At 37.2% G+C, this 288,358-nt stretch overlaps 16 protein-coding genes and 1 pseudogene across 38 annotated transcripts; 5 read left to right on the plus strand and 12 right to left on the minus strand.

Moving 5' to 3' along the window:
* The first annotated feature begins 64,309 nt into the window (after positions 1 to 64,309).
* Positions 64,310 to 70,850, plus strand: LOC107813751 (putative galacturonosyltransferase 4). Of its 11 annotated transcripts, none has more exons than XM_075233591.1 (10): positions 64,310 to 64,489; positions 64,705 to 64,901; positions 65,032 to 65,066; positions 65,534 to 65,575; positions 65,673 to 65,799; positions 65,932 to 66,173; positions 68,004 to 68,275; positions 68,448 to 68,805; positions 69,035 to 69,607; positions 70,311 to 70,850. In XM_075233591.1, exons 2-10 carry the CDS (start codon positions 64,793 to 64,795, stop codon positions 70,596 to 70,598), a joined length of 2,046 nt encoding a protein of 681 aa, XP_075089692.1. In that variant the 5' UTR covers positions 64,310 to 64,489; positions 64,705 to 64,792; the 3' UTR covers positions 70,599 to 70,850. The 11 variants fall into 11 exon arrangements, with proteins under 11 accessions (XP_075089692.1, XP_075089695.1, XP_075089696.1 ...); XM_075233594.1 differs by having other exon boundaries at positions 65,935 to 66,173; XM_075233595.1 differs by having other exon boundaries at positions 64,322 to 64,575; positions 65,935 to 66,173.
* Positions 70,851 to 82,227: 11,377 nt separating this feature from the next.
* On the plus strand, positions 82,228 to 86,279 carry LOC107760786 (E3 ubiquitin-protein ligase WAV3). 3 transcript variants are annotated; one of them, XM_075233590.1, is made up of 4 exons: positions 82,231 to 83,295; positions 83,405 to 83,494; positions 84,577 to 84,952; positions 85,076 to 86,129. In XM_075233590.1, the coding sequence occupies exons 1-4, from the start codon at positions 83,137 to 83,139 to the stop codon at positions 85,930 to 85,932; spliced, it is 1,482 nt and encodes a 493-aa protein (XP_075089691.1). In that variant the 5' UTR covers positions 82,231 to 83,136; the 3' UTR covers positions 85,933 to 86,129. The 3 variants fall into 3 exon arrangements, with proteins under 3 accessions (XP_075089689.1, XP_075089691.1, XP_075089690.1); XM_075233589.1 differs by having other exon boundaries at positions 82,266 to 82,337; positions 82,425 to 83,295; positions 84,577 to 86,279; XM_075233588.1 differs by having other exon boundaries at positions 82,228 to 83,295; positions 84,577 to 86,279.
* A 6,193-nt stretch (positions 86,280 to 92,472) lies between these two features.
* LOC107764626 (protein PHR1-LIKE 3) lies at positions 92,473 to 97,877 on the plus strand. 2 transcript variants are annotated; one of them, XM_016583235.2, is made up of 6 exons: positions 92,473 to 92,930; positions 95,795 to 95,871; positions 96,039 to 96,093; positions 96,591 to 96,669; positions 96,807 to 96,876; positions 97,225 to 97,877. In XM_016583235.2, exons 1-6 carry the CDS (start codon positions 92,741 to 92,743, stop codon positions 97,702 to 97,704), a joined length of 951 nt encoding a protein of 316 aa, XP_016438721.1. In that variant the 5' UTR covers positions 92,473 to 92,740; the 3' UTR covers positions 97,705 to 97,877. The 2 variants fall into 2 exon arrangements, with proteins under 2 accessions (XP_016438721.1, XP_016438722.1); XM_016583236.2 differs by having other exon boundaries at positions 96,039 to 96,051.
* A 625-nt stretch (positions 97,878 to 98,502) lies between these two features.
* On the minus strand, positions 98,503 to 112,127 carry LOC107764625 (uncharacterized). Of its 4 annotated transcripts, none has more exons than XM_075233602.1 (14): positions 111,798 to 112,049; positions 106,619 to 106,765; positions 105,918 to 105,999; positions 105,686 to 105,789; positions 105,299 to 105,425; positions 105,126 to 105,220; positions 104,848 to 104,971; positions 103,472 to 103,552; positions 103,144 to 103,242; positions 102,882 to 103,064; positions 101,260 to 101,400; positions 101,075 to 101,131; positions 100,103 to 100,237; positions 98,503 to 98,917 (listed from the first exon to the last, which is right to left on the minus strand). In XM_075233602.1, exons 2-14 carry the CDS (start codon positions 106,651 to 106,653, stop codon positions 98,714 to 98,716), a joined length of 1,467 nt encoding a protein of 488 aa, XP_075089703.1. In that variant the 5' UTR covers positions 106,654 to 106,765; positions 111,798 to 112,049; the 3' UTR covers positions 98,503 to 98,713. The 4 variants fall into 4 exon arrangements, 3 of the variants coding, with proteins under 3 accessions (XP_075089703.1, XP_016438718.1, XP_016438719.1); XM_016583232.2 differs by having other exon boundaries at positions 105,914 to 105,999; positions 111,798 to 112,045; XR_001643263.2 differs by lacking the exon at positions 98,503 to 98,917 and adding an exon at positions 100,648 to 100,756 and having other exon boundaries at positions 105,914 to 105,999; positions 111,798 to 112,045.
* Positions 111,415 to 111,524, minus strand: LOC142171310 (U6 spliceosomal RNA; annotated as a pseudogene).
* A 2,506-nt stretch (positions 112,128 to 114,633) lies between the features above and the next one.
* On the minus strand, positions 114,634 to 118,629 carry LOC107822113 (uncharacterized protein At3g52155, chloroplastic). The gene is made up of 5 exons (XM_016648615.2): positions 118,192 to 118,629; positions 116,952 to 117,051; positions 116,656 to 116,835; positions 115,388 to 115,505; positions 114,634 to 115,061 (listed from the first exon to the last, which is right to left on the minus strand). Exons 1-5 carry the CDS (start codon positions 118,436 to 118,438, stop codon positions 114,993 to 114,995), a joined length of 714 nt encoding a protein of 237 aa, XP_016504101.1. The 5' UTR covers positions 118,439 to 118,629; the 3' UTR covers positions 114,634 to 114,992.
* Positions 118,630 to 122,504: 3,875 nt separating this feature from the next.
* LOC107822114 (serine carboxypeptidase-like 27) lies at positions 122,505 to 128,330 on the minus strand. Its single transcript, XM_016648616.2, has 9 exons — positions 127,476 to 128,330; positions 127,295 to 127,390; positions 127,084 to 127,176; positions 126,513 to 126,598; positions 126,163 to 126,423; positions 124,590 to 124,717; positions 124,411 to 124,506; positions 123,159 to 123,264; positions 122,505 to 123,030 (listed from the first exon to the last, which is right to left on the minus strand). The coding sequence occupies exons 1-9, from the start codon at positions 127,837 to 127,839 to the stop codon at positions 122,890 to 122,892; spliced, it is 1,371 nt and encodes a 456-aa protein (XP_016504102.1). The 5' UTR covers positions 127,840 to 128,330; the 3' UTR covers positions 122,505 to 122,889.
* A 6,379-nt stretch (positions 128,331 to 134,709) lies between these two features.
* On the minus strand, positions 134,710 to 145,616 carry LOC107795370 (phosphatidylinositol 3-kinase, root isoform). Of its 3 annotated transcripts, XM_016617994.2 has the most exons (18): positions 145,400 to 145,616; positions 144,426 to 144,525; positions 144,193 to 144,289; positions 143,604 to 143,762; positions 143,292 to 143,501; positions 142,068 to 142,246; positions 141,342 to 141,489; positions 140,306 to 140,401; positions 139,595 to 139,730; positions 139,365 to 139,486; positions 137,661 to 137,855; positions 137,375 to 137,545; positions 136,895 to 137,032; positions 136,433 to 136,587; positions 135,882 to 136,025; positions 135,572 to 135,719; positions 135,286 to 135,471; positions 134,710 to 134,919 (listed from the first exon to the last, which is right to left on the minus strand). In XM_016617994.2, exons 1-17 carry the CDS (start codon positions 145,509 to 145,511, stop codon positions 135,334 to 135,336), a joined length of 2,448 nt encoding a protein of 815 aa, XP_016473480.1. In that variant the 5' UTR covers positions 145,512 to 145,616; the 3' UTR covers positions 134,710 to 134,919; positions 135,286 to 135,333.
* Positions 145,617 to 148,156: 2,540 nt separating this feature from the next.
* On the minus strand, positions 148,157 to 153,129 carry LOC107795369 (GATA transcription factor 8). Of its 3 annotated transcripts, none has more exons than XM_016617992.2 (4): positions 152,943 to 153,129; positions 151,411 to 151,506; positions 150,163 to 150,408; positions 148,157 to 149,268 (listed from the first exon to the last, which is right to left on the minus strand). In XM_016617992.2, the coding sequence occupies exons 3-4, from the start codon at positions 150,382 to 150,384 to the stop codon at positions 148,474 to 148,476; spliced, it is 1,017 nt and encodes a 338-aa protein (XP_016473478.1). In that variant the 5' UTR covers positions 150,385 to 150,408; positions 151,411 to 151,506; positions 152,943 to 153,129; the 3' UTR covers positions 148,157 to 148,473. The 3 variants fall into 3 exon arrangements, with proteins under 3 accessions (XP_016473478.1, XP_075089704.1, XP_016473479.1); XM_075233603.1 differs by having other exon boundaries at positions 152,687 to 152,953; XM_016617993.2 differs by lacking the exon at positions 152,943 to 153,129 and adding an exon at positions 152,742 to 152,873.
* An 11,410-nt stretch (positions 153,130 to 164,539) lies between these two features.
* LOC107795368 (uncharacterized) lies at positions 164,540 to 170,675 on the minus strand. 2 transcript variants are annotated; one of them, XM_075233604.1, is made up of 4 exons: positions 170,330 to 170,675; positions 167,161 to 167,221; positions 165,539 to 166,564; positions 164,540 to 165,041 (listed from the first exon to the last, which is right to left on the minus strand). In XM_075233604.1, exons 1-4 carry the CDS (start codon positions 170,537 to 170,539, stop codon positions 165,013 to 165,015), a joined length of 1,326 nt encoding a protein of 441 aa, XP_075089705.1. In that variant the 5' UTR covers positions 170,540 to 170,675; the 3' UTR covers positions 164,540 to 165,012. The 2 variants fall into 2 exon arrangements, with proteins under 2 accessions (XP_075089705.1, XP_075089706.1); XM_075233605.1 differs by having other exon boundaries at positions 164,873 to 165,041; positions 165,542 to 166,564.
* A 7,865-nt stretch (positions 170,676 to 178,540) lies between these two features.
* Positions 178,541 to 182,539, minus strand: LOC107795367 (uncharacterized). The gene is made up of 3 exons (XM_016617989.2): positions 182,264 to 182,539; positions 180,152 to 180,604; positions 178,541 to 179,364 (listed from the first exon to the last, which is right to left on the minus strand). Exons 1-3 carry the CDS (start codon positions 182,372 to 182,374, stop codon positions 178,705 to 178,707), a joined length of 1,224 nt encoding a protein of 407 aa, XP_016473475.2. The 5' UTR covers positions 182,375 to 182,539; the 3' UTR covers positions 178,541 to 178,704.
* Positions 182,540 to 187,337: 4,798 nt separating this feature from the next.
* On the minus strand, positions 187,338 to 191,305 carry LOC107795366 (receptor protein kinase TMK1-like). Its single transcript, XM_016617988.2, has 2 exons — positions 188,812 to 191,305; positions 187,338 to 188,092 (listed from the first exon to the last, which is right to left on the minus strand). Exons 1-2 carry the CDS (start codon positions 191,126 to 191,128, stop codon positions 187,563 to 187,565), a joined length of 2,847 nt encoding a protein of 948 aa, XP_016473474.1. The 5' UTR covers positions 191,129 to 191,305; the 3' UTR covers positions 187,338 to 187,562.
* Positions 191,306 to 194,202: 2,897 nt separating this feature from the next.
* LOC107795365 (uncharacterized) lies at positions 194,203 to 198,618 on the plus strand. Its single transcript, XM_016617987.2, has 2 exons — positions 194,203 to 197,875; positions 198,159 to 198,618. Exon 1 carries the CDS (start codon positions 194,427 to 194,429, stop codon positions 197,793 to 197,795), a length of 3,369 nt encoding a protein of 1,122 aa, XP_016473473.1. The 5' UTR covers positions 194,203 to 194,426; the 3' UTR covers positions 197,796 to 197,875; positions 198,159 to 198,618.
* A 5,492-nt stretch (positions 198,619 to 204,110) lies between these two features.
* On the minus strand, positions 204,111 to 222,009 carry LOC107794533 (translation factor GUF1 homolog, chloroplastic). Its single transcript, XM_016617032.2, has 22 exons — positions 221,599 to 222,009; positions 220,842 to 221,018; positions 219,030 to 219,116; positions 217,980 to 218,036; positions 217,733 to 217,798; positions 216,068 to 216,130; positions 215,666 to 215,710; positions 215,410 to 215,510; positions 214,999 to 215,095; positions 214,287 to 214,358; positions 213,606 to 213,760; positions 213,463 to 213,520; positions 212,684 to 212,764; positions 212,496 to 212,582; positions 211,157 to 211,228; positions 210,924 to 211,058; positions 210,526 to 210,599; positions 209,513 to 209,600; positions 208,223 to 208,300; positions 205,777 to 205,852; positions 205,364 to 205,404; positions 204,111 to 204,520 (listed from the first exon to the last, which is right to left on the minus strand). The coding sequence occupies exons 1-22, from the start codon at positions 221,836 to 221,838 to the stop codon at positions 204,425 to 204,427; spliced, it is 2,046 nt and encodes a 681-aa protein (XP_016472518.1). The 5' UTR covers positions 221,839 to 222,009; the 3' UTR covers positions 204,111 to 204,424.
* Positions 222,010 to 224,622: 2,613 nt separating this feature from the next.
* On the minus strand, positions 224,623 to 230,699 carry LOC107794537 (ammonium transporter 3 member 1-like). Its single transcript, XM_016617035.2, has 5 exons — positions 230,385 to 230,699; positions 228,803 to 229,170; positions 227,090 to 227,375; positions 225,853 to 226,101; positions 224,623 to 225,059 (listed from the first exon to the last, which is right to left on the minus strand). Exons 1-5 carry the CDS (start codon positions 230,665 to 230,667, stop codon positions 224,785 to 224,787), a joined length of 1,461 nt encoding a protein of 486 aa, XP_016472521.1. The 5' UTR covers positions 230,668 to 230,699; the 3' UTR covers positions 224,623 to 224,784.
* Positions 230,700 to 248,173: 17,474 nt separating this feature from the next.
* On the plus strand, positions 248,174 to 251,708 carry LOC107794536 (G-type lectin S-receptor-like serine/threonine-protein kinase At5g35370). Of its 2 annotated transcripts, XM_075233606.1 has the most exons (2): positions 248,175 to 248,754; positions 248,890 to 251,708. In XM_075233606.1, exon 2 carries the CDS (start codon positions 249,147 to 249,149, stop codon positions 251,400 to 251,402), a length of 2,256 nt encoding a protein of 751 aa, XP_075089707.1. In that variant the 5' UTR covers positions 248,175 to 248,754; positions 248,890 to 249,146; the 3' UTR covers positions 251,403 to 251,708. The 2 variants fall into 2 exon arrangements, with proteins under 2 accessions (XP_016472520.2, XP_075089707.1); XM_016617034.2 differs by having other exon boundaries at positions 248,174 to 251,708.
* A 648-nt stretch (positions 251,709 to 252,356) lies between these two features.
* LOC107794534 (phosphatidylinositol 4-phosphate 5-kinase 1) lies at positions 252,357 to 257,338 on the minus strand. Its single transcript, XM_016617033.2, has 8 exons — positions 256,115 to 257,338; positions 255,683 to 255,847; positions 255,189 to 255,354; positions 254,914 to 255,024; positions 254,600 to 254,793; positions 254,396 to 254,514; positions 254,197 to 254,269; positions 252,357 to 253,208 (listed from the first exon to the last, which is right to left on the minus strand). Exons 1-8 carry the CDS (start codon positions 257,122 to 257,124, stop codon positions 252,935 to 252,937), a joined length of 2,112 nt encoding a protein of 703 aa, XP_016472519.2. The 5' UTR covers positions 257,125 to 257,338; the 3' UTR covers positions 252,357 to 252,934.
* Positions 257,339 to 288,358: the final 31,020 nt, after the last annotated feature.

A 288,358-nucleotide genomic window follows, 5' to 3' on the forward strand; every position in this document is an offset into this window, starting at 1 on the left:
TCAGCCATGCACCGGATCCCTAGTAGGAACGTTTATTTGCATCACGTGCATTTGACTTAGGGGACTCAACACAGGGGTTGGGTCTGTCTAAGACAGGTGAACCCGAAATAAAAAGACCATCCTGATGCATCCTACTTGCTATACGTGCATTCATTTGCCTCGAACATGCTTGCTGACCGGCTTAAATGAAATCATGGTAAGAGCTGAGGAGTAAAATGGGTCATAATAAAAAAAAATATATATATGTAATAAAAATAAAATATAGTTTTCAAATCTTGAAATAAATATATATATATGTAATAAAAAATAAAATATAGTTTTAAATCTTGAAATAGTTTTAACCAAAAACGATTGGAGTATGTTTTCAAAATGAGTCTTGACTTTATTAAATTAAATTTCAGATACAAAATGAGCACCACACAAAACCCCTCCTCCGCAAATACAGAAGAGTTTCTATTCCAGCTTCAAATGTGGTGGGGTGAATTAGGCGAAGATGGTCAAAAGTGGGTCATCAAGCATTTGGGAAATCTCCCGGACATTATGAAAGTTAAACCCCGTAAGGATCTGATTGCGGCATTAGTAACTTTTTGGGACCCTGTTCACAATGTCTTTCGTTTCTCTGACTTCGAGCTCACTCCTACATTAGAAGAGGTAGCTGGATATATTGGTTTTGACGGAAGTTTAAGGAATCAAAGCTTGATATTCACGAAGGCTCCCTCGGTACATCGATTCTTCGGTCTTTTGAACATCAGCAGTCAAATCAGGAAAAGCAACGTCGTCAACGGATGTTGTTCTTTCAACTTTTTGTATTCAAGGTTCGGAAAGTCAGATGGGTTCGAAATTCATGAGAAAGGCCTTACTAACAAACAAGACAAAGACGCATGGCAGGTTCACCGTCGTTTCGCCTTCATGGTGGCTTTTCTAGGAATCATGGTCTTCCCGAACAAAGAACGAACAATCGATATTCGCACCGCAAAAGTTGTGCAAATCCTCACCTCCAAGGAAAACCACACCCTTGTCCCCATCATTCTCTCGGACATTTATCGGGCTTTGACCTTATGTAAAGCGGGAGCGAAAGTCTTCGAGGGATGCGGAATTTTGTTGCAAATGTGGCTGATTGAACATCTCCAACAACAGCCCAAGATCATACAGTACAGGCCAAACAACGATAATTACATCGAGGGTTATGAGGAAAGAGTGAAAAATTATCAGGTTCCAGAAGGGACAGAAGCATGGGTATCTCGGCTAAGGGCTCTAACGGCAAATCAAATTGAATGGACTTTGGGATGGCTATCAATGAGGGAAGTAATACATATGTCAAACTCAAATAGTTATCTGCTACTATTGGGATTGAGAAGCATCCAGCCATACGCGCCATTGAGAGTCCTAAGACAACTAGGAAGATATCAAGTAGTTCCTGATGATGAAGATTTGAGTGCGCAAGAAATCGAACTACACCCAGAGGCCACTATTCCTGAGGCGTTACTTCAGCAGATGTGGAATGGATGTCGATACTTAAAAAGCGATACTCAAGTCCCAGACACTACAAAGGGTGAGATAAATCCTGGATATGCAAGGTGGTTCGAGAAACGGTCTCGCGTGGATGAGGAACCAGAACCTAAGCTGAGAAGGCCAACTAAAAGACCCCATATTCAAAACTTTAATGATAAAATCCAAGAGCGGTTGATCTGGGGAGAAAAAGAGAAGGGGTACAAAGCAACTATCCACGCCCTAAAGGAAAATCTAAGGAACCTCAGTCTGGAGAAGGATTTGCAAGCACAAGAAGCTGAAGGCGAGAAGAAGAGTCTAGCCTGTGAGAATGAAAGTCTTCATGCTCGATTTCTGAAAATGAAAAAGGCTGCTGAAACGCCAATGAGGAATTGGAAGGATCAAAAACCCATCGCCAATCTTTTTGAAAGAATGCAGGATTATGATTCCATTCTTGCTGCAAAAGAAAGGGCGTTGAGCAAAGCAAAAGAAAGGATCCAACAATTAAACGAAGAAGCCAGATCTGATAAGGAACGCCAAAATAGGCAATCCGAGAAAGACAGGGCACAATTCAAGAAGGAAAAAGACCATTGGATACGATCAGAAGACCAACTTCGTGCACAACTAGAAGAGGCAAGAAGGTACAGAGAGCATCAACAAGAGGACACTGATAGAGAAAGAGCGCAGATGAGATTAGAGCAGGCCAGACTCCGAGCTCTATTAGAGTCAGCCCTAGATCGTGAAGGCCGTATCCGAGATATAGCCACCACTCGCCAGCAGCAATTGCAGGATCAAGGCCAATATCTTCAAAATTTCAGGGCACAGATCCACGACCTGGCGGTCTACACCTCTCAAAGTTATGTAAACTGCCAAGGAATGGATTATGAAAGGTTTACCGAGCATGCACCCACCTTTGCCCATCATCTAGCAGTGGAGTTGGAAAGGATGTATCGAACATTGGGAGGACATCCGGGTCAAGCCCCGCCTTGAGCAAATGATCTAATAACTTACAACACAAGTGGAAAGTGGGGCACGTTACGAGATGTTAAGAATTGTATCTTTTATTTCAATTTGAATGTGTGTATTTCAAGACATTGTTTTACAAAGTTTTCAAATGTAGTGTTGTTCATTTTCTTTTGTGTGTATTTCGAGACATTGTTTTTACTAAGTTTTCAAGAGTAATGTTTGTTCATCTTCTTTTTATAAATGTTAGCCTCATGGCAGAACTACGCCTGGTCTGATTCACGCAGGGACGTGATACGTAGGCAATCCCCATAAGATTCGACCGCTTTTAATAAATAAAAATAAAAATACAAAATAAAATAAAACACAGGGTTTCCCAAAGTACTTTAAAAAGGGACGAATGAGCAAACCGGGATGACGCATGTTGTTTGAGGCAAAGCATGTAGAAACGATTAACTGCCTAGGTGCATTGCATCCTCTATGTGTTACGATCAAATCTGTTAAAATCTAACGCTAACAAAGTTTGTTGTTGTCTGATTCAGACAAGTTAGTCGTTAAAGAACTCTGGCAACACACTCCTACCAAACCAGATCCAAAGGACCGATAGCAACAAGCATGACTACTTCAGAGAATAGTAATGAGGAAGAAAGGCCGATGAGCCAGTTGCTAAAAGAAGCGATGGAAAAGATTGAAAGGATGGGACTAGAGATGAATGCAATGCAGCTAGCCCTAGCCAAAACACAAAAGAGCCCTGAAACACTGGGACACATGCCAGAATACCCCCACTCTGGCCCTTCCACAAGCCGTCCAAATCCCCTTTATCATCAAGAAAGAAGCCCTCATGATTCCCAAGCTCCACCACCCCATCAACCTCTCCCAACACCCAATATTCCCATTTTTGTGGGACCTACATCAGCCCCTTTGCAGAGAACGACCAGTGAGCCATTGTTTCAGGCTCACGATACCCAATACTATCCCCTTGAGCCTACATTCCATGCACCCGAACCACAGGATTACAATCCCCATTTGGAAGTACCGGCAGAGGTTGAGAAGCCGGTTAAGGCCCCTGAACAGGATGAAGTGTTGAGAAAGTTCAAAAGCCTGGAGCAATCCTTTAGGAACTTGCACGGGCTGGGCAATCAAGTCAGCGTGGCGTACAAAGATATATGTCCTTTCCCAGACGTCCAACTCCCGGCCGGTTTTAAAATGCCTAAGTTCAATTTATATGAAGGGCACGGTGATCCCATGGCGCATTTGCGGGGATTCTGTAGCAAGATGAGAGGGGCAGGCGGCAAGGATGAGCTGTTGATAGCTTATTTCGGCCAAAGTTTGAGCGGATCTGCACTAGAATGGTATACTAGGCAGGATTCCAGCAAGTGGTACACGTGGGATGATCTGGCCCAGGCTTTTGCAGGTCATTTCCAGTACAACCTCGAGATAGTCCCTGACCGTCTCACATTATTAAGAACTGGGAAGAAACCCGGGGAAAGTTTTCGCGAGTTCGGGTTCCGCTGGAGAGAGCAAGCAGCTAGAGTCGATCCTCCCATGAGAGAGGGAGAGATGGTGGACTATTTCTTGCAGACACTAGATCCAACCTACTTTGTTCACTTGGTGACAACAGTTGGAAAATCGTTCAGAGGTGGTCAAGATAGGGGTCATGATAGAAGAGGGTCTGAGGTCTGACAAGATCTTGAACTATTCGGCACTCAAGGCCACAACCCAGGCTATTCAAAGCGGCACGGGAGGTGCGCTGAGAAGAAAGAAAGAAGAGGTTGCCACGATCGAGGCAGGCAGTTGGTCCAGGACTGGCAGGCCACACTACAACCAACCCTGACCTCACAGGTCAGAATACCCATACAACCCACCACAAAATTTCTATCCACCTCGAGAACCACATTGTTCCATACACCAAGCCCAGGCATACACTCAGCCTCTGGTTCGCCCACAATGGCGCGCACCGGCTCCCCAGAACATATATGCACCACCACAAAATACCTACCCTCCACCAAGGGCGTATAGAAACCCTTCAGGGGTAGGTTTTCGGGGAAATCCAGATGCTAGGAATGACAGGTTGCGGAAGCAGAGAACTTTCACAGAGCTGGGAGAAACCTACACCGCTTTGTTCCACAAGCTGAGACAATTGGGTTTGGTTAGTCCTGTCCAGACTCGAGAACCAAATCCCCCACCTCAGAATTTGGATCGATCAATCAGTTGTGAATACTGTTCAGGGATGCTCGGACATGATACCGAGAAGTGTTGGAAATTAAGGCATGCCATACAGGATCTTATTGACATCAATAAGATCGAGGTCCAGACACCAGAAGCTCCTAACATCAACCAAAACCCACTGCCAGCGCACCACGAAACTCACATGATTGAGTTGGTGTATGAGGGAGGAGAGCTGAGAAAACCCTCACAAACAGTGATGATGATCCAAGCCGCCCCGAAAGAAGTCTCAACCAGTGGAGGAACGAGCGTACAGTCGCAGGGAGAAGGCGCCAAGCCGGTAGTGATATTGGGAAAGAGCCCGTCTGCCATAACAAGCAAACCCGAGCCAAGCAAGTTGGTGATACCAGGAATCCCGCCCACACCGGCAGTCGTGTTAAAAGGGGTATGTAGAGAACTGGTGACCATAAAGCCTGTGGTCCAGCTGCCGATGATTGACAGCAGGGCTGTGCCTTGGAAATATGAAAAGGCAGTGGTGATGTACAAAGGAAAACAGGTGGAAGAAGTCAGTTGTGAAGCGCAAGGGCTGACTCGATCAGGTCGATGTTTTGCTCCGGTGGAGCTAAGAAGGACCAACCCAGTTGCAACCAAGAAACCTGTGTCCGAAGAAGAGGCTGAAGAGTTCCTGAGGAAGATGAAAGTACATGACTATTCTGTGGTCGAACAACTGAGAAAAACACCGGCCCAGATCTCACTGTTGTCATTACTGATCCACTCTGAGGAGCATCGTCGGGCCCTGCTGAAGATATTGAACGAAGCTCATGTGCCCAGTGAGATTTCTGTAAACCACCTGGAAACCATTGCCAGCAAGATTTTCGAGGTGAACAGGGTAACATTCTCAGATGATGACCTGCCGGTGGAAGGTACGGAGCACAATAAAGCTCTATACCTAGCCGTTAAATGTGAAGACTCAGTGGTAACTCGAGTGTTGGTGGATAATGGCTCAAGCGCCAATATTTATCCATTATCCACTCTGGACCAGTTAAAGATCGACCGCGGAAGAATCCGAAAGAATAGCATCTGTGTCCGGGGGTTTGACGGAAACGGAACAGCCACTGTAGGGGATGTTGTACTTGAATTGACCATTGGTCCAGTCCTGTTTACCATGGAATTCCAGGTGTTAGATGCCACAGTTTCTTATAACCTGCTGATAGGACGACCCTGGATTCATGCAGCCAAAGCGGTGCCTTCCACTCTACACCAGACGGAGAAGTTCGAGCGGGAAAGACAAGAGGTCGTGTTACACGGCGAGGATACAACGTGCACCATGGGCGGAACCATTGTACCTTTTATAGAGACTGCTGATGACAAAGGTCCTTGGGTCTACCAGATTTTCGATACAGGGTCAGCCAACAAAATTTCTGAAGGAGAAATCATCCCACACCCTAGGGTAGCTGCCGTGACAGTCATGATGGTCTCGGAGATGCTGGGTAACGGATTTGTGCCAGGAAAAGGCCTGGGAGTCGAGCTTCAAGGGATTGTCCAACCTGTATCCCTTCATAAAAATATGGAAACTTTTGGATTGGGGTTCAAACCAACCGCAGCAGATAGGAAGCAAGCGTGAAAAATGAAGAAGAGGGTTTGGTTTCTGCCTAAGCCGGTGCCACGTCTCTTGCGGTCTTTTGTCAAAGCAAGTACCAAGGGGTCGCCGGTCCCAAAGATTCGAGGACCTTTGATAGGTATAAATGAAGACCTGAATCAGTGTTTTGAGAGACTATTCGCGGACGTCAGTATGGTGGAAGCTGGAGAAGGTTCCAGCAGAGCAGTGATACAGTTTGTAGGGCCTGAGGCCAAGACCAACAATTGGACGGTTACTCCTCTTCCTGTCCGAGGGGAGTCTTGGTAGTAGGCTTTGATTTATATTTTGTGTGTTTTGTTTTGTCCGGATTATTCAAGGGTGTAATCCAAATTTTACTTCCGTTTTTGTAAAAGTGTGAACCCTTTTATCCCGCAATGTTTAATAAAGTTCTTTTCTTTTGTTCCATTTTAATTTTGTTTTGTTCTCTTTCTTTCTGAACAGTTCTCTTTTTACTGGTTCTAATGACATGGCATGCACAGCGGATCTTTGACCTAGTCTAATAAATCAATCTGAATCTGACTCAATGATGCAAGAGGTCGTTTGCGATGATGAATCCGAATGTGATGAAGGTGAAGCCTTCGAAGAGATAAACCGGGAACTGTGCCAATTTGAAGAGAAACCCAAGCCTAACCTAAATGACACCGAGGCTGTGAATCTAGGAGACGTTGATAACGTCCAAGAAACCAAAATTAGTATCCACATTGAGCCGAATGTCAGAGAAGAATTGATCAAAACCCTCATGGAATTCAAAGATGTTTTTGCATGGTCATATGACGATATGCCTGGATTAAGCACCAATTTAGTGGTTCACAAATTGCCCACTGACCCGGCATACCCTCCGGTCAAGCAAAAACTAAGGAAATTTAAAACAGAAACGAGTGTAAAGATCAAAGAAGAAGTGATTAAGCAGTTGCAATCAAAGGTCATTCGGGTCACTCGATATCTCGAGTGGTTGGCCAATGTGGTACCAGTCCCAAAGAAGGATGGAAAAATCAGGGTGTGCGTCGACTACCGCAACCTCAACAAAGCAAGTCCCAAGGACAATTTTCCATTACCCAACATTCATATCCTGATCGATAATTGCGCTGGGCGCGAGATCGGATCCTTTGTGGATTGCTATGCGGGTTATCATCAGATCCTAATGGACGAGGAGGATGCTGAGAAGACAGCATTTATTACGCCATGGGGAACCTACTGCTATCGGGTAATGCCGTTCGGGTTAAAGAACGCCGGGGCGACGTACATGCGAGCAATGACTGCTGTGTTTCATGACATGATACACAAGGAAATCGAGGTGTACGTCGATGATGTGATCATCAAATCTTGGCGTCAGGAGGACCATGTAGCAGACCTAAGGAGATTTTTCCAAAGACTCCGGAGGTATGATATCAAGCTTAACCCGGCCAAATGCGCATTCGGGGTTCCATCAGGAAAGTTGCTAGGATTCATCGTCAGTCGACGGGGGATTGAGTTAGACCCATCCAAAATTGAATCCATCCGAGATTTGCCACCGCCAAGGAACAAAACAGAGGTAATGAGTTTGCTGGGTAGACTCAATTACATCAGCAGGTTCATCGCTCAACTCACCGCAACTTGTGAGCCCATATTTCGGCTACTAAGAAAGGATGCTGCGGTAGGTTGGACGACAGAGTGTCAGGAGGCTTTCGACCAAATCAAAGGGTATCTGTCTAATCCACCCGTATTGGTCCCGCCTAAGCCCGGGAAGCCCTTAATTCTTTACCTGACGGTCTTGGAAAATTCATTTGGTTGTGTACTGGGGCAACATGATGACACAGGAAGGAAAGAGCAGGCCATCTACTATCTTAGCAAGAAATTCACAGTGCATGAGGTCAAGTACACTCAACTCGAGAAAACATGTTGCGCCCTAACTTGGGTAGCTCAGAAGTTGAAGCACTACCTGTCTTCATATACTACTTATCTCATATCCCGTTTGGACCCATTGAAGTATATCTTTCAGAAACCAATGCCCACGGGAAGGTTAGCAAAATGGCAAATTCTGCTCACAGAGTTTGATATCGTCTATATGACGAGGACGGCCATGAAAGCCCAGGCGCTGGCAGACCATTTGGTAGAGAATCCCGTTGATGAAAAATACGAGCCCTTAAGAACGTATTTTCCTGACGAAGAGGTGATGCATACAAATGAGGTGGAATTACCTGAGGAACCGGGTTGGAAGCTTTTCTTCGATGGAGCTGCAAACGCAAAAGGGGTTGGAATAGGAGCAGTACTCATTTCTGAAACAGGACGGCATTATCCTGTTACGGCTCAACTACGCTTCTATTGCACCAACAATATGGCCGAGTATGAGGCTTGCATTCTGGGTCTACGCTTGGCTGCTGACATGAATGTCCAAGACGTCTTGGTCTTGGGAGACTCGGACCTCTTGGTACATCAAATTTAGGGTGAATGGGAAACACGAGATCTAAAACTCATACCATACCGACAATGCTTGCATGATCTGAGCAAGCAATTTCGATCGGTGAAGTTCAAACACATCCCGAGAATTCACAATGAGGTTGCGGATGCCTTGGCCACCTTAGCGTCAATGCTGCACCACCCTGACAAAATGTATGTCGATCCTCTACACATCCAGGTCCGTGATCAGCACGCCTACTGCAATGCCATAGAAGAAGAAGCAGATGGCAAACCCTGGTTTCATGATATCAAGGAATACCTCAGAATGGGGATATATCCAGAACATGCCTCTGGAGACCAAAAAAGAGCCCTTCGGCGTTTGTCGAATGGTTTCTTCCTCAATGGAGGAGTATTGTACAAAAAAAACCCGGATTTGGGATTGTTGAGATGTATAGATACCAGTCAAGCAACGACGGTTATGGCAGAGGTACATGCTGGAGTTTGCGGACCACACATGAGCGGATATGTATTGGCAAGAAAGATCCTTAGAACAGGGTGTTATTGGCTCACCATGGAACACGATTGCATCACTTTTGTAAGGAAATGCCATCAATGCTAGATACATGGAGATTTGATTCATTCTCCGCCAACAGAGTTACATACGATGTCAGCACCCTGGCCGTTTGTGGCATGGGGCATGGACGTTGTCACACCTCCTTTTTCCGCACCCGCGAGGGCGCAGGAGTTTTTTCCAATTAAAGGACAATCGAAACGGGATTGGTTTAATTATTTCAGAGTCGCCACTTGGGAGATTTAGGGTGTCCCAAGTCACCAATTTTAATCCCGAATCGAGGAAAAGAATGACTCCATATTACAGTCTGCGTACCAGAAATCCGGATAGGGAATTCTGTTAACCCGGGAGAAGGTGTTAGGCATTCCCGAGTTCCGTGGTTCTAGCACGGTCGCTCAACTGTTATATTCGGCTTGATTATCTGATTTCATACAAGTGTGAACTTATGTGCAAAAATTAACTTTTAACCGCTTTTATCATTTACTGTTTTTATCAAGAATTGCAACGTTGTGAAAATGTATCTCGAACCGCGTCACAATCAATGTACCCGTGGTCGTCGACACACTTTGACTCCGTTGAGATTTGGATTTGGGTCACATCAATGTGCACCCGAGTTTAAGGAAATTAAATTATTAAAGGCGCGCCTAAAGCGACTAGCGTATTTATTTTGGGTAGGACCGTGGAATTTTACTAAACGGTCCATCCCGAAGTCTAAACAATTTTTAAAGCAAATATTTACTGAGGGCCCCGCAATTTGTATTTTATTTGGCGAGGCTCATCTCATTCTTTTTTTTTTTTTTTTTTTAAAATGGATTTGCAACGTCATGGACACGCATCTCGAACCACGTCACAATCAATGTACCCGTGATTAGAAACACATTTCGACTCCGTTGAGAATTGGGTTTGGGTCACATAAATGTGCACCCGAGTTTAAGAAGGTAAAATTTATTAAGGCGCGTCCTAAAGAGTCTAACGTATTGTTATTTTAGGAGGGTTGTGAGATTTGCTAAACAACCCGTCCCGGAAACTAAATTCTTCAACAATATACATTTAACAAGGGCCCCGCATTGGCACGTTGTGTTTATTTTCATCGAGGCTCATCTTGTTCTTACCTTAAAAGGTTATCCTATAGCAACTACGTTTCTTATCGCGTTTGTCCTTATCAATTGAAAACAGTATATAGTCCTAATTAATTAAATGCTTGCAAGCTATTTGTAATGACATTCAGAAAAGCTAAAAAAAAATTTCAGAAATGGGGCTGTATATGCAATCAGCCGAACAAACAATTCTGGGCCCAAATCCAGCCCATGCGCGATGGGCCAGACCTGGGCCTTCGCCTGTTCTACGCGGGCCTACTTAGTTTGCTTCGATTTGGGCTCGACCTTCATGAGGTTGAGGCCCTAAACTGATTCTTTATTTTGTGAAATGAGTTTATCAGTTTATGGGACAATATGGCAGAAGGAGAAAGAACTTTAACTAAAATGGATAGCTTTCCTATTTGGCCTACATTAAAGAATATACTATACCATCAGACTAAGTTTGAAATACAACTTATTACACTGGGCGTATTCTCACTTAGCAGTATACATACAAGGCTAGCATTCGTTAACCTACATTGATATACTTAGTATGTAGGCTGTTTCTATTGTCCAAACAAAAATGAAAATCATTATACAGTACATGATGTCTAATGTAACAATTTATGTATAAAAGTCACTCTTCAGGTCTTTTCTTTTGTATTCATGCTCAACTTTCCAATTACATTTGACAGAGTATTAGTCATGTACCTGGTATAGAGAACGAAAAGAAGAAAAGAATGGTCAGTTGGGCAGTATGCCACAAACGCAGCAGCAGCAGATACACAGCAACAGCACAGCAACAAACCAAACCAAATGTTTTCCACAAACCTCAGACGACCAACAATATTTCCCAGAACAAAGAGGACCAACAAATAGTCGAGTACCAAACCAATGAACCCAGAAAAGAAGGATGAAACAAACAGCAACAACAGAGTATTCAATGCAGCAACACTACCAATTGAATAACCAGAAACAGCTCAACCAATGCAAACCAAGAACTTGGCCAAGACAGCTTGACCAATATGCACTCTTAAACAACTTTCAGGCAGTGTTTGGTTGCAGTGTTTATTGGAAACTAACTTGTGTTTTTTTAGTTTTCTTTGAACTCACTAGACCTCTCTTTAGACTAAAAATTTTACAGCCTTTTGTTTTTTTTTCCTCTGAAAGCTAAAAGTCCAGCCTCAGACCCTTAAACTTCAGCCCCCCCTTCTGTTCTAAAACAACTTATTTATAAGCTAATCGACCTAGTGCAGCTAAGCTGCCTGCCTCCTCCACTTTGCAGTCTGCCCATCCCTATTAAGCCCATCCTAAGCATCTTTTGATGCCAGCCCTTTTTGTTCCCCACGCCTGGCTTTCTTTAATCAAGAGTTATGGGTTCATTTTTAGTATTCATTTTAAATTCCCATGCTCTTGTGTCTTGTTCCCCATTGGCATTAATTTAATCCCAAATTAGTACCCTACTTGTCAGCTCATTTAAACTAATCATTTTTGTTCTTTTCAAACCCCAGACTACCCTTGCTAGCCCTTGATTATCACTGCCCTGCCCATTGCAGTATCAGGGCACTTTGGGCTTTAACCATTCGATTTCAGAATTGCCCCAGCCTGGCTTTTTAATTGTTTACAAGGTAGTTACAAACTAATATTCATAGGCAATGCCCAATTCAAACCACAATACAGGCTCATTAGTCATGCGACATTATTAGTTCGTTCGTTTCATTAGTTATAGAAAACTAATCGACGACATTTATCGAGTCGACTATACTAATTATAACAGATAATAATCAATCGCTCACATAAACAATACGTTTAGGGACCCAAAGGGCATCAGACAACTTTTATTAAATTACTGGGCTTATATGAATTAGTTCCTTTGACGATTAATCTAACTGACGATCATGTTTATCACAGAGTGTATTCAGAACAAACAGAAGACAATCGACCAAATAAAAGGTCTTTAACAGAGATGAAAGAAATCTGGAAAAAGTAACAAAATAACAAACAAACACAAAGAGATATGCTGACAACTTATTTGGAAATAAAACAAAAGAACGGAAAACTTACCAAAACGTTTAAACCAAAACAGAACCAAATCAAACTCGACTTCGAACTTTTGAGGCCGAACAAACTTTAACCAGGGTGTTCTCACATGAGAACACCTTGGTTAAGGTCTATTAGACCTCAAACCTATGTCAAAACTGGCCGGGTTCCCCAGGTGCATGTGTTTCAAAAGTCTGGATTTCCAGATCTGGATTTTTGGGAGTTGTGGGTAGATTCGGACCAAACCAAGTTTGGTTTGGTCACTAGGAAGGTCAGGGGGGTGTCTGGTGTGAAGATGGGGTGGTTTGGTGTAGATCGAGTTTTGTCTCGAATCTTCAAATCCAGATTCGAGACGATAGGAGATGATTCGAGGTTCGTGGTTAGTGGATTCGTGTTCAGGGGAGTGAGGGGGTCTTAGGGTGTTCAGGGGGTGGTCACCGGCGTTCGTGCCGCCGGCTTTAATGGCGAAGAAGGCTAGGGCGGCTGCTAGGGTTTGGGGGTTTCAGGGTTCAGGGAAGGAGACGAGTGAGGGGTGGGGTTCGGATAGGGGGCGTGGGGTGTAAGGGAAGGTTTATATATGGTGAGGTTGATCGGATCTGAGCCGTTAGATCAGATGATCTCAACGGCTTAGATCTGATGTTGAGAAATGGGACGGGGTCGTTTGGTAATTAAACGAGGTCGTTTGGTTTAAGTGAGGGGTTGGGTCGGATTAGTTATTGGGTCGGGTTTGAACACGGGTTGTTGAAAGGGATTCTGAACCGTTGGATTGGCCTGGACGGACGGCTTGGATTTATTTGCCCGAAACGGCGTCGTTTCAGGAGGCACCTGGGCAGGCCTGGACTTGGACTGGGTCTGAGTGCTGGTTTGGGCCTGTTTTATTTCATTTCTTTTGGGCCCAAACCGGTTTTCCCTCATTCTTTTACTTACTTTTTTTTTTTTCAAATCAACAAATTAAACTAAAAATTCCTAAAAATTGTAAAAATTAAAATAAACTTACACACATATTGGTTAGCACCTATAACAATTTAACATAAAATAAAAATAAAAATGGTTAACTCACAGCTGAGAATGAACGATGCACACATACACACATTTTTTGAATTTTCTTTTAACGACAGGCCTTTTTTGTATTTTTGTTTGATAATGACTAGATGCAAAACGGACAGACTCACAAACGATTAACAAAACATGTCACGGAAAGACCGAAAAATTGTACAGCGAAGCCCTTTGCCGCTATTTTTATTTTCTTTTGGAGCAATTGTCCGTGAAGCAAAAATCACGTGCTTACAGCTGCCCCTCTTTGCACGAAGACACGAAGGGTTTTTGCGCAAAGATAAAGCGAGCGATTTTTTGCCCGTCCGAATACTCCGTGTGAAGCATTTTTGAAAATGATTTGACCGAACCTTTGCTTCAGAGGTTTCCTACATATCCTGGGCTGAAACAGGAATCAGGTCAATGTAGTTCGGGAAATTTTGGTAGCTGGGACTACCGTGCGACTGTAGTGTTTGCTGTTGTTGTGCGCTGTTGTATGCTGCTGTAGGATGCTACTGCTCAACCGATCCCCCTATTACATTGCTCTAAAAGGAAAACAAGAAGCTAAGCTAAACTGAGGATCCTGAGATCTCATCCATCTTCAACTTGTTCTTGCTGCCTTGCTTTCTTGTCGGCTAACGTTTTCCTCTGACGCCTTTATTTTGTGAACTTGGAGATGATGCTGGTCCTTCACCTTTTCTGACTGTCAGTTCTCATCACTTTGCTTGATTTGCTGGGGATACGGCTTTCTTCTTTAAATCTTCCAATGGTTTCTTCAGCGGTATGGCTTTTCATCAGAATTGTTATACTAGGCATGCTACAACGTTCCCAAACTGTTCCTTTTTCCTTTTGAATGGCGCGCTTGCCTCTGCAGTTGTCTGCTTCTTGGTGCTGGGGATTTCATTGTTTCCCGTTTGGGGATCTCTGCTGTACCCTTCCGTCTTCAGGTGGGGCGACTGATTCCAAAATCTAGAGCTGAATGTATTCCCGCATTATACTGGTGGGCGACCTAGAACTTAAGAGTATTCCCGCATTATACTGGTGGGCGACCTAGAACTTAAAAGTATTCCCGCATTATACTGGTGGGCGACCTAGAACTTAAAAGTATTCCCGCATTATACTGGTGGGCGACCTAGAACTTAAAAGTATTCCCGCATTATACTGGTGGGCGACCTAGAATTTAAAAGTATTCCCGCATTATACTGGTGGGCGACCTAGAACTTAAAAGTATTCCCGCATTATACTGGTGGGCGACCTAGAACTTAAAAGTATTCCCGCATTATACTGGTGGGCGACCTAGAACTTAAAAGTATTCCCGCATTATACTGGTGGGCGACCTAGAACTTAAAAGTATTCCCGCATTATACTGGTGGGCGACCTAGAACTTAAATGTATTCCCGCATTATACTGGTGGGCGACCTAGAACTTAAATGTATTCCCGCATTATACTGGTGGGCGACCTAGAACTTAAATGTATTCCCACATTATACTGGTGGGCGACCTAGAACTTAAAAGTATTCCCGCATTATACTGGTGGGCGACCTAGAACTTAAAAGTATTCCCGCATTATACTGGTGGGCGACCTAGAACTTAAAAGTATTCCCGCATTATACTGGTGGGCGACCTAGAACTTAAAAGTATTCCCGCATTATACTGGTGGGCGACCTAGAACTTAAAAGTATTCCCGCATTATACTGGTGGGCGACCTAGAACTTAAAAGTATTCCCGCATTATACTGGTGGGCGACCTAGAACTTAAAAGTATTCCCGCATTATACTGGTGGGCGACCTAGAACTTAAATGTATTCCCGCATTATACTGGTGGGCGACCTAGAACTTAAATGTATTCCCGCATTATACTGGTGGGCGACCTAGAACTTAAAAGTATTCCCGCATTATACTGGTGGGCGACCTAGAACTTAAAAGTATTCCCGCATTATACTGGTGGGCGACCTAGAACTTAAAAGTATTCCCGCATTATACTGGTGGGCGACCTAGAACTTAAAAGTATTCCCGCATTATACTGGTGGGCGACCTAGAACTTAAAAGTATTCCCGCATTATACTGGTGGGCGACCTAGAACTTAAAAGTATTCCCGCATTATACTGGTGGGCGACCTAGAACTTAAATGTATTCCCGCATTATACTGGTGGGCGACCTAGAACTTAAATGTATTCCCGCATTATACTGGTGGGCGACCTAGAACTTAAAAGTATTCCCGCATTATACTGGTGGGCGACCTAGAACTTAAAAGTATTCCCGCATTATACTGGTGGGCGACCTAGAACTTAAAAGTATTCCCGCATTATACTGGTGGGCGACCTAGAACTTAAAAGTATTCCCGCATTATACTGGTGGGCGACCTAGAACTTAAAAGTATTCCCGCATTATACTGGTGGGCGACCTAGAACTTAAATGTATTCCCGCATTATACTGGTGGGCGACCTAGAACTTAAATGTATTCCCGCATTATACTGGTGGGCGACCTAGAACTTAAAAGTATTCCCGCATTATACTGGTGGGCGACCTAGAACTTAAAAGTATTCCCGCATTATACTGGTGGGCGACCTAGAACTTAAAAGTATTCCCGCATTATATTGGTGGGCGACCTAGAACTTAAAAGTATTCCCGCATTATACTGGTGGGCGACCTAGAACTTAAAAGTATTCCCGCATTATACTGGTGGGCGACCTAGGACTTAAATGTATTCCCGCATTATACTGGTGGGCGACCTAGAACTTAAAAGTATTCCCGCATTATACTGGTGGGCGACCTAGAACTTAAAAGTATTCCCGCATTATACTGGTGGGCGACCTAGAACTTAAAAGTATTCCCGCATTATACTGGTGGGCGACCTAGAACTTAAATGTATTCCCGCATTATACTGGTGGGCGACCTAGAACTTAAAAGTATTCCCGCATTATACTGGTGGGCGACCTAGAACTTAAATGTATTCCCGCATTATACTGGTGGGCGACCTAGAACTTAAATGTATTCCCGCATTATACTGGTGGGCGACCTAGAACTTAAATGTATTAAAATTGCTTCCTCGTTCTTCCGAGAAAATTTTCGACAACCGGCAGAAAATTTTCTGCCCCGGTCTTGGTGACTCCCTTGGCGTTGCTGTTCTCGTCAATCCTTTGCTTTCCTGCAGCAGACAGAAGGATTTAATTAGTTTTTATCGTGGTGGTAGAGGGTGCCTTTCTGGCGGATGGTCTTCCTTTCTTCCCCTTTTCTTGCTCTTTGTCCCCATAATTGGTTGGCGGGCAAAGTTGCCTGTTGGGGGTCTCTCGCCTGCTGGGGATCGGTTTTCAATTTATCCCCTTTTCTTCTTTCTCTTTAAACACATGATGTGGGGGTCTGCTTCTAACTCCCGAAACCACTCCCTTTTGGAGCTTACTTCTTCCAAAATTTCCGGGCACAATCCCTGCATTGCCTGGGACCGGCCTTTACGACTGTTTGTATCATCCGGCATTTGGATGAATTCTCCTTTGGTTTCTGGTAGTAAGCTTTGAAAAATCCTTTCAAGACACATTTTAGGAAAAGAAATAAAGATATGGAAAAAAGAAAAACTTTCTGAACCAATATTTTTGTGGGAGGAGACAATCCAAAGAACTTATCTGGAGGACACAATTGGTCCCCGTGATCATGACGTGCACCATAGATTCCCGACCCAGTCTATTTGTATCAATCAATTTGTCCGACGGTCTGACTTGCTGGGGATGATAAATGGATGTTCATCTTGTTGCAAATGTGGTAGCTTCGCTGATCTGTCTCGTCGCCTCATAGTGCCCTTCGAGGGGTTTTCACTAATGAGACTCTCTCTTTTCTCTCATCTCCCGGCGCCTTATGGTGCCTGTGAAGGTTTTCACCAATAAGACTCTCTCATTTTATATCCCTCATCTTACATCGCCTCTCGGTGCCTGCGAAGGTTTTCACCGATGAGACTCTCTCATTTTATTTCTTTCGAGGAATCGGGGTGTTGTAGATACGACCCTCTTTTCTGGAGATTCCTTTGACTATCAATTCGTTCCCAATCTTACGATCCTCTTCTTTGCTGGGGCTTGGTGTATTATTCTCGGCCTTATTTTCCGGATTTGGCATCTCTCGAACATTGATCGGGAGGTCTTTTGGATGTTGACGTTGGTTTTGGTGTGGGATTGAAGAAAGGCTACAAAAATGAAAACAATTTGAAGGGTGATGTGCTACAACTTTTGGAATCTAACCTTTGTTGGAACTTAAAACATAACCTCTGCCCCAGTTTTCTTGCTTGGGGAATTTTATTTTTTATGCTTATGTTGAGTTACGTGCGTTACGCACATTGTGCTATATTGTGCACACTATGTACATTATGCATCCTATATTTGCTATGATGCATACTATGACCGAGCCGTGAGGCGCCTACGTATCCTCTTTGAGGAATCAGGTCAAACGTAGTTCCCACGGTTTTATATTCCTTGATTTTTCTTTTCTTTCTTTTCATTTTCTTTTCCTTTTCTTTTTCTTTTTCTTTTCTTTTCCTTTCTTTTCTTTTTTTTTTTTCTTTTTTATATCTTTCCCATTAGTGATTCCAAAAGAGGGGTATTGAAAGAATTTGCTCAAGGCTCAAAGGGGAAAGCGAAGGTTAAAAGTGTTTGGATAGAAGAAAGAATTGCCTCCGTCATCTCATTATTCAACAAATGCCAAATACAAACAAATAAACCAAAATTGCCATAATTTAAAGAAATTACGCATAATATCTCTTGACTGCATCTGAATTGATAGCCATGTCGACACATCCACCTTCGACATCTGTCAAACCCAAGGCACCATTGGCCAAGACTCTGGTCACAATATAAGGCCCTTGCCAATTTGGGGCGAATTTGCCTTTCGCCTCGACCTGATGTGGGAGGATCTTCTTCAATACCTGCTGCCCTACTTCAAACTTCCTGGGGCGCACCTTTTTATTATACGTTCTTGCCATTCTCTTCTGGTACAGCTGACCATGGCACACTGCTGCCAATCTTTTCTCATCTATCAGGCTCAACTGTTCCAATCGAGCTTTGACCCATTCATCATCATCAATCCCGGCTTCAGCGACAATTCGGAGGGACGGAATTTCGACCTCCGCTGGTATCACGGCCTCAGTCCCATACACCAACAAATAAGGAGTTGTGCCTATGGAAGTCCGGACGGTAGTGCGGTAGCCCAACAAAGCAAAGGGCAATTTCTCGTGCCACTGTCTGGACCCTTCCACCATTTTTCGCAGTATCTTCTTGATATTCTTATTGGCTGCTTCGACTGCTCCATTTGCCTTAGGACGATATGGGGTGGAATTGCGGTGTGTAATCTTGAATTGTTGGCATACCTCTCTCATCAAGCTGCTATTAAGATTCGCACCGTTATCCGTGATGATCACTTTTGGGATCCCAAATCTGCAGATGATATGGGAGTGAATAAAGTCCACCACTGCCTTCTTGGTTACCGACTTGAAGGTTTTAGCCTCAACCCATTTGGTGAAGTAATCAATGGTCACTAGAATGAACCTGTGACCGTTGGATGCTGCTGGCTCGATGGGCCCGATGACATCCATGCCCCAGGCCACAAACGGCCAAGGTGCTGACATCGTATGTAACTCTGTTGGCGGAGAATGAATCAAATCTCCATGTATCTGGCACTGATGGCATTTCCTCACAAAAGTGATACAGTCGCGTTCCATGGTGAGCCAATAACACCCTGTTCGAAGGATCTTTCTTGCCAATACATATCCGCTCATGTGTGGTCCGCAAACTCCCGCATGTACCTCTTCCATAACCGTCATTGCTTGACTGGCATCTACGCATCTCAACAATCCCAAATCCGGGGTTCTTTTGTACAACACTCCTCCACTGAGGAAGAAACCATTCGACAAACGCCGAAGGGCTCTTTTTGGTCTCCCGAGGCATGTTCTGGATATATCCCCATTCTGAGGTATTCCTTGATATCATGAAACCAGGGTTCGCCATCTGCTTCTTCTTCTATGGTATTGCAGTAGGCGTGCTGATCACGGACTTGGATATGCAGAGGATCAACATACATTTTGTCAGGGTGGTGCAGCATTGATGCTAAGGTGGCTAAGGCATCTGCAACCTCATTGTGAACTCTCGGGATGTGTTTGAACTTCACCGATCGAAATTGCTTGCTCAGATCATGCAAGCATTGTCGGTATGGTATGAGCTTTAGATCTCGTGTTTCCCATTCCCCCTGAATTTGATGTACCAAGAGGTCCGAGTCTCCCAAGACCAAGACGTCTTGGACATCCATGTCAGCAGCCAAGCGCAGACCCAGAATGCAAGCCTCATATTCGGCCATATTGTTAGTGCAGTAGAAGCGCAGTTGGGCCGTAACAGGATAATGCCGTCCTGTTTCAGAAATGAGTACTGCCCCTATTCCAACCCCTTTTGCGTTTGCAGCTCCATCGAAGAAAAGCTTCCAACCTGATTCCTCGGGTAATTCCAACTCATTCGTATGCATCACCTCTTCGTCAGGAAAATACGTTCTTAAGGGCTCGTATTTTTCATCAACGGGATTTTCTGCCAAATGGTCTGCCAGTGCCTGGGCTTTCATGGCCGTCCTTGTCACGTAGATGATATCAAATTCTGTGAGCAGAATTTGCCATTTTGCCAACCTCCCCGTGGGCATAGGTTTCTGAAAGATATACTTCAATGGGTCCAAGCGGGATATGAGATAAGTAGTATATGAAGACAGGTAGTGCTTCAACTTCTGAGCTACCCAAGTCAGGGCGCAGCATGTTTTCTCGAGTTGAGTGTACTTGACCTCATGCACTGTGAATTTCTTGCTAAGATAGTAGATGGCCTGCTCCTTCCTCCCTGTGTCATCATGTTGCCCCAGTACACAACCAAATGAATTTTCCAAGACCGTCAGGTAAAGGATTAGGGGTTTCCCGGGCTTAGGCGGGACCAATACGGGTGGATTAGACAGATACCCTTTGATTTGGTCGAAAGCCTCCTGGCACTCTGCCGTCCAACCTACTGCAGCATCCTTTCTCAGTAGCCGAAATATGGGCTCACAAGTTGCTGTGAGTTGAGCGATGAACCTGCTGATATAATTGAGTCTACCCAGCAAGCTCATTACCTCTGTTTTGTTCCTTGGCGGTGGCAAATCTCGGATGGATTCAATTTTGGATGGGTCCAACTCAATCCCCCGTCGACTGACGATGAATCCTAGCAACTTCCCTGATGGAACCCCGAATGCGCATTTGGCCGGGTTAAGCTTGATATCATACCTCCGGAGTCTTTGGAAAAATCTCCTTAGGTCTGCTACATGGTCCTCCTGACGCCAAGATTTGATGATCACATCATCGACGTACACCTCAATTTCCTTGTGTATCATGTCATGAAACACCGCAGTCATTGCTCGCATGTACGTTGCCCCGGCGTTCTTTAACCCGAACGGCATTACCCGATAGCAGTAGGTTCCCCATGGCGTAATAAACGCTGTCTTCTCAGCATCCTCTTCGTCCATTAGGATCTGATGATAACCCGCATAGCAATCCACAAAGGATCCGATCTCGCGCCCAGCGCAATTATCGATCAGGATATGAATGTTGGGTAACGGGAAATTGTCCTTGGGACTTGCTTTGTTGAGATTGCGGTAGTCGACGCACACCCTGATTTTTCCATCCTTCTTTGGGACTGGTACCACATTGGCCAGCCACTCGGGATACCGAGTGACCCGAATGACCTTAGATTGTAATTGCTTAATCACCTCTTCTTTGATCTTTACACTCATTTCTGTTTTAAATTTCCTTAGTTTTTGCTTGACCGGAGGGTATGCCGGGTCAGTGGGCAATTTGTGAACCACTAAATCGGTGCTCAATCCAGGCATATCATCATATGACCATGCAAAAACATCTTTGAATTCCCTGAGAGTTTCGATCAATTCTGCTTTGACATTCGGCTCAATGTGGATGCTAATTTTGGTCTCTTGGATGTTATCAGCGTTTCCTAGGTTCACAGCCTCAGTGTCATTTAGGTTAGGCTTGGGTTTCTCTTCAAATTGGCATAGTTCTCGATTTATTTCTTCGAAGGCTTCCCTTTCGTCACATTCGGATTCATTATCACAAACGACCTCTTGCATCATTGAGTCAGATTCAGATTGATTTATTAGACTAGGTCGAAGATCCGTTGTGCATGCCATGTCATTAGGACCAGTAAAAAGAGAACTGTTCAGAAAGAAAACAAAACCAGAAATTAAAATGGGACAAAAGAAAAGAACTTTATTAAATTTGCAGGATAAAAAGGGTTCACACTTTTACAAAACGAAAGTAAAATTGGGATTACACCCTTGGATAATCCGATCAAACAAACAAACAAACAAAACATTAATCAAAGCCTACTACCAAGACTCCCCTCGGACAGGGAGAGGAGTAATCGTCCAATTGTTGGTCTTGGCCTCAAGCCCCACAAATTGTATCTCTGCCCTGCTGGAACCCTCTCCAGCTTCCACCATACTGACATCTGCGAATAGTCTCTCAAAACTCTGATTCAGGTCTTCATTTACACCGATCAAAGGTCCTCGAATCTTTGGGATCGCTGACCCCTTGGCACTTGCTTTAACAAAAGACCTTGAGAGGCGTGGCACTGGTTTAGGCAGAAACCAGACCTTCTTCTTCATTCTTCGCGCCTCCTTCCTGTCTGCTGCGGTTGGTTTGAACCCCAACCCGAAGGTTTCCAGATTCTTAGGAAGGGAAACAGGTTGGACTATCCCTTGAAGTTCAACTCCCAGGCCTTTTCCCGGCACAAATCCGTTACCCAGCATCTCCGATACCATCATGACTGTTGCGGCAGCTACCCTAGGGTGCGGGATGATTTCTCCTTCAGAGATTTTGTTGGCCGACCCTGTATCGAGAATCTGGTAGACCCAAGGACCCTTGTCATCACTGGTCTCTATGAAAGGCACAATGATTCCGCCCATGGTGTATGTTGTATCCTCACCGTGCAACACGACCTCTTGTCTTTCCCACTCGAACTTCACTGTCTGATGTAGGGTGGAAGGCACCGCTTTAGCTGCGTGAATCCAGGGTCGTCCTAACAGCAAGTTGTAAGATACCGTGGCGTCCAATACCTGGAATTCCATGGTAAACAGGACCGGGCCAATGGTTAGTTCAAGTACAACATCCCCCACAGTGGCTGTTCCGTTTCCGTCAAACCCTCGGACACAGATGCTATTCTCCCGGATTCTTCCACGGTCAATCTTTAACTGGTCCAGGGTGGACAATGGACAAATATTGGCGCTTGAGCCGTTATCCACCAATACTCGGGTTACCACCGAGTCTTCACATTTGACAGCTAGGTATAGAGCTTTGTTATGCTCCGTACCTTCCACCGGCAGGTCATCATCTGAGAATGTCACTCTGTTCACCTCGAAAATCTTGCTAGCAATGGTTTCCAGGTGGTTTACAGAAATCTCACTGGGTACATGAGCCTCGTTCAATATCTTTAACAGGGCCCGACGATGTTCCTCGGAATGGAGGAGTAATGACAATAGTGAGATCTGGGCAGGTGTTTTTCTCAGCTGCTCAACCACAGAATAGTCTTGTACTTTCATCTTCCTCAGGAAGTCTTCAGCCTCTTCTTCTGACACTGGCTTCTTGGTTGCCACTGGGTTGGTTTTTCTTAACTCCGCCGGAGCAAAACATCGACCTGATCGAGTCAAACCTTGCGCTTCACAACTGACTTCTTCCACCTGTTTTCCTTGGTACGTTACCACTGCTTTTTCATATTTCCAGGGCACAGCCCTGCTGTCAAGCACAGGCAGTTGGACCACCGGCTTTATGGTCACCCGTTCTCTACATACCCCTTTCAACATGACTGCCGGTGTGGGCAGGATCCCTGGTATTACCAATTTGCTTGGCTCGGGTTTGCTTGTTATGACGGACGGGTTCTTCCCCCATATTACTACCGGCTTGACACCTTCTCCCTGCGACTGTACATTTGTTCCTCCCCTGGTTAAGACTTCTTTTGGGGCAGCTTGGATCATCATCACTGTTTGTGAGGGTTTTCTTAATTCACCTCCCTCACACACCAACTCAATCATGTGAGCTTCGTGGTGCGCTGGCAGCGGGTTTTGGTTGATGTTAGGAGCCTCCGGTGTCTGGACCTCGATCTTATTGGTGTCAATAAGATCCTGTATGGCATGCCTTAACTTCCAACACTTCTCGGTATCGTGCCCGAGCATCCCTGAACAGTATTCACAACTGATTGAACGGTCCGAATTCTGAGGCGGGGGATTTGGTTCCCGAGTATGGACGGGACTAACCAAACCCAATTGTCGCAGCTTGTGGAACACAGCGGTGTAGGTTTCTCCCAGTTCGGTGAAGGTTCTTTGCTTCCGCAACCTGTCATTTCTGGCATCTGGATTTCCCCGGAAACCTGCCCCTGAAGGATTTCTATATGCCCTTGGTGGAGGGTAAGTGTTTTGTGGTGGTGCATATATGTTCTGGGGAGCCGGTGCGCGCCATTGTGGGCGAACCGGGGGCTGAGTGTATATCTGGGCTTGGTGTACGGAACAATGCGGTTCTCGAGGTGGATAGAAATTTTGTGGTGGGTTGTATGGATAGTTTGACCTGTGAGGCCTGGGTTGGTTGTAGTGTGGCCTGCCAGCCCTGGGCCAACTGCCTGCCTCGATCGTGGCAACCTCTTCTTTCTTTCTTCTTAGCGCACCTCCCGTGCCGCTTTGAATAGCCTGGGTTGTGGCCTTAAGTGCCGAATAGTTTAAGATCTTGTCCGACCTCAAACCTTCTTCTATCATGACCCCTATTTTGACCACCTCGTTGAAAGATTTTCCAACCGTTGTCACCAAGTGACCAAAGTAGGTTGGATCCAATGTCTGCAAAAAGTAGTCTACCATCTCTCCCTCTCTCATGGGAGGATCGACCCTAGCTGCTTGTTCTCTCCAGCGGAACCCGAACTCGCGAAAACTTTCCCCGGGTTTCTTCCCAGTTCTCAATAACGTGAGACGGTCTGGGACTATCTCCAGATTGTATTGGAAATGACCTGCAAAAGCCTGCGCCAGGTCATCCCACGTGTACCACCTGCTGAAATCCTGCCTGGTATACCATTCCAGTGCAGATCCGCTCAGACTTTGGCCGAAATAAGCTATCAACAGCTCATCCTTGCCTCCTGCCCCTCTCATTTTGCTACAGAATCCCCGTAAATGTGTCATGGGATCACCGTGCCCTTCATATAAATCAAACTTGGGCATCTTGAACCCAGCCGGGAGTTGGACATCTGGGAAAGGGCACAGATCTTTGTATGCCACGCTGACTTGATTGCCCAGCCCGTGTAAGTTCCTGAAGGATTGCTCCAGGCTTTTGAACTTTCTCAACACTTCATCCTGTTCAGGGGCCTTAACCGGCTTCTCAACCTCTGCCGGGACTTCCAAATGGGGATTGTAAGCCTGTGGTTCGGGTGCATGGAATGTAGGTTCAGGGGGATAGAATTGTGTATCGTGAGCCTGAAACAATGGCTCACTGGTCGTTCGTTGCAAAGGGGCCGATGCAGGTCCCACAAAAATGGGAATATTGGGTGTTGGGAGAGGTTGATGGGGTGGTGGAGCTTGGGAATCATGAGGGCTTCTTTCTTGATGATAGAGGGGATTTGGGCGGCTTGTGGAGGGGCCAGAGTGAGGGTATTCCGGCATGTGTCCCAGTGTCTCAGGGCTCTTTTGTGTTTTGGCCAGGGCTAGCTGCATTGCATGCATCTCTAGTCCCATCCTTTCAATCTTTTCCATTGCCTCTTTTAGCAACTGGCTCATCGGCCTTTCTTCCTCATTACTATTCTCTGAAGTAGTCATGCTTGTTGCTACCGGTCCTTTGGATCTGGTTTGGTATGAATGTGTTGCCAGAATTCTTTAACAACTAACTGTCTGGTTATCAGACAACAACAAACTTTGTTAGTGTTAGAGCTTAACAGATTTGATCATAACACATAGAGGATGCAATGCACCTAGGCAGTTAACCGTTTCTACATGCTTTGCTTCAAACCACATGCGTCATCCCGGTTTGTTCATTCGTCTCTTTTTAGAGTATTCTGCGAAACCCCGCGTCTTATTTTATTTACATTTTCTTTTCTTTATTTATTAAAAGCGGTCGAATCTTATGGGGATTGCCTACGTATCACGTCCCCGCGTGAATCAGACCAGGCGTAGTTCTGCCTTAAAGTAAAAACACACAATTTTTGTGAAATCATTGAATTCATTCTCAAAGTTTTGCTATTACAAATTACATCAAGCAAGGAATAGCAATAGTACAAACTCGACGGTTTCAAACTCGGTTTAACGAAAAAGAAAACAACATATGGAAAAACAACCAAAGCCAAATAAACAGGACTTGACCAAGACTAATTCTCCAATTTAAGGGGCCGTGAGGCATCATCCGGCCTTTTTGCGGCTCTAGGTGTAAGGTCTCTTTGCAAGCTCTTCAATTCGTTCATAATCCGGCGGACGCAACCCATGATGGAAACAAGGAGGGTCTTCCGAGGTGTTCGCTCATATGCCAAGCATTTCATGTAGATGTAATGCCCTATTTCATCAATCCTTCCCCGGATGTTGTCCCTTTCTGTGAACAAATGCCTTATCTGTTGGTTCTTCAATCCCAGTGTTTGCGCATTGTTGGCAAGCTGATCCTGGAACATCTCCATTTGCCTTTCCATTCTGGTCATTGCATCGTAATATTGCCTTCTGTCGTCTTGGGCATTTCGTGTTTGCTTGAGGATCCTTTCTCGAAGAGAGGCATTCGTTTCCCTTAATGTCCCGATGCTCAGTTCATACTCCCTTATGACTTGTTGCAGGCGCTGCCTCCGAGCCATCGCACCCTTTGCCCACTTGGTTCGCAATTTTGCTGTGCTGGCCCTGGCTTTTTCCAAATCTTCCTGGCATTCCGCAACCTGATCTTTTAACCCTGCTATCAATCTTTTATCTGCCTGGCTTCTTAGCTGGCTATTAGCCTCTTTTTTCATTCTCCGGATCTGAGCTTTGAGGATCTCGCCTTCTCTGATTAACTGGTTCTTTTCTCCCTTGTGGGCAGCAGACTGTAATTGGCACTCAAACTTCATATCCTGGATTTGTTGCTTCAGTTTGCCTGCTTTGACAAGATATTCTTGCTCTTTGGCCAACCAGTCCCACTGTTCTTGTGAAGATTTGGCAAATTCTTGCAGGTGAGGTCTTTTGGTCGGTCTTCCAGGTGATGTCTCCCTTTTGTACCAGGCTTGATACCCGGGCGAAACTTCCCCTTTTGCCCGATTCATTACACAAGTATTTGCTTCTAAGTATTGACATTGGCTCCAAATTTGACGAACCCTTGCTTCAGGAAACTGGCCGTCGGGACTGATCTCGATTACCTGGATGCTCAGATCCTCGTCTTTCGGCACTATCTGATACCTCCCAAGTTGCCTTAAAACCCGATGCGGCGCGTATGGTTGAATGCTCTTAAGTCCCATTAAAAGAAAATGGGGCCTGGCTGCTGGCATGTATATGACTTCGTCGATCGGTAACCATCCTAGCGCCCACTGTATTTGACTGGCGTTGAGGGTTTGGAAATATGAGGTCCATGCTACAACTCCTTCTGGTAGGTAGGTTTCATCAACTCTGGTATAGAACTCCTCTATGCAGGTCTTTCCAGCGGATCCATGGCTCAGAAACTGGGCTCGGGGACATAGGTGTTCGATCATCCACATTTGCAACAACAAATTGCAACCCTCGAAAAAGCTTCCTCCGGCTTTGCAAGAAGTGAGTGCCCGGAATATATCAGATACTATCATGGGCGCCAACGTACTATCACTCTGTGTGAGCAACGTACTGACGACCCCTGCTATCTTTATGTCAATATTCCCATCTTTTCTTGGGAATATTAGTAGTCCTAAGAAAGTTATCATGAAAGCAATTCGTCTATGTTCTTCCCACTTCTGGCGATTACCTTTGCTGCACAACTGGTTTTCTGGCTTGTCGAATCCTCCTATGTGACCATATCTTTGATATATGAAACTCGTGCTGCAAAAACCTTTTGCCAAGTCAGGGTTATGAACTGTTCTGACTATCTTTAAGGAGTCCAGGAACCGGTGTACTGCTACAGCTCTTGGAGCAATCAGATATTTGTGCCTCAAAGGAGTCTCAGTGCTGCCGATATACCCTGCTATTTCTTCTAAAGTTGGGGTAAGTTCGAAATCTGAGAAGCGGAAGACATTGTGCGCAGGATCCCAGTGGGGGACTAGTGCCCTTATGATATCTCCTCGTGGCCTGATATCCAACAAACTCGTGAGGCCTTTCAGATACTTCTTGATTTCGTCATGCCCCTCTTTGCCCAAATCATTCCACCAGAGCCGCAATTGGAGGGGAATTTTATTCATGATTGAAAAGGGTTCATTCGGAATCGTGCTCATTCTGCACATTTATTAACAAGATTTTAACAAACGACACTTATCCTGCTAAAAACAAAAATATATGCGATTTTTTGTGAATTTTGAATTTTCATATATATATATATATATAAAACTTTCTAAAGAAGTCAATAACGGAAAATATTTTGGATTTTTTTTTTTTTTTTCGAAAAACTGGGAGCCTGAAAGGACTTTTCTAGACCTTTAACAAGATAAATACTTTTGCCATAAATAAAGATATATACATTTTGAAATAAAGCAAAACTTTTGAATTTTTCATATATATATATATATATATACATATATTTGTAACAAATAATAAAAGTAAAGACCACACAAGACTTTCTTTTTTATTATATAAAAAAAATTTTAAAATAAGATTTTTTATTTTTATGACAAGACAACTCTATATTTCTATTGATATATTTTTTATTATGAAAGGCAGAACAACGACTTTTCAAAATTTTGGCAGAGTTTTGACAGTATTTGTTTTTTTTTTTTCAACAATAAACAATCAATTCCTAACCGTTATTTCCCTTTTTTTCACAATATTCCAAATATTCAAACACCGGTCAGCATGCGGGCATGAGACAAATAAATGCACGGAAAACAGTGGGATGCACCAGAATGGTCTTTTCATATCAGGTTGCTAGTCCTAGACGGACCCAACCCCTGTGTTGAGTCCCCTAAGTCATATGCAACGTGATGCAAATAAGCGTTCCTACTAGGGATCCGGCATGAAGTCACGTTATTCTATGTTCAAAACCTGGGTCGGTGTTCTAGACAGTGTACCCGAGCGGACAACTCGAGTTGAGGAAGGAGCTCCTTTCCGGGAACCAAAAGGCCAGCCGGCTTAGAAACTTTCCGAACCTCTTTTATTTAGGGTATGACACTAACAGAATAAGGAGTCTCAACCAGTGAGCACATCCCCGGAGGTGAGAAGAGAAAGGTTTCGGCACAGTTTATATACAGTTCAAATAATATCAAAGCGGTAACAGCAACATTTAGCACATTAGTCTCAAAAACATGTAATAATCAGATAATAAATAAAGCCAAATAATAACAATTATTCTAAGCTCGACTTCTTAACCCTGAACCATTGGTTCTGGGTTTTATGTTCCCCAGCAGAGTCGCCAGAGCTGTCACACCTCCTTTTTCCGCACCCGCGAGGGCGCAGGAGTTTTTTCCAATTAAAGGACAATCGAAACGGGATTGGTTTAATTATTTCAGAGTCGCCACTTGGGAGATTTAGGGTGTCCCAAGTCACCAATTTTAATCCCGAATCGAGGAAAAGAATGACTCCATATTACAGTCTGCGTACCAGAAATCCGGATAGGGAATTCTGTTAACCCGGGAGAAGGTGTTAGGCATTCCCGAGTTCCGTGGTTCTAGCACGGTCGCTCAACTGTTATATTCGGCTTGATTATCTGATTTCATACAAGTGTGAACTTATGTGCAAAAATTAACTTTTAACCGCTTTTATCATTTACTGTTTTTATCAAGAATTGCAACGTTGTGAAAATGTATCTCGAACCGCGTCACAATCAATGTACCCGTGGTCGTCGACACACTTTGACTCCGTTGAGATTTGGATTTGGGTCACATCAATGTGCACCCGAGTTTAAGGAAATTAAATTATTAAAGGCGCGCCTAAAGCGACTAGCGTATTTATTTTGGGTAGGACCGTGGAATTTTACTAAACGGTCCATCCCGAAGTCTAAACAATTTTTAAAGCAAATATTTACTGAGGGCCCCGCAATTTGTATTTTATTTGGCGAGGCTCATCTCATTCTTTTTTTTTTTTTTTTTTTTAAAATGGATTTGCAACGTCATGGACACGCATCTCGAACCACGTCACAATCAATGTACCCGTGATTAGAAACACATTTCGACTCCGTTGAGAATTGGGTTTGGGTCACATAAATGTGCACCCGAGTTTAAGAAGGTAAAATTTATTAAGGCGCGTCCTAAAGAGTCTAACGTATTGTTATTTTAGGAGGGTTGTGAGATTTGCTAAACAACCCGTCCCGGAAACTAAATTCTTCAACAATATACATTTAACAAGGGCCCCGCATTGGCACGTTGTGTTTATTTTCATCGAGGCTCATCTTGTTCTTACCTTAAAAGGTTATCCTATAGCAACTACGTTTCTTATCGCGTTTGTCCTTATCAATTGAAAACAGTATATAGTCCTAATTAATTAAATGCTTGCAAGCTATTTGTAATGACATTCAGAAAAGCTAAAAAAAAATTTCAGAAATGGGGCTGTATATGCAATCAGCCGAACAAACAATTCTGGGCCCAAATCCAGCCCATGCGCGATGGGCCAGACCTGGGCCTTCGCCTGTTCTACGCGGGCCTACTTAGTTTGCTTCGATTTGGGCTCGACCTTCATGAGGTTGAGGCCCTAAACTGATTCTTTATTTTGTGAAATGAGTTTATCAGTTTATGGGACAATATGGCAGAAGGAGAAAGAACTTTAACTAAAATGGATAGCTTTCCTATTTGGCCTACATTAAAGAATATACTATACCATCAGACTAAGTTTGAAATACAACTTATTACACTGGGCGTATTCTCACTTAGCAGTATACATACAAGGCTAGCATTCGTTAACCTACATTGATATACTTAGTATGTAGGCTGTTTCTATTGTCCAAACAAAAATGAAAATCATTATACAGTACATGATGTCTAATGTAACAATTTATGTATAAAAGTCACTCTTCAGGTCTTTTCTTTTGTATTCATGCTCAACTTTCCAATTACATTTGACAGAGTATTAGTCATGTACCTGGTATAGAGAACGAAAAGAAGAAAAGAATGGTCAGTTGGGCAGTATGCCACAAACGCAGCAGCAGCAGATACACAGCAACAGCACAGCAACAAACCAAACCAAATGTTTTCCACAAACCTCAGACGACCAACAATATTTCCCAGAACAAAGAGGACCAACAAATAGTCGAGTACCAAACCAATGAACCCAGAAAAGAAGGATGAAACAAACAGCAACAACAGAGTATTCAATGCAGCAACACTACCAATTGAATAACCAGAAACAGCTCAACCAATGCAAACCAAGAACTTGGCCAAGACAGCTTGACCAATATGCACTCTTAAACAACTTTCAGGCAGTGTTTGGTTGCAGTGTTTATTGGAAACTAACTTGTGTTTTTTTAGTTTTCTTTGAACTCACTAGACCTCTCTTTAGACTAAAAATTTTACAGCCTTTTGTTTTTTTTTCCTCTGAAAGCTAAAAGTCCAGCCTCAGACCCTTAAACTTCAGCCCCCCCTTCTGTTCTAAAACAACTTATTTATAAGCTAATCGACCTAGTGCAGCTAAGCTGCCTGCCTCCTCCACTTTGCAGTCTGCCCATCCCTATTAAGCCCATCCTAAGCATCTTTTGATGCCAGCCCTTTTTGTTCCCCACGCCTGGCTTTCTTTAATCAAGAGTTATGGGTTCATTTTTAGTATTCATTTTAAATTCCCATGCTCTTGTGTCTTGTTCCCCATTGGCATTAATTTAATCCCAAATTAGTACCCTACTTGTCAGCTCATTTAAACTAATCATTTTTGTTCTTTTCAAACCCCAGACTACCCTTGCTAGCCCTTGATTATCACTGCCCTGCCCATTGCAGTATCAGGGCACTTTGGGCTTTAACCATTCGATTTCAGAATTGCCCCAGCCTGGCTTTTTAATTGTTTACAAGGTAGTTACAAACTAATATTCATAGGCAATGCCCAATTCAAACCACAATACAGGCTCATTAGTCATGCGACATTATTAGTTCGTTCGTTTCATTAGTTATAGAAAACTAATCGACGACATTTATCGAGTCGACTATACTAATTATAACAGATAATAATCAATCGCTCACATAAACAATACGTTTAGGGACCCAAAGGGCATCAGACAACTTTTATTAAATTACTGGGCTTATATGAATTAGTTCCTTTGACGATTAATCTAACTGACGATCATGTTTATCACAGAGTGTATTCAGAACAAACAGAAGACAATCGACCAAATAAAAGGTCTTTAACAGAGATGAAAGAAATCTGGAAAAAGTAACAAAATAACAAACAAACACAAAGAGATATGCTGACAACTTATTTGGAAATAAAACAAAAGAACGGAAAACTTACCAAAACGTTTAAACCAAAACAGAACCAAATCAAACTCGACTTCGAACTTTTGAGGCCGAACAAACTTTAACCAGGGTGTTCTCACATGAGAACACCTTGGTTAAGGTCTATTAGACCTCAAACCTATGTCAAAACTGGCCGGGTTCCCCAGGTGCATGTGTTTCAAAAGTCTGGATTTCCAGATCTGGATTTTTGGGAGTTGTGGGTAGATTCGGACCAAACCAAGTTTGGTTTGGTCACTAGGAAGGTCAGGGGGGTGTCTGGTGTGAAGATGGGGTGGTTTGGTGTAGATCGAGTTTTGTCTCGAATCTTCAAATCCAGATTCGAGACGATAAGAGATGATTCGAGGTTCGTGGTTAGTGGATTCGTGTTCAGGGGAGTGAGGGGGTCTTAGGGTGTTCAGGGGGTGGTCACCGGCGTTCGTGCCGCCGGCTTTAATGGCGAAGAAGGCTAGGGCGGCTGCTAGGGTTTGGGGGTTTCAGGGTTCAGGGAAGGAGACGAGTGAGGGGTGGGGTTCGGATAGGGGGCGTGGGGTGTAAGGGAAGGTTTATATATGGTGAGGTTGATCGGATCTGAGCCGTTAGATCAGATGATCTCAACGGCTTAGATCTGATGTTGAGAAATGGGACGGGGTCGTTTGGTAATTAAACGAGGTCGTTTGGTTTAAGTGAGGGGTTGGGTCGGATTAGTTATTGGGTCGGGTTTGAACACGGGTTGTTGAAAGGGATTCTGAACCGTTGGATTGGCCTGGACGGACGGCTTGGATTTATTTGCCCGAAACGGCGTCGTTTCAGGAGGCACCTGGGCAGGCCTGGACTTGGACTGGGTCTGAGTGCTGGTTTGGGCCTGTTTTATTTCATTTCTTTTGGGCCCAAACCGGTTTTCCCTCATTCTTTTACTTACTTTTTTTTTTTTTTTCAAATCAACAAATTAAACTAAAAATTCCTAAAAATTGTAAAAATTAAAATAAACTTACACACATATTGGTTAGCACCTATAACAATTTAACATAAAATAAAAATAAAAATGGTTAACTCACAGCTGAGAATGAACGATGCACACATACACACATTTTTTGAATTTTCTTTTAACGACAGGCCTTTTTTGTATTTTTGTTTGATAATGACTAGATGCAAAACGGACAGACTCACAAACGATTAACAAAACATGTCACGGAAAGACCGAAAAATTGTACAGCGAAGCCCTTTGCCGCTATTTTTATTTTCTTTTGGAGCAATTGTCCGTGAAGCAAAAATCACGTGCTTACAGACGTCATTGGGCCCATCGAGCCGGCAGCATCCAACGGTCATAGGTTCATTCTAGTGACCATTGATTACTTCACCAAATGGGTTGAGGCTAAAACCTTCAAATCAGTAACCAAAAAGGCAGTGGTGGATTTTGTTCACTCCCATATCATCTGTAGATTTGGGATCCCAAAAGTGATCATCACGGATAACGGTGCGAATATTAATAGCAGCTTGATGAGGGAGGTATGCCAACAACTCAAGATTACACACCGCAATTCCACCCCATATCGTCCCAAGGCGAATGGAGCAGTCGAAGCAGCCAATAAGAATATCAAGAATATACTGCGAAAAATGGTGGAAGGGTCCAGACAATGGCACGAGAGATTACCCTTTGCTTTGTTGGGTTACCGCACTACCGTCCGAACTTCCATAGGCACAACTCCTTATTTGTTGGTGTACGGAACTGAGGCCGTAATACCAGCGGAGGTCGAAATTTCGTCCCTCCGAATTGTCGCTGAAGCCGGGATTAATGATGATGAATGGGTCAAAGCTCGATTGGAACAGTTGAGCCTGATAGATGAGAAAAGATTGGCAGCAGTGTGCCATGGTCAACTGTACCAGAAGAGAATGGAAAGAGCATATAATAAGAAGGTGCGCCCCAGGAAGTTTGAGGTAGGGCAGCAGGTATTGAAGAAGATCCTCCCACATCAGGTCGAGGCAAAAGGCAAATTCGCCCCAAATTGGCAAGGGCCTTATATCGTGACCAGAGTATTGTCCAACGGTGCTCTGTGTTTGACAGATGTCGAGGGTAGATGTGTCGACATGGCTATCAATTCAGATGCAGTCAAGAGATATTATGCGTAATTTCTTTAATTATGGCAATTTTTGGTTTATTTGTTTATATTTGGCGTTTATTGGATAATGAGATGACGGAGGCAATTCTTTCTTCTATCCAAACACTTTTAACCCTTGCTTCCCCCTTTGAGCCTTAAATAATTCTTTCATGCCCCTCTTTTGGAATCACTAATGGAAAAGACATGAAAAAAGAGAAAAAGAAAAGAGAAAGAAAATGAAAAGAAGGAAAAAAAGAAGAAGATGAAATCATAAAAAAATACAAAACCGTGGGAACTACGTTTGACCTGATTTCTCAAAGAGGATACGTAGGCGCCTCACGGCTCGGTCATAGTATGCATCATAGTGAATATAGGATGCATAAGGTACATAGTGTGCATAATAGGCACAGTATGCGTAACGCACATAGTGCAACATAAATGTAAAAAAATAAATTCCCCAAGCAAGAAAACCGGGGCAGAGGTTATGTTTTAAGTTCCGACAAAGGTTCGATTCCAAAAGTTGTAGCACATCACCCATCAAATTGTTTTCAGTTTTATAGCCTTTCTTTAACCCCACACCAAAACCAACATCAACATCCAAAAGACCTCCCGATCAATGTTCAAGAGATGTCGAGTCAGGCAAATGGGGCCGAGAATAATACACCGATCCCCAGCAAAGAAGAGGATCGTAAGACTGGGAATGAATTGATAGTCAAAGGAATCTCCAGAAGAGAGGGTCGTATCTACAACGCCCCGATTCCTCGAAAGAAATAAAATGAGAGAGTCTTATCGGTGAAAACCTTCACAGGCACCGAGAGGCGATGTAAGATGAGGGATATGAAATGAGAGAGTCTTATTGGTGAAAACCTTCACAGGCACCATAAGGCGCCGGGAGATGAGAGAAAAGAGAGAGTCTCATTAGTGAAAACCCCTCGAAGGGCACTATGAGGCGACAAGACGAATCAGCAAAAGCTACCACATTTGCAACAAAATGGACAGTCATTTATCATCCCCAGCAAGTCAGACCATCGGGCAAATCGATTGATACAAATAGACTGGGTCGGGAATCTATGGTGCACGTCATGATCACGGGGACCAGTCATGTCCTCCAGATAAGTTCTTTTGAGTTTCTTCTCCCCACCAAATATGGGTTCAGAAAGATTTTTTCCCTCTAGCTTTTATTTTCTCTTCCTAAAGTTTGTCTTGAAAAGAATTTTTCAAAGCTTACTACCAGAAACCGGAGGGGAATTCACCCAATGCAGGGATCGTGCCCGGCAATTTTGGAGGAAGTGAGCTCCTAAAGGGAGTGGTTTCGGGAGTTAAAAGCAGACTCCCACAGAATATGCTTAAAGAGAAAGTTGAAAGGGGGATTAATTGAAAGCCAATCCCCAGCAGGCTAGAGGCCCCCAGCAGGCAACTTTGCCCACTAATCAATTGGGACATAGAGCAAGAAAAGAGAAGAAAGGAAAATCATCCGCCGAAAAGGCACCCTCTGCCACCACGATGAAACTAATTAAATCCCTTTGTCTGCTGCAGGAAAACCAAGGATTGATGATGGCAGCAAGATGCAAAGCCAGGGAAGTCACCAAAAATCGGGGCAGAAAATTTTCTGCCGATTGTCGAAAATTTTCTCGGAAGAACGGGGAAGCAATTTGAATACATTTAAGTTCTAGGTCGCCCACCAGTATAATGCGGGAATACATTTAAGTTCTAGGTCGCCCACCAGTATAATGCGGGAATACTTTTAAGTTCTAGGTCGCCCACCAGTATAATGCGGGAATACATTTAAGTTCTAGGTCGCCCACCAGTATAATGAGGGAATACATTTAAGTTCTAGGTCGCCCACCAGTATAATGCGGGAATAAATTTAAGTTCTAGGTCGCCCACCAGTATAATGCGGGAATACTTTTAAGTTCTAGGTCGCCCACCAGTATAATACGGGAATACATTTAAGTTCTAGGTCGCCCACCAGTATAATGCGGGAATACATTTAAGTTCTAGGTCGCCCACCAGTATAATGCGGGAATACATTTAAGTTCTAGGTCGCCCACCAGTATAATGCGGGAATACATTTAAGTTCTAGGTCGCCCACCAGTATAATGCGGGAATATATTTAAGTTCTAGGTCGCCCACCAGTATAATGCGGGAATACTTTTAAGTTCTAGGTCGCCCACCAGTATAATGCGGGAATACATTTAAGTTCTAGGTCGCCCACCGGTATAATGCGGGAATACATTTAAGTTCTAGGTCGCCCACCAGTATAATGCGGGAATACATTTAAGTTCTAGGTCGCCCACCAGTATAATGCGGGAATACATTTAAGTTCTAGGTCGCCCACCAGTATAATGCGGGAATACATTTAAGTTCTAGGTCGCCCACCAGTATAATGCGGGAATACTTTTAAGTTCTAGGTCGCCCACCAGTATAATGCGGGAATATATTTAAGTTCTAGGTCGCCCACCAGTATAATGCGGGAATACATTTAAGTTCTAGGTCGCCCACCAGTATAATGCGGGAATACATTTAAGTTCTAGGTCGCCCACCAGTATAATGCGGGAATACATTTAAGTTCTAGGTCGCCCACCAGTATAATGCGGGAATATATTTAAGTTCTAGGTCGCCCACCAGTATAATGCGGGAATACTTTTAAGTTCTAGGTCGCCCACCAGTATAATGCGGGAATACATTTAAGTTCTAGGTCGCCCACCAGTATAATGCGGGAATACTTTTTAAGTTCTAGGCCGCCCACCAGTATAATGCGGGAATACTTTTAAGTTCTAGGCCGCCCACCAGTATAATGCGGGAATACTTTTAAGTTCTAGGTCGCCCACCAGTATAATGCGGGAATACTTTTAAGTTCTAGGTCGCCCACCAGTATAATGCGGGAATACTTTTAAGTTCTAGGTCGCCCACCAGTATAATGCGGGAATACTTTTAAGTTCTAGGTCGCCCACCAGTATAATGTGGGAATACATTTAAGTTCTAGGTCGCCCACCAGTATAATGCGGGAATACTTTTAAGTTCTAGGTCGCCCACCAGTATAATGCGGGAATACTTTTAAGTTCTAGGTCGCCCACCAGTATAATGCGGGAATACATTTAAGTTCTAGGTCGCCCACCAGTATAATGCGGGAATATATTTAAGTTCTAGGTCGCCCACCAGTATAATGCAGGAATACTTTTAAGTTCTAGGTCGCCCACCAGTATAATGCGGGAATACATTTAAGTTCTAGGTCGCCCACCAGTATAATGCGGGAATACATTTAAGTTCTAGGTCGCCCACCAGTATAATGCGGGAATATTTTTAAGTTCTAGGCCGCCCACCAGTATAATGCGGGAATACTTTTAAGTTCTAGGTCGCCCACCAGTATAATGCGGGAATACTTTCAAGTTCTAGGTCGCCCACCAGTATAATGCGGGAATACATTTAAGTTCTAGGTCGCCCACCAGTATAATGCGGGAATACTTTTAAGTTCTAGGTCGCCCACCAGTATAATGCGGGAATACTTTTAAGTTCTAGGTCGCCCACCAGTATAATGCGGGAATACATTTAAGTTCTAGGTCGCCCACCAGTATAATGCGGGAATATATTTAAGTTCTAGGTCGCCCACCAGTATAATGCGGGAATACTTTTAAGTTCTAGGTCGCCCACCAGTATAATGCGGGAATACATTTAAGTTCTAGGTCGCCCACCAGTATAATGCGGGAATACATTTAAGTTCTAGGTCGCCCACCAGTATAATGCGGGAATATTTTTAAGTTCTAGGCCGCCCACCAGTATAATGCGGGAATACTTTTAAGTTCTAGGTCGCCCACCAGTATAATGCGGGAATACTTTCAAGTTCTAGGTCGCCCACCAGTATAATGCGGGAATACATTTAAGTTCTAGGTCGCCCACCAGTATAATGCGGGAATACATTTAAGTTCTAGGTCGCCCACCAGTATAATGCGGGAATACATTTAAGTTCTAGGTCGCCCACCAGTATAATGCGGGAATATTTTTAAGTTCTAGGTCGCCCACCAGTATAATGCAGGAATACTTTCAAGTTCTAGGTCGCCCACCAGTATAATGCGGGAATACATTTAAGTTCTAGGTCGCCCACCAGTATAATGCGGGAATACTTTTAAGTTCTAGGTCGCCCACCAGTATAATACGGGAATACTTTTAAGTTCTAGGTCGCCCACCAGTATAATGCGGGAATACATTTAAGTTCTAGGTCGCCCACCAGTATAATGCGGGAATACTTTTAAGTTCTAGGTCGCCCACCTGTATAATACGGGAATACTTTTAAGTTCTAGGTCGCCCACCAGTATAATGCGGGAATACATTTAAGTTCTAGGTCGCCCACCAGTGTAATGCGGGAATACATTTAAGTTCTAGGTCGCCCACCAGTATAATGCGGGAATACTTTTAAGTTCTAGGTCGCCCACCAGTATAATGCGGGAATACATTTAGCTCTAGATTTTGGAATCAGTCACCCCACCTGAAGACGGAAGGGTACAACAGAGATCCCCAAACAGGAAACAATAAAATCCCCAGCGCCAAGAAGCAGACAACTGCGGAGGCAAGCGCGCAATTCAAAAGGAAAACGGAACGCGTCTCAAAAGAAGCAGTTTGGGAACGTTATAGCATGCCCAACTTAACAATTTTGATGAAAAGCCATACCACCAGAGAAAACAATTGAAAGGCTTGAAGAAGAGGGAATGTTCCCAGCAGATCAAGCGAAGTGATGAAAACTGGCATTCAAACGTTAGCAAAGGACCAGCATCATCTCCCAAAGTCACAAGATAAAGGCATCAGAGGAAAGCGTTAGCCGACAAGAAAGCAAGACAACAAGAACAAGTTGAAGATGGATGAGATCTCATGATCCTCAGTCTAGCTTAGCTTCTTATTTTTCCTTTTAGAGCAATGTAACAGGGAGATCGGTTGAGCGGTAGCATCCTGCGGCAGCATGCAACAGCGCACAACGACAGCAAGCACTACAGTCACACAGTAGTCCCAGCTACCAAAATTTCCCAAACTACATTGACCTGATTCCTGTTCAGCCCAGGATATGTAGGAAACCTCTGAAGCAAAGGTTCGGTCAAATCTTTTTCAAAAAATGCTTCATATGGAGTATTCGGACGGGCAAAAATCGCTCGCTTTATCTTTGCGCGAAAACCCTTCGTGTCTTCGTGCGAAAAGGGGCAGTTGTAAGCACGTGATTTTTGCTTCACGGACAATCGCTCCAAAAGAAAATAAAAATAGTGACAAATGACTTCGCTGTACAATTTTTCGATCTTTCCGTGACATGGGTTGTTAGTCGTTTGTGGGTATGTCCATTTTGCATCTAGTCATTATCAAACAAAAATACAAAAAAAAATAATATTTGTCGTTAAAAGAAAATTCAAAAAAAATATAAATATATGTGCGTCGTTCGTTCTAGGTTGTGATTTAACTTACTTAAATATTTTTGTGATAATTGTGTGGGAAGGTTACATTATTGTTGATGTTAATTTCATTATTTCATTATTTTATTTTTTGTTTAAAAGTAAAAAAAAAAGAAAGAAAAAAAAAGAAAGCAAAAGAGTGAAGGAAAATCGGTTTGGGCCCAAAAAGAAATGAAACAAAGCAGGCCCAAACCAGCACTCAGACCCAGTCCAAATCCAGGCCTGCCCAGGCACCTCCTGAAACGACGCCGTTTCAGGCAAATCAATCTGAGCCGTCCGTCCAGGCCAATCCAACGGCTCAGGATCTCTTTTCAGCAACCCATTTTCAAACCCGACCCAATAACCGGTCTGACCCAACCCCTCACTTAAAACAAACGACCCCGTTTAACTACCAAACGACCCCGTCTCATTTCTCACCCTCAGATCCAAGCCGTTGAGATCATCTGATCTAACGGCTCAGATCCAATCAGCCTCCCCATATATAAACTCGACCCTTCACCCCACGCCCCCTATCCGAACCCCCCCTTCATCGTCCCCAAGCTCAAACACTGAAACCCCAAACCCTATCAAGCCGCCCTAGTCTCCCTCGCCATTAAAGTCGGAGGCACGAACGCCGGTGACCACCTCCTGAACACCCTAAGACCCCCTCACTCTCCTGAACATGGATCTGTTACCCTCTTGCCTCGAATCACCTTCCTTCGTCTCGAATCTTCATTTGAAGATTTGAGTCGAACCCGGACCTATGCCAAACCACCCCATCTTCATACCAGACACTCCCCTGACCTTCCTCGTGACCAAACCAAGCTTGGTTTGGTCCGAATCTACCCACAACTCCTAAAAATCCAGATCTGAAAATCCAGACCTTAGAACACATGCACCTGGGGAATCCGACCGGTTTCGAGAGGGGTTTGAGGTTCAATGGATCTTAACCAAGGTGTTCTCATGTGAGAACACCCTGGTTAAAATTTGTTCGGCCTCAAATGGGCAGAGTTGAGTCAGATTTGGGGTCTGTTTGATTTAAACATTTTTCGGTAAGTTTTTCTTTCCCTTTTCGTTTATATTAACTGTTGATTAAGTCATTAGCATGCTTTGTGGTAATTGTTTGTTATTTTTCTGATAGTTTCTTAATTTATTTCATCTCTGTAAAGACCTTGTTATTTGGTCGATTGTTTTCTGTGTATGGTTTAAATGTATCCTATGATAAACATGATCGTCAATTAGATTAGTCGTCAAATGAGTTAATTCATATAGGCCCCAGTAATTGAACAAAAGTTGTCTGATACCCTTTAGGTCCCTGAACGTATTGTTTATATGAGCGACTGATTATTACCTGTTATAATTAGTATAGTCGACTCGATAAATGTCGTCGATTAGTTTTCTATAACTAATGAATCGAATGAGCTAATAATGTCGCATGACTGATTGAACCTTGCCACTGACTGAATGCCCCAGCATTGTCTGAAATGAGTTTGTTTGCATTGTAAAAATGACTGAAAAGGTTCAGTCCAGGCAGTCCTGAATTTGAACTTTCATCAGTTCAAAATACCCTGAGGATGCAATGGGCAGGGCAGTAATAATCAAGGTTAAGCAAGGGTATTCTGGGGTGTTAAAAAGGACAGAAAGATTAGTTTAAATGAGCTGACAAGTAGGGTACTAATTTAGGATTAAACTAATACCAATGGGGAACAAGACATAAGAGTATGGGGCTTAAAATGAATAAAAAAGGAGCCCATAACTCTTGATTAAAGAAAACCAGGCGTGGGGAACAAAGGGCTGGCACCAAAGATGCTTAGGCATGGGCTTAAAGGGTATGGGCATTCTGCCAATTGGGAGGGCAGGCAGCTTAGCTGCACTAGGTCGATTAGCTTATAAATAGGCCATTTGAGAACTTAAAGAGGGCTGGACTTTTGGTCTTCAGAGGAAGAGAAAACAAAGTGGAATTTTTAGTCTTAAGGCTGTAATTTTGAGTCTTGAGAAAGGTTTTGTGAGTTTAAAGAAAAAAAAGACTGAAAACATAAGAGAGTTCCAGTAAATACTGTTACTAAACACTGTCTAAAAGTTGTGTAAGGATTCATATTGGTCAAGCTGTCTTGGCCAGGTTTTGTTGTTTGCATTAACTGAGATGCTTGGGATTGTTGAACTGTTGGTGTTGTTGCATTGAACACTCTGCTATCTCTGTTGTTTCCTTACTCTTTCCTGGGATTGCTGGCTTGGTACTCGACTATCTGCTAGTTCTTTGTTCTGGAAAACATTGCTGGTTGTCTGTGGGTTGTGGAAAACATTTGATTGTGGGTTTGTTGCTGTGTTGTTGCTGTGTATCTACTGTTGCTGTGTTTACTGCATACTGCCCAGCTGATCATCCCTTTCTTTTTTGTCCTATATACCAGGTATACAACCAATGCACTGTCAAGAAATGTAATTGAAAAATGAGCATGAAATACAAATGAAAGATCCTGAAGGATGTCTCTTATACATAGATTGTTACATTAAATATTCATGTAATGTGTAATAGTTTTTTACATTTTTGTTCTGGGTACTAGTGACAGTCGTCATGCCTATAAATGTCAATGCATGGTAGTTGAATGCTAGAATGTGCATATAGGTTGATGATGAGAGTATGCCCAAGGCAGTAGGTTGTATCTCATACTTAGTTCAATGGTGTAGTATGAGCCTGTAATATAGTCCAAGCATGAAATTCGTACACTGTAAATAAGTTCTTTCCTTTCTAATAAATTGCCATATATAACTCTTAAAATCATGTTTTAAGATAAAGAACACAAATTCAGGGCCTCAACCTCATGAAGGTCGAGCCCAGGTCAAAAACATACCAGGCAGGCCCGCATCGAACGAGCAGTGGCCCAGGTCTGGCCTATTACGCATGGGCTGGATTTGGGCCCGGAATTATTTGTTCGGCTGACTGTACATGTAGCCTCATTTCTGACTTTAAAGCATTTCCGAATTCCGTTACAAACAACTCGCAAGCATGTAATTAATTAGGACTATCTGCTATTTTCAATTGATAGAGACAAACACGACAAGAAACGTAGTTGCTATAGGATATCCTTTTAAAATAAGAACGAGATGAGCCTCGATGAAAATAAACAAAACGCGCGGATGCGGGGCCCTTGTTAAATGTATATTATTGAAGCATTTAGTTTCCAGGACGGGTTGTTTAGCAAATCTCACAACCCTCCTAAAAAATAACAATACGTTAGTCTCGTTAGAATACGCTTTAATAAACCTTACCTTCTTAAACTCGGGTGCACATTTATGTGACCCAAATCCAAATCTCGACGGATTCGAAGTGTATTTCTAATCACGGGTACATTGATTGTGGTGTGATTCGAGAGGCATATCCATGACGTCGCAAATTCCTTTTAAAAGTAGAACGAGACGAGCCTCGTCAAACAAAAAATGTACACAGCTGCGGGGCCCTCTAACTGTATATATATTAAAACACTTAGAATTCGGGACAGGCCGTTTAGCGAATTTTTCGGCCTTACCCAAAACAACAATACGCTAGTTGCTTTAGGCACGTCTTAATAATTTATTCTCCTTAATTCGGGTGCACATTTATGTGACCCAAATCCAAATCTCAACCGAGTCGAAATATGTCAACAATCACGGGTGCATTGATGCAACGTGGTTCGAGATATGTTTTCACAACGTTGCAAGTCTTATAAAATAACAGTAAATGATAAAAGCGGTTAAAAATTAAAATTTGCACATAAGTTCATATTATATTAAAAATCAGATAAATAAGCCGAATATAACAATTGAGCGACCGTGCTAGAACCACGGAACTCAGGAATGCCTAACACCTTCTGTCGGGTTAACAGAATTCCTTATCCGGATTTCTGGTACGCAGACTATAATATAGAGTCATTATTTTCCTCGATTTGGGATCAAAATTGGTGACTTGGGACACCCTAAATCTCCCAAGTGGCGACTCTGAAATAAATAAACCAGTCCCATTTCGATTGTCCTTTAATTGGAAAAAACTCCCCTTATACCCTCTCGGGTATGGAAAAAGGAGGTGTGACAGTTACCCAAGCAGTGAGGTTCTAATTGATAAGATAAGAAGAAAAAAGAATATATGAGTTACATAACTTTGTCGAAATATGTGGGGAAAAAAACATTACTAAATATGAAATTTAATAGATGAAAAAAATATGAAATTTTACAAGGCAAACAAATTATAGTGAAAAGTTATTGAATCCACTGATTGTGTATGAACATATTAATTTAGATATTTTTTTATATATCATCCATTTTGAAGATCTAAATGCTCGTACTTTCTACATAGTTCAAATAAGAAAAAATTTAATAAGTATAATTTTAATTAATTTGAAGTCCTAAATATTAATAAAATATTTAAATTATATTTTATTCAATATAAGATTTATCTTTATAGGTAAAATATCAATTAACATTTTTTTTTTTGAGATTTCGTGTTTTTATAATATAGATTTAGGCTTGTACGATTTAGTATGATTAAATATACTATCAAATAATTATTTTAGGTACTTAATTGAACATGGGTTGGTTATTTGTATGATTAAAATAAGAATTTTTAATGCATGTTTAATTACAAAAGAATTTAGATGTTCTTGTATTAAATAATGTTAATTTAATATTTGAGTTGATGTCCTCATATTTCGGTTTAATTATAAATCAAATGAAGGCACATATAATCTCGTTCTAGTCTTGGTTCATAAGTATTACACCAAGTGTGGATTTTATAATTAGTACAATTTATATAATGTAAAATATTAATTGATACTATGTCCTAAATATTAGAACTTTTTACATAGTTTAATAAGGATAGATTTAATATGCAAAATTTTAATTGATTTCAATGTCCTAAATATTAAAAGAGTAACTGTCACAACCCAAAATCCCACCATATGAGTCGTGATGGCACTTAGTATCTAAAACTAAGCCAGCCGGTTAAAATAACAATTCAAGCCATTTTTGTTTTTAAAATAGATAATCGAAACCAACAGCAAAAACAAAGATACAACCTCCCAAGACTGGTAGTACTGAGTCATGAACTCTAACTGAATACATGAAATGATCTGAAGGAAATTAAATATACAATAATGCTCGAATAATATATGATAGTACGATAAAAGGGAAAGACTCCAAGGGACTACGACGACCAAGCAGCTCTACCTTGAATCCTTGCGATCACTCTCTAACTCTCTCCGAGTCCTATATCTCCAATACCTGGCTCTGTACATAAAAAAATGTACAGAAGTGTAGTATGAGTACACCACAGCGGTACCCAGTAAGTATCAAGATTAATCTCGGTAGAGTAGTGACGAGGTACAGTCAAGACACATCTAATAACCTGTGCAATATAGCATACCACAATAATAGGAAACAAATAGCAATGATACCAACAATTATCAACTAGTGATATAAACAACAGGACAACAGGAACACCAAAAATATTGCTCAATAAATAATGAGTACAAGTACAACCATTTAATCAAGTCCTTCAATTACAAATCTTTCATAATCAACAAGTGACATACATAGCAGGACAACAAGAACACCATAAATATCGCTCAACAAACTATGATTACAAGTACAACCATTTAATCAAGTCCTTCAATTACACATCTTTCATCTAAAAGTTTTCCAAATAATAATCTTTAGAATATAATACTTACCAATAAATATATTTCGAATATACTTCCTTCAAATCTAATTCTTTGAAATAATATTTTGAATATAATTCTTTCAAATAAAAGTCACATTGTGACACCTCATTTCACAATCATAAAAATACGGGTCTCAGCCCACCTTCATATTTTTCGTAATACGGGCCTCACCCCACTTTCATATTTCCACGGCACCTCGTGCCCATATTTCTATCACAACAGCACGGACAACTCACATGCCAAAAATATCAATATATAAAAAAAATATGCACGGCCAATTTACTTTACAAATAGTTTGAGTGAAGAAAATGATATTGCACTTAAATTAAAGCATCATATAAACTATTGATTTGGATGTAAAACTTAAAACATAATAGTAATTTCTTTTATTTAAAACAACTCAATCATTGAAAATCGCTAAAAACCAAAAATATAAATCTTCAAAGTCTCGTACTAAAAAGTCAAAGCGAACACAATGCAACAAGGAGCACAAAATACATATGTGATGACCCGGTCAGTCGTCTCATGAGTTACCGCTCCATTTCCCCCATTTCAGCTTCTTTACGCTTCGTTATCCGTATTTTATGGGATCAAGATGATTAGTTCGAGTTCGGAGAGGATTTGGTAAGAAATGAGACACTTAGTCTCTTTTAAGAAAGGCTTAAGTTGGAAAAGTCAACCGGATATTGACTTATGTGTTAGAGGGTTCGGATGTGAGTTCCGATGATTCGGTTAGCTTCGGGAGGTGATTTGTGACTTAGAAGAGTGATCGGAAGTGGTTTTGGAGGTACGGTGTAGAATTAGGCTTGAATTGGCGAAGTTAGTATTTTGGCGAATTCCGGTTGATAGGTGAGATTTTGATCCGAGGGTCAGAATGGAATTCCGAGAGTTTCTGTAGCTTCGTTATGTCATTTTGGACTTGTCTGCAAAATTTGAGGTCATTCAGACGTGGTTTGGTTGGGTTTTGATCAGAAATGGAATTTGGAAGTTCTTGAGATTCATAGGCTTGAATTCGAGGTGATTTGATGATTTTAGTGTTAGTCGAGGTGTTTTGATGATTGGAACGAGGTTGAATAATGTTTAGGATGTGTTGGTGCTTTTGGTTGAGGTCCCGGGGGCCTCGGGTGTGTTTCGGGTGAGTTTTGAACGAGTACGGACACCCCAGAACTTAGAAAAATGGAGGGAGCAGCAGTTTTGGCGCGGACCGCGCTCCTTTTCGCGCTGGGCACGCTGGCCTAGTACTGGCCGCGTCAAAGTGGCCGCGGCTGTGGTCGTGAAGACTGCAGGTTGTTGGTCCTACTTCGGAAGCTCATATCTTTTGATCCACAAGGAATTGTGAGGTGATTCAAAAATAAAAGTTGTAGCGCTTCGTGTCTAGTTTCCAGAAAGGTAAAGATATCCCAATTTGGACATCTGTAGAGAAAGTTATGGCCAAAATACTAAAGCCTATCCCTACAGAGCAAGACCTGCGCGGCCGCGGTCATTTTTGCGCGGACCCCGCTGGTTTTGCGCGGACCGTGGTCATTTTTGTGCGGTCAGCGGTGTCGGAATCCAAGGGGTACTCTATAAATACGAGGTTTTGGGTTTTATTTGATATTTTAACCCAGAGAACTCGGATTTTGGCGATTTTTCGAAGGTTTTTCAAGAAATTGGTAGGGGTAAGTGATTCTAACTCATATTTGGTTAGAGTACATGAATCTATCACTGAATTCATCATTTAATTCGTGATTTGAGATGGAATTTGAGAAGAAAATTGTGGAACCTTTCAAAAATATAAAATGATGATTTGAAGGACCAAATGGTATCGGAATTGGATAATTTATGTATGGTTAGATTCGTGAGGGTATGAGGATTCTGAAAATGTAAATTTTACCTGATTCCGAGATGTGGGCCCGGGGCTCGGGTTTTGCTAATTTCGAGATTTCTGATATTTTTCGAATGTTTTCGCTTGGGCTTTGTTCCCTTAGCATATTGTGACGTATTCGTTCTGATTTTGGATAGATTCGACGCACGTGGAGGCCAATTCGAGGGGCAAAGGCGTCGCGAGCTAGAGAATAAGCCAGTTCGAGGTGAGTAATGGTTGTAAATGATCTCTTGAGGGTTTGAAACCCCGGATTCGCACATCGTAGTGCTATATTGAGGCAAGATACGCGCTGGATGAGGAGCGTGGGGTCTTTCACTACTGGGGATTGTGACTTGGTCCATCCCGATTGATGACTTTACCGGACATTTGACTGAAATTCATTTGTTATCATCATGATTTGGGCTGATTGCCATATTTGGGCTTCGTGCCAACTATTTGAACCCTTCGGGGATTTTTATCACTGTTTTCTCACTACTTGACCTATTATTTGAACTCAGTCCTGTTGATATCTACTGTGTTACAAACTCAGCCACTTTTACTCAGATTTGAAACTTAAATGATATTTCTATATCATGTTTTGGGCTGAGAACTATTGTTTTACTAATGCCCAAGGGGCTTATGATGATTTCTGGACTGAGTGAGGCCGGGGGCCATATGTGAGGATATGCTGAGTAATATGAGGTCGAGGGCCTGAGATACTATTTATGCCATGCGGTGGCTTGAGTGATGTGAGGATATGCTGAGTGATGATGCCACGAGGTGGCTTGATATAGCGCTTGGGCCATAAGGGGCCCCTCCGGAGTCTGCACACCCATAGTGAGCGCAGGTACCCATGTGATTTGAAACAGTAGTAACAATGACACTGTTTGATGAAAGTTGGTCAGGTAACAATGGCTGACCATTATGCTGAGTGATTGTGAGGTAGCCCGAGGGGCTAATACTGTACTGAGAGTGAGCCCGAGGGGTTGATACTATGCTGAGCGATTGATACTGTGCCCGAGGGGCGGATTTCTACTTGTTAATTACCTGTTAAATTACCTGTTTTACTTGTTTTAAAAAGGAATATCATTTGATTTCTTCACTGATTTACTGCTTTAAGTGATTTTACTGCTTGATATGGAATTGCTTTGTGCCTTTACGTGTTTTCATACTTTCAGCTATTATTTGTAATTATTACTCACTGAGTCGGAGTACTCACATTACTCCCTGCACCATGTGTGCAGATTCAGGTATAGCAGAGTCCGCACCTGAGCGCTGATTCCTTCCAAGCTAGGCAGTGATTTGGAGTTACGAGGTAGCTGTTGACGTCCGCAACCCCTTGACTCTCTTACCCTCTATCATTTATGTTTTCTTCAAACTATTGTATCGGATGCCGTACTTTGTAGACCTATAGTAGATTCTGTAGTAGCTCATGACTTTTGACACCTCGGTTTGGGCGGTGTCGGGATGGTTCCTGCTGTTATTATCGTTAAATTCCGCAATTTATGAGCATTATATTATATGTTATTACTATTTATGATGATTAACTGTTTAAAAGAGGTGTTCCGTTTTGGTCTGGCTGGCCTTGTCTTCACGAGAGGCGCCATCACGACCGGATTCGGGAATCGGGTCGTGAAAACATAATAATAATAATGTCAACTAGTACATCACAGAAGAAGATAAGAATTTACATATTAATGAAACAAAATCACCAAAGACAAGAACATAAATAAAGAAATATCAACAGGGCACTACCGAGGTACCGCCTCGTAGTCCTAAATCATAAATAAATTCACAATATCTCATTTCCTTATATCACCGTGGGAGCCTTCACATATAATTTTAAATAAAACAGTTTTCCCCGAAATAGCATCCCGCGTTTTAGCCACCCTTATCACACCGCATGACTTCTAGTAGTTCCCCTACTAGCCACGCGTTTCAAGCCACCCTTATCTCACCGCATGCGTTTCAACACCCTGACCTTATATCACCGCATGACTTCTCAATATCACAATATTTCACAAATCGCACCTCAAGTGCCCAAATATCATAACATAATACAACTTGCACCTCAAGTGCCCAATTATCGCAGCATAATACAACTTGCACCTCAAGTGATCACATATCAAAGCATATCACAAATTGCACATCAAGTGCTCAAATATTACAATATATCACAAATTTCACATCCAGTTCTCAAATCCTACGACATATCACAAATTTCACGTCAAGTGCTCAAATATTACAACATATCACAAATTGTACATCAGGTGCCCAAATATTACAACTTGTCACATGAATCAACAATACATTATTTTTCCACAATAAGAAGCCCACGACTCGGTCATAATGCGCACAAAAATTCTAACAAAATACTGGGAGTGAAAACTCAACAAAATAATATTTCACAATTTAATACTTCGCCTCAATATGATTTAAAGCCTTTATAACTCAATATCAATTTCAACAACATGAACTGAAAAGAAATTCATCAATGGACCACTTTTTTTTAATTCACAACTTCATGAAATAAATAGATTTATTCATCTTATTAACTAAATTTCTCATTTAAATTGTATGTAGATAAAATCAAGAATGAAAATTATTTCCATAAAAATAGCAACTCAAACAAACACAGAGTTCACATAAAAGTCAAGTAGCAATCGCACCAAATTATCATATAAAAATAATCTAGACAAATAAGGAATGAGACATGACAAATAAGAGATTTAATAAGTTCCAACAATTTTCCAATTTAATACATAAGGTTGTCTACGAATTTTAACCGATATAATTTGCACATATAAACCAAGTACGTACTCGTCACCTCGCGTACATGGTTTTCAATCACACAATTTCCACATAAGACTCAATGCCTAAGGGGAAATTCCCTCACACAAGGTTAGGCAAGATACTTACCTCAAATCACGCTATCTCAGTCCAATAATTGACATTTTCCTCGATTATCCAACTCTGAATGGTTCGAATCTAGCCGAAAATAATTCAATACAATCAACACAGATTATTGGAATCAATCCCATGTGAAAATACCAAATTTTCCAATAAAATCCGAAATTAGATCAAAAATTGCATGTGGGGCTCACGTCTCGGAATCCGACGAAAGTTACAAAATATGAACGCCCATTCAACCACGAGTCCAACCATACCAAAATTACTAAATTCCAACAACAAATCGACCTCCAAATCTTAAATCTAAGGTATAGAGAATTTCTACCATTTTCAACTCAATTCACTAATTTCATGATAAAAACAACAATAGATTCATGTATTTTAACCAAAATCGAGTTAGAATTACTTACCCCAATCCATATGGTGAAAATCGCCTCAAAAATCGCTTCAATCCGAGCTCCATAGCTCCAAATGTGTTAAAAATGGCTGAAACTCGCGTTTTGTAATCTGTCCAGGTAAGTCGCAGGTGTCGAATACGATTTATAAATCGCATTGGGTAACTGCGATTTGCCTCTGCCCCAGAACACAGCATTACCTGCCTTCAGTAAATCCATCATAACTTTTTGTACAAATGTCCAAATGATGAACGGTTTGAAGCGTTAGAAACTAGACTCAAAGAACTTTAATTTGATAGGTTGTGCATAACATAACACCTTATATATATGTAGATGTGCTCGTCCAAAGTGTGATCTTGTGCTTGCTTATTTAGAATTTTAGCCTATCTTGAAATTTTCCAACTTGGCTTAGACTTAGGCTTCTCCTTAGACCCCAAATCACTTATAATATACTTCATACGCTTATTATCTTATCCAATTGATATCCATCATATTAATAGTCCGTCTTTGCGCACAAAATAATATAATTAGCGCACATCAATTTTCTTAATAGCTTAAGTACTTCAAAAAATTTCTGAGGTGTTACAGTAACTTAAATTATAATTTTGTCTATTGTGAAAGATGTTTTTGAAGGGTAAAAAAGACGAACAACATTTCTCTAATAGCCTTCGTGTTTTTAGTATAGTATAGATAGATATAGATAATAATAAGATTATTTGTATGTAATCACGCATGTATGAAAAAGAAATAGTATCTTATTTGGTATTTGTATTTTCAATTAATGACTACTAATGTGGAGACGTAACTTTGTGCTTATTTGTGTGCTCGCTAAATATTGAATATTTATGCATTTATAAAAAAGAGTTATTGGAGCAAGCAAAATATGCAAAATATTATAGGATGGGACGATGCCACGAGCATCATGCTCACCCCATATTTTGAGATATGCTCAAAGATAGTGAAGTACAAGCTTACCAATACAAAGAATTTCTATAGCTTTATGTTTGGATCGGAACCCTCAAAGAAAGGTATGGACAAAAGAAAAAGCAACGAAAGAAAATTTCCAAAAATTCTAAAACTAACGGAAACAAAAACCAAAGGGGAAAAGCCCCCGTAAGGCAAGAATCTCAAATAATATAAATTCTAAATAATTCTAAACCTAAAAGGAAGCACGCGGCAGTTTAAAACTATCAAACACAAAATGAAAATGATCTTAAATTAATGAAATATTCAAAGGATATGAGTTAGAATGGCTAACCAATTTTATGCGACAAATGCAACGATCCAAACAACCTATACAACATTTGAATATGAGTCAATTTTAAGCCAATGACCATATATGAATTATTGCAAACAAAATCAGAATTAACAAATATTCAATGTGGAGTTGTTACTTAATAATGCACGAACGACCATTATTACATAACTTTAAAAATATAGTAAAATTTACCTCAAATCACAAAAAAATTACTTATGTGGACATTAATGCTACGAGCAGTTTATGACAAAGAATATAGGATGGTGACTTCTTTTATAGAAATGGTTAGCTCCTCCTTATTCTAAACTGTTTTAGTATTACCAAATTGAATCCTAAACCTATACAAAAAAGACAATAGAAATTGCGTCCTAAACAAACATAAAAGGACAATGGAAAAAAGACTTACCGTACTAAAGACCCTAAAACTAAAGGAAACAAAAAACAACGAAAAAAAATAATCCAAGAATCCCAAAACTAAAGGAAACAAAAATAAAAGAGGAAAAAAACTCGTACGACAAGTATGTAAGGAAGCACATGATAGTTTTTAATTTTGCTCAAAAATAATAATTAATGATTAGAATTACAAGTATATCCAACATATAATGCACTTACAAAGGGTAAAAAGGCGAACAATATTTCGATAGGACCTTCGTGCTTTTAATATAGTATAGATTTTTGCAACATATTTGGATGTCTTTTTTTGCAAAATCATGAAATATAATTTGTACCCATAACTTGTAAAAAATATCAAAACCGCCCCAATTTAATTATCCTACTTGAAATAAACAATCAAACATGTTATTGTTTAATTGTTATCATATTCTGCTTTATTTCAATATACAGAAGATGCAAAATCAATATCATATTTTCTAACATAGTTCGCTTCACACTGCTATTACCAGTACTTGTATTCATATTCACATGCCCAGTACCAACATGGTACTCGTCACAAGAAAAGTGTTCATTATCCGCTGCAGTAGCTTCATCTGATCGTTGAGGGGAAACATGTGGGTAGTTGTAGGTTAATAATTGATGAGATCATTTTATAAATTTTAAAAGTATAGGGTAAATTTATAAAATTAAAAACTAGTGAAAATGCATTTTCAAGTGAAATTGAAAAAAATTGGTAAGATATTGATAACCAAACATTGTTTTCAAAAAAAAAGGAAAAAAAGGAAAAATTTTGTATGTCCAAACATGCTCTTAGATTTATCTTTTTGAATATTTAATCTTCTACAAATTATATTCTTGAATCCCAACTTGGTTAATATCTTTCCGCTTGTGTGATTAATATTATTTTTTGTAGAATAGTTGATGAATCTATACTCTAGCCATCTTTTATATTTTCTTAATTCATCACCTTTTAATCTGTAAAATGTCTAGAGAGTTTTGCTAAGTCCTATAAAAAGTACATATGTTATTGCATTCTACTTATACTAGTGATTTTTACATGACATTTAAAATAATTATCAAAAATAACCGAATCATACCGATACCAAAGAGAAACCGACATGAATGGGACGATTTTGAAAAGTCTAATTTTGGTTATACATATAGAATAACCGAAAAATTGATATGATATAAACTTTATAAAATAATCGGCCGAACCAAACCATTGACACCCGTAATTGTATGTGTAGGCTAATACTAAAACCAAAATTGGGGTCTTCTTCTCCTTGTCATTTCCCTTAATAATACCTTCAGGGCTCGTTTGGTGTGTGGGATAAAGACTAATTAACTGCGGGACTAAATTTAAGAAGAGTTTATCCTATGTTTGGTTGGTAGAAAAGTACAGTATAATTAATCATGCAATTAGTTATCCCGGGATTGTAATATTTTTTTATTCCCATGAAAATGTGAAATAACTAATCCGGAGATGAGATAATTTTTTTCCAACCAAACGACCAAAAACAAAACATACACAAAAATCATAAATACACTTAACACTATCCTTTTATTCACCACGGCGGTTATCCCATCATACCTTTTTAATAGCCTGTTTGGCCAAGCTTTTTTGGGGGGCCAAAAGTGTTATTTTTTTTTTTTGGCCGAAAGCACTTTTGGCCAAAAATTGAGGTGTTTGGCCAAGCTTTTGGAAAGGAAAAAAAAAAGTGCTTTTGAGGAGAAGCAGAAGCAGTTTTGGAGAAGCAGAAAAACGTAGTTTCTCTCCAAAAGCACTTTTCTGAGAAGCACTTTTGAGAAAAATACACTTAGAAGCAGTTTTCAAAAGCTTGGCCAAACACTAATTGCTGCTTACAAGTGCTTTTCAAATTAATTAGCCAAACACAAATTACTTCTCACCAAAAGCACTTTTTTAAAAGTACTTTTGAGAAAAATACTTCTCAAAATAAGCTGATTTTAGAAGCTTGGCCAAACGGACTATAAGACATTCCCTCTTTGGCCGAGCTCTAGAACTTGAATGTATGAAAAACTGATCCAAATTTTCCAATCAAAATTTACTGAAGGAAAAATAAAATATTAGAAGAGTGAATCTTCATTTTATTGGATATAACATATTTCCAATATAAATATCCAGGGAAAAAGTGTTCTTATTAAAAAAAAAAAAAAAAAAAACTTATCTTTTATCGGAGGTAGATTACATTACAGATTGTTACATCTGCACGAGACCGTATAGATTTCTAAAACACCATATCAAGAGAAAAACATACAAGACCAACAACTATAGAAAATTAAAGGAATGAGAATGATGAACGATAAATTTACAAATAGCTCAACTTACCCATATCGCAAAAAGAGAACAAAGGGGAGATGTACATATACATAAAGTACAGCGAACCGTTGCTTAAGTAGGCCAGAAATATTGTAAAAATAGCACGGTGTAGCTAGTTTTCGGACTAATCATTCAAAAATAGCCAGCGTTTATGAAGTCAATGAAAAATAGTCACTATTTTGCTGCAACAGAGACCGGTCCAGCATAATATACTGGAGTTCGGTGCACCTGTGTATGAACTCCAGCATATTATGCTGGACCGATATACTCTGACTCCAGTATAATATACTGGAGATTGGAGCACCGGTGCTCCAAACTCCAGTATATTATACTGGACAATTATACTTGCTGGAACTCCAGTATATTATGCTGGAGTTCTAGTGTACTTATGCTGGAGTTCCAGCATACTCAGTATAATATGCTGGAGTTCAAGCATACTTATGTTGGAACTCCAGTATAATATACTGGCGTATTTTTCGGGTTTTGAACAGTGTTTAAGCTCAGATTTATCTTTACATGAAAAGTGGCTAAATTTCGATTACTTTTGAAACTGGGTTATTTTTGAACGACCAGTTATAAATCTGACTATTTTTGAATTTCTCCCAGATATATTAGATGCCTCGTGGTTGGGGTGTACATAGGTCGTGTTGGTTCGGATTTTCCAATCACCAAACCAATAGTGTTGGGTTTTTAAATCTATAAACCAAACCAAAACAATAAAGTCGGGTTTTCAATCTCGATTTTTCTCAGATTTTTCATTTTTTTGGATTTTCAAGTTTTTTCCCTGTAAAGTCTTCATAACACAAAATATGTAACTTGTGCTCCAAATATTTCTTTAGTCATAGTAGAATATAACTATAATATATTTTTTAAGAAAATAACACAATAACATGAGAAGAGTCATAGCATTGTACTAAAATATTCAATAACAAAGAAAAATAATCGCATAAAGAAAATTTTACTAGTTAATAAGCTATAATAAAAATTAACATAATCTAAAAATACTATATAGTTCATGCTAAAATAATTACAGCTAATAAGTACTATTAATTACACAACTAAGCACCAGAGGCGGCTCAATAATTTTTGTAGCCTAAAGCCGGACATTAATGAGTGGCCGTGAATTTCTTGTTACAAGAAAAAGATATCATATATAATTTTATTTGAAGTTTATTTTCTAGCTTTTTCAATATAAATTATTAATAATTTGTTTATAATCAATTTCTATTAATTTATTTATAGTCCATTGACTAGGATCATATATGTTTTTAGGAATGCAACTATTCAATTCATTTAGAATTTCCGAATGTTCTTAAGGATCTACGTTAGATTCCTCACCAGCTTCTTTTCCTTCTTCGATTTTATTGTCGTCTAGCTCAATTATATTGGTGATTTATTTATCCATCATAAATTCTTCCATAGTTCTGATTTGAAATTGTTATTGTTCTTTAAAAAAATTATCAAGGGCTTATATTAAAGTTTTAACCCTTCTCCTTTTTGACGTTTTAAACACCCAAACTTATTTTTCCTAGTTGGTATATTAAAATTTTAATAAAATAATTAAAAAGACAATCTATCTTACAAAGAAAAAATATAAAAAAAGTAACGAATTTTAGATGCAAAATAATAAAAATATAGAACAATACTTGAATACTTGATACACTATTGATGCTTCAATACTCTTGATGCAACTCCAGAAAACTTGAGAACTGACAAAGGAGTTTGATTATTGATTTTTTACTTTCTTATCTCTGAGAATAGTTTATGAGATAGTGACTTAGTGAGACTTGGAATCTTCATGTCAAATGAAATACTCCCTCCGTTTCAATTTACGTGAACTTATTTCCTTTTTAGTTCGTGCCAAAAAAAATGACCATTTTTCTTATTTGGAAATAATTTACCTTTACACAAAGATTTATAGTCACACATAATAGATGTGCCTCATTTTAGACCACAAGATCAAAAGTTTTCTCTCTTTTCTTAAACTCCGTGTCCAGTCAAATGAGTTCACATAAATTAAAACGAAGGGAGTATACGAGAGTAAAAGTGAATATAAGAAAGGTAATAAGAGATAAAATAATGTGGGGCCATTGATAATAATGATTGTATATAAATAAGGCAAGAAGGTATGTTCACATGGGGTGAATCCCAAAAGTATTGTTCATTTACCAATTTTTCTCCTATAGTCCCACCTTTTCTTTTCTTTTATCTTTTTCCTGAAAATTTGCCCCCTTTTCCCCAAATACTTAATATTTTTAAAGAAAAATTAATATCCATAGGAAATTTGAGGGCCCTTATTAAAATGAGGCCTAAAGCAGTCGCTTTAGCTACTTTATCATTGGACACCCTGCTAAGCATTAGGGGTGTTAATGGATATTTGGAAACCGATTAAACCGACCGAATCGATTTTTAGGTTTCTTTTAAAGAAACCGTAGGTTTTATATAAATCTATAACCATACCGATAATTAGGATATGTTTTTTATTTTATAAAAATAAACCGAAAAAATACCGAACCGTACCGAATAAATTTTACATGTGGAAAATATATTTATATAGTAAGTTTAAAACTAATAAAGCATTAAATTTTTCATTGTGCCTTGGAATTATAAAAATTGTTACAAGCCAATAAGTAATTAAACTCAAAATACTAATTCATAAAACCTATTATGCTATTTATACTTAAACTAAGTTATTTCAATTATCTTTATTAGCAAGACACAAAGTATTCTAGCGATTATGAGTAGCAAACTGCAATATATTGAATATGTTTCCTTTCATATAATTTAGATTTATCTTCTTCAATATTTAATATAGACTTTATTTTTGAGTCCCATCTTGATTAATATCTTTCCACTTATGTGATTTATATGTTCTTTGCTTTTACTTGGTTTCTTTTACGTGCTATCGAATAATTGAGCATCTATTCTCTAGCCATCTTTCATGTTTTTTAATTCATCACTCTTTAAACAGTAAAAATGATTAGAGAGTTTGTTAAGTCCTATAAAAAAATGTATGTTATTGCATTATACTTTTACTAGTGAATTTTACATAACATTTAAAAAATACCGAAAATTAACCGAACCGTACCGATACCGAAGTGAAACCGACATGATTGAGACGGTTTCGAAAAGTCTAATCTTGGTTATACATAATAGAATAACCGAAAAATTGGTATGGTACAAATTTTATAAAATAACCGGCCGAACCGAACCATTGACACCCCTACTAAGCACTACAAAAATGTTAAACTAGGTTATGCATTTTCATTATAAACTAATGCAAAATTAAAAGATAGATATCCAACATTATTATCATTCCCGGTGTTGAATTGAATTTCATTTATTAGCATTAGTATTGATTTGAACTTTATTTGATATATTATCTTTATGGGCTATCAAATTTATTGAATCATTCAATAATGTTAAGTCCAAATTTTAAATAATACATTTAAAGATAAAACTGTGAATAAGTTTAAGAAATTTTATAAATTTATTGCAATAAATATTTATATGTATAAAATAATTATAAAGATTGTATAAATATAATGTCGAGTTGATTTAGTTTCGGTTTGATTTCTATTAGTTAAAATCAAACCAATTGTGGTTGGGTTTTTTTTCCAGCACTAAACCACAATCGGGTTTTTTTCCAGTTTTACTCGGATTGTCGGTTTGGTACGGTTTATCGATTTTCTTTGTACACTCCTATCTAGTGGAAGCATGAAATCAGGAGAATTAAAAAAAAAATGTTTTCTTGTGTTTAGGGGTTCAATAATTTTTGTATATACATAGTAAAATAATTTTTCACCCATATACACAATACAAATTTTCCGCAAAAAAGATTCATTTGAATCCCTTTAATAAACATGACTCTGCCACTGTATTAGATAGAGGAAAAGAAACGGGAAGAAGAAGAGTGAAGTGGAATAATCCAACAAGATTTCAAGGAAAAGGGAGACTGCAAAAGAAACTTTGCACGCATAAATAGCCTTTGCAAATGTAGCATAAATAGCCTTTACAAATGTAGCATAAGTTTGACAAGCCGAGACACAGATGGATACACCTTCCCAAGCGGTATCACGTGACACGTCTTCATCAATTTTTTACACCGCATTATATATGTATATATAGATAACATATACTCCTAAGAAAAATAAAAATACTGGATATAAATATAAAAAAGACACGGCTTGTTATTCTAACTGATTTATTCATTTTATTTCTTTAAATATTGACCTGGCTTATTGTATTAATAAAAATCAGACTTGCCATGTGAGTCTATTAAATGGCGCCACGTGTCAATAAAGTTGAAGAAAAGTGAAGAATGACATGTAAAGATGATATGTGAAATACCCCCGGGACCGAATATACTCGTACCGTGCTTGTTAGCCTCGGAACTGATCATCATGAAATAGCCCAGATCAGGTGCGAGAGAATATCTCATAATTACAAATGAGGAAGGAATCAATTAATCCCGAATTATATGGGATTTACCATCATTACACCATCAGTTACAAATCAATTATTAATAAATGTAATAAATGATTGTAACGGTCAGAACAAGGCAATCAATTACAAGATTGACTCAACAGGCACGGGATTGACTCAACAGGCACGAGATTGACTCATTAATTATGGAATTAACTCATCAGTTATGGAATTAACTCATCAATTATGGAATTAACTCATCAGTTACGGAATTCCAACATTTACACAACTGTTACAAGTCTTCCAAAAGTAATGGATGGATTGAGTAAATGCTCATAATGGACCCATAATTCAAGGAGAATGGTTACTTAGATGTGGTCCTATAAATAGACATACTTTTACCACCATCAGGGGAATCTAATTTTCTTCTCTACAATTCTATACATTGTAATTTATAGCATATTGCTCTCAAGTTAGCCATAGTTCGGCCCTTCAAGATTTGTTCGGCTCATTATCCTATCAAGGATCATTCAATAAGAATTCTTTCTTCTCTGCTTCATTTTTTATTATATTATCTGTCATTGAATTTATTTCTCACTTCTCTATCACGTTGTATTAACAAAATTTTATATCTTTCGGATTGAATCAGTTGCTTGTGGCCCGTTATATAAAATTATTGCTTTGACCTTGAAAACTATTTTTTGGGTTAAACACTTATGAAAAATCGAGCAAAATTCAAAAATAGCTAGATTTACAAGTGTTAATTGAAAAATAGCCACTATTTTAAAAGTAATCGAAATTTAATCACTTTTCATGTAAAGATAAATCTGAACGAAAATATTGTTCAAAATCCGAAATATTCCAGCATAATATACTGGAGTTCGAGTTTTTTACATGTGAACTTCCAGCATAATATGCTGGAAGTTCATACATTGGTGCTCTAATCTCCAGTATATTATGCTGAAACTTTCCGTGTGCTGGAGTCCCAGCATAATATGCTGGAAGTTCACACACAGGTACACCAATCTCCAGTATATTATGCTGAAACTTTCGGTGTTGCAGCTAAATAGTGACTATTTTTCAATGACTTTGCAAACGTTGGCTTTTTTTAATTACCAGTTCGAAAACTGGCTAGCTCGTGCTATTTTCGCCGAAAAATCATGTGTATTTAAGAAGCGCGTGAAATTCGATTTCAACTGCCCTCCTTTAATTTACTTTTTTAAAATTTTAAAAAATAAATAAAATTGAGGGGAGGACAAAAGTATCTCTCAAATATGTATGGAGAGTGAGGAGAAGAGAGCAATTTAAGGAGGGAAAAAAGAAAGAAATTTTGTATAGTCACGGGAATGTGTCATGTCAAGTTATAACAAATTAAACTTTTTGCAATGCGTATTTTAGGGAGATACCGTTCCAGATGTAGGAACCAATTGCTCACACGGCCCTCAAAATATTACTATTATTTATTCATTCTTCTTTCATCACTATATTGATCTGAATAATTCATAAAAATGGAGAGGACGGAGAAGAGAAAGAGAGGAAAAGATCAAACGTGGGATCACGAGAAGAAAGAGATGAAGAAGACGACGAATGAGAGGAAGAAGAGGCAAGTTATGACAACGACGACAGATAATGATGATGGTAATGACGATGGAAATAGTTACAAATTGGAGAAGATGATGAATAGTAACGACCCTGGAGGCCGGAAGAATAGTATGGAAACAACTTATGATGACAATGAAAAAGGAGAAATTGGAGTTTTCGACTTTCCATGGCTTAAAAAAGGCGAAGATGTTAATTTCGGAGCAGAAATTGATGAATTATGCTTAGATAGTACATTCGTCACGGCTTGTTGCTGCTCCACCTCATATGATTACGATGATCTTGTTGAAACTCTTTCGATTTTTCCCACAACTTGCAGTTGCAACAACAATAATATCGCCACTACTATTACTACTACTATTACATCCAATTCCTGCGGTCATGATTTATATGATACTAATATTAAGGCATTCGACCTTGACCTTGACCTCGATCTCGATCTAATTGATCAATTTTTCGCGGAGAATTTGTCGACCACAGGTACTGCTGACCAGTCATCTCATGATAGTCAGCTGAAAATGAATAAAATTGAAGACGAGCAATTGAAATTCCAAGTGGATGATACCAAAGATGGAACTTAATTGGAGTTTGGTGGATGATCAGTATTATATTACTCCATCACAAACACTGTTATTATTGGCAAAGACTTGAAGTATTTCAAGATTTCATCACACAGATTATTAATTGTGCCTTTCTTCATCATTATTATGGACGGGTGACGTCTCTTAAAAGCTGTTAGCAATATTCATTGAATAAGTTTTTTCAGCTTGATTGGGCTAAAAGGGATTCAGGTTTCAAGAATTTCAAATGGGTTTAATGACTGGTTGAAATTTCTTCATCTTTATCATGAGCGAGCAATATCTCTTAAAAGCGGTTAGCGGTATTTATTGAATAAGTTTTTTTTGCTTGATTGGGCTGAAAGGGATTCAAGCTTCAAGAATTTCAAATGGGTTTAGTGACTGGTTAAAATTTCTTTATCTTTAACTAGATGTCTCAGGTTTGATCCTCGATCGGGCACGGAAAACTTATTAGATATGGAGCATTTTACCTCTTATTAGGTCTATTCGGTGCGAATCCGAGTTAATCGGCCTTATCGATATCGGATGGTTAAACAAAAAAAAAACATCTCTTTTTGCACTCACGATTAAGCTCAAATGCGTATTAAACGTAAAAGATGAATGAATTGCGTCTATGATGCATTTCTCATTAGGCAGATGGTTAGACTCTTTTTGTTCTTTTAGAAGTGTAAGTAAAATTTGTTTAAAGTACTTGGGATTTGAGGAGGCTTGTTATGGCTATTAGTACAATTATTACTATTACAATAAAACAATAAAAATCATTAGCTATAATGACTAATGAGTATGCAATTAAATATGATAACACTCCAAATCCTAGTATTTTAAAAGGCTTTTCTGGGACAAGAGGGGTTGCTCTGATGGTAAGCAACCTCGACTTCCAACCAAGAGGTTATGAGTTCGAGTCTCCCCAAGAGCAAGGTGGGAAGTCTTGGAGGGAAGGATGCCGGGGGTCTATTTAGAAACAGCCTCTCTACCCCAGGGTAGGGGTAAGGTCTGCGTACACACTACCCTCCCCAGACCCCCACTAAGTGGGTAAGGTCTGCGTACACACTACCCTCCCCAGACCCCCACTAAGTGGGATTATACTGGGTTGTTGTTGTTGTTGTTGTTGTTGTTGTTTCTGGGACTTTGCCGGGCAAAATGCTGAAGCTCATGTGCGAAGCTTACTTATGTGAGGCTTACGCGCAAACGCCCAACTGCGCCCCCTAAACACGTATAGCATTAGCCGCTTGGAGATGTGCCGAATTTCCTAATTAGCATCTTAGGTAAAATGTGTAATTTGATAATATTTTTAACGATTTTTAAAATTGTTTAAAAGTTAAGACATTATAGTGATTTGTATCTCATAATAACTTTAATGTTATTGCATTATTTATACCTTTTTATAAGATATTACATTATTTATACCTTAAAACATGCTATATATTTTATTTAATTTATTTTAATTTTGTAAACTTTTAATGTACTTTTTATATTCCGATAACTTTTTACCAGGTTCATTTAGGTTTATTGAACGTCCCTTTGTTCTTAATCTACCAACTTCTGCCGAAACAAGGAAGAATTGAAATCTTAAACCAAAATATTATGTATGGATGATATGAACAGCCTAAACAAAAATTCTCATATTTTTCCCTTTCGTGTCGAAAAAAAATAATTTTTTGTGGTTGTCTTCTTTATTAAGCAAATTTTGGTTCCCAGTATTTTGAATTTGGAATATGATTGCGGTGCTTTATCGAGGTATGTCCCTCGTCTCTAACTTAAGTATTAGGCTAACATTATTATTGTTGAAGCCGTTGGGTTGCTTGAATAAAAAGAATTCTACTCTGTATAAATTTCAGCATAATTCAAGATCTTGTTCGGTTGTAATTTTACTTTTCTCCTAAATAACATCTGCATAAGTTATGCGAGAATATATATAGTACTTTTTAAAAAACGCGTATTTCGTTTAAAAACTAAATGTATATTCGAAAATATCCATTATATACTAGTCGTTATATATCAAACTAAATATCTAAAAATTCAAGTATCACAAATCTTTGTATTATAATTTATGTATTATTAATCCATGCATAAATTTGTCTTTACACTAAACAAACCTAAGTGCTCAAAAGACTTTTGGGTATTTCCCTTGACTATAGGGGTAATTCGAAAATCTCGAATAATATGTGTGGTTACAACAACAGCAGTAAACTCAATGTAATCTCATCGGTGGCCAGTGGGGTCTCGAAGAATAGTATTTACGCAAACTCAATAAACTGTTTTCGATAGATCATTGGCTAAAAAAAAAATATATTAACAAATAGTAACACCAACGAGATAATAAGAAAATTATAAAAAAAAACAAAAACAAATAAATAATATGTGGGGCTGTTGGAAAGAAATTCTTCCTACTTATTTTTTCTAGAACACAAATATAAAATCATGAAATGGCCAAGGTGTCAAAAAAGACAAGGGGACGAGCATAACGCTGTGCGGACGGTGACAGCTTGTTCAAAATCATATGCATCACAGAAACCACTCCACTTCCACATTTAGCAAATATAGTACTACTTCACTCTTAATTCGTACTTCCTCCGTTTCAATTTATGTGATGTTCTTCGTCTCGGTACGACGTTTAATAAAAAATAAAAAAATTTAAAATTTGTGATCCTAAACAAGTCAGAAAAGCCCCAGAGTATTTTTGTAGTTATAAAATCTTCTCATTAAAGGTAGAATTGTAAGTTTAAACTAAATTATTACCAAATTTAAAAAAGGATGCATTCTTTTTAGAAGGATCAAAAAAGAAATAAGTTCACATAAACTGGAACAGAGGGAGTAAATTGATTGTTTTCAACGACATCCTCTCTTTCAATTTAAGCTCATACTTGGTCATAGATTTTGGCTTTATTTTTTATTTTAAAAAATTAAAAATATTATTTGTTTATAAAAAATAATTATATTTTAGGAAAAAAAACTTCAAAAATTTTCAAGTTCCTAAAAATTAATTTAGGGCAATTTTGGTAAAAAAATTTCTTCCACTCATAAAACTTCTACTTTTCTTCAAATAAAATGCATATCTAAACACAACTTTAACTTTTAAAAATTATTTTTCAACACAAATTCAAAATTTAATCAAATCTATGTCCAAACGCTAGCTAAGTGATACTCCCTCCGTTCCACTTTATGTGAACCTATTTCCTTTTTTGTCCGTTCCAAAAAGAATGACCAATTTCTAAATTTGGAAACAATTTAATTTAAACATACAATTATACCCTTAATTAATGAGAAGCTTTTATAACCACACAAATACTTTGGGCCCTTTTTGAATTGTTTAGGACCACAAAGTCTAAAAGTGTTCATTTTTTCTTAAATTTGTACGCAGTCAAACATGTTCTCATAAATTGGAACGGAGGGAGTATATATTTTTTAATTTGTCTAGTAATTTTTATAAATAATTAATTTTAAATCTTTATTTTATATGCTAATTTATACCAATCAAAGCGATAGGAGTATTTGATTTTCATTTATTTCCTTGAGGGTACTACTATCATTACTCTTCGGATCACATCATTGCGCTCACCGACGCCCTTCTCTCTCTCTCTCCTCTCTCTCTCTCTCTCTCTCTCTCTCTTACAGCCACCAATCCATTGCCAAATTCTGGTTTTTGAAGGTTAATTTCATGGTAGTTCTCCTCTTTAATTTCCACCATTTTTAGTGCTATTTTACAAATCACCAATTTGGGTTTACTTACAGTACTGGAACAGTATGGTACTTTACTATACATTCTACAACAATCCATACAGATTTTTTTTAGTGAAATTGAGTTTGCTTTTCATGTAATTTTCCTTGATTTACCTTCAATTTTTGTCTTAATTTTCTTTGTACGTTTTTGTTTAGGTTCAATTGAGTATTGATATCTGTGGTGAATGAGATCTGAAGTTTTGCTGCTAAGCTGAGAAGGAATTAAGAGAGGTGCACTGTAGAGATGAAGATGAAATTTAGAAAGCCAGTGTTGTTCTTATTGCTAGTGACTGTTTTGGCCCCTATTGTTCTCTACACTGACACTCTTGCCTCTTATTTTACTCCTCCTTCATGTAAGCTCCCCTAATTTTTCTGTAAAATGGCTAGTTTTTTTTTTGGGGGGTGGGGTGGGGTGGGGTGGGGTTAAATTTTAAATTCAAGGATAGTGTTTGATGTATTGGGATTCTGTGATTGTTTATGCAGCAAGAACTGAGTTCATTGAAGATCTCTCTACCTTCGTAAGTCCAATTTGTGTTTTATCCACTTCATTGTTTTGTGCTTTTGATATCTTTCTTAAAAACATAAGGATTTAAGTTATATGCGCTGACAATGTATAGATTTTTCTAGTTATTGTTTCGGGAATTTTAACCTGTGATAGCAAGTTGTTGACGAAGTAAGTTAATATCATTGATAGAGCATCGGAAAGATGCAAAATTACAAACAAAAAATAAAAAAAAATAAAAAAATTAACACGTTAGCTCCAGTACAAGAGTGTCTATACTAGGATTAGGGAGCTAACAAAGTCCAAAAAGTCGCCAACAATATTTACAGGGGTAAGAAAATTCCAACTGAGCAAACTAATTAAGCATCTAACCTGTGATATCAAGTTAGGTACCATTTTTTGCCAGATTTCTAACACCTATTAACTGACCTGATTGTGTAAATATGGAATATTTTCATTACAATTTCTGATTCCATGATGCAGACACTTGGTGGTGACGTCCGGCCTCTAAATTTGCTGCCTCAGGTATCAATTGTAATTCTAATTGAGGATTTCTCGTTCCTCTTTGATTGACCAATACGATTGCCAGTTCTTAACTTTCCATGTGTACTAATACTGGTAGGAGTCATCCACATTGCTCAAAGAACCACCGGGCAACGTATATTCAGAAAATTCAAGCCTTTCCCTTTCCAATACCTCAGACACTTTAAGCAGCGAGGATGCTCGTAAAGCAAGACAACTAACTGAAGGTTTCTGTTCATTTATGTCTCTGTTTTTTGAAGTTTGAACTTAGAGGTTTAGCATGAAGTCAACTTGATCAGGTTTCACGTTGCTTCCATAGTTTTTGAATTGATTATCTAAAATATATGATCTTCATTTAGCAGAATCAATGAAGCACCAAGCTGCTACTGGAAACAGCAACGATGGAATAGAAGTGGCTATGAATGGAAATCGCATAAGTCAGGTTACTGATAGCTTGCATGAACCGCATCAAATGGACAAAACTTCACTGGAACTTGTATCAGCTGAGAGAAGTGAAGGCAGAGCAACAGACACTAGCTCAAAGAAGAAGACAAGTCCAACAGATTCTAGCCACACCTCGGATACCACATCTGCGAAAACGGTAATTACCTTATATATTTTCTGCTTCTGCGACTATCTGAATTGGCAATGTGCAGCTATTTGAATGTTTTGTAGTATTTTTTGTTCTTTGTTTCAAACATTCATATGTTGACACTGTGACATCATAATAGTTCTCTTTACTGTCCTTATAAAAAAAATTGTCTCTTTATTGTCTGAATCTAGATTTGATCTATATGGTGCACTTTGTCTTAGAATCTTTTTTACTGCATATAGGATAAGTAAAATTAAGGCAAAATATATGCCGTGCAAATTTTGTAAGTTTATACTCCGTAAGAAGAATGGCGGTGAAATTAGACGGGAATTGGGATTGCTGTGCTTAAGTATTGATAGAAGAAGATGCAAGTATGCAACAAATTGAACTTAAATTGGATGGTCCATATAAAAGAAGAAGAATTAAAATAAGATTGCTGAAATGGAGGAGTCCGAGTGGAGTGTTATGCAATAGAAAGCATCTTAACAAAGTGAACACCAAGTTGTATTGAACAAGTGTGATACCAACAAAATTATGTGGCAGTAAAGTTGGGCTGCTGTAGCCTAATATGCTGCAGAAGATGAATGTCGTAAAAATGCAAATGTTAAGACATATGTGCTGTCATACAAGATTGAATAATATTCGAAATGATCACATCCGATATATGGTGCAAATAGAGAATAAAATGAGACAAGGTTGTCTTTGATGATATCCTACCAGACTTTATGTGCACCGGCATAGGTGTGAAAATATGAAATGTGATTGAAGGGGACGAGGTAAACTTAAAATGACATAGGTGAAAGAAAGTTTCTCCGAAAGTTCTAAGATCTCTTGGTCAATGCAGATTTGACTAAGAATAGAACAACAAAGTGAAAGGAAAGGATCCATGTAGCCAATACCAAATTTGTTGGATTTAGGAGATATTATTATACTTAAATTAAGTTCGGTGTTTGTCGCTGTGTTGCTAAAGGCGTAAAGCGTACAGGTTTATGGGGCTTTTTGCAGAAAGCGCAATCAATGCATTAGCTGTAATAAAGAAAGGCACGATGAAGAAAAAGTATGTGTGTAACCTAAGGAAAAAACTATGGAAAAACATTTTTAACTGCAATTAAGTGAAATATATTGAACGGAAAAGTGAAAACATGTATTTTTAAATTCAAAAACCTATTTAACTTTTGAGTTAAATGCAAAATACAGTATTAAGTTTCTAATTCAGGTTAAGTGACTTAAAAAAAAATTAAATTCCTAAACCCTTTTCCTAATAAGTAATAAATGCATTCATAACATCTCCAAAAAGATTAACATATCTATTTTACCTGTTGTGTTTATTGTTCATTGTCTCTCTTTTCAAGATATAGCCAATGGATGATGAGACACATGCCTTAGCGCTTTGATACCAGCACTGTAGGGCCACCTGAGCATGGCGAAGCGCCCAATTTGAGCTACACCTAGATTCAGGGATTAAGCATGCTTGTTTATTGGATGTTTTTTTTTTCTGATTAGAGACCTGTATGCCCCTGTGGGATATGTGTGGAATTTGGATAATTTCCAGTTTTATATAATTAATAATTTGCCAGACAAAATTGTTTAGTGGTGGAAAGAATGGATTTAAATACAAAAGATACGATTACGATACACAAGATTCATATATAGCTGATCCCTACTAATTTAATGTATGATTGTGTGACAAGGGACAATGTGCTATATTCTATCAAAAATAATATGATTTTGGTGGATTGCACATTATTAGTAAATATGCAATAATTGGCTTGGGATTCCTAGATGATAAGTGACCCTTATACATGAGCTGAACTTGCTTATGTTTGGGTTGGTTTCTAGGAAATAAGGCAGGATCAACGTACTGTTCAAACCAGTGGTAGAGTTGTATCTGGAGAGACAGCAGGGGGCAAAGGTGAAGAGCAGAATGCACAAGTGGTTCCTCCTGATGCTCGTGTTCGCCAGCTTAAAGATCAGCTCATTAGGGGGAAGGTCTACCTTTCACTCTCAGCAACACGAAACAACCCCCACTTCATTAGAGAACTTCGCTTGCGGATTAAAGAAGTACAACGAGCACTTGGTGAGGCCAGTAAGGATTCCGAGCTGCCAAGGAAGTAAGTCTTCTTTTAGACGACTAAGTTCATCTTCTGTTTTCAAAATGGCTTTCAGGTGGTCCTGACTCCTGATTCTCCAGTGATTTTGCCATTTAACTGTATAATTAATGTCTAAAAGCTTGGTCCATGTTATTGATTTATCTTCCAATACAATTGTGATTTCTCTATATAGTGCCTATGAGAAGTTGAAGGCGATGGAGCAAACATTGGCCAAAGGGAAGCAAATTCAAGATGATTGTGCTACTATAGTAAAGAAGCTTCGCGCTATGCTTCACTCAGCAGAAGAGCAGCTTCGTGTCCACAAAAAGCAAACATTGTACTTAACGCACTTAACTGCTAAGACACTCCCTAAGGGTCTGCATTGTCTTCCCTTGCGCCTTTCAACAGAGTATTTCAGGTTAAATTCTTCCCAACAGCGATTTCCAAATCAAGAGAATTTAGAAGATCCCAAGCTGTATCACTATGCACTCTTCTCAGACAACATTTTAGCAGCTGCGGTCGTCATAAACTCAACTGTTTCCCATGCAAAGGTAAATGATCTATTGTCTGAAACTTACATGTATATTGAGCTTGCTGTTGGCTCAGAACAATATAATTCACTTTATCTTTTCCAATTCTTTTCTTCTATGATTATGGAGAAAATATGCCCATCTGCCTGTTTGAGTTTACAATAACTCAACCTTTATGTGTCTCTTCAGGGACATCCAACAAAATTGGAAATAAACCTTTATGTATAACTTTTTCTGCATGTGGTGGCAGGATCCTTCAAAGCACGTTTTCCATATAGTAACAGACAGGCTTAATTATGCTGCAATGAGAATGTGGTTTTTAGCAAATCCACCGCAGCATGCTACAGTAGACGTCCAAAATGTTGAGGAATTCACCTGGCTAAATTCAAGTTACAGTCCAGTTCTGAAGCAATTGGCTTCTCAGTCCATGATAGATTATTACTTCAGGAGTCGTGCTGATTCTGATCCGAATGTGAAGTTTAGGAATCCAAAGTACCTTTCAATCATGAATCATTTACGTTTTTACTTGCCGGAGATATTCCCAAAGCTGGATAAAGTTCTCTTCTTGGATGATGATATTGTTGTGCAAAAGGATCTTAGTGGCCTATGGTCTCTTGATCTTAAGGGTAAGGTGATTGGTGTGGTTGAGACTTGTGGAGAAAGCTTTCATCGATTCGACCGCTACCTCAACTTCTCAAATCCTTTGATCTCCAAACATTTTGATCCCCGTGCTTGTGGTTGGGCATTTGGAATGAACATCTTTGATCTAAATGAGTGGAGGCGGCAAAACATCACAGAGGTGTACCACTCATGGCAAAACCTGGTATGAGATAAATTCTTCCCCGTTGTTTATGTCTGGATTTGTATGTTAAATTAGCATCATTTTGTATTTATATAATTTGATGTGCTGTGCTTAGTCATAATGAAACCCTGGAGCAACACTGTCATTATTTCGTTAAGTATCAAATCATTTTCTCCCTCAGGGCAGTTTCTCTTTCCCAGAAAATAGGTCACATTCACATTTGAGGCCTTAACCCCCCCCCCCCCCCAATCAACCATAGGATGGACCATGTTCAATCACATTCAAAATATTTTTGTTTGAGATGATGTCTGAGCCATTAATTGGTTTGGTTATACGGGGATGTAATAAGTTAGAATAAAATGGGTAATGTGTAAAAGTTGAGGACAATTGAGTAAATTTGGCATCTGCCAATCCAATAGACTAATATAAAACTGGGCAGGTCATAGCTCAATCTAGATTAGGAAGTGAAATTTTGGCCTAACTTCTATAGGATTAAGAATTGCCATGTGTCCTATCCTATCATGTTGCTCCAATGTTCCTCCAATTAGATTAGATTAGATAGTGATGTTGTAGCCTCACTAAGTTCCGGATGATTAAATAGACATGACTTGTCATGTTTATCTGGTTTTCTTCCTAAAGGTGTCAACGTATACACCAGCTTTTTTCATGCATAATAATGTTGTTAAAATTAGTCGTGAAATTTAATGAACCTTTCTCTGCACAGAATCATGATAGACAACTTTGGAAGTTGGGGACCCTACCACCTGGTTTGATAACCTTTTGGAAGCGTACATATACCCTTGACCGATCGTGGCATGTCCTTGGGCTTGGCTACAATCCAAATGTTAGCCAGAAGGACATTCAACGAGCAGCAGTCATACATTACAATGGAAACTTGAAACCATGGCTTGAGATAAGCATACCCAAGTTCCGAGACTACTGGTCAAAATTTGTTGACTATGATCAGGTATTTTTGCGAGAGTGTAATATCAATAAATTGGCTGGTACATGAAGTGTTTCCTGCATATATTTCTCTTAATTCATAAATACAGTGAACATTTGTTTAGTTTACAGGTCTGTTCTTCCTTAATAATTTAATGATTTTGTTCTTGTTCTTTTAAGTCACAAGTTATTTAGGTATATATATGTCGAATGGAGTATTAGAGTGAGCATTCTGTATTACATTTATTCTTGACATCCATTGTTGGATGACAGCTTGAATTCAAATTTGTTGTAAATGATTAAACATAGCTCTCACTTTGAATTTCTCTGTTCATTTTTGGGTTGTTGTATATTAATGGCATGCCGCTTTCGAGGGCCATGTATTTTCCATTGCACAGTTTATCTCACTAATGTCTTCTATGTTTGGTCTTTTTAAATTCGAGTAAAAAGCAATGCAGGTATGTTTTTTTTCTTGTTCTGTTACTAAGCGAAAAAAAATGTCTATCTAGTATAACAGTGTGGTAAAGGAGTGACTGTTCATTGCAGCATAGAATGTTTTTCTACTGATCTCCGTCTTACAACCTGTTTCTTCTTATGGTCTTCCTGCATTTTAACTGTGCTAAGATTACGGTGCTTGGTTTGGTGTAAATATCGGGTGCGGATAAAGTATTTATCGTGGTAAACGATTCAGGTAAGTAGTAGAGCTAAGACAACTGGATATTACATTCCGCGCTTATGTCCTGTTTTTTGTCATCAGAAAGTTTTCTTCAGCTTGAATTGGAGTATGTTATTGTGTTTAATATAGAAATGCTACCTTCTCATGAATTTGACAACTAATCAGACTCAACTTTCCAATTATCATATGCTTGTGATTTGAGAACCTGATTTATCCTCTCTGCCCCAAAATATTCCAATATAGCAACCTCTTCTATTTTTTAAACTGGGAGATTTATGTTACAAAACATATACATACGGGTCGTTTGGTTGAGAAATAAGTTATCCCAAGATTAATTATTCCGGGATTAGTTATCCTACCCTCCTATCGGGATAAAAAAAACACTACAATCCCGGGATAACTAATTTTGGGATTAGTTATATTGCGATTTTATTCCAACCAAATACGGGATAAACTCGGTTCAACTTTAATTTCGAGAATAATTATCCCTTATCCCTCGTACCGAGCTCTAAAGGTTAAAAAGTGTAGTTTTGGGGTAGTACTAAAAGTTTATAATGCGATACTAGTTTCACTACAAAAATGTAATATCTCAAACCATGAGAGAACTAAGCGTCACAGAGGAACCTCGAGGAAGGTCTATCAAAGTGAAAGCATTTCATTCAAATTTCTGGTAAGTTCCCACTCGCAACTTTCAATTTTGAATGAAATAAGGCCGATATCCAATACTCCAATGTCTTTAATATTATATATAAGGTTATGCACCTTTTCAATTAGTTGGAATATGACTAATGGACAATATTCATTTCTTTTCTGTTTCTTTTATTGTAATAACTTTTTTCCTTTTTTGGGGGCTAAAGTTAAATATAGTGAGACTGGTTTTCCAGATTTGTTTTACAAAATTTTGAAAACGGGTCTTTTATTTTTTATTTTTTCGTTTGGTGGCAAAAGTGAGTTATAAAGTTAAAGTGAAATCATCCTAGACATGCCATGGGCCAGTTTTGTTCCCCATCTTTGTCACAGGTAAAAAGCTTTCAACATGATAATACGACCAAAAAAGTTTCAATCATCCGATACTGTACTACAGTACAATAGTAGGATAATTTTCTTCGCGATAAATATTTATATCAAAAAGAGCAGCCCGTACACTAGGCTCCCGCTATGCACGGGGTCCGGAAAAAGGCCGAAACACCCGGGTCTATCCTTACCTTACATTTCTGCCCGATAAATATTTATATCAAATCAAAAAATTTAATATTAGCAGCTACATATTTTACTATTTTATTCCTAATTTTTTTTTTGTAATTCTTGAAATTCTCTTTCCCAAATAAGACTCTTATATACCGCTTCATTTCACTTCTGTCATTCATCATTTTTCTTGTAAAAAAAATATTTTTCAATGTATACTTTTATATATAGCTGTAAGGGTATGTGTTTACCCATGAATTTGGATAATAATTAGACTTATATTGTGATTTAAAGGATATGTTATTTCACCCATTACCAATTGATAAGTAGAAAAAAACAAAAGGTATAATTGAACTGTAAATAACCCAAACCAGTATGCAAACAGAGCTTCAGCCTTGAATTAAGATACCCTCGAGGTGATAACAATATGAGAACAGTAAAGATTGAATAAATTGATGAACAAGACTACTAGTCAGAAAAGAAGAGCTATATTGCTTTTGTTTCAGCCAATAATGATCCTCACAAATGAATAGGATCTCCCTTTATATAATAGAGGCGTCCTAAATAAGGTACACTTCTTATTATAGTAGGAAATCATATTAACATCTAATTAACCGCCATGGATTGATCCATTCCGAGATTCACGCCACGATCCTCGACCAACCACGGATATCTCGCTCTTTCCGTTACCTAGCTATCCCCAATGTTACTCAAAGTCTATCTTCCCTAACTTCGACTGATACCGACCTCAATCTCGAAAGAGACTTCGATCTCGAACTCAGTGCCTTAGCTCTTCAATGCAACGTTCTTGTTTCGATCAAATAGTGAAATCGGGTAGTCCCGATTTCTACCGTATACAGGTAGTCCCCTCATTTTTTGGAGTATAACGACAAAAAATGAATTGAGTCCTTAATCTTTACCCCGATTTGCCACGACATCATCATCGTGACATAAGCGGCTGAGGAAACAAAAGCTTGGAAGCTGGCCTTCCCGAGGAAGACTCCGAGAACTCTAGCGAGTCCGGCGGTGGAGAAAATTCTGAGGGTGAAGACACTTCTACCGATAAGGATCGTGCTGCTCAGGTTTCGTGCTCTTCATAATTTTTTGCTTTTGAGGCTGGTCGGCCCTTGCGAGAACTCTTGATAGTGACCTATAGTCCTTGTAAAAAAGTTTTGACGAATATATAAAGCTTTTTCCCATCCATGGCTTCTAAATCTGTTACCCTTTTGTGCGGGTCAAAGCGCCTTAGCATAAAATTCCATTTGAATGTCCAAAGTTTGAGATGGTAATGACCGACAATAAGTATTGCCCTCGAACGTTTCTGATCAGTGGACCCCGAATGACCATTTGAACTTGAGTTTGAGTAGCTCTTAGGCTCAATAGTCGATGAGGTAAGGTATCCCCTGGGCTTGATGGTTGAGTGAGTGCATGCTCGAACTTGAAATGAAAATAGCCCTTAGGCCTTATGGCCAAGTGAGGATATGCTCGAACTTGAGATAAGGTGGTCCTTGGGCTCGAAAGATAGTCTCCGAGTGAGAATTTTCTCAAACTCATGTAGCCCTTGGGCTTAGTAGTCGAGTGAGTACTTGCTCGAACTCGAAATGAAATAGCCCTTAGGCTTTATAGTCGAGTGAGTATTTGCTCGAACTCGAAGAAAAGTTAGCCCTTAGGCTTTATAGATAGTCCCCGAGTGAGGGTTTGCTCGAACTCGGGTTAAGATAGCCCTTGGGCTTATATGATCGAGTGAGGACTTGCTCGAACTCGAAGTGAAGTTAGCCCTTAGGCTTTATAGTCGAGTGAGGATTTGCTCGAACTCGAAGAAAAGTTAGCCCTTAGGCTTTATAGATAGTCCCCGAGTGAGGGTTTGCTCGAACTCGGGTTAAGATAGCCCTTGGGCTTATATGATCGAGTGAGGACTTGCTCGAACTCGAAGTGAAGTTAGCCCTTAGGCTTTATAGTCGAGTGAGGATTTGCTCAAACTCGAAGTGAAGTTAGCCCTTAGGCTTTATAGATAGTACCCGAGTGAGGGTTCGCTCAAACTCGGGTTAAGATAGCCCTTGGGCTTTTATGATCGAGTGAGGATTTGCTCGAAAACTCAAAGTGAAGTTAGCTCTTAGACTTTATAGTCGAGTGAGGATTTGCTCGAACTCGAAGTAAAGTTAGCCCTTAGGCTTTATAGATACTCCCCGAGTGAGGGTTTGCTCGAACTCAGGTTAGGATAACCCTTGGGCTTTTATGATCGAGTGAGGACTTGCTCGAACTCGAAGTGAAGTTAGCCCTTAGGTTTTATAGTCGAGTGAAGATTTGCTCGAACTCAAAGTAAAGTTAGCCCTTAGGCTTTATAGATAGTCCCTGAGTAAGGGTTTGCTCGAACTCGAGTTAAGAAAGATAGCCCTTGGGCTTTTATGATCGAGTGATGACTTACTCGAACTCAAAGTGAAGTTAGCCCTTAGGCTTTATAGTCGAGTGAGGATTTTCTCGAACTCGAAGTAAAGTTAGCCCTTAGGCTTTATAGATAGTCCTCGAGTAAGAGTTTGCTCGAACTCAGGTTAAGATAGGCCTTGGACTTTTGTATTTTTACGGATTTCGTACGTCTTCGATCCGCGTTAATTTGGTCGTAGTCTTTTTAGTTCGGAATTCGCCCTTTGGGCTTATTTTCCATTTCACTTCAAGTTTGCCCGAAGTGTTAGTCCTCGAGTGGGGTGGCCGTGGCTTGTAAAATCGAGGCTCGCCTTTGAGGTCTTATGGTCTCGAAATTTTAGTAGTTTGATTTCGTTTGTTTTTCGGACGGCAGTACTCAAGCGGGGGGTAAGTTGTTCGAACTTCCATCACGGTCGGCCCTTAAGCCTGTTTACACAATAGATCAAGTGTATAAAATAGGAAATTTTTCCAAAGGCATGAGATATCGGCAAGGAAAAATACTTCTCTCAATAGATAATTATACATGCGCGCATGTTCGATGTTAGGGCTCAAGTAACCTATACGGGCACGATTTATCTGACCATTTGACCCTTACAACATTTTCCTATCGAGACCCGCTGTCAGGAAGTGATTTCCTTGCAACAAAGTAGACATTCAAGGGTAATGCCTTCCAGTACTCGAGGCTTATTGTAGGGAACCTTGGATACTGTTGAATTGCTCTAAGTTAACACGAACAATGGTTGCCTCGTTAAAAACCTCGCCGGAAAAATCCATTTGGGATAAAAATCGGTCTAAGGGAAAAAGAGTGCAACAACTGCTTTAAGATCCAAAGCTTCGTGCCGATCCTTGTCGAAAGCCTACAAGTGTTAGTCGAAAAAATAGAAAGGATTGGACTGGGGTCGTGCCTTTATTCGGATTATGGATATTTAACATAATCTTACTCGGCATCAAGCCCCCGTGAATTTTGACCTCGATCATTTCTCCTCTCATTTCATGCGAAGCTTTTCCTAGAACCGCTGCCTATACGGTCTCTGTTATACGGTTGATATCGATCTCTGTTCGACCTCGGTTCTCGATCGATGTCCCTTTTGATCCTATCCATGGGCCTGCTAGGATAAACGGACCCCGAAGGAGTCCTAGTTGATCATCCTCGACCCTAATCTTCGACTGATACCGATTATATACGTCGGCCCAAGTGACAGCCGGGTACTCGAGTAAACTTTGCTTCAACTGCTGTGAAGCTATGGAACTCCGAGTGTTGAGACCTTGAGTGAAAGCTTGAACACCCCAGTCATCGGTGACCGGAGGCAAATCCATTCTCTCCGCTTGGAACCGAGATACGAATTCCTTAAGCATCTCGTTATCTTTCCGCCTCACCTCGAAAAGGTCTGACTTTCTCGTTGCAATTTTAGTGGCTCCGTCATGTGCTTTTACAAAAGAATCTGCAAGTATAGCAAACGAATCAATAGAATTAGGGGGTAAGTTATGATATCATATTAAGGCATCCTTCGATAGAGTCTCCCCGAACTTTTTCAGTAGTACGGATTCAATTTCGTCATCTTCCAAGTCGTTTCCTTTGATGGCGCACGTATACGAGGTGACGTTTTCATTCGGATTAGTCGTCCCATTAATCTCGGGCATACGAAACTTCTTGGGGATTGGCTTCGGAGCCGCACTAGGGGAAAGGGTCTTTGCACGATGTTTTTAGAATCTAGTCCTTCCAATATCGGTGGTGCCCCTGATATTTGGTTAACCTGGGAGTTGTATGTTTCTACCTTTTAATCATTTGCCTCAATTTTCTTTTCTCCTGATTCAATCCGTTTAGTGAGCTCCTCGAGCATTTTCATAGTAGCAGGGTCGGTCCTCAAATCATTGGCGTTCGATCTCTCCGGTATAGGTCCGGCCCTGCGAATAGTTTCTGGTTCAGGCTCTCGTTCGATCCCACTTGGTGCTCGATGCTGGTTATGTATTTGCGCTATAGCGGCTTGCTGAGTCTGTAGCATTTCAAATATAAATTGGAGGCTAACTCCATCGTCTCTCCGCCCTGCGTACCTCGACCACCTGATCGAGTTTCCCTGCGTATGCTACCTTCAAGATCGATGCCCAGATTTGTATTTAGGGTGACATGCGAACTGACATCGACGGGGTCTGCGACTGGTACTCCCTCGTGGCTCTCCTGAGGCACTTCGATCCCTGAGGCGGCTACATTATCGTTTCTCCATGAAGACCAAGGCCGGTGTCTGTGTGAGTGGGCGCTACTTGAGATTTTGACATGTTGATTCCTGAAATCAAAGACACTTACGAGAACAAGCGTAAAAGCAATGTGTGCTGTGAGGATTACCCTGGAATCAACAATTACGAGAACAAGCCAAACTGTTTACCCTGGAATTTGGATAACGATTAAACTTATATTGTGGTTTAAAGGATATGTGATTTCACCCAATACCAATTGATAAGTAGAGAAAAACAAAAGATATAATTGAACTATAAATAACCCAAACTAGTATGCAAACAGAGCTTCAACCTTGAATTAAGATACCCTCCAGGTGATAACAGTATGAGAACAGTAAAGATTGAATAAATTAATGAACAAGAATACGGGTAAGAAAAGAAGAGCTATATTGCTTTTGTTTTAGTCAATAATGATCCTTACAAATGAATAAGATCTCCCTTTATATAATAGAGAAGTCCTAAATAAGGTACACTTCTAAATATAGTAGGAAATCATATTAACATCTAATTAACCGCCGTGGATTGATTCATTTCGAGATTCACGCCACGATCCTCGACCAACCACGGATATCTCACTCTTTCCGTTACCTAGCTATCCCCGATATTACTCGAAGTCTATCTTCCCTAACTTCGACTGATACCGACCTCGATCTCGAACTCAATGCCTTAGCTCTTCAATGCAACGTTCTTGTTTCGATCAAATAGTGAAATCGGGTGACCCCGATTTCTACGGTATATAGTATGCCAACCATTTTTATTTTAAAAAAATGTTTATGAGCACTTATTTACCAAAGGCACAGTAAGTCAAACATTAAAACTGGCTACATAAGTGATAACCAATTCATAAGACAATAATTTCAAATTCAAACTTCAAATTCAAAGTCGTGATTGAGTCTGTTCCCTTTTCTTTTCGTTTTAATCAATCTTTTTCGTTTTTCTTAACTATCCAGCCTTTGCGCCTATTTATTTTTAACTTTCTTTTTTGTACTTCCTTTGGTCCTTTCAATGTACTTTATATAGATATATATATATATATATATATATTACACTATCATATCATTCTTATATGTTATAATAGGCAATTTACCTTATTTTCAAAATAGCAAATCTCACTTTTCATACAGAGTTACTTGCCGATATCTTTTTGTATATAACTCTTTTATATAAAGAATTACCTAAAATTGTCAGTGTATATAAGTTAAACGTCAATTTTGTCCTAGTATAGAGTAGTATGTAAATTTTGTAACAGACTTTTAAATTTCAAAATACTCGTTAGTAAGTTGTATTCTTTTGTATTGATCAATGTCATTTGTTATTTGAAATCTAGATGATGTTATATAGTGAGCCGCATAAAGAGAACAATGATAAGGTACAATAATTCCTTCTTTTTAAAAAAAAAAATTAATAAACTATACAAGTATAACATATTCAAATAAAATATTAGGGCTATGGTCCGTGGATTCAATATGACCACAAATTTTATCTAGTATGGTCCTAGCTCTCCGGTGAAGTTTAATTGGCTATTATCCACAATTCTATAAATCAATAGATATCCATAAAATCAATTACTTCCTCGGGTCCAAAATAAGTGATTTTTTGGTCTTTTTCTTGTGGTCCAAAATAAGTGATTTTTCCAGATTTCAAGAATGAATTAATTATTTTTTCCCTATATTGTCCTTGGAGTAAATAATGTTGGAATATGTGTTAGGAGTATTTATGTGAGATAGTAAAGGTTAATATGGTCAATTCCATTGCTAATTAATGTTAAAAGGTGGATTTCTTAATCTGTGTAAAAACATCCAAAAAATCACTTATTTTGAACTGGAGGGAGTACTTATTTATATATTGTTCAGCACAATGTTTCATAAGGTTTTGGAAAATGAGCAAGTATTGTGGTGGAGTGGTAATTATTCCATTCTTATCTAGAAGTTTCGAATTCGAGCCTTGGATATGAAGTTGACTTTATTAGGGAATACTACAATTCCCAATATGAGACTTCCTGAAGCGAATCAAGATTTCGTCGAGCCTCAATGTGAGTATCAAACATCGGATAGAAAATGAAAAAAAAAATTGGCAAAAAGCAAGTTTGTCGCCTCTCACGATTTAGTTTAGTGGTAAGAGCATACCTTGTGATGCGTGGCTTAAATGTATGTCGTAGAATTAAATATTATCAGTAACAAAAGTTTAATACTTAAATAAAAACGGAGAAAAATAATCTATTATCCACCGAGTTTCAAATCGTTATGTGAATTTCTCGATTATAGAAAAACAAGATCGAGCTTTTCTTTTGGTAAAGATTTGTGGTCCCTAAAAAGAGATTTCGAGATATACAATTGGAGTCATTCATAACAACCCAATAGAAAATGACGTTCTAAATGTACATATATTAGTCAAAAATTTATTTGTAATTGTATGCTCTTTTTATCTTTTTAAAACTTCGAGATCCTTATCACATTTCTATGATAATAATTGTCACTAGTATTAGAGCCCGTTTGGCGTAACTGATAAGCATTATGTGCTGAAAAATATTTTTAGGTGCTGAAATTGATTTAAAAAATAAGCAGTTACGTGTTTGGATAAAAGTGCTGAAGTTAATAATAAGCAGCTAAAAAACTGGGTATACGAAGAGTTTTATTTAAAAAGAAGTATTTTAGGGATATAATAGTAAATATTTTGGTCAAACCTAAAGTGCTTATAAGCTGAAATTTGATAAGTTGGGGGAGACCAACTTATGACTTTTGGCTTATTTTTGGCTTATAAGCACTTAAATTATAAGTACTTTTAATTTTACCAAACGCGTAGATAAGCCAAAAAGTATTTATAAATCAGTTTGACCAGCTTATAAGCTTAGCCAAACACTCTCTTAGTCCATTACTTCAATAATTGAAGCATAGAAGAAAGCTAATTTTTTTTATTTTTTATTTAAAGGTGAGAGCATTACTGTAGAATGGAAAAGTGTCCATATTTACCCTTTTACTATACAAACTATTTTAAACGTAGTGCCGACTACCGTGGTATTTTAGGCAATTCATATTCTTACTTGTTAGCAAAATAAGTCGTATTTAGAGCCCGTTTGGATTAGCTGATTTGAAATAGCTGGTAAGTATTATGTGCTAAAAAGCATTTTTAAGTGCTGAAATTAATTTAATAAATAAGTAGTTACGTGTTTGGGTATAAGTGCTGAAATTGATAATAAGTTGCTACAGTATTTGATAAAAAAGTGCTCATAAGCTCTTTTTCTATTAAAATAACTTAAATAACCTTAGAATTGTTTACACTTATAAAGGCGTAATTTCTGTAAAATTTTAGATTCCAGATTGATTCAAATACAAAATATTCTATTTGTCATTTTATTTTAAATATATCTATGCTTAGATAAAATAATTTATTTTAGGATAGTATATAATCATAAGGTGTAATAATTAATAAATTGACAAAAGTTTCTCAACAAACCTAAATAGGACAAATTAAATTATTTGAGGCAGTGAGTATCGATGTGGGAGTTTTATTCTAAAATGAAATATTTTAAGGGTAAAATAGTAAAAAAATTGGTCAAACTTAAAGTGCTTATAAGCTAAAAGTTCATAAGCTGGGGAAGACCAACTTATGGCTTTTGACTTATTTTTGACTTATAAACACTTGGCTTATAAACACTTTTAACTTTACCAAACGCGTAGATAAACCGAAAAATGCTAATAAACTAGTTTGACCAGCTTATAAACTTCGCCAACCACCCTCTTATTCTTATATTAAATGGGTTCCAACGTGAACCGGATATATTTTATGTGTCAAAAAGACACCAAAATCACCCCTCTACTAAAGATGCTTTTAAGCAGGCGTTTGGACGTAAAAATTATAATTTTTGACAAAAAAATATTAGGAGTTAAGTTGAAAATAGTATTTAAAATTTGAAATTATGTCAGGACATGCATTTCATTTTAGAAAAGATATTGCAATTTTGTGAGAGAATATTTTTTTTTCTGAAAATTTTAAAAAAATGGTCAAAATTATTTTTTAGTTTTTTAAAACTCATTTTCAATTTTTTTTAAAAAAATATAAAATTTCATTGACAAACACATTTTTGAAATTCTTTTTTTAAGGAAAAAGAAATTCCCTTTGTGAAGAGACGGGGCGAAAGTAATCCTTCATTACAGTTCAGGTTGAAGCTCCGAAAGTATCCAGAAAAAAACAAAGACTATTTGCTAATGCAAATTATTAATGGTGATAAAATTAAAATATTTTTTTTTTACCATTTTCCCTCTTAAAAAATACTCCCTCTGTTTCAATTTAGATTAGGTAGTTTGACTCGACATGGAATTTAAGAGAAAAAAAGACTTTTGAAACTTGTGTTCTTAAAAGCTTAAGGGGTAAAAGATTTGTAGGATCATGACATTTGTGTGGTTACAAAAGCTTTTCATTAAGGATAAATGAAGAGTTTAAAGTAATTATTTTTAGATTTATCCCTCCGGGGCAAAGGTAAGCTCTGCGTACACTCTACTCTCCCCAGACCCCATTTGTGGAATTTTACTGGATTGTTGCTATTATTGTTGTTGTTGATATCATTTATTCTGAAACAGACTAAAAAAGAAATTACCTCATCTAATTTGAAACGAAGGGAGTAGAATTAAGTTAAACAACAACAACAACAACAACAACCTAGTGAAATACCACTAGTGGGGTCTGAGGAGGGTAGTATGTACGTAGACCTTATCCCTACCCGAAGGGGTACAAAGGCTGTTTCCGAAAGACCCTCGGCTCAAGAAGATAAAAAGACAAAAGGAGATAATATCAATATTATCACAGAAATCATAAGAAAATGTAAGAGAAACAGGAACAACATAAAATTCAGAAGAAAGCTACGAAACAAAAGCGATAACTTGTAAATAGGTCCGGCATTAAAAGAGAAATAGAAAGACACGACATTGCCACTCGTTACCTACACAAAACCCTACAAGATTACTCTAGCAACGAAACGAACTAATGCAAGACCCAATTACTTTCTAACCTACAATCCTAATACTCGACCTCCACATCTTCCTATTAAGTGTCATATCCCCTCGAAAATGTGAAGTTAAAAGAAATATGAAATTGAGCGCGCTTGGACAAAAGTAAAAGTGCAAAAGGAAAAACGTGGGGTACTACTACTCAATAAAATAGAAAAGAAAAAAAGAAAAATGAAAAAAATAATGAAGGCCAAAATCTCGAGGGAGGAGTATGGACTGAACAGTGACCAAAAACTTTGAGCCTTTGACCGAGAGAGAGAGGGAGAGAGAGAGAGAGAGAGGGAGAGAGAGAGCCAGAGAGAGAGAGGGAGAGAGAGAGGGAGGGAGAGAGAGAGAGCCAGAGAGAGGGAGGGAGAGAGAGGGAGGGAGAGAGAGGGAGAGAGAGAGAGAGGGAGAGAGGGAAATGGGGACAGAAAACACAAAAGCAGCAAATTCAGAGAGACAGTAAAGTAAAGGACCAGCCACTGCGTTGGCCCCATTATTGATATATAACTGGCAGCCATTCCGAATTTTAAGCCTTTACTTATTTTGTGTGTTTCTCCTCTTTCTACAGTTACTGGCTATAGCTTTTCAGTGTTGTGTATTTCACTCAATTCACACACACACACACACACAGTGAATTATAGGTGGTTTCCGGTAATGAGTGTCGCCGGAGAATCTGTGTGACTCTCTGTGTGTGTGCCTGTTTTCACTCTCTCTGTCTACCGTTACTAGCTTAAGGCTTTTCAGTGTTGTGTATTTCACTCAATTCACACACACACAGTGAACTATAGGTGGTTTCCACCTTTCCGGTAATGGGTATGGCCGGAGAATCTGTGTGACTGTGTTTATCTCTGTCTTCACTCTCGCTTTCTACCATTACTGGCTTATAGCTTTTCAGTGTTGTGTATTTCACTCAATTCACACACACACACACACACAGTGAACTAGAGGTGGTTTCTGGTATGAGTATGGCCGGAGAATCTGTGTGACTCTGTGTGTGTGTGTCTGTTTTCACTCGCTCTGTCTACCGTTACTGGCTATAGCTTTTCACTGTTGTGAAATTCACACACACGCACAGTGGATTTTACAGGAATATTAAGTCGCCGGTAATGGGTATGGCCGGAGAATCATCATCGTCGTCGTATTCAGGGAAGCTGAAGAAAGCAGCAAAAAAGATGTTAGTTCAAACATGTGGCTCTTTTCGTTGTGGATACCAAAACCCTCCTTCTCCTGTCCCCGATAACACCGCCACAACCACCACCACCTCTGTAAGTCTACTAAAATTCATTTAGTTTCTTAAAAGAAATGAACTATTTTACCTAAATTTCATGCATTTGATAATTCTATTTCTACTTTCTTCTTAATTGTTATGTGCAGGCGTTTGCTTATCCTGAGCTGTTGAAGAATCATACTGCTGTAATTAAACCTTCACAAATACATTCTATTACTAACACACCTTCTAACAAGGTACTTTCAATTTTGCATCCTCAATTTGTCAATTTCCTAGTTGTTTTTGTCATTGCTTTGCTGAAAATTCTAAATGGATTTAAGTTATATGTACTGACAACGTAAAGATTCTTTCTTACTATCAATATATTAACTCGTGATAGCAACTACCATTGTCAAGAGATTTACATGTAATTACTTAATAAGTGATCTTTTTTTTGCATTGTCAGTGCATATAACTTAAACTCATTCCTAATTGTCCTTACTTGTGGATACAGACAGATTTATAATTTGAACTTTATGTGTTCAGATATTGGGATTCCATCACAACGCATTTGATTTACTGGGGTTATTTGTACTTAATTAGTGAATTCTTTTAAAATAAATATACAAGGTTTGGGCCAAAGCTACGGTTCCAGTATAATTAGCTTGTCTAAGCTAGCTCTCATTGCCCTTTCCTTATCATATCTCCAAATGGCTAGCATTCACTGTATTTCTTGAGATTCTTCTTTCTTAATTAATCTTATCCTTATAAATGTCAGAATTCTCAATGTCTTGGATGTATTCGCTACATGAGAGAATCAAAGCTGTGAAATTTTTAATGCTGCATTGTCATGGGTAAAACATATGATATTCTGCTACTGGAGGTGAAAACTCAAATAATCCCTTCTTGACAACAGGGAAGGAAAATATGGTAAATGATAAATCTTGGGGGGGGGGGGGGATTGGCACACTTTAGAATGTTTTATATTACTAGTTTCTCCTTGTTCAATAAATGAGTAGTAATTTTGTGCCATCTGATTGAATATTCCAAGCACACCGAGTCTTTTCTAGTTTTCTTTAGAAAGTTATATCTGGGTTTTTTTCCTTCCTTTTTTATGTTTTAGGAACTGGTCTATTTCTTTTTGGCGTCAGTATGTTCAACGTGGCTTGTTCCTACAAAGAATCTCCAAGGTCCTGCATGGGAATGATTTTTACGTATGTCTTATTAGTTCCTTTCTGTTGGTCTTATGCTCACCTCTTCCCATCATCTAACCATTTGATGCACGCCACATCCATTTGCAATTTAGAAAACTCATTCTTCTCTTACTATTGTTTGGCAGAATTTTTGTCCAATATGTCTGGATCCGTTGACCTATAGCTGCGACAGCAGCCCAGGACAAGCTATATTCACAGCGCAATGCTCTCATGCTTTTCACTTTGCTTGCATATCATCCAATATCCGCCATGGCAATGTTACATGCCCTGTTTGCCGTGCACATTGGACTCAACTACCTCGGACATTGAAGATGGATTATTCTGCTCACAACAATCAAGCTGATCCCATTCTCCAGATTCTTGATGAATCAATTGCTACTTCGCGGGTACATAGACGTTCCTTTTTGCGCTCTGCTCGCTATGATGATGATGATCCAATCGAGCCTGACCGTACATCAGATCTTCACCGTCTGCATCTGTCTTTGTCACCTATCACTCACGGTACCTCTATGTTTGATCCTTGCTCAAATCCAAAGTCTGGCTTTAGTTCATGCCATTGTCCTCAGCATTGTCTATCTAGTTCTTCTTTAGAATCTTCACATCCAGCAGCGCAACATTTTGCAGAAAGCGGGCAGACACCTATTGTTTCCACATCCTCTAGGAGAGCTTATCTCTGCTTAAAATTGGCACATCAGCCGGCCACTGACTTAGTCTTAGTTGCAAGCTCAAATGGACCTCACCTAAGGCTTATGAAACAAGCCATGGCATTGGTGGTATTTTCACTCCGACCTATAGACCGCTTGGCTATTGTTACCTACTCTTCTGCTGCAGCACGTATCTTCCCCCTCAAGTGTATGACCTCTTATGGGAAGCGGACAGCACTACAAGTGATTGATCGACTGTTTTATATGGGCCAAGCTGATCCAGTAGAAGGACTCAAGAAAGGAGTAAAGATACTACGAGAGCGCACCCACCAAAATCCTCATTCTTTTATTCTGCATCTGTCTGACAATCCAACAAGATCTTTCCATGGGTTTCACTTGGAACTTCCTATTACAATCCATAAGTTTCACGTAGGATTTGGATTTGGCACTTCAAATGGGTTTGTCATGCACGAGTTTGAGAGATTTCTTGCTAAAATATTGGGTGGTGTGGTTAGAGAAATTGCATTGAGGATTGGGCAGGACTCTAGGATTATGAGAATTGGAGAATTACGAGGGGGTGAGGTGAGGAGAATCCCGTTGCTTTTGGAAGAGTTGGACCAGGTCCATGTGGTGTATACCTATATTGATTGCATGATGGATGACTCTGTTAAAACAGGGGAAATTGTAGTCAGAATTGGTGATAGAAAAGAACTGACTGATGCTGTTGACGCTGTTGAGAGCACAGGCGGAAGAAGTAGCAGTGTTGAGAGCTGGGAATATCACGATCCGTTCATGGCTAGAAGATGGGCTAAGCGTTTGCATGGCTATAGGATATGATGTTCACGACTTTGATTCCTTACCCTGAAGTCCTTGATCCCGTCACTCCGATCTCTGGGGATGATCTATTAATTGAACAAAGATTTTTTTTTTGAGAATCTGCATTATACGTGAGATCTTGAAATACATGAATAGAGGTCTTGTATATCTGTGTTTCTATTGTTGGGTGCATTGTTATGTTTTTTCTTTCCTCCAAATTTTGCAGCATTTATGCTCTTCATGTGTTAGCAAACCTGTTTTATGCTGACTATCCCTTTCATCTTCGTGCTTGGCCGAAAATGAAAATATTTAAGAACTCAAAGAAGAGAAGTCCAACTATGTTTACGCTAGTTTTCAGCCTGCCTCAATTCTTCTCTTCTCCTTTATCCAGATTTTGTACCGGCAATATGAGCAAGCTCACACATGGTAGACTGTTGAGCTGTTTGTTGTATTTATTTCCCGTATCCATTTGAGGTTCAGGTGGTCACTGCTTATTGTGTTCTGGTGATGAAATTATAGGCAATTTTTGATATAAGGAGGCCATCGTTTGAAAATTCCCAAAAGGAGGATATAAAGGTGTTTTAGATATTGGTTATTGTGTTTAGTGAAACTAATGTTATATCCCAGTTAGTGTGAAACACTGTTTAAGTTTTCTTGATTCTTATTTAAAGTTCCCTCAATCATGTATGTTAGGAAATGTTAATATTTTCATATTTTTGTGTGTTATAGTCCACGCCATCTGCATGAATTGGGGCGACCGGCCCCGAATCTCCTAAAATTTTGTGGCCCCATAAAAACCAACCTAATGAATAATAGTCATTGTTTCGCCACGATCGATTCTCATTTTTTGGCATTTTAGGGTCATAAAACAGGAATTAAGGACCGGCAAAATTTTAGGCGATCCGGGTCCGGTGGCCCGGGCCTATACAGGAGGTGTGGGCTATAGCACACGCAAAATTTAGGAAACAATCGCAATTCCAGTTTTATGGCTCTAATATGCCAAAAAACGAGGAACGATCATGACGAGGCGGTGACTATTGTTCCTTAGGTCGTTTTTTATGGTCATGTAAAATTATAAGCGATTCGGATCCGTTGGCTCGGGCCCATGCAGGAGGCATGGGGCACACGAAATTCTAGGAATTGGGCGGAGTTCTAATTTTATGATCCTAAAACGCCAAAAAATAAAGAACGGGTATGACGAGGCGGTAACTATTGTTCCTAAAGTCATGTTTGATGGTCCGACCAAATTTTAGTCGATCCGAATCTAGTGGCTTGGGCCCATGTAGGAGGCATGGGCGCACACGAAAATCTGGGAATAAGGCAGAATTCCAATTTTATGGCCCTAAAATGTCAAAAAACGAGGAATGGTCATGGCGAGGCGGTGACTATTGTTCCTTAGGTCGTTTTTGATAGTTCGACAAAATTATAGGCGATCCAGGTTCGATGACCCTCGCTCCATGCAGGAGGCGTAAGCAATAGTACACGAAAATCCGAAATCAAGCGGAATTCTAGTTTTATGGCCCTAAAATGCCAAAAAATAAGGAACAGTCATGGCGAGGCGATGACTATTATACCTGTAGATATTTTTTATGGTCCGGTAAAATTTTAGGCGATACGAGTCTGGTGGCACGGGCCCATGCACAAGACGTGGCTATAGCACACGAAGATTCGGGAATCAGGCGAAATTTCAGTTTTATGGCTATAAAACGCAAAAAACACGAGGAACGATCATGGCGAGGCAGTGACTATTGTTCCTTAGGTCATTTTTAATGATCCAGTAAAATTTTAGGCAATTCGGGTCCGGTGGCCCAGGTCCATGCAGGAAACATGGGCTATAGCACACGAAAATCTGGTAATCAGATGGAAGTATAGTTTTATGGCTCTATAACGCCAAAAGAGATAAGAAACGGTCATGACGAGGTAGTGACTATTGTTCTTTAGGTCGTTTTTTGTGGTCCGACAAAATTTTAGGTGATCTGGGTCGAGTGGCGTGGGTCATGTAGGAGACGTGGGCTATATTATACGAAAATTTGGGAATCACGCGAAATTCTAATTTTATGGTCCTAAGATGCCAAAAAACGAGGAACGGTCATGGCGAGATAGTAACTATTGTTCCTTAGGTTATGTTTGACAGTCTGACAAAATTATAGGCGATCTGGGTTCGGTGGCCCGGGTCCATGTACGAGGCATGGGCTATAACACACGAAAATCTGGGAATCGGGCGGAAGTTCAATTTTATGGCCCTAAAATGCCCAAAAATAAGGAACAGTCATGGCGAGGCGCTATATATTGTTCTTTAGGTCATTTTTTATAGTTCGGTAAAATTTTAGGCGATCCGGATCTGGTGGCTCGAACCCATGTGGGAGGTGTGAGCTATAGCACGAAAATTCTAGAATCGGGCGGAATTCCAGTTTTATGGTCCTAAAACGCCAAAAAATGAGGAACGGTCCTCGCGAGGCAGTGACTATTATTCCTTAGGCCATTTTTGAGGGTCTGACAAAATTTTAGTCGATCCGGGTCCGGTGACCTAGGCCCATGCAGAAGGCGTGAGCAATAATATACGAAAATATAGGAATCAGATGAAATTCTAATTTTATGGTCCTAAGACGCCAAAAAATGAGGAACGGTCATGGCGAGACGATTACTATCGTTCCTTAGGTCGTTTTTTATGGTTTGGCAATCTTATGGTCCATGTCCATGCTGGAGGCGTGAGCTATAACTTACGAAAATCTTAGAATCAGGAGAAATTCTAGTTTTATGGCCCTAAAACATCAAAAAATGGGAAATGGTCATGGCGATGCGGTGACTATTATTCCTTAGGTTGTTTTTTATGGTTCAGCAAAATTTTAGGCGATTCGGGTCCAGTGGGCCAGGCTCATGTAGGAGGCGTGGGCTAGCACACAAAAATCTAAAAATAGGACGGAATTCTAATTTTGTGGATTTAAAACGCAAAAAAAAAAAACAAGGAACGATCATGGCGAGGCGATGACTATTATTCCTTAGGTCGTTTTGATAGTCTGATAAAATTTTGGGCGATCCAGATTCGGTGGCCCAGGCCCATGTAGAAACATGGGCTATAACACATGAAAATTTAGGAATCGAGCAGAATTACAGTTTTTTTGGCCCTAAAACGCCAAAAAATGAGGAGCGATCATGGCGAGGAGGTGACTATTGTTCCTTAGGTCATTTTTTATGGTTTGGCAAAATTTTAAATGATCTGGGTCCGGTGGCCCAGGCTCATGTAGGAGGCGTGGGCTATATAGCATACGAAAATCTCGGAATCATGTGGAATTCTAATTTTATGGTCCTAAGACGCTAAAAAATGAGGAACGGTCATGGAGAGATGATTACTATTCTTTCTTAGGCCGTTTTTGATGGTCCGACAAAATTTTAGACGATCTGGGTCCGGTAGCCCAGGACCATGCAAGAGGCATGGGTTGTAGCAGATGAAAATCTGGGAATTAGACGAAATTCCAGTTTTATGGTCCTAAATCGCCAAAAAATGAGGAACGGTCATGGCGAGACGGTGACTATTATTTCTTAAATTATTTTGATTGTCTGGCAAAATTTTAGGTGATCCAGGTGCGATGGCCCGGGCCCACGCACCAGGCGTGGGCCAGAGCACACGAAAATATGGAAATCTGGTGGAACTTCAGTTTTATGACCCTAAAATGCAAAAAAAAAAAAAAGGAACGGTGATGGAGAGGCGGTGACTATTGTTCCTTACGTCGTTTTTGATGGTTCGTTAAAATTTTAGGCAATCCAGGTCCGGTGGCCCGAGCCAATGAAGGAGGCGAAGACTATAGCATATGAAAATTTGGGAATCGGGAGGTATTCCAATTTTATGGCCCTAACACGCCAAAAAATGAGGAACGATCATGGAGAGATGGTGATTATTATTTCTTAGGTCATAAATTTAGTCGATATGGGTCTGGTGGCCCAAGTTCATGGAAGAGGCATGAGCTATAGCACACGAAAATGTGGGAATAGAGCGAAATTTCAATTATATGGTCCTGAAATGCCAAAAAAGAGGAATGGACATGGCGAGACAATGACTAGTGTTTATTAGGGAATATGTTATGGTCCGGCAAAATTTTAGGCGATCCGGGTTTGGTGGACTAGGCCCATACTGTAGGCATAGGCTATAGCACACGAAAATTTGGGATTCGGGCGAAATTTCAGTTTTATTGCCCTAAAACGCCAATAAATGAGGAACGGTCATGGTGAGGTAGTGACTATTGTCCCTTAGGTCATTTTCGGTGGTCCGACAATATTTTAGGCGATTCGAGTCTGGTGGCCTGAATTCATGAAGATAGCACGGACATAAGCACATGAAAATTTTGAAATCTTCTTGAATTCCTGTCTTATATCCCTAAAATACCAAAAAAAAAAGGAACAATCATAGCGAAGCAATGAATATTGTTCGGAGCTCGTCGCACGAATTCATGGAGATGGTGTGGGCATTAGCATACAAAAAAATAGAATTCGTCTTGATTCCTATTTTATGGCCTTATACCGCCAACAAACGAGGAACAGTCATGAAGAAACAATGAGTATTGTTTATTGAGTCGTTTCTGATGGGCCCACAAAATTTTAGGCGATTCAGAGTCCCTCGCCGTATTCATGAAGATGGTGTGGACATTAGCAAACGAAAAATTGGAAATAGTTATGAATTTCTATATTTTGGCCCTAAAATGCCAAAAAGGAGAAACATTCATGGCGAAGCAATGGGTACTATTCATTAGGTCGTTTTTTATGGACCCCTAAAATTTTGAGGCAATTCGGAGCCTATCGCCCAAATTCAGATAGCGTGAATATTAGCACAGAAAAAATAAAACTCGTCCTGAATTCCTATTTTATGGCCTTAAAACGCCAAAAAATAAGGAACGACCATGACAAAGCAATGACTATTTTTCATTAGTTTGTTTCTGATGGGACCACAAAATTTTAGGCTATTCGGAGCTTGTTGCCCGAATTTATGAAGATGACGTGGATATTAATACACGAAAAATCAGAAATCATCCTGAATTCCTATTTTATGGCCCTGAAACACCAAAAACCGAGGAACGGTCATCTTGAAACAATGAATATGGTTCACTAGGCCGTTTCTAATAGGCCCACAATTTTTTTAAAGTGATTAAGAGCTCGTCATCCAAATTCGTGAATATGGCGTAGATATTAGCACACGAAAAATTGGAAATAGCCTAGAATGTATGAGGCTAAAACGCAAAAAAAAAAAAAAGAAACTTTGTAGCGAAACAGTGACTATTGTTTATTAGACTGTTTATGACGGGCCTATAAAATCTTAGGCATTCGGAGCACGTCGCCGAATTTATGAAGATGGCGTGAACATTAGCACAGGAAAAAAATAGAAAATCATCCTAAATTTCCTTTTTATGGCCCTAAAATGCCAAACAACGAGAAACATTCATGACAAAGCAATGACAACTCTTCATTTGGTCGTTTCTAATTGGTCCACAAAATCTTAGGCGATTTTGAGCTCGTCACCCGAATTCATGAAGATGGTTAGCATACGAAAAATTAAAAATCATCTTTAATTCCTATTTATGGTCCTAAAAATTTAATAATGAGAAATAATCATGCAGAACAATGATTATTATTCATTAGGTCGTTTCTGATGGGCCTACAAAATTTAGGAAATAAATAAGGAAAACAATATTTTTTTCTTGATTTGGTAAAATTGACGGTTAAAAATCTCCCCATTTAGTAACACAAACTCTAACCATATTAATAGCCTGTTTGGCCAAGCTACAAAAATCAGCTTATTTTGAGAAATTCTTTTTTCAAAAATACTTTTGGTAAGAACCAATTTGTGTTTGACTAACTAATTTGAAAATCACTTATGAGCGGCAATTAGTGTTTGACCAAGCTTTTAAAAACTGTTTCTAAGTGTATTTTCTCAAAAATGCTTTTCAAAAAAGTATTTTCGGAGAGATGTTATTTTTTTTTGCTTTTCTAAAACTGCTTCCGCATCTACTCAAAATCACTTTTTCCCTCTAAAAGTTCGGCCAAATATTTCTATTTTAGAAAAAAAGCATTTTTTTAAAAAGTACTTTTGGCCGGGAAAAACTTGGCCAAACAGGCTATAACAAGGGTTGCTACCTTTTACTCCATTCGGATCACAATAAATGACCAATTTGTTTTTTTTTATTTTGGTCCAAAATAAGTGTCCATTTATATAATCAAAGAAAAAAATTAATTTATTTTTTAAAATTACCCTTATGTATGTACCCCTACCCCGGGATAGAGAGGTTGTTTCCAAATAGACCCCCGACATCCTTCCCTCCAAGAACTTCCCATCTTGCTCTTGGGGAGACTCGAACTCACAACCTCTTGGTTGGAAGTGGAGGTTGCTTACCATCAAAGCAACCCCTCTTGTCACACTAACTATTTTTGTCTAAAATTTAGTATTTACTAAATGGGTGTGACCTAATCAAATTGATAACTTATTGCGGACCGGAGCGAGTAACAATTTGATTGGTTGTGTAAATAACAGTGCAGGTAAAACAGTATTTACCCTGTTTTTACCTTGGAGAAAATGTGTATTGGGTTGCACATTTCAAACATGGAGAACCGCCGGGGTAATAAACTCCATTACTGTACTTTTCATTATTGACTCTCTAATGGATTGGCCTTAACCTCTCTTTCTCTCTCTATAAATACGAGTAGTAGCTGATGCGATTTGCCCTTTCTCTCTCTTTTTCGTGCCCTAGAAAATTTTCATTTTCAATCTCCTTTCAATTCCTATGCGAATAATTGTTGTTTAATTAAATACAGAGAGAAAGGAGATTGAGATTGAGCGGAATCAATGTTTCCGAGATTGATTCAACCGCCGGGGGAAGATGAATATAATATGAATATTGGGATTCATCACACTCATAATATTAATGGAGATCCTTGCCTTGTGCTGACGTCAGATCCAAAGCCTCGACTTCGTTGGACTGCTGACCTTCACGAACGCTTTGTTGATGCTGTTACTCAGCTTGGCGGTCCCAGCAGTTAGTATTTCATTTTCCCTCTTTTCTGTTTTTTTTTGGTGTGTGTGTGTGTGTTATTGAACTTCTCAAGAATGTTGCTCCTTTGGCTTAATGGTCAATGAAGTGAATGCAAATAAATCAGGGTTGAAATCCCATTTTTACAACAAAAAACACTAGGCTAAGTCTTGATAACGAGTTACTCGATACCTGTGCTAGTTGGAGTTGGAGGCAAAAAGTACCCAATGAAATAGCTGGTGGAATAGTCGAGCTGCCCACAAGCTTGTACGGTCACTACTCTTATTAGTAAGAAAAAAAAAATGTTGCTCCTTTGGCTTAATGATCAATGAAGCGAATGCAAATAAATCAGGGTTGAAATCCTATTTTTACAACAAAAAACACTAGGCTAAGTCTTGGTAACGAGTTATTCGATACCTGTGCTAGTTGGAGTTGGAGGTAATAAGTATCCGATGAAATAGTTGGTAGGTAGCGGTGGAACAGTCGAGCTGCCCACAAGCTTGTACAGTCACTACTGTTATTAGTAAGAAAAAAAAAATGTTGCTCCTTTGGCTTAATGATCAATGAAGCGAATGCAAATAAATCAGGGTTGAAATCCCATTTTTACAACAAAAAAACACTAGGCTAAAGTCTTGGTACTGAGTTACTCAGTCACTGTGCTAGTTGGAGTTGGAGGTAACAAGTACCCGATGAAATAGCTGGTAGGTACCGGTGGAATAGTTGAGCTGCAAGCTTGCATGGTCACCACTCTTATTAGTAAGAAGAAAAAAAAGGAATGTTGCTCCTTCGTGGAGGATCCCTAAGCTTTTACTGTGTTACATTTAGTGTTTAGTACATGTTTCTTTGTCTCTTTTTTTTTTTTGCTGAGTAAATGGCGTAGTGCACTTGTAGTTCACCAATTGTTTTGCAGATTTCAAATGGCTAGCATGCTATGGAGGGTTGACACTTGACGGCTAATTCTTACAGCTGAGATAAGTTCTAACCAGAACAAAGCCTTTCGGTCCAACTACTCATTAGATCTTTCCACTTCCACTCTCCTCAATTCCCCCACCCCCAAACACCCCATTAGCAAGAATGAAGAAAAGTTAAATAGGTCAAAACCCAATTAGCATAGTTAAACTAGGCTCTAGGGCTTTGGTCTAGTGGTAAGAGGTGCACGTCTCGAGTTCAAACCCGCCGTAGACAAAAGTTTGGTATTTAAGTGGAGAAGAGTAGAGGGCGAACTGATTATTCATCGAGCTTCAGGCCTTGCGCCACTGGCCCTTGGGGATTTCTCACATAAAAAAATGCCATAGTTAAACTGCTAAAACTTTTCCAATTAGCATACCAAACCTTACCTATTGGTGACATCATGTAAGTTGGATATCAAGACTCTTCACTAAAAATAATTTATTTTATTTGAAATCAATTACTTAACAACCTTTATCCTGGAGGAGAAAAAGAAGAATAACATTGAGGTGTGTAAAAGGAAAACCACTGGGCTTTCAAAGAATCATTAAAAGTTCTTTAGTGTATTAAAAAGCTGGAGATATTTTTATTAACTCAAGGTATACAGTTCTTAGTCCTTATTTGCAAGGTCAAGAGAACATACAATTCTTTTCTACCCTGTCTGAAAATCTTGCTTAATTTTGACAAATACCATATTGGGTTGAAAGACATATGTTCAAAATGTGTTCTATAGCATTAGAAAACAGTTAAATGACTCCTATAGAGTGTCAATATTTTAATTTGGTTTCTATATACGTGAAGATTCTCATCTTGATAAGGAGCAAATTTAGTAACTCGAGGAGCATTTAGTTTAGCTTTACCATAATAGTCACACAATATTGCCTTCTCCTTTTGCATGACACAAGCAAGTTTATATACCTATCCTAAAAGAGAACGACACATGCAAGTTTAGTTCAATTCCTTTACCTCTATAATTGGTGTTGTGCTTCAGTTCTTCATTATATGCCTTTCTTCGCTAAAGAGTGCACTTCAAGCTTAATCTCCCGACCAATTTTGGTAGTTTTGGGTGTTTTTCGCTTTTGCAACACTAGCAAGAGGGGATTTTCAATACACCCGGAAAATGATGCTGAGTGAGTTTGGAAATTTACATATTCTATTACCTGTACCGGAAAAATAATTTCTTAGGGCAGATTCATGATTAATATTTAACTGGATGAGCTCGGAAAAATCTGGACCACATAGGTTCGGATTGTGGAAGATAAGGTCATGACTTAAGTTGGAGAAGAGTTGAAAGAAAGCTGAATCTGGTGCTAGTTTGTTACCGTTAGTACCAAGTGCACTGTTGCTGGAGTACTGGAGTTCTTAAGTCTCTGCCCTTACCCTTCCCTTCCCTGCTCGAACAAACACAATGTTACTCTGGCAACGGAACATAATTTTTCAGTAACAATATGCAATCGAGATAAGATATTGAAGTGCTGTCTGATATCTATCTTTCAGGTTAAGTGCAGATGTACTTGTCAATAAAAGAATTAAATGTTCCTAGAGACCTACATTCATTCCAAATTGTGTGATAATGTAACTATTTTCTCTTGTTAGTTGCCTTTAACTCCTTTTTCTTTTAATAAAATTTATTTGAGTACAGGGTTTTACTCTTTGTTTGGCTGAAACAAGGGCAAGTTATCTTGTTGGATGATTTCTCCTTTTCTTGTCTTTATTATCTGTATTTGGATTCAATAGATGTCTGTTATAAATGTTCCAAAAGATACAGAAACTCAGAAAGGAGGAGTGTTTTTTTCTGGGGGGAGGGGGAGGGGGAAATTTGTGTTACTTTACTTTCCTTGCTAATATAATGGTTGCACACTTGATATCTCACTCTGGAATGCCAACTTTTCTCATGAATATGCTATGAATATCAATTGCAGAAGCTACGCCAAAGGCAATAATGCGGACAATGGGTGTCAAAGGACTGACCCTCTTCCACCTAAAGAGTCACCTTCAGGTCTATTAGAATGCATTAAATTTTCTTATTGCCTCACAAGCCCACCCCACATCCTTCATTGATTTCACAGATGTAAGAAGAGGTGGGGTGGAGGGAGCAAAACCTTGTATGTTTTCTATTGAGCTAAAATCAAGTATTTAATGTGATGTTGTCATTGTTCATTGCAGAAATACCGACTAGGTAAGCTATCTCAGAAAGATCTCGGTGAGGCTTCAAAAGATGGTAGGTATAGTTGATTCCCATTTTCCTATAACTGGAAACATGGTTGCGCTGGTAGTTTCACAAGTCTCTAGGCATATGTGCTAATTAAGCTTCAAAATTTGCCTAGTGGCTGAGATATAAATTTTTCCTTCGCTAACTTGGCTGCCTTAGGGTTGATATAAACAGCTCCCTACCCCTTCCCCCTTCACATGGAAGGAATAGCTGGGGGACAATAGTATCCCGTTTGGAATGTAGATTCCACCAACTCCATTAATCCGCCAACTTCTTTAAATAAGCCAAAAAAATTCCTTATACTTAAAAAAAAGCCAAAAATTTTGAAATGGAAAAATGCAGGAAAATAGCATAAAGTTGGGCTATGATGTGTGAAGCTTACAGAATAGCCAAGAAGACACCGTGATGTTTATGTGTGAGAAGAGATCAATTCAGAAGGCTCTAGGAAGAAGCTCTTTTTGAATTTTTCTTTTCTTTTGAAACTGGATTCTTGTTCTTCATTGAAGGACTTACAGCCACATATTCATTAGAGAGCCCTTGTTCTGGTGGTACTCCTCAGCAGTTGCCGGCATCGGACTTGAATGAGTAAGGGTTCATCCTATAACTAAGACAACTACTACTACTTTCTTTTTACCTAACCACAATAAATTAGATAGAGATGCTTCTGTTTAAGCTTTGCTTGAAATGCACCTTCTAGTTTAAGGATTGGATAATGTATTCAGAGGTTATGAAGTCAAGGAGGCATTGAGAGCTCAGATGGAAGTGCAAAGTAAATTGCACCTGCAAGTTGAAGTAAGTTTTCTGCACTACATTGGATGAGTAAATTGCTTTTGAATGTTTCTCAAAATAAATACTTGGAGTTGAGTTTAGAGACTTATGCTTAGAACACATTTACCTGACAATCTTTTCTTTTTTAATATATGTTTTCAAAGAAAAGTTTTTCAGATAAACGCGTTCTTAGTCTATGGGAATAGATAGTTGATAATTGCTTGGTAAAATATGCTTGGACTGGGGTTCAATGAATAATTTGAAGGTTAAAGAGGAAGTGGCCAGATGACATTATGCAATTCAATTTGCTATCTATGACCTACTGTCCAAAGATATTCTGGCTGGTGATTGTTCATATTTTTTGTTACACAGGCCGAGAAGCACTTGCAAATTCGGCAGGATGCTGAACAAAGGTATATTAGCATGCTGGAGAAGGCCTGTAAAATGCTTGCTGATCAATTCATTGGTGGTGTAGCTACTGAAAATGATCAAGAGACTTGCCAAGGATTAGGAACAAGGACACAAGTTACCCCTCTTTGTAATCCACTTGGATTATGCCCCTCGGAGTCTGCTGATCTTGTTGGAGTCCATGGTCCAGAAGAAGTATCCCCCAGAATCCATCCACAATTCACGGATTGTTCCACTGAAAGCTGCTTAACTTCGCATGAGAGTCCTGCTGGACTTCCCCTAGAAGGAACTTCAACTGGAGGAAAAAAACGAGGACCGAATGGAGATTCAACACATGCATCAGTTGTTTGGGGTGAAGCAGATATGATATCGTCAGGTGTTCGTCTGCTACAAGTTAATCGCTTTGGGATTACTAGCTCTAATGTTCAAAATGTCTCTTCTTAAGAGATTAGTGCTGAGTTAGTCCACAGCCATTGATTCGCAAACTGCATATTGCAATTTCTGGGAATACTGATGGGCCTCGGACTTGTCAAGCTGTAAATGCAAGCTGATGATTTTCTAACTCTAACTGCGCCTCCTGAACATTAAATCCTTGAAAGGGAAGAAAATTGAGATGCGAGTAATGCTTTATATCTTGCTTTTCAGTGTCTCATATTTACTTTGCTCTCATAATTTTGCTTTATATCTTGCTTTTCGGTGCCTCAATTTACTTTGCTGTCATAATTCTCGTTAACAGGTTTCACTGCTTTGACTGCATGTTAGGTAATACTTCAGTTTACCAAATGAACATTTGCTTGTGCAGAATGTTTGAATGAAGTTCAAGTCCTCTTGGGTTGGGGATATGCTTGCCTTTTCCTCCAAATACGCAATAAAGGTTGATTATATCGACTCAGTCGAGAATGGTCACATATATTTGCGTTACAGCCAAAAATTGTCAATAAGCAGTTGTTCCATACTGTACAAATGTATACACACACACACACATTGTGAAGACAACCAGGTGGTTGGGATATCGACGGAGAAGATTATGCATGTTTGGACATCCGTTTTGAGCTCCTCAACAGTCTTGAGTTGCATCTCTTGTTTATCTCAGACCTAAAGAATCCATCTTCCTGTTGAAGAATTTTCTCTACTAATGACCATATAATTAAGCTGACTTCACAATCAAACTGAAGGCAAACGTTTGAAAGAAAAGGGAAACATGAGGTGGTTTACTTGCATTGTAGTTTCCTTGAACCAATGGGCAACAAATTGAACTTTATAAAAATGAGTTATAATTACTTACATAAATCTAAGCTATTGCGCATAAATTTGTAAATGGAATTGCTAGTCATACATACACGCAACAGCCACTAAAGAAAGAGTTACCAACTTCCCCATTTATAGAACAGAGCTTGTGAATAGAATTGTAAAATGAACTTTACCGACTATCCTTGTCAATGGCAGAAGATGGTTAGGAGGAGCTGTATCTCCTATGGTTAACTCTCTTCATAAAACAAAGCCGTAATCGCTGGCTAAGGGCCTCCAGCTTTTCAAACTTCTCACGCTTAGATTTTTTTGTAACTTGTGGAGCTTTCTTTTTTTCATCGTCCTTTGATGAGTCCAGTGCAGTATGCTGCTTATTACAAAGAGGGGTCGCAGGCACATCGGCCGTAATCTGCAACTCAAGCAGAAACTTGCACTGTTTATCAAGAAGCATATACCAGTAAAGCATAAAATCTATTGGTTGAGACAGATTCAAGTCAATGGCTCTTGAACTTTATATCATCAAACAAGTTGGTGTTTTTTTTTTCATTCAGTTGATATCATAATCAATCCCGAAGTGTCTTGGCTTCTTTCCTTTTTAGAGGGTTAATGTGACCGTCTTTCAGAGTGATATCGAACATGAATAAATAATATTTAGGGACTAGAAATTAAAAGAAATCTTACATGGTCAAATATCAAAATGTCAAAGGTTAGGACTTACACAGTTTACGGTCAAATAGCGTATGGTCCATAAGATTAGGATAGAGGGAAATAATAACCTTGAAGAGTATCTGAGGATGAACACATACATGTAGATGGGCAAAATTTAGGACAAGAAAATCACAGTTTTATAAGACTGTCTTCATATATCTGAGAAACGAGACTTCGTTTTGGTCAATCCACTCTAACCTTGTTGTAATATATAGCTTAAATGCACGTGTACATGAGCTTTTGATTGGTAGAATCTTCTTAGTCACCAGCAGGTTTCCAGAAATTACTTCGATGACAATAAATGGTGGAAACATAAATGTGAAATCAGGTGAGCACTTATTAAAAAGAAAAAAGGAAACCCAGGTGTGAAAAGTAATCTGCATTATTTGTGCGGGATTATCCTCCCTCTCGTTCTTGCATTAGCACTTCTAAAATCTTATTGTATTTAGGTGAGTTATTCTTGCTGACTAAATTTGGGTCCCATGTCCAGACTGTGAGCATGGGGAGCGCCTATGCATTTGTGAAAAAGGGAGAAGCACATGATGAAATTAAGATACATGTACTTAGATTAGTACATGTTAGAAGAGTATCTATAAATACCTAAGTATTATAGTCATTATATGTAAGACAAATTGAAAGAAGTAAAGAAGAAAACTTCCCTCCACTTGTCTTCCAGAGAAAATGACTGATTGAAAGTGCTTTTCCTCCCCAATTTTTCCAAGAAAATAACGCCACCCTCCAAGAGGGAGGTACAAACTTACATTTTATAAGAAATTGCAGGGTTGATAAATAAAATTGCAGAGTTGACAAATAAAAAATAGCTATTTACAAGTATGGCAATGTGGATTCACATCGAATTATCAGAGTGGGAGCAGAAGATAAATACCTGACTGCCACCGATGGCATCTACAAAATCTGTAGAAATCACGGCATCACTTCCCAGAGATGAGCACCTTCCCCAACTCTCTCTGGTTGAGCTTGTGTAAGAGCAACAGTCCTCATCTTGGCCACTTTGCTTGTCCTGAGAATAAGAATATCTGGAATTTTGGCAATAGGGAAAAGCAAGCAAAACCAGCACCAAAGAAGAGTATTGTATTCTAAAACACTTAAAACTGCCATCAACCTGATATTCAAGCCTTCTAAAACGAAGGGCCCATTTTTCAAGTGTCAGACAAAATTTTTCTTTTAATATTTTTTTGATATCTATAGATGGATATCAACCATGAATTTGCTAACTAAGACCTGGTTTATTATTCTTCAAATATTCTCCACCAAACCAATGGATATGAAATCCTTTAAATCATTCACTTCATTGTTCTTTGGGGTGAGCATAATAAAATAGACTCTTCTCAAAGAGCCTGTCTGGTAGAAGTGCTCTAATCATTCTATCAAATCATCACAGAAAATATCACAACAATGATGAAATAATACCATTGTGAATCCACCAATGACGTTCTATCTCCTTCTGTTTTCCACTGCCTCCTCCACCTCTCCTTCAAAAGGTTTCTCCAATTTTATTTCGTTCTGCCAAATTGATGCTCTGAAATAAAATTCCATCTAGAGTCGGTCTTCAACTCTCCCTTTGTGTAGAGGCACTTGTAAAATTCTATTGCTCCTTTAATTTCCTCCTCCTAAGTCTAACATTATATGAGGCTAAGGATCTGTATACTGATTGCACAGAAGATTTTCCACTTATTTGGTTGAAAGAGAAAACCTTTTTTACTTCTCCAAATAGAAAAAAGAACCTCTCTGGGAACTAAGAGCTCTACTTATTCTTAAAGTATAAGGCAAGCTAATGCTTTAATCTTTTAATCGACTAGTCAACACCTTTAAGAATAAACTGTGCTAAAACACATACCTCTGTTTGTGGAGTGTCATGACCAATGAGTTCTTCTCCTTTATTAGTTAATGGATTCTGTAATCAGTACACATATCAATCAACTTTTAGTAGCAACTTAACATCACCGCCATATAGAAAACCTCATTGAGGAAGAGATAGGGGTGGAAGAAAATCGGAACTTGATAGTTAAGGAGAACTCTTACAATTAGACTGGTGACTGGGGCAATGTCAGAAAGAAGTTCGGCAGCAGACTTTGCTGTTGAAATGCTAGGCGGCACAGAGGAAGAGCTTGCTGTATCAGAAGTAACATTCCTAAGACTTGCAATTATCTCATATAAGAGATTCTAGGAACAAATCACCAAAAATATTGCATCAGATTGCATGTGTTAAAACAGCACTTAAGTAAATAAACATCGTTAACATCAGATAAAACAGACAAGAAACTACTAGCAATACACAGTAGTGTGGAGAATTTATGGCAGCCAAGTTAGTCATTGTTCCAACTACTTCTCAAAAAATGAAGTGATTGCAATGCAGAAGTTCTGGAGTTACTCGTAAGCAGCCATACATATACATATTACATACATGTACATATTTACACACACACACATATCTTACACCACTTTGGATAAGGTAACAAGATGCATATTTTTCCAATGAAGTGGCTAAGGGGTCTTTGGAGCTAGACAAGTTCTCCTCTTGGATGCTCTCATGGATTTATGAAATCACTTTTACTTACAAGGTTAAGAAGGTAACTATGCCTTTAAGCACCCAAGGGTGTGGCCTATTGGTCAATTAAGTGGGTGAGAACCATGAGGTCTCAGGTTCAAATATCAGCGGAAGCAAAAAACACTAAGTGATTTCTTCCGATCTATCCAAACCTTGGTGGCTAGAGTTACCTGGTACCTGTTGCTGGTAGGAGGTGGCGCGTACCCCGAGGAATTAGTCTAGTTGTGCGCAAACTGGCCCGAACACCATGGTTATCCCCAAAAAAAAGGGTAACTATGCCTGGTCAAATTGCGCGCGTCCTATGAACACTCTTCTCTGAACAATTATACAAGCCAACATAATCTAGAAAACTAGCTTCGAGACAAAGTGATTATTCTCTAATTAATTATACAATTCCAGATTAATCCAAAACCCCGCTCACATAAGCTAGAAAAGTCTTTAGCCAAGATATGATTCTCCGTATCACTAATTTAGGTACTCCATCTGTTCCAAAAGGTATGGTACCATTGCACCAAATCTTGGCATAAATGAGGTGGGGCTACTTTACCCACACCTGGTGTCTGAACCATTGTTCATACTCCTTCGCTCCCATGTGTCAATGTGATGGACCCCGTTGCTTATTTAACACTACATATAGGTACTAATGTAGTGCATGTCTAGGTTGTTATGTTCCTAGGAATATAGTATTTAGAGGGTTCAACATATTAAGAATATTTTCATGCTGGCCGTCAATCTACTGCAAACCATATCCTTTATCTGGTTTTGGGACTGATTACATGTTGCAAAGCTCACATAGGTGGTGTTAGGTGAACGAAGACAATAGCCAAAAACTATAAGATCTTTCAAAATATCCTCCCGCTTTGACCAACAACAAAAACAAGAATTTCATATAACAAATTTGATTTCTTCTCCTTTCAAATTTGTTAGGAATGTATTTTTTGCTTTATTGACACAAAAGGTAATATTTTTTTACATTGAACTCACCAACTAAATATAATTATAATTCTCTGTAAGAAATAAGCTAAACTTCAAATCTTGGATAATGAATGAGTTTTTTATTCTCATCTGGAAGTACAACGCAATTGTGAAAAATTACCTCATCCATTCCAGCACCGACCTTGATGTCGCCTAGATCGTAATATTTCTCTATTTTAGTTGAAGTTGGTGAAATCCGGGGAGGGTGTAAGACATTATAGAAGAATATGGACACAGAATCATAATAAAATTGTGGCCGGGAGGAATTGTGGTCACCATCAAACTTGATAATATTTTTATCACCCTGTACAAAGAACAATAACAGATTATGCATAATTCACCACATTGTAACTTACTCCAAAGATCTCCAAAATATTTTGTACCGCATATGACTTATAAATGAGATCAGAGTGGTGGGGTTGAATGAACTTATCATCCTTAGCATGTCCAAAGAGAGCAGGAATATAAGTTTTAGGAGCCACCTGCCAGATTCGGTAAAATTTTGAAGCATCATGATTAGTACCTATTTAATCCAAATCAGACACGTGCATAGTAGAAAAAGATTCATGCCTGTTGTAATACTCAGCTTAGTTATATGTTCTCCCAGAATTAAGTGCATTTATAAATATATTAACTACATGAACCAAACAAGCTTTTATCAACTTCAAAGGCCAAATTAATTATACTCGACACAGTCATGAGCTCAGGTACCTGTAAGCAATTAAGGCTCATGATATCAAACTTGGCCTTCTTCTGAATGACGCGTCGCATATACTGCACAGCAACCTTTACCTGCAGAGATAGAGAGAGAAAGGTCTCACTACTTTATGAGAATGACACGGGTGTTCTGAAGTACCTCAAGACTACCTTACAACTTTCTTAAGACAATTAACACTCTTCTTCTTGCCTTCTCCTTCTGTTTGATGTAACAGTAGGGAGCCTTGACAAAATATGCATTTTTTAGCTAGAAAGGCCATAAATAAGGCGGATTACATGCAACATGTTTCCTAGTTTACAGCAAATTATCCAGCAGACACGATCCATCAATCATATTCTTATCTGTGATCTTGAGCTAGTAGAGCCAAGGAGAACAGTACATTTTAAACTCATAATTCAGTCTCTTCTTTCCTCTTCCTAGTTCCTTGTGTAATTGTTTGAAGAGCACAAACAAAAACTGGGAAATAAACCACATTCCCATGCAAAATAAATGGACCAAGTGAAATATCCAAAAAAAAATAATGACATAATATCCGCATGATAGCAGTTTACTTGTCAGAAAGAATAGTTAGATACAAATCAATGTCTCCCTACACAAAATAATAAAATTACATTGAGACAGAAATTGATGTCTCCGCCACAAGATGATGAAACCAACACATTAAGGAATAGCATATAATTGAGTGCTAGTGGCTGCGTGCCATCTTCCAAAAACAAAAGCAAACTTTTGGGTGGAATATCACATTACAGAGAATACCTCTAATTTCTTTCAACTGATTTGTAAAATCCAAAGATTTGGTATGTGGAGGCGCAAATCAAAAGAATGGGGAGGGTTTGGTATGTGGAGGCGCAGCTGTTGACTAGACATTCAGGGGTAAAACACCTATTCGGCGCATCCATAAAACATTTGTAGTACTTAAAACACAGGTATAAAGCAGAAACATCGTCGGTACAGCAGCGTAAATCATACTGGCAAAACCAAAATTCTAAAAACCATATCTGACCACATGCAGATTCATCAAACACCAATCATAGTACGGTTTTTTTTTATAACCAAGAAATTCCTGAGAGCCAGTGGCGCATGGTTCGAAACTCTGTGGATATGGGCCTGCTCCTCTAGCCTTCTCTACTTAAATACAAGGCTTTTGTCTAAGGCAGAGTTTGAACATGTGACGTGTGCCTAACCAACACATCATGCGTTGTGCTCCTACCACACATCAAGCATGGTATGACTTATAACTACCTTTTCTACCATAATACCAAAGAATTTCTTTTTAACCCACCTTTCTGAGAAAGAATCATAAATATGCAAGTACTTATTTAAGATCACATAATAGATGTCCATTTATGGAAAAGAAGGAGATCCATACAGTGAATTTAGGAAGCCTGATTTTGTAGACATCTACAAGCTCCATCATTAGATCAAATAAGTTAGAGAAAGCACTATCCAAGACCATTCCAGCAATAGAAGGATCTTCCGCTCCATATAGAAGGCTGGACATTGAACAAAGTTACTAAAATCGTGATCATGGAATTAGTGAGAAACGTAAAATCAGAACCATTGCCAAACTGTCTGCTAAAATCCAACTTGTCTTTCAGAAGAACTTGGACTGCAAATTAACGAGCAGTTGAGTGCAAAGTGAAATACCTTGTAACTGCACCCATTGACCGCCCCCATAGACCTATGCGTGATACTTTCAGGTTGCTTCTCAGATGTGACACAACTACCTTGAGGTCATCTTTCTGAAAAAGAAACGAAGAATTTTCATATATCAAGAGCACCACTAAAATAATTCATGCAAGACAAGGAAAAGGAAGTACCTCATGCCAACCAAGACTAACGTAATCACCATCTGACAAGCCCGAACCAGAAAAGTCAAGGGTTAAAACAGTGATGTTTGATGAAAGAAGTATTACAGCTGCCTCATTCGCATCAGCCCTACAGCCACTGCAGGGTCCAGAAAGTTAGTAAAAGCTCAACCTTGAGAATAATATGTTAGAAAATATGATGCATTTGAGTACATATTTACTCAATACTTAACATACTAAAATATATGTGACTGTATAAAAAAGGTCCACAGCCTAACAAGACTAATGGAACACTTAATTATTGAATATTTAATATTTTGACTTTCATAAACTGCTCATAGTCTAAGCAGATTAGCATTCATTTCAATGAACTAAAAGTCATAGATGCAAACAGTAAACCTGTTTCCATGGCAGTATATAACACAAGGAAGAGGAGCACCATCAGGAAATGATGATGGAGTATAATGACTGCATTGCAAGGTATGCCCTCTTTCATTCTTAAGCTGCAAAAAAGAAGAAGAAGAAGAAGATAGATGAAACAAGGATAATCAAATTAATTAGAAGACCATGACAACACAAACAAGCAAGTGTGACCACTTTAGGCAAGAGGTGACCATAAGTCCATACTTGCCTCAAAGTCTTCTCTTTTGTACTTTCTTCCCCCAACACTAAACTCTTTCTCCCATAAAAACTGTTCTGGATTGTAATCTGCCCTGTTATACAATGGAGAGCAGTTGACAAACCTCTCAAGAACTATCAAACAACTAAAAAGACTAAGGATGATAGATTGACACTTAATAGCATTAGGTTAGAGGTTATTGCATTGAAGATCAAATAAAAAATGGAGCAGTGATTGCGCCATAACTCAAGCTGGAGACTTAGTTAGAAGAGTTGACTGAATAATTTGAAAACTCATGGACCTAGAAAAGCAACGGCAAACATACTGCAGGCGTATCTTAAAATTTAATGCATAGTAGTGTATACAACAACAACTACTTCTGCTAGCCTCGGTTCCAAACAAGTTGAGGTCCGCTTATGAATTCTCACTAACCATATTACTGAATTACTCCGTTTAAACTCATGTCATGTCAATATTATGAAAATACATAGAGAATGTATTAGTTCACTAAATTCTTCTTTAACTCCGCTAGTGTGCAAAGAAAATTATGTAGAGGGTAAAGAATTACAAGTAGTTCTTGTAAGATGAACAAGACTCTGTTTAGTTGAACTGTAAATAGGGTGGCCAACATTTCCTTAATGCTGATGAATACACTGTTACCATTTTCAAAAAAACTCCGCTAGTGTGAGCTTGCTCACATTGCTGGTCCCAACCTGGATAAAGGAGGTGAGTTGTGGCAGGCGGGCATGTGTAAATTCCCAATTGCATGATGTGCCTTTTTTATTACATCAAATGACACCTCCACTTAAGTGTATGCAGTTTCTCAGCGTGCCTTCTTTCTCTCATTCATTTTGCACAACCTTTTCCAGCAACGAAAATTTCAATTGGTTCAACCGGAAAAGATGAAGAATTGGGCTATCTATTAATATAGAAAAGGTGAGGCAAATTCATAATATTGTGCCAAGTGTCAAACCGAAAAATCGACACATGTCAAGATTTAAGACAAAACTCCAATAAGTTTGGAGATTCAAAAAAAATTATAATTTATAAAATAAAATAGTTATTTTGAAGCTTTTAAAGCATTAATATGTTTCAGTTATTTCCAGTCCCACGTTTGTGCATATCCATGAGCCCCACGTTTTGGACTCCCATGTTTTTCATCCACGGTCAGATATTCAAATTTCTGGACTCCCATGTTTCTTTTATCCGGATAAAAAATACTCCACGATCCTCTTCACATATGTGGGCATCAAAACCTAACTCCATGACTTAGAAACTGTCTCCTAAACTAATAATGTCTCAAACGCCTCCGCCAAACCTTACAACTCAATTTTTCAGATCACTACGTCTGAAGAAGCAGTTTTCTTTCTCTCAACTTCCAAAATTCTAACATAACCCTAATCAAAAATGGAATCCACCAAAAATCAGTCTCTCAATTTCCAAAATTCTACTCAAAATCCACCAAAAGCTTACAAAAATGGCGATGCAAATCATTTTTGAAGAGTTTCAGAATCTGGTATTGAATCAAACTTTGATTGCATCTCCTCTATACATGAATTTCTATCAAAAGAAAATAATCATGGAAGGTATCCAATTTTTCCGTTTGCCATTTTTTATTACACAGAAAAATCAATTCTAAAATCTGGGTCTATCAAATTTTTATATGTTTGTTAACATGTTAACCACGTTTTCAAAGTAATCAAGATCAATTACTATTCTTATTCCATAGTTTGTTTAATTTGGTTTCAATTTTGATGACAAAATTTGATTTATGAGATTGTCATGAATTTTTCTGTTAGTAGCAATGAGTACTTTGTTTAAGATTGTTGTTTTTACGTTGGTATATATGTTTGAAATCTTTCTACTTAACGACCTAAATACTGGTGCGTTACAATGCGTCAAACAAATTAAAAGGGTATAGAAGAATGGTTCGCTTTTATAGACCCTTTTTGATGTTGGGTTTTCAGTTTCAGAAGTTGCGATGAATCCATTCGTTTGTAATGTCATTCAAGTGGCATGGTTATATACAAGTTTTTAAGAGAGAAGACTCGAATTTGAAAGATGCAAACAATTATTGCTTCACTATAAACCACTCTACTATTGTTGCTTTTGCTAACGCTAAAAAGTACACCCCCACTTTTTACCTTTTTCTTAATTTAGGTTTTTTCTCCTGCATATGATGTTATGACTTTTTGATTTGTTTTTGCGTTTGTTATATAGAAGAAACTATTTGATTTGAAAAATTTATCTATGTTATCCACTATTCTTGATTTCTGTTTAACTAATAGCAATAAAGTTTGCATCTTTTTATTATTTTGTGGTCCATTTTAAATTTTTTTTCCTAACTTTTTATATATGTAATTTTTTTCTCTATTGGCAATAAATTGAAGGTGTTTTTAAGTTTTCAGTTTAGATTGATTTCGGAGACATTGAATGTGGTCGGAGCAATATTCGAACATTTTCATTATTTTCATTATTTGTCTACAGTAAATGGGGAGGCCCTTGAAGCTTTCTATTTGTATAGTGTTATCAGACATATAGTGTGAATTGAAAGGGAACATGTGTGTAAACCTCTAGAAGACATTTCTGGCAGTGAGCTATGTTCAGTTTGGGATTTTGTTTGGAACTCTCATGGCAGTTTCCACATTTGTACCTTTTCTGTGTAGCTTTCTATCTGTTAGCTCTTTTATGGAATTTGTTTGGGATTTTGTTTTGCATATGTTCGGTTTTAGAGTTGTAAAAGTCGTCAATATTTTGCAAGTTAATGTTCATGGACCCTTGTTGGTAAGAGAGCTTTAATGATTACGCTACAACAAGAAAACAAGTTCGTATGTGGAAGATATCATAAGCAAGACAGAGCATGAGGAGCACAATTCTTCTCAGCTATCGGTCATTGGGTTTCCTTTTGGAATTTGGGTGAACAGTCTTTAAGAGTTTTAAGGTTTTGGAATTTCAAATCCAATAAACTTTGGAATTTGGGTGAACAGGTTTGTGCTGTTCCCACATATTTTACTTCTTTTTTATGAATCTCTTTTTACGTATATTGGTATAATCATGTAACGATCTTTTTGAGCATTCAACAGGGTATGGTTTCATTGAAAGATGAAATAGAGCAAGTAGAAGAGCAAGTATGGTTTCACTCTCTACTTCAAAAGAGACGTAACCTAGATGGTAAAAAAATATGGCACGGTTACTAATCAAGATGTGGCTTCTCTTCATGGAATTCATTCAGTGGGATACTCTACTTTAAAGGATCTCTTCTTCTTTTCTAGCATACATCCCTTAGTTCTAGCTACTTTGTTATGCCACTAGCTACCTGTAATTCACATAATTTTCTAGATCAAAAGTACAGTTTGTGCTTACTTTTGACGGTGTAAGCATCTCTTTATTTTTGTGGTTAAAATTTTAAGATGAGCATGCAGAACATACGATTCAACAATTACCAAATGATTCTAAATGCATGTCATATTTGCATCTTATTCCCTAGATTAGGAGGTTGTGTAATTCAAGAACCCCTAGGAATTCAGAATTAGTTATCTACTTCTATGCCATGTTGCTAATCTATTTTTTATCTCAACAATATGCAGAAAGTTGCGATTAGCAAGAAGCTGTATCATCTTTGATTTTTGCAGCAGCAAGACTCGACGACGTGCCAGAACTACGCCAACTAAGAAGTGTATTTACTGAGATATATGGAAATTCCCTTGAATGTTATGTCAGTAAAGAGGTACTCATTCATCTTTCCACTGTCATAATATTTGTGCTTAAACTTACAACTGCAACTTTACATTTTTCCTCTAGCTCTAAAAAACATAACAAATTTTCTTTCTTGAAGTTTGTTCAAAACTTAAACTCAGTAGTTACAAATGAGATGAAGCTCAGTTGATGCAAGACATATCATTAACGTTGAAAGAATGGTGCATGGTCTATTTCTCTACATCTCCGCTATTTTTATATATAGCAAAGAAGTGGAATAGTAAAAACTGAAATTATTATTCTTGATAATGCATATTTCAGAAGTGTGCATTGAACACTTCCAGTTAATAGCTGAAAAAATTTCACATAAAAAAACTATACTTTTGTTTAGAGTATTGTATAAAAGCTGGAGTACGTGGAGTTAAATTAAATCTGGAACCATAAGATATAAGAACCATATGTTAATGGAAAAAAGAATATGATACCTATTCATCCTTCAGATTATATATCAAAGCTTCTGCTTTAGTCTTTTTATATTAGTAGCTTTCTTTAATATATTTATCAGGTATTTAACTTATGCTTAATAATACACTTACTATAATAATTAAAGCACAATCGTTGTAACAACTTAAATCATTCTAATGAGGAACAAACAAAATGTATATGCCAGTACATATATTATTGACTTCCGCTGCTGTAGCTTCTATTAACCATTTGAATATGTCCTTTTTTGGTCTTCTGGTGCTGCAGATGACTCTTCATATCCATTGAAGCTAGAAAATATTGTAGTATAAGGTTTATGTTTAAACTGGAAGTTAAGAGATCCAACTATGAGAATCAAGATTTAGTCCTTAAAGTTATTACACTTACTGACGACAAGGATATTACTAACAAATACATTCCTTCTCCATGTGCAGAGATATTCAAAGTATGTTTTATATCAAATATTTCTCAACTTTGTTATTTGTGATTGAAGTAAATTTAACTATGATACATATTTTTTATAGGATCCGAATTTCAATAATAACCAAATCAATCATAAAGATAATAAAATCTCAGTGATTTTACAGCTCACAACTATTTTTTTTTACATCATTAATTATTTTAGTTAAATGAATTGCACGTCAATGAACACAAAGAACATTAACAATGAACTATTATTCAGTGTGACTTCTTTCTTTATAAACTGTACTCAAAACTTGATGTTTAATTTTATTTTTTTAATTTTTTATAGGTCATGAAGAGCCCCATACTTCTAAGCTAGCTTCACAACTACTGAAAAAATTATTAGAAGATTACTGTCATTTGGTCTTGAATCATACTTAGACCCCAATGTTAGCCCCAACGAAATTCATCTATTTATTTTTTGTTTAATTCTTTTGAATTCGATCGCTAAATTTAATTTGCAATATACATATGTTTCTATCATCTCTCTCCGCTCTTTTTTCCTTTGAATCAATCCGCGCATCGCGCGGGTACGTATACTAGTATAAAGAATAAAAAGGCCTCCATCTTTGATTCTTTTCTATTCTTCTGATACAATTACATATAACTTACTTTCTTTTTCCTGAATAACCGAGAAATCTCGATGGCCATGGCATATAGTTCAAAACTCAGTAGATAATGGGCTGCTCCTCTACCCTTCTCCACTTAAATAGTAGGCTTTCGTCAATCCTGTGAGGTGCACTACCTACCAAGCTTAGGCAGACGGGAAGAAATAACCTAGTATTTTTTGTCTCTGTTGTAATTTGAACATGAGACCTCATAATTCTCTTCCCACTCTATTGGCCTCTACATCACATTGTTAGGTGCTAAAAATTAGGACCATATCTCGACTTGTACGTGTCATCCTTGCTCAGGGGCCAATCCTAATCTTCACTGTATCATTCCAATTTGTTTAATTTATTCAGATACAGTTATATATGACTTAATTAATCTTCGTTTTCACTTACTTTAGTACTTTACAAGGGGTAAAAGATTCAAAGAATAAACTTATGAGCTATAATGCGAAGCAAAAAAAAACATAAAATATTCTAACATGGACTATGCGATCAAAAACCTACATTATCCAATTAAGCACACAAATAATAAAATAAAAAGTAAAATACGCAACAACTAGAGTAAAATTCAATTTAATCCTCAAACAGTGCCCTAAAAAAAAGGACAAAAAGGAAATTAGTGGATAAACGCACTCACCTCGGGGGACGAATAACAAAATTGATGAACTGCTCAATCATATTCTAAATTAACTCGCATCCAAACTATACTTAGGTCAAATTAAAGCTGAGCTCAATTTGAAACTGCATCGCGTGGGCAAAATGAGGATTTGAGACAAGTAGAAATCACAGTAATGGCAGTAGAATGTAGTTGTAAAATTCAATAGTTGATTGTGAGAAGTTTAAAGGGATCTAAATGCTGGATTTTTTTTGGAAATATTAGGGGATGAGATTCTAATTGCAGATGTTTGGGGTTGGGATATACTAGTTGGAGGAGCTCTCACTGCTACATCACTTTCTATTTACACATTAATCTTCATTAGATTTTGGTTTAATATTTTCCTTGACGAAGTTTCAATAATTTTAAATTATAGTTAAATGTTAGAAATGATTTATGGCAAAAAGTTAGAGAAATGATTAACTGCCTTAATCCATATTCACAAGTTTTAATTATTGCGTCTTATGTGACATTAACTTGAATTAATCGGACCAATGAATTTCGAATATTGGATGTTAGTCCAAAAAGAACAGAATGGTCCAAACATAGGCGGACTTTTGTTGTTTACATTTTTTAGCCGGTATTATTACGGATCTTTTGTCTCCGGGCCGAGGGTCTTCCGAAAATAGCCTTTCTATCCCTCCGGAATAGGGGTAAGGTATCGTATACTCTACCCTTCCCAGACAGTGGCGGATGCTAGGATTTTCGCTAAGGGGTTCAAAAAAGAATAAAAAATAAAAAATTAAAAGAAATTGTGAGCTGTGGGAATTGAACCAACAACCCAATAAAGGTTTTGAACCCTCTTGCCCACTAAGTTATGCTTTTAGGCAATATGAAGAAGATTCAAAATATAATATACAGAGGTACAAACCGGATTTTGCCTTATACGTACAATGTAATTTTCCGACGAAGGGTTGTCGGTGAACCCCTTATGCCCCCCCCCCCCTCCTAAATCCGCTCCTGTCCCCAAATCCCACTAATGGGATTCGACTGGTTGTTGTTGTTATTGATTTTTTTTTAGCCGATATACATAAATTACATACTAATTATATACAATTGTACATCCGCTAGCTATTTTTAATTTAACCGGTTAAGCGTTAACTCTTCAATTATTAATAGATGACAAAATTAAGTAATGTTGGATAGTATAAGGACAAATTTGGATATTTTCCCTTTTATTGTTTCTCAATTAGCAATAGAAATCTTTCTTCAAATCGTAGCTCTTGAGAAGTCCATTCACTATCGGATCACGGATGACCGTAGTAACGTGAAAAGGAACCTCGATGACAAATGTTGTCTTGAATCTGTTTGTGATAGATTTGAGTGTGGAGAATAACCGAATTTTGAGACCAATATAAGTAAAAAAAATAAATTGTTGCTATAATACGTGAAATTGTTTTCTTTTATTCTACAATTAAAGCAACGCATTAAAACAAGGTGACATGGGTTTTCTTATGGAGTCGCCGATAAAGTGCGAAAATAGTACGGGCTAGTCAGTTTTCATACTGGTAATTGAAAAATATAAAAATAGCACGGTATAATCAGTTTTCGGACTGGTTATTCAAAAAGAGCCAGCATTTACCAAGTCAATGAAAAATAGCCACTATTTTGCTGCAACAGAGACCGTTCCAGCATAATATACCGAAGTTCGGTGCACCTGTGTATGAACTTCAGCATATTATGCTGGATCGGTATACTTTGCTGGCTCCAGTATAATATACTGGAGATTGGAGCATCAGTGCTCCAAACTCCAGTATATTATGCTGGACCAGTATACTTGCTGGAACTCCAGTATATTATGCTGGAGTTCTAGTGTACATATGCTGGAACTCCATCATATTATGCTGGAGTTCCATCATACTTATTCTGGAACTCCAGTATAATATGCTGGAGTTCAAGTATACTTATGCTGGAACTCCAGCATAATATACTGGCGTATTTTTCGGGTTTTGAACAGTGTTTTCGCTCAGATTTATCTTTACATCAAAAGTGGCTAGATTTCGATTACTTTTGAAACTGGGTTATTTTTGAACGACCAGTTGTAAATCTGGCTATTTTTGAATTTCTCCCTTGAAAAATAGCCAGCGTTTGCAAAGTCATCGAAAAATAACCATTATTTTGCTGCAATACGGAAAATTCTAGCATAATATACTGGAAATTGCTGCATCTTTGTATGAACTTCCAGCATATTATGCTGGACCAGTATATTATGTTGGAACTCCAGAATATTATACTGAAACTCCAGTATATTATGCTGGAAGTTCACATGTAAAAAATTCGAACTTCAGTATATTATGATTGAATATTTTCCGGATTTTGAACAATGTTTTCATTCAGATTTATCTTACATGAAAAGTGACTAAATTTCTATTACTTTTGAAACTGTGGCTATTTTTCAATTACCACTTGTAAATCTGACTATTTTTGAATCCCCATAAAGTTCCTATTGTGCGTGCTTTGACTTTTGGGGCTTACCTCGTGCAAGCTTAGGGCGCCTTAGTTACAAACACTTATATGAATCTTCATTGACCATATTGACCATGTTTCTGAAAGAGGGAATGTATAGCACGACCATGTTTCTGAAAGACGGAACGTATAACACGATGTTAAAATCACTTGCATACATCCTCTTCCACCCCTAAAGTTAGAAAGCTGGTTAGACTGCAATCTATGCCTATGAAAAGAAAAGTCACGAAAAGCAATCCTTATGATCATAAAGAAAGGCTTGCCTATACGTCTTTCTAGCGTACGCGCGGTTCCTTTCGATTTCGGCATTAAATTTATGAATTCAACCAGAAAAATGTGCAAGAACCACAAATTTAGTTTAATAGACTTTTGGCCAAATTTAAATTTATTGTTCTGCTACATAGTGGTTACATGAGTATAAGTCTAGCAAGACAAGCAGGCTTGAATTATCCAACAAAGTTGTGCTACACATGAGATTGTTGGCATAGCCTCTACCTTGTGAGTGAAAATCAACCTTTGAGTACAAAGACAATATACATCTTAATGACAGTGTCGAACGTAAGTGAAGGCCTGGGTGGTGGTGTTAGTAAGATACCTGAATACGGATCGGAACGAACAATTGACAAATTTTAATTCACTCTGCTTCTATCCTGCAATTTCATGGCTGCTGGTTCTCAAATGTCTGATTATTTTTCTTAAACTGAGATAACTCTAAACAGCAATGTCTGGCTTCACAAGCCCTTGAAGTTTCCACCCACCAGGTCCAGCCAGAGAAAATGCCTAAGGAGAGCACTTAAGTCAGATAAGATCAAATATCTTAGAAACTTCATTTTGCAGATTATGAAACTATTAAAGTTCAATAAAGCATGCACATCGTCATCATCACATCTCAAGATTTGAACATGGTTTGTTACTGACAAGTTTGCGGATTTAAGTTATTTTCTCGGGATGATGGGGCCCTATTTTGCAGTCACTAGCATTTTCACTTCACATTGAAACTCTCTATACCAACTTATCATATGCTACTTTGACATTCATGATGCAATTGAATTTGCAAAGTAGGACTGGCAAAAATGGAACCAAAAGTTACAGAAGAATGACCAAACCTCTTCCCACGACTTCCCAGTGGCTTCAAGCAAAGCAGCATTACAAGTCTTTAGTTCCACAGTAACACCTGAAAACATTGAGGCTGCTTCCTCCCATCCTCTATTATGACCCATGCACCTGAATAGAGGATTAAATTGTAGTAATTTGCTATGAAGCACTTTACCCAATAACTGGAAATTGACATATCAAACTGTCATTTCTCTCACTGAAGATGAAACAGAAGATTGTACATGTCCCAATTTTATTTCTTAATCAAGTTAAATCATTCGAAATAATGGGAAACCCCTTCTGAATACAAACTGTATACAAAAAGCAAAGGGTTTCACAAAAAAATGATTCTTTATAAAGAGCATCTAGTCGTCAATACTGACTGAAATATCATTTATGCTCCAAAAGCGTACAAAAAAAAGAAAAGAAACTTCACCAATTGTAAAGAGGAATGCATTAACTCTTTCAAACTCTTTTATGTTTCTCCCTTTCCATCTGATCCACAAAAGTGATAAAGGAGCTATTTCCTATACTCTCCTCCACATCCTCCTGCTGAATACCCACACTAGTAGCATATCTTTGACGATCATGACACCACCCAATTCAACTCCCAACATATTCCATACTGTATACCATAATATATATTCAGTCGGATAGTGAAGTAACAAATGATTGACATCTCTCATGTCTCCTTGCACATAAACCACCAACAAATGTGGGTCGTCCTTTCCCTCAAGTTTTCTGCAATGAAGAATGGCTCCCCATGTTGCGTCCAATAAATGACACTTCTCTCTGCACCCTAAACACTCATATCGAGGAATGAAAAAAATTCCTGTCCTTGCTCCTAAGTAGCCTGTTATGATACTATTTCACAAACAACATGCCGTCCCTCTACCCTTAATATTTTCAGTGGTCTTTGTCCGTGAGTGAGACATGTTTTTGTATAATAATTCAAGCAGCTTGAGCTCTCCATTTTTTTGAGTCTTGTGAATTTCTTTCGGGTTTCAAGTCCTATAAAATTCTTCTTCTTTGCTCTTTATATAGTCTGAATTCCGAGCAACTACTGCTTCTTATGGTTGGCAATACTAAAAATGATGGGAAAAATTCACACAAGAGTGACTTCCCTTGCAGAAATCCAAATTAAAAAACAGGAAAATATACTAGCTCCAGATAACTTCTTTCAATCAAGCACCGTAATAGATTTCCATGCAGTGTACTAATGCTCTTTCATTATGTCAAATGCCACCACCAAAGAATCAAAGGCAGAAGGAAAACTCACATGACTGTAAAGATCTCATCCCTCGAGTATTTACAAATTGCTTGTCGTAGGTGCTCAGCGGTCTGCCCATCCATTGCTGCAACAGAATAAAAGCTTGAAATAAAATGTACTTCAGCTTCCAAGAAGGCTTGGACTTGCTCCTGCATTATTTTCAGTGTTTCCCGAGTTCTCAGTGCATCACTATGACGTCAAGAAAAAGAAACAACCACTTAGTTTGTTAATATGAAATTAAGTTTTTAGCAGCTTAAAATTCTCATAGAAAATTCCTCTCTAGATATTCTTAAAGAACCACTTACCTTGATAAAATAAGTTTTGGAATCCAGCCCAATTCTAGGAGCTTTTGCGAGACCTTGATCGCATCTAGTTGTCCAGCTCTACTCAAAGGACGATCATGATCTGCTCAAACATAATGAGAAATATTATATTAAACGTATGAATAAGTACTCTTTTTTTTATTTTTTGGTTATATTGTTAGAGTTGGTATCTTTTGTTTATAGAGCAACACAATGAACTTTTTACTGTAATTGTTTCTTTACAAAAGGAACATTTCCACGAGGCAGGAATTCAAGTCTTAGAAGCATGAAATTTGAGCTATGTCGTTGTTACAACTCACAGTCATACAAAAACCAGAGTCTAAAGAGCTCTTCGTGTCTCTCTTCACTTCAAATTTTAAAAGTATAGCGAATTTTCAGCGTTAAGAACTTCAAAGGTTAAACATATCAAGTTAAAATCTTGGAACCGTCTTTGACTTCTACCTAGTAGTAATATCATTTAGCATCCAAATAGAAGGATAGATGAAATGACATACGGAAATTGGTGCCCCTATGGCACAAATTTGAATAGGTTAGGTGCTGAATCATCAAACATACTAAATTAAACAGGAAAAGAAAAGGGATTCATGTATATAGCTCGAGTAATCGATCAAACCCATTGTAACTTACTGACTTACTGTTAAAAGTTGCATACTCCACAAGTTGCAACTTGTAATTCCAATAAGTTGATCAAGTTATTTGTAATCAATCTACCAAACAGAAAACCTTTTAAATATTGAGTTTTTAAGTTATATACACATGTAAATAAGTTTACACTATCAGATGATCAAATATATCCACAGGCAATTTGTAAAATTGAAAATAAGACAATGTTAATTGCTACAACAAATAAAGGTGAAAAAATTACTCACACTGCCAAATATGCAACTTTTTCATATATTGGTTTTAAGTTATTACACTATCATTTTAAAGAATTCTTTACACTATCATGCCAGACAAAGGACATCTATATTTGTTATCTTGAAACATATCACCTGCTACAACAGCTAAAGGTAACTTGAACAGTGGCGGATGTAGCACTCACACGTCGGTCGGGTTGATCTGAACATAGTACTTTAATGCATAGCATAAATTTATGTATAAAAAACCCACTAAAATTGCAACAAATAATAGGTCTGTACTCATAATTTTAAGATTGAACCCGTAGAACTTAAATCCTAAATTTTCTTACACTAACTTTATAAATAACTTAAAATAATGGTACCCCGAATGGAGCGATTGTCCCAAGAACTCTTAGCGTGTCGAAGCAATATGAGTCGACGTGCTGTAACTGACTGTGTCGTTGGGGTTTCCATTGAAGTCGAAGTTTGCCCTTGGGTAGTATCATCAATTACAAGAGAAGTAGCGCCAGAAGCTGAGGCCACAGATTTTGGGTTCCAGTTCCGATTCCTGCTTAGGGATTTTGTACAGCAGCAATATGGCAATTGCAATGGTGATGCTACAACATTCATTTTCGTGGTGCTGTCAATGGATTAATACCTTCAATAAATCAGCATTCAACTGATATCTCAATGAATTTCTCCCTCTGAGCTGAGCAATAATTCCTTGAAATGCCACTACAGATTCCCCGGCGGTAACCTGGCCCTCTGCCCCTACAAATATAATCGCTCTTTCAGTCGAGAGTTCTTCTTTTAGCTAGATTAAGGAGTTGTTTGGATTTTATGTAACTAGTATTAGGATACGCGCATTGCGGTTGTATTCTATTCTAATAAATATAAAATCTCAAAAAATTACTTACACGATAATTTGCTTGAGTTATAAATAAAGATTAAATAAAAAATATATGTTCATGAAAATGTTGAATGTTGAATTTTAGCCGTAATTCTCATTTTGCGTTTGTGGCGTTCAATTTAATTTTTCTCTACATCATAATGTCATATTTATTATACATAAGTTAAATTCATTTTGGAGTTCAAAGACTAATTTTGAAAGAAAATTTGCATTATGACTCACGTTTAAGAATAACTTCATGCATTTTTTCGTGTAATGATTGTTATTGCTTTTTTAAAATAGATTTTAATAGATTTTTTTTTTTGACTTTACTCTTAAAAAATAATAAAATTATTAAATATAAATAAAATCCAAATTAAAGACAAATATGCCATAGTTTTGGTCTAAAAATGCTTGTGTCGTTAGAAAAATAGAATATACGAAAAACAAAATTTCTTTTGAATAAATTTTTTAAATGACTTCAAAGTCTTTATATGAGTATTGGTCGTTCATGTAGTTTGTTAAGAAAAGTATTTTTATAAAGTAAAATCTTAATTAATTTAAAGCCATAATTTTAGACTTTTTATCTATTAAGGAAAGATTTAGTAATTATATTTTTAGTTGTTTTTAATGTCCTAAATATTTGAAAAAATATTAAATGACTAATTTGTCTGGTGTGAACTCTATTTTTAAAGAATAAAGATGGCGAATAACATTTTGCTAAGACCATTCATAATTTAGAAAAGATTTGAATTAGATTTTTAGCTAACTAATTAATTCAAAGATTTAATAATTTATTATCGGCATTGAAGCAAATAATTTATTTCCTTGTTGATTTAAATTATTAATATTGTTCATCTTCAATTTTAAATATTTAACTGTAATATAATTTTATCCACTAAAAGTTATATTCCTATAGCCTATAGGCAGAAGAATCGATTTGAAAAGGAGTTAAAAACGCAAAGAAACGCAAATCCTTTACGTCTTTCCCTTTCATTTGCTTTTTTTTTTTATTTCCTTATTCTGAAAATTAATATTAGAAAAAATAAACATGGAAGGTTTTGTTACCTTCCTAGGGAAGTGTTTATAAAAATTAAAGTTAATCGATTTCCAAAATGTAGAACTTTCTACATATTCAGATAAGGAATATATTTTAAACCAAATTTTTAGTTGATTTAGGACTCCTAAAAATTAGGAAAAAAACTTAAATTACAATTTTGTCCGATTTAAAATTTATTTTTAAAGGGTAAAAAAGGCGAACGATATTTCGCTAAGGACATTCGTGCTTTTAATATAGTATATAGATAGATGAAAAATAATCCTTAGAATAAACTTATGCATAACTATTATCCTTTCCATGGAGATTTATAGCCTGTTTGGCTTCTAAAATTATACATTGCTCGTTTGGCTTTTTTTTTTTTCTTTTCTTTTTTTAAAGTTGGAGTGTTTGGCCAAGCAGCTTTTAGAATAAAAAAAATATTTTTGAGTAGAAGCATAAGCGAAAATATTTTTTTTTAAAAAGCACTTTTGAGAAAAATACACTTTTTAAAAACTTGGCCAAAATTAATTGTTGTTTTTTAAAATTAATTAGCCAAACACAAACTGCTTCTCACCAAATGTAGAAAAACACTTTTAAGAAAAAGCATTTCTCAAAATAAGCTTATTTTAAAAACTTGGCCAACCAGGCTATTAGCTTATTTTGAAAAATACAATAGCAATAGCAATAACAATATATATAGTGTACTCTTACAAGTGAAATCTAAGATAATATATATATGCAAATCTTACCCGCTATCTACTTTTGAGTAGCTATTAGTATTTGGCCAAACTTTTAAAAAGTTATTTTAAGTGTATTTTTCTCAAAAGTGCTTTTTAAAAAGTATTTTTAGGAGAAATTACTTTTTTTTGCTACTCAAAAACCGTTTCCATTCAAAATTACTTTTTTCTTTTAAAAGTTTGGTCAAATACCTTGACTTTGAAACAATCATTTTTAGTAACCAAAAAAATATTTTTGGCCAAAAAGAAGTACGACCAAATAGACTATTAGTTTTGTACTCCGTTGCTCTTTTTCACGAAGATGGTAAAATAAAAATAAGAGATGGGTAAATAAAACACAATGATGGTTTATTTTATTTAAGTTTGTAAATGGATATAGGAGATCATTTTCTTCCATTATTTTATGGAATGATACTTGATAAGACAGAGTATAAGAATTTTTTTAAAAATTAATACAAAAAGCATGATCTATTAATAATAAAATATATCGCTTGGTTTCTTGTGTGACACTAAATATTAACAACAACAACAATAACAACAAACCCAGTATGATTCCAGGTGAGGTCTGGGGAAAGTAGTCTGTGCGCAGACCTTACCCCTAACTAATGCAGGTAGAGAGGCTGTTTTCAATAGACCCTCGGCTCAGGAAGGGTAAGAAGAAGATGAGGAAAGCAAGGAAGGAAGGAAGGAAGAAGGAAGAGAAAAGAAAAAGGGAGAGATAAAGGATAAGTAGTACCAAATAATAACAATAGGGAATACAATACGTGAGGCGAACAAAACCACGTAACGTAATAAAAATCTAAGAATATGAAGGAACATGCATGTTACTAAGACTATCGGTGAACAACTAAAAACTACCCACTAACCTTCTACCTTAATCCGCGACCTCCACACCCTCCTATCAAGGGTTATGTCCTCAGTGAGCTGAAGCAGCGCCATGTCCTGTCTAATCACCTCCCCCGGTACTTCTTAGGCTACCTCGACCTCTTCTCAAACTCTCCATTGATAACCTCTTACACCTCCTGACAGGAGCATCAATGCTTCTTCTCTTAACATGTCCGAACCATCTCAGCCTCGACTCCCGCATATTGTCCTCCACGGGGGCTACTCCCACTCTGTCCCGGATAGCTTCATTCTTAATCCTATCTCTCCTAGTACACCCACACATCCATCTCAACATTCTCGTCTCTGCTACTTTCATCTTCTGCATGTGGGAGTTCTTGACTGGCCAACACTCAGCCCCATACAGCATAGCATGTCGAACCACCACTCTATAAAACTTACCCTTAAGTCTTGGCGGCACATTCTTATCACATAAAACACCGGAAGCAAGCTTCCACTTCATCTATCTCGCTCCGACGCGATGTTCTACATCTTCGTCAATCTCCCCGTTGCCCTGGATAATAGACCCGTGGTACTTAAAACTCGCTCTCTTGGAAATAACTTGAGCATCAAGCTTTACCTCTACGTCTACTTTATGGGTCCCGTCACTCAATTTGCACTCCAAAAAATGCTCGCTTGGAGTGCACGTGAATGTGAACTAAATATTAGTGGCAATACATTGCACGTGAAACCTATATATTGTATTATTTTATGTTGGATAGAACGTAAAAGATGAACGAAATTGAGATGTTTCCCCGGTCCACAATAAATAACTTATCGTTATTTGGCACACCCCTTAAAAAAACACCAATTATTAGAGAAAAAATGTATTTTGACTAATTTACCCTTAATTAAAAAGTGTATATTGTTAACGTGACACATTGGGATATGTAAATAAGGACAAATTTTAGAAAAATAAAGTTAATTCCTAATCGATTATGTAAAATGACACTTATTTTGGACCAAAATAAAAAGACAAAAAAATCATTTATTTTGGACCGCAGGAAGCAACATATAAGCTCATAACACATTGTTTACTCTCTTATTCTACTAGGTGCAACAATATAAAACTACACTAGAGATAATTTTATTGGCAATTTTAATACAATGAATTAGAGATACAAAAAATGAATTTGACAGACAATGGTACAAGTACTGCAGCACAAGCTATAATACTCAGAGAATACATAGATTTGTCTACAAAAAAAAAAGCTACAAACAAGTAGGATTAAATTGATTTCCCTATAAGATGTGAATGTCTTCAACTGGGAACTCCATTTACATGGAATTAATGTTTTTATCTATAAAATGAATTCAAACCAATATATGAATGCAAGTTCTAATATAACTAATGTAAACTGTAAAGCATTATTAAGGTGTAACAATCTTGAATCTCCCCGCGGCCTTTACTTCATAATTTCCAACTGCAACCAGAAATATGCGAGTCGAGGGGAAAGAACAGCGCGATTATATGGTTATTATTCTACAGATTTTCACTTGTTTGTTCGCAAATAGACAGAGGAACCTGCATGTTTTAGCTCGGCATTGGTTTGTTCTCCAAAAAAGATCTCAATAGAATGAAAGCTTGACGAGGGCGATGAAGTGGCACCTCGTGCCCTGCTCCTGTTACAGTTACAAGCGTCAACCCCTTGTATACTTGGCTCCATCCTCCAACCTATTCATAGAATAACGACAAGGACAAACGAAAGCATGAATTTTCGGTTTTGGAGAGGTAAAGAAGCAAGGTTGTCAAGAAGAAAACAGTTTGCATGTCCATTTTCTCAGTTATGAGTTATGACTAACCTTTTTATTGTCATACCAAGGGTACCAGTTGGTGATAGTTGGAAGCTTCAAAGCATCTATAGAATATCGAGTTGCGGTTACAGGAACAACTGAATCAGTATCCCCACTGCAAAGAAAGCCAAATGTTTAGGAAAATCAGGTTCTGATTAAAGATAAGCTGAAAAGTAGACAACAACAACAACAACAATAGCCCAGTGGAATCCCACAAGTGGGGGTCTGGGGAGGGTAGTGTTTACGCAGACCTTACCCCTACTCCAGAGGAATAGAGAGGCATAAGCTGAAAAGTAGACGTTATCAAAATTTTGTCCGTGCTTCTATGACGACGCACAGGTTGTCTTGGAGGGGAGCCTTGGAACAACGGTAAAGTTGTCTCGCCGTGACCTATAGGTCACGGGTTCGAGCCATAGAAGCAGCCACTAATACTTGCAGTAGGATATGTTGTCTACATCACAACTCTTGGGGCGCGGCCCTTCACCGAACCCAGCGCTCATACCGGACCCAACGTGAGGGGATGCATTGTATACCGGGCTGCCCTTTTTCTTTTGTGACGAGGCATTTATGCATAAACGAAGATGATTCAAGATGACACAAGCTTCTCAGTTCATTCTACGACTTAGTTAGAAGAGGAGACTCATAATATGAGACGTTTCCAGTCTACCTTTCATACTTGAAATTCTTCATTTGAAAAGCCAAATGAATGTTTCTTAGGTCTAGGCTGAATAGTACATTTCTAATGCTAACAACGAAGCCAACACAACAAAAACATACCAAGTAAAATTTCACTAGTGGGGTCTGTGGGAATGAAGCCAACACAAATCAGCTAAATAACAAGGAAGCCCAAGTCCTCTAGAAAATGACATAGAAATAATTTATAGGTATGCAACTTCCAAAGTTAAGACTCCCCGTTTAAATAAAATGTCTCAACACATCGGAATCCTAAGCCTAAACCAAAGCAACAACAACAACAAACCTGTATAGACCCCACTCCACAAGTGAGGTCTGGGAAGGGTAGTATATACGCAAACCTTATCCCTATCTAGTGCAGATAGAGAGGCTATTTCCAATAGACGCTCGGCTTAGAAAGGGTGAGAAGAAGAAGAAGAACAAGGAGACAAGAGCGAACAGGAAGGGGGAGCCCATACCTAAGCATTATTATCATTTATCAACCATGTAAAGCACACGTTTAATCATTACCACAAAGGAACACAATCAACTCTAGCTTCATATAAACAATTATCTGACTTAGCTTTACCTGAATACCCATATCCTAAGACCAGCAGATATTAGCTCTTGGTAGATAGGCAGCATTGACAGAGGAGAATCGGCCCAATAGTTTCCAACAATATCACTGGAAACCAAAAAAGATCCAGTTAAAAATTATCAAAAGCTTGAAGATATGAAACTTGAAACTTCAAAAGTTTTTCAACAGACCTGCATGTTTTCCAAGGATAGGCAACCTTAGTTACATTAGCATGGAACGCCTTTTGTACCTCCGGGAGATTAAAATAAACTTCAGAATACCTCTCGGTGCATGGGTCGTATGCTCTGGACATCCATGGCTACATGTTTGAAACAGGAAGAGAAGATTAAATACTTGAATCTACAAAAATTAATAGATAACCAAATATCAAGATTAAATGTACACGACCAAATGGTGAAGTCCAGAATGATAACATGTGAAAACATATCTTAATAAAAAGAATCTGAAACATGTAACTTGAAATAAAATAGGGTCAAGTAAGAACTTGTTTTAGAAACAAGAACATAGATAGGAGGATTAATAGTTAAGAAAGGAGAATTAGGGGAAATTGCTGGCATCGACGGGTTTCCTTGCAGATGTCGCGCTTGTTTTACAGGTCCAAAAAATTAAGTCATTAGTGATTTTACTGCATGGGAACATCCACAGAAAAAGAAAAAGTATATGGAAATCTACAACAAGCGTGTTATCGATGATAAGCGAAGAACAGCTCCGGAATCTGCTAGTAGCTTCTAACACAACTCTGACAGACAGCTTTTACCACAAAGAACTCTGATAGTTTTTCTTCTGTCTTTTTCTTTTCGAAGGGGGAAGGAGGGAGTGGATGGGGATGCATGTTTATGATATAGCAACAACATCCACAGTCTTGACTTCAGAACTTATCTGTCTAGTGAGGGTGCGGACACCAAAGATGCAAATGTTCAAAGAATTGTCCATACTCCAAATCCTCTCCCTCCAAAAACCTATTGAAGAGGCTCTCCTCTGAAGGAAAGTTTACTAAACTATATTAAGCTTTCTTTCTATAACCTAATATCACAGATAGACCATTTGAAAACATAAAGCAGCGGCCAAAGGTAGAGTCATTTACTGGCACTGTCTCAGTACTAGAAAAGAGATCATTATAAACTCACTGCACAATAAAGACACTTAAACGCTTGCAGTTTCTGTCACACACGCTCAGACAACTACATTCAGATAAAATTACAAGCACCTAGATAATAAAACATTCAGCACCTCTGAACCATCGAAAATGCAAATCTTTTGGTGTAACTTAACAGTTGGTTAGGCACCTGCATAAAGCACTGATCCACTGAGAAAGGGATCTATTTCATAAGGGGACACTACCTCAATATATGCATATACCTCGACAAAGTACTAGAAACTCCAAATTTCATAAAAGAAAATGGTAATTATGTTTTTGTCTCTTTCTTGGTCATCTTTGAGGTTGTACGATTTTGGATAAAGCTAGTCACTAGCCGAGTCGGGCACCAGCAAGAGGGTCCTACTTCAGATAGAGAGATCAATTCTAAAGTTTGCACACTTTCAACCATATAGTATATAACTCCATATCTTTTACAGTCATTTCAGCAAACTAAAGTTTTGCAAGTGTATTCAGAACCAAACCAACATTAACACAAGTGGTCTATCATCTTATTCTTTTCCAACCTTAGTCAAGCATTCTACAATTTACCTACATTTTCCGCCGAGAAGTGGAGTGAGAAAAGAGCATAAAAAGAAAAGACTCACATAATGACCCCTTAAGTTACGCCGAAGCGATGAAGTACTAGCACAAGGACGAGTATATATGCTATAAGGGTCAATATTTCCCTGCTCTTGTTCGGCAAGAAGAAGAGCTTTAGTGCAATCAGTGGAAGGATGTTCAGAAGATCCTTTGTCACAGGTTATCTGGAGAAGCTTGTATGTAGAATCTGAAATCAAGCCATGGGTCCACCAGTACTCGAACGTGCCAATATAGTCATGGTAATCATCGGTAACAGCATTCCCCACCTAAAAAGAACAGTCAGAGAAATCGATTTTGATAAAAACAGCCTGTAACTCAACATTGCATTCAACATTAAAATTGTCACTACTACTACCATAAAGCCCTTGAAATTAATAATCGGGTTCTTGATTCCCTTGTTCCTTTGGTAGACAAGTTGAGATAGCTGTGGAACATAATGCCCTAAAGAGACAGAAGAAAAGTGAAATTAGTATCTTATGATATGAGGTATTAACCTATGATGCTCGGACTTTGCAAAAATGTCATCGGGTGCATGTTGGATCCTCCAAAAGTAGTGTATTTTTGGAGGATCCGATACGGGTGCGACAACATTTTTGGAGAATCGGCAGAACATAGGTATTAACAAAATGTGTTCAATTAACCAGACACTAGACAGAAGAAAAATATAGATGCTACTTCCCCAGTTCCCCTGTCCCAATTTATGTGACACTCTTTCCTTTTTAGTCGGTCCCAGAAAGAATGTCACCTTCCTTATTTAGAATTCTTACATTACCCTTTTCATTGATTTACAGTCATACAAATATCTATGATTTTTTCTAGACCACAAGTTTCAAAAGTCTTCATTTCTTTCATAAACTACTTGCCGAGTCAAACACCACCACATAAATTGGGACGGAGGGAGTAGTAATTAATGTGTTATAAGGTACCTGCATAACTTTCTCCAGCAATATAAAATTCTCTATGCTTGTATTGAGGAAACCTTTCGAACCACTTGACGAGAAACTGGTACGTATCTTCAGCTACAAATCAAAACGCCAGGGTTCAACATTTCAGTTTAAACAACATAATTACTATGAATCCTCAATATTTCTCACATTGAAAGCACATACAAACATTCAATTACTAAATTATCGTTACCTGTTCTTTGATCACCCGCATTATACAAATCTGAGGAAGTATTCGTATACGAAAATCCAACCCCAGCTGGCGATTCAAGAAAAAGCAAATTCGCCACTGCACATAATAACACAAGTTCATCAGAAAAATCCAAGAAAAAACAGAATATAAAACAAAAAAATAGTTAAAATCTGCTACATACAATTGTTCCAGGAGTAAGGATTCAAGTAAAGTGTCTTCCCATCAGAATTAATATGAAACGGACCGATTTCTTCAGCAGCTCCATAAGCTACTGAAGAACAACCTGGCCCTCCATTTAGCCATAAAATTAGTGGCCTTTTCTCAGGATTTCTACTCATTGGTGACTCAATTAACCAGTAAAACAATGCTCTTCCAGCTTGTTCATTTACAGTAACATAACCTGAATACTGATTGAATTCTACATTTGCTGGTTGACCAGGCAAATAAGTAATTTTATCCCTCAATTGTTCTACATTAATAGAACAATAACAACTACCCAAAAACAACAATGACAAGCAAATTACAAAGGGCAAAAATTTCTCCATAAATTGAATCAAAACACAGAAAATATGAATAATCACAGAATAAAGTTGGGATCTTTTTCAAGAATTATGTAAAGGGGGGCAAAAAGATTTTGCACATGTATCACATGAGTACAATTCTTGAATTTATACAGATAATAAGGTGAGGTAGTAACAAAATACAGTGAAAAACAAAGGACAAAAACACAATTTTTTTTTCAAGAAAATAATGAGACAAGAAGAAAGACAATAATTGAATAGTACTATTTGACAGACAGCAAATGAAAATGACACAAAGGTACTACACACTAAAATGAGGAATACCCAGATGCACAGATCTCTAAAATAATTCTTGGAATTATAGTTAAGTAGTTGGAGATTTGATCTAAAAGATTCCTACATAATGAAGTTAAGACATTTTTTTAAACCAATTTAATTGCTGACTTGTGACCACAGAAAGTGGACTATTTTAGTCATACTCACTGCTGAATTTATCATTTTCTACTATTACTCCTAAATATCCACCTTTTGGGGTTTACAATCACTGCATGATTGATGGTTTCGTCATAATTATTTTTTTTAAAATTTTTCATTGCTGTGCGGGTGCGACTAATTGGAATTTGCACTGTATAAGGTCACTAGAGTGGGAAGCATGCCAACCATAATATTTTCCATTCGGAGAGGCTCACCCCTGTAATATTAAATCCGTCGTTACTTAAAAAGACAAAAATGTTATTTTATGTAATAATCGATCTGGTAGGGTCACATCGTTACCTTTTTTTTCCCTCTCATATTGATATTTCTTATTATTAAATAATATTATTTTATCTTTTATCCTACCTTCTTATATAATAATTTCACCGCGTACTTTACTTTTTCTTTATAATATTGTAAGATTACAACAACAACAACAACAACAACCCAGTAAAGTCCCACTAAATGAGATTTGGGGAGGGTAGTGTGTACGCAGACCTTACCCCTACCCCGATAGGGCAGAGAGGCTGTTTCCGATAGACCCTCGGCTCAGGAAAATGAAAATAAAACAAGAAAGACAGTTCATCAGTATCGTCAACATAACCATGGAAATAGTGACAGCATCTTAAAAACCATAAAATAGATGACATGAAATAACAATAACCAGCAACTAAGGTCTAGAACTATGGAAAACAGTAAGGGTAGTGTGGAATCTACATTAACCACAAGCTGTCTAAGACCAACCTACTCAAAACTCGCTTCACCCCCGGAAGGAGAAGGAGAAGTTCGACTACCACCCTTGCCTACAACCCTAATGCTCGACCTCTAGACCTTCCTATCAAGGGTCATGTCCTCGGAAATCTGCAATTGTGTCATGTCCTGCCTGATCACATCTCCCCAATACTTCTTAGGACGTCCTCTACCTCTTCTCGTACCCACCAAAGCCAACAGCTCACGCCTCCTCACCGGAGCATCCAGGCTTCTCCTCCGCACGTGCCCGAACCATCTGAGCCTCGCTTCCCGCATCTGGTCATCCACAGGGGCCACACCCACCTTCTCCCGAATATCTTCATTCCTAATCTTATCTATCCTAGTGTGCCCGCACATCCACCTCAACATCCTTATCTCAGCTACCTCCATCTTCTGAATATGAGAGTTCTTAATCGGCCAACACTCTGCCCCATACAACATGGCCGGTCTAACCACCGCCCTATAAAACTTACCTTTGAGTATCGGTGACACTTTCTTGTCACATAAGACTCCAGATGCTAGCCTCCATTTCATCCACCACACTCCTATGCGGTGAGTGACGTCCTCGCCGATCTCTCCATCTCCTTGAATAACCGACCCAAGATACTAGAAACTACCTCTCTTGGGGATGACCTGTGATCCAAGCCTCACGTTCATGCCTACTTCCCTCGACTTGGCGCTCAACTTGTACTCCAGGTACTCTGTCTTAGTCCTGCTCAATTTGAAACCCTTAGACTCGAGAGCCTGTCTCCGAACCTCCAACCTCTCGTTAACACCGTCCCGCGTCTCATCAATCAGGACTATGTCATCAGTGAATAACATACACCATGGCATTTCCCCTTGAATATGGTGTGCTAGTGCATCAATTATTAAGGCAAATAAGAACGGGCTAAGCGCAGATCCTTGGTGTAATCCCATAACAACCGGAAAATGCTCCGAGTCGCCTCCCACAGTCCTTACCCTAGTCTTAGCTCCATCATACATGTCCTTGATCGCTTTAACATAAGCTACCGACACACCTTTTACCTCCAGACATCTCCATAGCACCTCCCTAAGGACCTTGTCATACGCTTTCTCCAAGTCAATAAACACCATGCGCAGATCTTTCTTCCGATCCCTGTACTGTTCCACCAACCTCCTAATAAGGTGGATAGCTTCCGTAGTCGAGCGACCCGGCATGAACCCGAACTGGTTGTCACATATAGACACTGTCTTCCTCACCCTCACCTCCATCACCCTCTCCCAAACTTTCATTGTATGACTTAGTAACTTGATACTTCTATAGATAATATTGCAAGATTATTATTCATATTGCTGGTATATGACATCATGAACGACGACACATAATGTAATTTATCCAAACATTGTTTAATATAATATAATATAATATAACAGAATACGATACAACACAATATGATATGATACATAATAATAAAACGATACATAACTACCAACTAAACAAGATGTAAGGGGAGGTATCATATCTATTCCACCATAACCTTTGGTGGTTCGGCATAACTATTCTAAGAATAATACTAGCTTTTTCATTTTAAAAAAATTAATTTAACATCTTGTATTATCAGAGGCAAATTTAAGATTTTAACTTTGATTTGTTTTGATGTTCTTAGCACTGAAGATATAATACTTTTAGAATTATAGGTTTGGATCATATATTTGTTAAATATTTTATGGGTTTTCATATAAAAAATTATACTTGAATACCAAATCATTGGATCCGACCCTGCGTTTCACTTTAAACTAAATTAGAATAGTCACACAAAATGTTATGATGATTAAGATAAACAAAATTTAATTCATTAATTTCTATATTTCACGTCAGTCAAATTATGTCGCATAAATTAGAATGGAAGAAATACTAATCCATCAATAAATCAAAATGAAAATCATTAAAAATAGTATTTATGTGTGAATTAGAGCTGTACTTACATTCTAATTTCTAATTCCCTTCTTTTTCACATAACCCCACTATTGTGTCCTGGGAAATAGGGAACAGTATTGATTAAGGGATATACTTTTTCTCGATTTCTATATAAAAAATAATAATTAATAAAAATAAAGATTTCCTGACGTTACAAAAAATAAAAAATAATTAATTATATATAAAAAAATATTTTCTTACGTTAGCCACTTTTGGAGCAATTGACCTAAAAGGTAAGAGGAGCACATGGGATTTTTGGTTTAATATAAAAGACTCGATTGGGATTGGCTGGCAAACTCTCATCACAAATTCACATGGGATATTCACTGACTTTTTTGCCAAGATTTTTTAATTCATATACCGTTGAATATGTGGCATAATTAAAAAAGGACGAAAAGCTCCAAAGCTTTAATAACCAAATCCACTTTTGATTAATTTAATCTAGAAAAAAAATCGACCAAAATCGACGGAATTTAATAGCTTTTGCTTCGAATTATGTATATGTATCAAGAAATTTACTAAATATGTACGAACTCAATAGCATAATTGAGTTGTGAATTTGATGGCAAGCACTTTCTCAAGCAGAAAAGCATTCAATAACCTAGCAGTTACACGTTGTTGATTTCATACTCCTCCGATAAAGACAATAACCATTCAGTTAAGAAGCCTTCACGATATTTTGGTGGCAGGTATTAGTATACAGGGGCGGATTTAGGAGGCAGAAAGGGGTTCAGAACCCCCTTTAGCCGAAAAATTACACTATATATACATATAAGGCAAAATTCGGTATGTACCTCTATATATTATATTTTGAATTCCCTTAATACAACCCAAAAACATAGCTCAGTGGTCAAGGAGGTTAAAAACGTTTTGTAAGGTCACAGATTTAATTTCCACTAGTCACACACTTTTCTAATTTTAACTTTTTCTTTTTTTGAACCTCCTTAGCGAAAATCCTGTCTTGATCACTGCTAGTACACTGAAGCCTTAGAGAGCCGCTAGACTCCAGACAAGTTGTTACGAAGCGCTATTAATACATAGATTAAGATCTAGTATCAGTTAGTCGGATCAGTAAATTTCGAATACGAGACGAATAAAAAGACAGAAGAATTGACAAAGAAAAGTGTCAAAAAGTAGATTACAACAATACTGTATGTATTTCTCGTTGGACTAAAGACAATATAGCAGGTTGCTAGTTTTAACTACTATTTGTACTTACTTAATAATTGGTTAGGATTAGTCAACTTGATGCGCTCAACCGCGTTAAGATTAGTTATTTTAAACCTCTCGATTGCGTAAAGGAATTCAGCGTGATTTAAGTAAGATAGTTGTGGCAACTGAGGCAAATGAATACTAGATATAACCTGAATCAAATTGCTAAATGAAATTGTATCGAGAAGTTTTGTTTGTTGAAAAAACATGAATTCCATATTTATTACTCCCTCTGTTTCAAAATTAGATGACATATTTTGCTTATAACCTCCTTCTGATAAAAAATGGCTTTCTCTTCAAGAAACCCTAGTTCTTCAAAGAACAAAAGTAAAACGGATGATGCTGCTCCTCATATAGTGAGTACCATCATCCCAAAGAATCTTATTACCACCAAAGATTTCGAATAGAAATACCCTTCTGCTCACCCTCATACGTGTGTTGTTAGCATATACCTTTCTTCTATTTGTCCTTTTAGTATCCCTGTTGTGAAGGAAGACTGCCAATGTCAGGATTTGGACATTATCGCTCCCGACCTGGTAGAGCGGATAACTTTACCCAAGAAGGGGTTTACATATTTTTACATGTATCCCTTCACTTTCGGAGCATTTTCTTTGAGCGGAGAGCTTGATTCCGTCATTGTGGAGTTCTGCCTCCGCTATCAGGTGTGCTTGGCACAGGTAAGCCCTTCCATGTGGAGGACAATCACTTGCCTTCGATGGTTGTGCCACGAGACGGGAGCAAAGCTATCCTTAGCTCGAGTGATGAACCTCTATTCCAATCACATTAATAAATGCTAAATGAATCAATCCCAACGCATGAAAATGAGTTTTCCAAAGTTTTACCCAAAAGTCAAAAGTCACCCCCGGGCTCATGTGGTTGCAAACCGAGGTTCGAACCAAAACCCCATTACCCATTCCCCGACAAATTCAAATATATGGTTTGTTTTGAAATCAGACCTCAAATTAAGGTCCAAATCCCTAATTTTAGAAAAAAACCTAGGTTCTACCCACATCACCCAATCTACCCATGAAAATCTTTGATTTGAAGTTGAAATTATGTTAAAAGATGTTAAAAAGTGAACAAAATAAGTTAGAAATCACTTACCAATCGTTTCGGAGAAGAAAAGGTAATTGGAAAATCGCCTCTTATGTTTTGGGGTTTTGAAAAATGTAAAATAACTGAAATTCACGTGTATTTATACCCCTCTGAAGTTCCCACCGCGGACCGCGTAAGAAGGATCGCGGCCGCGCAGGCTCCCTGAAGACCTGCGGATCATTGCCCAGTGCGGACTGCACCAAGCCGACCGCGGCCGCACAACACCCACCGCGGACCGCTCAAGGTGACTCTACATTGAAACTAAATTGGATTAGTTCAATTTAGTATTTAAAAATTAAACTTTAGAATTTAAATATTCAAAAACTATACGAAAAGTACTATAAGTTACATTTTTTCTCATGTCAATATGATAAAAAAATATTTTAAAATATTGATCAAACTTCACACGCAGTTTGACTCTCGATAAGCAAAATGTATCATCTAAATTGAAACGGAAAGAGTAATTTTAATAAATTGAGATAAACTATGCACTTCAGATGTTGAAAAAACAAACTGTCTCTTCTGAAATTATCAATGTGCTAACGAAAGGAAGCGTTATTTATGATCCCTTAATTTGTGAATGCAGATCACTAATTCACAGGATGGACAGTTGGTAGTGAAGCACACCTATCGGGAGCAGAACAGAGTAGCTGATGCATTGGCCAAGGAGGCAGCAAACAAAGTCTTTTTGAACAAGTCTAGGATATTATCAGTTCCTCCGATGTTTGTCAATGATATATTTTGGGCAGAATTGGTTAGAACTTTTGTGAGTTGTAATATAGACACAATCGTGCATAACATTACTACTATGGGGATACTACAATACCCTAGCAATGACTTTGCTGTATTATCTTTTGCTATCTAGCCATATATAATATAATATCCCTTTTAACCAAAAAAAAAAAGAAGAAAAAACAAACTATCTTGATTATCCGGTGTTCGAGTTACAAAAGAGTCGTAATTATCCAGTGAGACAACATCTAAATAATTACACACCCATATATATTTATTTATTTTAATTTTTTTTTTAAAAAGATGGCCCCTACTATGCCAAATATTATGGTCCAACCACAAGGAATGCATAAGTTCATTTGAACATTGATCTGAGAGAATGAAAAAGACAGCCAATTATTCTACATTGAAACTCTAAAAAAAGCCAGCCCAAACCACTAAGCTCTCACTATGCACGAAGTCCTGGAAAGGGCCGGACCACAAGGGTCTATCGTACGCAGTCATACCCTGCATTTCTGCAAGAGACTGTTTCCATGGCTTGAAGCCTTGAACCCGTGACCTCTTGGTCACACGACAACAACTTAAGTTACACCAAGGCTTGAACATGTGACCTCCTGGTTAATCAATTATTCTACATGAAACACTGAATTTCACTAAAAGGATTTGAAAGAGAATGAAAAGTATAGCCAGTATTTCCACATGAAAGCTTGAATTTCATTTAACCTGCTTTATATGATTATATCTGCTTTTGCTAAAATACAAACAGAAAGCTAAAATAAGTTAACATGAACATTATGTATAGTTATAGCAATGTAAGGTTAGTTCAACTGTACAAATACAACACGAGTACATGTTCTCATATGCATCATTTCCGTTCTGCAGCAGCGAACTTATCAGCCAACCTGAAACAAGTGATACCGTTGGTATTTGCACAAGAAACCAAGTAATACATGATATTGTCTGAGCACCAATTATTCTACTTAATGAGAATACCAAAAGATTGCAAGTCACTTCAAGTTTCCAAATGAGGTCTGTAATACCCTCATGTTAAGGGTAGCGAAAGGAGCCAATGATGAATTATTAACATGTGACTATGTATTCCACAACCAATAAAGGCCTGGCAAGCACAAACTTAAAAAACCCAGAGAAGCTCACTAGCTGAACCAGGACCCAGCCAACGACACACTACAACAAGTATTGTGGCGTACCAAATATGGATAGCTTTAGGAAACTAGGTCTGATTTAGGGGAAAATTTCGCTGTCTTTACCTTAATTTAGAGGATGCTCTTTGAACGAAATGAACTTTCACCCATAACTCAACGCCAGTACTGGGCCCAACGGTGAATTGTCTCAACCATTTGTGGAAATAATGCACTGACACTTTCATTAATAAGATCCTGAAAGAAGTGAATGCATTCCTCGTCGTCCAAGTCTAACCGAAACTTCTCTTGAAGCTAATAAACATAAAGAGTTAAGTCAGAAGAGGGAAATAAGAGGAGTGATCTAAATGAACATGAGAGCCTGTAGAACACATAAGCAAATAGACACAGCAACCTTAAGAATGCCCTTCTCAGGATCAGAAGCTATGTCAGGAATATTGGAACCGGCCATCAAATGAAACAAATTTAATATGAGGTTGCTTGATTTTCGGAGAATGTTGTATGCTTCACAACAATAGGATTTGAACCTGGTGTAGTACTGGCTGCAAGAAAAGAAGAGGACAATTTAATATTGCTTTTCAAGTTTCATCAACACTTTCCAATGCCTGCAGAGGATTTATAAATGGAAACTTCCAAATCAGGATGAACTTGACAAAACTCAGTTTGGATCTTGAGACAGGTCACTTCAAAGCAAAATTAGGTACCTTTCTGCTCCACCCATAGCTTCAACCATTTCTTTGCAAAGCTTCATGGGCGGTGGAAAGGGCTTAGGATCTCGACCTAAAATGAAACCAAAATCAACATGGAAAAGGCGCCCATCATCTCTTAGCAGAAGATTGTCAAGATGCCTGCATATCAGAAACATGATTATTATAGATCCAGTTAAAAAGAAACATATCACTTCAAATAAGCATGGTAATGGATATTAGGGAACCAATGAGATCAAACTTAATTGCTAATTTCAGTTTTTATCATTAGAAGCTTCATAAGAAACTGTGACTTGCCCTCAAAGAAACACATGTCTACAATTACACGGTAGTGATATTCTCTAAACTTGACCGAGATTAAGTTAGAAGTAATTGACTTAGCGCCAAATTAGCTGTCAAATTATTTTATCTGTCTAAACTTATCATTCAAGACCACGGATTTTAAGATTACCACAAATCCTGCACCACATTATCTAGAACTTACAATGACACATCAATAGTGAAACGAAAAGGAAAGAGGGAAGCAAGAATTCCAAGTTAATAGTCACCTGTCCCCGATGCCCAATATGTACGTGATGACGGAGTAACCAGCACAGCTTTTTATAAATGTCTCAAGACATGTAGATGTAATACCAAATGGTCCATTTTCATCAGGATGAAACTTCTGCAAGTAGCTTACAATGCTTCGATGTTCTGAAATAATCTGATAAAATAAACTAAGAGTAAATTTAGTGCAGTTTAATATAATGTTTGTATGCAGAAACTTTTTAAGAATAAAATTCAAATTGAAAATACACTAGCTCATCTATAATTCCATTAAAGAGTCATAAAAAAAAGCACAAGACGAGTGACGTAACGTAGACTATGATGCCATTGACATTAAGCACGACCATGCTCTTGAAGCTTTAAATGTACAAAGGACTCGAGACTCTAACAGAAGTAATTCATCTTAAATGCAGAAGTTTGAGAGTTGCCTCTTAGTGCTTTTACTGTCATTATAGGTTACATACCTGTGCCAACGGCTTAGAGGGGATAAATTCCAGCATGCCCTCATCATGTCCAGTTGCCAATACTCTGTATGGAGTCAAATGCAAATCAAGGTTCTCCAATTTGAGCAATCGATCCATAAGTGATACCATTTGGACAACCTGCAAGACTTAGAAGTCAGTGTGTTGTGTCTTCAAACAGGATCACTAGAGGCAGGAGACAGTTGCCCACCCATCAGTTTTCTTTTTCTCTCAGAAACTTCCTTTTTTTTAAAAAAAATCTTACAATATTTAGTTGGCTCCTCATGAATTTGAAACTAATTCTGATGCCAAAAACTGAAGGCAAGTTATGCCTCTATCTGTAAATCTCATTTCCTTTCTCATGTGAAAGTTGGGAGAAAAGAGAACTTGTCCCCTCGAGGAGACAGACCAAAGCACATCACAAACAAACCCAATGTTTCTAAATGGTTACAGCAAAAGCAATGTACAACATCAAGCATATACCAGCTGATCTTGTCGAAGATCATCTCCTTTTTTAAATATGATCTTGCAACATCCACCATTTGCTGTTCGAAATGCCAACCGTAATGGATGTAATGCACTTTTAAATATTGAAGACTCTGACGGGATGATCCCTGTGATCAATAGATCAGGGGCAAGAGGAGACCGAATCGGCTGCAAAGCATCAATGATCAGCATATTATGGTTTCAGAAATTTAAATGCAATATACATGTATTATAGACGTTTACAGATTTAATGACAGGCGAACCAGTTGAAAAATGTAATTACCTCGTCAAAATAAGTGAGCTCGCTGAGGAGGCCAGACAGAAGATGTCTAAGCTTTTCAATCTTCTTTTGTGTGCCACCACGGACATTTCTTACATCTCTCATTATAGAGCATAACTGAGCAGTCAATTCAGTCTGGCGCACTAAGCTCTGCCACAACTTAAAGCCATCTTCATCTCCACTTGCACCAGCCCCCAACTATTATGACATATATGCAGTCAGTAGCCAACACAAGCAACAAAGAATAGAGAGTGAAAGAGACCACAGAGCACACTGCTGTTTTCCCCAAATGTTATCATATCTGCTCTACCCATGGCAACTTATTCATTGGGACCTTAGCCAACAATTCAAGTTTTAAATTTAATCTCGATTTCCCCATTTCCCTTCAAGGAGACAACAGTTCAAGTTTTCAATTATAACGCCAATTTCCCCTGGAGACCAAGCTTTTCCCCCTAATTCCGAAACTGGAAAAGGATCACAAGAACTGACCTTCAAATTTATCCTAAAGCTAAATTTCCCTCCAAAGTTTTTTATATTAGTCAAAAATTAATAAACGCCAAGTTTATATCTGTACTGACCTTCAAATTTATCCTAAAGCTAAATTTCCCTCCAAAGTTTTTTTATGTGTCAAAAATTAATAAAAACCAAGTTGGTATCCAAAATTATTTACAAGATATGCATGTGACTCTGCTTGAGTCATACATTGTCTTCCACCAGTTTGACCAACTATTCATTTTTTTTTGGATAAGGTTGACCAACTATTCATACATCATGTTATTTTATCCATATGAAAAAAATACCAGTGAAAAAAGATCTCTTAATGCTTTCTAGATCATTCTCACAATATGTATCCGTGTATTGCGTATATATGGTTTCTAGATATTCAGGAGAGGGTGGGCGTTGATCCCATGGACAATAATATGCGGGAAGCGAGGCTTATATGGTTCGGGCACGTGCGGAGGAGAAGCCTAGATGCCCCAGTTAGGAGGTGCGAGCAGTTGGCTTTGGCAGGTGCGAGAAGAGGTAGAGGGCGGCCTAAGAAGTATTGGGGCGAGGTGATCAGGCAGGACATGGCGCGGCTTCAGATTTCCGAGGACATGGCTCTTGATAGGGACATGTGGTGGTCGAGCATTAGGGTTGTAGGCTAGGGGGTAGTCGAACGTTTTTCCCTCTTTGTACCGGATAGTCCGATAGAGTTTTGTCTAGGTCTGTTAGCGGTCTATGTTGTGTTCACACTATTTTTTTTGTTTTGCATAGTATTGTGTTATTGCCCATCCACATATTTGCTGTCTCTTACAACACTGTTATAATTTTTCTGGTTTCTTTTGTTGTTACGGACCTATTCTTTTGCTTCTTTTCTGATATTATTGTCTCTTCTGTCGAGCTAAGGGTCTCGCAGAAGCAGCCTTTCTAACCTTCCGGGATAGTGGTAAGGTCTGCGTACACTCTACCCTCTCTAGACCCCACTAGTGGGGTTTTACTGGTGTATTGTTGTTGTTGTTGTAGTATATAACATATACACATTTACATATACATATATATATATATATATATCGTTGAAATGTCAAAACCAAGGAAGTTTTAAAACTAGCATCTCACTCCATTCAGAGTTCTTTTTAATATACCTATCTATATTCAGACAAATATGATAACAAGATAATATAAGTAGCCTATCTAATGACTAATGAAATAATAACTGGCTCCGACCTTCAACATGCTTTCTTCCAGAATCTCATAGGTACAATAAAAGCGTTTTGCATATGCAGGATCATGAAGTTCCACTGCTACAAACCACCGGAGAAAGCTTGCCAACTCAACATTCCTTAATGCTGCAAAAAAATACAAAAAACGAAATGGTTACCTGCTTATCCTATAAGTGGGCCATGGATCTTCACGTTGCACCTAGAAAACTTTGATGTATATTACAGTAAGCATACACCGTTGCACAAGGAAATGAGAAAGGCGAGATTTGTCCGAGCGCTCAAAACGAAGAGCTTGAACCAACTGAAGGAGGTAGCACTGAAGCTCTTCATCATCAGCTCTTTCAAGAACGCTAACGGCATAGGCACGGACCTGTCATAGTATTTCAAATTAGAACTCCTTCAAATCAGGATAAGATGTGAAGTTTAAGAAGTAAAATAGCTGGTGATGATAGAAAAACAGCAAAAAGAAAAAAAAAAGATATACCTGAAATGGCTTGAGACATACAACATCAATTATCGTTTAAATGAAGAAAAAAAACATAAATAACCACGATAGAGGCCTTTTATGAAAAAGATTTCCATTTCCAGAAACTATTAAGACCAGTGGAGAAGCAAGTAGTATCTAAGTTTACTACCAACGCTCAGCAACTTCATCAAGGACCAACAGCCTACGCAAGTTTGTTCTCTCTAAACAGTTTCTTTTCTTTCCTTTTGTTACAATTGCATGCTCGTAGCCACCTGGTAGAGATTTCAAGAACCTTGACTTGGAAGGCAGCATATTTAAGGTCAAGATATCTCCAAAGAAACTCCCTGTCTCAAACCTGTAGAATTTCTGGAACTATATTTCTTGGATGATACTCTTGTAAGTAACTACTTCTGAGCACACATGATAAAAGCAGATTTCCTGTAAATTTTCACTTGCAAGTATCAATGTCCAACTCTTACCTCTTCACTCTCAAAGACGGGAGATAAAAGCTCCAATGCATCACATAAGTCAATTGATTCCCACTTGTGCATCAGTTCTAAGGCTTGCTTTGCTTCCTGCATAAAAATTCAAATTTTGTCCTTGAACTTGATTTAACTTGGTTCATCAAAGCAGTATTTGTACACAAAGCAAATATCCAAGGTCTAAAATACTACTCAGAAAACTTCCACAAAATTGATGTAATTATCTTTTCCAAACAGAGAAAAATTTGAGTAACTCAGATAAACATAAGGATTATCAAACAAATAAATGATAAGTGGAAGCCTTAATCAGAAGAGATCAAATAAGAAGTGCATATCTTGATCAGATGATGGCATCTCCTCCTTGAGACTGTATATCTCGGGCTTAACTGAAACAACTAGGGGTTATGTCGAGTATTTTCTCAAACAGTATAATCTTTTTTGAGGTCTAAGGATTTTATCAGAAGCTGTCTTTAGAGAGATTCCTTCTGGAGAAGTACTGAAATAATGCAGACAGTTTGCAGTTGGTGTTCAACGAGCCGACATCTATCCCTATATGTCTCTTCTCTATTTCATTTTTTTATTTTTACTGATAGTAAACTCAATGTATGTGAAAGCACAACCGGTCCTAAACCCGAATAAGTGAGGGTTACAGAAGATTAACAGCCAGCATAGGAATAGTCTAATTAAGATGAATCCTCCAAATAGTAAAGATATCTGGAATAGAGTGAAATGAGTATAGAGAATACATATAGCCAATCCGAACCAGATTGAGGGAGAGTTGATTGATATATAGTGTCATTTGCTAGCCCGCTGCTTCCTAATGCCAAGCATTTTCGACAATGGAACATATATAGATCCAAAAACAAGAAGAGGAAGAATAAAATTGTCACTACTTGAATTCTCTTTTCTCCTTCCCTTTTTTGTTTTTATTGGAGTGGGATAATCAAGGACTATTCTGTTCTTCAGCTTCAGTTATTGGGTTTTAGAAAGGAGAGAAAGGTGATTTAAATGAAAGAGAGGCCCTGTTTTATACCTGGACATCGCTCCATTCAACACATCGAAGAAACTTAGTCAGAGCCCGTTTCTCAGACATCAAGGAAAAACGGAATTTCCAAAGCAGCTGCCTCTCGTCTCCACTCAAATTTATCGTTGGAGGGTACTTCAAAATTCTTTGTATTGACCTAATAGTCATGCAATACACAACTAGTTACATTCATACAAATTTTAAATAAAAAAGAAAAACAAGAAACACAAAAAGAAAAGAGAAAGAAATTGAATGTAGAGAAACATTAAGGATCACGGCATCAGCAAATAGCATATTATAAAAATTGTACAAACAGAAGGCATCAAGATAAGTTACTGAATCTGAACAAGCTACAGAAATAAGCATAGAAGAAGAAATTAGAGAGAAATGGAAAAGAGAATGGAAGGATAACCCTGTTTCTAAGGTTTAGTGATTAGGATAAAAAGATCAAGGTTCTTTGATTGCTAAAAATCTGACTAAACTACACAATGCATTATTGAACATCCACACCCAGACCTAATTGAGACAAGTGGTCTCCAACAATGGTGGAGACAGAAAAGAAATTGACGGATTAGAAAAGAGAACACAAAGTTTAAAAAAAAAGGTTATAGGTGTGGATTCAGTGGAATGAGTACAAAGGATTCATATAGCCGGCTCCAACTAATTTGCCATGAGGCATAGTTGATTGATTAATTGATTGATTGAAAAAGGTTAAAAAAAATTGGTTTGTCTTACTTTCTTTCTGTAGAACTTGGTTTAAGATCTCGGTCAATGATGCCACGATTTAAGCTCCTAGCAAGCTTTAGTTGTTTGTGCTCAGAGGGATTTATTTTTCCCACCTCTGGATCGTAGACGGTAACCAGTTCATTCGTTGAAGCAATAGGCGACGGTAATAAGAAGTTTGCTCCTGATTCCTACACAATAAGGCAACAAAATCAACATATTGCACTTCATCGGAAAAATACCATGCTATAACACTACGCGTTGATAGTCACGAGCACATTTGGCACCAGATATTAGGCTAAAGAAAATGCTACCATGAACTCTTTTAGTACCAGAAATCAGTTGGCAAAAAAGTCTGGTGACAACAAGGTAACTAAACCTAGAAAACAAACTCTGGCAAAAATGTTCTCACATTGGGACCCTGCTGATTTTCTTTATCTCATCTTTATTTTAGTGGGAAGTAGCAGGTACCTCATGGAGTTAGTCGAGGTGTGTGCAAGCTGGCCCAGACACCACAGTTTAAAAAAAATCCCTTATGATTTTGTTATATTTATTGGGTGTAATTGAAGGACAACATTACAAATTTTCCTACCATGCTCCCTTAGTTGTGTTGTGCTTACTTTTCATCTATAGCAGTGAACTATTCTCATCTTTTATTCTCTGCAAAAACAAGCAACGCGAGAAGTTGTCACGCCCCACAGAATTTCAATTTTTTCCGAGGTGCTTCCTATTCTATGTTTATCAAAATTATATGACATACGTGTAGAAAAGAGTGGAATGCTTGATTTTGATATTTGGAAAGTGATACGAATGAGTAAGAATGATTTGGGCATGAAACATGGCTTGAAGGGATTGATTTAAGGTTAAAAGTTAGGAGAGGAACCCAGGTAGGTCATACTATAGCGCCCCTACCGTGTGCCCAAGATAAGTTTTTGAGTTGGGGAAAAAGGCCGGTAGCACACTTGGCGCACAGTTACCGTGTGCAGCCCTTTAGATATTGATCATGACAGAAATAAGCTGTACAAAATCTTCAACAGGAACAATACTTATGAAAAAAAAGAAGTAATCTTCTATGGGAACAGTGAAATAAAAGGAGGAAAGTTAGAAATCCAACAAATACTTGATGAATAAGAAGAAAGATTAGCTGGCAAATCATAAACCATATGTAATAACTAGAAGAGCTTCAAGAAAATTAAAATAAAACGGATATAACACTACATACTGATAAAGAGATACCTGGAAGACAACTCGGTGTTCAAAACTGCAAAAATCAATAACCAGATATAAATGAGAACTTCCATTTTGACTATTTTCAGACTCCTTAATTTTCTCCATAGCTTTAAATGCAAGGCGGTCCAGCCAATCAACTCGCTGAATCTGCCCCCTCTCGTACTTATTGACCAGTTTTTCCAAACGCTCCAACTCCCCACGTTCTTCCTTGGGGACCTAATGGAAGTCAACCTTGGTGAGCAAGTAGAAAATTTTCCACAGCAAGTCTCTTGCGAACAATATGGAAACCATGAAGCTAAGCTAAAGTTCAAAAGAAACCTTTCCAGGTGTAGTTGTATTAATGGATCCATCTGCCTCTTTGCCTGACCAAAGCCTAAGCTTATGCTTTCCTGTCTTTAGCTGCTTTTTCATGTTGAAGAGATGAATGGTCGCCCCACCAATCAATCCCTCACCTTTCCCACAAGAAACATCCCAAACCTTTAAGTGAAAGGAGAAACCCAAATTAACCATATTAACTAACTTAGTCGAACAAGAAAGAACTGTTGGCAAATGTCGTTGACCGCAGGATTAGACCCAAAGAAATCTGAATTTTGAAATTCTCTTCAATCTTAATTTAGTAGATTTGGTGTTCCTCTTTAATGCAAAAAAGAAAGAAACACGAGTTCTTCGTACAGATAGGGCATAACAAGTACATGTAGGAAAAGCGGATATACTCAAGGTCTCACTTTCCCAAACAAACAAATCTGCACAACACTACGGACACGAAACAAAGTTAAGAGACACATATTAAGATGGTTACTAAATAAACTCAACAGAACATTGAGGTTTGGATTAAAGAACTACTAACAAATAGTAAATCATCTTTTTTATAGCTGAAAGGAAGATAATCAATATGCTCTCGACTCACTGTAAATGCCAGTTGTGAATTTGCAGTTAAGTCTCTATACTTTGTACTCATTGTGATAAGTTCATTCCAGCAAAACGATGGACCTCTTGATTCCAGCCTGCCCACGGAAAGGTTCTCAATTAATAATTAAGAAATTACTTTACAAACTTACAATTTGGAAACACTACTCTTTCAACTCCAATTTCCATTGTAGTTAAATTAGAAACTGTCAAACACATTGTCCTAAATGAAACCTTGTTCTCATGGAAAGCCCAAAGGGAGCACCATCTATATACAATGTACTCTCCACATATAGCTCTGGCTTTTTCTCCTCCGTTGTAGAATCAACATTATCTACACATATTAAAAGGAAAGAAAATTTGTAAATGCAGAGGTCAAACAACTGTAGTAACACAACACTGTCAGCCCATGATCGCCTCTTCACTTGATTTAACAACGATCCTCTCAGCTTAATGCAAAATTGGCTAGCCTACTACTACTCCCTCCGTCCCCTGTTATGTGACACACTTTCATTTTTAGACTGTCCGGAAAAGAATGATACTTTTCTCTTTTTTGAAACAATTTGATCTTAGAATTCTCACAGCAATGTCATGACATGTTTCAGACTTTTCAAAAGCCTTTATTTCTTTCTTAAAATCTATGCCCAGTCAAACGCTTGACATAAAATGGAATGGATGGAACTACGAAGGGAGTACAAATTAGCTAAAAAATCGAGCTTTAACGATCCATGAAGCTAAAAATAACACAATGAGCAACTAGAGTCTAAAATCCTAGTAGGCAAAAAAGTTAAAAGAGTCTAAAACGCTTAAGCATATGGAAAGAAATCACATAGTCTTATTTGCCTACACTGGAATTTCAGACACCAGATTCTTTTTTATAACAGGAAAATCTCAAGGGCCATTGGCACACTGGTTCTAAACTGTTGGATAATAGGCCCGCCCGCCCCTCTACGCTTCTTCACTTAATTACCACGATTTTGTCTGCCTCAGGGTTCAAACCCGTGCTCCTAATTCCAGACACCAGATTTAAACATGATCATCTCAAATTAACAGAAAATTGGCTCGTATAGTACTATAATTTCTCTCAAAACACCCAAGCTTTTAACTATAAACACATAATATCACTAAATAAATAAAAAAAACTAGCTTTAACAACCGAATAAAGAGGAAATAGAAAATAAATTGTGGTAAAATAAGAGGGAATTAACCTGAATCGGAAAGCTTAGGTGATAACAATTTGCCTTCCAATTTCTCAATACGGAAAGTAACAGGAAGATTGATATCACAAGATAAGAAAAAGCGGAACTCGTTTCCGCTCATGGCTTTGATCACAAAATTGCAGAGGAATTTTTTCAAACACTTTCTGTTCTAAGCTGAGTTTTGGATTTTCGCGAGTTTTATTTTTGCCGTGTAAGCTATCAATGGGTACTGAGAGAAAATGACAAAATTGGTCCTTATGTTTTGGAGTAGACCTAAAATAGTCCCTTAAATATGCTCGTTAGCAGTTTTAATCCTTTAAGTTTGTCAAACATAAGTATTTTCGGTCTCCGACTCTCCGTCAAATATTTAGAGCCCGTTTGGACATAAGAAATTTTTTCCTTTTTTCGAATTTTTTTCCTTTTTTTTGGAAATCAGCGTTTGTTCATAAAATTTTCAATTCACTTGAATATGCATTTTAGAATTATTCGAAATTTTGAAAAACTCTAAAAATCTGTTTTTCAAAATTTTCACTCAGATTACTCACAAAACTTCAAAAATAACCCAAAATTATATTCATGTCCAAACACAACTCTAATTTTCAAATACCATTTTCACTTTTTTTTTGGAATTTTACAATTCTTATGTCCAAACGCCCACTTAACAAACTCTAATTATCAAATATTTGTATTGAACTTATATATAGTATAAGAGTATAGTGTTTAATTTTAAAATGCAAAGTTGTATATCTAAATGCAGTTAATTACAAGGGTTTATGTTTAATTATCAAATATTGAAGTATATCATTTTCTTACACTTTGAAATCATTCATATCTTTATTGTTAGCAAAGTATATTATAGTATTTACTTTTGATGATAATATAGCTCCAGTGTGGATCCTAACCCAAGTATAATCAACTAATGAAGAATAATTGTAAAGCATAATCGAAATTAGATACATAAATATGAATCAATTTCATGAAGTATTTTGACATGAAAAATTCATTCATATTAGGCTATATCTCCTTTAAGGTTAAGAAAAAATAAGACGATTTGATTAACGAAAAAAAAATTAATAGTATGAATGATCCCAAAGTATACCAAAGGGAAAACTTAAGATTTTATGTACGTATAGTAAAGGATATTATATACTCCCATTGTTTTAATTTATGTAAACCCTATCAGACTAGGTCTTCTAAAACGTGCATAGGACTAGAGCCGTCAAAATGGGCTTGGCCTGTGAGGCCAGCCCAACCCAACCCGCTACTTGGGTAAGGTTAGGTTGAGATTTTTTTAGCCCATTTAAAACTGAGGCTTATAAGCCCGGCTCAAGTCAGCTCGCTGGCCCTTGAGGCTTGATCGAGGCTGGGCCTGAGCCGGCCCGTGGGCCAAAAATTAATTATATTCAAATTTACATATTTTAAAAAAGTAAAAACTAAAAAAAAATATTAACTATAATCACATTAACCGACCTTAGATTGCTCATTTACCCTTCCATATCAACTAGAATTTATATTTTTGATATGCATGTAGTATGACAAGATTAGGTTTTCTTTTGCTTAACTAACAACGAACTAGGAAAGTTTTAAGTGGCCAATAATATTTTTTCCAAAAGAAATATTATTTTAAGTGGCCAATGATCAGTTTGGTTACTTTAATATTTTAATAATTATTAAATTGCTCTTCAGTATAGAAAAATGTCAAATTTTAATACCCCAAAAAAATTGACAATACTAGCAAATATCATGATTAAAAATTTCATGGATTATAATGATGAAATCGACAAATAATGTTTAACCTAAATTAAAAAACCTTAATATATAAACTTATTGAAGCAATTTCTGAACCTAAGAAAAGTGAAAGAAAAATACTAAAAAATATTCATGTAACATTAAAAAAAGATGAGCTAGAAATATAGAGAATTTGCATTTCAATTACAAGATTCCTTGTCAAATATCAAGATTCTTGTACACTCTAAATAAACAGAAGTCGTTCATATGATTAAGAGATTATATCACGAAAAAATATCTAAAGATTTGGAGAAATATTTTTTTCTAAAAAAATTGAAGGGCCTGCCCGCCCTAACCCGCGGCCCTCTTAAGGTTGGGTTGGGCTGGCCATTTTAAAGCCCATATAGATGGAGGGTCGGCCCGCCCTAACCCACTAAATTTAAAAGCCCACGAGGCTTGGGCTGGGTTGGGCTGGGCTAGCCCGTATTGACAGCTCTACATAGGACAATGCTCATAACATGCCATGCCAAATTCCCTATTATAATGCTCTTTAATGCTTGAATATGCCATAATATTTATGTGGTTATAAGATGTCGAAACTCCCATCTAACAAGAGCATGCTAGTGTTTTATTATGCTATAACCTTAATTGCATCTTTGTGATGCAAACTCCTTGTGTAAAGTTAAATTATATTTTGTAGCACTTCTTGATGCACGAGTCTACTTATTGCAACGCTCCTTAATGCTCAAGCATAAACTTTTTGACATATATTTGCACTTAAACTTTTTTTTCCCCTTTAATTATGATTAATTAATATGTATTTTAAGATTATTGATGTGAGGAAAAAGCGATTAGAAGACATACTCACTCCGAGCACGTTAAAAATTCGTTCTAGAGTCGCTCCCCCGACCGGAACACTTATAGGAGCTCTTGTGTCAATCACTTTCATTCCTCTCGTTAGACCGTCTGTAGCACTCATACTCGATTATTTCCTAATAATTGCTATACCTCACAAGCCACAAAACTAATTATAATAACTGCAAAAAGAATTCCCATATTGTAAGGATGGGAAAAAGAAATGCCAATAAGTCTAACAAAAAGATAACACTGACTCCTAAATAACACTACAGCTGCCTAGCCTGAAACTCCATTTCTATTTCTAACCCTTTTGTCCCTAGCTATCACCTAAAATATGGTCATCTATTTCTTCTCTATTCCCCTACCTTCCTTACATATTTGTACAAAGAACCAATGAACAAAGCAATGATAAAAACAATAAGCAAATTAAACTAAGAACTGAAATGACAAGGCAGAGGAGATGAAAAGACTAGGAAAAACTATTCTCTGCATTCTTGTTACTCAGGGTTGAAATCTGATTGCGCGATTGAAGTACCAGCTGTGGCATTGCTCTCAGGCGGGCCAGGGCTTAGGGGCCGGATTGAGCATGGCGCAGCCTGCTTGTCATGTGTATCCTCGGGGAAGACGTTGCTTCTCATTTCCAAGACCTTCTTGTGAGAGTTAGAGTGCAAGGATGGAACAAATGTGGGGGCTGCAGCAGGGCGGTACTCAGGGAAGAGTCTACCTTTCTTGTAGCGAACGCCACACGCGTTGCAGAGGGTTTTTGGTCCCATTGGACCTGCCCTCCATTGAGGCGTCTTTGTTATCTCACAATGCACGCATTTCCTAACTGTTTGAGGTGCCCGCTGGTAATTCCGATTTGTGTCGACTGGAGCTAGAGGAATGGAAAATTTGATTCTCTTTTTCTTCTTCATGGGAGACTCCCCGAAATCAGATTCCAATGTATCTTCAGGCGCAACAAATTGCTGGTGAATCTCGGTAAAGGATGATGTTGGAGACATGAGTTGACTTACTAGCCGTGGATTAAAAGTTGCAGGGCGAGGACGCTTGCTCCGAGCACGTTGTGTACCACGGTGGCATGGACTAAGAGGAGGAGTCGTTTTCACCGCCCCTGAGCTTGATGAGCTGCTGCTGCTGCTCTCAAGCACAGAAACAGGACTTGAGGACAGGAATTTGTTATGAGATGGCTCCTTGTTGACAGGAAAATGTTCTTTCCCCATTGTCAATCCGCCACAAGAGAAGGAATCCTCCACAAATGTTGAAAGCCATTCAAGTTGAACAATATCCTCATACTACAAATACAGAGGAGAAAAAAGAAAATGATATCATTAGAGTTTCTATCAAGTACGCTACGAAACTGCATAAGCATCACCAAATTAGAAGCTAGAAGAGTAATTAGTTGAAGGACAACGTACGAATTCATGTCTGATTATCCGTTTTAACGCCTAATCAAGATTAGGACACTAAACAGCACCTAATTGATACACCTAGTTTTCAATCATACAAGATTTTCAACAGAATGTTAGTTCAAGTGGCACCTGCTCATTTATTATGATGGTCCCTCAGACACCCACCAACCTTTACAACATCCATGTGCAAGTGACAATGGATTGAAGAGAAATTGACTGACTTTACCTACTATAAGGACACTCTTTTGAGCATTAAATAGGAAGACAAAGTATCATTTTGCAAATACCCATCAGAAGGTAAATACACTCATAATAGAAGGTTTGAATTTGAAAGTGAAATTTGAACTAAAACTTATTAACAAGTCGTTATCAGTAGATGTGTGGACAAAATCGTCAGATTCTAAAAGCTCCAAATGATTGAACTGACTGCACTTGTAGCAAGATTTTGAACAGAAATTTTTAAATCCAACCTACCATTACCATGCATTTAAGATGATTACGCATGGAACAATCAAGATAATTAGTTAAGACAAAAAGCATTTTAACAAAAAACTTATGCGCGCAAGCTTGGCTTGAACACCAGCTGGTAGTCAAATGCTCAGAAAAATGATAGCAACCAATTACATGTCAAGGCATTCACATACAACAGGTCCAACGACAGTTGCTTACATTTATAATGCGCAATTTTTTAATTTTGATTAATATCGCTTAATATTCAAATATGCCAAAATCAAGATAGCAAATTTAAGAAAATCACAGTGAAGTTGCTGCACTCACAGGAACTAAGAGCTCGGATGAGAAGTCGGAAGGTGAATTTCTGTGGCTGCTGAAGAAAAGTGGGTCTGAATCGGGCAAGGGTTCGTTGCAAATGCTTGGAAAATTCTTGCAATCAGTAGAGTCAAGATCACCACACTCATTTTCTGGGGAAAATTCAATCAAATCATCCATATGGTCAAAGAAGCTGGCACAATCTATCTCATCCACTAAACTTGACCCCATGCTACTCTAAACTATAACTGTTACCTGTAAAAAAAAAATCAAAACAAAACGATGAGTCATCTTTCAATTATCCTACACTTCATAGCAATGAAGGTGAAGTTGGAATACATATAAACATTACAGAGTAAGAAGATGAGTGGTACTCCTGCTGCTGCATTTTATGTGACACTCCCTTTTTAGTATGTTCCAAAGAATGATCTTTTTTCATATTTAGAAATAATTTAACTTAAACATCTCATTTTATCTTTAATGACATGATTTTAAAGAACTGAAATATTATGGCATATTCAAGACCACAATTTCCAAAAAAAAAAAAAAAAAAAAATCTTAAACATTACACCATCAAACACCTTCACATAAAACGGACCGAGTTTAGTGGCGCAAGCATATTGTGTTTTACCCTTACAACAACAACCCAGTAAAATCCCACAAGTGAGGTCGGGGGAGGGTAGTATGTACGAGAACTTACCTCTACCCCGAGAGGGTAGAGAGGCTATTTCCGATAGACCCTCGGCTCAAGAAGATGTGCTTTACCCTTAATGACATGAATTTATACTCACCAATATATTAAGACATAAGTTCCAAATATGTTTTTTTTCTTAAACATTGCACCGTCAAACACCTTCGCATAAAATGAGATGGACCGAGTATTTACTGGCGTAAGCATGCGGTGAAGGGTAGGGGCCACCATCAGCCCAACATAGCTTCAATCTGGAGCAATGTTGTCACAATGATGCTAGCCAGCACAAAGGGGAGCGTGGCCCATTTTAGCAGAAAAAGGTTGAAAATTCTTTTTGGATTCTTGTCACTTAAAAGAAAAGCATATATTAAGATTCCCAGACTAGGATACTACTTGTACCTTCCCAAATTAATTTACATTTGGCAAAAAAAAAAAAAAACAAGAAAATAAAACATATAAGCTGGTGTGAGAATGAACAAGCACACTACTGAAAAAGAGGATGAACTGATAATACTTAAATAAATCGAAGAAAATTCAAAAATGCAAATGCAAATTCAAAACCATACCTCTCAAGAAATGCAGGAAGTCACAGAGCCCCAAAATGCAGAAAAGTTGTAATTATCAAAATTTCTTAAAAATTCACTCCACTAATGAACATTCCCCTGAAATATATCAAGAAAAAATGTTAAGAACACATCAAAATAATGCAAATAGCAGTGTGAAAATTGAAACTTTATGCATAGAAGTCCCTGAAACATAAAGTTTATTGGCCCATTTCAAGCAAAACAAGTAAAAAAAATAGTGTTGTTTTAGCTTGGATCAATTTAAAGATAAGCAGAAAAATGCCTAAAAAAAGAAAAACTCTGAAAGCAGAAGAGGAAAATTAAAAAACAGTACCAGCAACTAAACAGGAGCCTCAAATATAAGTAACAAACTACAGAAAAGGACAAAGAACCCCGGGCGAAGCTATAACGGTTCATTACCATTCGTCGAAAAATTATATAGTATATATAGATAGCGGCAAAGCCAAAAATTTGCAAAAAAATGTTCAAGGTACAAAATTATACAGTATATATATATGTATAAAAAGTAATGTATAATAATCTATATGACATAGTATAATTTTCGGGCAAAATGTGTTCAACTAATTACGGGCCTATGTGGTTAAACACACTCAGCGAAATTCCTGATTTTGCCGCTGCAAATAATACTGCAATATCCCACAAAAAGAATAGCTCTTCTCAGGGGCGGAGGGAGTATAGAAGGTACGAGTTCAGCTAACACAGTAACTTTAGTTTAGTAGGTGTTTGGACATAAAAATTATAATTTTGAAAAAAAATAGTATTTGAAGTTAAGTGGTATTTGAAATTTGAAATTATGTTTGGACATGCATTTCACTCGAAAAAATATCAGTTTTATGAGTGAGATTCTGAAAATTTTGAAAAACTCATTTTTTTAAAAAAATTCCAAAAACTTGTAAAATTTCAAGGACAAACACATTGTAGAATCCTTATTTTTTCAAAAAAAAAGGAAAAGATTATGGATAAACAGAGCCTTAAACCATATATTTTGGTTGAAAATTTAATTTAGAATTCAATAACTTATAAGATTTATAATCCTAAACTCATAAACTTCAAATTCTGGCTCCGCTTCCGACACTTCTCAGTCTCTCGTGAAGCAAACGAGTTTTAACAGAAGCAGAAAAATTGTAGGAAAGGATAAGAGGGATACTCAATTTTACAAAAAACCAGAACATTTCTGAGGAGTGAATAAACAGAACCAGCAATTCTAAACAGGGGCCTCAAATAGAACAACAAAAAAAAAAAAAAAAAAAAAAATCACCCATGCGCGCATCAGAAGGGCAGGACCACATAGGTGTATAGTACGCAGCCTTAACCTGAATTTCTACAAGAGACTATTTCCACGGCTTGAACCTGTGACCTACTGGTAATATGGCGGCAACTTTACTAACCTAATGATCACATATGGCGGCAACTTTACTAATATAATGGTCACATGGCGGCAACTTTACAAAACGAAAAAGGAAAAACAACAGTAAAACTATAGGCTATAGGTAGCGTGAATGAATGAAGTGTACCTGAAAGGAAAAGATGAGAAGAGAGAATTAAGAGATGAGGAAAGGGTTTATGAATTGAGTGTAAAACTTAGTAGGAGAAATGAAAATGAAGAAAGCTAAAAAAGGGAAGAAGAGAAAAGGAAGGTGCTAAGTAGGTGAGGCTCTTATTCATTGCTAGCTGTACTTTTTTACCAATCTCAGCTGACCACCGTCATCATCTTTAACTCTCCTCTCCTTCTCTTCTCATTTCCTCGCACGGGTCCCATTCCTCTAGCACCGTTTTTTTTTTTTAAAAAAAAAACAAAAATTTCTAACACCAATACTCCCTCCGGTCCATAATAATAGCCTGTTTGGTAACCCTGAGGGGTAGCTCGGCTGGTAAAGACTTGAGGACAAAGTCCTTCAGGTCGCTAGTTCGAGCCCCAGCAGGGCCACTGGAGTCATTACAAACCAGTCGCGTTTCCAAGGCCCCGTGAAACTAACCGTGGTGGACCCGCCTTGAAATAGCGGGACCCGATGGGTACAGCTAGTCGGGTTCGCAAAGCGACACTCGAAAACCACGGCAAAAAAAAAAATAGCCCGTTTGGTCAAGCTTCTTTTTGGCCAAAAGTGTTTTTTTTTTTTTGCCAAAATTGAGGTGTTTGGCCAAACTTTTGGAATGAAAAAAGTGTTTTTAAAGCTTTTGAAATGAAAAACACTTTTTTAGAAAAATATACTTAGAAATAGTTTTTTAAAGTTTGGTCAAACACTAATTGCTGCTCAGAATTGTTTTTCAAACTAATTAGTCAAACACAAACTACTTTCACCAAAAGTACTGTTGAGAAAATCACTTTTGAATAAAAGCATTTCTCAAAATAAGCTGATTTTTGCAGTTTGGCCAAACGGGCTATTAGTCACCAATTTACTTTAGCCACACCCATTAAGAAAATAATAAATTCTAGATAAAAATAGGTAGTGTGACTAAACTACCTTTAATTAAAGGTTGCAGCATAATTTAATATGATGAGTAAAAGACCTTTTGGGAATACGTATATAAGGGTAATTTTAGAAACACAAATTAAATTTTTTCTTAATTATATAAATGGACACTTATTTTGGACCAAAATAAAAAAATAAATTGATCACTTATTGTGGACCGGAGGGAGTATCATTTATTTCGATATTTTTTTATTGCTATAATAAAATACCATTATAGAAAACAAATATTATAATATAATATAACATACATGTTTAATTTTATAGAAAATTTACTTTTATATTGAAATACTACAGTCAAACCTCTCTATAACAACCACGTTTGTTCCGAATATTTTTAGATGTTATAGCGAAATGTTGTTATAGAGAACATATATTATAACATAACATGAAAATTGGTTCCGAACTTGGTTTTTATAGTGAAGTATTGTTATATAGGAATGCTGTTATAGAGAGATCTGACTGTATTATAAAGGAAGACCAAAGGTGGACTTATATAGAGTGTCGAGGGGTCACCGGACACCATAAACTTGGGCAAAAATATTTCATATACAATGCATATACCTTAAAAATGATTATACAAATAATTTGGCGCCCTGAACACTAAAAGTCTTTAGAAAGCATTGGTTGAACAAAATAATGGTGCCCCAGTCACGTGAAAAATCTAGGTCCGCCTCTGAGGATGACTGTTATAGAGAGGTATGCCTCTTTCTTTGTTTTATTTTACCTATTTTAGTTTGACTAAATAGTTTTAGTATTATTTCGTATTCTATTATCCTTAGATTTATATCTACCATTGTTTCTTTTATTTATGTTATCTTATTATCTTGTTATTATTATTTTTTTCTATGGTTCCTACACTATTGTATCGGATTTTAAACATTGTTGTGATTATGTTATGTCTGAGCTGATGATCTATCGAAAATAGTCTCATATTTTTAAAAGATAAAAATAAGGTCTGTACACACCACTCACCCAAGACTCTATTTACAAGATTATACTGAGTTTGTTGTTAATATTGAATATTAAAATTTTAAGATAACTTTTTAAAAAGATTATAGCTTAAGGATGGCCTAATATTTTTGCAATTATATGACCATGAAAGATTTACTCGATATCAATGCTAGTATTATATCAATTTCGCTCTCTTTCTATCTTCTTTAATTTGATGCACATAATTACTTGATACTAGGGTTGGACATATGTCGGGTAAAACCGATAACCCAAACCATTAATTATTTATTGGATTATTGGTATTGAGATTGGGTTAACGGTTCGGTAACGGTTTAGAATTTTTTTACTATTAGGTTATCGGTTCGGGCTTCGGTTTGCCAATTTTGTTAATGGGTTAACCGATAACCCAATAAAAATTAATAAAATTACGACGTTACCCATAAGTATATACAAATGCTAGGACTTTAGTTCATTTTCTCCTATTCTTTTTCAACTGCACTCTTCAGTTGCTTCATATTCATTCTTCATAGACCTTACTAGTTACTCATAGCGTAAGTCTTTGGTATACTATATATAAATTCTTCTCTTTTTGCTCAACTCCAGTGAATTGTCTTCTCTTTTTTGCTTAACTCTAGATTGAGTTATCTTATCGGGTAAACCGATAACCGAACCGATAATGACCGATAACCGACTAACCGATACCCGATAACCGATATCTTATCGGTTCGGTTATCGGTTTATCAAATTTGTAAATCAATAACCAATATGCTAAACCGATAATATTCATAACCGGACCGAACCGACCGATACTCAAACTACACCACGTGAATAGACCTGAATTTTAAATTGTGAATTTGAACTTTTTCTCTTCTTTTTCAACGAGTTAATGGCGGAACCTTAACGTATATGTTCGCCCGTAATTATTGCCGGTTTTGGAAAAGCTAAAGCGCGTCAATTGCCTCGTATGTAACGGCCGTTATTTTTGACATTTGAGATGCTTCACTTTGTTCTTTCACATATCTAATTGACTTTCGCATACTACTAGCAAGTGAACCTCACGAACCAATTATATCATTACACGCAGACTGATTGACGTTGTATTCACCAATTAGGAAGGCGAGTGTTATGGAAACGTTTCCTGTCGCGTGGAGCGTTTGGAGAAAAATGGAACAATGTAAAAAAGTATAACTACCGTTACTAACTGACAAAAGGATGTACGGTAAATGGCAACAGATTAACTAAACCTGTCTTTTTAATTTTTGTTAACTCAAAATAAAATAAATTTAAATAAATCGGTTTGGAGAAAAATTAATTTATATTTGGTTATTTATATTCAGAGGCATATTCAGAATTTAAATTTAAACGGCTAAATTTTAAGGTTCAGTGCTTACATATTATATTTTTAAAATTATAAGTTAATAATTTCTTTTGAATTATATTTGGTTTAATGAAATATAATTTTGTCCGCCTCTATCAATATTAATTACTGGTGTTTCTTTAAAAGGAAAAAAGGGAATAAGAGATGAGCTTCTTTTTCATTTTTCATTTTACTTGCACTTTTAATATAACTTGGATTGTACTCTTTGAATATCTTCCTTCCAATTATTTTTCCCTTTAATTTTAATAATAAAAATATAATAATATAGCTAGATCTTTTTGCTCCAATTTTAGTCCTTATATTAATGGATAAGATTAATTACCATTTAAACAAGTCATCATTTGAAGGAACCCACAATTTTCCTAAAATATATGATAGATTTGGTACCAAATTGTTTTTAGAGTGATGTTTAGAGAGAGAAATTTATCATAAGTGGAAAGCGTCTATACCTAATGGCTTAAACCGTCATTTCTATTTCCTAGCTCGAGCGCTCGTGTGCCGAAAATGAATAAGGGTAAGCGATCTGCCAAAGCTGTGGGATGTATAGATACATCGGTAGCAGAGCATTCCGCCTTAGAGAGAAGCCTCCGCGCGAACGGTAGTAAACAAAGCGAATACAAAAATATTGACTTGAATAACGCACAGAGGCGGATCTAGGATTTAAAGGTGGCGGGTACCAAAATTTCCTTTAATGTACACCTTATAATAACTACTACTAATATATAGTTTGTTCGGAATGTTTGTCCAGTTCATTTGTTTTAGTTTATTTGGACAATTTAATAAGCACTTTATTTGCAAATATAGAAATTACATCAATTTTCCAAACCTTACTTATGGAATTTCACTGGGTATATATGTTATTATTGTCGTATGAAAATTACATCTCAGACATTAAGAAACAAATATAATTAATATTTTAAAGAAGAATCACACTTTTATTATTAATAATACAAGTAAAATCGATATTTTCACTAGGGAACTACATTTTTTTTTTGTATGCTAAAAATAAATTTGCACAAGTAAAATAAAATCTTTAATAAGGGAACTCCACTGATTAGAATAAGGGAAAAAAACATCTTCAATAGATAAATTATACCCCATAAATAAATGCAGAATTAGCTAAACTATAAGATCTCAAAACTTAAAATCATAAATCTAATGCTTGCGAAATATTCATCATAATTTATTACTAAAGATATTTAAATTGTATTTAACAATCAAACTAAAAGATTTGAGATTAAGAGAAATGCTTACATTATGAAATTTTAAATTTTGGAGGCTTTTTTTTGAGTGTTCTTGCTAAATATCACAGATAAAGTAATAGAATAGAGGGAAAAAATAAAAATAATAAACGACAAATAGAAAATTGGGAGGTAGCCAAAAAGGAAAATGACTGGGATAAAAGAAATAAAAAGTACAACGAAAAAGGAAAGTCAGACAAGGTTCAAGATAAATTCGAACTTGAATTTTATACACGAGAAAAGCTTTCAAAAAGGTATACCAGTCATGGCATATTTGTCTAGTTTACGGATGGGGGTGACAGGATCATATATTTAACCTAATTTAAATTTTTTATACATAAATATATGATAATTTTACCAACCGAACGGTTGTCATACCACCCCCACCCATAAGGGTGGATCCGCCCCTGATAACGCAAACATTAGTGAGAATTTAGTGCTCGAAAATCTAAGGGTAGGCGGGTGAAAAAATTAATTTGCCTTTTTATTTAGTGTTTATTATCGAATCGGATGCTTAACCCCCGCCCCCGACTATGGGGATTCATTATGCAAAGATACGCCGTTTGACTGAGTGCTAAAATTATTCATTAATACTCAATCACGAGCAAAATAAATTCCTCAACAACCAAAAATTAATAAAGAAGTAACCAACACTTAACTATAAAAGAACTGATCATTTTCAGTGAAAGTGGAAAAAAAAATCTTTTTAACAAAAAATTACTAAGCAAATTAAAGTATTAGTTTCATATTGATTAGTTAAAAAAAAGTCTTTTATATAAGGAAAACTAAAACCAAATTGATGATTGTCACTTCCTTCACTTCAAAGATAAGCAATTAAGTAGTTGTGTCAGTCTCATAAGTTTAACAATCTACACCCAAAAAAAAAAAAAATAATAATAATAATAATAATAATAAAACCAAAAAAAAAAAATCTACACTAGTTTGCACTATCAGCAAATGCACATGACATTTTACTCTTTTTTTTGTGTGTGTGTTTATTAATTGATGCATATCTGGAAAAAGATTTTAAAAATTGATTATTGAAAATTCATTTAGGTGATACAAACTAGAAGATTAATATTTACTAAAAGACTCTTCGTATATTAGATATGTAATTATTAAAGTACATTATTAGAGAACTCCTAGGGGTTGTTTGGTATGAAAGATAAGCAAAAATTATTTTGAGATAAAAATTTAGTACCACTTTATTCTTTGTTTGATTGTTAATACTGGGATAAGTTATTCCATGATTAAAAGTAGTACCGTGATAATTTATACCCGTCAGAGGGTGAAACAGTAATTCCAGAATAAAGCAGTAAAATTAACAGTCACAAGACTATTACAACGTTCGTATCAAATAGTCAATAAAACCATGAAAACTAATCATGGCATAACCAATTCCAGTATAATTAATCCCATTATAACTTGTTTTCAGACTAAATGACCCCTTAGTGTTATATATAATCCTTAAGTACAACGTAAATAAATATTATGAATATTAACAGAACACTGTGATAATAAAAAAACTACTAAAGAGGTTTCTTTGTCTAATTTCAAATTAGTGCTCCAGTGTGGTAAGTTATGTTGTTCGGACTCTTTGAAAATATTTTCGGTGCATATTAGAATCCTTCGAAATTAATATATTTTTTGAGGATCTAGCATGAATGCAACCGTATTTTAGAGAATTCGCACAACATGGATGGTAAGCACCGTACCACTAGGCAATGACCCTTTTCTTATTCTTAGAGCCCGTTTGGACATAATTCTTTTTTTTTCTTTTTTCCAAAAAAAATTATTTTTTTTTCGAAATCATCGCTTGTTCATAAAATTTCCAATTTGCACTTGAAGATGCATTTTGAAAATTTTCGAAAATTTCCAAAAACTTCAAAAAGCTATTTTTTAAAATTTCCACTCAAATCACTCACAAAACTTCAAAAACAACCCAAACTGAAATTTATGTCCAAACACAACTCCAAATTTCAAATACCATTTTTACTTTTTTTTTTTTTTTTTTTACCATTTTCTGAATTTTACAATTCTTATGTCCAAACGCCTACTTAGATACATTCCAAATATAAATCATCTACCTTAATTTACGTGATGGTGTTTCATTTGATAAATTGTCTTGAAAGAAAAATCAAAATTTTTAGAACTTGCAGCTTTAAATATGTCATGATACACTATAAAAGCATATCACTAAACATAAAATAAAAATTTTAAAATAAAATTATTTTTAGATTTAAAATTTTACATCTTCTTAAAACAGACAAATAAGAAAACAATATTACATAAAATGGAACAAAAAAAGTATTACTCCCTCTATTTTAATTTACGTGAACCTATTTTCTTTTTAATCTGTGCAAAAATATGACTTTTTCCATTTTTTGAAAATAACTTACCTTTATACAATGATTTATATCACGACAAAATATACGTGTCTCGTTTAACACCACAATTTTTTTTTTTAAATTTCGTACCGAGTCAACTAAATTAACATAAATTAGCACTACCCTAGGTAAATCTTTTAGTTGTTACAATGATAATTTGTATATTGCTGTCCCCTCACTTTCTCTTAACTCCCTTAAGTTGGACCTACTATTATAATATTTTCCCTAAACCATAGGCTTTTTTAGGTCAAATTCTTCTACTCTAGTTTATAACTGCTCCCTCCATGTGTATACTTATAAAAAATACTCCCTCCGATACATAATAAATGACCAGTTTTCTTTTAGCACGTCCATTAAAAAAAATACTAAATTCTATACAAAAATACCTAGTATGATTAAACTATCCTTATTAAATATTGGTCACATAGCCGAGAGTCTCCTGGAAACAGCCTCTCTACCCTTTAGGGTAGGGGTAAGGTCTGCGTACATATTACCCTCCCCAGACCCCATTTGTGGGATTATACTGGGTCGTTGTTGTTGTTGTTGTTGATAGCTATAGTGAGGAGTGAGCAAACCTTTTAAGGATATGCACATAAGGGTAAAAGAGTAAAAACAAATTAAATTTTTTCTTGATTACCTAACTGGACACTTATTTTGAACCAAAATGAAAAAGTAAACTGGTCACTTATTGTGAACCGGAAAGAGTAATAATTTGACAGGTCATTTATTTTTTGTTGATTATCATTAATTTAGGTATTCGATACCTACTGCCTAATCTGACATGAGTAGTTAAAAGAGTTAAATTTAAGAACTAGTTGAGATAAAGTTATATAGAAGTATTGACATAATTACAATAATATGTTTGAATTGATGCTTTATGGAATCTCTATACGCCCGACTTTCTTTCGACTTAAGAAGATTGCGGTAAGAATGAGAATCACTTTGAAACTTTAGGGGAATGGCGTTTTAGGGCAGCACAGAGGCGGACCTACAGTCATGCTTGAGGGGTCATGTGAACCCGTTAACAAAATTATATTTGCAGCAATGGTCCGCTTCTAAGAATAAGACTTGCTCCTTGTCACACGATGCGGGTTTGAAACCCGCCTGCTACAATTTTTTTGATGGTGCCCCCGTTATTCTCAAATCCTGGATCCGCCTCTGGGGCAGCCAGGTGATGGTTCAAGTTTGTAGTAGGTGTAGGCAGGGGCGTACGCAGGAGTTTTTGTAAGCGGTGTCACTATTTTAATAGTTGCGGACCCAAACTTTTATACAAGCGGGTTCAAACGTATACTGAAGTCTTTAAAAATAATCTACCGTAAAAGAGACATTGAGTTAAAAATAAACATGGTTTACCTGGTACTCTTTATTTTGGTTCTAACAAAACCTTAAAGAAAATTTGCCTCTCTCTCTATATATATAACAACTGATCTATTTACCTTTACAATTTGACAAGTTATTAAACTTCAGAAAATTTTACAAATTTTACTGTAACAATAAGTTTGATCTATATTTATAATATTAGACTTTTTTATTAATTTTAATTTAACTTGCACTAACTGTTACAAAAAAATAAAATAAAAAAGAGCTAAGCTAAATTAATAATTTCATATAGTAAGTTCCATAACTATGGAAAGAGATTAAACTAATATGGGTCCGCCCCTGCATTTTAGACATGAACAAATAAAAAAAATTATTGTAATAATATCATATTTAAAAACAATCAGGAAAAAGATATAACACAAGCAGCATCCCTCCTATTCAAAAAATGTATTTGCTAGTCAAGTAGTACAAAAGTATTAAAACATCGAGGTTGCACAAGTTCGAACTCACGGCCCTGCACAGAAATCTTTAGGTTTTAACCAAATAAGCTAGACGCCTCTTTGTGACAAGTGGTGTCACTTATTATATTTTACTGTTTTTCTTGTTTTTTCATTTCAATTATATATAAATAATTAGTAAAGATTTTCGACGAAGCGGTGTCACGTAATACTTGAGCTAAGGTAGATCCGCCCTTGGGTGTAGGAGCTGGACGGGTGCGGTAGCGAAGCTCAAGTGGTAATGCAAGTGCACGGTGAGCGTAGTAGCTCTCTCGCGCATGCTCTTTATACAAGCAAGTAAATTCATAACTGCCCCGCACCCACGTCACCCCACCCCACCCCAAATTGAGAGAGTATTACGATGGACTTTCAAAATAAATGGGTTACTATCATTTCCTATTACTTATACGATATCTTGACCTATGTAATATCATTTTAGTGAGACTTATGCAAATTAGTTAATTATAAAATCAAAGTAGTATTCGTGCTAGTGAAGAAAAATGTGAAATTGTAGTTGAAATGATTATTTTGTTTCAAAAAAGATAAAATTCAAAGTTGCCCCGCATTAAACCCGCAATCTGCAACCCGCCCCGCTTTAAAATTTTTAAAAATTGTTTTAACCCATTCCGCCCGTCCCGTTCAGCACCCGCCCTGCCCCATTGCCATCCCTAACTGAAAGTAAGTTTTCCGGATTGATATATCGTATGACATAAAAAAAATATCCTAATTCATCTCGAAGGTCTATATAACAACAACCCAGTATAATCTCACTTAGTGGGGTCTGGGGAGGGTAGTGTGTACGCAGACCTTACCCCTACCCTAGGGTAGAGAGACTGTTTCCAAATAGACCCCCGACATCCTTCCCTCCAAGAACTTCCCACCTTGCTTTTGGGGAGACTTGAACTCACAACCTCTCGGTTGGAAGTGGGGGTTGCTTACCATCAGAGCTCGAAAGTCTATGGGGATGGGAAATTAGACTTTTATTACAGTAACAAAAACCAAATTTAAACGTCAACTATCACATTTTTCTCAACCTTTTCCTTCAAAAATTGAACCAAAATCAAATTTTCATAATTTTGGTCGTGCGTATGTGTGGTTGTCACGTACTGAGATTGTTTCTAGAAAAGACATGTTAACCTTCATTACCAGTTTGACCTCTGGCAGATTCAATAAAAATCAAAGAAAATATTGGCTAAAAATTTGGACTACGTAAAGAAAAAGGAAAAAATAAAATAAAATTGAACTGGAGGTCACGTGCAGAGAGCGTGCGAGCAAGTAAGAACCCATGTTCTTTTAGATGGGCCCACAAGCACGTTAGCCACGTGGCAGAAGGGAAGTGGAGCCCACGAGAAAGAGGAATCCAACGTGGTGATGCCAGCTTGGCAATTTCCAGAGATCAGACCCTAGGACAGAGGTCACATGACTTTGTTTAGGGATTTGAGCCTCAATTTTTTTTTCTTTTTTTTTTAAAAAAAAAAACAGTACGTAGCTTGATTCAGACGAAAGTTTTCCATTTAAAATACTTTATTTAGTTGTTAAGATCTTGTCAAGAGACATGATTGTATATAATTATTTTAGTGTCGGTTTGAAAATCACATTGTCATTATACAATCTAGTAATTATACAATATATAATTATAAAGTCACGTTATTTGTTTTGACATAATTATAATTTAATTATCTGTATCATGTTTGATTGCAACAACAACAACAACGACCCAGTATAATCCCACAAGTAGGGTCTGTGGAGGGTAATATGTACGCAGACCTTACCCCTACCCCAAAGGGTAGAGAGGCTGTTTTGAGGAGACTCTCGGCTCAAAAAAAGCAACAGGAGCCGATATATTAGTACCATAAAAATGCATAATAAAATAACAACAATATAAGAAATATGAAATACAGAATACGAAATCATGTTTGATTGCAAAAATATACTAATTATTATCAACTTACGTGAAGATAATATGAAACTTAAGATTTGTTTATCTATTTTAAATTAAAAAAAGAAGAAGATAAATATGATTTTAAAAAGGACTTTTCTATAATAAAACATTTATAGTACTAATTAATAGAAAATAAAACTATTTACGTAAAAAAAATAAAAAATACCAACACTATTATCAATCTATCTGCAATAAAAACTCGTTATTATGAACCTAATAATTTTTTAAAATTATCATAATAATCAACCAAGAAACAACCTCTCCACCTGTATTAGGTAGAGATAAGGTCTGCGTACAAACTATCCTCCCCAAACCTCACCTGCTGGGATCAAACTGGGTTTGTTGTTGTTGTTGTAATCAACACAAAATTCTTCCGATAAAATAATTATTTCAATAAAGATGAAAAGGGAAGGAAAATAACAATACAGCAAGTCATTGAGTTCATTATTATCACCAATACACCAAACTACAAAGTATTACTAGTGTACTGCGATTGCAGCAATAAGACAAACGATTTGAAAAGGAAGAAAAGATGTAATGAGTAATTCAGTTACAACTACTATTAGCTGCAATGAGGCAAGAATGTGGTCTCAGGTTTAAACAGAAATTTGACAAAATAACAGAAATCTTTCTTTTTAAAAGATAAATATTTGGAAAAGGAGAAATATAATTACTACCGGTTCTCACCTCCCCGAATGTAATGATTCCTCTCAATTACACCCAATTCTACGCTAGTAATTACTTGCCAAGCAAACAAGTCAAACTGTATAACTACATCCAATTATCCAAATCCAATTAGGCCTGATTAGCAAACATGTTCAGTATCTAGTCAACTGATTCACTCAAGAACGACAAAACGCAACCAATTGATCATAGTTCTGGGCAATAAATAAACTGTAAACATGTTTGGCTTGGCAACAATGAGAAATAAAGGGATTAAAACTTCATTTTAACCCCATGCTACCATGCAGCTAGGTTTATTTTCATCAGCAATAATCTTTCTAACAGCATAGACCTCGAATCAAATAGAGATTAAACTGTTGTCTGAGACATTATAACAAATCTAGCCGATAATGGTAGTTCTCATCCTCTGGAATGACCACAATCCTTAAAAGAGCGTAGAGCAGTAAGCGTACGTATTAACCATATACCAAAAGTGAGTCGATGAAAAGCAGCCCATACTTGAACTGTGAAGAGAAAGTTATAAACGGAAATGGACAGGACACTCATCAAGCTACAGTATGTTCCTTTATTTTGCTTGAGGATGAGATGCAATGAAATCAACAGCTAAATTTATTGAGTGGATCTTGTCAGCTTCATTGTTAGGAATCTCAAACGCAAATTCTTCTTCAAGGGCCATCACGATTTCCACGGTGTCTAAACTATCTAAACCAAGATCATTTTGGAAGTGAGCTTTTGGGACAACCTGCCAAGTAAATGTAAAATGACATCTGTAAATATAATAGTAACAGTACTACTTCATGAAACTAACAAAGAATGAAATGCAGAAAAAAACCTCAAAGATCACAAGTAAACATAAACTACTACTACAACAACAACAACAACAACAGCAACAACAACGACCCAGTATAATCCCACAAGTGGGGTCTGGGGAGGGTAATATGTGCGCAGACCTTACCCCTACCCCGAGGGACAGAGAGGCTGTTTCAAGGAGACCCTCGGCTCAAGAAAGCAACAAGAGATGATATATTAGTACCATCAATAGACTCGTAATAAAATAACAGCAATATCAGAAATACGAAATAGATGGATGGTATAATAATAACCAGCAGCTAAAGCCCTGCATCAGTAGATGACCAGTAGCATCCTAAGACTAACTCCTAACTGGCTAGTCTCACTCTAGTGCGCTGTAGAAATATTCATGTTAACCATTACTCTAAGTACGTCTGAAGGAAGACCCACCACCTGACTGATGACTGAACTGAGCTGGTGCTAATGACTCCTTAGAGGGATCCCTTCCACCTCCGCTGGATGTACCATGACACCTGCACGTTGTACGGGCTTTCTTGTTAAGCTCTTTTTCTTCTCTCTTTAGTTGTCTGTCTTTCTCTAAGTGCTTGGCAAATCCCACAACAGAGGAGAAGGCTTCCATCCCTACTGCTGCAGCTGATGTCGTATCCTTAATGTGGTAAGCTAAACCGCCCACAAACCTGCGAATCTTTGCTTTTTCAGTCTTAACCATGTGAGGAGCATGCTTAGCTAACCTTATGAATTCCATGTAGTACTCTTGCACACTTTTATTCCCTTGCTTGAGTTGTTCGAACTCTGTAGCCTTAGCTTCCCTATCCTCTTCTGGGATAAAGTTAGCCATGAAGGCCTCTTCAAATTCTTCCCAAGTAGGCGGACCATCATCTTCATCTCTTTCCTTTTCCCACATCTCAAACCAAGCGCCGGCCACATCTCTAAGCTGGTAAGCAGCTAGCTCTACAGCTTCATCATCAAATGCTTTCATCACTCGGAAGGCTTTCTTGACACCCTCCAGCCACAACATCGGATCTTCATCAACTATAGAACCATGGAACACTGGAGGACTCAACTTCAAAAATTCATTCACTCTTGAAGACTCAGAATTGCTCTGTCTATTTGATTGAGGTGGAATCTCATCTCTTCTCTCGTTCTGGTTGGCCATAGAGGCTTTAAACATCTCCATAGCACTGTTGACAGCATTAAACATCTGACCCACCTCGAGAGATATAGTTGCCTGAGCCGGGGCTGCTGTTGGGGGCAGTACTGGATCCTGAGGTACTGGATCATCATGCTCCACCCCTTCTTCTTGTTCAACCCGGGGTACTTGGACTCCCTTTGCGGATTTTCCCCTCCTTTTCTGAGTCGAAGCCTTCTTAGTTCTACCTTGAGCCACAATAGTAGCGATGGTTTCTTGAGAAGCATCCTGAGTGTCGGTGTCAGAGTTACGAGTACGAGCCATTCCTGCGAGTTTTGGAGAAATGAATAAATTAGATAATTTCTTAGAGGTAGACTCTATTGCACGGTCTAAAGTATGAAAAAAAGAGACTTTTCCTAAATACTTGTAGCCTCATGTTTATAAGTATGGCGCGCTTCATACACATAAACAAGACTCTACTAATACGGCTTCATAGACCCCTAGGACTCCATAAACCTGAGGCTCTGATACCAAGTTTGTCACGACCCATTTTTTGAACAAGCCGAGACCGGCACTCGATCACTAAACATGATCGAGCGAACCATCTCTGCTTATCAACCCTATTATAACTCCAAACTTTATATGCAACAAAGCAATACTCTAAACAAATACTTTTGGATTAATTCAAATATTTAAATAAATCAACTCCAAAGCTTTATTCGTAGTAACTACTGAATTACTGCTAAGTTATTATAAAATAACATCTGAATCTCAACCCAATGACTATGTCTATGAAGCCTCTACTGATAAATTGACGCACTGCTCAGGACATGAGATTTCCTGGCCAGTTCTTTAAATAAACAAAGAAATAGCTAAATGAAAATGACTCTAAGAATACTCCACGAACAAAAGCAGAGCTCACCAATATCACTGGAAAGGAAGGAAGTCCTAACTCGTAGCCTGCTCGCTTGCAAATCCGGTTTCTACGTTGTACCGCAGACCAACGTAGGTTCCCAAAAGAGAACGTCAGTACCATCCACTGTACTCAGTGAGTCTCAACAACAGGGGGAGAAACTTTAATAACATATACATTACGAGCAAAGGTTCTAAATGCATGTAAAACATAAAGCTTATAAGAATAATTCTAAAATAATTGCATAATAGCAATTTATGAATATTCTAAAAGAAATTCTTTTCTTTTTCTTTCTTTAAAAAAAATACTTCACTTTATACTTTGGGAGTTCCGACTATCCTGACTTAATTTTGTCTCAGTCACCGTGTGATCGGCACGAGTTCAATCCCAACCTGATCGAATAGGCCCAATCCACGAGGTGTCACTCGCTTCATGGTTCTCAGCGCTCATGTATCATACCTTAGCATGGTTAAGTAAATTCTCAGCAACGAGACCCTCGGCTCGTATGCTCCCTACTTTGGCACAAGTAGTTTCAGGAAGTCAACGCCTTGGTCAGGACCCTCGGCCTGGACGATGACCCCTTCTCAGAATAAAGGATACTCCCCAAAAATCTTTTCTTTCTAAAACTTCTTCTTGTGACTTTTCAAGTCTAAATCTTTTCTTTATAGAACATTATGTACATGCTCATATTGGTGTCCTTAAATGTAAAGCATGGCATAAGAATGAAATAAACATATAAAAATATTTCTAAAAATTCTTTCTTCTTCATAATTTTCAACATGAAAATAACATATAAGAATAACACAAAAATCTGAAAATTTAAGCACATATAGCATAATATATCATCTAAACTTTTGCTAGAACAATTCTAAATTAATGGGTACTCACTCGCTCTAATTAAATAAAGATAAACTCTTTTAAGCAATTCGTCAAACACCTTGTATGCGTGCTTTTGTGAGTTAAACCACTTTAGTAAAGGGTTATATCAATTCACCTCAAAACTTCTCGAGCCAATACATAGCCCCAGTCAAATTGACACCAGTCAACCAATCGATACTACAACAACCAATATATTTTAATCAATTTTAAAGTACTACACCTAAATATTAAATTTATTGTTGATATAGAGGAAGAAGGGAATTAGCTATTCAATTCTTACATATTACTACTTTAGGATAATTGAAAATAGGGAATTTTATATACCTGAATTCAAGAATTAGTGATTTGTAAAGAACCCTAGAATCTTTCCGTGTTATCTGCGTGAAATATTTCCTGGGTTTGCTGCCTCTGTTGCGTTACTCTCTGTTCTAGTCTATAGGATTTTTTTCCTGCTTTCGTTATTCTCTGTTCTAGAGTGAACAAAAGACTTTTATATGCAAAGAAACCCCTTTTTGGTCCCAACAGCCCTTTATGGGCTTTTAGGTTCACGTTTTCCCTTCTTTTTAAAAAAAAATTATTTTCCTTTTTTTTTTGGTTTTAACTTAACTAGTATTACTTATACTGTTATACATAACATACTTTTAATATTTAATAATAACAAAATTATTAATATTCTCCTAATTGTACATCCAACTACTTAATTGTATATATTTTTTTTTCACTGTGGGCAAGAAGAAATAAATAATAATAATTTAATTTTATAATTAGCGTGTCTCGAAACTTTTATAAATTTGAGGAGTGTTACACTTTCCTTTCTTCAATGACCTCGAATGACTTGTTGCTATGGAATGAGTTTTACTCTCTAATTGTTGTATTTATTTGCTAGAACTAGAGTATAGGATTGGTAACACTTTACGATATTGTACCGTAGACTTACACTATAACTTAATTACGCATAATAGATATAAGGATGAACTGCAAGTTACGTCTCCGTGATATTTAGCAACTAGTGGATTAGCTCCCTACCTCATAGCTCGTATCTCTCTGTCATTCCAAATGACGGAGAGATAGCTCTTTACAACACTAGTCCGTAGAAACTACAAGGGAACAATCTGCATCTTTATCACTATCCAAAAGTACCACCTAACATTGTAAGCATGAGTAAACTAGCGCCTTTGGACCACAAACGGGTAACAAACCAATTTCTTGCCATAGATGGGCAATACGCAAGTTTCTAAACCACGACGAGGTGATTATCATTATTCGTTAAATAAAATCTGTGGTAGTTGTTTTTTTTTTAAGAAAAGAGATACACTCTGGCATTTTTTAATTTATTGAAACTTTTGCTGTGTTTTGTCTTATCTCCCAGTCAGCTATCAATTACCAGTTCCCTCGGGCTGAATCAATCTTAAAGCCGATTAATAAATGGATATGAGCATCCACTAAGTACTAGATTTATGTAAATCAACATATGTTTTTATCAAATTCCCTATTACTTGCAGTACCTATTTTTATCTTCTCAACTCTAAAATAAAAAATCTATCACCATATTCTCTAGCTAAAAGATATAAGCCCACTATCCTCGAGAAAAAAATACCACACAGTATAAATCTAAAGGACCAGCAGCCTTACAATAAATTAACGCCCAGTGGCGGATTTAAATGGAGGGAAGGGGATTCAATTCCTGGTAAAATTATACTGCACAAATAGGGAAAAACTAATGGATAAATATATTTATTTTTTTATAACCGTAGCGTCCGGACTAGCTTATGCACATCTCAACTAATTCCACGAGAAACCTGCACCTTCCCCGCAACACATATCAAGTGACTATGTCCACCAAGGCCTGGACAGATGGGAAAAGCTGACCTAGTGTTTTGAATCTGCTGAAATTTGAACTAGAGACCATGGTTTTCAACCCACTTCAGCGGCCACTAGATCACACCCTTGAGTGCGATATTTTTGGATATATATAAACCGTTCAAACCAGTTGATATAATGAAAAAGTCTAGTGAAATGGCAAAATGGGTTCAAAAAATGCTTTAAGTCACAGGTTCAAGTTCAAATGACAGGCGTGACATTCTAGTATTTTTTTTGAATCCCCTTATATAAATTCCTGACTCGACTACTATTACCGCCCATGGATAACGTTAAAAACACAAAATAGAAGTGTAATTCCCATGCCTAAATTAGCAGGAACCTAAATAAAACCCTAATTTCACTTCAAGTCATTTCCTGAATAACAAATTATAACTGTGTGTGTATATATATATATAATGAGAAATGTTAGAAAATTTACCTTGGAGGGATCAACTTTTTGGCAGTTTTTGACGACATTGATAACGCGATCTCTGACTTCATCCTTATCGAGAAATGAGCCTCTTACTTCGTCAGAGAACTGACGCCTGAAAAGCTGACTGAATGAACCTCCGATTAGCCTAGGGTTTCGAAGTTGTGCCGGGCGAGCTTCCACTCTCAGGTACTTCAACAGTGCGATTCTAGCCGCCATTGAGAATTGAGAATGATGAGAAAGAGAGAGGAGAAGGCCACAGATTATGGAGAGAGATGAATAGCCACCTGAGAGAACTTTAGGGGATCTACAAATCGGATATCAAGTACGGTTAAATGGGACTAATAAAGCGTATTGAATTACTGCGATTTAAAAGTCGCAGACAGAGATGCGATTTACAAGCCTTTTCAATTCACATTTTGGACTTCTTTATTAATTCCATATAAATATCGTTTTCAAATCTTACTCTACATTTATAATGCTTCGATAGAGAATGACTTGTCAAAAAAATGAATTTCTACGATATAAATAATGCGATATAATATGATAGTACATATTTATTCAAGATTCAACTGATAAATTATTATTTGTTATAAATAGAATTCTATTTAAGGTGAATGACTATATTTTAGAGAGATTTTTCCCTATAAATAGAGGGGTCCTATTATATTGTAATTCATCCCAAAATTCAATAAGAATTTCCTCTCTCTCTTTCTCTGCAATATTGTTCTTCTTTTATTATTTTATAACACGTTATCAGCACGAGACTCTACCGTCTCAAGAAGCTATTTGAGAAGACTAAGGTATAACTTTTCTCCCTTTTTAATTATGACTGATATTATAAAAAGAAAGTTCGGTGCCCTTGAAATTTCGGGCAAGAACTATATGACATGGGTGTTGGATGCTGAAATTCATTTAGATGCAATGGGTCTTAGAGACGCCATTAAAGACAAAAATAAAGTATCCACCCAAGATTGTGCTTAAGCCTTGATTTTCTTGGGCCATCACCTTGATGAAGGGTTAAAAATAGAATATCTCATAATCAAAGATCCACTTATTTTGTGGAATGGTTTAAAAGAAAGATATGACAATTGATCACTCTTCCACAAGCACGATATGATTGGGCTCATCTGAGGCTCCAAGACTTTAAGTCTGTTTCTGAATATAATTCTGCGATATTCAGAATTACTTCTAAATTAAAACTCTATGGAGATACTATCACTGACTATGATATGCTTGAAAAAACGTTTACAACATTTCATGTCTCCAATATGGTCCTGCAACAGCAGTACAAAGAGAAAGGTTTCAAGAAGTATTCTGAGTTGATTTCTCTTCTCCTTGTGGCTGAACGAAACGACGCTTTGCTCATGAGAAATCACGAAAATCGACCCACTAGGTCTACACCATTGCTTGAAGTGGATGAGGTGTATTCCCATTATGCTAAGCATGGAAAAGGCCGTGGCCCTATTCGTGGTCGTGGCCATGGTCGTAGACAAGGAAGAAATTCTCCTAGTGTTAATCACCCCCAAAGAAAAATAACCATCAAAAGTGGAAAGGGAAACATGAGAAGCCAAAGGCAATGGTTCAGAAACTGAATGTTATCGTTGCTGTGGAAAACGATATTGAGCAAATATTTGTCATATACCAAACATTTGGTTGAGCTTTATCAAACATCTCTAAAGAATAAAGGTCTTAAAGCTAATTTTGTCTTTGACAATGATTTTGACATCACCCACTTGGATGTGACAGACTTCTTTGAGCACCCTGATAAGAAAATAGACCACTTGATCGGTGATGGATCTGTGGTTAAAGATGATCGAGTAATTTTTTTTCCGCCTATTCGTAGTAACTAGTGAATATACATCATGTAATTACATGAGTAGTAGTCATTAGTATCAATTAGAATTATTTATTTTATGGAATAATTTTAGTTCATTTTGATTAAATATAGTTCTAGTATTCGTTTTATACAATGTTCCAATAATGGTACGAATACCTTTCTTATCGCTTCTTATATTGGAATGGCCTAACTTATAGGTAATTTGATTTAAAATAGAATATTAACTATCCTACTAAAACTAAAATGTAATAAGCCAGTGGAACATATGATTTCAAGAACATTAACGTAACGAAAACATATATTTATCGAACATGTAAGTATTCACGTTGTTAACAGTGATATGGACTGAATAGTATACCGTGTTTCGACTTCTATTTTGCTTTAAATTCATATAGGTACATGGTACTTTAGAAGAATTATTTTCAAAATCACTGTGTGAATATTTTAAATATGTTTAAAAGCACTATGGTAGTGTTTTTGTCCCGTGTTTATGATAATAGTACGGTTTTTTTTTCTTCTGAAAATACTAATATTTATTCATGTATTTTTTTTGTATGTCATCCCATGGGGAGCTGGATATTCCACAAAGCAAACTTGGATCGAAGTTCAATTGTAAAAATATTTGTTTAGTTGATTCATGTAAGGCACATACAATATTCAAAAAGAAGAAATATTTCTCTCATTTAAGTATGTATAAGGCAGATGTTACTACAATTTCTGGTAGTAGTAAATTAATTGAAGGCTCTGGAAGAGCTACTATAACTCTGCCTAAGGGGACAATACTTATCATAGAGAATGCAATGTTCTCCTCCAAGTCCAAAAGGAACTTGTTGAGTTTTAAAGATATCCGCCGAAATGGATATCATATTGAGATAATAGATGAGAATAATCTTGAATATCTCATCATTACCAAGAATGTCTCTGGTCAAAAGAGGGTTATTGAGAAGTTCTCATATCTTGTGGCATGTATTGGACAAGAATTAGTGCAATTGAGGTACATTCTATTGTAAACCAAAAGGTTACTGATTCCAATACTTTTATACTTTGGCATGATCGATTGGGACATCCTGGATCAATTATGATGAGACGGATTATAGAAAACTCAAATGGGCATCCATTAAAGAATTTAAAGATTCTTTTAAATAATGAATTTTCTTGCACTTCTTGTTATCAAGGCAAGTTAATTATTAGACCATCACCAACAAAGGTTGGGATTGAGTCCCCTGCATTTTTGGAACATACACAAAGGGACATTTGTGGACCTATTCATCCACCTAGTGGGTCGTTTAGATATTTTATGGTCTTAATAGATGCATCTTCTAGATGGTCTCGTGTGTGCCTATTGTCATCTCGCAACCTCGCGTTTGCAAAATTAATGGCACAACTAATTCGATTACGGGCGCAATTCCCCGATAATCCAATTAAGTCTATTAGACTTGATAATGATGTTGAGTTTTCATCCTAAGCATTTAATGATTATTGTTTATCAATTGGGATAAAAGTGGAACATCCTGTAGCTCATGTTCACACTCAAAATGGACTTGCAGAGTCTTTAATTAAACGTCTGCAATTGATAGCAAGACCGTTACTCATGAAAACGAGGTTGCCCACTTCTGTTTAGAGTCATGCCATTTTGCATGCAGTAATGCTTATTCGTCTCAGACCGACAAATTATCATAAATATTTTCCGTTGCAATTAGTTTTGGGTCATGAACCTAATATATCCCATTTAAGAATTTTTGGATGCGCAGTATATGTGCATGCAGCACTGCCATATCGCACCAAAATGGGTCCCCAAAGAAGGTTAGGAATATATGTTGGGTTTGAATTGCCCTCCATTATTCGCTATCTTGAAACATTAACGGGGGATCTATTCACTGCTCGATTTGTAAGACTGTCGATTCGATGAGACACTTTTTCCAAAATTAAGGGGAGAAATTGGTGAAACCAAACGAGAAATTTTGTGAAAAAATTCATCATTGTCTCATCTTGATCCACGTGCCTCTATTTGTAAAAAAGAGGTGCAAAAGATTATTCATTTGCAAAAAATAGCAAATCAAATGCCAGATGCATTTACGGATCTGAAAAGGATAACAAAATCATATATCCCTGCAGAGAATGTTCCAATCTATATTGATGTCCCTGTTGGACAATCTTCTAGTGTCATAGCTAATGAGTCAAAAGCACGCCTAAAACGTGGAAGACCATTAGGTTCTAAGGATTGAAATCTTAGAAAAAGAAAAAGAAATGATCAAGATAACACTACGAAAGAGTCTCATGAAAAAATCCTCGATTTAACCAATCCTGAGATTCATGAGGAAATCACTGAGCCGAAGACTCAAAAAGATAAGGAACTATTCCCTTTGTTCCAGTTTATGTGAACCTATTTCCTTTTTGGTCCGTTCTAAAAAGAATGATCCCTTTCTAAATTTGGTAAAAATTTAGCTTAAACTTACAATTCTACCCTTAATGAAAAGCTTTTATAACCACATAAATATTCTGGGTCCCTTTTTGATTTGTTTAGGACCACAAATTCCAAAAGTCTTCTTTTTTTCTTAAACTCTGTGCCCAGTAAACAGGTTCACACAAATTAGAACGGAGGGAGTACCAATAAATCCAATCGATATTGAAACAAATTTGAATCGAGTGGATATAGTGGTGGATTATGTCTTTGCATATAATTTTGCATCTAGCATTATGCAAGATAGTGAGGATCTTGAACCTCAATCTGTTGGAGAATGTCGACAAAGACGTGATTGACCAAAATGGCAAGAAGCAATCTAATCAGAGTTGAATTCACTTGCGAAACGTAAAGTTTTTGGGCCTGTAGTCCAAACACCTAATGGGTGTTAAGCCTGTTGGCTATAAATGGGTCTTTGTACGTAAAAGGAATGAAAAAAATGAGGTACAAAGATATAAGGTACGCCTTGTTGCACAAGGATTTTCACAAAGGCCTGGTGTCGACTATGAAGAGACATATTCACCCGTTATAGATGCTATAACGTTCTATTATCTCATTAGTTTTACTGTCCGTGAAAAGCTTGACATGCATTTAATGAATGTGGTTACCGCCTATCTTTATGGCTTACTTGATAATAAGATATACATGAAAATTCCTGATGGATTTAAAATGCCTAACGCACATAATTCAAAGTCCCGGGAGATATTTTCAATCAAATTGCAAATATCTCTGTATAGTCTAAAGCAATCAGGATGTATATGGTATAATCGTCTTAGTGAGTATTTATTAAAGGAAGGTTATATAAATGATGCCATTTGTCCATATGTTTTTATAAAGAAAACAACATCGGAATTTGTTGTACTTGCCGTATATGTTGATGACGTAAACCTTATTGGAGCAACTATAGAACTCCAAAAAGCAATTGATTATTTAAAGAAGGAATTCGAGATGAAAGATCTCGGACAGACAAAATTATGTCTTGGTTTGCAAATTGAACATTTGGCAAACGGAATTTTTGTTCATCAATCTGCCTACATAGAAAAGGTATTGAAACGGTTTTACATGGATGGAGCACATCCATTAAGTACTCCGATGGTTGTTCGATCACTGATGTGAATAAGGATCCATTCCGACCTCAAGAAAAAAATGAAGAGTTACTTGGTCCTGAAGTATCATATCTTAGTGCAATTGGTGCACTAATGTATCTTGCTAATACTACGAGGCCTGACATAACCTTTTTAGTTAATGTTTTAGCAAGATATAGCTCTGCTCATACAAAGAGACATTGGAATGGAATCAAACACATATTGCGGTATCTAAAAAGAACTAACTATATGGGCTTATTTTATGGCAATAATTGCAGTCCCGATCTTGTTAGTTATGCCGATGTTGGGTATTTATCTGACCCATACAAGGCTCGATCTCAAACAAGTTATGTGTTTACCTGTGGAGGCACTGTCATAACTTGGCGATTGACTAAGCAATCAATTGTGGCTACTTCATCTAATCATGCTGAGATAATTGTTATTCATGAAGAAAGTCGAGAGTGTGTATGGTTGAGGTCTATAATACATCTATTCGGTGACAAATGTGGTTTAAAATGTGACAAACTACCCACAATTTTGTATGAAGACAATGCAACATGCATAGTCCAATTGAAGGGAGGATTCATAAAAGGAGATAGGACAAAACATATTTCACCAAAATTATTTTTTACTCATGATCTTCAAAAGAATGGTGATGTCAATGTGCAACAAATTCGTTCAAGTGATAATATGGCTAATTTATTCACAAAATCTCTACCGACGTCAACATTCAAGAAGCTAGTGTACAAGATCGGGATGTAAAGGCTCAAGGATGCGAGTTGATGCTCTCATTAGGGGAGTTAATGCGCGTTGCACTTTTTTTTCCTTACAAGGTTTTGTCCCACTGGATTTTCCTTGCAAGGTTTTTAATGAGGCAACCAAAAGACGTATTGTTAGATATGTGTACTTTTTTTTCTTCACTAGAATTTGTTTCCACTGGGTTTTATTTTAGTTAAGGTTTTAACAAGGCACATTATCTGTTGAATAGACATTCAAGGAGGAGTGTTATAAATAGAATTCTATTTAAGGTGTGTCTATATTTTAGAGAGATTTTAGGGATTTTACTTGGTGGTCAAGTCACTCTTTCCCTATAAATAGAGAGGTCTTATTCCATTGTAATTCATCCCAAAATTCAATAAGAATTTCCTCTCTCGCTCTTTCTTTACAATATTGTTCTTTTTATTTATTGTTTTATAACATTATTGAATATGAACAGTAAATTCTATGAGTGCATTGAACATGATTTGATTGAGATTTGAAAAAAAATGATTTGAAGTTAAATTTGAAAAAGGTATTTTAAGTTAAGTTGTATATGATATAAATTTCTTAAAATAACAGGTCGAACTGATTAATCAGGTCTCACAATTCTATCTTGTCTCTTCTTTTTACTTTTATTTTTTAATGACAGTTGTCAATGCCTGATTAAGCTCACCATCCTATGCTGATGGAAAAATAAATAATTCTTACGCTCATACTACAATCCTTTGCTCCTTCGTTTCATTTAATTTACATTATTTCACTGAATAAGATAGATAGAAAGAAAAGAACTTATGAAGTTTATCTTAAACATAAATAAAATTAATTACTAAAAGAAGTACCATTGATGCGCAAAGAGGAGACCCGTTTTATGACACATTACAAGTGTTATTTTAGTTATACAGTCAAACATCTCTATAACAGTCTCGTTTGTTTCGAATATTTTTGAATGTTATAGCGAAATGTTGTTATAGAGAACATATATTATAACATGAGAAAATGGCCATATATACTTTACTTTCGAATATTGTCTATATTTAACCTCCGTTATACTATCGGGTTAAATTTATCCCTACCGTTATACTATCGGATAAATGTACCCCTACAATTAGCAAACTTTAATAAATTATCCCTCGGGCCATCAGGTACCCAGAATCTCCCACATCATTTTAATTAAGTTACTGATTCTTCTTCTTGGTCCACTATTTTCGAAATACTTGGTATTTACATGCCTTTTGAATTAGAGAAAATAATAAGAGAAAAAAGTATTAAATAATACAACCGAATAAATAAAGTATAGTAAATTGAAAAATCTAAACTAGGTAGCTTTTCTAAATTCTAAAAGTATTTACAATATCCCAATTTTAATGAATTAGTTGTATCAAATGTATGGAGACTTTACAAATATTAGTGATTGAAGTTGAAGTTCCTCGGAGACTTTATATTGTCGAATTCAACTTTGCTTTAATTAAATGCCTATACATTGTGCACTCTTAAGTTAATCGATTGAACTCTATACTACCCAGGCAATGACAAAATATATTTGAATATACATGTACATATATGATGATCAGTTGCATATAATACACAATAAATAGACCCACTAAATTCTACGGTGTGTATATGATTGAAATAAATAAAATTTTAAACCAATTCCAAACCTATTATTACAAGAAGAGAAGTGGGTGCATTGATAATTAAAAAAAATTATTTGAATAATCTGTATAGTCTAGTAACTTTAGCATTCACATCAATAGTAATTTTTGAAAATAATGGAGCAAGAAGAACAATAAGTGATTTAAATAAAAGGAATTTGGGAGATTTTTGATTACTTAACAGATGAAGGGTAATTTATTAAAGTTTGCTGATTGTAGGGGTAAATTTGGCCCGATAGTATAACGGAGGTTAAATGTAGATAATATCCGAAAGTAGAGGGATATATTTGGCCTTTATTGGTTCCGGAAAAAGCTTGACTTTTATAGTGAAATGTTGTTACATAGGGATGTTGTTATAGAGAGGTCTGGCTTCACGTGAGAATATGAGATCAACCAAAAATAACACATGAGAATTGAGATCAGTAAATAGAACACATAAGATCTATGTAAGATCATTTTCTTCTGTTCAAATTGTAACGGGTCATAGGAGCTAATTTCCTCCTAAGCAGACAAAATCCTTCCTATTTGTTCTCTTTGTGTGGGAATTTCTAATGGCTATTTCTGTTTTAGGGAGAGGGTGAGAATGTTCACAAGGACCAACTAGTACGAAACATCAGTGCAGGAAACTGAGTAGCTCCATCTCTTACATAGAGCAGACCTGGTTGCAACTTGCATTTCTTTCCTAAGTTAAAATTGATAAAGCTTTCAACCTGAAAATGTTCCCAACTTCTTGGACCTTGCATCAAACCACCAAGGCTAAAACCCCATCCGAAATCATCCTCGGGGGTATCGGCTACATTAACTGCCCACTGCAAATATTTGGGATTTGATCTTTTCATCTCTACCCAACCACCAATTCTTGTACTTTCGACACGTTGTGACTCTAGTGTTATAGCGACTGATCCATCTAAGAGGCCGTTTTCCTCCAAGGGAGCCTCAGAATGCCCTGACCATTGTAAAATGCCAATAGGCAATGACATAGCTGCGAGTCTATGCTGTTGACTTGACAGAGTAGCTGCTTTGTGTATGCCCAAGATGGATAGCTTTGTACTGCTTGTAAGTTGGCAAACAACTTGACCAAAAGTGCTGAAACAATACAAATGTCTACCGGAGTGTGGCAATGCAGAGACAAACTGAGCCAAGGAAGCAACTGTATTTAACTTTTTGCCCATCACAGCGATTGCACTACCATTTAGTTGATTCAGCAGGGGCGGCCCAAATGATGAATAATCTGTCAGGCCCCTTTGCTGCAAAAAATTGCAAAAAGAAAATTGTTATACTAGTCATTTTGTCCTTGCTTTTATATGAGGCTACACAGAAAGGCAAATGAAAATGAAGCAATACAAGTAGTGAATACAATATGCAACAACCATCTAATGACATCCCATTGTGATCTTCCTTGTTAGCTAATTGATTTCTCATAATCCCTAATATGTGAGATTATTTTGCACCACAAATCTGCAACTTGATTTTTCTCATTCAATTATTTTGTTCAAGTACATATGCAACTCCTACCTTCACAAAGTAGGAGTAACGTCTGCGTACACATTACCCTCCCAAGACCCCACCTATGGGATTATACTACGTTTCTTGTTGTTGTTGTAAGTGCATCTGCAACTTCATTTTACAGGACTTTTGACCTCTTACTTCTACCTTGTTCTTTTTTGCTTTTCCTTTACTTTTTTCTTCAACTGTTGCTACCGAGAGTCTGGCGAACTGTAGACTTAATTACTGCTTGTTAAAAAGCTAATGCATGCCTTTCATTTATTTGTTAAATTCTGTTTCCATTTGATAGTGCTGTAGGTTTGCATATCGAATTTTATCCCTGTCAATTCCTAAAACCAAAAGAGCTTCAAAATCGATTTTACGTGCATAACATTAGCAGTTTAGCATGTGTTATATGATAGCTATGCACTTGTTGATGCCAACCCTGATACTTGACGATATCAATAAGAATATAAATATCCTGAGAACGCGAAATTGATAACTATAATTAGAACTCAGAAAGCAAGCTCAGTGCTCAGAAGAATCTACCTCATGTGAACTTGTAGGCACTGCAACATCTCTGCATCGACCACCAACTGGAATGGCAACTGCAGAGAACCAATCACTAATATTTGCTGCATAAAGAACTTTTGCTAAAGAAAGTGGAGTGCCCTGGATATTTATTTGGCCTCTTTCGCTGCCAACAAACTCTGTGACAAGTGTATCTTTTTCACGTACAGTTGTTTCAAAAGTCAGCCTAGAATCAATTCCAGTCCTAATTGTTCTTTCAATTGCATTGCGCTTGCGTTCATCAATGGTACCGATCATCAACACTGCACCCACAGCATCAAATTCTCCCCTTACATTAGTGCTAGCTTCTTGGAATGGACTTCCTTTTGACGATTTATAGAAAGCAAGCACTCGCTCCACCTTCTCTTGTCTGTCTCTTAGCTTCATAATATCTGAAAAAGCTTCTCGCTGCAATCTCTTCAAGATCTCAATCTGTAAACGATAATATTGGAGTTGTAAAGCGCCATTATACAGCTTGTCTACCTAGGAATTGGCAAATACATGCAACTAAAGCTTGTCGAGGGCAGTGGGGTTAGGAAATGGTTATGTCCTACAGCTAATGAGAGTAACAAATAGTTCTAAACCAAACTATGTATAAAAACAAATCTTGATAAGTCTTTAGTCAGTATTGTCTCCTGGAAAGATCATCTTTCAGGCTTAGTAATACAGCAGATATAAACATAGAAGAATTAGATGTTATGACTATAAAAAAGGATTTGAGAAAATAGAAGAAAATGAAGAAACTAGATGGGATTAGGGTATATGGTCACTGGTCAGAGCTTTCTCATACTTAAAGAGGCCTATCAGAATAATACGAGCCCAATAATAAAGTTTGTGTTAACTATAAGAACAGAAAAAAAATCTTGTGGTAACTGGTATAAAGTAAGAATTTGACTGCTCAAGCTCTGAATACTTCTTCTATATCACTGCGCTGCAGTTGAACCTAGCATGACGAGTAACACAAACTCCACTTTAGAGCGATAGTACAAAAGTAGGGACATGTACACTCACCCTTCTCCCTACCTTTAAAAACCACCATATACAAAGAGTTAAAAGACTACCACTCCTCACATAAGAAATAATATTTTCATAATTTTTATTATTTTCCTGATAGATTTTCATTTGCTTCAAATAAGATCCACATGAACGAGATTAGCTGTAACCTTGAAGAAATGTTAAAGAACTCCAATCAACAATTGGGTCCCTCGCTAAATAACTTTTTTGTAATGACAATGGTGTCCGGAACAACAAGCGTGTACCTCGACTCACTGATTAACTTTCTTGGGAAAATAAAAATTTGAACTTCATAATTTATATGTGATCCAATAGTATCTCCTTTTTTTTCACAACAACATTTACCCAACCTGTCCCCAAGGAGGTGGCTTAACAGTTGAAAAGCCGTTTTAACACCATTGATCAATCAAGTGGGAGGAGAACGAGGTCTCAAGTTCAAATCCTAGCTGATGCAAAAACCGCCAGGTGATTTCTTCCCATCCGCCTAAACCATGGTGGGCATAGAGTTACCCAGCATCTATGCTGACGGGAGGTAATAGATATTCGGTTCTGTAGAATAGTCGACTCTAGCATCATTTAAAAAAAAACATCTATCGAACCCAACAGAGAAGTTAAAAGGACAGCCTCGTGCACAAAGCTCCAGCTATACGCGGGGTCAGGGGAAGGGCCGGATCACAAAGGTCTATTATATGCCGTCTTACCCTGCATTTCTACAAGAGGTTGTTTTGAGGTCACATGCCAGTAACTTTCCCAACAGAGAAGTTACCTCATAGTATTCAACTACTAAAAATCCATTAAGGCCTATACAATTAATCCATTCCACAGAACAAAATCAGCATTACATAAAACTCTTTCACATTTCCCATCTTTATTCTATAGGTCAATCAGCTTGCACAGCGAAAAAAAAAATGAAAATTTTCAGAATTAACACGAGAAAACAAAACCAAAGAAAATTAAACAACCCTAATGAGACACCAAAAATTATATTTTAACAATGCATACTAGAGCAAATGGTATTGTCTATATATAATGACTGGGATAACAAAATGAATGAAAAGAAGTCACATTTTTAATTACCGGACTTCGACGGTTAGGAGTGTCGCCGCCGCGGAAAACGCCGGAAGCGAAATCTTGGGTGGATTTGGCAAAAGATTTTAGCTTATCTACAACTGAAACTGCTGCTTCCATTTTAAAAGCGTATACACTGAACAATGCGTCGCCCAAAGTGGAAGAGGTCGTGTTTCTGGTTTTTCAATGGTAGCGTTGTTTGTGATTTTACTTTACTCTACTCTGTTTCCTTCTTTTTCCTCTCTGAATTCTCCTTTTTGCTTCTTTTCCCTCTTTCTCCTCTTTGGGGGCATATTACAATCTTGTTCCAGCCAAAAGGCTAAAACAAGAAGGAAATGGAATTGCTCCCACGTTCTAGGGGTCGTTGGTGTCAAAATAGGACGGGCCTAGCCATTTTTCGGACAGGTAATTCAAAAATAGCTAACATTTGTAAAGTCATTGAAAAATAGCTATTATTTTGCTATAATGTAGAAAGTTCCGGCATAATATACGAAATATTGGTGTAGTTGTGTATGAATTTCTAGTATATTATGCTGGAACTCCAACACATGAAAAGTTGGAACTTCCAACTGGAGATTGGAGATTGGAGCAACTGTGTATGAACTTCCAGCATATTATGTTTATGCTGGAACGGTATATTATACTAGAACTCCAATATATTATGCTGAAATATTTTTCGGATTCTGAATAGTGTTTTCGTTCAGATTTATCTTTATATGAAAAAATGGCTAAATTTCTATTACTTTTGAAACTGTGGCTATTTTTTAATTACCACTTGTAAATCTGGATGTTTTGAATTTCATCCGTTGTTGGTTGTGGGAAAATCCTTAGTATAAAATTGGTAAAAATAGCACGGGGTAGTCAGTTTTCCATCAGTATTTGTAAAGTCATTCAAAAATAGTCATTATTTTGCTGCAACACAAAAAGTATCAGCATAATATACTGGAGATTAGTGTACTTGTATATGAATTTCTACCATATTATGCTGAAACTCCAGCACACTGAAAGTTACAACATAATATACTAGAGATTGGAACTCATGTGTATAAACTTCTAGCATATTATGTTAAACCCGTATATTTTGCTTGATCTCCAGTATATTATGCTGAAATTCCAGTATATTATGCTAGAAGTTCACATGTAAAAAAATTCGAACTCTTGTATATTATGCTGGAATAATTTCCGGATTTTAAATTTATCTTTACATGAAAAGTGGCTAAATATCGATTACTTTTAATTGTGGCTATTTTTCAATTACCACTTGTAAATCTGGCTATTTTTTAATTTCACCCATAAAGTTGTGCTTGAGATAATACACTCTGGGTTATTTGGTTCGAGATAAATTACGCGGGGATTATAATGCAAAAATTAGTAACGTAAGAGCTATTAATTTAGAAATTATTTATATGATAACTAGTAATGCATGGATAGTAATGTGATGATTAATAATGGAGAAATTATTACGTGGTGATTAATAATGAAAGAATTGTTATGCCATGATTAATAATGAAGGAATTTTAATCAAGGGCATTTTTGTGTTTAAGTAATATAATTCCTGTATTATTAATACACATATTCTTACATCACATTTTATTCTACATAAGCAGTGGCGTACATAAGATTTTTCATAAGTGGTGCCATATTTAAAGAAGTGAAAAATGACATCTTCGACACTGCTTCAACCTTGGTGCATCTGCCGGGTGTAAAACTTATACTTAAAAATACATTTTCTCCCCCTTGATTAATAGATTCATCTTGAATCAAGTACACTCATAAAGTAAAACTATTTTAAAAAATTCTAAAAAAATAAATAAAGAACGAAATAATAAAAAAGTAACAAAATAACTTACATGACCCAAAAAAAGAAACGAAAGCCGGAACAAGAAACACTCTCCATTGCAAGAGATTCTTCTCTGAGTAGTGGATCAAATCCTTATCCTATTTTTTTTGAAAAAATAATATTGTATAGCCGCTGTAAAAATAATAACCGAAAAATAGATAAAATTTGTATATTTTTTGTGTATATATACAATATGTATATTATATACAAAAATATACAAATTATATAAACTTGTTCGGCTATCAAATGTAAATAGTTTTTGGCGCAAGCTAAAAGTAATAATACCCCTTTTTTTTTCCACCCCAGCCCAAATCCTCGAAACAAAATTGAAGATATGAAACCCCATAAAGCATGTTCTATCAGGTGAAATTCAAAAATAGCCAGATTTACAAGTGGCAATTGAAAAATAGTTATAGTTTCAAAAGTAATCGCAACTTAGCTACTTTTCATGTAAAGATAAATCTGAACGAAAATATTGTTCAAAATTCGAAAAATATTCCAGCATAATATATTGGAGTTCGAATTTTTTACATGTGAACTTCCAGCATAATATATTGGAGTTTCAGCATAATATACTAGTCCAGCATAATATGCTGGAAGTTCATACATAGGTGCATCAATCCCCAGTATATTATACTGGAACTTTTCATATTGCAGCAAGATACAGGGGCGGATGTATAGCCGAAATTACGGGGCACGTGAACCCATGGTCCCTCCGTCAAACTAAGTATTTTATGTATATATTTTCTAGAATTGGTCGACTATTATGTATTGACACCTATACTCCATAAAAGTTAAATGGTGCACTTAGTTCAGTACTTAATTATTTACTCAAAGAAACAAGGATCAACTCTCACTTAACACTTTTTCTCCTTCTTTCTTTAGTGGTGCACCCATGTTCTTGAAATTCTAGATCCAGCTCTGACAAGATAGTGACTATTTTTCAATGATTTTGCAAACGATGACTATTTTTCAATTATCAGTCTGAAAACTGACTAGCCCGTGCTATTTTTACAGTTTTATCCCCCCAACCTTGCCTAAGAAAATCAGGTGCTGCACCAACTGCAAAGAGTTTGGTGGCAAGTGGTGTCACACTTGTTTATATTTGTACGTTATGTGGGATTTTGCAAATTACTTATATATATTTATATATATATACACGTTTAACAAAGAATTACGACGAATCGATATCACGTGACACCGCATCACATCCGCATCCGCCCTTGCACATAGGATATCATGTCAATACCTGCCAACATATAATAACTCTTTCATTTTTAATCACTGCATAATTATGTGCATTATAATCCTGGTATAACTAATAATTGAACCAAACAATCCATAAGAGGTACTTTCAAGTTATACACATTGAGATTATTCAGAATCTTTAGTTATATATTTAAAATAAATAGCAATGTTGCTCCTTGAGTTACTATTTTATTTCGATTTTGATCCATGTGTTGTTAAGCGGTATCCGTTTGATTTTTAACTAACCTAAATGTGTCATTTTTAGTCCTTGAGCAAATCAATGTTAAATTTGTTTAACTGAATCACTATATTACGTAACATAAAAGTTAAAAGAAAAAAGAAAAAAGAAATTTTTGTGAGAGTTTTTTTTATACCATAGTTGAATCTTCCACATCAACTATGAAAGTTTCTATTTGAACTTTAATATGCAAATGTTATCTTTTTTCTTTTTGTTGTAGAAAGTTTCAAAAGAAATGAATGATTATCTTAAGGATTAAATATAAGCAAAGATAGACAGTTAAATAAAACTAAATTAAATGTTAACTATTTTAAAAAGAGATTTAAACCTTTCAAACAGATCAACCACAAGTTTGAGTAAAAACTCAAATTCTTGGCAAAGAATTCAATGAATAACCTAAATCAAGAAGGAAATTATACCCACTAAGGGATCGTTTGGTATTGAAGACAAGTTATGCTGGGATTAGTTATGTTGGAATTAGCTATGCTGAGATTAATTATGACGAAATTAGTTATACTAATATTATTCCTTATTGACTGTTTGATAAGTTGTATTAATCTTGGGATTGTCAATTTTACTCTTGGGATAATTTTTCTTGCGATTATTATTCCACTATCTAGTAGGTATAAGTTATCGCAATACCATTTTTAATCCCGGGATAACTTGTCTCAGAATTAGTAACCAAATAAGGGATAAGACGGTACTAAATTTTTATCCCAAAATTAGTTTTGCTTATCCACCATACCAAACGACCCTAAAAATATATCTTCATTGATGAACTCATGAAGTCTACAATTTCCTCTATGAACCTCTCAAGTTTTCATAACCATCCAAACTTGGCAATATTACCAAACAAATAGTACTAGTATTTTTAGGATTTCAGAAAAATGGCCTAATTAATCCCCAATATAGAAACCTAACAGGCTAAAAATAGAAAGAAGTCCAAGATGGAAAATCTAGCCAGAAAGAAGCTAATATTCATAGCCTTCTTGATCAACAATACACTCAAACTCCCTGTAACAACCTCGTTTGTTCCAAAAAATTTAGGTTGTTATAAAGAACATATATTACAGTCAAACCTCTGTATAACAGACTCATTTGTTCCGATATTTTTTGGCTGCTATAGTGAAGTGATGTTATAAGGGATATATATTAATATAACATAACATAAAAACCGATTCCAAGAAAACATATATTACAGTCAAACCTCTGTATAACAGACTCATTTGTTCCGATATTTTTTGGCTGCTATAGTGAAGTGATGTTATAGAGGATATATATTAATATAACATAACATAAAAACCGATTCCAAGAAAACAAAGCTTTTGTAGTGAATGATTGTTATATAAAGATGTTGTTATAGAAAGGTCTGACTATATATCATAACATAAAAGATTGGTTCCAAGAAATCTTGGCCGCTATAGTGAAATGTTGTTATAAAGGATGAGTTTTATAGAAAGGTCTGACTGGAATATGCAGCTGACCTGTGAATCTGTGATCATAAGCAAAACTTGAAGTTTGACAGAAAATGCACACTTTAATAAAAAGGGCAGCCCGGTGCACTAAGCTCCTGCTAGCGGGATTCGGGGAAGGGCCAGAGCATAAGGGTCTATTGTAAGCATCCTTATCCTGCTGCAAGAGGTTGTTTCCACGGCTTGAACCCGTGACCTCCAGGTCACATGGCACACTTTAAGAAACAGCAAACTTTATCATTTGCAAAAAATTCGAGAAGAGAAAAGGGGAGTCAAAAAGCAACAGAAATTTTAAACTCCTATACACTACATCCAAAATTATGAATGAATAACCATTCCCAGATTCTAGACTACATTAACTGACTGGAGTTAAGATTAAGGAAAAGAGAAAAAAAAGGGAAAGTAAGATAATACAGAAATGAAGTGAAAACAATGTTTGCTTTGAGTTACAGCAAAGAGCAAGAAGCAGGGAGAATGAACATTTGGAACGTCGGACAAAAAAGCTTTGACTCATCTGCCATCAGAAGATGTGAAAGAGTCCGCGAAGCCAGAGGGCCGGGTTGGTATACTAGTTTGAGTGTTGTCCAAACTTGGAAGGTACGACGAAGAAGATGAATCCATGTGACTTCTACCTTCATAAGCCTGCCACTTCTTAAGAGCCTGAGGCAGTGACATGTCGAGATCAATACCATATATGTCCTCTGAGCATTGATCGGATGGTCTCCATAGCTCCACTAGAGATGAAAGAACATTAACAGCATGACCCATGTCGGGTCTTTGATATGGTTCCCTCGCACAACAGTGTCCAGCTAGCTCGGCTACAGTGTTGATGCTGGCAAGCGTTTCCTCATTGAGGTCAATTGTTGGGTCAATTGCCTTTCGGAATGTGTCCTTATTAATGTGCATTCTTCGGAACCACGTTACTAGATGCATGCTCTCCTCGGGTTGGCTTTCGTCAAGAGCCCTTCTTCCCGTTATGAGTTCCATCAAAATCACACCAAAACTAAACACATCCACTTTCGTTGTTACTCTTCCAGTCACTGGCAAACAGACGGAAAAAATCCCAGTTTAGCTCATATCTTATCTACAAATCTAGGTTTAGCTTATGCCTTATCTATAAATCCAGGTTAAACTTATGGCTTATCAACATTTTGGGAAACTCTTTCACGCTTATCGCAAGAAATATGAAGAAAAAACTGACAGAGAATTAAGTATGCATAATCTGGCCTTAAGAGGAACTTCATTTCACGCTTTATCAGTACAGGGGTTTTTAAAACTAGAAGGCGGTGTCATCTCATTCCTTCGACCTTGAAAGAATACATTTACCAGTTTTAACTAAGTAATCACAATGTCAAGTGGTTTAACACAGAGCAAATGAGTGCATGATTCATCAGTTCTTGCCGATGGATTTGAGCATAACTCAGCCTGACTAAGAAATGAGATAGAAAGATAAATTTCGGATACATACTTCATAGGAGAAGAAATACACTAATATTAATTAGACCAACTGGTAGATTTAATAAACTAATATCAAAAGGCTAGATCTTTGGATTAGACTTAACCACTAATCATCTAACTTCTGAATGGTAGAACGATAGCTACCTATAACCAAGTTTTTTTTAGATCCACCCATCTAGGTTCAGTGTTCATGCTTTAAAGGTTGGCGATTGAAATCATTTATATATAACCAAAAGCAACATAAAACAACATCAGGAATTTAACACAATCGGATGCAAAAAGAAAACGGAAAAATATATACCTGCATATTCTGGTGCCAGATATCCAAATGTCCCAGCAATCCTTGTCTCTATGGATCCTTTTCCTTCTGGAGCAAGTCGAACAAGGCCAAAATCTGCAACCTTAGCCCTCATATCATCACCTAGAAGAATATTGGACGGCTTCAAATCCCTGTGAATGAAACTCTGGTGGGCCAAACTGTGGAGGTATTCTACTCCCCTAGCAACATCTAATGCAATTGTCAACCTATTTGTCCATTCCAGCGGTTTCAGCCCTTCCTCTGCCCAGTTAAAAAGATGGCTGCTTAGTGTCCCTTGAGGCATGTATTCATAAACAAGAAGTTTTTCATTCCCGTCAAGACAGTACCCGAGTAGAGCAACGAGATGCCTATGCCTAACCTTGGTCAAAACCGCAATCTCAGATTTGAATTCATTGAGTCCCTTCCCAGTGATAACTCCACCTTCCATTCTCTTGACGGCAATCTTCGTCCCGTCGTGCAACTCCCCTTTGTAGACTGTGCCAAAACCTCCCCGACCTAGTATGTTATCTTCACTAAAATTATTGGTCACAGTCCTCAGGACTTGAATGGAAATCACCATATTTCCACCTTCGGCCGTTGGAAGGTCACTTGTTTCACTAATAGAAACAGTATGAGTCTCACCAACTGCACCAACAGTGACACTAGATCCTACAACTGTGACCTTCACATTATCATTGTCGTCGGAACTAGAATGGCGTGGATGGATGACCATTGCATTAGGATTCTGCACTCGAGTAAAACGCTTTTGTTTGCTTCTGTACAGATAGAAAGCTGCTATCGCAATCAAACAAAGCACCAAGATGCCCCCAATTACAGAAAATACTATAATTTGTATCCAGTTTTTGGACTTTGTATGCGTAGCTTGTGCAGTTATGTCACCGCCAGAACCAGAGCCCGGAGAACCTGATGTACCGGGAGAAGTAGTGCCTTGGGAAGTTGAATTAGCATTGTCCTTCCCTATATCAGGGTTTCCACTAGTTTTCAAGATCACATTATTCCTAAAAGAGGGTAACTTACCATATATTTGGTTGTTTGATACATCTAACTCTGCAAGACCTGCCAAGGTCGTGAGTTCCTCGGGAATTGAACCTGTGAGGTTATTATCTGCAAGAACTAATCTTTGAAGTGACTTCAGTGAAGCAAATTCAGGAGATATTATTCCTGAAAGCCCCATATTCTGGAAATTTACGATGGTAATGTTCCCGTTATTACAAGTTATCCCAAACCAGTCTGCACAAGGATTATTTCCCTTCCAATTCTCCCCAAACTTCCTAGGATAATTCATCGATTTCACAATTGAAAGCAATGTATTGACTCTCGGATCACAATCGCCTGGTACTGGTAAACAAAAACTATTGGTATCTTTTACCAAATCCATAGAAACTGAATCTTTGAACTTGGGAACCGGTCCTTGAAACAAATTATTAGTCAAGTTAACAACTTTCAAAGATTCTTGATTCACCAAAGAAGTCGGCACTGGTCCCGTAAAAGAATTATCTCTAACACTCAATGTCTCCAAAGACTTTAACCCCGAAAAGTCGGGTAAAGGGCCTGAAAATTCATTGTCATTTAACCAAACCTCCCTCAAGAATGTCATATTCTGTAAAACATCAATTCCTCCACTAAGATTCTGTCCATTTAACCACAAAGACTCAATCAACGAACCCGAAAAACTAGAAGGCAATTCACCCTCCAAGTTATTAAGAGCTAAATGTAAGCTCACTAATCCAGGAAACTCATCAGCTCCTAAAAACTCAGGAATTTTTCCAGTAATATTAGCTGAATTTGCTGAAAAATCTTGAATTACTGAAGCATTTTTAAGGCTCTCAGGTATACTCCAACTAGCAAATGGATTATTATCAATATTAACTGATATTAATGAAGTCATACCACTAAAGAAATCAATAGGAATTGAACTAAACTGATTATTACTAATAATTAACACTTGCAATGAACTTAATCCATTTAAACTAGGCAAAGGGCCAGAAATTTTATTCCATTGAAGCTCTAAATGTTCAAGTGCAGTAAGTTTAGCCAGTTCTTGTGGCAAAGTACCTTCAAGATTTTGGTGCCCAATTTGGATCCGGGTGACCCGTTTGCCCACTGAACAACCCACATGGCTCCATTTGCATGGATCCGGATCCAACCAGCCCATTTCTTGAGGTGGATTTAAGCTTTTTTTCAAAGCCAACATCACTGTGGCATCATTTTCTTGAGATTTTACACCAGAAAAAAATGCAGAAAAAAAAACAAGAACCAAAAAAGCTACAAGCTTTAACCCAAGATGGGTTTTTTTCATCTTAAACAAAAAAAGATAGAAACTTTAAGCTTTTTTCTGTATGAAAAAACAAGATCCTTGTTCTTTTTAGCAAATTTGGAAGATGGGGTTTCTCAAGATTTTAATTTAGAGGAGCATTTAAGAAATGTGGGGTTTTTGCAGGCAAGGAGGGAAACAGTAAAGAGTAAGCAAAGCTTTGAGAGTAGCAAAAGTTGACTGAAAGCTATAAATGGGGGGAGCTGGCAAGAAGAGAGTAATTACAAAAGTTGGATGATTCTTGCTTGGGAACATGGTCCCAGGCCATAATAAGGACAACTTGCAATTCAATTTATGTTTGGCCATAAATAATTAATTATTGCAAAAATTTACCCGTTTACACTTAAAGGTCCGTTTGGTTATACATGAATTAGTTATATATAGAGATTAGTTATGCAGATATTAGTTATACATGAATTAATTATGCAAGGATTATTTTTTTGAATATTTAATTTGTTGTATTAGAAATTGATATACATTATATAAATTTTAAAGTTAAATACTTATTTACTGATTTTATCTCTAATAGAATAAGAAGAGGAATAGCTGAGCAGTGTGGCATCAATGCTCTCCAAATGGTTTGATACCGATCAATTTATCGAAAGAAGACTTTATGTGAATTGATCGAGGTAAATTTGTCATTTCAATATTTTATATGTGTATTAGTTATTCCATCTTCTATCCCGCATAAAATAATACACAAATTGGCTTATAACTTATACATGTATTATTTATTTAGAATGTAAAATGATAACCAAATATGGTATTAGTTATGTTGAATTTTGTAAAAAATAACTAATGGCTACCAAACATTGTATAAGTTATGTTGCCCCCAATACATGGATAACTTTTCTCCTGACCAGCTATCAAACCTTCGTTTGGTATGGTGTATAAGAATAGTGCTGAATAAGGTGTATTAATAATGGAGGGATTAGTAATGTATAGGTTAATAATATAAGCATTAGTTATACATGGATTATTTTTTATCCACTGTTTGATGTAGTATATTAAATTAAAATGTATTGCATAATTTTTAAGAATATTAGTCGTTTAACAAAATGTTGTTCATATTCTGTAACTGTAAGGGACTTTAAGGAAAATATAGTACGTCTTACTTTGCTTTTTAGTAATCAATGTCTCTTTTTATACTCCCTCCATTTCAATTTAAATTATACATTTTTCTTATTAGTCCGTTCCAAGAAAAATGATATATTTCTATATTTAAAAATAATTTAACTGTAAACTTTTTATTTTACCCACTTTATTCATAATGAGAAGTTTTTATAGTCACACAAATGTCATAACCCCACTGTTTAACCAAAGAGTATAAAACCTTTTGTTAAACTAATTAGATAAGAAGATAACAGATAAATCCTAGTTAAAGATAATAGCTTCTAGATCTAAAATGTGTTTATATGGATAACGTGGGATTGCATTGAAACAGATTTAATGCGATGTATATTATGATACAGTTATGAATGAGAGGCGAATAATGACAAGCAATGGATACAATTAGCGGCACTAAATGTAAATAGAAATAATTCACCCAATATTGAATCAGGGGATGATTCCTCTTTCTAACAATGATGTAAGATAAATGAATATGAGAATATAAGAAGCATTCTTGGATTTGATGCGAGAAATGTGGAATAAACAACAAATCGAATCTCTTTGGATGTTTGTATTTTACTAGAGAACCAACTTTTTAAAAGAGTGCTTATCATATAGAATATTACATGCCCCTTTTATTCTCTCTACCTTCTATTTATATGGGACATGCCCCTAACCTAACCTAAAGTACAAGTACAGAGAATATTCAATGGAATATTCTCCTGAATATCTTATTAAAAAACTAGCCGTTATTGTTGGCCTGAACATTCGACCTCGACCCTGATTAACAAATTGCCAATAAGTTCTTTTAATCATGTGTACGACCTCGGCCTATTCGCCTCTTAGTAATTTATCCTTGTATCGGGGCATTTGCCCTTTAAGCTTTTAGAGCCATATATTCCAAAAAGTTTTCTTTTAAAAACAAAAAATAAAAATTGTGCGAAGTCCTTAATTAAAACAGATGGAGTATTTAGTAGCTCTCTTACTTTAATTTTTTACTCCCTTCGTCTCAAATTATTTATGGTATCTTCTGAAAATAGTTGTCTCAAATTATTAGTCATTTTAGAAATTAAAAACAAAAATATTATTTTTTTCCTCTATTTTATCCTTAATTGTAGCAATTGTTCTTGAAGACTAATTCTCAATTATAGAGTAAATAGTCAATGATGAGAGATTATATACTAATACATAAATAAGAGTAAAATAGTTAAAAATTATTCTTAATTAAGATTTTTTTAAGGAGCGTGTAAAATGAAAAAACGAGAAATAATTTGAGGTGGAGGAAGAACATGATATATTTAAGACCACAAGATCCAAATATATTTTGGTACATTTCTATATTTTTAGTTTAAGACCACATGATTTGAAAGTTTCTATTACTTTTTAAATCTTTGAGTTAATCAAATTAAAATACATAAATTTAAATAGAGGAAGTATGTGGGGTAAATTTGCATCAATAGTTATCTATTATTTGCAAATAATTCAATGTTTATTACTAATAAAGATCTGTTGTGAATATTGAACTTCAATACTAGAACTACTGGTAAAATATACTCTTTTCGGTCTACTTTAATTGTTTTTTTTTTGGTTTTTTTTGTGGTCCATAATATTTAACTTTTTAGAATATAAAAGAGTCTTAGAGCATTGTTATATGTTCAATGAACAAATTAAGGCTAATATAATTAATTTTATTATTAATTAATTCTAAATAATGAATGCATTAAAACATTCGAAAAATTAATTAAAGTAAACCCGAGGGAATAGTATTTAAGTAAAATAATTATTTTCAATCACCAAACTTCTACCTTTCTTTTTCTTTTTTTTTTAAAGAGAAAAAATTCCCAACTTTAAAATATCTACGTCTTCCTCAAACCCAACCTTAATTTTCCCATCCTTTCCTCTTTTTAATTTTTAATTTTTTAAATTTATTTCTACCTGAATTTCATTTCATCCCACACAAACCATTTTAAAATATCTCTAGTCATCCTCAAATCCTAAAATCCTAACCCACAGTAAATTTCAGCTCAACTCCATAACCAACTCTTAAACGCCTCGCTTGAAGATTCAACTGAAAAAGCATTTTCTTTCCTCATGATTATACAATTCCTTACCTAGGAATTGTTAAAGGCATGTAAATTTCACTGATTATTCTTATTATTATTATTTTTCATCCATGGCTGTAATTGTACTTAGCTCCTCAGCAATTTGCTGCAATAATTTCAACTGTATATCTTTAACCGAGACTAGACAATCTACTAATAGTAGTAGTACACTACATTTATCAATTGGTTATAACGGATTAGTTAGAGGAGGAACATGTTCAAGAGTCTTGAATTTTTTTCCTTGTGGGTATGTGATTAATTGCAAGAAAATTAGGAAAAGAAATGTGGGGTCCTCAAGATTTGTCATAAAAAGTTCAAAAAATGATGTTTTGTTAGTGAATGGGAAAAAACCTAGAAACAACATCTCTGCTGAGGAAGTATTGAGGGACTTGAAGTCGATTTCGGACCCGAATGAAGCTTTGTGTTTGTTTAAATCTGTAGGGGAAATGCCTAGGGTTGTGCATACTACAGAGACATGTAATTACATGCTGGAGTATTTGAGGGTTCATGAGAGGATTAATGATATGGCTCAAGTGTTTGATTTGATGCAAAAACAGATAATATATAGGAGTTTGGATACTTATTTGATTATATTTAAGGGTCTGAATATTAGGGGAGGTATACGGGAAGCTCCATTTGCTCTTGAAAGGATGAGAAAGGCAGGGTTTGTGTTGAATGCCTACTCGTATAATGGGTTGATACATTTGATCCTTCAAGCGGGGTTTTGGAAGGAAGGTTTAAAGGTTTATAGGAGGATGGTTTCGGAAGAGCTTAAGCCGAGTCTTAAAACGTATTCTGCGTTAATGGTCGCATGTGGTAAAAGAAGGGATACTGAGACGGTCATGACATTGTTAAGCGAGATGGATGGTCTGGGATTAAGGCCGAATATTTACACTTTTACCATTTGTATTAGAGTGCTTGGAAGGGCCGGAAAAATTGACGATGCTTGTGCTATTTTAAAGAGAATGGATGATGAAGGTTGTGCACCGGATGTTGTTACTTACACGGTTCTCATTGATGCTCTTTGCATTGCTGGGAAGCTGGATGTTGCTAAAGAAGTCTTTGTCAAGATGAAATCTGGGTGCCATAAACCTGATCGAGTGACTTACATCACTTTGCTAGACAGGTTTAGCGATCGTGGAGACTTGGAGTCGGTAAGGGACTTCTTGGACAGGATGGAGGCTGATGGTTATAAAGCAGATGTCGTTTCTTTCACCATACTTGTTGATGCTTTGTGCAAAGTAGGAAAGGTCAATGAAGCATTTGCTACATTAGATGTAATGAGAGAAAAAGGGATTTTACCTAATCTTCATACTTATAATTCATTGATTAGGGGCCTGCTAAGAACTAACAGAGTCGATGAAGCATTGGAGCTGTTTGATAGCATGGAATCTCTTGGAATTAAGCTTACAGCTTACACGTATATCCTGTTTATCGACCATTATGGGAAGTCAGGCGAGCCTGACAAAGCACTTGAAACATTCGAGAAGATGAAAGTTCATGGAATTGTTCCTAACATTGTTGCTTGCAATGCATCTTTGTATAGTATAGCAGAAATGGGAAGGCTTGGGGAGGCGAAAAGTATATTTGATGCAATTAGAGAGAGTGGATATGTACCGAATTCTATCACCTACAACATGATGATGAAATGCTATAGTAATGCAGGGAAAATTGATGAAGCTATTAAATTACTCTCTGAGATGATAGAAAGTGGCTGTGATCCTGATGTGATTGTAGTCAATTCATTGATTGACATACTTTATAAGGACGGTCGGGCTAGTGAGGCGTGGGCAATGTTTTACAGAATGAAGGAGATGAAACTGGCTCCTAGCGTTGTGACCTACAACACTCTACTGGCCGGATTAGGAAAAGAGGGAAAAATTCGAGAGGCCAATGAATTATTTGATAGCATGACTCTTCAGGGGTGTCCTCCAAACACAATCACTTATAATACCCTTTTAGATAGTCTTTGCAAGAATGGTGAGGTTGATAAAGCCTTGACGCTGCTTTATCAAATGTCCGGACCAAATTGCTCTCCGGATGTTTTCACTTATAACACTGTCATTTTTGGGTTGGCTAAAGAAAAAAGGGTAACCGAAGCATTTTTGCTTTACCATCAGATGAAGAAGAAACTATATCCCGACTGTGTAACTGTGTATGCTCTTCTTCCTACTCTTGTGAAAGATGGTTCAATTGAGGATGCTGTTAAGATTGTGGAGGGTTTCGTTAACCGGGGTTTGAATAGGTCGGAGAGATCCTTTTGGCTACACTTGATGGAAGGTGTTTTGGGTGAAGCTGAATTAGATCATTCCATTTCTTTTGCAGAAAGACTTGCATCTAATCGTCTTTGCACAAATGATTTAATAATAGTACCTGTTATTAGAGTTCTGTGCAAGCAGAAGAAAGCCCTTGATGCTCATGCACTTTTTGTTAAGTTCAAGAATGAATTCGGAATTCGTCCAACACTAAGATCATATTATCCCTTAGTTGAAGGACTTCTGGATGTTCATCTTAAAGAATTGGCGTGGAATCTTTTCAAGGAGATGAAAGATGCTGGTTGTTCTCCCGATGTTTATACCTATAATTTATTTCTTGATGAACTTGGTAAGTCGGGGAAGATTGATGAACTTTTTGAGCTGTACGAGGAAATGCTCCACAGAGGATGTAAGCCGATCACGATAACTTACAATATTCTCATTTCTGGTTTGGTGAAGTCTAATAAAGTAGAGAGAGCAATAGATTTGTACTATGATCTTGTAAGTCTAGGCGTTACACCTACTCCTTGTACATATGGTCCTCTCATAGATGGGCTATTGAAGGTTGAAAATTTCGACAAAGCAAAGGACTTCTTTGAGGAAATGGTGGACTATGGATGCAGACCTAATTGTGCTATCTACAACATTCTCATAAATGGGTTTGGGAAAGCAGGTGATCTTGAAGCCGCTTGTGACCTCTTTAACAGAATGAAGAAAGAAGGAGTTAGACCGGATTTAAAGACTTACACCATTCTTGTAGATTGCCTATGCACTGCAGGGAAGGTGGACGATGCTCTGCACTACTTTGAGGAACTGAAGTCAGCTGGCCTTGATCCTGATTTGATTTCTTACAACCTTATGATCAACGGAGTCGGGAAGTCTGGTAAAATGAAGGAAGCATTGTATCTTCTTGATGAGATGCAAAGCAGAGGAGTTACCCCAAACCTTTATACCTATAATTCCTTAATACTCAATCTTGGGATTGCTGGAATGTTGGAGGAGGCCGGAAAGATGTATGAAGAACTTCAGCGGCTGGGTCTTGAACCCAATGTTTTTACATATAATGCTCTTATTAGAGGGTACAGCAAGTCCGGTGATCCGGATGGTGCATATGCCGTTTATGAGAAGATGATGGTTGGGGGTTGTAGCCCCAATACTGGGACTTTTGCTCAGCTACCTAATTAAAGCCGGTCCCTTCTTTAGGTTCTTCTTTCAAAGTGAGGCTTCTGAGATTGAGTTCCTAAACTCCACCTCGGGCTGCTAAGGTATTTCTGTGCATGCTAAATATTCAGGCGAGCCTGCTGAAGAATTTAAATTATTTCTGTGCATGCTAAATATTCAAAATATGCTTGCCAAAAGAAGTTTTTCAAGGCATAATTGCTATATTTTCTTGTTCCTCAAATCATCGCGTACCCTCCTCTCCAATTTTTGGTGTTTCCTTTTCCATTACAGAACAACAATACGTACAAGCTAGAAGTTATTATCTTGTCAAAAATGATAGTTAGCTTGGCTAAACTGTTAACCTTAATTTCCTTTTCTTTTCTGCAGGGCTTACTTCTGCTGATCGGACGTTGTTATTTAAAAAGAGAGGTAGAGTTTATTCACTTGTCTGCAGCTCTTAGATGTGTGCCAGGTTTGTTAGGCTCTGCTGTGCACCTCAAAGGCTTCGGAATTCATTTGTAAGGCGCTCTGTAAATTCCAAAATGTCTATATAAAGTGTCAATATTTGATTGTTGTAGGTTTATCCCTGTGCATCTTGTAAGAATAGTCAACAGTCTTAGCAATAACTGTAGCATCTCTTATGCTTGGTCAGAATACATGGTTCCAAACTGTAGATAACCAGCCAATGTGGAGGGAAAACTCTTACTAAAGTTTTGATTCGTTCTTCGATTTGCAATGTTAGTCTTGCCAAGAAATGTAGAGATCTCCCTACATTGTGTTTTAAAGTGTACCAACTGCTGTTCCAATGTATCTCTTATCATCGATTCAATTCAGTTTTTCGATTCAACTTACAAGCTTTATTTTGAATCCATTTATGCTTTCCATATCGCTTCTGCATTTACAACTTTCTTGAGCCTTCAACATTTCCTTTTGGAATTTGACTGTTGCTTTCCTTAGTCGGACCTCCAGAAGTGAAAAGTATCCATCTCTGAGAGACAGTATATCTCTTGGCTAAAATCGTTTGAAATGAAGATAAAGAAATATTACCACTGTATCTAATACAAACAGTATTTGCTCCTGAATTACAAAAGGCAAATAGTTAATAGGAAGAATGGTGCATAACTAGCACCCCAGTGACCACAATGCTCGTTATGTGGGTTAGACACGTCATGTTTTTTGAACTCATAGGGAATTCAACAATTTATGTACGACAATTTTGTTTTCCGGCAAGGAATTCAATTGACTCCTCTTGCTTGAACCTGGCTATGCCCCTGACATTAATGGCAGGCTCCTGATAAAAATACTTAGTATCCGGCCCTTCTTCGAATCTCGCGCATAGCGGGCACTTAGTGTACCGGGCTGCCCTTTTTTATAGTTAAAAAGTATTTTTTTAACCCCATCAAGGATCTGTAGTATTCCCACTTACCCTTCACATGACTCGAACCTTCAACTATTAGTTGGTAGTGAGGGTGCTTAACCACTAAAGCAGACCTCAGTAGGCACTATAGCAGACATCACTCATCGTTTTTCTTTCCCTTCCAACTGCTGAGTATCTCATATATCCTTTTACCTTTTTTGTTGTTCAACAAATTAGTGATGGTGAGGGTATTACAGCAACAACAAACCCAAAACCCAGTGGAATTTCACAAGTGGAGTCTGGGGTAATTTGAATGCAGATCTTACCCATAAGGTAGAAAGACTGTTTCCGATAGAATCTCGACTCAAGAACCGTGAAAGGAAGCAAGTGATGATGAGGGCATTTGTAGTCTTAAAAAGAAAAGGAAGAGACGTGCTGATTAGGTTAATGGTGCATTCACACGAAAATGTGTGTGTGTGTATTACTACCTACTCTGCCACCAAAAGCTCAGTCAAATCACTAACCTAAGTAGATATAAAATCCACGAAAAAGCAGAAATGACAGAACACGGGCAAAAAGAATTCAACCAAACAAATAAACAGTAAATTCAAAATTTATTCAGCAGCTCATAATGAGAATATATCAACTAAATTGATTAGAACCAAAAATTCTCTGCCTTCTCTTTAGGAAGAGAAGGAATAGTATTTTCGTCACCATTTTCCGGCCATAATTCCGGCATCCGGTGGCGGATTGTCGCAAACTTGGTGTCAAAAGAAGCATCTTCTCTTTGCGCACAAACCCCAATTGTTTTCATACTCAAATCTGTAACCAATTGGTAAGGATCTTAAATTTCATTTTGCGGTTACTGTAGCAACCAGGCATTCTTCATTAATTTCTTCTGATTCTTCACGTTAATGGAGTGTTGAAGAGTTTCATGTCTGCTGCGTCCTCTCCCCAGCCTTTGGCTGTGGGAGAGCCATCTATTAAACCAACATATGCTGCTCAGATCCAAACCAAATCACCAACATAAATTGCAATAAAAACAGTGTTGAAATCGATTCAATATGTACATGGCGAACCAACTTTTTGTTTTACCATGGAAGAAAGGCGTGAATTTGCAATGGAGGAGGGGTTACACCAATCTGTTGTTTTTAAACTATCTTCAGGTGCACCAGATCTCAAAGAGCTAAGAAATTTACTGCCCAAACATCTAGGAACAAAAGGTCGATGCCTCGTAGGTTCACTCGCACCAAGGCAAATTTTGTTAAGGTTCGATCAAAATGAAGATTATGTACGGGCCTTAGCTCGTGCAGTAAATTACCTATCATGGAATGGCAAAGAACACCAGTATAGAGTCTTTCCATGGACAATTGGATTTAATCCAAACGAAGAAACTACAATGGCAGTAGTTTGGATTTCGCTGCCGAATCTGTCGCCGGAGTTATTTGCTATGCGTTCGTTGCTATCAATTGCTTCTGCTGCTGGAAAACCTATAGCCATTGATAAAGAGACACAAATTAAATCCAGACCAAGCACAGCGAGGGTGAAGGTAATTTTGGACCTGATGAACAAGCATCCCAAGCGAGTGAGAATCTAAAGTTTGGATAAAAATTCTGGAAAAATTGTTGAAGTTTTTCAGGAAATTGTGTATGATAATCTACCTTTGTATTGTAATTGCTGTAAACATCAGGGCCACGATGAGAAAACATGTCGATATATATCGAAAAGGGCACACCAAAATGATGAGATTGAAGATGTAGAAGTTTTTCAAGAACCAATTGATCAAGGTCCTGTAGAACAATATCAAGGGGATTTAAGGCAATTGTTGAATGCAAGAAAGATGCAACAGGTTTTAGAAGGCAAAAGTGTGGATCCAGATAACAATTTTGAAAATAATTCCCTTGTTTATCATCAAGGAGCTGATGTAAATAAGCAGAATATTGCAGCAACTCAAGCTGCATTGACTGATGGTCCACGACCAACTGTTGTTAAGGGCCAACTACAGAATGATCGAGATACTACAACTGCGCGTGAAATAATTGGAAAACCACCATTTGTTCAATCTACTGATGTTGCATTGAAAAATGTTGTTGCATTGAATATAAAGTTGAGTGATATCCCTGCTTCCACAGTATTTTCAAGGATGTATGAAGCTACTGCTGTTTCTTTAAAGGCAGTTGCTAATCGAACTGATAATTCAAACAACCTTGATATGTTTAAACATGTCCCTGGGCCATCTAGGATTCAAAGTGAAGTTGTGGTTTCGGAGTGTGCAACTACAGGTTCCCAAATGTCAGCTGGAGCAGAACAAGATGCTTGAGGGAGTTTGAAAAATGTTGTGCAAGAAAAAGTGGAGACCAAAACTACTGGGAAAGCAAATGGTAGTGCAGAACCTAAGGATACTTTTGTTGAATTAACTGATAAAGCAACAAATGTTGATGCTACTAATGAGGAACATCGTGTAGATGTTATGGAATTGGAGTTTGCAGCATCTGATACAAAGGGTAACAAGAGTAACAACTGGACAGTAGCTATTGAAGCAGCTGCTGCAGCTACTATTGTTTCGAAGCTGGATTGTACTGTTGCTTTGCAATCTCCTGTTGATCGAGCTGTATCTAGGAGTGATAAACATGATGCTGTGATTGATCTTCTTGAAAGAACAGCAAATCCTATGGATACTGATGTTGCATTGAAGGCAGTCCGAGCAGATACCTCTAACCAGCCTGATATGGTTCAACAACAAGGTGGTGTGACTGTTTCTATAGGTACAGCTGCTGTAGATGTCTCTAATGCTGCCTTAGTTCAAGCAGAGTTTGCTTTAGAAGGGGCTGAATCTGAGCGATCAAAACCTACTGATGCTAGACAACATACAAGGGAAGCTGGACAACATATTACTAACGATAATTGGACATCGGTTTCCAGCAAAAAAAGGACTCCAAACAGCAAAAAACTAATGCAGATCGCAAAAAAGAGTCCAGATGTACCAAAAAATTCAAACTCATTTACTGCTCTTAGCAATGTGAATGATGATGATGGGAAGTTGACTGGAGAGAATTTACAGCTGGTTGAGAGTTATAAGGACCAGAAATTGGATCAAAATAGCTCATCGACTCCAGCGGCATTGAATAAAGCTCTTGTTACTGTGAATCAGAATGAAGGTACGACTACTTATCTAAATATGCAACTGCTGGCCCATGATCAAAATGAAGGGAAGGTAACTCCTACGATACATTTCTCCAGTCCACATGTGGAGAAAATTATCAAAGATTCACAGATTAAAATGATGTTGGATGCCAACCCTATGTTCAAACAACTGTTGGTCACCTTGAACACATCGATGTATGATATTCCCTCTCAATCTTGTAAGTCAATTGGTGAGCATGGGGGTGAATCTGGGCAACCATCAATCTCCACTGCCAATAACAAAGGAATAATTCAAGCAAAGGTGAGGGAGATGGTTATTAACTCGAAAGTGTGGAACGACCTACGAGAGTATGATAATGAGGAGGGCTGGGGTGACGGAATTGCTGGTTTTTCATCTGAAGAAGATGACCAAGAGGATGATTAGGATAGTGCAAGAGAGGACATTGATGCTCCAGTCAAGCCAAAGTTTCAGGGGAAATCGGCAGCACCCAAGAACAATTTGAATTGTCATGCACTTGCGGCACCTGCAGCAAGTCCCAACAGCAAGTTGAACCATAATGCTCCAGCTTTTGTTCCAAGAATTTCTGCAAATGCAGAAGCAACAAATTTGGGTCAAAAGGCAACAGGAGATAATGTGCAACAACAATGCTCAGGCGAAAATTTTGCTGGTGATCGAAAAGCAACATTAGTGCCAAACTCTGGGCAGAATCAAATTGTAACAACTGAGCCACTCATTTCATTGGAGGAGAGGAAACTTTTGGATGCAATGGTAAGCTCTACTCCTCTAAAATCCTTAAATCCTGCTACGCTTAGCACTGGTCCTGTAAGTAAGAGCAAGAAAAAAAATGCAAAACATTGGACAACAACAAAGTAAGACAATCGTGACAACGACACAAGGAGGAGATGCCTTAGTGACACTCGATATCGTTCAGAGTTCTCCACAACTTGTTAATTTGGGGAGTGAATTTTTTGAACAAGGAGAAGAAGAAGCAATGTTACAAGAATGTCGTGCACAGGCATCAAGAAAAGGGGATCTATCACCAAGGCATAGCGGCAAAGGTAAAAAGACTCATACAAGGAAAAATAGTTGGGACGACAAGGTTAGTGATTTTTTAAATGTTAGGCGACCTCCAATGAGAAATGCCAAACAAAAGCAGGTCACCCCAACTACATAAACAAGGTCCAATCGTTCTAAAAAGAAATCATGAATTTTGAATACTTCTTGAAGAATTGGGAGTGTGATGAAAAAGAATTACAAATTGAAGAAATTACAAGTTTGGACAAGAAGGGACAACATTTTAATTCCTTCATCATTTTATTCTACCATTATGTTAGTATTCTGATTTGTAATATCATCACAGAATATGTTATAAACTCTGTGGTGATCACTGAATATGTGATTGTAGCTAGTTCTTTCGTTTTACATGCTTGCTAGTGAGGCTATTTTATGCCTCAATAGGATTAGTAAGGTAAGGTTTAACCCGGTTTGTGTTATATGGGTAACAATACCGGTGCTATTGTCCCCCCTTATTTCTACTTTTCCTAATTGTTGTATTTTTCTTTTCTGTTATTAATAAAAAAACTAGCCTTAGGCGCTTGCCTAGCGGATTGCAAAAAAAAAAAAAAAGCCCCTGCTTATCAGAGGTATCTTACAAATAATTCTTCATCACTGCTTGATAGCAACAACAACAACAACAACCTAGTGTAATCCCACTAGTGGGGTCTGGGGAGGGTAATACGTATGCAAACCTTACCCCTACCCCGAGGGGTAGAGAGGTTGTTTCCCTGAGACCCTCGGCTCAAGAAGGAGACACGAGACGATATATTAGTATCACCGCTTGATAGCAAAAGCTGTAAAATTACCTTGTAAAATAGTAGCACTTTGTTGCTAATTACACTGGTATAGATACCAAAACTAACTGTAATTAACAAAAGAAATTGTGCCCCTCTATTTACAATGTCACTACAATGAGAACTTCTCAATCTGAATTGCTATTCATTGATTGTAACTCTGTTTTGACGAAACACAAATCGCTCAAAATTCCAGAACCCATAGCTATTCACATGATATTTGTATCACAATTTGTGACAATGTAGTCATCACTTTCTTAATTGCACTTTTCCACTGCCAAAAATCTTTACTGAAAATGAATTATAAGACCTCTTTTTCAAGTTTTAATACAGCCATGAATGCTTCCTGAGGTACATCAACTTTACCAATAGCTTTCATTCTTTTCTTTCCTTCAGCCTGATAAAAAGATAGAGAAATGAATCATAATGCATAAACTGTGTAACCCCAGTTTACATACAACAAATAAACAAAACCACCATAAGAAATGACACGAGTACGCAAGCATAGTTTACCAGCAAGAATTTCACAAGAAATATATTGAAGAGTAAGCTCTGATTACCGTCTCATATTAATATAACCTGTTGATAAATAGTCTTGCGCCTAGGACATCAACTCTTTCCTCCAGATTAAAGATTCTCAAGTAACTAATATATAAATCATAACTGACGGCCCAATTGCAATTGGAAAGGATGACCAGGCTATTTGCTAAAGAAAAAAAAAAGATAAGAAACAAAAGCTAAACAATGATGCCCCCCAGGGCTTAGTTCAAGTGGCAAAAGTTGAGGAATTTGTGCCTTAGGGCACAGGTTCGAGCCCTGAGCCATGTGAACTAAGCCTGGTATTTAAGTGGAGAAGGGTAGAGGTGCCCCTTTATCCCTGAGTTTTGAAGGCTGTGGTTGGTCCTACCCGGTTTGCCCCAAACGGATTTCTCAGTCTTAAAAAGAAACAAAGAGCTAAATGATGATGTAGCACCACAAGCCAGAAGAGAGAGAGGTAAAGGAAAGAAAAGTAAATGGGGGAAAAAGAGAAGTAGGACCGAATCAACTCTGTAGATGCCGGAATATGCAAATATTTTTGTAAACGGATTTGATTTTCTTGCACAGCTAAGCATGACACTAACAACAGCATATGCAAATATTTTTGTAAACAGAATACAGCCTAAACATTCATTACGAGTAATTGTAACTAACAATAATATTACATAAGGCATTTGTTTCCCAGGAGAGGGGTGCAAGGTACCTGTTTCTTGAGCAGTTTCTTTTTTCTTGAGATGTCACCACCTACACGAACAAAGATGAAATGTAAAACAAATTATGAGATCATACCCATGTAAAAACATGTCGTAAGTTTTAAGAGAGTTTAAGATGCTGCAGGAAACATCATAAATCCTGGATCCTCTGCAGAAGCAGAATGAAAATTCTTGCAAGGAACTTTGATATGTATATCATTCTAAGAAACAGATCATTAAGATAAAATGAAGACGAAAAAGAGACAATCAGGATATTCTGCAAAGCTTTCATTTCAAAACATGGAAAAAATACTAAGAGACCTTAACAGCTATAACATAAAAGGCACTTCATTGGCATGTGAAACAGTTCAATGCAACTCTAACCGTAGATTATCATACTGTTGGACTCATCTTGTAATCTTACCATAGCACTTAGCGAGAACATCCTTCCTGATAGCAGATATAGCCTCGCTGGCAATAACTTTTGAGCCAATGGTTGCCTGTCATGACAAATTAAGCATTCACTAAAACTAATATGCAAGGAATAGTATGAAAGATCAAGACAGTGTTACAGAATTTAAGTAACGACTTCCTATTTAGTGCTTGAACTCATTAGCAGAAAAGAATAGCACTATTCCTAAATAAATCAAAGGCGCTTAACACCAAGTAAGAAAGCTTGTTATAAACCAAACTTGAAGCAATTTATTCAGATACGGATTTCCTTATTTCAACTAACTTCAGAGAACAATGCAAAAGCATCATGCAATGATTTAATAAGTGAATATCCCGATAACTAATTCCTTTCTATGGATAATTTATGTGGTGTTCATTTATAAAACAGAAACAATGATTTTGGAAAGAGTAAAATGGGAGACCTACGTCTTCCGGACCAGAAAACCAAAAGAAAAAACAAGTAATCAACAAAAGCAAAGGTACCCAATATCATTGTTTTCCTTTTCCATCTCTTTTTTTTTTTTAAATTTTGATAAGGTATTATCCAATATCATTGTTCACTAAGGGAAGTTAACTTATGAAATAGACTAGTTGCTTTAGCCGTTAGGGATCATTTGCCGACTAGTTGGACACTCTAATTCTTTACCAAATGATGCACGCGCAGTCTTTATTCTCGTATCATGTCAACTCCTTGCAAATTAAAGCTTCCATGCATTTGCTACATTAGCTTCTGTCATATCCACGACATTACTACATGTTACACCATGTTAGCTATTGGTTTATTCAAGCGGCCATGTGTTTTGGCCCCTAAGTGCATAATTTGGGTTCGCCATATTGGCCTTTTTTCATATCTTGTTACAGCAATAAAAGTCCAAATCGCATGAAAGCTCTAGTTCTAATTTAGTCTTTTTACCAGCATTAATTAAGTAAAAGGCTCAAATATCTTGTAAAATCCTCAACTACTTTTCCCTTATCAATTGGTTTTTGGCTGGAGACAGCTCCTTCAACAGTAAAGCAACCACTAACCAGAAATCAAATTGAAGGGACACACTGGTTCTAAGAAATTCTTGCATTATCATTCTAATAGTATTCATGAGGTAACAGCAAAATTCCTACCGCTCTATTGCAGTTGAGCGAAAACAACTTCTCGTTCTACTCCATTTTGAATGTCTTGATTTGCCTTTGCATGACAATTTAAGGTGAGTTCAAAATGTAAATGGTTACTATATGATAGAGGAATATGGGATGCTGCAAGTATTTTTTGTTACTTTGGGAGTAGAAAAGAAAAGGAGTGATATTCAAATGTGAAAGAAGCTGCATCTAACACTATGATTTGTTCAATATAAGGTAGAAACAGTAACATGCTCTAATCGGATGAGCAAGTACAGCCCGATCAACACGCACAACATTGCTTCACCTTGAATCCAGGCCTACGAGATACTTAAACACACAATAAAACATAGTTTAAATTACTGATGGCTTTACACTATAACGTGCATGCATGTGCCCATTTGTAAAATATCTTTTGGCTTATTAGTAGCACAGCGCTTCTCTTTTAAAAAATTCTGCTGCTCATACAAAAGTCTCCGTGGATTTCATATGTTTTCTGAAAGTACACATTCAAACAAGCACATACCCTTTGTAACACATAAATCAATATAAAAGTCTGAAAAATTAATGCAGCACTCGAAGTTCAGAGACAATTTGACTGCGCTCTAAACGACACAGCAAAACGGGAGTGGAGAGGAAGAAATTCTCTTGTTAATGAGAACGCAAGATAATGTCATCAAATATAGCATCGACTTAAACTTAAATCTCTCAAAAGATAACTACTTCAAATGTATAGTACATTCTACCACCGATAAAAACACTACATTTCAACGTAAAACTCAAAAAGCAAAAAGCAAAAGAGTTTGTGGACTATACAAAACTCTTACCCAAGAAGAATGAAGACACCCCTGAAATCAGATTGATGTGAAATACATACCAAATAGTGACGCACTACTCTAGTGCAACACTCATACTAATTGATGATGCACTACTCTTCGAGTTCACTTAAATACTTCATGAAACAACCAGCAAAGAGCAACATGAAATCAAGAACTAACTGAATTCTTTTCATATAATGAAGGAAAACATTGTATAATCCGTGCACTAGAGTCTTCCAAATGGATGGCCACCGATATAGGCACTTTGGATAGTTGTAGGAGACTAACCAGAGTAATTAAGCCTTTCTCCCTAAGAAGCATAGTGATGATACTAACGCTATATATCATTGAATGAGAACTCCAAGAATAAACGAGAAAATTTTTTCCTCTTGTAATGAACAACAACAATGTGAAATATGAAGGCTCTTAAAAATTACCATTATCACGAACAACATAAAAGATGACCAAGTAAAGAAAGAGATGTCGTACCTGAATTGGCACTTTAAACATTTGTCTGGGTATTAGTTCTTTTAGCTTTTGGGTTAAAGCCCTTCCCACAGAATATGCCTGAAAAGATGCAAGTGTTACTTCAAATCTATGCAAAGGCAATCATTTGTACCAGATAAGATAGAAACCTTTCACATTGGTAAACGAAGGAGAAGGGAAGATACCAGCGAACAGTAGACTCAATAAATAAATGTTTTTATTTTTGCACAATCTATGAAGATTTAAATTTGCTCGAACTCGGTGCAGGTGTCTCATACAGGTGCGGATCTAGAGGTCGGATCCTTCATGATCTAAATTTTAAGATTCAGGCATACGGATCCAGGTAGGGATACAGGTGCAAGGATTCGGCTAAAAATAATTCAAATATCTAAAAATAGAGTTCCAGTCTATTAGAAACAACCTCTTTATCCTCACAAGGTAGGGGTAAAGTCTGCGTACACACTACCTTCCCCAGCCCCACAGTGTGGGATAATACTGGGTATGTTGTTGTTGTAGAGTTCCAAAAATATGTCAAGGTATCCAAGAATGGGAAAACATTGATCAAGAGGAGAATCCTAGAAGGAGATAAAAGGAAAAGGACTGACTTAGAAATTTCTATATACAAGGTATTCCATTTTCTTCAATTTCACCCTAGCTTTTATTTTAATTTCAGAAATCATTGTATATGTCCCAAATTTCACCATTGATTTTGGTCAAAGTACCCAAAATCGGTTGACCTGATCCGGTACGGATCCCACACCTACACCCACATTGTGTCGACACGGGTGCGGCACCGGAAGTGAAGAGCCCGAGCAACAATAGATGATAAACAGTCAAAAAGATTATAGGAGAAGACAGCATGGATTCCATCAATAACTAAGAAAAGAAAAGCAATAGATTATGCCTGCCAGTCTATTTTCAGGTAGCTAGTGAATGCTTGTGACTTGAAAAATCCTTCATGTCAACACATGGAAGACAAAAGTTCTATTCTGTTCACCTATATTCATGAGGCAACAACTCTAATACTTGTGCAGTTCTTCCGAGTTAAGTGCATAATGTGGCTGACATTGAATGAAAGCGATTTAGTTTTTACATCATGTCCATGAGAAAAAAGCTCCAAAATCTTGTCACGAAGAAAACACAATGCTAGCGGGGAAAAAAGAAGTATCCCAACACTGTCACAACTGTCAAGCAAAAGTGCAGCAGAAGAATTTTATGCAGTAGGTTCTTTTCTCCCAGATGAATTTGCTTTCCATTTTAACCACATATACATGTCATTAGACCCTTTGTTACCTTGTCTTTATGTACGATTGTTGCCAAGGGTTCGACACAATCACCATTAATGAGAATATCAAGCTTTATCAGATCACTTTCTGTATACCTGGCAGGCACAATCAGAGTAAATAGATCTCATTAGCAAGTTATCTGCAATTTTATGAACTTCAACAACAATCTTTGGACGCCAATTAGACATTTTAAACAGTTTTTCCCTTTCTCAAATATGGAAAGAAATCCACTAATAAGTAAATGCAAACAGAAATGGGATTTAACTGACAATCATCAAGCTAGAGAGTTGGAAATTGGTGCTTCTGTAAAAGATTGGAAAGCAAAGAACACATTAACTAGGTTCCAATTACGTCTTACAATTGGGATCAGTGTAAAGACCATTTCACGCATCCAGATACGCCATTGATTTAGCAGTGCATCGAACTAAATGTTTATTTAACAGTGAGCACTCATGACAATAATACCAACTGTACGCCTGATTCAGAATATCAAGCTAAAGGTTTGCCTTTGACACGCGCAGCAGAAATAGTGTGAGCTCTCTTCAGATAGATATCCATGGAGGGCAACAGTAAAAGGGCTCATAACTTTAGAATATCTACCTAACAACTTTTTACAAGTTGTTCATGGGAAGAAAATTGGGATCTTCTTTCTGCAATAAAATCATTTTGTACAAATTAACAATCTTTCTGCAAAAGAAAAAGAAGCTACATAGGCATTTTATGAGGAAAGAGATTTCATATATTCTCCTTTAACATTTAGAACTCCTCCTATTCCTCAGACATAAGAGGAAGAGGAAAGGTACAAAAGAAAACGTGAATACAGATTTGTCTCCCTTAGCTTGGAAAAAAAATGAACCAACTTTCATCACCTGAATCAATTCAACCGTACTAGAAGCATGAGACAATTTAAATTGAGAACAAGATATGTAATTAATATTTAAAAAGTGTGTGCAAGTTCCAAAATATTAGGAGATCAAATCACTGAAGATAGATTTGACACTGCATAATATGTTGTCTTACCCGATAAAGGAGTATTCCATGCTTGCATAACCTTTGCTTCTTGACTTTAGCTGATCAAAGAAATCTCCAACCATCTGATGAAGAAAATTGAAACATCATGACTGGACAAAGAAAGACCCAGCTCAACATTGGTAGACGTGCTCACAGAAAAAGAAAAGAAAATTGATATTATTCCTTACTTGATCAAAAAACAAAATAAAATGAAAAAGAAAACAAAATTCAACATGGAATCCTTAAGAAAAATGAATACACTACGTACATTGTGAAGTACCAAAAAACAACTAGTAAGCAAAACGACAGCCACCCATATTTTAAATCCTCCAGAAATGTACTTTTTGTACCCTAACCCTTTTCCAATCCACAAGAGCTCTACATCAGGGCACTGGTTAACTAGTTACCTCAGCAAGTGGCAATTCATATATGAGTGATGCTCTATTCTCGGTAATATATTTCATCTCTTTGAATATTCCTCTTCGATCTTGAGCAAGTTCCATAAGAGCACCAATATAATCTTTTGGAGTAAGAAGCTCAATCTGCATGGAGAAGAATCACAAGCAGATGACCAACTAGTTAGAATTGATACTGCATATGAAAGACAAATTTGAAAATAGTCATGAATTCAGAGAGCAACCTTAACAAACGGCTCCTCAATTGACCGTCTTTTTCCGGGTTCAGGAAGCAAAGATGGATTTGAACACTCAACCTGGATCAGATCAGATGCATGCATATAAGACCATAACATGGAAAGACAGGCTCCAATATAAAAACTGCAATACTGGAAGATAAACATAGACTACTTCAAAGGATGAAAAACTTAAAAGATGAAAAATAACACCGAGTTATCAAAGATAAACTTTTGTCAATTAGAATGACCTTTCTTTCTAGTGTATCATAAGTTCCCCTTGTAATTTTTTATATTACACAACCTCTCTAGTCTTGGCTAACAGTGATAACTTCAAAGTATCTCTGTATGTCCCAAACAATCTCACTATGAAATCAGTCTTTTATTTTTGAAATAAGACTTTGTGAGAAAGAAGCATACTGAAATATTCTAGTAAAGAAGTCAGTTAATCCTGATGGCGCTTTTAGGTCGATACTGTCTTTTTCTTTTTTGAAAATGGTAACAGTAAGGATGATACTGTTATCCTGGTAGATATCATGTTGTTTAAATTTGTAGTTCTTCTTTTCTTTAAGTCAGGAGTGAGATGCAAATCAATATTTTGTACAGAAAGAACAAAGCAGCAGGACAGTCAATGTTACGCAGCAACAATATTAAGGTTAAAAGAAAGTACACTTGAAGAAAGGCAAAAACAGCATTGAACAGTTAACCTATGGTGAGGTCTGCAGAATGACACTTTTAACTAGAAGTGGATAATTATACATTTATACTAGCAACTGCAGTAAACTAGAATGGTATTAATGGCTTGACACAATCAACCCCAGGGATAAACACCTTCCTAGCTACCTGTGTTTAGTAGATGCAAGTACGAATACTAGCTCATTAACCTGACAAGTGACAACCACGATAAATTTGCAAAAGGATGCAACTAGACATAGGGGAGTAAAAGAATGCTTAAAGCAGCAGAATTTTTTTTTCTATTAATTAACCCATTTATCTGTCTCCAGATGACAACATCAAAATCTGATAGTCCTTTCATTAGCAGTTAAATAAGGAAGAGATTCTTGTAACTGCTCTACTGGTAAAAGCTATCGTATTTCCTATCATGCTATCTGGAGTAGAGAGAATATAAAATCCTATGGTTTTAAGAATGCAAGCAGATATTTCACAGGGTTGTCTAAACCCATATAATTTTAAAGAATGCCCAGTCAATTTCCCACACCAGAAATACATTATCCCATTTATGATACCCTTGAAAAAGTCAGCATTAGAGCTAAGCTCTGACAATTTCACTGGAATAAAGAGGCACAACTCAGAATAAAAAGCTTGAGTGCAGGACAAGAGATGTTACAATATCACCGTCTATGCAATTGACTCGGTAAACGACACTCGGGGCTGTAGTTATTAGAGACAAATCGTACTCGCGCTCGAGCCTTTCCTGTGAAACAAAAGTATAATAGAGCACATGACAAGCACAACCGTCAGGGTAAAAAATAATCAAGTTACTAGCAGTGAAGTTAGCATGAACATTATTCTGACCTGAACAATTTCCATGTGAAGAAGACCCAAAAACCCACATCGAAATCCAAAACCCATAGCACTTGAAGTCTCTGGCTCAAACTGCAAATTTGGAATTATGAGAGAAAAATCTTACGTAAATTTGCAACTTCAAAGTTTTTGAACAATATTCATAATAATTGCCACATCTCCGGTTATTTCTAACAAATTATAAGTATAAAAGGAAGATAAAATGGTTAGCAGACAAGAATATGCATAAATCTGCAAATTCAACAACAACAACAACAACAACAACAACTATCCAGTATAATCCCACCAGGTGGGGTCTGGGGAGGGTAGGATGTACGCAGTCTTACCCCTACCATGGAAGGGTAAGGAGACTGTTTCCGAATGACCCTCGGCTAAAGAAGATAAAGGAAGCCCTGATAGCAAGACAAAGGTCTGAAGCTCTGCAAATTCATTAAGTAATATTGGTCAAAGGATTATAATGGGGTCGACTACATGCAAACGCATAAATTTGAACAAAACTAAAATTTCCAACATCAATGATTAAGACCACAAGTTTCAAAAGTCTTTATTTCTTTCTTAAAACTTCGTGTCTCTTCAAACTACGCCACATAATTGAAACATAGGGAGTATATCATAAAAGCCAGAGTAGAACAAAGGACACATGATACACAAGATTCTGAACACTGACTACAAAAATAATGCTCTGACAAGTTTTCAAAAGCATTGCAATGAGAAAATTCAGGAACTCATCAAAAACCCGTCAGTATTTACATTGCGAGCATTATTTTTACCTTCAATGCAGCATCATTAAGTTGCAACTTCTCCAATGCATCACGAAGCTCACTAAACCTGCAGAAATGTTGACAACCATTTGCAGTGGCAAATCTATTTGCATCCATATATATACATGTAAAGTATGAGAATAGAAATATACTGGTCGGCATCAACTGGGAACAAGCCACAAAAAACCATTGGAGTAGCCTCCTTGTATCCCGGTAGTGACTGCTCTGCTTTTCTATTGAAGTGTGTGATAGTGTCACCCACCCTAGCATCAGCTACTGATCTTATGGAAGCTGAAAGAAAGCCCACCTGAAATGATAAACTGAAAATCTTAAAATCTCATCACTTGAAGAAAATTGACCTATTAAAATGAAGATTTGAAGGTACTGCCCTCATGATTTGTCGTTGTTTATCACATCAGTTATATTAGTTTCTTTTTCATTTTTCCAGGATTTGCAATAATTTGACGCTATGATTTCTTGATAATTTTTTATAAAAGTGGTGTCTGGTCCAGATTGCGAGCACCTCGACTATTCCACAAAGTACTTGCTATCCCTCACTAGCACAGTACTGGGTAACTCTGCCCACCAAGGCTTAGGCAGATGGGAAGAAATCACCTAGTGTTAATGTCTCTGCTGAGCCATTTCTCAATAATTAACTGTAGAATCAAATCCATCTAACTTGGTCATCAAGGATGTAGCAGATTGGGAACTCTAAATGAGAACTGAGAAGCGGTAAATAATTGCTTATTCTGCTTTGGACAAGAGGTAGATCTTTTTTCCTGATAAATAAGAAGAGAGGTATTAGAATTAATTAGTCAAATAAGATATTCTACCTCTCCGGCGTATAACTGATCAACTTGCAACTGGTTAGGAGATAAAACTCCTAATTCATCAGCAAAATAATCCTGCATTTGTTGTAGTTAAGAATAAGCCAACAGGTATTTTGATCTATCTATCAACCAAATAAGAGAAAGAGAAAAATTCAGAAAATTGAGAAGGTCATATCTCGCAGGTAAATAATGAAAAAAAATCTTGTATATAAGAAAAGAGGATTGAAGTAGAGATCGGTACAACACTCCCGAACAAGATGCCTTCAAAATTTAACACAGAGAAGGGTATAATTCTTTAAGACATCAGGAGGTCAATGACATTATTTTATCAGATCCAAAGGATATTGAAGGTTCTAGCAATGGACTCCTAATTCTATGGGTTGAAGCTTACTATTTGCTGTAAAAGATTTCTTTTAACACATATTAGTGATTCAAGCATTGAACCCCTAATTGTATTAACAGAAGCTTATGTTCTTTAAAAGATTAGTTTTTCACACACAAAGGCTGAAGTTGTTGACTGCCCATGTAATATTCTTGCCGTATATTCTCCTTGGGCAACAAATAAGGTCTTTCTTTTCGAACAGTAAGTCACAGTATTATTCTCAACAATACAGCACCTAGAACCAGCTACTATATCACTGAATGCTAGATGATGATTTTCCAAATGATCACTTGGACAAAAGAAAAGGCAAAGTATATGATTAAGAAACTATACCTTCCCACTGGCCATAAAAAGCACTCTATCACCTTTTTTAATAGTCCCATCAATGACTCGAAAATAGACAATAACACCCCGATATGGATCATAATAACTGCATAAAGAGATAAAGGGAACAATTTCAGTTAGTTATGATGTGCTATCCCAGGTTTTTCGTCAATGCATGTTCACAGCTTTTAAATTATTTTCATAACGTTGGTATTTCTCTTGCTAATATGTGTAACATCTTCCAATGTAAAAACAGATAACATCAGTAATATTGAGAATAGTAACCAATTTCTTAATATTGGATATTGCAAATGCATGATTAAAATTTTTAATGAGTATTTCCATGCATAAGCTTTCAAACATCTGTAAATAGTAGTAAACTAACGCGAATATATTCAAAGGGCTGTCAATCAGATATACCTGTCAAATATAAGAGCCCTCAGAGGCCTTCCAGCAGTATCACCTGGTGGTGGAATCTTCTGAACAATCGCATTTAGAATTTCCGTAATACCTATTCCTTCCTAATGAGGAAAACACACATCAAATTCCGCAAGTTGTAGTAGGGCTCAGTTATTCAACCATTACTTTAAATTTTCTTCTATTTGGTTAAAAATAGAATCTGCCATGTATTCATTGAACAGAAAGAACGGGAAATGAGAATTATGAAAGAAATTACCTTTGCTGAGGCGTGTATTGCATTGCTACAGTCCAGGCCAACAATCTATACAACAAGATGAGTTGATTCTATGGTTAATTGTGAAGTTACAGAAGCTTCAAGTATCTTTTTCCTTCATTCATATCCAGACAGCTAATACAGAAAACCATTGACACCACAACATGTAAAAACATGACTTATCAATAAAGGCGATTTAGAGGTCATCTAACCTTAGAGAAAATTTGCAAAAATCATATAAAGCAAGTAATACTAGTAATAGTGAGAATGACAACCAAAGCCATAGCAGGAATAATAGCCATAGCTTATTCATTAATGGTGCAGACAATCACAATGGCACCAATAATAGTAGCTATACCTCTACAGATACAAAAATCCTAACTGTATTTATCTCAACAAGCCAACCTCTTCTATCTCTTGAGCAACACGATTTGGCTCAGCCCCTGGAAGATCAATCTTGTTCAGAATCTGAAGAGAAGAATCATCACTCTTGTCAGCAAATACATAATCAATAAATATGAAACAACATGATTTGAAGACGATGACAAAAGACTGGGGCGTCATGACTGATAAAGAAATGACGATAGCAAAAATGCTCCTGCATCCCTAGCATGATATAGAGCACATTTAAAAAAACTGCAAACCAGAGCGTCATAGCTTTGAAGATCTGCGCACCCAACCTAAAACCTTAAGGCAATGGATAGAGTGGCACAGGGCATTATAAACCCTTTAGGAATCTTTCACGGACAAGTGTAGCAATTAGAAGCTCCGGTAACATGTAAAAGGAGAGCAAAGAAAAGAGAAAAAGCTCGTAAGGAATTTGGTTATTGAATATATACAAGAGTGGCTCCTTATAAGATTCTTAATATACATTTTTTTGTTGATAAAGTACTAACTTAATATCATATGTTTGGGCACAAAATTGCTCATATACAGTGAGAATACCAAAAAGTAGAAAAGCTACAAAAAGATATGGTCTTCTACGAACAAACCCAATCTTCTATACATAAAGGAACCTCATGGGTGCACCAAGAGAAAATAAGGAATAAGAGGTTATTCCTCAATTGTAGAAAGTTCATCTCTATATTTTCAAAAGCTCTCCTATTTCTTTCTCTCCAAACAACCCACATAAGTGCTAGTGGAGCAACATTCCATGTCCTACATCTTCCCATTCTCCGACCACAATTCCAATTAAACATTAGCTCTTTCACAGTGCCTGGCTTCACCCAAGATATTCCTAACCAACACAGGATTTCCCACCATAATCTCGAGGCTACCCAACAATCAAGGAGGAGATGGTCAACATCTTCAACCGAACACTTATACATGAAGCACCAACTATTGTATGTAACCTTCCTCTTCCTCAGATTTGGCCTTCAATATCACCCCTCTTGTTGCTAAACAAGTGAAGGAGCACACTTCTCTTGGTAGCTTAGGGATCCAACTAGATCTATGTGGAAATGAAACCTCCTCCATAACTAGGAGCTACTCATAGTATGACTTAGCAGAAAACACTCCATTGTTCCCCGCCCTCCACCTCCATACATTGTGGTTATCCTTCGGTGTTCCATGTTTGTGAAGCAAATCGATTAGGTTTTGGAATTCTGCCATTTCCCAGTCATGAAAGTTCTTCATGAACCTCAAATCAATTCTTAGTATATGTACAATAAGGTAAGCAATTAATTCCTACAAATTGAATATAGTATATCCTACAGAATATTCTTCATAAGATTCTCTACTCAAGTTCAATAAACTCAGACATGTGGTGAATGCAGACACATTTTAATATATAACTTGGTAATTTCTCTCGACTTTCAATAGTTTTGGAAGCATAAACTAAGCCAATTTCAAAATTTTCAAAAACCTAGATCATCTTTGAAAGAGGACGCTATCACCTATCAGACATCAAAATCATCAGGAATTGCTTGAAACTATTAAAATAAGAACATCCTGTAACACCAGAAAAAAGCTGTTGACATTTGCCTTAGTTGAAATGTCTGATATAATTATGTGCTCCGTATGTAATTCATGATACACCTATGATACACAGTAGCATTCCAACAAACGTACCGGGATGATCTCAAGATTGTTTTCCAATGCTAAATACACATTAGCCAGTGTTTGCGCCTCTACACCCTATAGCATAAGAACTCAATTCAAAATCGGACACTGCAAAAAACTCCATTTATTGTAATAGGCACAAAATATGACAGTTCATTTTCATTACCATATCAACTAATTAGAACTGCAACCTATAATCGTTACATGTATTTTACGAATAGATTCTGAAATATACAGGAGATAAATGTTTTTAAACCTGGGATGCATCAACAACAAGCAGAGCACCTTCACAGGCAGCAAGAGACCGAGAGACCTGATATTAATGAAGAATTAATATGGCATAAAATGGAAATCTGTTCTGTGCTTCACAGGAAATAATTCTACAAATAAACCACCTTCGCCACACTATAAATGCATTGTGCATTTTGGTGACTTTGGTCTGCTAATTTATAGCATATCGGGTGATTCCAGTAATTTAGATCAAAGTACTTGAATAGTCACTAGAAAACGAAGAGCTATATCTAAGTGAAAATGCATTATTTACATATTCAATACCAATTCTAATAGCGTACGGGTCATGTCAATAGAGCTCGTATATATTTGAACATTTCCAAATCCAAATTATAAGAATCGCCAGGGAGTGGTGTATTTTATAGCCGGACCAACGTATATTTGGACCCAAACTTACTAGATCACCCCCTACCACCAACTCAAATTGAATCAAATGACCAGGTAAGGATTTGGAGGACATGGTATCTTAAATTAGATAAATGCTAAAGTAGTATCAAATTGTTGGTCTCCAATCGCCTTCAAGATCAATAAAAGCTGTACATCATAGTGGGCTTAACTTCTCCATTCTCTTTTGCTTTTGTCGAATCTTTTAGGATGGGCCAAATTAGCAACAACCACTAATAAGTGACATATGTCATGGTGAAAACAACTTACAATGTTGAACCCTTGATGAGAAATTCATCACCCAAACCAAAAGAAATTGTTAGATAAGATATGAAATTTGTTCAAGTTATGGACCAGGTACAGCTTTGTGACATGAAGTCTTCAATTATGAGATGCTGATGCATTCATTCCACATGTATAGAAAATTTCACATGACTGCGACACAAATTCCTTACTTTTTTGACAAAATTAACATCTTGCTCACTTATCCCGGTATATAAACCATGAAAACAACAACCATATGCATACAGAGTTTCTACCTTATAAGATCAGGATGGATGGTATAATGTAAACCAACCAAAATTGAGGGTTAGCACAACACTTTCATGTTAAGACCGTTCCTGCCACATACCTCATATGAGAAATCTACATGACCTGGAGTGTCAATCAGATTGAGGCAGTATGGCTCATTTTCATAAATGAAACGCATTCGAGCAGCCTGCAGCAAAAAGTTACATGAATTTCCTAGGAAAGCATCAGAATGATCAATACTGAGACAAAGAAAGGTTTCAAAAGCATATAAAACTTCCTCAAAACACAGACTGCAAATAAGAGCTATGCTCAACATTCTTTTCTTCCTCGAGCAAAAGTGAATAGACTAAAGTAGTGAAGGTCACAATACATTTTGCAGGAACTGCGAGAGACTTAATGCTAACTGGTATCACATGGGTGCTCCAAAAATTTACAAAAGAAGTATTTCAACCCATTCAAATGCTTTGTCTCTGAACAATCAACAATAGCACCACATGGGCTACCTCTCGTGCTAAACTTCTTTCTTTTCCTCCAGAACTTTCATCCTTTTAGCATTTCCTTTGTGTTGGAAGGTGTTACCCCCTCAACTCCACCCATCTTCCAAACTAGGAATCATAGCCCATCTGCAACTGGGAAGTGGAGTAGAAAATGATATCCCCACATGCCTTCTTGCACATGAAACAGCTAGATGTATACTTTCTTTCCCCAAGTTCTCCGGCATCAGGACAGCCTCACCTGCTGCTAGCCATGCAAAGAAACATAGGTGCTCTTGGAATTCACACTGAATAATTAGGAAAGTCCCTTCCTTCTCTTCTCATAGAACTTTGATAGCATAATCTTACTACGAAGAGACCATCTCTCAATCCCGCCCATATAGGTGGACTTTGTTCTCATAAAGTGTTGAAATTTTTTTCGAAACAACTTTTTGATTTTTCCGACCAAATACCATCGAGTTTTTACATTTTTTGCAGAAACTGAAAAACTTTTTACTAGTGGCAAAAACTGAAAAAAATATCCAGAAACAAACACCACCTATGATATTTTGCCAATATAAAGTCCACGCCAAACTCTAAAACTCAACCTCCTAGTGTGGCAAGTTTCTCCTAAATGGAGGTCCTATACAGTTTTTGCTTCCTGTACCCTTGATATATTATTTTTTATTTTTTCCTGGGAACTGATATTACTTTAGCCCATCATACAAAGGTCTCGCCACTATCATCCAAAAACATACACTGATGCCAGTCGATTCTATTAGAGATCAAAGAAACCAACTATTACTATGTCTCTATCCCAAGCTACTGGAGTTGGCAATATGAATCGTCACTATCGATTCCGCTCCATTTGGATCCATTTTATCCAAATATTTAATAGTTTGGGGGTTCTCTAACACTAACGATTCTCTATATTTTCTACTGACATGCAAATTTCTAAACAAACTAAAAAGACTCCTAATAAATATTGGACATAATGTAACATACCAACATGTCTAAACCTTTTAATTGGTATCATCTACGAATCTTTTGCTTCCATAATGTTCTATTTTCACTAAATTTGCATGGATTCCAAGATATTTTAGGTCTTTAGAGAAAACTTCCTCTTATGTTATTTTAGGCATACCTCTATCTTCTTTTAACACAGTCGAGCATCCTGGATCCACGCCTACAAATGAGTGCACTTGGAGGTCTATGCAGTACATGACAAACTGTCTCAAAATATATTCTCTCATTTATCCTCTATGTCTGCTACCTGCAACCATTTCTGGTCTTGACTAATATTGTATAACTGCACACATATTACATATGTACTATCAAATTACTGCAACTATACCAGAAATTTTACTCAAAACTCACGCGTAAACCAAGTAGAACATTTTTGTTTCTTGTTGGGTTCTAGATTAATAAATAATGTGCACCTGTAATTTGATAGTGATGCCTCTTTCTCTCTCCAAATCCATATTATCCAGAAACTGTTCCTTCATTTCTCGGCTCTCTACAGTCCCTGTCATCTGCAGTAACTTATCCGCCAACGTCGATTTTCCATGATCAATATGTGCTATTATGCAGAAATTCCTTATATTCGAGATGGGCACCTACACACATACAAAATAGCAAACGCCAATTCATTCTAACGAATTATCACAAAACAATGAAAAAACAAAAGATATAAAAACCAAAAGATTTAATATGATTACTTAATAAGTGAACTCATCTTTTAAATATTTTTTGTACCTTCAGGCGCTTCAGCGCATAAATCAAACTCAAAAACAAAAGGTGAAACAAACTTCTCATCCACCAAAAAACAAGGATTTAAGTTATATACACGGACAATTTAAGATTGTTTGCACTATCAAGGAATTTTAACATGTGATATCAGGTTAGTTACTAATTTCAAATTTTAATATGTGATAGCCAGTTAGTTACCATTTTTATTATATAGCCAATGTCATACTTATCAAAAGATTTACATATAATTACCTAATCGGTAAAATGAATTTTAACACGTGATATCAGGTAAGTTACCGTTTTAAAAAAATTTATCAATGAATGCTTAGCTTTAATTTCCTAACCAGGTCATTTACCTATAATTACTTAATAAGTAATCATATTTTTTACTTAATAACCGGTGCATAGAACTTAAACTAAAAAAAAAAAAAGGCGAAATAAACAGACCTTCAATAGACGGTCTTTGCCGGCGCGGGCAGCGATCTCAAGCTCAGTTGCAGCTGCTTGGCAATGCACGCGCAAGCTACTACGCCGCCGTCGCATAGACTGAGCTCCACTGCGTTTGCTTTTCAAGTTGTGACTGAAGTAGAGTTTTGAGGCAAGGTGAAAGCAATTGTGGTGCTGCTGCTGAATTTTAGCGTTTGGGTATTGAATGAATTTGGGGCGGCAAAAATTCGTAGTGGCCATTTTCGAATGGCGCACTCCTAGAAATTGTACAGGAGGAGAGGCTATATCCTCTTTTCTGTTACTGGGGGAAATTCGCTGGCTTTTCAGCCACAAGATGAAACGATAGGCGTGAAATTTTTTGCTCTGTATCTTCACGCGCGTAATGGGTAGTTAATTTGCTGGTTTTTCTTCGTTTGGACCATTGGATTAGAAATTTAAGTATCAATTATCAACAACAACAACTCAGTATAATCCCACTTAGTGGGGTCTGGAGAAGATAGTGTGTACGCAGACCTTACCCCTACCCTGAGGTAGAGAGGTTGTTTCCAAATAGACCCTTGGCATCCTTCCCTCCAAGAACTTCTCGCCTTGCTCTTGGGGAAGCTCGAACTCACAACCTCTCGGTTGGAAGTGGAGGTTGCTTAAGTATCAATTATCATCGCAATTAATCGAGTTAATTTTTTGTATGACAACTTTACCCCTATAGTCGTACAATTATAAAACAATTTTTTTAGGGAAAAGGTTCAAATATACCTCTTTACTTTTTGAATATTATCTACAATTAATCTCTGTTATACTATACGATCAAATTTACCTATACCGTTATACTATCCAGCCAAATTTATCTCTACCATCAACAAATTTTTAAAAATTACCCATCAGTTCTTTAGGTGACCCAGAATCTCTCAAATCATTTTAGTTAAGTCACTTGTTTTTCTTGATCCACTATTTTCAAAATAGTTGGCATTTACCTGTTTTCTTAATTTAAAAAAAAAAGAAATAAGAGAAAAAATATTAAAATAATATAGCAGTTAATAAACAAAGTATAGTAAATTGAAGAATCTAAATTAAGTAGCTTATTTAAAATTTTAAAAGTATTTACAACACCCTAGCTTTAATGAATTCGTTCCACCAAATGTATGAAGGCTTTGTAAGTATTAGTGATAGAAGTTGAAGTTCCTTAGAGATTTTGTATTGTCGAATTCAACCTTGCTTTAATCAAATGCCGACACGTTGTGCACTCTTAAGTTAATCGACCAAACTCTATACTAACTAGACAATTACAAAATTTATTTGAATATACATGGAGCAGGCACATATAATACATAACAAATGGACCCATAGAATTTTACGGTGTGCATATGGTTGAAAATTATAAAACATTTAAATTAGCTTCAAAACCATTATCACAATAAGAGAAGTGGGTGCAATGGTAATTAAAAATATTCATGAATAATTTGTATAATTTAGTACCTTTAGCATTCACATTAATACTAGTAATTTCTAAAAATAGTGGATCAAGATGAAGAACAAGTGATTTAAATAAAATGAATTTGGAAGATTTTGGGTTAGCTAACGGACTGAGAGATAACTTTTAAAAGTTTATTGATGGTAGCGGCAAATTTGGTCGAATAGTAAATGATAGAGGTAAATATGGGAGAATAGTATAACAGAGGTTAAATATAGACAATATCCGAAAGTAAATTGGTAAATCAAACCTAATAATAAATGTGTGAATTGTTCAGAAAATATAAATGTTGTACAATTATTTTTTATTGTGACCAATATATATGTGAATTGTTTCAAAAATATAAATTACCAAAACAATATATATGTGAATTGTTTCAAAAATATGAATTACCAAAATGTTAAATTTAATGATCATTGTATGTTGTATCTTCAAATCATTTGTATATTTTAAGCCGAAAATTTGATTTTCCAAAAATAGCTTATTTGAGCTTTTGAAAAGATGAGATGCAAGGGAGAGAAAGATAATCTTTTGAACCTGAAATTATATCTTGGTCTATTTGAAAATTATTTTTTTTTAATCGTAATTAAAGATGTTGGTGGAAAGTAGAAGGATGTTAATTTGGTTGGGGGGCGGGGAGAAAAAATATAATTGTTAGAAATTTCACGCGCTCAAGTGTGAAACACTTATTTTGCCATGTCAGCTCGGGGTATTCACAAGACACACATTTGTATAAAGTTGAAGTGTCTAGATGATCATCGAGAAAATTGGAATATTCATTGACAACTGAGGCCAACTTTACGTGTTTATTTATGTATTTTACCTATTTTATAAGTACATGATGTAAGGGTCACTTAAAATTCTGAACAAGCTAAAACGGAAATTAGTGAATTAACCCCTCTAATTTCCATGCATGTAACCATCAAGGTTTTGGGATATGATATTTTTTTTTTTGATTTCTCATTCGGTATCCGGAATTTACATTGGGGCCCGACTAATTCAGATTCGCACACGAAAGTCCCACATTGGGGGTAAAGCACATTGGGATATGATACATTTTTCCATGCATGTGTCCATCAAGGTTTTGGGATATGATACATTTTTTTTTTATTTCTCATTCGGTATTCGGAATTCACATTGGGGCCCGACTAATCCAAATTCGCGCAGGAAAGTCCCACATTGGGGGTAATCATTCCCTAACAAAGGCGACTCCATACTCAGGGCTCGAACTCGAAACCTCTGGTTAAGGATGAAAGAGTACTTACCACTCCACCGCAACCCTTATTGGTGAGATATGATACACGAGCATGCACCATTATCACCCGAAGAAAATGAACCTATTACAAGACATTGCATGCAATTTAGACTGTTTTGCTTGTTACATAATTCAAATTGAACACAACCTTTGTCGTAAATACTTACTCATATTTAGTACAACAACAACAACAAATTCACCTCAACAATACTAAAAGAGACAATAGATAATTAGTAGCAGCAACATAATAACAACGTCATAAGAGCCCGAAAATAAATGAAAAGGCCATAACAATAACCAGTAATAAAAGCTCAGCACAACTTACCCGTACTTAGTATTCCCACTAAATCAAGTAATTTAATAAAAGAAACATGTTTTGCATTCTTTATTTTGGTGTAAATGTCGGATGCATATAAGTTTTTCACTCGACCATATACTTAATTATTCAATTTTCCTTTTTTTCTTATATCATTTCTGTAGTCCCTCTGGCTAATTTTCCATGTGTAGTTTTATCTGGAGATGAAAATCCATGCTTAGTTGGATCATAAACCTCTCCATCTCCCCACAAAGCATAAGCTTCTTCGCCATGGACAGCATCATCTCCTATCTTTAGTTGCTCCTCCGACATGCGCAATGGCATTAAAAAGCTTATCAAATAGCAAATGATCGAAGTCACAACGACGTTCCATCCGATAATAAATCCACCACCCACAATTTGTTTCATAAATTGGACGCCGCCTGTGTTGTAGAAATGTCGAAAAATAATATAAACAAGTTAAATTGTGCAAGAGATTTTTTTATGAGAAATATGGAATGAATGTTACAAGGCGATTTCAGGAAGAAAAAAAAATTTAAGAATTGAATGATACTTATGTTGTGGAAAAATGAAAAAAAAAATATCTAAAAGAGTGAAATTGCGCAAAAGAATTTTTAGAAAAAAAAAATATGGAATGCTGATAATCAAGGGTTTTACGAAGAAAATGAAATGAATGTAAACAAGGCTTTTTCAGGGAGAAAAAAAAAAAGAATTGAATGTCACGTGTTGTAGAAAGATGAAAAAATTATCTTAAAAAGTGAAATTGCGCAAAAGAATTTTTATAAAAAAAATATAGAATGAGGATAAACAAGGGTTTTATGAAGAAAATGGAATGAAGGTAAACAAGGCGTTTTCACGAAGAAAAAAAAATTAAGAATTGAATGTCACGTGTTGTAGAAAAATGGAAAAAAATTATCTAAAAGAGTGAAATTTGCAAAATAATTTTATAAAAAATATGGAATGAGGATAAGCAAGGCCTTTGTCAAAAAACCATCTTAGAATCGGATGTAACATGTGTTGTAGAACTATTGAAAATAATCTAAAAGAGTGAAATCGTGCAATTTTCAATGTACAGATAAGGTTTGCGTACACACTAGAAATTACACTGGGTTTGTTGTTGTTGTTAAATCGTACAAAAGATTTTTTATATAAAATATGAAATGAGTATTATAGCCAAGGCGTTTCAAGAAAACTATCTTTAAGAATTGGATTCACCTAAACCGCCGTAAACGCCACCCCTCGTGTTGGTCACGGGCAAAAAGAGGTTGCAGAGGACCGGCTCGGCAAAGAGTCCGGTGAGCGTGCCGCCGAGAAAACCGGCGACAGCGTGCGTGTGGAAGACGCCGAGCGTATCATCGATTTTCTGGAGCAATGGCCACCTCTTGTGAACGATCATCATTGTGAACCATGGTACACTTCCTGATAGGATTCCCATTATTATAGCTGCCCATCCTTGAACTAGACCTATAATTGTAAGAACAGATTAAGTATTATCAAAAGTATTTAAAAGTAGCTTTTAAGTAAGGCCAAATGTACATAATTTAAACACTTCAACAATTGAGAGCAATGTAACGCTTCACTTCTAACCAAGAGGTTGTGAGTTCGAGTCACCCCAAGAGCAAGGCGGAGATTTCTTGAAGGGAGGGATGCCGAGGGTCTATCGGAAACAACCTCTCTACCCTAGGGTAAGGCTTGCGTATACACTACCCTCCTCAGACCACACTGGTGGAATTATACTGAATTGTTGTTGTAACGTGTTAGATACCTAAAGTACATTCAAAGTGTGTCTTAAACAAAATGGACAATGCAATCTTAGTGAAAGATAAGGCACAATAAACGAAAAAGATTTACATAGGCGATTAAGGCGGATCTAAGATTTGAACTTTATGGGTTCAAATTAAATTTTAAAATTCTACTATATCATGTCTAATTTACTGGGTTCAAAATTTGTTTTTGCACTTATGTAGCTAGATTTTAATCTATATATAAGGCCTAAGCCGAAGTTACTGGATTGGATGAACCCATAGCTTCTTCATTTGCTCCGCCTCTCATAGGCTATACCAATTAGTGGAAAGTATGTTTTAGTCATGTTGATGATTACGTTTACTTTAGGTCTTATGCTTTCTTGGAACCTTTTCGTCCTATTAGGGATTTTTATACCACTAGAAAATATATAAAGAATTTTTAGTACTTTTTATTTTTCTTTTGTATAATGTTTGCCCATGAATTTAAATGAAGAGACGACTATTGAGAATTCATATAGTCAACCTAACTTATATGGGACTGAAGCGCCGTTATTATTGTTGGTATTAAGGCTATTATTGAGAATTCATAGAGCCAATCCAACTTATATCCAACTTATACAGGACGGAAACGACCATTGAGAATTCATAGAGTCGACCCAACCTCTACAGGATTGAAGCGCAGTTATTATTGTCGGTGTCGAGGTTACCTGCACCAGGAGTGATACAAACTAGGCCAGTAATCATTCCTTGGACAGCACCAATGACAGAAGGCTTTTCAAAGAAAATAACATCAAGCCAAGTCCAAACCAGTAAACTTGTTGCAGCACAGATATTAGTGTTGAGTACAGCAATGGAGGAATCAATATTTGCACTGTAGGGATCTCCACCATTAAAACCAGCCCATCCCATCCACAGTAGCCCTGCTCCTGCTAACATTAATAAGATATTGTTTGGTGGAAACCTTTCTCTGTCACTTTTTGTCCTTGGACCTACCTGAAAGGCAAAGAAGAAAATGAATAAGAATATGATCGATTTGTCTTATATTTGCATCCATGTGATCTATAGCCCACGGGTTCGAGTTATGAAAGCAGACACTAATGCTAGGATAGGCAGTTTGCGTCACACCCCTAGAGATGCGACCTAGCCACTAATGCTAGGGTAAAAGCCTTGGAGCAACAATAAAATTGTCTCTATATGACCTATAGTCACGGGTTCGCGCCGCGTAAGCAGCCACTAATACTTACATTAGGTTAGGCAGTTTGCGTCATACCCCTAGAGATGTGGCCTTTTCCTCCAACCATGCATGGATGCGGAATACTTTTTTCGCTATTATTTAGCTTGACCAAATATTTGCCCTAGTAGAGCCACGTATACAAATAAAAATCCAACCTATCCCTAAATTATCAAACTAGTTTATGTATACTTTGTGCAACGATTTGAAGTATACCCCTGAACAATTGAAAACATTAGAATTAATATACTTATAAACAATTATAGAGGTCCAAATATACTCCTATATATGACTTGGCCAATTTTTCTCGATGAAAAATAGTGGCGGAGCCAGGATTTTCATCAAGGAGGTCAAAATATAAAGAAATAAACTCACCGAGAAGTCAAAGAGTGTCAATACATAGTATATATACATATTTTATGAAAAATCACTTAATTACACAGTGTAATTTTCGACAAAGGGGATATTGGTTGACACTCCTTAAGTGCATGTGGCTCCGCCATGGATGAAAAATCGTTAGTAGGAGGGAAATATTTGAGACGAAAGATAGCACGGGATTCCACGAAAGATAAATGGAAAACATATTTCAGAATTCAGATAAATCACAAATGTTGGGATATATTTGTATATTTTCGCTTTAGACAATTCTCTATCTCTGGGTCGTTTGGTATAAGGTATAAGTAAATATACTGCTGGTATAAAAATTTAATATCACCTTAATACTTTATTTAGTTAGCAAACCTGGTATAAGTTATTTTGGAATTAAAATTAGTACCGGGATAACGTATACCTAGTAGGGGTAATTAGTACCGGGATAACTTATACATTCTTCTTAGAAATTATGCAAATATCATTTTTAATACAACATACCAAACAGTGGATAAAAAATAATACCAGAATAACTAATCTCAGCATAACTTATCCCAGCATAAGCCGTATTCAAACCAAACGACCCCTTAGTGTTTCTTAACTTCCGTATCAAATCAATCTTAATCTAGAGAGAGTCTTCCTCAGTAAACTTGGAACAACAACGACAATAACAACGACGACTCAGTAAAATTTCACTAGTGAGCTTTGGGGAGAATATTATATACGCATACCTTACCCCTGCCAATGGAATCGAGAGGTTGTTTGCTCAGTAAAATGTGAAAAAAGCAACTAATTAGAAAAGAAGGCAGAAGATACTAACCCAGTAAGCAGCTGTAATGCCAGCAATCCCAGAAGAAAGATGAATAACATAACCACCAGAATAATCAATCACACCCCAATGATACAAAAATCCACCACCCCAAAGGCTAAATGCCCCGACTGTATAGGAAAAAGTTAGCCACAAAGGCACAAACATCATCCATGCCCTTATGTTCATCCTCCCAAGCAAAGATCCAGCCAACAGAATCAGCGCTATCGCCGCGAACACACACTGGAACCAAACCATGGACGCCATTGGGTAAAATGGCGTCGCCATGGCTGTTTCCACTGTTGTGTGGTCGCTGAAGTAGTGGGTAGTGGCCGGTAAGGCGGCTTGTTTGATGAGGAACTTCTGGCCTAAAGCCGGACCTGTTGAAGATATAATTAAGTTATAGTATTAAAGTGTCTCATGTCTGACAATTTAAATTTTTAGATAAAATTGTCGCACAGTTTAATACAGGATTAGTGCATGCAGAGGTTCTTTGATTCAAATCTTACTGTCAAGTTCTTGATTTAAGTCTTACTGTCACCAAATAAATAAAAAAGGTCGTGCGATTGGCCCATGAAGTTTTAAGCTCTCACGTGAAGGGTATTGTATCGAAAATATAATCAAGTAAATAATAGTGTATGTTAAGCTTTTAGATAAAATGATAACATAAATTAATAGGATTCGCTTTAGTGGAACACAGGGGCGTACGGGAATTTTTATAAGCGGTGTCGAAATTTATAAAAAAACTGGAATATAACTTTGATTGTCATAATTTTAGACAAGAAATAGTCTTAATCTAAGAATTTTGTTGAGTCTTAAGCAAATATTTACAAAAGTAAAATGTCTTAGTTGAGGTTTGAACCTTTGACCTTTTAGAGAAAAATCAAGCATATTACCAACACACCAACACACAATTTATGAAAAGTGGTATCATTTTTTTCTACTTAATAGTTTCCGTACAGTATTAATATATATATTTAATAAAAAATTTCGACGAAACCGCTTCGCAACTGAATCAACATTTTTCAACATGAATAAAGGCAGTTCCAAAATTTGAATATTATGAGTTTGAATTCGCAATTTCACCGTACCTATAGCCCACTAATTGTTGGGTCCAAGCTCTATATAATTTGTACTTATTTGTTGAATATTTTTTTACCCATATACAATATTAGAGGCCACGGTTTATACTAAGTCTGAATACACCCGTACTTGCATTACATCCGCCTTTTGAACATGAAGGTTAGATATACACATGAAAACTCACTTAAAAGAGTAGTCCGGTGCATTAAGTTACCGCTATGTCCGGGGTTCGGGGAAGGGTCGGAGCACGGGAAGTTTATTGTACGCAGTCTTACCCTTTATTTCTGCAATAAGTTGTTTTCACTGCTCGAACTCGTGACCTCCCGGTCACATAGCAACAACTTTACAACAACAACTTTACCGGTTACGCCAAGATTCCCCTTCGTGAAAACTCACTAAAGTTCAACATATATTAAACTTTGAACCATAATATTAAAAGTTTGACGAGTTTAGTACTAAAAGCATTAAAGGTTTGAACATATCAAATTTAAATTCTGAATCCGATTCTGACCTGCTTTGCCCCAGAAAGGAAGGAGTTGTTCCCCAAAGGACATCTTATAAGCCCATGCAACCCAACAAATGATCACAGCAGCAAAGGCATAGAGAGCCATGAAAGCAGAGTTAACAGCCCATTTCTTCTTCACTATACTTCCATACAAAATTACCAGTCCGGGCACGCTCTGCAATCCAACCAAAGTAGCTGAAATCAATTGCCATGAATTGTCTCCTTTGTTCAACCAATCTGGTGCTGTAGATGTATTATTTAGATATGCCTGTGGCACCACTGTATCCATATTGGTATATTCACAGTATATCTGTTTCTAACTCTTTTTGGGCAGTTGAGACGTAGGAGCTGTTTTTTATATATACAACACTAGGTAGACTAGCTAGTTTACTTAGTTGGCGTTTGGACATAACAACAACAACAACAACAACAACAACAACAACAACCCAGTATAATCCCACAAGTGGGGTCTGGGGAGGGTAATATGTACGCAGACCTTACCCCTACCCCGAAGGGTAGAAAGGCTGTTTCCAGGAGACCCTCGGCTCAAAAAGCAACAGAAGACGCTATATTAGTACCATATAAATGCATAATAAAATAACAGCAATACAATAGATATGAAATACAGAATACAAAATACGAAAAAGATGGCTGGTATAGTAAAACTAGCAGGTAAAGCCCTGCATCAATAGACGACCAATGACATTCTTAGTCTAACTCCTAACTGGCTAGTCTCACTCTATTGTGCGGCGTTTGGACATAAGAATTGTAAAATTCCGAAAAAAGTGGGGAAAAAAAAATTTAGTAAAATTTTTTAATAAAAAGATGTATTCGAAAATTAGAGTTGTGTTTGGACATGAATATAATTTGGAAATGTTTTTGAATTTTTGTGAATGATTTGATGTGAAAATTTTGAAAAACAACTCTATGGAGTTATTCAAATTTCCGAAAAATTTCGAAATTTTTACTTCCAGTGAAATTTGAAATTTTTATAGACAAACACTAATTCCAGAAAAAGCTAAAAAAAAAACGAAAAAAGTGAAAAATTTCTTATGAGCCAAACGGTCCCTTAGTATTTGTTTATTTGATGTATATAGATAACAGTTGTCAGCGAAAATTGTATACAATGCTTTCTTTGGAAACTACAGAGAATGATGTGAAGTTTTTATGGCCAGCGTTTTGTTTGTATGTTTAGGAAGATCACAGACTTATTTGTATTGTCTGCTTATGGTTTTCTCTCACAGCTTTTGCTTTTGTTTGTATGCTTAGGACAAGAGGGGTTGCTCTGATGGTAAGTAACCCCCACTTCCAACCGAGAGGTTGTGAGTTCGAGTCTCCCCAAGAGCAAGGTGGGAAGTTCTTGGAGGGAAGGATGTCGGGGGTCTATTTGGAAATAGTCTCTCTACCCTAGGGTAGGGGTAAGGTCTGCGTACACACTACCCTCCCCAGACACCACTAAGTGGGATTATATTGGGTTGTTGTTGTTGTTGCTTATGGTTTTCTCTCGGATGATTACTATAATTATTTAGGTGTTTTGTCAGGAATCATACGGGGTGTGATATAGATAACCTACCCTAATGCAATTATTAATGGCTGTTTCCACAGCTTGAACCCGTGATTTATAGGTCACATAGAGACAACTTTACTGTTGCTTTAAGACTCCTCTTCTGAAAAGAAATTCGAGAAAATTTATATCATACACTATAAATTTTTTTTTAGTAGAAAGCGCTTTCTCTTTAATGTGTCAATTGTATAAGTGAGTTTAAAATACTGAATGGTTTAAAAAAGACATATAATTAGTAAGTCAAGGTAAGGATCATGCACCTTGAGCAAGAGAGTATGGCAAACAATATAATATTTCATTGAGAACTTACAGTAGTAACAAGAAAAAAATATAAAATAATTAAAATATTAAATGATTTTGTAGAGATTCCATGAAACTGTCTTAGGCTTGATAGCACTAATTTGGAGTTTGGAGGATAAAAGATGGACAAAACTTGTCTTTGTTTCTTAACTCGTTTAGTAAGTAGGATAAGGGATAATTAATCTCGAAATTAAATTTGAGATGAGTTTATCTCATATTTGGTTGAGATAAAATCGTGATACAACTAATTTCGGGATTAGTTATAGATTGTAGTATTATTTTTTTTGTCCCTATGGGAGGGTGGTATAACTAATTCCAGGATAATTAATCCCGGAATAATTAATCATGGAATAACTTGTTTTCCGACCAAACGACCCCTTAGTTTTTATTTATTTATTATTATTATTATCCTTTCATATTGTCTCTTTCTTTCCTTTAATGCATATACATATTAGAATTTATTGTATGTTCAACTCAAAAATAAATGGTCAAAACATCATGAAAAAATTACAATATCGGTAAATTATTAATGAAGAGGTTGTGAGTTCGAGTCTCCCCAATAGCAAGGTGGTAAGTTCTTGGAGGGAAGGATGTCGGGGGTCTATTTGGAAACAGTCTCTCTATCCTAGGGTAGGGGTAAGGTCTGCGTACACACTACCCTCCCCAGACCCCACTAAGTGGGATTATACTGGGTTGTTGTTGTTGTTGTTGTTGTCCTCTTATATATAAGTTAAAGAAATTTTATTAACATTGTATTAGAGCAAGCTGGGGTTATAATTCAAGTTTTGATGTTACATATCTCTATTTTTTTTAAAAAAAACAAAAATTACGTGTTTGGACCAATCAGAAAAAATCTAAGTCCACAATTCTGGCATCAAATTATTTTCTTTCGCTTAGAACAATTTTGCTTTGTATTAGTCCTTTCCTTGATTATGGCATCATAGTATTGTTAACTTAGTGGGCGTTTGGACATAGGAATTGTCAAATTCCAAAAAAAAAAAATGAAATTGTTTTTTAAGTGAAAATGGTATTTAAAATTTAGAGTTGTGTTAGGACATGAATATAATTTTGGGTTATTTTTGTGAGTGATACGAGCGAAAATTTTGAAAAACAGTTTTTTGGAGTTTTTCAAATTTTAGAAAAATTCCAAAATTCATCTTCAATTTGAAATTGAAAATTTTATGGTAAAACACTGATTTCGAAAAAAGTGAAAATTTTTCGAAAAAAATAAAAAAATTCTTATGTCCAAATGGGCTCTTAGACTTCTTGAACCTAATATTTTCGGAAGTATTTTAGCCAGAAAATTTATTATTTTGAAGTATTTTCAAACAATATTTATATTTTTTAGTTTTTTTTTTTTAAAAAAAGGTGATAAATTAATCTATAGACGAACTATAACTAGAAAACTAAGCAAAACTTTGTTATTGTCGGACGTCCAAGCTGAGAAAATATAATAATATGGAATTTCCAATTATTAAAGTCAATATCATAAAAACCTATCAGTATCATCAATGTCAAGAATATAGCAAAGCTGTTTTTTGTCATTTCTTTTTTTTTTTTTGACATATTCATATGGCTGGAAAAAAAAATGATATCTACAATTTTTTTTAATTTCCGGTCACTAAATTCTCCCGCTAACCTACAAAAACTGAACATAGCTAAATCAGATTAAAGTTTAACGATCTTCTTTTTCTCTCGATTGACATATTACAACATGGTGGCACAGTATGTTTGTGGCGGATCCAAAATTTTTAAATCACGAGCGCTCAATTATTCTTAATTTGAAAATTAATGTTTAGACTGAGTGCTTAGTTAATATATTTGTATAAATTACTAATTTTTCTATATAAGTAATAATATTGGTTTTTAAAAGCGACGGGTGCTTAGCACCCATAATAGGTAACGTGTGTAATAAAACAATAAAAGTAGAAGAATAATATTGTAGAGAAAGAGAGAGTAATTCTTATTGAATTTTGGGATGATTTACAATGGGGGTAAGACCCCTTTAGTTATAGAGGAAAATGACTTAGCCACAAAGTAAAACTCTCTACAAGATAGACATTCACTCTCAATAGAATTCTATTCATAACACTTCCCCTTGAATGTCTACTCAATAAGTAATGTGTCTCGTTAAAACCTTAACTAAAATAAAACCCAGTGAGAAAAAAAATTCTAGAAAAGGAAAAAGAGTACACATCTTCAATAATACGTCTTTTGGTTGCCTCGTTAAAAACCTTGCAAGAAAAATCTAGTGAGACAAAACCTTGTAAGGGAAAAAGAGTGCAACGCGTATTAAAACTCCTCCTGATGAGAGCATCATTTCACATCCTTGAGCCTTCCCATCCCAATCTTATATACTAGCTTCTTGAAGGTTGACGCTGGTAGAGATTTTGTGAACAAATCAACCATATTATCACTTGAACGAATTTGTTGCACATTAATATCACCATTCTTTTGAAGATCATATGTGAAAAATAACTTTGGTGAAATGTGTTATGTCCTATCTCCTTTTATGAATTCTCCCTTCAATTGGGCTATGCATGTTGCATTATCTTCATACAAAATCGTGGGTAGTTTGTCACACTTCAAACCACATTTGTCTCGAATAAGATGTATTATAGACCTCAACCACACACATTCTCGACTTGCTTCATGAATAGCAATTATCTCAACATGATTAGATGAAGTAGCCATAATTGATTGCTTAGTTGATCGCCAAGATATGGCAGTGCCTCCACATGTAAACACATAGCCTGTTTGAGATCGAGCCTTGTGTGGATCGGATAAATACCCAGCATCGGCATAACCAACAAGATCAAGACTGCAATTATCGCCATAAAATAAGCCCATATCGGTAGTTCCTTTTAGATACTGCAATATATGTTTGATTCCATTCCAATGTCTCCTTGTAGGAGCATAGCTATATCTTGCAAGATACATTAGTGCACCAATTACACTAAGATATGGTACTTCAGGACCAAGTAGCTCTTCATTCTTTTCTTGAGGTCAGAATGGATCCTTATTCATATCAAATGATCGAACAACCATCGGAGTACTTAATGGATGTGCTCCATCCATGTAAAACCGTTTCAATACCTTTTTTATGTAGGCAGATTAATGAACAGAAATTATGTTTGCCAAATGTTCAATTTGCAAAACAAGACATAATTTTGTCTTTCCGAGATCTTTCATCTCGAATTCCTTCTTTAAATAATCAGTTGCCTTTTGGAGTTCTATAAGAGTTCCAATAAGGTTTATGTCATCAACATATACGGCAAGTACAACAAATTCCGATGTTGTCTTCTTTATAAAAACACTTGGACAAATGGCATCATTTATATAACCTTCCTTTAATAAATATTCACTAAGACGATTATACCACATTCGTCCTGATTGCTTTAGGCCATACAAAGATCTTCGCAATTTGATTGAAAACATTTCCCTGGACTTTGAATTATGTGCGTTAGACACTTTAAATCCATCGGGAATTTTTATGTATATCTCATTATCAAGTGAGCCATAAAGGTAGGCGGTAACCACATTCATTAAATGCATGTCAAGCTTTTCATGGACAGCAAAACTAATGAGATAATGGAATGTTATAGCATTCATAACGGGTGAATATGTCTCTTCATAATCGACACTAGGCCTTTGTGAAAATCCTTGTGCAACAAGGCGTGTCTTATATCTTTGTACCTCGTTTTTCTCATTTCTCTTGCATACAAAGACCCATTTATAGCCAACAGGCTTAACACCATTAGGTGTTTGAACTACAAGCCCAAAAACTTCACATTTCACAAGTGAATTCAACTCTGATTGGATTGCTTCTTGCCATTTTGGCCAATCACGTCTTTGTCGGTATTCTCCAACAGATTGAGGTTCAAGATCATCACTATCTTGCATAATGCTAGATGCAACGTTATATGCAAAAGCATAATCCATCACTATATCTAATCGATTCAAATTTGTCTCAATATCTATTAGATATATTGATAGTTCCTTATTTTCTTGAGTCTCGGGCTCAGTGGATTCCTCATGAATCTCAGAATTTATTAAATCGTGGATTTCTTCATGAGATTCTTTCGTAGTGTCATTTTGATCATTTGTTTTCCTTTTTCTAGGATTTCGATCTTTGGAACCTAATGGTCTGCCACGTTTTAGGCGTGCTTTTGACTCATTAGCTATGGCACTAGAAGATTGTCCAACAGGGACATCAATACAGATTGAAATATTCTCTGCATGGATATATGATTTTGTTATCCTTTTCAGATCTGTAAATGCGTCTGGAATTTGATTTGTTATTCTCTACAAATGAATAATCTTTTGCACCTCTTTTTCACAAATAGAGGCACGTGGATCAAGATGAGATAATGATGGATTTTTTACAAAATTTTCCGTTTGGTTTCATCAACTTCTCCCCTAATTTTGGGAAAAGTGTCTCATCGAATCGACAGTCTGCAAATCGTGTAGTAAACAAATCCCCCGTAAATGTTTCGAGGTAGTGAATAATCGAGGGCGATTCAAACCCAACATATATTCCTAACCTTCTTTAGGGACCGATTTTGGTACGATATGGCGGTGCTACATGCACATATACTGCGCATCCAAAAAAAATTAAATGAGATATATTAGGTTCATGACCAAAAACTAATTGCAACGGGGAATATTTATGATAATTTGTTGGTCTGAGACGAACTAGCATTGTTGCATGTAAAATGGCGTGACCTCAAACAGAAGTGGGCAACCTCGTTTTCATGAGTAACGGTCTTGCTATCAATTGCAGACATTTAATTAAAGACTTTGCAAGGCCATTTTGAGTGTGAACATGAGCTACAGGATGTTCCATTTTTATCCCAATTGATAAGCAATAATCATTAAATGTTTGGGATGAAAACTCAGCAGCATTATCAAGTCTAATAGACTTAATTGGATTATCGGAAAATTTTGCCCGTAATCTGATTATTTGTGCCATTAATTTTGCGAACGCCAGGTTGCGAAATGACAATAGGCACACATGATACCATCTTGAAGATGCGTCTATTAAGACCATAAAATATCTAAACAACCCACTAGGTGGGTGAATAGGTCCACAAATGTCCCCTTATATACGTTCCAAAAACGAAGGGGACTCAATTCCAACCTTTGTTGGTGATGATCTAATAATTAACTTGCCTTGATAACAAGAAGTGCTAGAAAATTCATTATTTAAAAGAATCTTTAAATTCTTTAATGGATGCCTATTTGAGTTTTCTATAATCCGTCTCATTATAATTGAAACAGTATGTCCCAATCGATCATGCCAAAGTACAAAAGTATTGGAATCAGTAACCTTTTGGTTTACAATAGAATGTGCCTCAATTGCACTTATTTTTGTCCAATACAGACCACAAGACAAAGATGGGAACTTCTCAATAACCCTCTTTTGGTCAGAGACATTCTTGGTAATGATGAGATATTGAAGATTATTCTCATCTATTGTGTCAATATGATATCCATTTCGGCGGATATCTTTAAAGCTCAACAAGTTCCTCTTGGACTTGGAGGAGAACATTACATTATCTATGATAAGCATTGTTCCCTTAGGCAGAGTTATAGTAGCTCTTCCAGAGCCTTCAATTAATTTACTACTACTAGAAATTATAGTAACATCTGCCTTACACATACTTAAATGAGAGAAATATTTCTTCTCTTTGAATATTGTATGTGTAGTACATGAATCAACTAAACAAATATTTTTACAATTGAACGTTGATCCAAATTTGCTTTATGAGATATCCATATTTGCTTAATCTTCTCAAAAAGCTTCTTGAGATGGTAGAGTCTCGTGCTGATAACGTGTAATAAAACAATAAAAGTAGAAGAATAATATTGAAGAGAAAGAGAGAGTAATTCTTATTGAATTTTGGGATGATTTACAATGGGGTAAGACCGCTCTATTTGTAGGGGGGAAATGACTTAGCCACAAAGTAAAACTCTCTACAAGATAGACATTCACTCTTAATAGAATTCTATTCATAACAACGTGGATGTAATTCTACAATGAGAATAGGTCGTTTCTTTGAATCTCAACTTTAAGAATTTAACTAATATATATCGGCATTATTGTATATGGGATGTTGAAATTAGGGGAATGAGCACCTTTTTTATTATAATATAAAGGAATTTTTACCTCATATAGCAAAGGTTAACACCTTATTTATTTTAAATAAATACCATTTAAAAAAATATATATTCTATAGATACCTTTTAAGTTTTATAGCAAAATATTTAATTTTGGTTACTTCCTAGCCCTAAGCCACTAAATACGTTAATCAGTTACACTATTTTCTTTCTCTCTCTACTTTGATACATCCCAATATCTTCCTCCATCCCATTAAAATTTCCGATCTAGCGACAAGGACTCTAAAGCAGGAACACAGCCTGGGGAAGGGCAATACTTTGCCGATTTTGTCCAACAACAGAGGAGGCATCTTCCTTCTCTCAATTTACCCTAAATAAATCGTTCTTTCCTTATTTTTGCAGGATAGGACAAGGTAATTTACTTTTTTATTTGCCTTCAGCTTTAGTTCTTAGGCATTGTGAGCACGTGATTTTTGCTTCACGGACACTACTCCAAAAAGAAATTGAAAAAGAAATAAAACAAGTTACCTTCGGGTACAATTTTGAGAATTTGTGTGACATTTTGATAATTGTTCTGTCCGTAAATGCTCGCCTTGCTATAGTTAAAAATACAAAAATACATGTTGCATGCATTTAGGAATAAATGGTACATTTAGGAATTTATTAACCATTATTTGGTTTTAAAAGTGAAAATCACAAAAAATATGCATTTTTATTCTATCTATTGTCATGGTAATTTTATTAAATGTTTAATTCGTGCGATAATTTTTGTTAGGTGTTAATTAATATTTGTGTAGTTTAATTTTGGTTTTTAGGAATTTTTGTTTAATTATAAGGAAAGAAAATACCGGATTTGGGCCAAAAATTCAACTGAAAATCAGGTCCAAACCAATTACAATGACCCAGTCCAAACCATGTCTTCTAGGGACGCCCCCCCAAACGACGCCGCATAGGGCGTTTGATTTGAGTCGTCCGTCCATTCTAATCTAACGATCCTAGGGCCTTCCCCAGCAACCAACTCGTTTAAACCTTAGACCGACCCAGTCTCATTTAATGCAGACGACGTCGTTTCCTATTACAAAATAGATCCTGGCCATAGATCCAACTCGATCCAACGGCCGGGGTCTAATCTCCTACCTCATATATAAACCCCTCATCACACCCCCGCGCCCCCTATCCGAACACCCCCCCTTTCCATCGTCTCTCTCAAGAGACTAACCTAACACCCCTTTTCAAACCCTAGCCGCCACCCTTCACCCTCATCGTAAGCCCGGCAACCACGACGCTGGTGACCACCAAAGTAATACCCCTGATGCACCCAACCACCCTGAACACGAATCCGTTAGCCTCTTGCCTCGAATCATTCCCCATCGTCTCGAATCTTCGTTTGAAGGTTTGAGCAAAACCCCGATCTACACCAACCCACCCCAGATTCACACCGATCATTACCCTGGCCTCACTCGTGACCAAACCAAGTTTGGTTTGGTCCGAATCTACCCACAAACCCTCAAGCCCCGAATTAGACCGTGTAAACCCTAGAACACAAGAACTTTGGGAATCCGGCCAGTTTAAGCTGAGGGTTGGGGTCTAATAGACCTTAATCGAAGTGTTCTCGGTTGAGAACACCTCGATTAAAGTCTGTTCGACCTCAAATGGTCAAATCCAGTCAGACCTGGATCGGTTGTTGTTGAGCTTCCAAAGTAAGTTTTCCTTTTCTTTTCTGTTTTTGTTTGAATGATGTTTATGTTTGTTAACATGATTAGTTAGTTTGTTGATGTTTCTGATATTTTCTTTCAATTTTTCTCCATCTTCGTTAGACCCTTTTTATTTGGTCGATTATTCTTCTGTTTATTGTTAAATACGTATGGTGAGATACATGCTCGATTTGATCAGTGTCGTCGAGTGTTTCATTCATGTTGTTCCCCTGTTTTGTGCAGAGCTGTCTGAAGCCATTTGGGGCCCTGTTCGTGTTATTTGTTTATCGACTGATTGTTCTATGTTATAATTAGTATAGTAGATTAGATAAACGTCGTTGATTAGTTTTACAGGGTTGAATGTTCAAATGTTCTGATTCTGATAAGCCTCACATGATTGATCGAACCATTGTAATTTAGCTGAGTGCTTGAATTTATCTGTGAATGGTTTGTAGCTAGAACTCAGTTTAGGGCAGTTGTTGAGTTTGAACTTCCATAAGTTCAAAATTCAGTCCGTTGAAGCTTAGGGTAAAACAGTAATACACAGGGGTTAAAGGGGTAGTTTGGGGATTGAAAAATTCACAAATTGGTTAGTTTAAAAGAGCTGACAGTAAGGTACTGAAATATGATTAAACTAATACAATAGTGGGGAACAAAACTTGATAGCATGGGGTAATTGAATATTGTAGTCTCCCCATACCTTTTGGGTACAAAACACATGAGAGGGCTGTCAGGAGGATGGGCATTTTGATTAGTTTAAGGGGTATGGGCAGAATAGAAAAAGGCAACTGGTGCTTGCCCTTTTGGCTATAAAAATCAGACTCATTGAGAGCAATAGAAAAGAAGGGATTTGAGAGGGACTGACTGTGGAGGGACAATTTTAAGTGTTGAGAGAGAAGAGAAAAGCAAAAACAAGGCTGGTCTTTCAACCTTGTATAAGTCAGTCTAGTTTCAGAGTGATATAGAGTGAGATTGTGCTGGATTTTTGAACATAACAATCAGAGGCTACTGCTTTTGCATCTGTTTCCTTCTCTGCCTTGCCTGTATTTGTTTGGGGGGTGCTGCTGGGCTACAAACTGGGTTCCCTGTTTTGGTTTTAAAAAATCTGACTGCTGGGTTGTGTTGCTGCTGAGTTGCTGCTTTCCTGTTTGCTGTGTTGCTGTGTATGCTACTGCTTCCACTGATCACTCCTCTTCTTCTTTTGCTTTCCTATACCAGGTACACAACTGATACATTGGTCAATGTAGGCTGAAATTTGAAGCATGAATACAAAAAATGAAGAGTTGAAGTTATTTTGAATTCACTTTAGAAATATACTGAACATTAGTTGTATGTATGATAGTTCACTTTCTCTACTAGAACCATGTAGTTAGCTGTGATGTAACTGAACCTTTATACATATCATTTAGTTGGAGAACTCTATGTTTTGCTTATAATTAAAAGGGACTAATGTTGTAGTAGCCATGTTCTATTAGTTCATTATTGTTTGTCAAGAAGCATGTGAGGTACCCAATAGTTACTTCTTGAAACAAATGGCCTGTTTTCAAATTGGTAGGAATATTGCTTGATTAGACAAGCAGTACTTTGCATTTCAGCCCCCTTATAAATGTCAAACATATACAAAATAGGTTAACTAGGCCCAATTGGAATAAGGATGGCCCAGGTCGAGTTTCACGTTGTGCACATTGGGCCTGGGCCCATAATATCTAAACGACTGCCCATACACGCGTTCATGTTTCGGATTTTGCAAATCATATTCGGAACCCGACTATAACCAACTTGTAAGCATGTAAATAAAGTTGGATTGTTCTTCTTCTTTCATTATTAGAGACAAACCCAATAGAAAACATAGTCACTATAGGATGACCTTTTAAATAAAGAATGAGACGAGCCTCGCCAAATAAAATGCACAAATTGCGGGGCCCTCACAAAAATGTATGTGTTGATTACTTAGAACTCGGGATAGGCCGTTTAGCGAACTCCACGGCCTTACCCAAAATAACAATACGTTAGTTTCTTTAGGACGCGTCTTGATTAATCTTACTTTCTTAAACCCGGGTGCACATTTATGTGATCCAAATCCAAATCTCAGCAGAGTCGAAATGTGTCTCTAATCACGGGTACATTGATTGTGATGTGGTTCAAGATGCGTGTCCATGACGTTGCAAATTCCTTTAAAAATAAGAATGAGATGAGCCTCGCCGAATAAAAATACAAAATCGCGGGGCCCTCAGTAAATATTTGCTTTAAAATTGCTTAGACTTCGGGATGGACCGTTTAGCAAAATTTCACGGCCCTACCCAAAGTAAATGATACGCTAGTCGCTTTAGGCGCGCCTTTAATAATTTAATTTTCTTAAACTCGGGTGCACATTTATGTGACCTAAATCCAAATCTCAACGGAATGGAAATGTGCCAACAACCACGGGTGTATTGATATGACGTGGTTCGAGATGTATTTCCATGATGTTGCAATTCTTGATAAAAAAAATAATAATAATGACAAAAGCGGTTAAAAGTTAAAACTTGCACATGAGCTCATAATTGTGTAAAATCAGATAAACAAGCCGAATATGACAGTTGAGCGACCGTGCTAGAACCACGGAACTCGGGAATACCTAACACCTTCTCCCGGGTTAACAGAATTCCTTATCCGGATTTCTGGTTCGCAGACTGTAATACAGAGTCATTCTTTTCCTCGATTCGGGATTAAATTGGTGACTTGGGACGCCCTAAATCTCCCAAGTGGCGACTCTGAAATAAATAAACAAATCCCGTTTCGATTGTCCTTTAATTGGATAAACTCATTCACCCTCGCGGGCGCGCAAAAAAGGAGGTGTGACAGGCATCGCCAAAAAGGCCCTAAAACTATCTTCTGCGACTTTGCAAGGCTGCGCAAACAATTCTCAAGCGGCGGAGACAGAGGCACCTCTATACGACTCTTCCGAGTTCATGTGGATTGTAGGCCTTATTAATTTGGAATTTTCTTTCATCGTTGCTTATGGAATCATGGTCGGAATCCGATGGGTCGTCGGAAAATTGTCGACTAAAATAGGTCGTCTGAAGTTTGTGGTTGAGCAATTTGAAGATTTTGTTACCTTTTTTAAGAGCATTTCAATGTATCTCGCTGTATTTCATTGTATTCACTATCTTTTTTTCATTGTAATTCAATGTATCTCGTTGTATTCCATGTATTTCATTGTATTCAATGTCTTTTTTTCTCATTGTATTTCAATGTATCCCGTTGTGTTCTATCTATTTCATTGTATTTTGCGGTTGAGAATTTTTTTATAGCTGAAAAATACAAAAAATGTGTGTTATAATTGAGTTTGTTGAGTTATATTAGGAGTCTATTATGTTAATTGATTCATTTTCCGTTTTAAAAACGGTGTAATCCCCTATTTCACGCCGTGAATACTGTCGAATACAATAATTTGTCCAGCTGTAATCCCATGTTTCAATCCATGAATACAGTCGAATACAACAACTGATTAGCTGTACTTTCCTGATTCACGCCTATTTTTGCTACTGTATTCGTGAATACAGTAGCTTAAATATATCAAATACATCTTATAACCACAGAAAATGTATCTATATTTCGTAATATAGCAAATAGTATCTATAGATGACTAATTACTACTAAAAGATAGTGATTTATGAAAATTTCTCTAATATAAATTAGTCTTTAAAACCAAAACAAAAACAAAAAAACAAAAAAAAAAATATAGCCCTGATACGAAAATGGGCCTCTATCTTTGTATTTTAAATGGGCCTCTTTCTCCGAAATGTAAGTGGGCCAATTTACAACAATATCTTCGAATGGATCGAACCCAAGACATTCCAGGTTTTACAAGGGAAATATAAACGGGTTCGTGCCAGGATTAAAGGGTAAAGCGCCTCCTATAGGACTTTTTAAATTTTTGGGCTCAAACTCGAGATATCTGGTTAAAGGTAAGAATGTTTTATACATCCTGCAATAACATTTGGTGGTAAATAGTTTAGACTTACTTTTAACATCCTCAATATAGTATCACTTAACTATGATTAAGTGATAAATATATGCATGCAGGACATTAAGAAAAATGTCTTGTATTCATTGATTTAGTGTAAACGCCAAATATAATTAAGGATTCAAGCAACAAATATATAAAACAAAATAAAGAGCACATACCAAAGACGTGTGATAAAATGGAAAAGATTTCTTCACACTTAATAAAATGTATTGGTTTGTACTAAGGGGTTGTTTGGTTGGAAAGAAGTTATTTCAGGATTAATTATTCCGGGATTAGTTATTCCACCTTTTCATGGGGATAAAAAAATACAATTTCGGGATAACTGATCTCGGGATTAATTATACCACAATTTTTTACCAACCAAATATGAGATAAACTCTTCTTAAATTTAGTTTTGGAATTATTTATTTCTTATCCCTCGTACCAAACGAGCCCTAAGAGTAGAAAAAAAATCTAATAGGGAGTAATTTTCCTTTAAGTGAACCGTACATGATGAATTATAATTGAATAAGTGGACTTTGAATTTTGAATACAAGATGATTGAGCCAGAAAACAGAAAATATATTCCACTAAATGATCAAGAAGAATAAACTAAGACAAGAGTACTACTATATATTACTTCTCTAACCTGTCAATGACTCAATACTGAAACCGACTGGGGAAACGTGTAGCCAAAGCGTCAAAGTTTACGCTTACGGGTCGTTTGGCAGGGCTTATAAGAATAATGCTAAATAAAATGTATTAGTAATGCAGGGATTATTAATGTATGGGTTAGTAATACAGGCATTAGTTATACAGAGATTATTTTTTATACATTGTTTGGTGTAGTGTATTAAAAATTAAAATGAATTGTATAATTTTTAAGAAATTTAATTGTTTACAAAAATGTCCTCCATATTCTTTAACTTAAGGGACTTTAAGGATAATTTTATTTTTAACCATGCTAATACATGCATTAATAGTCTTTGTATTGCTAATGTCATAGTTTTCTATGCATTAGCTATACATAAGATAATACTAAATAGAGTGTATAACTAATGCATGTATAAGCTATACATAGGTTGAAAAAATGTACCAAACAAAACGGTACTAATACACAAAGCTAATGCATGCATTATTTCTCTAACACACTCTACCAAACGACCTCTTAATGCATGCATTAGCATGGTTAAAGGCCAAATTATCCTTAAAGTTTTTTAAAGCTAAAGAATATGGAGGGCATTTCCAATTTTCTTAAAAATTATGCAATGGATTTTAATTTTTAATATACCACACCAAACAATGGATAAGAAATAACCTCTACATAGCTAATATTTACATTACTAACCCATGCATTACTAATCATTGCGTTATTAATATACCTTATTTAGTATTATTCTTATACACCCTACCAAACGACCTCTTAGGGGTTGTTTGGTAGTGTATAAGAATAGTATTGAATAAAGTGTATTAGTATTATTAGAATTAGATATATTAGGATTAGTTGTGCTAAGATTATTTCTGATTATCTGTTTGGTTTCATGTATTAAAAATAATATACATTACATAATTTTTTTTAAAAGTATTCGTTTACAAAAATACCCTCGATATTGTTTGGAGAGGATTTGGAAGAAGTTTTAAAATGGCAATATTCTGTCTTTATACATGCTTATCTATATATTAAAAATTATGGTATTACTATTGCCATGATTTGTTATGTATAAAAATAGTACCGACTAGGGTATATAACTAATATAAGTTGATAAATACTATCAAATAAAATATTAATAATACCAAAACTACTACATATACTATTATTTTTTCTAATACATCCTATTAAGCGACCTATTAGTACAATATCCAAGGTTGTAGTGTATAGATATGATTCATTCTAAAAGTCTCAATTCGAATATCGAACACCGCGTAAAAATAGTAAAAAATAAGAAGAAAAAAAATTGTGCAAAGGCACATCAGCACTACCACAACATTGACCAAGTACAACCTTTGTGGTTAACTTGTCTTGTCATTTGATTTGATTAAATTGTTAAGTGGGAAAGGGGAAATAAAATATAATTTGGCCGTTGACATTGTCGAGAATTAAAGATGCATACGACTTTCAACCATTTCCTAGGTCTTTCTCAAATTATTTCTTAATCCAATGACAAAAGCCAAAGCCCCGCCCTTTTTGTGGTTATACAGTATATTTTTTTTTATTTTTTTATTTTTAATTTTCGCTCATATTTTATATTTTTGTCTAAAAAATTATTAAATATATATAAATAATAAATTTTAAATCTATTAAATTAGATGAAATGTGGTAAAATTGTGAATCTAAACCCATAAAGTTCAAATCCTAAAATCGTCTTTGCCACCACCCTATATTCATGTTGAAATTTCAGTTAATTTGAATTTGCGTCACATAAATTATTAAAGAATATTAAGAGATACAAATTTGGAACACTAAGTTGTCGCATGCAATACAATCTTTTACTGCTTGTTTTTTGAAAAGTTATTTTTATCCTGGACATTTTGTCTGAAGCACATTTTGCACAAAACTAATTTGAAAAACTAAAAGATTAGTTGAAAATATATGCATCACTATTATTTAATATAAAAAAAAGGCAGTCACGTGCTAATTCTTTTATTTTTAGTATGTAAATACATAGACAGGTATAATAGAAGATTAAACATATGTAAATTTAATATTCTTTTCTGAAATATAGAATATTACATCATCTGGATGCAGATTAAACATAGAGCATGGATATTTATATTTATTAAAAACAAGCAATGTATATTTAAATAATAATAGTGCCAATTTCTATCTTCTAGTTTATACAACCGGCACAGTATCAGTATTGGTTCTAATGATTGGTAATAATAACTATGTGTTGAATGGTATTATTATTATTATTATTATTATTATTATTATTATTATTATTATTATTATTATTATTATTATTATTCCCAATTTAAAATGCATAATAAAGAAAGTTGTCGTAACTCGTAACTGCTTACACAGAGGATGTCCCCCTGGATCATTTTAATTTAGAAGGTATGCCTGTAATTGATTCTGTGTCTAAAACAGCGTGAGATCCAATGGAATTTGTCTATTCAAATAGTCTTTTATTTTATACGATACTCTATTAAATTAAAAAAAGAACGATATATTTTTATATTTGAAATTTTTTAATTTTAATTTTATCTCTAATAACACACATTTATAATCATAAAATATTATATAACATATTTAATATTATTATTTTAATGGTTTATTAGTGATATTGTATTAAATGTCTTTCATTTTAAACTTCGTTCCAAATCAAACACTATCATATAAAATAATATTTTGAAAGTAATAGTATTGGGTTCTTTAATTTTTGGCAAAATTATTTTAGTACCGTCATCGTGAGAGTGCGGTGAGATGGTTGGGATCCACTCAGTGGCGGAGCCAGAATTTTCATTAAGGGGTGTCAAAATATATAAAAGTAAACATACTGGGAACTTAAGGGGAGTCAATACATAGTATATATATATATAATTTATTTTTTTACCTACTTACACAGTGTATTTTTTTCGCGTAGGGGTGTCATTGGACACCCCTCCTATAAGGTGGCACCGCCACTAGATCCACTCATAACTAGAGGTCTCAAATTAGAGCCTTGCAAGTGAAGAACCTCCTAGTAGAAAGTTTTACTGACATAATGAGCTAAAACAGTGCAACTTCGAATTAGTCGGGCCAATGAGTTTCATGTGCGACATAATTAAACAAGCAAAAGACTAGAGAAATGTATATTTTTAGTCGCTTCCAAAAATAATAATCGATAAAATATACTATATTTATTCTATCCAAAAAAATATTCATACTTTATACGCTTTTGATTAGCAAATGCAATTAGTTCCGGCGGACGAGTATTTTGCCCAAAAAATTAATGTAGTAGCTTTACTTTTGGATACATTAAATGGAATTGGACCGCTCAATCAATGACTGCTAGCGCCGTCTGCATACTGTACAGTAAGTCAACGCGGAGAAAAATAGAAAACCCCATCCACACAAATTTTCAACTAACACCACAGTCGCCATCCTCAACAACTATCTGCTACTAACATTAAGACTCTGACATAATAATAATAATAATGAACAAATAAACCAAGAAAAATATATCTTACAGTTTCTTCAACCATTTTTCACATCACATAACAGAAACTTTTCAAGAAACACCAAAATCTCACTCTGATTATGTTGTGAGATTGACTAAATCTAATCCATAAACTCAGAAATAGAAACAAGTTTCAGCTCTTGTAATACGCAACAGGATACTGTACGTTAGAGAGTGACTTTGATGCCACGATCCAGAAATAGAAACAAGTTATTCTATGGGACAGTAATCTTGCTACCATGATCCATTGAGATTCTAAGCAACAATAATCTTGCTACCACGATCCATTGAGATTCTAAGTGACAAGAGAGACCTTACTACCACCACAATCGCAATTCATTCTAAATATTTGAGTGATCTTGCTATCACGATCCATCAGCACTTTGTTCCTTCGTTTAGGGTAAAAAAAAGTTGTGTTCTCCTTGTTGAATAGGTAAAGTAGGTATACAAACAACTTTACCTACCAAAACAAGGAGACAGGCCAGGTTGGTGCAAAAACTGCTGAATTTGAGAGTAGTTTACAGTGTTGAATTTTCAGGCCAATAGGGTATGGGATCTTCTTTTATCTTATCTATCACCACCCTTTTCTTATCATGTTTTCTTGTACACTCAGGTCCACTTTCTTTTCAACAATTAACACCAAATTTCACAGCTTCATTTCTCACTTTCATTGATACTTCAGGAGCTTTCTTGTCATCATCAAATGGAACTTTCAAAGCAGCAATTATAAACACAAAATCCCAAGAAAGATCCTTCTACTTTGTCATCATTCACTCAGAATCCAATGTTGTTGTTTGGTCAGCAAATCGCAATTTGCCCGTCTCTGATTCAGCTGAGTTGCGCCTTTCTGTTGATGGCCTCGCTCTTTTTGATGATTCAGGTGACCCCATTTGGTCAACAAAGCCATTGCATTCGCGTAGTAGTAGTTTTGTTTCTTCTATGCAGCTTCTTGAATCCGGAAACTTGTTACTGATGGATCAGTTGAATAATAGTCTGTGGGAAAGTTTTGATTTTCCGACAGATACAGTTGTTTTAGGCCAAAGATTACCTGTTGGGAAATCGTTGGTTAGTTCGGAGGAAAAAGATGAACTTGAAGAAGGGGATTATGAATTCGCGCTGGCAAAGAATGATGCATTGTTGCAGTGGAATGAAATGGTTTATTGGAAATTGACTATGGAAACTAAGGCTTTTAGAGATACAAATACTCAAGTGGAGTATATGAATATAAAGAGCAATGGTTTGTTTCTTGTTGGTGCTAATGGAACAGAAATAGCTGTCCAAGTGATATTGGGAGAGTTGAAATCTCCTGATTTTAGGGTTGCTAAATTGGAAGAGAATGGACAGTTCAGTATCAAAAGATTTAGTAAGGGAAATTGGCTGTCTGAATTCAGTGCTCCTTCTGATAGTTGTCGCGTCGCTTTCACTTGCAAGAAGCTTGGTGTTTGTGATGGTGGGAGATGTTCTTGTGCACCGGGATTTCGTGTTAGTTCTGAGGTAAATGGTAGTTGTGCTCCAATTGATAGAAATTTAGTAATGCCAGATTCTTGTAATGCATCTTTGAATGTAAATGTTACTGAATTGGGAAATTCTGTTTCATACTTGAAGCTGGAAAATGGTATGGACTATTTTGCTAATGATTTTACTGAGGCTGTAATGCGTGATGTTAGTTTATCTGTTTGTCAAGATCTTTGTTCTAAGAATTGTTCTTGTTTAGGTATTTTTCATGATCAGTCCTCAGGGTCATGTTATATGATTGAAAATTTTCTTGGTTCGATTTTGAGGGGATCGAATTCTGGTAGTGGAAGAGGTAGATTGGGATACATTAAGGTGATTTCTCAACCTTCTTCATTTGATCCAAATGATGACTTAAGTGACAAGAGGTCTAAATTCCCTGTCGTTGCTATAGTGTTACTTCCTTCTTCCGCAGTTCTGTTTATCCTTGTGATAATGGCTGGGATAATATGGTTGATGAGAAGAAAAAGATTGTTGAAAAATTCAGGGAAAGAGCTTGGCCGAGTTGATTCTTCTTTGTCTGGTGAGCTTGAAAATTTTTCCATACTAGGATTGCCTGTGAAATTTGATTATGAGGAGATAAGGCTAGCAACTGAAGATTTTAGAACTAAAGTTGGATCTGGTGGATTTGGGACAGTATATAAAGGTACACTTTCTGATGGAGCAGTTGTTGCTGTCAAGAAGATGAATTGTCTCGGGGCTCATGGGAAAAGGGAGTTTTGTACTGAGATCGCGATTATAGGAAGAATTCACCATGTTAATTTGGTGAGTTTGAAAGGATTTTGTGCACATAGGGGAGAAAGGTTTCTGGTGTATGAATATATGAAACGAGGCTCATTGGATCGTACCCTTTTTGGGAACGGACCTGCCTTAGATTGGCATACCAGATATGAGATCGCACTAGGAACAGCACGTGGGCTCGCTTATTTGCATGGTGGTTGTGAGCACAAGATCATACATTGCGATGTGAAACCAGAAAACATACTCCTACATGACAACCTGCAGGTAAAAATATCAGATTTCGGGCTTTCCAAACTGCTAAATCCTGAGCAATCTAGTTGGTTTACTACCATGAGAGGAACTCGAGGCTACTTAGCCCCCGAATGGCTGACCAGCTCAGCCATAACAGAGAAATCAGATGTCTACAGTTATGGAATGCTATTACTAGAAATAGTACGAGGGAAGAAGAACTCCTCGATTCAACAACCGAGAAACACTTCTCAGAGTGAGAGTAGCGAGAGGAATAGACTTTCTCCATCTAGTCTTGGTTCAAGAAATCAGCCAATCTATTTCCCATTATTTGCATTAGAAATGCATGAGGAGAAAAAGTACCTGGAGCTTGTGGATCCGCGGATTCTGGGGCTTGTGAAAGTTGAAGAGATCGAGAAGCTAGTACGTGTAGCTTTATGTTGTTTGCATCAAGAGCCAACTCTGAGACCAACAATGGCCAATGTTGTTGGCATGTTAGAAGGTGTGTTGCCTTTAGGTGAGCCACAGGTTCAGTCGCTCAATTTTCTGCGTTTTTATGGTCGTAGGTTTACTGAGGCATCGATGATCGAGGGTGATCAAGAGGTTAATGTGTTTGAGTTACATCAACAAAACAGGAACTTTAGCACTACTTCTAGTAGCTCTTACAATTCATTCTCTTATATGTCTTCACAGCAAGTATCAGGTCCTAGATAGCACAAGTAAATCTGGTTTCTTTTAGTTCAATATGTTATCCTATATAGTGTTATTTGTTCTTGAGCCGAGGGTCTATCGGAAACAGCCTCTCTACCCCATCGGGGTAGAGGTAAGGTCTGCGTACACACTACCCTCCCCAGACCCCACTTGTGGGACTATACTGGGTTGTCGTTGTTGTTGTTGTTATTGTATATAGTGTTATTTGAATACTTTAGCTGTAATATGATGGTGGTACCTCTTTTGTAAGGCAGTAAGAGTAGAAGTTTGTAATCTTCAATTTCTTGTATATAAATTATAATTTTAAGAGCACCTCTTTCATGAAGTTCTCTTCTGTTTTTTTTTTTTTTTTGGGCCCATGTACTACTCGAAATTCTCAAGTTTGCCCTCGGTTACACTTTTGGTCTATTATACTATTATTGCTAGCAAATCGTTCGTATTTGTCCTAACTATTAACGGAGCTTTAGCGTGAAATGGATAGACTCCACATGTCCGAATTCTTGAGAAAAGATGTTCAAATTTACTCTCCTCCCCAAATTTTCTACTATGGTTCAAAATTACCCTCGAGTTGGAGCTCCATTAGGGGTCAAGGGCGACTATTTCCTAATGCCGAGAGTAATATCAATGGCGAGAGTAATATTAGATCAAAATTTTAATGAAGGACAAGGTTGCTCAATCAAATATTTATTAATGCCCTCTTTTGCTCTTCCTAATATAATTTTTCTTTAATATTCTGGTCTCCAAAAATACAAACATCGACATACAAGCCCCAAGTGTTTTCTTAACAAATGGTAGATAACTCACTTCCTCAACTTCCCTTAATCCAAGATCCATTCTTAATACAACAACTGGGGCAACAACAATAGCCGTTCACCTAATTGTTTAAAGTAAAAATAGCCGGCGGATGTATAATTTATGTATAACTGTGTATAATCTATGTTTACCGACTCAAAATAGTAACAAGTGAATTTGACCGGCTATTTGTATAAGAATCACATAGTTTTTGAAGAGTTCACTTTGAACATGCTATATTGTGAGGATTCACCCTGCCAAATCCCATCTAGAATATAAGCAAAAAGATTTCCTTTACTGTACATTTGATCAAAAATCTCCATGTTCACTCTACTCAACTCAAGAGTGACACAAAGCAAAAAGGGAAAGGGGAAAAAAGATATACATAGCTCACCTAGCTAGATAATCCTTGACATATATAGCAAGGGGACAAAAGGATAAAATAAAATTGGAGATCAATAGCTTCAGCTACCGTGTTCTCTTGGCCATGGACGATTAAGAAGTTTCCAATAAAGAATGCATGGCTTCTAACATTGAGCCAGACCATTCATTCACACTTTACCAATGGCCAAGATCTCCACAAAAACCAGCCATCATATAATCAGCAAACAAGAACGTTAGCCGACCATGCAACTAATTATGATCTCTTCTTGTTTCTCACTTGCCTGTCCCCATAAGCTGCCAAAGAATTAAACGGAAAAGCAACAACCAATTACTTTATCTTCATGCTCTTTCCATGTTCCTTACCCGTCGTCTACTTTAAAGATTCTACTTATAAAATCCCGAAATCTTTTAGAGTAGAGCTTTGGATCAACAGCAGATATGGAAGTGGGATCCACTTGTAATGACTTGTATGCATGTTCGAGCCTTTTGCTGATATCATAATCTTGAAGAATGTCAATAATGCCCAAGCAAAGGATAGCACAGCCACCCTGTGCAGAAGTTGACTCGCTTCCATTCCCTGTTGTATGAACCGCCCTTGCAGGCACGTTTGCAGCTGAAGATACAGGAAGCTTCCTGAGACATCACAAGAGCCATGTTTGAAGTTCTTAACATTTGTAAAATATTTTGAAAATGGTTTTCTTTACATCTTTTAAATTCAAGATTGAAAAATAATGAATTGATAGGAAATTCATTCAAGGCTAGAAGATTAACACACAGTACAGACATAGAAACCAAATGACCATTTCTTAACTGGGCTTAATAAAGGTAGAAGTTTCTGTTGGAAGTCACATAACCAGCAACTTATGTATCCATGATTGTACCAGAAGATTGACAGACAAAGCTCCAAATTACTGAGGGGATAAGACAACGCCCAACATCCAACGAATGATCAATAAACGGTTCCAAACTTAGCAGTCCTTGCTATCATAACCAATACCTTACGTTATATATCTAGAGGTTATTTGTATAACTAGATGCAAAGTCAGCCAATCACATGAACTGTTCAACTATCAAATAGCTAAATTCTTGACATGCACATTTTTACAAGCGTCCAAAGTGGTTCAGCAGTTAAGGAATGAAGGTTGATTTTAACAGTTTCTTAATTGTTCAAGGATCTTGAATAGGTGCATTTTGATGTGCAGATGGTCTTTTCGGTTCCAAAACTAGCTCGTTGATTTTGATACTACGACGAAAAGTATGCTTGCATGCACAAGAAAGAGAAGTTGATGGCTGAATACTGCAGTGGCCCAAAGGAAAACTGCTTGAAAATATCAACGTATCAAGCACATAATTAGATTGGAAGTAAAATAAAATGAAATAAAACTTCAAATTGCTGAGGTAGCTCTAAGAATATTTCATATTGTTCCTTTCTGCTGGCCAAGCAGGATGAGAAGAATTAGAAACTACAAGATGGACACTTCTAGGAAATGAAGTGCACTTTGGTATCAAAAGAGGGGATGCCTACCCAATGTTCAGCATTTCCATAATATTATATTTCTTTTATTGATTGGAAAAGAATAGAGGTAATTACTTCAAAGTTAGGGAACCGAGCAGGACATACCATTCCTCCATCATCTGTCCCTTATCAGGACTCTCTGCATCACATAAACAATAATCTTGAGCATCAGCTTTGCCTGAAAATATATCAGTGAGTATTCTCAGGAGTGATGCAATCAAGTTGCACAAAAAGTATATCATAAAGCAGATAAAGAGATATAACAATTGCAATGTGGATGTACAAAGATTTCCAGAGTTGGTACCGGAAGGTGACAAATTCATCTCGCCATTGGTGCTATAATTGCAGAAATGAACACCAATCAAAAGACTGTAATCCATGATATTCTCAGCTTCCAGAAACTGACAATCTATATCAATTTGTCTGAGAACCAGAAGAACAAAGTCGGGCTGTTAATTCTATGAATATATAGACAAAAACAAAAGAAAATCGGACTAGTATTTATTACCTTATAAGCTCTTTAAACCAAGATTGTCGCAATTGAAAGACAAAGTTGAGATCAAGGTCTTTAAACGTGGTAGTCTCATCGGCCTCTCCTCCTGGCTTATCAGTTGTACGGCCATAAGAGGATCCTTTTAAATCAAAACGCTTATGGATAACACGTCTCGAGTAGAACATGTTCCCCATAACAACAAAACGTGTCTGGTTTATACATTGAATAAGAGAGTGTAAGAACTCGAGCAATATCTGCATACGGAACTATCCACAACCTTCTTTGGAAATCCAGAGAGTTTATAGCATTAAAAGAATCTCAAAACATACCTTTTGGCATCCAACCATTTTAACACAATGTAGACCAAAAAACTTTGTGACCAAGGAGCTTCTGTACTGACCAACATGTCGGTAATAACTTTGAAGCATCCTAATCAGCACCTGAGTAGCACGAAAAATCAGTAAAAAGAATCATATTATCTCCAGCAGCAATGTGTTGCTAAAGAGGAAAGCCATAGTGCAAGTGATATATAGAATGTACGCCCTATTCAAATAACTAACAGCTGTTTCTCTTCTTAAGTATTGAGATGCCCGCGTTCACTAACCTTAACTTCGGACTTTTTCAAAGTTTTGATGATAAATCGGTCATCTTGAGTTAGATAGAAGTTGCTGCCACTTTTCCCAGGGGAAGACAGTTCCCTAAGTGCATCATTTCCACAGATAGCTAGCATGTACTCAGCTGGATCTATTCCAAACAATTCCCTAAGCTTTCTAATAACATAATTGAAAAGGAAACAGCAATTAATATAATGTTGAAGTTTGCTCAACCACATACCAGCAGTGCTACTACCAAAACGTAATTAGCTAAACAATAACGATAAGTCAATCTCTTCCACTAAAACGTGCAAAAAATTGGATGCTGGAGTTCCACCAAATATACTTGAAAACAATCGCTAAGATTCCTAACAACATACACGAAACGGAAACAGCAGTTATTATAATGTTGCACTTTGCTCAACCACATACCAGTAGTGCAAATACCCAAAACCAATACTTAGCTAAATATTAACGATAATTCAATCTCTTTCACTATACGTACTTGAAAACCATGGGACAGTAGTCCTTCCATTTGAAGTCTAGGACCTGATGGGGCGGTGTAAATTTTGAACCTTCGGGTGGAAACCTTGTCCAGAACTTCTCATTAGGATCGAAATCCAAATTCCTTAATTCTCGGGTAACTGAGGCGTGCTTCTGAGTAGAATACCTGTATAAATGCATAACATATGAACACATAACCAACCACATAAAATTCTTAAACTTCAAAAACATGGCCTAAATACATAACCAATTATATTATATAAAGTTTTTTTTTTAATGATGGTGCGTCTTGGCTAGCTTGGGCGCACCTCGACTATTCCACTGGGTACCTGCTACCTCCCACTAGCGCAGGTACCGAGAACTATATATGGTTCTTATACTCCAAAAATCATGGCTTAATTGCTGAAGATAACAATAAAAAGCCGAGCATTACCTAATACCTAGCTGAAGACTAAGCACCAAATCATAATTCTTATGTCCTTTCGTTATCACTTGCCCAGGCTTCTTCGTTTCCACAACTTCAGAAATCTTCTGAAAATCCCCATTTTCATCTCCTCCTTCAGAACTCTCACTCTCTTCATCGTCGCCGTCATCATCATCATCCTCATTCCTAGGAACAAACGCCTCCCTATTATCAACAATATCACAAGTAATGTCCCCTGCTTCACCATCAGATTCCCATATACAAATCCTCGGTAAATTCACATTCCTTTCGCGCATATTCATCGTCACTGACGATCTCCTCAAAATCCCCCCACCTCCATTACCACCACCACCACCATTTCCACTACCAAAATTTTGTTTAGACAAATTACTTTCTCCCCACGAACCACCACCACCACCACTACTAGTACTACTAATACAAGTCCTACCATCAGGCCAACTAAAAACCCCATTTCCTTTAATAACCCCATTATCCCAATCCCCTTCATATCTTTTCCCATTACCCCAAATCATCACCCCTTTACCACACATAACCCCTTTTTTCCACTCCCCAATATACTCATTCCCATTCCCTCCCCACACATATCTCCCTTCCCCTTCTTGTAAATTCCATTTCCAAGAACCAACATACAAATCCCCATTAGCATACAACTTCTCACCAAACCCATGCTTCATATCTTTCGCCCACCAACCTCTATAAGTATCTCCATCAGCTCCAATAAATGTACCATATCCATCCATTCTACCTTCCTTAAAATCACCTTCATATGTTGCTCCTGATGGCCATGAAAACTTCCCTTTTCCACTTGCTTTCCCTTTTTGCCATTCTCCTTTATACATACATCCATCTGACCATAAATACTGACCATTACCGTGCGGCACTTTTCCTAAGAATGTTCCTGTGTATAGATCTCCATTTGGCAACTGTTTCAGCTCAGAAGCTATAGCTATATTATCGTCATTTGTTGGCATAATGCGCCGTGAAACACTTTCACGCATTTTTTTTCTTTTTCTTTTTTTGAGCTGTAAAGAGAAGTGATAAACTCAGTGCTATGTTCGCCGGAGTAAAAACGGAACCGACGACATTGCCGGTGCCGGTGCCGGAGACTTCTTTATGGTTTAAGTTTTTCTCTCTCTTGCTTTTGCTTTTTTGAATTTTTTTTTGGTGGAATTGTTGAGCACTACTACTTTTTTCAGTAGAGAAGATTAATATAACAGCTTTTTTGAATTTTGTTGTCTGAAATGTGTTTGTTTTTTGTTTTATTTGGAGTAGTGTACGTATATTGCATAGAATAATCTGTATTTTTATTTTATTTTATTTTATTTTATTTTGGAAAATAAAAAAGAGAAAAAGAAAAAAAAACAACGACGACTTCAGAATGTGTACATGAGTTGGGGGGGGGGGGGGGGGGGTGAGTAGGGGGGGGGGGGTTGGGGCGGGCAAATTAGCGACGTGCACCCATTTTCTAATAATTTTCTTATATATAAAATAAAATATAAAATCTTTTGTTCTTTTATTTTGCTAGATTGTGCATCATTTTTATCCTTTTTCTTTTTTGGGGGTGTGAGAGCTACACCTATTTTTTTTTTAGAGTTTAAGTTATATACATAAAAAGAAATATTACATTGATCGTGCCTTTTTGCGGGGTTTGAGAGCTAAATATATTTTTCTAGAGTTTAAGTTATATTTACCGTCAGCATAAAAGAATTTTATGCTGACCATGGATGTAACTTAACCTCTTCTTTTTATGGTGATAACTTCTAAAACTTGTACCCAAGTGATATTTGACATTTGAGTGTATACATACCTTACCCCTACCTTATGTGAAATGAAGAGGTTGTTTCCGATAAACCCTCAGCTCAAGAAAAGTATTTCAAATACAAAAATAAAAGAAGATGAAAATATTTAAAAAAATAAAATATTTACAACAAAAAATAGTAAAGATAACCAAAGTGAGAGAAGTAACAATAATAATAAAATTAAAGTAAGATGATGATAATAATAATAATAATAATAATAATAATAATAATAATAATAATAATAATAATAATAATGAGATGAGCCTACAGACAAGAGGGAGCATATAAGGTGCTCTAAACTAGAATCATACTCTCCCATAGAAAAAAAAAAATCGCGACTAACTACGAACCTTCTATCCTAATCTTCAATTTATATACTCTCAATTACCTTTCGCTAGTACAAATATTGGTTATTCTGCCCACCAAATGCAAAGAAATTAGCTATTGTTAGTGTTATTTGTTATGCTAGAATTTGAAGCTTGATCTCAATCATTTACATTATTTATTTATTCACTTTATTGACTACTATATCTATTGTGACTAGGGTTGTTTACGGTTTGACAGGAAACCGATCCAAATCGAAAACCGAACTAAACCGATATTTTTCTTGATTTGGATTGGTTTTGATTTTAAATTAAAAACCGATAATATTTGATTTGGTTTTGGTTCTATTATAAAAAACAAAAAAATCGAACCGAATTGATTAATTATATAAAAATATTAATAATTATTGATATATGATATAATATCTTTTCGTAAATAATTTTAAATACTTTATGCATTTTAATTATTATTTTGAATTTTGATATATCCTACTTATATCTTAAAAGATTGCCTAAGCCCAAAAGAATAGGAATCGGCCAATTTTCTTTCCTTAAGAGAATCTAATTCTCTAACCTACACACATACTTTTTCCTAATAGAAGAGTTAGAAAAAAAAACTTATGACAAGAGCGAAGAAAGCAAACTCAATTAGCAAGACTATAGTAGCTAAAGCTTGAGAAAGTAAACTTTTAGTTTGTTTTTTGTTCATTTTTTTCGTATAAACAGGTAAATAAACTTTCAGTTCCGAAATAAATATATAAAAAAACATAAATTTAGCAAATTATTTTCATATTGTTGTCTAGTGTTGTTTTACTATTATCGACTTATCATTAGCTTACTAGGAACCGAAAAACCGAACCAAACCAACAATAACCAAACTGATGGTTTTTATGTAATTTAATTTGGTTTTGGTTTTAAAATTTTAAAAATCTATTAAATTGGTTTGATTTTGGTTTTAATCAAAAATCGGCCAAACCGAACCGTGAACACCCGTAGTTGTGACACTATTACGTGCAATGGCATGCACTTTGACAATTTGATTTGTGAGTAAAACATTAGACTACATATATGGTCGTAAAACTTTATTTCGTGTTACTTTGTATCCCAAAATTCAAATCTACTTTCTACTATTATCAATTGGTTCTATCTATTGTATCTATACATGTTATTTTAAGAAATTATTATACACATTGATTAAAAATTATTCAATAGGGTACAACATTTCAATTTTACTAAAGATGCTTTTTGCTTTTTATCTTCTACTTACTTACTATTACACGTCATTAATGCTCATTCAAGAAGAATTGTAAATGAACAAAATTCATTATGCTATCGTAAAATACAAATGATTTATTCATATATGCCATCCGTTTCAATTTATGTATCTTAATTATCTGTTTTGAGTCTGTTTAGTTTGTTTCAAATAAAAAAAATTAATTGTTATGTTAAGTAAATTTTTTATTCTAACATTCCATGTTTACCCTATGACATTTGCTTATAGAAATATTACATATATTTAAGATTACAAGATTTAAAGAGTACTTTTTATGTGTTATACATATTTTTATTTTAAACTCACAAGATTCAAAGTTTGTTTTATATTCTTAAATTTCGTATATGCTCAGATTAAAATACCAAAAAAAGAAAGTAACTTAATGGAGTAATTAGTTTAATGCATACACAAAATGAAAAGATTCTTTAGCAATTTTAGTGCCATAGAAAAAAAATGAGGAACTTTATTTAACCCTATAAAGTATGGATAACGGGATTTTGATATTCCTTTTTTATTCTTTCAATGTACTCCCTCCTTATATGATCTGTCGTGTTTCTTTTTTACACGTCCCTTAAGAAAATATTAAATAGGAAAGGTTTTTGATTATTTTATCCTTATTTATGTCTTAAGATATAGTTTCTCTTCATTTATTACTTATTCATAATTAAGGTATTTGTAGTCTTCAAGAACAAGTATTGTCCTTTCTGGTCTATATTTCATTAATGTGGTGCTTATGCTTTTCTGAGTCGAGAGTCTATAGGAAACAACTTCTCCATCCTCACAAGGTAGAGGTAAGGTCTGCGTACACACTATCCTCCCTAGACCCCACGGTGTGATATAATGCTGAGTATGTTGTTGTTGTTGTTGTTGTTGTTGCAGTCTTCAAGAACAATTAATATTAAGGGGAGAATAGAAAAAATATAATTTGTTGTTGTTGTTGTTGTAGTCTTCAAGAACAATTAATATTAAGGGTAGAATAGAAAAAATATAATTAATTTACTCTTGAACTTCTAAAATGACAAATAACTTGAGACAACTGTATGGGTCCAAATTTGGACAACCACGACCATTGACGACGACAAACGACGAGATCTTCATAGCTTGACGTCCTGTGGAGGACGACAAACAAAAGAAAAGATACTGCATGACTTTTACAATAGTGCAGGCCCAACAGGGGCACTGGGAATATTCTTTCGAATATTCCCTATGATATGTCTTTTAGGGTTCAGGAGAGGTTTGTCCCTTATATATAGCGGGAAAACAAACTTGTAAAAGGACTTTGGCTTTTTTTAGCTTAGAACATTAACTGTAATGTTTTCCTACATAAACGATTGGCATTCTTAATGTTCAATCACTCCTCTTCGCAAGATCAATAACTATTATCCATTGTGTTCATCTTTTATTCCTTTGGTTCTAGAGTTTATTATACTTAGCTAAGATTTACCCCTTCATTTTCATTGGTTGATTTATTTAAAAAGGTTCCAATATCTTTTGAGTCAAACGATTTGGCGTCGTCTGTGGGGATTTCTATAGCTGAGGTTTTAGTTTCGTCTAGATCTTGAAAGGGATAATCACCTTTTCTTAGCCTCGCAAAGAACAACAATGGCAGGAAAGGGGGAAGCAAGATTAAAGGCAATAGTATGTGTCGCGAACAACCTTCTGGATTCCATCAATAAAGCCGGCAGGAAAGACAATGAAAATGCAACGCCAAACGCTACACCTGAAGGAGATACCTCACCCCCGCACAAAAGCTTGACTATCTCGCGCGAGAGGGAAACCTCAACATCCGCAGCAGGAGAAGCACCACCGATTGTGAAAAGGCTATTAGAAGAGTGGTTGACAAACACCTTGAGCAATATATTCAACAAACTCGTTCACAGGGATATCGGGGGAACAATACACGCAGAAACCGAAACAGCCGCCGATGAGCCAGAAACTTCACGCGCAGGTAACACTCATACTATTATTGATGTAGGTAACGATGCACATGCAGCCATCTTAAAGAAAATGGAAGAAATGGAAAATGAGAACAAAACATTCCGTGATTAGATGAAGGAGCATCAGGAAGGGTCGATAAAATACCGGGCGCTCCGAAGTTGCTACCAAAACGTGACGTAGGCCGATTCGTCGAGCAACCATACAATAAAGGGGCAGCTCCCCACTCTATTCCAAAAACCTTCAAAATGCCGCCATACTTGAAAATATACGATGGCACCACGAACTCGGAGGATCACATAATCCACTACGTCACGGTAGTAAAAGGCAACAATCTGTCAAAAGAACAGGTGTCATCGATGCTGCTGAAAAAGTTCAGCGAAACCCTAATAGGGGGAGTGCTGACGTGGTATTCCCAACTACCGGCACGGCCAATATCAACGTTCGAAGAAATGCCAGATAAATTTGTCACTACTCACGTGGGAGCGAAAAAGGCAGAAACCATAGTAAATGATATCTTCGCCGTTAGGCAGATGACATGTGAAGGACTTCGGGATTTCCTAGCCTAATTCAACAGTGTAAGAATGAGCCTACCGAACGTATCAGAAGGGATGGAGGTAGCAGCCATCCAAAATGGGTTAAATAGAAACGGGTCGAAAGCAACCAAGAAACTACTAAGTAGACTCATGAAGTACCCCCCACCACCACCACCACGTGGGAAGAAATCCATAATGCCTATTGTGCCGAAGTAAGGGCAGATGAGGATGACCTAAATGGCCCGATCCAACGGCTAACATCGGTCCAAACCAAAACAAGGAGAGATCGCTGCAACGATGGTCGAAAGGATCAACAATCCCGTTTCAATCGAGAAAGGCATCAGCCCTATATCCGGACATCTATCCCACTTCCTCCACGACATGCAGACGTCATGCCTCGACACACCGTGCCACACCGAAATGAAAGAGGTATGCCTCCACTATTATTTGCTCATAACTTTTGCGTTTCTCCTTCAGAAATAGTGTATGCACTAGAAAAGCTCGGCATAAAGGTACAGTGGCTGTAAGCACGTGATTTTTGCCCTATATGAGAATTAATCCCAAAAAATTCAAAATCAAATGATTTTCCTTGGTGTGCAATTTTGTGAGATTTTGTGATATTTTTGGATAATTATTTGTATTTGTCTGTGTTTGCTTATTTGTTAAATTAATAAAAAATACAAAAATATGTCGCATTTTGCATGTAGGATTTAATTCTACAATTGTTAGTAATTAAATTTGTTTTACAAAAATTAAAAATTACAAAAATAGGCATCTTTTTGCATTTTTAGCATTTAATGTCCAAATATACAATTTTATGCCTAATTATTACTTAATTGTGCATTAATTGTTATGGGGAGTTAATTTGCGCTTTTATAACTTAATTTAGTTCTTAATAATAATTTAAGTATTTTTAAAATTTAGTTTTAGAAAAATAAAAGAAGAAAAGAGAACAAAAATACAAAGAAAAATCGGATTGGGCCACTTCTTCAAGTTTCAACCCCAGGCCCAAATAATTGCCCAATCTTCCCCATGATCCAGTCCACTTCAGACCGGGTCGACCCAGTCCGCCCCATTAACACATTAACCCAACACCCACTCTTCATTTGTCAAAAACACAAAACAAAACAAAAGAAAAAAGGAACAAAAAAAAACCCTAAACCATCCGCCCTCTCCATCTTCTTCTTCTCCAAACCTTCAAACTCTAAGCTCCCAACCATGGCTGCTCGTACCAGCCTTCTTCTTCATCGTCAATACCACCCTAAACGACGACCATGGACGCCTGAACCGCCGGACCCCCGTCGAGCAGCAGCTGTCGCTGCTGCTGCTGCTTCACGTTCTTCTTCATCCTCAGCCCTACTCCGTTACTTCCCTCGTCGTCCAGCCCGTTCCGCCATGGACGTCGTCGACCAGCTGCTCCTGTTCTGCCTCACTTCATCTTCTTCAGCTTGAGCATCGCCATGACCAAGTTGTCTCCGAGCTGCTGCTTCATCTTCCTCCTTGACGAACAGCTGCTCGACGTCCTTAAGCCAAACAGATCCATCGAGTTGCTGCTACTGTTTCATCTTCTTCAGCTTTGCCATCGTCGACCATCTTCTTCTGCCTCTTCCCGTTCACGATGATGTCGAGCCCGCCGGAAAACCTTCCCAAACCATCATAGCTTCTGTGGTGTTTGCCGTTACTGTTTCGACGTACTTCTTAAAGTCGAGTTCATCGTCGAGTTAGTCGTTGAGTCCGGACAGATTTATTCCCATTTGAGGTTTGTCGAAACAGTCCATACAATCGAATTCATCGTTGTTCATCTCCGGTTAGTAAGTTTTAGAGTTTTATTTTGTCCGTATTTTGTTTTGATATTTTCGAATCTAAAATCGGCAAATGTTTGTTTTGTTCAAGTCTATGGTCAGATATTTGATTTTTGGTTTTGTTCATGTTCATATGTTTTTGTTGAATTAATTTTCAGATTTCAAATGGAAGTTAATTAGTTGTTTTTCATGTTTACTTCATGTTTGCATTGTTGTTTAAGTGAATATTTGTTAGTTTAATGTTTGTTAGATTCAAATTGAAATTTAATTAATTATTTCTTCAATTTGTTTCATGTTGTTATGTATTTTCCAGAAATTATTAATGTTGTTTGAGTCATGTGAATCCGTCATGTTTGTTGCTAAAAATAGATTTAATTCATGTTCATCTTTGTTTGAAGTTCATGTTTAAATCCAGTGATTTAATGTAAGTTTATGTTTGTCTTTGATTTGTTAATTTAGTTTGAATCATGTATTTTGTTGTTTGTATTGTTGTATTCTTGCTCATCCATTTTTGGTCTGAATTAACCAGGGTTGGTTCCCGATATGGTTAATTTATTTCCATTAATTTGGAGTTGTATTGTTCATCGTGTTCGTATAATTTGTTGTTGAATATTGTTGAGAAATTGGTCATCTTGGCTATATTTTGGTCAAGTTATGATTAATTGATTGTTTAGAGCTGATGGGGGTAATTTGGTAAATTGTATTGCATTCGGGGGGTAGAATGGTAATTGCAATAAGGTCGGAGGGGTATTTCGGTAATTGAACATTATTTTAATTCTTTATGTTAAGCATGAGGGACAAAATATAATGGGGTGGTTTTTGATGTATTTGTTTAACATAATGGGGGACAAGACAAAACATAATTGGGAGGAATCTTGTACTTGTTTAATGGGGGCATGGGGGACATATTGTAATGGGTTGGGAATGTGGTATTTATTTAATGTAGGCATGGGGGACAAAGTTAAAAATAAAAGAAGACATTTAATAGTGGGACAAAGCATGCCATTGGGGGAATAATTTGGGGTTGAGAATTCAAGACAAGGTCTTGCTATAAATAAGAGTTATTCTTGACATAAAAAGGACTTGCACATTATTGGGAGAACTTGAACATTAAGAGGGAAGGAGACCCGATTTGAACAAAAACAGATCTTTACACTTGAGAGTTGACATACTTTTATACTTGAGAGAGTTTTTGAGAGTAAAAGAGAAAGACAGTTTGAACTTTCACTCGAACAATTCTGTTTGCTTACCTTCGAGTGTCATTCAAAAATCCGAAACTACTGCATCTTGTATCTTTTCTCTCTTCTGCTTTGACTGCGATTGCACTTCGGCATTGCTGATTTTTCAATCTGTTGCTGGGTTATTCTACTGGTTGTTACTGGTTTTGCGGTGTTGCTGAACCTGCTGTTGCTGTGTTATTACTGCTGCTGACTCCTACTTCTTTTGTTCCTGTACTGCTGTTTCCAGGTACACATTTGTACACTCTCGGCTTGAAGAGAAAAAAATGAAATACTAATCAGGCTTTGTTCCTGTTGAATTCCTCCTGTTGGATTTGTGTTTGAATATTAATTTTCCTCTCTTTGTATAAAAATGTAGTTGATTGATTAAATGAGCAATGATGTCGCATATATATAACTTCTTCATCTAATAATGTTAGTTTACATTAATCGAAGAATAGTTAATCTGTTTTGATATTATTGTGCATCCATCTCATGTTCTAGCAAATAATAGAATGTAGAATGAAAGCAATTTTTCCTTGTACAAACGCGATCGCAATTTTCCGTACACATTAGCCGTAACTTAATAACTAATAAGTTGCGTTTTTTTTAGCATGTAAATAATTAGGAGATTTTCTTTTATTTTAGAGACGAACTTAATAGAAAAATGTAGTCACTATAGGTTTATCCTTTAAAAATAAAAATGAGACGAGCCTCACCAAATAAATCACAAAATCGTCGGGGCCCTCAATAAAATGCATCACCATTGACTAGACTTTGGATTTGGCCGTTTAATGAACCTTCACGGCCTCTTCCTAAAATAACAATACGTTAGACTCTTTAGGACGCGCCTTAATAAATCTTACCTTCTTAAACTCGGGTGTGCATTTATGTGACTCAAATCCAAATCTCAACGGAGTCGAAATGTGTTTCTAATCACGGGTACATTGATTGTGACGTGGTTCGAGATGCGTGTCCATGACGTTGCAAATTTCCTTTAAAAAAAAAATAAGAATGAGATGAGCCTCGCCAAACAAAAAATACAAAATTGCGGGGCCCAGTAAATATTTGCTTTCAAATTGCTTAGATTTCAGGATGGACCGTTTAGCAAAATTCCACGGTCCTACCCAAAATAAATACGCTAGTCGCTTTAGGTGCGCCCTTAATAAGTTAATTTCCTTAAACTCGGGTGCACATTGATGTGACCCAAATCCAAATCTCAACGGAGTCAAAGTGTGTCGACGACCACGGGTACATTGATTGCAACGTGGTTCGAGATACATTTTCACAACATTGCAATTCTTGACAAAAATAACAGTAAATGATAAAAGCGGTTAAAAGTTAAAATTCGCACATAGGTTCATATTCGTATAAAATCATATAATCAAGCCAAATATAACAGTTGAGAGACCGTGCTAGAACCATGGAACTCGGGAATGCCTAACACCTTCTCCCGGGTTAACAGAATTCCTTATCCAGATTTCTGGTACGCAGACTGTAATATGGAGTCATTCTTTTCCTCGATTCGGGATTAAAATTGGTGACTTGGGACACCCTAAATCTCCCAAGTGGAGACTCTGAAATAAACAAACCAATCCCGTTTCGATTGTCCTTTAAAAGGAAAAAACTCCCTCGTACCCTCGCGGGTACGTAAAAAGGAGGTGCGACAGCTCTGGCGACTCTGCTAGGGATTATTTACCCAGAACCACTGGTTCAGGGTTAGAAATTCGAGCTTAGATAAATTGTTATATTTGGCTTTATCTGATTTTTACAAGTTTTGAGCCTAATGTGCTAAATGTTACCTTTACCGCTTTGATATTATCTGAACTGTATATAAATTGTGCCGAAACCTTTCTCTTCTTACCTCCGGGGATGTGCTCACTGGTTGAGACTCCCTATTATGTTAGTGTCATACCCTAAATAAAAGAGGCTCGGAAAGTTTCTAAGTCGGCTGGCCTTTTGGTTCCCGGAAAGGAGCTCCTTCCTCAACTCGAGTTGTCCGCTCGGGTACACTGTCTAGAACACCGACCCAGGTTTTTGAACATAGAATAACGTGACTTCATGCCGGATCCCTAGTAGGAACGCTTATTTGCATCACGTTGCATTTGACTTAGGGGACTCAACACAGGGGTTGGGTCCGTCTAGGACTAGCAACCTGATATGAAAAGACCATCCTGATGCATCCTATTTGTTTTCCGTGCATTTATTTTGTCTCACTGACCGGTGTTTGAATATTATAAATATTGTGAAATTGAAAAAAAAAAAGAAATAGCGGTTAGGGAATTGATTGTTTATTTTTGAAAAAAATCCAATACCCAAATACTGTCCAAACTCTGCCGAAATTTTGAGAAAATAAAAAAAAAGCGTCTTATTAGTTTGTTTTATTAAAAGCAAAGGAAAAAATAGAAGAAAAAAAATCGTTGTTCTGTCTTGGTTGTTCAAAAAAAATAGAAAATAAATAAATAAAATAGTTTGTTTTTTAAAAAATAGTTTGTTTTGAAAGCGGTTTTATTATTTGTTGCAAATATATATATATAAAAAAATCCAAAAGTTTTTCTTTATTTCCAGAAATGTATATATATCTTTATTTGTTGCAAAAATATTTTCTTGCAAAGTCTAGAAAAGTTTTTTTTAGACTCCCAGTTTTCAAAACAAAAATCCAAAAATATTTTCCATTATTGACTTCTTTAGAAAGTCTTTTTAATTATTAAAAAAAACGTATATATATAATAAAAAAGTATATATATATATAATAAAAAAAATCCGAAAATATTTTCCCTCTTCTTTAAATATTGAAAAGAAAATTCAAAATTCAAAAAAAATATTTTTTTTGGGAAAGCATTTCTTTTATTTAAAATTCTAAAAAAAAATATATTTTCTTTCTTCTTTAGAATAAGAGAAAACAAATGAAAATTCAAAAAAATATCTTCCTTTTACTTTTGAAATTCTCAAAGTTCTAATCAAAAGAAAAGGAATTCTTAGAAGTCTTTCTTTCCAAAAGAAAAAAAAAATATTTCCTTTCTTCTTTTAAAGCAGTTCTTTTACAAATTCAAAAAATAATAATAATTTAAAATTAGTTTATTTTACTTTATTCGTGACCTGCCCGAACTACGCGGGTTTGATTCTCACCGGATGTGAGATACGTAGGAAACTCTCATCGGGTCCAACCCCACCCTTTTGCTAAAAAGCCAAAAACAAATAAATAATAATAAAAAGATGTGTCAAAATTTTAATTATGTCATAAAGAAGTCGGGTGATGCTGTTTTGTCAAAACATAGCCGAATGTTCCCGAAAGGGACGCCGGAAGGTTGACCTTGCATAAACAGCCACTCTTTGGGTCACGTTAAAGATTTGGTCCAGTTAACCCCCACAGCCTTAAAAATCTTCGCCCCGAGACGTTGAAAGGCCGTGTTTGCAATATTGACTTTTCTAATTCGAAAAACGATAAATAAGTCAGGTGATGCTATTTTGTCATAAATAGCCGAATGTTCCCGAAAGGGACGCCGGAAGGCTGACTTTGCATAAATAGCCACCTTTAGGTCATTTTTTAAGATTTGGTCCAGTTGACCCTCACAACCTTAAAAATCTTCATCCCCGAGGCGCTGAAGGGCCGTGTTTGCAACACCAGGTTTTTATTGTAATTTGAAGGGGGAAAACAAAGAGTCAGCGGTCAGGCGAATACCGTTTGAATTTTTAGTCAAAAATAAGCCGAGCCAGCTTCGGCAGTGTCTTAAACCGTTCTTGCCAAAATAGCCTTAGAGTATCTTTCAGTTGTCGAAAGGTTATTTTCATAAAAGAACGGACAAGTTTGTAAAGTGTCGTAAAATAATCCTCCCCGGCCTCAAAATTCATGTGAGATTGGGAAGGGGTCACATTTGCAAAAATAGCCGTTTGGTTGCATTTGTCAAACGGGGAAAGGAAGCTGGCCATTTGTTTTGGAGTTTGTAAATCTTTTAATTAGAATATGTGGGTCGTTTGATTTTCAGTTTTTAGGTCATCTTCAAACCTTTGAAACCCAGTTTGTTTTAATATGAAAAATTGAAAAAAAATGTTTAGTATTGCTTATCTTTTAGTGGTCCGAACTACGCAAGATCTGATTCATGCGGGGGCATGATACGTAGGCAATCTCCATAAGATTCGACCACAACAAAAAAAAAGAAAAAGAAAGTGAATAAATAAAAAAGGCACAAAGAATAAATAAAAAAGGGTGGAATGAAGGGTTTCACGCGGGAGGATGCACGCGGTAGAAAAAAAAACATGTTAGAAATGGTTAACTGCCTAAGAATATTGCGTTCCCCAACATGCAATTACAATATCTATTAAAACTTTAACGCTAACAAGTTGTTGTTTGTCCAAATCCAAACAGTTAGTTGTTAAAGTGTACTGACACCATACCATTATCAAACAAGATCAAAAGGGATTATACCAGAAAGCATGACTGGCTCAGAAAATAGTGTTGAGTCGGAAGGGACGGCACATCAGATGCTGAAGGAGGCGATGACCAATATAGAAAAAATGAGATTGGAAATGCATGAAATGCACCTAGCCATGGCTAAGGCGCAAAAGGGGCCCGAACCACTCGTCACTCCTACTTCCTCACCGGGACACACACCGGAATACCCTTTACCCGACCCTTCAACAAGCTTCCCCGTTGCCCAATACTACCAAGGGGATACTTCCTATAATTCCCAAGCTCCACCACCCAAACAAAACCCTCCTCCGCCAATCGTCCCTGTCATCGGGGCACCTCCGCCAGCCACATTGCAAAGATCCTCCAGCGAGCCGTTGTTTCAGGCTCACGATATGCAATACTATCCCCCTGAGCCCACATTCCATGCCCCCGAACCACATGCCTACAATCCACACTTGGAGGTACCGGCAGAGATTGAAAAGCCGGTTAAAGCCCCTGAACAGGATGAGGTATTGAGGAAGTTCAAAAGCCTGGAGCAGTCCTTCAGGAACCTGCACGGATTGGGCAACCAAGTCAGTGTGGCTTACAAAGATCTATGCCCTTTCCCGGACGTCCAACTCCCGGCTGAGTTCAAGATGTCTAAGTTTGATTTATATGAAGGGCACGGTGATCCCATGGCACATTTGCGGGGATTCTGTAGCAAAATGAGAGAGGCAGGCGGCAAAGATGAGCTGCTGATAGCTTATTTCGGCCAAAGTCTGAGCGGATCTGCACTAGAATGGTATACCAGGCAGGATTCCAGCAGATGGTACACTTGGGATGATCTGGTGCAGGCTTTCGCGGGTCATTTCCAATACAATCTCGAGATAGTTCCTGACCGTCTCACATTATTGAGGACCGGGAAGAAACCCGGGGAAAGTTTTCGCGAGTTCGGGTTCCGTTGGAGAGAGCAAACGGCCAGAGTCGATCCTCCCATGAGAAAGGGAGAGATGGTGGACTATTTCTTACAAATATTGGATCCAACCTACTTTGGTCACTTGGTGACGACGGTTGGAAAATCCTTCAACGAGGTGGTGAAGATAGGGGTCATGATAGAAGAGGGTCTGAAGCCTGACAAAATCCTGAATTACTCAGCACTCAAAGCAACGACCCAGGCTATTCAGAACGACACGGGAGGTGCGCTGAGAAGAAAGAAAGAAGAAATTGCCACGATCGAGGCAGGTAGTTGGTCCGGGTCTGGCAAGCCACACAACAACCAACCCAGACCTCACAGGCCAAACTACCCATACAAACCACCACATCACTACTATCCACCCCAAGAACTACACTTCTCCGTGCACCAAGCCCAAACATACACTCAGCCTCCGGTTTGCCCGCAATGGCGCGCGCCGGCTCCCCAGAACACACATACACCATCGCAAAACACCTATCCACCGCCAAGAGCTTACAGGAACCCTCAAGGGGCAGGTTTCCGGGGAAATCAGGCTTTCAGAAATGAAAGAATACAAAGAACATTCATTGAGTTGGGAGAAACCTATACTGCCGTGTTCCACAAATTAAGGCAGTTAGGCTTGTTGAGTCCTGTTGAGCCCAGATTGCCAAATCCCCTTCCCAAAAATATGGACCACTCGGTAAACTGTGAGTATTGTTCGGGGGCTCCCGGACATGATACCGAGAAGTGTTGGAAGTTGAAACATGCAGTACAAAATCTTATTGACACCAACAAGATTGAGGTTCAGACACCAGAGGCGCCCAACATCAATCAGAACCCGTTGCCGGCACACCTTGAAACCCACATGATTGAGCTAGTGCACGAAGGAGGGGAGCTAAAGAAACCCTCACAAACAGTGATGATGATCCGTGTCGGTTCAAAAGAAATGTTAACCAGTGGAAAAGCGGTGGTATAGTTGGAAAAGGTGGATGACAGGCCAGTTATGGTGTTGGAAAAGGGTCCAACGAGGCAGATGTGCAGTTTGTGGGGTTGAAAGCAAAAATCAACAATTGAATGGCTACTCTTCTTCCTATACGAAGGGAGTCTTGGTAGTGGGCTCTGATTTTCTTTTTGTTATCTGGATTATTCCAGGGTTGTAATCCAGATTTTTCTTGTGCTCGCCAAAGGGTGAAACCTTGTTATCCCGTATTTTAATAAAGTGAAAGTTTTTTTTCCTCATTCCTTATTTTGTTTTAATTTTTTTTCTTATTTTTCTCTTCTAAACAGTTTTCTTTATACTGGTTCTAATGACATGGCATGCACGACGGATCTTCAACCTAGTCTAAAAAATCAATCTGATTTCGAACTTATAGTACAAGATTGTGATGAAAAGTCGGAATACGATAAGGATGAAGCCTCCGAAGAAATTAACAGAGAGTTGAGCCAATTTGAAAAAAAAAACATTTTGCTGTCAATCTAGGGGATGCGGATGACATCAGGGAAGCTAAGATAAGCGTCCATATGAAACCAAACATCAGGGAAGAACTAATCAAAGCACTTACTGAATTCAAAACATTTTGCATGGTCATACGACGACATGCCGGGTTGAAGCACCAATTTAGTGGTTCAAAAGTTGCCCACTGACCCGACATTTCCCCCCGTCAAGCAAAATTGAGGAAGTCCAAAACCGACGTAAGTGTGAGGATTAAGGAAGAAGTAACCAAACAACTGAATGCTAAGGTTATTCGGGTCGCTCGATATCCTGATTGGTTGGCTAATGTGGTTCCAGTGTAAAAAAAAAAGAGATGGAAAATCCGGGTGTGTGTTGATTATTGCAATCTAAACAGAGCAAGCCCAATGACGCTTTGTGATCAACAAATATCGAAGGGAACTGCGTCGACATGGCTATCAATTCTGACGCAGTTAAGAGATATTATGTATGATTGTAATTGTTGTTTGTTTGTATTTAGCATTTATCAGAGAATGAAATGACGGAGACAATTCTTTCTTCTATCCAAACACTTTAACCTTTGCTTCCCCTTTTGAGCCTTATTTATTCTTTCATACCCCTCTTTTGGAATCAGTAATGAAAATGAAAGAAAAAGAGAAGAAAAAAAAGTAATGATAATAAGAACAAAAGAAAAGTCACAAAAAAAAACAAAAAAAAAACAAAGGAATTGGGAACTACGTTTGACCTGATTCCTCAAAGAAGGATACGTAGGCGCCTCACGGCTCGGTCATAGTGTAACAAAAAAAAACAAAAATCCCCAAGCAAGAAAAACTGGGGCAGAAGTTGATTCCGAGAGTTGTAATGTTTTACCCATCAAAATCATTTTGAACCTCTTGTTACCCCTTTTCTTTTAACCCATATTGACGTCCAAAAAAGACCTCCCGATCAGTATCCGAGAAGTGTTAAATCAATGCAAATGGAAGTCGGGAATAACACTTTGATCCCCAGCAGGGAAGAAGATCATAAGCTGGAAATGAATTGATAGCCGAAAGAATCCCCAGCAAAGAGAGTCATATCAGCAGCACTCCAATCCCCAGCTGGAAAATAAAATGAGAGTCTTATCCGTGAAAACCTTCAGGCACCATAAGGCGACGAAAGATGAGAGAAATAAAATGAGAGAGTCTTATCGGTGAAAACCTTCACAGGCACCATAAGGCGACGAAAGATGAGAAAAAATAAAATGAGAGAGTCTTATCGGTGAAAACCTTCACAGGCACCATAAGGCAACGAAAGATGAGAAAAATAAAATGAGAAAGTCTTATTAGCGAAAACCCCTCGAAGGGCACTATGAGGTGAGAAGACAAGATTGGCGGAAAGAATCCGCATTTGGCAAAGAGTTGAGTACCTGTTTATCCCTAGCAACATGAGGCCGTCCGAAAGGTTGATTGATACAAATAGACTGGGTTGATTAATTCGGAATGCGCGACATGATCGTTGGGATCGGTTATATCATTCAGATAAGTTCTTTTCTTTCCTTTTCCCCAACATTTGTTCAGGAAGATTTCTTTTGTTTTTCTATTTTTTGAAATCATCACTTTTTCATTTTTTTGGTTTAAAGACTTTACCTCCCCAGCAGTTGTTTTTTAAAAGGACTTTCAGAGCTTACTACCAGTTGCCAAAATAATGCAAAGCAAAATGCGAATAGGACAGGCCAAAGATAAGGCGATAAAGCGAAAAGAAGTTGGTCGCAAGACCAAATGTTGAATGGGTCTAGATCCCAAGAGGACCAAATTTCCAAGGGAAGTTGGAGAAAAACAGGAAAACAACAGTTGAGAAAAATTGTGGACCTAATTCCAAGAGGGTCCCCAACAAATCATCAAGATGTGGGGAAGGAAAAAAAAAGGAAAATTCATTCCCAGCAAAATAATCCCCAGCAAGTTTTGATAGCGTAATGAAGCACAGAGCGGGGAAGAGGGAAAGGGAAAAACCATCCCCAGCAGGAGTGGCACGACCACTCATCATGTGTTAAAACTAACAAATTTTCTTTGATTTGAAGCAGGAAAAGGAAATCTTGTTAATGGCGAAAAAACATGCCACAAGGAAAAGCACCAAAACTGGGGCAGAATTTTTTTTGCCATTTGTCGAAAATTTTCTCGAAGGAACGAGGAAATCAATTCAAGTTTTAAGAGATAGCAAGACAACACCATTCTAAGAAAGACAGTCGGAGGTAAGACAATTCCAAGTTTTTGAAGATGGGTTCATCCGCCCTCGAATAGGATATTTTGGGTTCATCCGCCCTCGAATAGGATATTTTGGGTTCATCCGCCCTCGAATATGATATTTTGGGTTCATCCGCCCTCGAATAGGATATTTTGGGTTCATCCGCCCTCGAATAGGATATTTTGGGTTCATCCGCCCTCGAATAGGATATTTTGGGTTCATCCGCCCTCGAATAGGATATTTTGGGTTCATCCTCCCTCGAATAGGATATTTTGGGTTCATCCGCCCTCGAATAGGATATTTTGGGTTCATCCGCCCTCAATTAGGATATTTTGGGTTCATCCGCCCTCGAATAGGATATTTTGGGTTCATCCGCACTCGAATAGGATATTTTGGGTTCATCCGCCCTCGAATAGGATTTTATTTTCTAAATTGTTGTTGAAGACAGGCGCCCACCTAAATAACGAGAGGAATACTTTTTGTCTGTTCATTTAATATATTAGGTGCCCACCTGTATAACAAGGGAATACATTCCACGTCTTTACCAATAGGAGACACACTTCCTAAGTTTAGTTTTACCCATAGGAGAGGCATTTCCTCCTAAGTTGTTGTTTGAAGCTAGGCGCCCACCTGTATAACGAGAGGAATATATTCAGTCTTTACTTTCAAGTGTTGAAGTTGGGAGCCCGCCCATAATAACAGAGGAATACATTCAGTCTTTACTTTTCAAGTGTTGAAGTTGGGAGCCCGCCCATAGAACAGAGGCATACATTTAGTCTTTACTTTCCAAGTGTTGAAGTTGGGAGCCCGCCCATAATAACAGAGGAATACATTCGGTCTTTACTTTCAAGCATTGAAGTTGGGAGCCCGCCCATAATAACAGAGGCATACATTCAGTCTTTATATTTCAAGCGTTGAAGTTGGGAGCCCGCCCAGATAACAGAGGCATACATTTCAGTCTTTAATTTTCAAGTATTGAAGTTGAGAGCCCGCCCATAGAACAGAGGCATACATTTCGAGATCAAGTCAGAAGACAATAAAACAGAGGGTTACAACAGGAATCCCCAGCAGTAAACAATAAAATCCCCAGCACCGGGAAACAGAAAGGTTGCAACAGGAGGTCCCAGCACAAATTCAGGCGCATGAGTCAAAAAGAAGAAAAGACGCATTTTGAAAGAAGCAGCTGACGAACATTAAATCATGCCCAGCATAACAAGTCTGATGAAGAGAGTCGTACCCACCAGAGGAACCGCCGAAAGCTTGATGAAGAAAGCCATGTCCCTAGCGGACCGAGCAAAATGATGAAAACTGGTGTTCAGAAAAGCAAAGGGCCAGTGTCATTCCCAAATCCATGAAAGAAAAGCACCGGAAGAAAACGCAAGCCGACAAGAAAGCAAGGCAACATGAACAAGTTACAGTCTAGCCTAGCTTCTTGTTTTCTTTTAAACACGGTGTAACAAGGAGATCGGTAAGCAGTGATAACAGCATGCAACAGCAGTAACATTGCAGTCTCACGGTAGTCCCAGCTACCAAAACTTCCCGAACTACATTAACCTGATTCCCCTTTAGCCAGGGATATGTAGGAAACCTTTGAAGCAAAGGTTCGGTTAAATCTTTTTCAAAAAAATGCTTCACACGGAGTACTCGGATGGGCAAAAATCGCTCGCTTTATCTTTGCACGAAAATCCTTCGTGTCTCCGGGAAAAGAGGGGCAGCTGTAAGCACGTGATTTTTGCCCTATATGAGAATTAATCCCCAAAAATTCAAAATCAAATGATTTTCCTTGGTGTGCAATTTTGTGAGATTTTGTGATATTTTTGGATAATTATTTGTATTTGTCTGTGTTTGCTTATTTGTTAAATTAATAAAAAATACAAAAATATGTCGCATTTTGCATGTAGGATTTAATTCTACAATTGTTAGTAATTAAATTTGTTTTACAAAAATTAAAAATTACAAAAATAGGCATCTTTTTGCATTTTTAGCATTTAATGTCCAAATATACAATTTTATGCTTAATTATTACTTAATTGTGCGTTAATTGTTATGGGGAGTTAATTTGCGCTTTTATAACTTAATTTAGTTCTTAATAATAATTTAAGTATTTTTAGAATTTAGTTTTAGAAAAATAAAAGAAGAAAAGAGAACAAAAATACAAAGAAAAATCGGATTGGGCCACTTCTTCAAGTTTCAACCCCAGGCCCAAATAATTGCCCAATCTTCCCCATGACCCAGTCCACTTCAGACCGGGTCGACCCGGTCCGCCCCATTAACCCATTAACCCAACACCCACTCTTCATTTGTCAAAAACACAAAACAAAACAAAAGAAAAAAGGAACAAAAAAAAACCCTAAACCATCCGCCCCCTCCATCTTCTTCTTCTCCAAACCTTCAAACTCTAAGCTCCCAACCATGGCTGTTCGTACCAGCCTTCTTCTTCATCGTCAACACCACCCTAAACGACGACCATGGACGCCTGAACCGCCGGACCCCCGTCGAGCAGCAGCTGTCGCTGCTGCTGCTGCTTCACGTTCTTCTTCATTCTCAGCCCTACTCCGTTACTTCCCTCGTCGTCCAGCCCGTTCCGCCATGGACGTCGTCGACCAGCTGCTCCTGTTCTGCCTCACTTCGTCTTCTTCAGCTTGAGCATCGCCATGACCAAGTTGTCTCCGAGCTGCTGCTTCATCTTCCTCCTCGACGAACAGCTGCTCGACGTCCTTAAGCCAAACAGACCCATTGAGCTGCTGCTACTGTTTCATCTTCTTCAGCTTTGCCATCGTCGACCAGCTTCTTCTGCCTCTTCCCGTTCACGATGATGTCGAGCCCGCCGGAAAACCTTCCCAAACCATCATAGCTTCTGTGGTGTTTGTCGTTACTGTTTCGACGTACTTCTTAAAGTCGAGTTCATCGTCGAGTTAGTCGTTGAGTTCGGACAGATTTATTCCCATTTGAGGTTTGTCGAAACAGTCCATACAATCGAATTCGTCGTTGTTCATCTCCAGTTAGTAAGTTTTAGAGTTTTATTTTGTCTGTATTTTGTTTTGATATTTTCGAATCTAAAATCGGCAAATGTTTGTTTTGTTCATGTCTATGGTCAGATATTTGATTTTTGGTTTTGTTCATGTTCATGTGTTTTTGTTGAATTAATTTTCAGATTTCAAATGGAAGTTAATTAGTTGTTTTTCATGTTTACTTCATGTTTGCATTGTTGTTTAAGTGAATATTTGTTAGTTTAATGTTTGTTAGATTCAAATTGAAATTTAATTAATTATTTCTTCAATTTGTTTCATGTTGTTATGTATTTTCTAGAAATTATTAATGTTGTTTGAGTCATGTGAATCCGTCATGTTTGTTGCTAAAAATAGATTTAATTCATGTTCATCTTTGTTTGAAGTTCATGTTTAAATCCAGTGATTTAATGTGAGTTTATGTTTGTCTTTGATTTATTAATTTAGTTTGAATCATGTATTTTGTTGTTTGTATTGTTGTATTATTGCTCATCCATTTTTGGTCTGAATTAACCAGGATTGGTTCCCGATATGGTTAATTTATTTCCATTAATTTGGAGTTGTATTGTTCATCGTGTTCGTATAATTTGTTGTTGAATATTGTTGAGAAATTGGTCATCTTGGCTATATTTTAGTCAAGTTATGATTAATTGATTGTTTAGAGCTGATGGGGGTAATTTGGTAAAATTGCATTGCAGTCGGGGGTAGAATGGTAATTGCAATAAGGTCGGAGGGATTTTTCGGTAATTGAACATTATTTTGATTCTTTATGTTAAGCATGGAGGACAAAATATAATGGGGTGGTTTTTGATGTATTTGTTTAACATAATGGGGGACAAGACAAAACATAATGGGGAGGAATCTTGTACTTGTTTAATGGGGGCATGAGGGACATATTGTAATGGGTTGGGAATGTGGTATTTATTTAATGTAGGCATAAGGGACAAAGTTAAAAATAAAAGAAGACATTTAATAGTGGGACAAAGCATGCCATTGGGGGAATAATTTAGGGTTGGGAATTCAAGACAATGTCTTGCTATAAATAAGAGTTATTCTTGACATAAAAAGGACTTTCACATTATTGGGAGAACTTGAACATTAAGAGGGAAGGAGACCCGATTTGAACAAAAACAGATCTTTACACTTGAGAGTTGACATACTTTTATACTTGAGAGAGTTTTTGAGAGAAAAAGAGAAAGACAATTTGAACTTTCACTCGAACAATTCTGTTTGCTTTCCTTCGAGTGTCATTCAAAAATCCGAAACTATTGCATCTTGTATCTTTTCTCTCTTCTGCTTTGACTGCGATTGCACTTTGGCATTGCTGATTTTTCAATCTGTTGCTGGGTTATTCTACTGGTTGTTACTGGTTTTTCGGTGTTGCTGAACCTGCTGTTGCTGTGTTATTACTGCTGCTGACTCCTACTTCTTTTGTTCCTGTACTGCTGTTTCCAGGTACACATTTGTACACTCTCGGCTTGAAGAGAAAAAAATGAAATACTAATCAGGCTTTGTTCCTGTTGAATTCCTCCTGTTGGATTTGTGTTTGAATATTAATTTTCCTCTCTTTGTATAAAAATGTAGTTGATTGATTAAATGAGCAATGATGTCGCATATATATAACTTCTTCATCTAATAATGTTAGTTTACATTAATCGAAGAAAAGTTAATCTGTTTTGATATTATTGTGCATCCATCTCATGTTCTAGCAAATAATAGAATGTAGAATGAAAGCAGTTTTTCCTTGTACAAACGCGATCGCAATTTTCCGTACACATTAGCCGTAACTTAATAACTAATAAGTTGCATTTTTTTTAGCATGTAAATAATTAGGAGATTTTCTTTTATTTTAAAGACGAACTTAATAGAAAAATGTAGTCACTATAGGTTTATCCTTTAAAAATAAAAATGAGACGAGCCTCACCAAATAAATCACAAAATCATCGGGGCCCTCAATAAAATGCATCACCATTGACTAGACTTTGGATTTGGCCGTTTAATGAACCTTCACGACCTCTTCCTAAAATAACAATACGTTAGACTCTTTAGGACGCGCCTTAATAAATCTTACCTTCTTAAACTCGGGTGTGCAGTTATGTGACTCAAATCCAAATCTCAACGGAGTCGAAATGTGTTTCTAATCACGAGTACATTGATTGTGACGTGGTTCGAGATGCGTGTCCATGACGTTGCAAATTCCCTTAAAAAAAATAAGAATGAGATGAGCCTCGCCAAATAAAAAATACAAAATTGCGGGGCCCTCAGTAAATATTTGCTTTCAAATTGCTTAGATTTCAGGATGGACCGTTTAGCAAAATTCCACGGTCCTACCCAAAATAAATACGCTAGTCGCTTTAGGCGCGCCCTTAATAAGTTAATTTCCTTAAACTCGGGTGCACATTGATGTGACCCAAATCCAAATCTCAAAGGAGTCAAAGTGTGTCGACGACCACGGGTACATTGATTGCAACGTGGTTCGAGATACATTTTCACAACGTTGCAATTCTTGACAAAAATAACAGTAAATGATAAAAGCGGTTAAAAGTTAAAATTCGCACATAGGTTCATATTCGTATAAAATCAGATAATCAAGCCAAATATAACAGTTGAGCGACCGTGCTAGAACCACAGAACTCTGGAATGCCTAACACCTTCTCCCGGGTTAACAGAATTCCTTATCCGAATTTCTGGTACGCAGACTGTAATATGGAGTCATTCTTTTCCTCGATTCGAGATTAAAATTGGTGACTTGGGACACCCTAAATCTCCCAAGTGGCGACTCTGAAATAAACAAACCAATCCCGTTTCGATTGTCCTTTAAAAGGAAAAAACTCCCTCGTACCCTCGCGGGTACGTAAAAAGGAGGTGCGACAGTGGCCGCAAAAGATGAAGTCAGATCTGAGCACCCGGAGATCGAATGTTCTGTGTGAATTCTACCAGGAAAGGGGACACAAGACCGAAGACTGCATAGGTCTGCAATAGGAAGTGGTAAGAATGCTAAACCAAGGACACCTGAAAGAACTGCTAAGCGATCGAGGATGGGTTAACTTTGCTCATGGACGCAATCAACCTCAAGGATCCCCAAAACCACCTTCACCAGCTCACACCATACAAATGATCATTGGAGGCAGCAATGATACGGTGATTAACCATGTGAAATTCACCACCACACACAAACTCAAGCAAACAGTCGCTTACAAACGGTACGACGACCTCGAAGATAGTATCATCTTCAATAAGTCGGATACCAACGGTTTGTATTTCCCTCACTATAATATTTTGGTTATAACTTTACGTGTCACGGATACCGACGTAAAAAGAATAATGGTAGATGATGGAAGCGGCACGTATATTATTCACCCATGAGTCCTCATACAGATGAGACTCGAGGATAAGATAATATTGTGCTGCATAACACTAACGGGTTTTAATAATGCAGTGGAACGAACCTCTGGAAAGATAATGCTGCCCGTTCTAGCAGAAGGAGTCACTCTGGAAATGACGTTTCACGTCATGAACCAGGAAATAGCCTACAATGCTATCATAGGGCATCCATGGATACACGCCATGTGAGCCGTCCCATCAAGTTTTTATCAAGTAATAAAATTTCCTACCCCTTAGGGAATATTCAGCATTCGGGGCGAGCACCGCACCGCCCAAGAATGCTACCGAATCGTCCTAGATTGCACACACACCCAATAACTAAAGGGGGCAAGTGCGGAAGCATAGCAATCAGCCATATCGGGAACCAAACCCAACATACAAATAGAGGCTATCAAAGACCCATATGTCGTAGAAGCCTGCAAGGAAACCGTAGAAGACCTCGACCCCATTCAATTGGACAACACCGACAACACTAAAAAAAGCTTATATCGGACACAACCTCTCAGAACCAGGTAAGTTTCATGAGTTCTTAACTAACAATGCCGATTTTTTTGCCATTTCCCATTTAGATATGTCGGGAATCCCAAGGGACATCACCACACACAGGCTAAATGTCGACCCTCTTTACCCGTCAGTGCGACAAATGATGAGAAAGTCCAATGTCGCAATCAACGATGCAGTCATCAAAAAAGTTGATAAGTTTCTCGCTAATGGTTCCGTCTGAGAATCAAAGTAAAAAAGAAGAATGGGAAGTGGCGGATGTGTCGACTTCACTGACATGAACAAAGCATGCCCAAAAAATTCCTTTCCGTTACCACATATCGACCAGCTCATCGATGCAACGGCAAGGCACAAACTATTAAGCTTCGTAGACACCTATTCTGGTTACAACCAAATTCTAATGGCAGAAGAAGACCAAGAAAAAACCACTTTCATCACTCACCAAGGAACGTACTGCTACAGAGTCATACCGTTCAGACTCAAGAACGCAGGGGCGATGTATCAAAGGTTAGTCACTAAAATGTTCAAACAACAACTCGGAAAAACTATGGAGGTCTACATCGACGACATGTTAGTGAAGTTGAAAAGAAAGGAGGATCATATTGGTCATCTGAAGGAAGCCTTCGAAATATTGAGGCGATACGGAATGAAACTGAATCCCGACAAATGCGCCTTTGGCGTAACATCAGGAAAGTTCCTTGGTTTTTTGGCGTCACAAAGGGGTATCGAGGTCAACCCGGATCAGATCAAGGCCATCGAAGGAATACCAGAGGCATTAACTAGTAAAAAGCAGGTACAGAAATTGACAGGACGAATAGCCGTCCTGTCGAGGTTCATCTCATGATCATTGGACAGATGCCATAAATTTTTCAATGTACTAAGGAAGGATCATGGGCTACAGTGGAATTCAGAATGCGTTGATGTCTTAAGAAAATTGAAAGCGTACCTATCCTCGCCACCACTACTCGTCAAGGCAGACCCGGGCAAATGCCTCCTGGTGTACCTAGCAGTCTCCGAAGTTGCGGTAAGTGCAGTTTTGGTCTGCGAAAACAAAGGTACGTAATCTCCAATTTATTATATCAGCAAAACCTTAATCGATGCTGAAACAAGGTACCCCCGCCTTGAGAAACTAGCTCTGACATTAGTCGTAGCTTCACGAAAGCTTAGACCATATTTTCAATATCATCCCATAAAGGTGGTGACGACCTTCCCCCTTAGGGGCATCCTACACAAACCCGAACTATCAGGCAGGTTGGCCAAATGGGCCATAGAATTAAGCGAGCACGACATAATATATCAACCGTGAACTGCTATAAAGTCGCAAATGCTCGCTGATTTCGTCGCCGATTTCAGCACGGAGGTACTGCTTGAAGTAGAGTAGGAGGCGCTCCGCACTTTCGTACATTTCGACCTCTGGGTCCTCTACACTAACAGCGTATCTAATGCATCGGTATCGGAACTGGGACTTATCCTCGAAGTCCCTACGGGCGAAGTAATTCGCCAGTCCATAAGGTGTCCTAAGATGGCTAATAACGAGGTCGAGTATGAAATTGTGATTGCAGGATTGAAATTAGCCCTCAAATATGGCACTCGACGACTCGTCCTCCATTGCGACTCTCAACTCTTGGTGAACCAAGTCACTGGGACTTTCCAAATCAAAGAACAGAGACTACAAAAGTTTTAGTCAGAAATTCACAAACTGCTGCCAGAATTCGACGAATGTCGTCTCGACTAGATACCTAGGGCGCAGAATATCGAAGTGGACGGTCTCACCAAGCTAGCAGCAGCCACCAGAAATATCAACAAGGGAAACATGGTCACCCTTCTATATTCCTCAATAGACCAGGTCGAGGTACATTCTATAAACCTAACTTGGGACTGGCGCAACCGTATCATAACATATTTGTAGGAAGGGACGATCCCAAAAGATAAGAAAGAAGCCAAAAAGCTCTGAATACAGGCGGCCAGATACATCCTCGTAAACTATGATCTTTACAAAAGGACGTTCGGCGGCCCCCTGGCCAAATGTCTTGGGCCAAATCAAACAAGACGGGTACTAGAAGAAGTACACGAGGGGCACTACGACGCCCATACGAGAAACCGTGCCCTTGTCAGATGCCTCATCCGCGCAGGATACTACTGACCTACCATGAAAAAAGAAGCCACAAATTACGTCAGGAAATGTGAACAATGCCAAAAATACGCCCCTATAATACACCAAGCAGGAGAACTCTTGCATTTCGTCACTTTGCCATAGCCATTCATAAAGTGGGGGATGGATATTGTCGGACCCCTCCCAACAGGACGAGGTAAGGTACGCTTCCTTTTGGTTTTAACTGACTATTTTTCTAAATAGGTGGAAGCAAGTGCATACACACAAATACGTGAGCAAGAAGTTATCGCGTTCATATGGAAAAATATAATATGCCGCTTCGGCATTCCCAAAGAAATCAACTGTGACAAAGGACCTCAGTTCGTCGGAAAGAAGACAACCGAGTTTTTTGAAAAATGGCACATCAAGCGAATATTCTCCATACCATACCATCCCACTGGCAACGGCCAAGCCGAATCCTCCAATAAAACGATATTGTATATATTGAAAAAGAAGCTCAAGGATGCAAAGGGGCTATGGCCTGAACTGCTGCCAGAAGTACTATGGGCATACCGCACAACGCCAAAAACTAGCACAGGTGAGACGCCATATTCACTAGTCTACGGGACTGACGCGGTTATACCCGTCGAAGTCGGAGAACCTAGCCTGATGTATTCCAATGAAAGCGGACCAAGTAACGACGAAAGTAGGCTACAAGACCTAGATGAAGTCGAAGAAGAGATATGGCTCACGTAAGAACAGTAGCCCAAAAGTAACAAGCAGAAAGGTACTATAACAAGAAGGCCAAAGTATGGCCACTTAAGGCCGGAGACTACGTTCTCAAAGCTAAAACACAAGCACCGAAAGACCCTAATGAGCGAAAACCGGGAACAAACTGGGATGGGCCATACAAAATCACGGCGACAACAAACAAATGAGAATTCCAGTTAGAGACAATGGAAGGAAAACTACTCCAAAAAAATTGGAATATCGCCCATCTCAAACACTTCCAGTTCTGAAAAGAGGCGCCGCCTAAGTCGTACTCTTTTTCCCTCATCCGGGTTTTGTCCCAATCGGGTTTTCTCGGTGAGGTTTTTAATGAGGTGGCAAGGGAGACGTTTCGAGGTCCGAAGTGTTGTTCATTACCCCGCTCGTCGACGTGATCTACAGGCCGAGTAATGAAGGGACTAGGTATAGATAGCCAAATCTCCATTATATGTACAAAGTCAATATGTATTTCCTACATGAATATAATCAAATCTCCAATGTATGAATGAAACTCCCAATGGACAAGGCCATCGACAAAAATATGAGTTCGAATTCACTCGAACTACGACGGGGTACTACTTTGATGCCAGCTCGAAAGTAACATCCCAATGGCCAAGGCCAACGACAAAAATATGAGTTCGACTTCACTCGAACTACGACGGGATACTACTTCGATGCCAGCTCAAAAGTAACATCCTAATGGCCAAGGCCATCGACAAAAATACAAGTTCGACTTCACTCGAACCACGACGAGATACTACATCAACGCCAGCTTGAAAGTAACATCCCAATGACCAAGGCCATCGACAAAACTACGAGTTCGACTTCACTCATACTACGATGGGATACTACTTCGATGCCAGCTCGAAAGTAACATCCCAATGGCCAAGGTCATCGACAAAAATTTGAGTTCGACTTCACTCGAACTACGACGGGATACTACTTTGACGCCAACTCGAAAGTAACATCCCTATGGACAAGGCCATCGACAAAAATATAAGTTCGACTTCACTCGAACTACGACGGGATACTACTTCGACGCTAACTCGAAAGTAACATCCCCATGGCCAAGGCCATCAACAAAAATATGAGTTCAACTTCACTCGAATTGCGATGGGATACTACTTCGACGCCAACTTGAAAGTAACATCCCAATGGCCAAGGCCATCGACAAAAATATGAGTTCGACCTTACTAGAACTACGATGGGATACTACTTCGACGCCAGCTCGAAAGTAACATCCCAATGGCCAAGGCTATCGACAAAGGTACAAGTTCGACTTCACTCGAACTACGACAGGATATTACTTCGATATCGGCTCGAAGGTAACATCCCAAAGGCTAAGGCCGTCGCCAAAGAAAAGGGTTCGACATCACTCAAATCGACAAAGATATAACAAAGATTTCCACCGAATCAACAAAACAAATTTTTCATTATGACAAAATCTTACCAACACCCATCTTTACAATAGGCTCAAAGATGCCCTTACATAAATCCTAAAGGAAAAGTAAGTACAAACCAAAAATCACATCCATGGTAGCATACATATTTTTGTACCAAGAGTCAAACACAAGACGGTTCGCATTATCAGAGTTGATATCATCTCCGTTAGGTGTAAGCGGGTTATATCCGCATGCCTCACGAGCTGCCTGAGCTTTGGCATGCATATCCTGAAGTTCTACTTAAGATGCCCTATTGTCAGTGTGAAGAGCCTTGTACATATCAAGCTGGGCCTCGGCGTGAACCCACAACTCATATAAACAACGGGGCACGATGGGATCGGCCGATGCACGGGATGTTTAAGGTTGCGAGTGTCGACGCACGTCCTCCGTTCTCAGTGATGCCACTTGTCCAGTCAACGTAGATAGCTCCACCTCCAACTCTTTAATACACCCCTCAAGCCCCCGCTACCTTAAGCGTGGATGCCTCCTTCTCTTTGGTCAACTCCGACCTACAGACACATAGGGTATTTTCCAAGACTGCCGCTTCAGAAATAGCAGTCGCCAGTTTATCGGCACTCACACTCAACTCACCCTTGAGCTCGCTAATCTCCGTCGTCTTCATACCCAATTCGGTAGTAAAACTGGCTATTTTTGCTTGCAGGTCGGCATTCTTGGCCATCACCCCTCTACTTAACTCGAGCTCATCTTCCTTTACCTTAAGGGATGCCTCAAGTTCACTGTTTCGGGCGACATCCTTCATAAGGTCCCCATATCGTTCCCTCAGCTCCTCGACCTTGCGCATCAACTGATCCTCCCTCTGTTTAAGCCCTTCGTGAAACAGTTGGAAATTAGGGTCTTGATGGTAGATGTCGGCCATCGCACGATGCTTGGTGCGATATTCTTGATATTTAGAAGACATCTTCCCGTAGATGGCCGCCCTCCTCCTTTCCCGACACTCGCGCTCGATCTCCACGATAAGGGTCTGGTAACAAGAAAAAAGTTAAAACAAAAAGATAGGTCGACAATGATAACGCAAACCCAACGACGAAAAGGAAGAGAAAGAAATCTACCCGCAAGGCCATGCCCGCGACGTTCCGAGACAACTCCATATCGCTCATCGCTCTAAGCGCCTCGCTCTCGGGGGTGGCACATAAAGGGGCTAAAGCAAACGCCACCTGATCACAGTTCAATAACAAGTTGTAGTCCCCAGGGACAACTATGTGCCGATCAGAACCCTCCACTCTAACCTCCACATGAGTATATCATTCTAAAAACTTGCGAACGTCCTCCGGGTTGACATCCAAACCCGAGCCTTCGACCTCGACGTGCATGCCCCCCTAACGTTAGACGATATGCCACCCTCAGCAGAGCGCACAGAGCCGCTTCCCTGGTAAACCCCTTCCGTTTGGGGAGACCTCCCCACCAAGATGGCGTCGGCCATAAACATGGGCACAGGTGCCGTCTGCGACGCACCCATCCTACTTTTACCGGTGTCCACAGCCACATCCTTCCCAAGCTCCACTCTTATCCTTTTCCTTAGTAATGACTCATCCCCATTAGAGGATTCGTCCATGAGGTGAGGGGCCGGTATGGAAGAGGCCTCTTCCCTTATGACCATATCCCGATAAGGATCTTCCATTTGTATTGGCTGAGCACGACCCTCTTGGACGGATTCATTCAAAGTAAACTGCATTCCTGTAGTAGTGACAGCCTGTCGAAATGCAGGAACTGGGCCCTCCGCCTAGAAGCTCCTCGACCTGTCATCGTGAAGAGTCGTATCAATAAACAATGGTATATAACCAACAAAGTGATACAGGGGAAGACATTTACCAAATGAAACTCTCGGCCCAAAACGTTTCACGAAAGCGGGCCAATCTCGGGTCTCCATTGCATGGGGCAACAGACGGGCTACCCAATCTCTTATACCCACAATAGGGTGGGGTGGACGCCCCACAGCTGCAAGCGAGAGGCAAACAAGCAATATAATGAATGAAGAAGAAAAGAAAGAATAAAACAAGTGGTGACACTTACGATTCTTGTTCCACCGCTCCGGGAACCTAGCGGGGTCAGACACAATGTGTTCGGTTTTGACAAAGAAGTACTTATGCCAAAATTTGCGACTTGCTCGATCGTTGGTCCCAACCACCAGCCCTTTTGTCCCACAGTGCCTCAAATGCACCATAGTGCCCCTATGAAAGCTGGGTGTGAACAAGTGCAGAAGGTGGTGAACGGTAACCTCGCACCCCGCCAACCCCGCGTACTTTGTCAACATCAGAAGTATTTTAAGCGTGTGGGGGGAAAGTTGCGCCGGGCAAACCTGATAGAATCGACAGAACTTTTCCGCTAACGGAAGAAGGGGGAAGGAATGACCGATCACGAAAGGGTACTCATAAAAAGCACAGTACCCAGGCCTATGGACTTCCACGAAGTCCCTTCTCGCTGGAACCATATCAACATGAGCAGGGATGCTATATTTTGTACGGAGAGCATCGATATGAACTTGATCCGTTTCCTCCTGCATGGGGATAGGAGTAGGAGGAGGATCCTTGAGAAAATTACTTCGAGACATGGGGTGTTTCGGCAGCAACTCCTCCAAGGTAGGGAAGTTGTCCCCCTCTTCCACCGCCATGTCCTCACTGTCAGAGAGGAGCGCTACGGATAACGGGGTGGCGTCAGAAAGACCCTCACGAGATCGATGTGTTCTAGGAATCTCTTCGACGGAAAATGTGTTAAAATAATAGAGAAAGTTATGAACGAAGAATGGGAGAAGATGAAGCAGAAAAATCGTTGGAGCAAACACGAGAGGAATGAGAAAGGATAACCAGCAATGAAATGGCCAATAGTTTTTGAAAAAAATAAACCCTCCACCTATTTATAGGATTGGGTGGCACCATAATCGAAGCGGAAGGCTGCAAAGTGGCACCAAAATCGAAGTGACAAGCCCTCAACCCCTATCTCGAAAACACGTATAATGATGGCGCACATAGAGATGACGTTATTTCCCGATAAGAGACACTATCTGGTGTCTTGTTGAGCACGCTAACCTTCCATTGTTGGCCAAGCCATAACGCTTCGTAAAACCAAATTTCTCCACAAGAGTGGGTGGTGTCCGATTATCAAGGACGCACCAAGTTGCAACC

This window comes from Nicotiana tabacum, chromosome 16 (assembly GCF_000715075.1).
Source record: "Nicotiana tabacum cultivar K326 chromosome 16, ASM71507v2, whole genome shotgun sequence".
Taxonomy (NCBI): Eukaryota; Viridiplantae; Streptophyta; class Magnoliopsida; order Solanales; family Solanaceae; genus Nicotiana; species Nicotiana tabacum.

Coding starts and splice junctions, on each gene's coding strand:
- LOC107813751 (XM_075233591.1), top strand. CDS start 64,793: ATGAAGATGAAATTTAGAAAGCCAGTGTTGTTCTTATTGCTAGTGACT. Junction 65,576..65,672: donor CTCTAAATTTGCTGCCTCAG/GTATCAATTGTA, acceptor TAATACTGGTAG/GAGTCATCCACATTGCTCAA. Junction 69,608..70,310: donor ACCACTCATGGCAAAACCTG/GTATGAGATAAA, acceptor TTCTCTGCACAG/AATCATGATAGACAACTTTG.
- LOC107760786 (XM_075233588.1), top strand. CDS start 83,137: ATGGGTATGGCCGGAGAATCATCATCGTCGTCGTATTCAGGGAAGCTG. Junction 83,296..83,404: donor CCACAACCACCACCACCTCT/GTAAGTCTACTA, acceptor TGTTATGTGCAG/GCGTTTGCTTATCCTGAGCT. Junction 83,495..84,576: donor CTAACACACCTTCTAACAAG/GTACTTTCAATT, acceptor ATTGTTTGGCAG/AATTTTTGTCCAATATGTCT.
- LOC107764626 (XM_016583235.2), top strand. CDS start 92,741: ATGTTTCCGAGATTGATTCAACCGCCGGGGGAAGATGAATATAATATG. Junction 92,931..95,794: donor TCAGCTTGGCGGTCCCAGCA/GTTAGTATTTCA, acceptor TATCAATTGCAG/AAGCTACGCCAAAGGCAATA. Junction 95,872..96,038: donor ACCTAAAGAGTCACCTTCAG/GTCTATTAGAAT, acceptor TGTTCATTGCAG/AAATACCGACTAGGTAAGCT.
- LOC107764625 (XM_016583232.2), bottom strand. CDS start 106,673: ATGCAATTGGGAATTTACACATGCCCGCCTGCCACAACTCACCTCCTT. Junction 105,221..105,298: donor TTAGTCTTGGTTGGCATGAG/GTACTTCCTTTT, acceptor TTTCTTTTTCAG/AAAGATGACCTCAAGGTAGT. Junction 104,972..105,125: donor TCAATGGGTGCAGTTACAAG/GTATTTCACTTT, acceptor TTCAATGTCCAG/CCTTCTATATGGAGCGGAAG.
- LOC107822113 (XM_016648615.2), bottom strand. CDS start 118,438: ATGAATGTTGTAGCATCACCATTGCAATTGCCATATTGCTGCTGTACA. Junction 117,052..118,191: donor GGACAATCGCTCCATTCGGG/GTACCATTATTT, acceptor ATGTTTGAGCAG/ATCATGATCGTCCTTTGAGT. Junction 115,506..116,655: donor GATGAGATCTTTACAGTCAT/GTGAGTTTTCCT, acceptor TCCTCTATTCAG/GTGCATGGGTCATAATAGAG.
- LOC107822114 (XM_016648616.2), bottom strand. CDS start 127,839: ATGGAGAAATTTTTGCCCTTTGTAATTTGCTTGTCATTGTTGTTTTTG. Junction 127,391..127,475: donor TCCTTACTCCTGGAACAATT/GTATGTAGCAGA, acceptor TATTATGTGCAG/TGGCGAATTTGCTTTTTCTT. Junction 124,507..124,589: donor TATCCTTGGAAAACATGCAG/GTCTGTTGAAAA, acceptor TTTGGTTTCCAG/TGATATTGTTGGAAACTATT.
- LOC107795370 (XM_016617994.2), bottom strand. CDS start 145,511: ATGAGCGGAAACGAGTTCCGCTTTTTCTTATCTTGTGATATCAATCTT. Junction 142,247..143,291: donor AACACCGAGTTGTCTTCCAG/GTATCTCTTTAT, acceptor CTTATTGTGTAG/GAATCAGGAGCAAACTTCTT. Junction 141,490..142,067: donor CCAAGTTCTACAGAAAGAAA/GTAAGACAAACC, acceptor CATGACTATTAG/GTCAATACAAAGAATTTTGA.
- LOC107795369 (XM_016617992.2), bottom strand. CDS start 150,384: ATGGGGTCAAGTTTAGTGGATGAGATAGATTGTGCCAGCTTCTTTGAC. Junction 149,269..150,162: donor CATCCGAGCTCTTAGTTCCT/GTGAGTGCAGCA, acceptor CTGTATTTGTAG/TATGAGGATATTGTTCAACT.
- LOC107795368 (XM_075233604.1), bottom strand. CDS start 170,539: ATGGCGGCTAGAATCGCACTGTTGAAGTACCTGAGAGTGGAAGCTCGC. Junction 166,565..167,160: donor CTTCCTTTCCAGTGATATTG/GTGAGCTCTGCT, acceptor CAAAACTCGCAG/GAATGGCTCGTACTCGTAAC. Junction 165,042..165,538: donor GTTCAGTCATCAGTCAGGTG/GTGGGTCTTCCT, acceptor TTTACTTGGCAG/GTTGTCCCAAAAGCTCACTT.
- LOC107795367 (XM_016617989.2), bottom strand. CDS start 182,374: ATGGAAGCAGCAGTTTCAGTTGTAGATAAGCTAAAATCTTTTGCCAAA. Junction 180,605..182,263: donor CTCCTAACCGTCGAAGTCCG/GTAATTAAAAAT, acceptor TATCGTTTACAG/ATTGAGATCTTGAAGAGATT. Junction 179,365..180,151: donor TGCCTACAAGTTCACATGAG/GTAGATTCTTCT, acceptor AATTTTTTGCAG/CAAAGGGGCCTGACAGATTA.
- LOC107795366 (XM_016617988.2), bottom strand. CDS start 191,128: ATGAAAAAAACCCATCTTGGGTTAAAGCTTGTAGCTTTTTTGGTTCTT. Junction 188,093..188,811: donor TCTGGCACCAGAATATGCAG/GTATATATTTTT, acceptor TCTGTTTGCCAG/TGACTGGAAGAGTAACAACG.
- LOC107795365 (XM_016617987.2), top strand. CDS start 194,427: ATGGCTGTAATTGTACTTAGCTCCTCAGCAATTTGCTGCAATAATTTC.
- LOC107794533 (XM_016617032.2), bottom strand. CDS start 221,838: ATGGCCACTACGAATTTTTGCCGCCCCAAATTCATTCAATACCCAAAC. Junction 212,765..213,462: donor TTAATGATGCTGCATTGAAG/GTAAAAATAATG, acceptor CCAAATTTGCAG/TTTGAGCCAGAGACTTCAAG. Junction 205,405..205,776: donor TGTTCTCGCTAAGTGCTATG/GTAAGATTACAA, acceptor TTGTTCGTGTAG/GTGGTGACATCTCAAGAAAA.
- LOC107794537 (XM_016617035.2), bottom strand. CDS start 230,667: ATGGATACAGTGGTGCCACAGGCATATCTAAATAATACATCTACAGCA. Junction 229,171..230,384: donor TCCTTTCTGGGGCAAAGCAG/GTCAGAATCGGA, acceptor TATCTTCAACAG/GTCCGGCTTTAGGCCAGAAG. Junction 226,102..227,089: donor TTGTATCACTCCTGGTGCAG/GTAACCTCGACA, acceptor TTACAATTATAG/GTCTAGTTCAAGGATGGGCA.
- LOC107794536 (XM_016617034.2), top strand. CDS start 248,757: ATGGGATCTTCTTTTATCTTATCTATCACCACCCTTTTCTTATCATGT.
- LOC107794534 (XM_016617033.2), bottom strand. CDS start 257,124: ATGCGTGAAAGTGTTTCACGGCGCATTATGCCAACAAATGACGATAAT. Junction 255,848..256,114: donor AGTCTTCAGCTAGGTATTAG/GTAATGCTCGGC, acceptor GCATTTATACAG/GTATTCTACTCAGAAGCACG. Junction 254,515..254,599: donor TGGTTTAAAGAGCTTATAAG/GTAATAAATACT, acceptor TCTGGTTCTCAG/ACAAATTGATATAGATTGTC.